Source organism: Perna viridis, chromosome 2, assembly GCF_037379345.1.
Source record: "Perna viridis isolate PV_CMFRI_1.1 ecotype Kerala chromosome 2, ASM3737934v1, whole genome shotgun sequence".
NCBI classification, from domain to species: Eukaryota; Metazoa; Mollusca; class Bivalvia; order Mytilida; family Mytilidae; genus Perna; species Perna viridis.
In genome coordinates, this window is record NC_142446.1 from 36,712,983 (window position 1) to 37,001,340 (window position 288,358).

General features: G+C 31.9%; 13 protein-coding genes across 54 annotated transcripts in view; 6 read left to right on the plus strand and 7 right to left on the minus strand.

Annotated features, from left to right (window-relative positions):
- Positions 1-4,720: 4,720 nt before the first annotated feature.
- LOC148624871 (uncharacterized) lies at positions 4,721-12,297 on the minus strand. Its single transcript, XM_088567919.1, has 2 exons — positions 12,196-12,297; positions 4,721-10,385 (listed from the first exon to the last, which is right to left on the minus strand). The coding sequence occupies exon 2, from the start codon at positions 10,382-10,384 to the stop codon at positions 9,416-9,418; it is 969 nt and encodes a 322-aa protein (XP_088424045.1). The 5' UTR covers position 10,385; positions 12,196-12,297; the 3' UTR covers positions 4,721-9,415.
- LOC148624872 (lipase maturation factor 1-like) lies at positions 12,292-38,021 on the plus strand. 6 transcript variants are annotated; one of them, XM_088567914.1, is made up of 4 exons: positions 12,293-12,364; positions 31,836-32,779; positions 33,641-33,802; positions 34,604-38,021. In XM_088567914.1, exons 2-4 carry the CDS (start codon positions 31,920-31,922, stop codon positions 34,758-34,760), a joined length of 1,179 nt encoding a protein of 392 aa, XP_088424040.1. In that variant the 5' UTR covers positions 12,293-12,364; positions 31,836-31,919; the 3' UTR covers positions 34,761-38,021. The 6 variants fall into 6 exon arrangements, with proteins under 6 accessions (XP_088424038.1, XP_088424040.1, XP_088424039.1 ...); XM_088567913.1 differs by lacking the exon at positions 12,293-12,364 and adding an exon at positions 25,989-26,238; XM_088567917.1 differs by lacking the exon at positions 12,293-12,364 and adding an exon at positions 30,143-30,165.
- Positions 38,022-40,768: 2,747 nt separating this feature from the next.
- Positions 40,769-84,986, plus strand: LOC148624873 (putative Na(+)/H(+) antiporter nhx-9). 2 transcript variants are annotated; one of them, XM_088567920.1, is made up of 25 exons: positions 40,769-40,871; positions 44,655-44,795; positions 46,452-46,783; positions 52,747-52,792; positions 55,630-55,671; positions 58,241-58,312; positions 59,408-59,489; positions 61,250-61,277; positions 63,050-63,159; positions 65,464-65,539; positions 66,554-66,636; positions 67,841-67,952; positions 68,960-69,041; positions 69,862-69,957; positions 71,349-71,470; positions 72,114-72,196; positions 72,909-73,037; positions 73,478-73,567; positions 74,066-74,131; positions 74,849-74,958; positions 75,719-75,781; positions 76,949-77,028; positions 78,298-78,407; positions 79,334-79,363; positions 82,650-83,439. In XM_088567920.1, the coding sequence occupies exons 3-25, from the start codon at positions 46,558-46,560 to the stop codon at positions 83,298-83,300; spliced, it is 2,589 nt and encodes an 862-aa protein (XP_088424046.1). In that variant the 5' UTR covers positions 40,769-40,871; positions 44,655-44,795; positions 46,452-46,557; the 3' UTR covers positions 83,301-83,439. The 2 variants fall into 2 exon arrangements, with proteins under 2 accessions (XP_088424046.1, XP_088424047.1); XM_088567921.1 differs by lacking the exon at positions 79,334-79,363 and having other exon boundaries at positions 82,650-84,986.
- Positions 84,987-101,475: 16,489 nt separating this feature from the next.
- On the plus strand, positions 101,476-107,705 carry LOC148624874 (E3 ubiquitin-protein ligase RNF103-like). Its single transcript, XM_088567922.1, has 4 exons — positions 101,476-101,889; positions 104,793-104,939; positions 105,733-105,985; positions 106,518-107,705. Exons 1-4 carry the CDS (start codon positions 101,616-101,618, stop codon positions 107,311-107,313), a joined length of 1,470 nt encoding a protein of 489 aa, XP_088424048.1. The 5' UTR covers positions 101,476-101,615; the 3' UTR covers positions 107,314-107,705.
- Positions 107,706-113,554: 5,849 nt separating this feature from the next.
- On the minus strand, positions 113,555-132,139 carry LOC148624875 (uncharacterized). The gene is made up of 8 exons (XM_088567923.1): positions 131,840-132,139; positions 119,607-120,372; positions 118,678-118,698; positions 116,568-116,680; positions 116,107-116,174; positions 114,992-115,524; positions 114,373-114,699; positions 113,555-114,017 (listed from the first exon to the last, which is right to left on the minus strand). The coding sequence occupies exons 1-8, from the start codon at positions 131,945-131,947 to the stop codon at positions 113,632-113,634; spliced, it is 2,322 nt and encodes a 773-aa protein (XP_088424049.1). The 5' UTR covers positions 131,948-132,139; the 3' UTR covers positions 113,555-113,631.
- Positions 132,140-143,004: 10,865 nt separating this feature from the next.
- LOC148624876 (uncharacterized) lies at positions 143,005-147,229 on the plus strand. The gene is made up of 4 exons (XM_088567925.1): positions 143,005-143,118; positions 143,627-143,698; positions 143,926-143,991; positions 145,044-147,229. Exons 1-4 carry the CDS (start codon positions 143,061-143,063, stop codon positions 147,008-147,010), a joined length of 2,163 nt encoding a protein of 720 aa, XP_088424051.1. The 5' UTR covers positions 143,005-143,060; the 3' UTR covers positions 147,011-147,229.
- Positions 147,230-147,658: 429 nt separating this feature from the next.
- LOC148624877 (adrenocorticotropic hormone receptor-like) lies at positions 147,659-148,699 on the minus strand. The gene has a single exon (XM_088571035.1). The coding sequence runs from the start codon at positions 148,697-148,699 to the stop codon at positions 147,659-147,661; it is 1,041 nt and encodes a 346-aa protein (XP_088427161.1).
- Positions 148,700-150,748: 2,049 nt separating this feature from the next.
- Positions 150,749-181,024, minus strand: LOC148624878 (RNA polymerase II-associated protein 1-like). 4 transcript variants are annotated; one of them, XM_088567929.1, is made up of 31 exons: positions 180,940-181,024; positions 179,790-179,832; positions 178,245-178,443; positions 177,621-177,737; positions 177,261-177,301; positions 175,961-176,053; positions 174,560-174,710; positions 173,577-173,732; positions 172,537-172,665; positions 172,309-172,421; positions 171,700-171,801; positions 170,172-170,441; positions 168,795-168,950; positions 167,742-167,879; positions 166,928-166,997; positions 165,815-165,918; positions 164,665-164,723; positions 163,898-163,999; positions 162,934-163,104; positions 162,352-162,499; positions 161,792-161,863; positions 160,507-160,616; positions 158,262-158,460; positions 157,670-157,816; positions 157,124-157,257; positions 156,390-156,590; positions 155,543-155,668; positions 154,713-154,870; positions 153,830-153,962; positions 152,459-152,624; positions 150,749-151,831 (listed from the first exon to the last, which is right to left on the minus strand). In XM_088567929.1, the coding sequence occupies exons 3-31, from the start codon at positions 178,414-178,416 to the stop codon at positions 151,481-151,483; spliced, it is 4,089 nt and encodes a 1,362-aa protein (XP_088424055.1). In that variant the 5' UTR covers positions 178,417-178,443; positions 179,790-179,832; positions 180,940-181,024; the 3' UTR covers positions 150,749-151,480. The 4 variants fall into 4 exon arrangements, with proteins under 4 accessions (XP_088424055.1, XP_088424052.1, XP_088424053.1 ...); XM_088567926.1 differs by having other exon boundaries at positions 172,309-172,424; XM_088567927.1 differs by having other exon boundaries at positions 172,309-172,424; positions 179,790-179,836; positions 180,940-181,017.
- Positions 181,025-181,043: 19 nt separating this feature from the next.
- LOC148624879 (dynein regulatory complex subunit 5-like) lies at positions 181,044-185,636 on the plus strand. 2 transcript variants are annotated; one of them, XM_088567930.1, is made up of 4 exons: positions 181,044-181,118; positions 182,386-182,709; positions 183,900-184,924; positions 185,286-185,636. In XM_088567930.1, the coding sequence occupies exons 2-4, from the start codon at positions 182,394-182,396 to the stop codon at positions 185,523-185,525; spliced, it is 1,581 nt and encodes a 526-aa protein (XP_088424056.1). In that variant the 5' UTR covers positions 181,044-181,118; positions 182,386-182,393; the 3' UTR covers positions 185,526-185,636. The 2 variants fall into 2 exon arrangements, with proteins under 2 accessions (XP_088424056.1, XP_088424057.1); XM_088567931.1 differs by having other exon boundaries at positions 181,048-181,082.
- Positions 185,637-188,425: 2,789 nt separating this feature from the next.
- On the minus strand, positions 188,426-246,688 carry LOC148624880 (TOG array regulator of axonemal microtubules protein 1-like). 19 transcript variants are annotated; one of them, XM_088567937.1, is made up of 24 exons: positions 244,556-246,688; positions 236,202-236,274; positions 232,246-232,344; positions 223,353-223,427; positions 219,310-219,354; positions 217,878-218,077; positions 215,091-215,129; positions 213,708-213,907; positions 212,220-212,497; positions 210,221-210,328; positions 206,356-206,534; positions 204,606-204,804; positions 201,740-201,830; positions 200,977-201,102; positions 200,619-200,724; positions 200,204-200,290; positions 199,551-199,699; positions 198,603-198,761; positions 197,531-197,657; positions 196,996-197,096; positions 196,560-196,740; positions 195,591-195,807; positions 193,992-194,078; positions 188,426-193,739 (listed from the first exon to the last, which is right to left on the minus strand). In XM_088567937.1, exons 1-24 carry the CDS (start codon positions 246,458-246,460, stop codon positions 193,483-193,485), a joined length of 5,088 nt encoding a protein of 1,695 aa, XP_088424063.1. In that variant the 5' UTR covers positions 246,461-246,688; the 3' UTR covers positions 188,426-193,482. The 19 variants fall into 19 exon arrangements, with proteins under 19 accessions (XP_088424063.1, XP_088424060.1, XP_088424058.1 ...); XM_088567934.1 differs by having other exon boundaries at positions 204,615-204,804; positions 236,130-236,274; XM_088567932.1 differs by having other exon boundaries at positions 236,130-236,274.
- Positions 246,689-257,035: 10,347 nt separating this feature from the next.
- On the minus strand, positions 257,036-267,106 carry LOC148624881 (cell growth regulator with RING finger domain protein 1-like). Of its 3 annotated transcripts, none has more exons than XM_088567954.1 (6): positions 266,974-267,106; positions 263,890-264,017; positions 263,287-263,446; positions 261,391-261,541; positions 258,418-258,525; positions 257,036-257,567 (listed from the first exon to the last, which is right to left on the minus strand). In XM_088567954.1, exons 2-6 carry the CDS (start codon positions 263,957-263,959, stop codon positions 257,058-257,060), a joined length of 999 nt encoding a protein of 332 aa, XP_088424080.1. In that variant the 5' UTR covers positions 263,960-264,017; positions 266,974-267,106; the 3' UTR covers positions 257,036-257,057. The 3 variants fall into 3 exon arrangements, with proteins under 3 accessions (XP_088424080.1, XP_088424079.1, XP_088424081.1); XM_088567953.1 differs by lacking the exon at positions 266,974-267,106 and adding an exon at positions 266,680-266,809; XM_088567955.1 differs by lacking the exon at positions 266,974-267,106 and adding an exon at positions 266,431-266,453.
- Positions 267,107-271,728: 4,622 nt separating this feature from the next.
- Positions 271,729-279,433, minus strand: LOC148624882 (D-aminoacyl-tRNA deacylase-like). The gene is made up of 6 exons (XM_088567970.1): positions 279,332-279,433; positions 277,958-278,048; positions 277,397-277,499; positions 275,723-275,855; positions 272,476-272,561; positions 271,729-272,099 (listed from the first exon to the last, which is right to left on the minus strand). The coding sequence occupies exons 1-6, from the start codon at positions 279,372-279,374 to the stop codon at positions 271,815-271,817; spliced, it is 741 nt and encodes a 246-aa protein (XP_088424096.1). The 5' UTR covers positions 279,375-279,433; the 3' UTR covers positions 271,729-271,814.
- The window catches only part of LOC148624883 (cilia- and flagella-associated protein 70-like), a 31,278-nt gene continuing 22,333 nt past the window's right edge, over positions 279,414-288,358 (plus strand). For 5 of the 12 annotated variants that reach the window (XM_088567957.1, XM_088567964.1, XM_088567966.1 and 2 more), the window contains exons 1-12: positions 279,414-279,486; positions 281,723-281,806; positions 282,347-282,539; positions 282,902-283,000; positions 283,441-283,523; positions 283,807-283,983; positions 284,442-284,569; positions 285,030-285,179; positions 285,363-285,447; positions 286,009-286,020; positions 286,833-286,853; positions 288,272-288,341. In XM_088567957.1, the coding sequence (XP_088424083.1) occupies positions 281,732-281,806; positions 282,347-282,539; positions 282,902-283,000; positions 283,441-283,523; positions 283,807-283,983; positions 284,442-284,569; positions 285,030-285,179; positions 285,363-285,447; positions 286,009-286,020; positions 286,833-286,853; positions 288,272-288,341 (1,093 nt within the window). In that variant the 5' untranslated portion in view covers positions 279,414-279,486; positions 281,723-281,731. Of the gene's footprint in view, positions 279,487-281,722; positions 281,807-282,346; positions 282,540-282,901; positions 283,001-283,440; positions 283,524-283,806; positions 283,984-284,441; positions 284,570-285,029; positions 285,180-285,362; positions 285,448-285,708; positions 285,739-286,008; positions 286,021-286,832; positions 286,854-288,271; positions 288,342-288,358 lie in introns of all 12 variants that reach the window. The other 7 variants (XM_088567956.1, XM_088567958.1, XM_088567961.1 and 4 more) reach the window with 4 other exon arrangements.

The window sequence follows — 288,358 nt, forward strand, 5'->3', positions numbered from 1 at the left end:
GCGTATGGAGTGTTCATATTACAACTCATACGTTATGCCAGAGTTTGCCGAAACTTCGCAGACTTTTTGTATCGCGCTAGAATTCTAACAAATAGGCTCGAGTCCGAGTTGCTCATTTGCTTTCGTTACTTTGTATGTACTATTTTAGTTACTTTACGTTCTTTGTTGTGTATGTCTGTTTTCCATGTCTGGTCTTTGTCCCTGGATTACATTTTTTATTACCGCTAGAACCTTGGTTTCCTTGATTACTCTTTCATGGTCTTTCCAGTTGATGGTTCGCCTGCAGCGTTTTTTTTTTTCGACGCTGTCGGTATAGTTTCTGCCAGTTGATGGTTCGCCTGCAACGTTTTTTTTTTCGACGCTGTCGGTATAGTTTCGCTTTTTACCCTTTGACCTTAAGAACGCTCTTCTATGGAAACGTTAGTCACCTGATCGCAATTCTGTTTCCCGATTGACCAAATACTGATAACTTAGTGGCGTTCAAAAACGGTATCGAAAATTTGAAATTGCGTGCCTGTGTTATTTTCTTGGAAAAAATGTAGAAAGTTAGAAGTAAAATTTTACTGCGTCGGCTATCTTTAGTACTTGTTTTACTGATAAACTGATACTCAGTTCCGTTTTTTCTAATTAGGGTGCACTATACAGTAACATTAAGGCGCACTGTTTCGCACACCACGTTTCCTCGTAAAATTTTGTAAAACTTAAATTTAAAAGTTGAAATTTGGTGGATAAATTGTTTAAATGTAGATAAGCATTTATACATAGACAGATGTAATATATGTTATGGTTAACAGGTGAAATTTAAATGAAGAATGGTATCCGGAACGTTTCAGTCCCCTGCCGTATTAGGTTCTCTCCTCAGCATCAGATGGCTGATTTTTTTCAAAATACCTTATTTCGCACGAACTTTTGGGACTAAAATTGTGAAAGAATGAATCGAAAAGGGTCTTATTATTTTTACCTTTTTTCCAACTACTCCATGCATGCTTTTATCCTGTGGTAGTGTCTAAGTGCCTAATATTTAATAAAACATAGTATTTGGCTGTTAGTTTTGGAAAGGCACCCCTGATTTGTACTAAAACTCAGTAATATTTTTTTCAGTATGTTACCATGGCTACTGGATTTTATAACAATAATCACTAAATTACTTATAAATTACTTGAACCTCCACACACCAAGGATTTCAAAAATATGCACTTTTTTATGACAAAACACTAGAAATTTCTGTGCGGACTGCCTCAAAACATCTTTATTTCAACAAAATAAGACAAAATTTTCAGAAATAACCTAACTGTATGGTACTACCTTACGTTACTTTGAACAACGAAACAAAACTTTTGGCGGGATGGGGCTCGCGAGAAAAAAAATGACGTACAAGTTTCGGCATACACCGCGGCTAAGGAGGGAAAAGGCATATTGTTTCTGCTGTAAAAATTACCGAAATCTTAAAAATATGTCTAAAATACACTTGTTAACAACCAAATAAAGCAAGGATTCTAATATAAGGTACAATTATCATATTCATCACCAACGTAATCTCTGATTTATGCCGAAACCATTACAAGAACGGATTATTTGGAAGGGATCACGGATATTTCAACTAAGATAATCTGTAATAATCTTGGCTTGTATGCTGAAAATATGTATTTGTTAATCAAGACCTGTTCAATATAGAAATTCAGACGCTGTCTAATAGAGGTATTGGTTGTAATACAGTTCCAAGGTTCAGAATTTCTTTAGTTTTTATCAGTTTTTCTGAAGGTTCAATCATGGAAGTATAATATCTAGTCTAGATATTATACTTCCATGGTTCAATAGACATAGATATGCACATTTTTTTTTATCTCGTATTAAGCTAGAACTATGACGCACAAATCTGCAGTATTACGTGGAGTATAAATATATAATTATGCAATTCCTATATTGTGTTTACCGCCATAGCGTCATAGTTCTAGCTTAATACGAGATAAAAAAAAGTGTACCTCTTAAATATCACAAGAGTGTGGTCTACGTGTGTTTCTTGCTTGTATGAGAACGGGAAGTTTACATGAAATGATCGGTTAGCATCAAACATTACCCATTTCCGATGCAGACACAGGGGCTCGTTACAAGACTATATAGGTCATATATTTAGCAGTGCCTCGATATCTATGAACATTCATTGCCAGTTGTTTAATATGGTTCCTAATCTGGTACCCTGGTCAATATCATAAGTGACCCAAAGATCGCTACAACGTACGTATACCTCATTTAAAAAAATATCATACACATGTCTATGTGTGTGTTTTTGTGTGCTTGTATGAGTACGTGAAGTTTATATTAAAAAATGATCGGTTAGTATTGAATAAATGCAAGCCAAAATTAGTGGCATAGAAGATTTTACGATTAGCGACCCTGAAGCCTCCAGCTTTGATTTTTTTAAGATATCGAAGTTAATACAATGGCATAACCCAACCCAATTGTAAAACAAAATTTTGTTTTATCAACCCAGTAAATAATGTCTAATGTTGCACTCATAACTTATCCGCATCTTCTTCTACACAATAATTTTCTTTACATATTCTAATAGTGCAAATCCTATTTTAGATTCGTTTGACCTTATATACTTCCGGGTGGAGAGCGGGTACTTCTATAACGTAAGAGATTGCCAAAGCAGAAAAAAGCTTGCCATGCAATCTCTAGCATTGCTCAAGTAGGGAGTTGGGTATCCTTTAATGAGTTTTTCACACAATCATTCCATAAACAGAAAGTGTCGAAACTTGTCGTGTGGACGGACGGACGGACTTAAGGATCTATATATTTAGCCTTTTGACATCAGCTATTGGTTTGCCTACTCACACAACAAGTCTTGTTTTGTTATCTTCACATCTATGTACATTGTAGTATCGTGTTTTTCATTTGAAAGGCGTAATCACTTTATTTTATCTTTGTTAATTTATACGGCCATGTCATGCGGTTTTCTGGCTACATATGTGCATGGTGTAGCCGATCTCGCAGCCGTTGTTTTTTTATGATTACCGTCCGTGCGAGACCCGGGTGTCGGGAAGCGATAGTCTGGCGGGTGAGAGTCGGTGGTCTAGGGAGAGGGAAGCAGAAATAAAGTACCCCCCTCTCGACTAGGTGGTCCAAATTGATGGTGATGCATGGACCTATCCCCTCCTGAAAGAGATTTGTATTGTTATATATTTAATGTAATATAATGAATATGCTTGGAACGATCTTGTTAATCTCTGGATCCGCCACTGTAATCGGGGAAGAAACATATTTTTCCATAAACCCTTATTTTGTGCTTCGGTCTGGTAGGTGTTTAATCGGTGTTGTTATTTAGACCAAAACTATCTTATGGATGTTTCCGACGACAAATAAACCATTCGTGACTTTTACTCTTTCAAATTAAAACGACTTATTTATTCAATGTCTAATTTAGACACTTCATGACCAGGCTTGTATCAGATTTATCACCGAGATACTGGAGTTCCTCTCCCCGGGCATTAAATTCAATTATCACGTAGACAACAAATTGTTCACGTAGATGTGTACGTTAGTGTGACCGTCAATTGACCAACAACCGAAAAACAAATGTTTTCTAAAATAACATTAGAACCCTCCTTTTGAATAGACATTATCTTTCATCTAATGTCACCGGTGTGTACTTCGTACATGATAAAATTATACCGTATCACTTCAACGTTTATATACAGGGTTACGTTCATGAACTTGATTCCAGTCTTTTCAGACATATTTTTTAAAATTTCCTTCATGACTGGTATTATACATATGATTTACAAATATATGTATATACATTGTCATGTGCTTATGTACTGAAATTGGTTCCTTGTACACCTAATGTATATGCTGCATAGACATTCAAGTTAATTGTAAAATAAAGACAAAAAAAAAAATACAATCTAAAATAGGAGAAAGAACATACAATGTTATATTTGGTCAGCTGAATGTAAATTTCGAGTGTAACTGACGCGTTGACCGAAAATATATTCGCTCCATTTTTTTCTGAAAGAACAATTAGCATAAGAAGACTTTTTTGCAATGATAGGGACAACTCATGAGATACTTTACTTTAAGAACCATCAAACCTAGTCATTGATATTTTGGAGTCTTTGTTGGCGAGCAACCCACAAATATCATGCAATACACGACATTTATTTATCTGTCTGGCTCAAGTCTGTTAACCGTTACTGTGGGCAGTACACAGTGGCAAACAGGCAGATCCTGACACTTAGAAAATGAAGGGTGCCAGACTGGGTTCCTTGGAAAAAAAGGTGTTAGGACATTATTAACCATTTTTTTTTGTCAATTTTACACATGAAAATGGCAAACTTTCCAATAAAAAAAGGGGGTGTCAACCCCTTGCACTCCCTGGATCTGCCACTGGGACAGTCCTTATTAATCTAGGGACTAAAATCGACTTTAAAGAGTGAAAGCAAACGTGTTCATTAATATAGTATCAATAAAAGGGATTAAAGTCCAAAACCTATTGGTAAATGAAGTTTCAAATTTCCTAGGTAAATACATGTATGTAACTAAGGGTACTGGAATCATACTGTTTCTTGTAAATGTTTAAAGCAAAATCCAATGCATGTACACTTTACAACATATATACATGTAGTACTAAGTTTGTTAAAAAATGTACTTACTAAGAGATTTAATAAATAACAAAACTCGGAATTAGGCTCTGAAATTTACCCCAAGCAAGAAAAAGTTGAAAAAAAAAAAGTTTTATTTAAAGAACATCTAAATTCAAAATTACATTCATATTATTCTATTACAACTATAAAACAAATACATGTATAAACTTACACAATAATAACAAAGATTGACAGACAATAACAAATAACAATAGAATTTCATTGTAAAAGAATAAAACATATTGAAGTAAAGGATTTGTGGAATTGTCACCATCTGATCTATCTTGGATGAAAAATCAAAAAGTCATGAATGAGGCAATATTTTTCCCCTAGAGATAAAACAACACACTTTTATCATGAGTTTAATTACACAATAAAAGAATTCTGACTGTATGACATCAAATTTAAAAAAAATAACTGGAAGGATTTTTCAGAATTTTGTTTTTTAATTAAAAAGGCAACAAAAACACCAATTATCCACAAAAACCTTTAATTACAAATTAATGTGTAAAAAGTAAAAAGTCATCTGCTTTTGTTTTTGTTTTTATCAAGATGTTGTGTTTAGGTTGAATCTCAATATTCAAAGCGTAGAAAAATGTAAAACAAAAGTTTAGTTTTTTTTTTTTATTTATTTTCAAGTCTTGACAGAACTACAATTAGGAATATCCCTTTACCAATTAAATTGTTTCTTTTCCAAACTTTCTACTCATGGCATCAACTTATTAAAAAAACCTTCAAATACATCTTACAATTCCAGCTTTACACAGAGACGGCCAATTTCTCATTCCTGGATTAACAAAAAAATAATGGTAATGATAAGATACATTTGACCTTTAATAAATACAGAAAAATTTCCCTCAATTATCACAACAATGGAATTATGAGAAATGGGGGATAACTCATGTTTTAAAACTAATAAATAAACATTGATTATTGAGCAAAACATTTTATTAAATTTGTGAAATCAGAAAAAATCAGGTAAATATAAAATATTGGTGTATTACAGAAAAATATAGAAAGTATTTGTATGAGGCTGTGAGGCTCTGCCAAGCAGTTACTCCCCTTCCAACCTGAATACAAATATTTTTCTGTAATATACTAATATTTAATGTAATTTAATTTAATATAATGTTTATCCTGCAATAAGTCAATTTTGATGGTTTTGTGTTGTTAAGAGTATTTAATTCAAAAGTAGGCATCCTGTTGTGGGCCCCAAGCATTTGCCGTTCATTGAAAACCCGTGACAAAAAGTAGTTCTGAGAGATGGACATTATTTGACGAAATATTGTAAATTGTAACTTTTACTTTTAAACGAGTCATAAACATAACATAAATATTCAACATTAAACAACAATTTCCGTCATTTAACATGTTTTTCTGATGTGAAATAAATTCTTCACTTTTGACAATGTTATTGATTTGTTGGATTGTGTGTGTACACATTCAAAGTGGCAATGTTCAAAATTGCACCACAAAACATTGAATTGACACGGCTAGATGTGTTTGTTTGGGAGAAGGATGGCGCAATGTCTTCAGAACGCTGTGACTGAAGATTGACAGAGGAGATTCGACGGGACACATGATTGTGATGGTGGACGGAGCTTAATTGCGTTATTCGCTACTATACAAATAAAGCAAAAATTTATTTGACACCCTTTATTTGCCTTTTAATGAACTCATTGCAGGATAAAATCTAATAAAAAATCCAAGTGGAAGTATACTGTCAGAAAATACATGTTTTATTTTGAAAAATGCAAATTTGAATTATAAATTAATTGAAAACAAAATGCAATTGTACTTAGAATTGAATTCTTACAGTTTCTAAACTGTAAATTGGATGTCAATTCTTAGGTAGCAATGCAAATAATATGACTAATTCATAGAAAAATTGAAATAACTTTCAACATTGTTGAAAAGATGATTATCAGTACATGGTATAAAAATACTTTATTTAATATAATTAAGTTAAATGGTTCATCACTGAGCATCCACTCTGAGCATTTTATATGGAAATAAATTTATTTTTAGGAACAACATCACAAAACCTTTTTTTATAGTTTAAACCCTATGAATACTTTGTAAATCTGTCTTAGCTTAATCAGCTAAACTGACTATGTTATTTTACATCTTTTCAAGGGGAGATAATTTAAAAAAAAAATACACATATGAAAAAATAAAATATTATGGGTCTGTTTAAAGTCCAAGCAACACACTTTTTAACATCAAATCAGAGTAACTTAAAATAGTAGGGTCTTGTTATTTTTCCATGGTTGGTCATTCTTTTGTACAGCTTTTAAATTAGTGTTTTTTAAAAGTTAAGTTCAACCCATATATCAAACTTTCCCATATTTAACCAGTACTCTACAATTACCTTAACAAATATTATTTCTTGTAAAATATCAATCTCTAATTAATTGATTAATCATTTTTCTCATGGAATATACATATAAATAATGAAAAAAGGGGAAAATAACATAAGTCTTTAGTTTACACTGTACTTCATCATATAACATCAACAAGACTACCCTTTGTATTTGAATGTGAGCAAACAGATATTTAACATAAGACAAAATGTTTTGGAAACTGAGTTCTAAAAAAATACATGAAATATAAACCATGAAGTTGGCACAAAGTATTAACCCAGATATTATCCTATAGAATATGAGCCAAAGCACAAGAGTGTCCCTATCTAAAAGATCTATAAAGTTTAACTATCACTCCTTTAAACAGCTGTAAACATAGAGCAACAGTACATACTGAAGTAATATACTGTACTTAACTTCAAATCAACAAATTTTTTTATGTTTTAGCCTTAGTACTGCACATTTACACACAATAGTAAAACTTCAAAGCAAAAATTGAGAAACATAGGAACATAGATAGATAAAAATACCATTTTTCTGTAAATTGATAAAAAAGGGCAATCATGCATAGGGATACAATTTAATTTTATGTACTTGTTTTACAAAAATCTATATAAATTTTAAATCATTTAGCTTTTATTTTAAAAGACTAAGATTTTTTTCAAAGGCACAAACTTAGTGAGAATTTTGCATACTTTTAAGAAAAGTGAAAGCAAATATATTGCAATGTCTAAGTTCGAGACATACATGTACATGTTTTCCTAAAACATCACCCTAGTTACTACAGTAATGATTTAATGATTATAAATGTTGAGACTGAGGTTTATGGCAAATTTAATAACTCAAAACTTAATTTTTTTTATGAACTCATTTAGCAAGGATATAAAACTCAACTCTTTCAGTCACACTTATAGTCCCTTAGACTTGATTTGACAAATTCACTACACTAATAAAATGACAAGAATTTGTGTCAATATCATTGGTAGTGGAGTCTAGTGTCTGGATATGTGACTGTACTGACCCCTTTAACTGGAAAATTTTGCTAAATTTCTACATTATTTGGATCAAAAATGTGCAATGAATAGCCTTGAACCACATTTCTTCTATGGCCATCCTTTTCAAATTCTGTGGGTCTGCACCCATAATAAGCATGAACATTTGACAAAATATAATATCAATTGCATGAATGCTTAACTACTAATACATCTATCTACCGTATACATTATTTTTTTTTTACGATTTGTGATATCGAGCACCTAGAGTATCAAAGTGGTGAATAGTTTACACTATCTACTACAAAGTGTCAGACCTACAAGTTTTAAAATAATAAAATTGTGATATTGTGATATTACTTAATCTAATAACAGTATTCTTTTAAAAAAAAATTGAGAAAGGCCATAATGTACGAGTACATGATTTGATTTACATAAATTTTATAAGTATATAAAAATATATAGAAATCATTTTCTTCTTCAAATGGGTCTTATAATCTGTTTAAAAGTGGATATATTTTGAATGTAAGGCTTGTAATTAAAGTCTGTTCTAACTTTATTTTTTATCTGAAATTTTTATTTACCACTGATTTGTATTTAATTTGCTACTTTTGGGTACAGAAATATGATGCATGTTTATCAAAATTTTCTATTTGGTATTACATGTATTACTAAACTTGTTATAATATAGTGTAGAAATAGTAATACATCATATGTTTAACACAATATTCACACATGAGAGGTTTCATTGATAGGATTGTAGACTTTATTCAACAAATAATCACTTCTTATGCTCTTGAATTGGAATTTGGAACCCATTCTAGCGATATCACAGAGTCATGTGATGAGACTTATAAGCCATATATATAGGCTTATTATTAAAAAATTCTTAAATATGTAATGATGTACACTTGTACTGACATTCAAGATCATGTGAAAAATCATTTTGAAAAATGATTGAAAAGCAAACAGATAATATTACCTAATTGAAGGAGCACCAGCCAAAATAAGAATAAAATTCCAAATTTGGTAATAGGAAGCTAGCTAAAATTTCAAGAATCAAACAGAAAATTAATTTTAAGTTCATTTCATTCTGTAATTGATATTTTTCTCAGATGTCCTTCAAAAAAAAAATTTATCGAAGAGGATTATTTTCGCCAAGTTCTCAAAATCGAGCAAATTGTTTCTATAGCAAAATAAGCCAAGATGACAAAATTAATTTAGTAAACAAGGTATGCACCTTTTAAAAACTTTCTCAAGGTTTACAAATATGGAATTAAAGATAGCACATGATTTCAAGTTCACTGATGTCATTTTTTTTCACGTATGACTAATAGATTTATAATGCCTGAGATCAATTAAGATCAATACAGAATACTTGAGCAATGACAGTGATAGTGAAAATTGCACATTATCAACATCCTGCTTTTGGAACAATTGTCATCTTAGCAGAATGAGCAAATATGCCTGACATTTGTCCTTGGGATTTTCTGAGGATATTCTTAGCTTCTTTAGTAGTAGCTCGCGGTGGAGGTCTTGGTGATTTTCTCATTTTACTACCTTCATGCATCAAGCGAGACATTCTCCCACCTTTATCTAAGTTAGCCATTTCTGACCCTTCTTCTTTGACTCGTGGTTCTGGTCGTGGAGTACATCTTTGGTGCCCATAGTCATATTGAAGAGCTTTCATTGCATTCCCTTTCCCTTTTTCTGCATTGTCTGATGCTTCTGGCTTAACTCTAGGCTCTGGTCTACCAGACAGGGGACCAGAAGCATACTGGTATTGATTTTTCATCATGCCTCTTCCTTCCTTTGAAGCAATGGCAGAGGCCTCTGTTTTCACTCTAGGAACAGCCCTAGCTGATGCAGGGAGGGCCTTTGGGTCATGCATAAGATTTTTCATGTTGTTGCCCTTATGTGGTTCATATGCAGACTCAGCTTCTGGTTTGATTCTTGGCACACCTCTAGCACTAGTTGGAAGCTTACCATATTGAGTAAACAAATTAGATGTTGAGCTACCGTTATGAGCTGCTGCAAAATGTTCTGCCTCAGGTCGCATTCTTGGAGCTGGGGCAGGGTCAGGCCTTGGTGTTGCTGACCCATTTAAAAGATTAGAAACTGTACCATGTCGCCCTAGCTCATAGTTTCTCATGCCTTCACTGGATGGACATTTTGGTTCTGGACGAGGTGTACGTGCAACAGGCCTTGGGGTTCCACTTCCAAACAGCTGAAGTGATCCTTTATTTTTATCTGCAAACTCCTGAGCCTCTGGCCTAACTCTTGGTGCCTGGCGTGGTGTATTATATGTCCCATCAAGATCATATCCAGGGTAAGGGGAAACCTTTACTACTTCATCATCACGTGTGTTTATGTTCAACTTCATTCTGAAAAGAAAAGAGTTACTATGACAATAATTTCAATAAAATCAGCTGAATCCAGGACTCAACATTTCCAATATCCCATTTACCTGTAGCAAGTGAAGCTCAGCCCTGATAAAGTTATACATGTATTTGAAGGTTTTACACTTTGATTTCTATTGTTATGTATTGAGTTAATTATGGGTCAGTAAATGGTAAATCAAATGTAATTAGCTAGGTCAGGATTAAGAGTTTCATTTGATATTTTGGTTCGATTTAACTTTAGAAAGTTAGTCATTGGTCAGAGTTAGAATTTTTAATGTTTTGTTAATAATTTGTAGGAGGAGTTTTTTGTGTGTAATATTCTGTGCACGTTTTGTATCTTTTATTGGCTTACCATCATGTTCTGCTTTTGTAACATCAAATGTTACTTATGTTAATTGTAAATTATTGTAACATCATAATAAACAATATATCTAGAACAGTGGATTAAATACTTGAAATAGTGGAATGCCCAGCTTCTCTTAATTTTTTGGTTGACTTTTTTCTGAACTTGTACTTTAAAAGTTGAACAAGGTGTCCCCAGTTGTTTACACTATATGAGAAAAGCTGATTTTCATTCTAAATTACTCAATAAAAATCAGAATATGATACTTATAGTAATGGACACAATTATTTCTAAGCCACAACTTTCATAAAAAACCCTGAACTATCTTAATTGAATGTTGAGGACTAACTTGAATCTTTTATATATTGTACTCCAATCATGGAAAACAACTCCTTCTCCCTCTGCATTCCAAAATATTAAAGAAATAAATATGGTTACAGGTAGATGTAGCTTTTAAACCAAAGAAAATCCAACATTAAAATTTAAAAAAAAACATATGGCTCAAACCCTTCAAGTTAAACTCAATGAACAAGCTGAAAGTAGATCAAATAGAAAAAGCAGAGCACAAATGCATTTAACAAGTTATTGTTTAATCTTGTTAATTTTGAAAACGAAAAAAACCCAAAAAACTCAATTGCTGCCAATAATTCTGTTCAGTATGGAATAAATATCAGACAGAGAGTAATTTGAAAATTTGCATATCAGTATAAGTGTTGAATTGAAACAAATTGACAATTTTGTGATTAGAATCCAAATTTTCAAAACCTTGTATGATATATATATGTAAATCTCTTTATTCATATCATTTTTTTTTTTAAATTTTTATGCTCATATATTATAACTACAAATAATTATTTTAAAACTCCAAGGATAAAAAAAGAGCTTTATTTGCAGTGTAGGTAACAAAAGAATTTTTCAATTACATGCGTCTTAAAAAATGAAACAGTTATGATGATTATACTATACCCAATTTTTCGTCTATAGAAAACAGGGCATAGTATAAACACCATTAAAGTCATAAAGCAAGCGAACATGTCAGAGAACATACATAATAACTCAAATATGGAAATAAAATGATTTAATAATATTTTTTGTGATAAACAAAAATTTAAAAAATCCTGGTCCCAAGGGCCTGTGCTAAATATAAATTAAGCCTTAAGGCATGAAGTGGACTATAAGTATAAATTTATACTGCAAGACCATTACCCTATTTTCAGTCACTGTTCAGTATTTAGTGAAATCCATCACAAACTCCAGCTTAGCATAAACTTGATGCATGTGGATTGTAAACAGATTATGTACGCTTGTGTGTTTAAAAAACAAGTGCCCCTCCCCCTATTTTCACTTTAAAGTTTTATAGTTTCTATCAGCTAAAGGCTGAATCATTTAAAAAGTATACAGTGAAATAGAAAATTCGCTATTGCACATGTTTATGATTAATGTATTTACATCAGATTTGACGAGAAACAATCAAATTGTCATCATTTCAAACCAGTTTCCACGGTAAACAGTCTGCAGATGTAAACTTCCGGTATTCACAACGTCACTTCCCTTTCAGCGGTCATTCCAATTTTCCAGTTGGGGCTCATCTTCAGACCATTGACAACCAATTAAATCGGTATGTAAGTCGATGGTCGTGTGATATTTTAATAATGCAAAAACAAAAAATATTATTTAATTATATTTCATCTCGTTTTATGCATTGAAATAGACGTAGGTGCGTTCCTCTGGTGTGAACATATTGCTGTGTGAAAAAGGAAGACAACCCATAGCACTTGTTTGCAAGTTAATGACAGTTCGTTGCCGCTGTTGTGGAAGTTCTAAATCTTTTATTGTTGAAGAATGTATTGCTAACACTAGAGATTTTATTATGTAATATTCAGCATCTAACTTCATGAAGATATTTGTTAGTTCAATCAAGTGTCAATATTTGAGAAACTCCTGCCTTGTTTGAATATTTGAATTTGGCAATATTTGGAATATGATAGGAAAAGACAACTTTCTTAATCACCATTCACATGATCAAGAACTTTACAAGTAAATCGTATGTTTTGAACATAAAGATAATATGTTTAAAGTTACACTCATCAAAGATCATTTAGGTCCCCCGCCAAAAAACATGTTACTGTAAGTGTAACCCAACTGACCCTTTTTTTCACTGATTAGCTATCCCTGACCCTAAATTTTTGTATTGGAATATTTTCAATTTCCAAAAAAAAATTGTCCCTAATCCATAACCCAACCTTCAATTATTGTACAAACTGGCAATCTACATGTATGATGGCTACTTAAAAAAAAATTGACATACCAACCCAAATTGTTTTGAGCAGGTGACGGTACACTAAACACTTTTTTGCCTTATTCAGCATGTGTACATTTATATGTTTCATGCATTTCAATTTGACACACTAGGAACATGCTGCCATCATTTTAAATCTAATCTGAATCTGGACTTATTAGTTCCATATTAGCAAATTCTGCATTAAAGTATTCGTAACCTACCTCTGGATTCTTTGGCGGCTACATGAACCCATTTTGAACAAATGAATATGCTACTTGTACATGTGTATATGCATATGTACAAACATGATTTTTTTTTGTTGCAATATACAATGTAGTTAGCTTATATCCTAATTCTTGTATAGTTTTGGCTCTTCATATTTTAGATAAAACTTACGTTTCACAACCAATGATTATTTTTCCTGACTTTTTTTTTAAATGCTTGCAGATATTGATATGATTTTTGGTATGTAATTTCACAATGATAAGTTACAGGTTGAGATTAACTTTTGTTCCGCTCCAAGGATTTTTACCGAAATTGCGGGCCTTGAACTTAGCAAAATTCACGGAAATAACAGTTTTCCGGACTTTTTTTCTAAATATTTGCAGATATTGACATGATTTTTAGTACAGAAATTCAACATGATAAGTTACAGGACAAGTTTGTACTTGGTTCTGCTCCGATGACTTTTGTCGAAATTATGGGCCTTGAACTTAGTTAAATTCAAAGAAATAACTGTTTTTCGGACTTTTTTTCTAAATACTTGCAGATTATGATATGATTTTTGGTATACAAGTTCACCATGATAAGTTACAGGTCAAGTGTATGTTTTGTTCCGCTATGATGATATTTACTTTCGATTAACTAAAACTCAAAGAAATCACAGTCTGGAGTTTGAAACTGCCATTCTGAGTAACAGAATTTAGTTAGAAGATATAGGTCTAAAGCCTAAAAAAACACTCTTATTCCTTTTTTTATCAGGGTCCTTCTACATGTATTTCTCTTACAAACAAATTTACTTGAGTATCCAAAATGGGGACGCATGGGGTATGTGAGCACGCTCACTAAGGTTCTTCTAATTTCTCATTATTTCTTCCACTATGAAATAAGTAAAAATTAAGCATGCTGAAATCTTGCATTTTATCAGTGTAATTGTTGATATTCGTTTATATATATATATATATACATATGTATTTTAACCTGCCTGTCACTACATTATTTTCTACTTTGTAACTTCAAGGAACAGTTAGTTTAATTTGTCCTTTGGAATCAAGTATTGCCTTATGATGTAGTTCAGAAATCTTTTAAACTGGATTTGAAGAGATGTTAAACTTTCTATTCTAGCATATCCACATGATCCTGTTTTTGTTTTATTATACCAAAAGAAACAAAGAAAATGCCTCTATACTGTTACAATATTCAAAAATACACATTTTGAACGTTTACATGTAAGACGATGACTGATAGATCCAGGCAGTAGCTGGCACATGCCAAATTTTGTTTCAAGAAAATCTTCATTCATTAGCAGGGTATGACACTAAAGGTTGTCCTACTGCTAATTTATTAAAAATGTATGTTGGTTTGTAATTTACTGAAATGGTAAATATAAAAAAATATGTATAGAGCATTAGAAACTTTTAATTAAGGGAAATAATTCTTTGATCCATTCATGATTTAGTTGATTTATAAGAAAACTCTTGAGTCATCCAACAGTGGAATGTTTTTTTAATAATTAATGCAGTTCAACCAAAGTTTTGGGGAATATATTAGATGAAATTGTATCAGTTACCTGTTTATTCTGTTAAATAATACGGGCACTTTGAGGAGATTATGTGGACTGTAGAGGATAGCTGAAGAGTTTACAGACTAACAGTGCAACTGTAGAAGGTAAGAATTATATGTATTGGATTACAGTGTGAAAATAACATTTTGTTAAAGGGTTTTAGTTGTTATCATTTTGAATTTTAAAGAAAAATCTGCTATCAATAGATCTTTTATGAATGCCAGAAAAATGATATGCATGTTTCTTATTATACACAATTAAAAAGTAGGGTTTGTAGGCAAAGGGATTTTTAGCTCACCTGCCCAAAGGCCATGCGTCCTTTGTCTTCTGCTGTTGTTAACAATTTTTCACAACTCTGCTCTGAAATTGCCAATTAGAACCAAACTTGGTATGAATGTGCCTTAGGGTATTCTGCATAGAATTGATGTGGAGATTTTTTATCTTATTCTGTTGAAAAACTTGGTGGCCATTACTAAAAATAGAACAGAGGGGGTCAGACAGAAGTTCTTTGCTTATATATCAAAACCATTAGGTTAAACCAAATTCTGACATGAGGTAAAAGTTTTCAAACTTGGTATGAATGTTCCTAAGGGTATTCTGCATAGTAATGATGTTAGGATTTTTGACCCATAGAAAAACATGTCCGCAGTTAATGAAAATAGAACATAGTCAGAAGATTTCCATATATCTCCAAAATAGTTCGGTTTAGCCAAATTCTTTTAATTGCCAAAATGATCTTTATGATAAGACCTGCAAAATTCTGTCAGGGTATCCAAGTTGTTAGACGACTCCTTGTAAGAGTTATTGCCCTTCAAAGGTGAAAAATAATTTTTTTTTACAGTTTTCAGCTTACATCTTGAAAACCCTGATTGATAGAAAGAAACTCTATTTTTGAAATGATCCTTATGATAAGGCCTACCGGAGTGTGTGGCAATCAAAGTTGTCGGATGATTCCTTGTTCATATCTTTTGCAATCCACTAATTTTCTATTATCACTGACTGTACCCCTTAAATAACCTAGGCAATAGCGTGGTAAATGCAACCTAAAGCCTGCAAGAAAACAGGTAGATTGTCTCTAATTTGCAAAAGAGGACACTAAGTCTAGGATGTTAATTTTTATTCAGTAATGTCATGTCACAATAACTGTATAAGAAGGGTACACTTTCTACAGTTATATTAGTATTCAATTGTTTATCTACGTCAATATAATTAGAATCAAATAAAAAAGGTGTTAAGATATACATGAATGAGATAAATAGAATTGAAGTAGTTTTTCATGTTCTTCTGTAAGTTTGAAGTGACCTTTACCCTTTCATTTTTGGCAAGGTAGGACTCTGGAAGTTGCATTTTTGTATATACATGTATGTGAAAGTAGAGTTAGAAAATTAAGGTTGTCTCCCATTTAAAGGTAAAAAAACTGTGCATGCATTTAAAATGTATATCACAGCCCATAAAGAATTTCAATTCTTTGCAGGTTTTACTTTGAAATGGCCTCAGATCACCAGAGCAACAGACATACATAAATAGTGGACAGTCATCATCTATAAAGCTGAATTTGAATAAAAGTTATAATTCAACATTTTTGTTTTTTCTTCAATCTTTTTCTGTTTCTGAGGAGCATTATTTTGTTTTGTACTTTTTGTTGTAAATTTTTATTTTGTTTTATCTAGTAATTTGTTGCTTTGGTGTAGGTCTTTTCAATATGGTTACCAGTATATATTTTTAAACTTGTACATGTAAATGAACCTACTTATAGTCTCCTGGTATACAATTTTATGAAGCCTCAATAAGGCTTGATGTATGATACTGATACAATACCAACCCTAAGCTTTGAGTAGCTCTCCAGCTAAGAATAATGCAAAATGTAATTTATGGGTGAAAAGCGTACATATTTTTATTTTTGATATTTTGTTTAAATTGCCAAAGTAAACAGAAATTAGCGTTTGGTTTTTCATATAACCCGTGTTCTTAAAAAATTAAAATTACATAGAATGCACTGTAGATTTCAAAATTAAGGGAGATAACTTTGTAAATGACTCTCAAATACAATAGAATCTGTTAGATTTTCAATATTGATTGTATTCTAAGAGCAGGCAGATTTGAATGAATAATTACACATTTCATAATATAGACCCATAAAACAACTAAATTTCAAATATAAAAATATGTAGCCTTTTTTTGGGGTGTATCACATTTTTCAGATTTTGCATTATTCTTACAAAGGCAGCTACTTAACACATTAGCTGGTATATATTCTAGTGTATCAGTAACAGTTTTCAGTGATCTTTCTGTCTAATATTTTCTTTTTCAGGCTACTAGCATGTTACTTTAAAATATTAGCACTTTCTCCTGACAATATTACTTTATATGAACTGATTATGTGAATGACACTTGTATTGAAAGTCTTAGGGTAGATCATACCTAATGTTTCTAGTAGATAGAATTTCCTATTTTTTCTCAAAAATAAATTGAATGAACAACATACTTCAGAATTTAATTGTAACAACATAGGTCACCAATCTGGATTTTGAGAGATTTGAGCTCTAAAAAAGGCAATTTTTTACATTTTATATGGATTCTGTAGGGAATTTCCACTTTTTTCATATATACTATGTTCATAAAATTTCTTATAAATTTATATATAGAACAATTAACTTACATCCTTTTGTATCAAAAAGAAAATTGGGGTTGCCAAACTCTATTTAAAAAAATGCTGAATCATAGTTATTTATTACTGAATGAGTATCTGACATCATTAAATAATCAAACAAATATGGGGCGTTGCAAGTTTTAGGGAAAAACACAAAATGGTTTATAGAAAAAGATGCTTCCCACTTTTGAAAGGCTCCCTAAGGTGTGGACTCTGACTATCACATCCTGAAATAACAGTAATAAAAAAAATCCATCATTTGTTTAGAACTTCAATTTCTTTATAGTGTTGCATTTGGTAGCGGTGGCATTAAAACTGCTTGGTTGGTTGAAGCTACATATCAATAGACAATTTTTTCTACTTTCAGGTTTATATAAATACCACTTATGGAAGAAGAAAACAAACCAAATCTCAGACATAGAGGGAAGACCAAATTGGCAGGTGGAGACCAAGCAGAGAAGAAAATAGAGGAAAAACAGGCACAGAAAAATGATAAAAATATGAGAAATGAAAAGGATAGTAATTTTGGAAAAGATTCATATTGGTTGACACGTATAATTATCCTGCGATACTTGGGATTTATCTATTTCATTGCATTTGTTGTAGCTTTGAACCAAAACAAGCAGCTGTTAGGAAAAAATGGATTACTTCCTTCTAGCAATTTCCTCAATAAGGTGCGGAAATCAACAAAAAAAATAAACTTGGAAACCTTTTCCTGGATCCCGAGCCTGATATGGTTCATTGATTACGAGGAAGACTTAGATTGGTTTTTTGACACTTGTGCTTACACTGGTATTGTTCTTTCTTGCATACTGATGTTTAATGGGGGTGCTAATTGGATCATTATGACAAGTCTATGGATCTTGTATCACTCGATAGTCAACATTGGTAGTACTTGGTATGGCTTTGGTTGGGAATCACAACTCTTGGAAACAGGATTTTTGGCAATTTTCTTATGTCCAGTTTGGAATATGAAATCTATTCCAAAACATACTCCTACTTCATTGATTGTAATTTATGGATTCAGGTGGCTTATTTTTAGGATAATGCTTGGTGCAGGTCTGATCAAGATACGAGGTGACCAATGTTGGAGGGACCTGACATGTATGAACTATCACTATGAGACACAACCAGTTCCAAATCCTATTAGCTACTATATGCATCAGTCACCTGAATTTTTCCACAAGTTTGAAACATTGACAAATCATTTTGTTGAACTTATAGCCCCATTTCTTATATTCATGCCCAGATTGCTTCGAATGTCTGGTGGATTTATACAAATAATGTTTCAAGTTGTTCTGATAATAAGTGGTAATTTGAGTTTCTTAAACTGGCTTACTATACTTCCCAGTCTAGCTTGTTTTGATGATATGAGTTATGCCTGGATGTTTAGCAATAGAAGAAATGCAGTCAAATGGAGGGCAATGGAAGCTGAAAATGAAAGAAAGCATAAGAAATCAGAACCGAGGTTAGGGAATTACATTAGATGTGTATTTAACATCAGTTTGGGAGGACTAATAGCATATCTAAGCATTCCTGTTGTTCAGAACCTAATGTCACAGAGACAAGCTATGAATACATCATTTGATCCACTACGAATCGTCAACACATATGGAGCCTTTGGAAGTGTAACCAAGGAAAGAACTGAAGTTATATTCCAAGGAACTTCTAGTGATCCTCACGATCCTTCAACAAGATGGGAAGAGTATGAATTCAAGTGTAAACCTGGAAATATTACACGGGCACCCTGTTTGATTTCGCCATATCATTATCGCCTTGATTGGTTGATGTGGTTTGCAGCTTTTCAGAGATATCAACAAAATCCATGGCTCATTCATCTGGCAGTAAAACTGCTTGCTAATGATGAAGGTGCAGTCTCTTTAATATCCAAAAATCCTTTTCAAGGGAGGTCACCCCCAAAGTTCATAAGAGCTGAACATTATAGGTATAAATTTACATCAATTGGCAGTCGTGATGCTGAAGCTGGGAGATGGTGGAAACGACAGAAAGTTGGAACATATTTACCACCAATTTCATTAGATTCTGTTAAAGATTTTATGAAGCAAATGGATTTTACTATGCCGCGAATCAGGAAAATGAAAAAGCACTGAGTACATTTATAGTTTATGTGGAGTTGGGGGACCATTATGTCATGATCACATTTTAGCCTCCCTCAATTTTGGCTTATAATTTCATATTTTTACTTCCAAAATAGCAGCTGAACTATTACATCAAAGTAATGTAATTTTGTTCCTACATGTAATTTTTCAATTTGGGAAAAAGCAGCCCTTATTAAATGATGTAACCAAATATTTGTTCACTTTATAATTCATACTACATTCAGTGTTTTCAGTATTTTTTCTCCTAAAAGGTCAAATAAAAATTTGAACAGGACAAATGTATTAATTCTTAATTAAATGATATGTAATTTTTTTCACTTGAACTGGCCAGACAGGTGTTTGAAGCATGTAAATTGGCCTCCAGCCTGTTCCTAATGAAAACACTGTACATTTTTACTCAAAATCCTGAAAAATAATGACCTTGTCTTGTGATTTTGATGTCAGTTTAGCATTAAATTTATACCCTCAAAATATTTTTTAACCTAACTTGAGATTTGCTATAAGAAAATGCTTTTATCAGATTCATTAGAAAGTATTTTTTTATTGATCTACTATCAAAGTAAAGATTTTCATTTTAGATAAATAAGTGGCAAAAATGGGTTCTGTTCCCCCAGCAAAGTAGAAACACTTAATGCTTCCATCTTTGCACGTATTTATTACTAGATATCTATTATCTGAACAATCTTACTATTGAGTTATGTTTTTTAAGTTGTTAATTTCATTATACCAGCAAGAAATATGATTTACCTTGATGGCATATCCTGTTAATGTACAAAAATACTGTTTTATGTGGTATATCTTACCAGTATATGAAAAGAATCTCTTATTCACTAGGTGCATATATATAAGATTTAATGTTTTGAATTTCATTGAACATTCTGAAATTCTTCATGTATCTGTGATGTTGTTTCACATTAGTAATATGTCATTATCTATATAAAGAACCTGGAGAGAATTGTCTTATATCATAAGAAATCAGTAACTTGTGATCATGCAATGCTATTACATCATCTTGTATCATTTTTGGGTTTTTGATTTATCAAAATACCTTATGTCGCTGTTTCATGCCTAAAACTTCTCTATTGTTTTTGAAAACTTTGGTAGATAGAATGAAACTTTCAATTGCTGAAATGATTCTTACTATAAGGCCAACAAAAGTCTCCAGGGATCAAAGTTGTCAGATGACTCCATATAAGGGTTATTGCCCTTGAAAGGCAAAAAATTACATTTTTTTGCAGTTTTCAGTCAATTTCTCAAAAATTATAATAGATAGAATGAAACTTTTGAGTAATGAACTGATCCTCATGATAAGTCCTACCAAAGTCTTCATGGAGTCAAAATTGTCGGACAATTTCTTGTAAGAGTTATTGCCCTTGAAAAGCAAAAATTTAACCAGGTGAGCAATTCAGGCTTCTGGGAGCCTCTTGTTTATCATTTAATACATCTTTTATATCCAGTAAATATGTTTCTGGCTGTTATTTGCCTTAATAATATTCTATTACATATGTATTATTGCAAATAAAATTAAGATCTAGTCTTCAAATGAACTGAAGATTTGAGGGACTCATTTTGGGATGTTTAGTAATAAATAAGCATTTAGGGAATGAAGTTTTTGCAGTATTGTGCCAAGATGCATTAAATGTGCTAATCAGGTTCCATATATTAAAATTATCAGTCATCACTCCAACCTATCTTCAATATTTGATGATTAATAAACAGGAAGTGAGAGCAGTGATTTTAATCAAGTAAAATTGGAGGTAAAATTCAAACTGATAAATAGTCTAGTTTTTAAAATCTGACTATGTTGACCATTTGAGTATAATTATAGTATAGGATAATACTCTGTTGAAATTCTTTTGAATGCAAATTAACATTTGGACAGGTTTAAAAAAAATTAGGGAAAAGACCGAACAGAACAAAATATGCTAATAAGTGTGAAGTTGGATACTGTTAACTATCGATTTTTACCTCAGAAATCCTAAATTGATTGACATTCAGTTTATACTGGTGTTTTCCCCAGGCCATTATAGCTCGGTACTTAGCAGCGCTATAATTTCTTTGCACTCTACCAAATAAATTAGTAAGTAATTTTACAATTCAGTAAATTATATTAGTAATTAATTTTAATTGGAATGCACTATGGGCACTGTGCTATAATTTTGGAGGAAAGCCATAAGAGCTATGCTATGCCAGTAAGCACTGTGCTACTTAAAAATTATAGGGAGAACACTATACATATTAGGAAAAACAATTCTAAATAATATTGGAAATGCAAATGTATGAATTTACATCATGTAATCTTTTAAATTTTGTTCATGCTACAATTTTCACAAGAATAAAAAAAAAAACAGTGCTAACAGCAATGTTATTTTTAAATAAATTGACCTTTATATTAAGAACTAACTTAAATCAACAATACTGTTGATTAAAGCAATTTGTCTAACAACTTACAGAAAAAAAATTGGTAATTTTGGTAATCTTAAGAATGTTAAAACATGAAACATATATCTTCTTTAAACTGATATCCTTTTGCACCACGACTCATTTGCTCCAGTATATTTTTCTTATTTGGTAAATGAATAGCTCCCTCAATAAAAGGGAATTATTTTGCACCAAAATTACTAGATGACATAAGATTCCATGTTCTAACTTATCAATATTTGTGTGTGTCATAGCCAGTCTGTGCTCTTCAATTATGTTGCCTTTTACAATCGAAATAAAACTAGCTCTTGTAATTTGTTCACTACATTCCCACATTCAAGAACTTAGTGAAAAAGTTATAAGCTACATGTAGTTTTAATTAGATTGTTTTTGCATGAGAACTGACTTAATCACCCTCCCTCAAACCTTAGAAATATAGCTAATTTCATTGAAATGGCTAATTGAAAATTGGAATTTTAGAGCTCTGACCCAATGCATAATTTGGTAAGTCTTTGGACATTATTGTGTGCATTATCTATAGTGTGGTGAAAGTTATCTGAACTGAACCTCTTTTTGGCTTTAAAATGTTTTAGGTTTACTAAGGTTCAAAATACATTTAAATTCATACTATGTCACTTTTAGAAGTGTCTGGTTCCGATAGGTTTCCAGTTTATTCAGGGTTAGATTAAGACAGCATTTATAAAAAGGATGTTTGATTATGAGTCTCTTAAATTCACTGAACATTGTAGATTTGTTTTTCTATTTTCAAAGTGCAATATTTTTTTAATTCTTGTTAAGTAAAATCAAGATGGTAACGTTGTTTCCCTAAAAAATGTTTTTGGACATTCCCATAAATTTTTGAATGTTCTTTAGGTGAATGTGTTATTTGTGTATTTTGTTAATTTTTGTGGTTTTGATTCATTAAATTCATTTTTATGACTTTTGTTCAGTTTCTATCTTCGATATAATATTATTTGAGGTTTGAAAGGGAAGAGCTATTTGTACTCAAAATGATTTTGTTGTGGGGTTACAACAGGAATAAGTGAGACTTCCTAGAACAACTGCTCTGACTAACATTTAGAGCCATTCAATTCATGACTAATTCTCTGCCCCTTACATTTTTCTCTAAGTAGATCCATGAACATGTTATAGCCAACTTGGAAGACAATTTTGAGCTAGCAGAGGTTGCTTATCCTACTGATGCACCTGGTCCGATCCATACTCACATTTAAGGAACAATTTGGATTGTTCATTGATGTGTATAGTTAAATTTCTACAAGTCTCAAGATATGAAAGCTTTAAGAAAATTTAAATTGTTCTCTTTTACCGATTATGACTATATAGTCCATGTTAATAACACTGGTGCATCTTATTATACCCCCACTTGCAAGGTGGGATATCAATTATAGTGAGCATTGCTCACAGTTATTCTTGTTTAATCTATTATGGAAAGAACATAAAAAACAGAAACACGTTTAAAAAGTAACAAGATAAACTAACAGATGTAATAAACAAAAAAATTCCTTTTTAGCTCACCTGGCTGAAGGCCAAGTGAGCTTTTGCAATCACTTGGCACTGTCGTCGTCGTTGTTGGCAATTTTTCAAAACTCTTCTTCTCTGACGCTACATGTCCAATTGGAACCAAACTTGGTATGAATGTTCCTTTGGGTATCCTGCATAGAACTGATGTGAAGATTTTTGATCTGTCGAAAAACATGGCCACTGTTACTAAAAATAGAACATGGGGGTCAGACAGTAGTTTCACATATATCTCCAAAACTATTAGGGTAAGCTAAATTTTGAGAGGGTTAAAGTATTCAGCATGATGAGATCTATCTGTTGTCAAATTTTCATTTTAATCCGTTTAGCCATGTTGGAGTTATTGCCCTTTTTCAACGTTTTTTTTGCTATTTTTAATGTTATTTCAAACATCTCCTCTGACACTACTTGACCAATTGAAACCAAACTTGGTTTGAATGTTCCTTTGGATATATGGCATAGAACTGATGTGGGGATTTTTGATCTGTTGAAGAACATGGCCGCGGTTACTAAAGATGGAACATAGGGGGCAGAGATAAGTTTTTTGCATGTATCTCCAAAACCATTTGGTTTAGCCAAATTCTTTCAATAGCTGAAATGATCCTTATTAGGACTACAAAAGTCTTCAGGGATAAAAGTTGTCAGATGACTCCTTGTAAAAGTTATTGCCCTTGAAAGGGGAAAAATGATGTTTTTTTTGTTTGCTTTTTACAGTTTTCAGCCATATCTTGAAAACCATGATAGATAGAAAGAAACTTTCAAAGCTGAAATGATCCTTATGATAAGTCCTACCAAATTCTTCTTGAGTCAAAATAGTTTGACAACTTCTTGTTAAATTTATTGCCCTTGAAAGGCAAAATTCAAGCAGGTAAGCGATTCAGGCTCCTGGGAGCCTCTTGTTCAATGATGGTGATTGAAGTTTGTATTGATTCAAATGAGAAATACTTGTATGTGTATAAATAACACAGAAATAAACTCTGTTGATACTGCAAACTAAGCTGTGGTAAGTACAGTGAAATCTGTCTAAAATGAACCCTGTTAATACATTAAAACAGACTTGAGGAGGTAGAGTGGTAGACCTAGGGTAAGGGACATAACTCTTTAAATCAGTGATATGTTTGTATCATATTCAATTTCACCAAAGCCTATTAAGCTTTCATTTGAAACAGAATGAAATCAATCCAAGTTACTTTGATGCTTACATGAGATTGATGTAAAATGCTAAATACAAATGTTCCAATGATTTATAAGAGTTTTATTCCTTACCCTAGGTCTACCTCCTCAGATGACTTTTTAAGTTGTCTGGTATATTCAAGTCTTTGAAAATTGAAGGGTTTGGTTTAGACAGGATTCACTGTATATATAGATGCAGGACATTCCTGCTATAATACAGTTTCTTATTTTCGATGGTGGTATAGTGTTATGCAGTGCTATGCATGTTCCTGAAAAAGCTCTTTTTTTCAACAAATAAAATAATTGCAGTACCAGCCTTTAATGTGGAACAAATGCTACATCAGCTAGTAAAACACTTGACATTCATGTGAAAATATTTGCAGACATGAAGTAAAAACATGTATTTAATAACTTCAGCACAGAAACTTCAGAAGACATGTTTTATATTTTGCAGACCATGTGATGAATCCTACAGATAATCCATTCTTCTACCAGTTAAATAATTGTTACATAAGGTTTTATATCCTCCTCTCTATGTAGAACACATGGGAGGACAATCAGCTCATTAGAGTGATTTTATAGTCCATAGTTAGATAAAAGATGGTCCTTGATCTGTCTGGACATTTAAGGATTAAGCCAACTTAAATAACTATCAGACAATTTACTTCATTTAAGAAGTCTTTAATATGTTTTTAGACTTACTTCAGTTTTCATGGACTCTTAAATATTATTTAATCACAGTATATATTAAAATTGCCAAGATTAGGAGACAACTTAGACAGTTAATGTGCATACCTGGTAGTTGTTTAATGATGAAAAACTGTTCCAAGTCAAGAAATATTGAGTTTAACCATTGTAAAATAAAAAAACAAAACAAAACAAAACATGCATTTTGACTTATTATTCAGATGACTTTCATAAAAATCTTTGCTTCACATCTACATACATGTGTGCGGTTTGTCTAGGATAGAAATCCTTTATTCAATTAAAATTGTATTTATTCAAAAATCCAATTAATTACTTGTATGCAAGTAACTGACCAGTGTCAGAATTAAGTGACATTGATTTTTCACAAATTAAGTCTAAAAGTTATTTTTATGATGTGTTAATATTACATGCATGGTAGACTGAATTATTATTCAAACAACAATAGGTGGCTGTAAATGGTAAACAGATATGTAAAGGACAAGACATCAATACCCTAAGGCAATATCTTCATTTTCACCACATATAATTTTTCACATTTAAATTCACAATGATCGTTATAAATATCATGTTTATAGTTAGTGGGACTATGAGTAATGGCTACACCTTGTTTGTTTGAAATTGATGTTTTATAGACAAACTTCCAGATATTTGTTTAAAATTTGAAGTTTACTTGGCGAAATACCTGATTTTCTTGGATACTTGTAATTTTTTTAAATTTTAATTCCTTGGATACTGGTACCTGTACACAAACATGCTGTAGATTCTAACATTCACATGCGTTATAAGGAAGTAGTTTAAGGTTCAGTTCTTTATCAGTGTAAGTATTGGTACATGTTGACTAATTAACATTATTAAATAATGTTCAGTTACAATGTTTTACTTAAAATTTGGTTTAATAAATTGTTGGTTAGGTCAGATTTCGTAAAGGAATTTCTTCTTACAATTGAATGATTGAAAAAATGTAGTCCAGACTTCAGTTGTATACTGTTTATTTAAAGGATACAAGTCACTAATGACTATATGTCCATGGATGTACTTTTATACAAAACATTTTGTTTTGCTTTGTAGATTTTTCATGGTATTTTGACATGACCTTGTTTTTTGCAGAGGTTTTTACCTCTTGAAATCAGGGAGTATAAAGTCCCCGATGAAATATATAGAATTGTTTTTTTAAATGATTACTCAAATTGAGGTAGAAAGTTGATTGAATTCAAACAAAAAGGTGGGGAAAAAAATTGGTGTTTCAATATAAGAACGGAATTTGCTTTTTACAATATCCATGTAATAACAGGAGAGAACTGCTTATAATAATTACAATGTTGTAAGATAAGTTTTTCTTGGTATCTGTTCAATCTTCCTATTTTTTCTCTTTATTTATGTATCAGTAATGTCAAATATCCAGTGGTACAAATCTTCCTTTAGTAAGCACTTATCTACACATAACAAATGTATTTATGATTATTTTCCATCATCAAGATCAGAGAGTTATTGCCCTTGCCATTACTACCTCAAGTTACTGTCATGTAGCAAAATGGATATGTTTTCAGTGGTGTAAAACATTTTACACTAACTTTATGTTGATTGACAGGTGCTATTAATTACATGTCGATTTCATTGTCTTGTGTTTTATGTTTGGTGGTAATCTTTGTCTTATGAACATACAATACTTGTCTACAATGTACAACTGATTATTACCTGGGAGCCAGGTGTTTTTTCTTGAGGTCTCTATCTTACATGCATTTGTACAAGTTATATTATATGTAAGTAAAATGTAATTTGAGTCTTCTTTTTATGCTTTAAAGGTGTTATGCTATCTTTTTTCTTGTGTTTTGTCATTTATGAAGGGTTTAATCTATTTACAAAGTGACCTTGTGATATAAAGTTTTAGTTCAATGGAAAACTTCTGTTTGATTCTGTGTAGTTGCATAGACAGTAGTGTAGTAAGCTCAGTGATTTTTGTAGTGCTAGAATGGGGAAAAAAATCTGAGCTCATTTTGTCTTCTGAAATAATCGAAATACAAAAAATGTTGACAGTTGTATAACTGAAAGTTCAAGTGACGAAAGTGACAATTTCATTTCCCTAATTGTCATGCTCAACAGTTGTCAAAGTTTACTATAAGCTTCATGCAAATCCTCTTGGAGTCCTGAAAGAAAAAAGGGGGAATAATTCAGAGTTTGCAAAAGTCGTTTGATCTGGCTGTCCTGCTTTCTGCGGAACAGTGTAGCACCTGTGTCTGACAGAATTAAGATTGCTGTTACATTGCTGTTATAAACATAATTTACAAAATATCTTTGTGTCAGACAATATAGGAAAAGTTTTCTTGAACTCTGTACATTTTTTATATTACATGTATTAGAATTATTATGGCTTCTGTTTTATCACAGTTGCCTGAATTTTTATCTGCAAATCTGCTCTGTCCCTGATATGTGACTAGCGGTCTTCAGCCACTAGTAATGCCTGGGACTAAATTACAAAAACAGAATTATTTGGGCTATTCAAAATTCAGTAACATATATATACTCATGGTTTCTGAGTGAAAAGTGATCTGTTAAAAAGATGATGTGCTTCCCTATGGTGCAAGATGAGATAATGTTATTTGAAGAAAACAAACTCAGTGTGTGATAGGACTGCATGCATCCATTATTTGGCAATCAAGTTCATTTTACTGAGCTCAATGATAATTGACATGCAGATCCAATCAGTGGAGCTGTCAAATTATCAAAGGCAGATAACTAGAGGGAGATGTAAGGGTCAGCATGAGGGTAATACATTGTAAGGATTATTGTAGAGTGTTATAAATTGTCTTAGCGTAAGGTATGGATTTTGATTTTTTTTGGTGAATTGTTTTGTGATTTTGATGGTTTGGTGATTCTTAAAGCTTAAAGTAGCGGATTATATTCACCTCATTTTCATCTGAAACTTAATTGCGTGTTTGTATTTTGAAATTATGTATTTAGTGATCCCCCCAAAAAATTGTTCCTACAGAGGAAATATCTTCACAATTTATGGAAAGGTATTGTTTATATTTTTGATTTACTTACGATTCTTAATCAGCATTATATGTTTGTTCTATTGATTCACCTCGTTTTGCTTATTCTTGCATAATGTTTGCATCCAGTTTATATTTATTTGACTACAAATGATAATTGTGCATGTATTAAAATATGTAGATACATCTTCTTTTTATATTATTTAAAGTGTTGTTTTTTTTATTATTTTGATATGACCTAAGTTATGATTATTTTATTTTATGATAAAATACTAATAGTATAATTAATTGGAAAGAGTGAATAGCCAGAATATTATTGTGAGTGCCGAAGAATGCCTAATTTTAACGAGTGTGTGTAACTTTCTTCATAATTTAGTGATATTTTCAACATGAATTTTGAATTCTGTGATCGGCAGTTGGATATCGAATTTGTGAAGTTTTGGCAGGAGAAAGTCTGAAAGTGAAATTACTGAATTCATTTCACAATGTGAGTTATCGAAATTTATTACGCTAGGAACATTTGATTAAACACTGCTACCTATATAATAAATTTGTGGTAATTCGTTTATGCCAATGTGCGTTTCTTGTCTTAAAAAAGAAATTTGTTAATGAATGCAACCTTCATTAGTTAAAGAATAATTGTACTATTAGGTCAATGAAGAAATAACTTCAACCATTTGAGCATCACATGCATTGAGCTAACTTTAAATAAACCGAAAAATATTTTAGTCATTACTTGAAACTTAATTTTGAATGAAAAATTGTACAAGTAAATCAATGAACAACATGTGGTGACCTGTAGAAGTTTAATTGTTTGTTGCTTGACATTTTGTGGATGACTATCTCTTTGGCAATCATACCACATCTCCTATTTTTATATTAATGAACTAATGTCATACTTTTGCAGTGCTTCCATTCCCTTTCTGTATGTACATGTAATCAATTATTGGGATTCTTCACAGTTAAGCAATAGTCCCTAGCCCAAGGCTTGTCAAAATGATGGTGGGCCTGAAAAATTAACTACTACAGGCCAACAGTCACTGTATCGAAATTTCTGAAAAATGTATTTCAAATCTGTGAACTGGAAAGTTAGTTGTGAAGACTGTATTGGATATTGTTATTATTTGTATAACAATGAAATCCTAAATCAGGGGTTCAGATTGGAGGTGGTTAAAAGTCCAGGACCCTCAATTTCCTTTGATCTTTGAAATGTTTTAGACCTTCAACACTATTTATTGGCACTTTCTTGAGGATTTTTTTTTTTAAGTGGACCATTTATTTAAATCTTCTATGACCTTCACTCTTGAAAGAAATTTTACCTCCATACGTATATAAAATTTCTGTGAATTGGATTTTTGTACTTGTTTATTATTTTTTTTTATCAAATATTGAAAGTGTAAGCTAAACTCAGTTGTTGAGTAACTTCAATACTTTTTATTAGATACAGCATTGTATTCTTCCACCTGTAGTTAACGTCAGCTTAACATTGAAAGTCTTAACTTAACTAGGTGGAGTTGTAAATTCCAGACTATATCAATAGATGCATAGGAGTAGCCTACTATCACCTCTATTTGGTCATTAAATATGCATGAATGGGGATATCATTGTACACATGAATGAAGATTTTAATAGTTGTATTTGCTTGTAAAAGATGGACTTCTTTACCTGCGGGATGAATACCTGAATACAAATTGTTTTTGTCTGGCACCATCAAAGTAAAAATTGATATGTGTATAGTGTTTAATTAATCCTTTGTAAGTCAATTATTAGGGTATCAGGAATTTATCAACACAGTATTGAATAGAATTTGGGACTACTTTAAAGGTAAACTCGGAGCATTGAAGTAGGTAATATAATTGATAGTCAATGGCTTTTCTCTGTGAAGTTGGAATTCCTCTCTTTTACAACACCAGGAGAAATATCTTTAGGCTACAATAATTTATAAACTTGCTAGCAATGCTGGAAAATTGTTGAGGTAGAATTTTCTTTCCAGCTGCAGTTCTTGTACCAGTGGTTTGTTTATCATTGTAACTGAATATATCTAGAATCTTACACAATGTACTGTTTGTTAATTTCTATCAGACTTGAAGTGATTTACAGATTAAGTAATGGTTTAAATGTTTTATTGCCAATTTTCCATCAGTAAAACGTTTTAGATACTGTTAGTTAACTTGGGAATAACAGAATCAGAAGTTTCACAGTACTCAAGTTGTTATATCTTATGTAAATAACTTTGAAATGGTGGATAAACTATTTTAGATACTGGGGATTAAGTCAATATAATATTTAACACTTATCTGACAGTTTTAATGTGTTTTAAATGACATTGTGTACTGTGTCTGGGAATAGGATTCAGAAGGAGGTAAAATACAAGTATGTTCATATACATGTAGTATATATATATATATAGCAATATAGGAGTAACTCTTGCTGAGGAGGTCAACAAAAGTCTTCAGCCACCCATATTGTAGACTTATTTTGGGCTGTCAGACATTGTAAACTATACATGTATTGATGAGAAATGACATAAAGAGTACAATGTACATGTAACTTATATGCAGTCAAAAGCAAATTTTTAAAAAAAAGTTTGGATTTAGTTTCATATTACATGTAACAATTCTGTTCTGGTTACCTCTAGATGTTCGTTGCAATGGTTTCTTCAAGGAAATAATTTCCTCATTTTTGCTGCTTCTTTCCATCTTGAATATATTTGGCAATATGGCAGGTTAAGTATAACTGTGAAAGAACTTTTATTTGTGGGTACAATGTACTAATTTTCTTGGTTTAGGGAAAAATTATCAGTTTGTAGATTCTTGAATTCGTGGATTTTACAACTTCACCATATGTATGGGATATTTTCTTTTTGTTTGGAACCAAATTTCATGGTTTACTCGACCCATGAAATTTGGTACCCCATGAACACTAATACTTTCACAGTAATAGGTTTTTTTTTATGAATCATTTGCCTGATTTCTTGATGTTTTTATCATAATAAGAGGAGTGGTTTGGTAGCTGCTGAGCCAAGTCATACCCCTAGTCTAATCACAATTATTTCAAAGGGAGGTTTGAACAGGAAGAAGGAAAACTTATTTAACCTGTTAAAGACTTTGTACATGTAACTAATGGGAAGTTAATCTGTGAGTTTCAATGTTACTATATTTGGTGTTGTAATTTATTATGTACTCGTAAACTAAATAGAAACATGATAATCAAATGAGAATTTGATCAAAGTTTGAAACTCAGGTGACATTTTGTGTTTGTGTGAAGTATATTTTCCCTTGTTGTAAATCTTGTATTCAAACATTACAGGTTCCCTGACTAAAAAAACGGAGAATGGGTAAAAATACAACAGATAAAGGGTGTTAATTTCATACATGTATTTTTATCTTCATCTAAAATTTTGTGGTGTATCTTCTCTTTTCAGATCAGAATTAACCTGTATTGTACCATAGATGTGAACAATAAACAGATTGCTGTGTTTACCCGGTAAATCTATTTCACATTCAAAATGTCTGTCAGCGACGGTGTGTATACCCCAAGCCCAACCCCTCCACCACATCCAAGGTTGAGGCCAGAAGCATCACAGTATGCTACTAAAAACAAAAATGAAACTGAAGACTGGTTCCATCATGACAATAACATGAAATATGAGCAACCAAGACCTCAGGAAAGAATTGTATCTAACGAAGCTAGGATAAATGCTGATAAAAACAAAGGACATATGGAGGGCATTTTTAACCGTAATAATTCTGCCAATATTCAAAATGGGACCAATGATATTCCAGTTCACATAAGGAATGGTGGTAATTCTGAAGCAGAACAAAATGCGATGAGAGGTAGAGGGAGACTTGATCAATTTTTTGATCAGCAGGGAAATAGTAATTACTCTTCTCCACGTCCACAAGGACGAGCGGTCACGTCAGAAGGTGAGAAAATTGCACAAATCAATAAAGGGTGCATGTCTGAGTTTATGCAAGGATATGCTAACCCACCTGTGGAGAGGAAAATTCACCCGAGAGGTGTTAAAAGTGAAGCAGCAGAAATCAGTGAAAACAATAAAGGTGGTGCTATGAGGAAATTAATAGAGGATTATGGGAATGTTAGTGTAAGGGACCAATCACACACAAAGGTCATAGGTTATGAAGCAGAAGAAAATGCGGAACGAAATAAAGGGACTGTGAATAAACTTCTGAACACTTATAACCTCCCACCTGATACACCCCCAGTTCCAAAAGTATATTATGGGGGACAGGAAGTTCAAGAGAAATACCAGGGTAAGGGTATGGGGCCAATGTTGAGACAAGAAGGAGAGAGGTCAGTGAGGGAACCAAAAATCAGCAAGTTACATCAAAGATCTGAAGGTCCCGGGTGAGTTAAACAATTGAGAATGCAGTATTATAAACTTAGAATTATAACTATGGTATACTAACCCCTATGATGAAACTGATGAGGAATTCTGAGTTACAGTTTGTTTACATACTATCTGTATAGAATGCATGTGTTTTGTTAATAATCAGGAAGCTTCTTCAGTTATTTATGAGGAAAACTTTATATAGAAACCAGTAAAATCAGGTCAGAATATTGAATACACTTTATATGTATTTTTAAAAGTATTTTAATGTAAAAGCACAAATGTATGTCTGCTTTCAAGTACAATGTGTGTAGTACTGTGATATCATTTTCTGACATGTTCCTGTGGCAAACTATTGTTGTATAACCTTGGCATGTGCAATACTGAGTAACACGACAAACACAGTACAACAGAATGCTTTAAGGTCATTTCTTTCAGGAAAAAATAAGGTCATCTTACTTCTCTCCTATTGCACCAATAGCAAAAAGATTTAGGTTAAAACTGATGTAAAGGTTATTATATATATTTTCAATATATTTATGAATGCATTTGTATATTTAATATCAACAAATGATACTTTATTGCTTTTTTTTTCCTATATATAAGAATAACCTCAGAAGACTGTTATGGTCCTTTGCTTTCCCTCATTACAGCCTTCCTTGAGCCATTAATTGATAATGATAAAAAAAAATTTGAACTCATGCCGTGGTAAAAGTGCCTGAGCACTGATGTTATGCTGTTTTACTTTCATCGAATCGTTGTATTTTCTACATAAAATTTTATCTTTCATGAAAATTAAACATGTATCCCTAAATCTTAAATCCTTAAATGCATGAAATATTCACCATAGGATGGTAATGAAAATCAATCAATTTCAGATGGGACGAGGATCCTCCAGCAGTAAGAATGAGGCCAGAGGCAGAACAAATTGCTGCCAAATACAGTGAAACACAATTAGACAAGGTTGTAAGGGGAGAAGTAGCACCACCCACTGCCAGAGAAACAAGGGTCCCTAGACATTTAAAAGAGGCGGAAACTCCGTGAGTTATTTTATGTATATAGAAACCAGTGTTTTTGTTTTTACTTAGAAGGCAAGGTACAAAAAGGAAATATAAACAGCATACATTGAATCGAATATTAAGAAAACATACAGATGCTTGGCTAGGGTAAGTATCCTCTGCTTCATCAGAAACACTTGTCAAGTTCCTCATGTCATATACAGTACATATAAAAGGAAACAGAAAACTAATATCATCAATGTTTTTGTACTCTTAATCTCCCATTTCTAAGTAAGCATTTCATGTTGATTGCTGTTGTTAATTTCTCTTGCATAGCAAAATTATAGAACTCATAGAGCAAAAAGTGTCTAGAAGTCTGAATGAAAACAGTACGGTTATTGTCCATTTTTTATCCTGCAATAAGTTAAGGGCAAATAACGGGTGTCAAGTAAATCTTTGCTTTATTTGTATAGTAGCGAATAAAGCAATTAAGCTCCGTCCACCATCACAATCATCCGTCGTATCTCCTCTGTCAATCTGTCAGTCACAGCGTTCCGAAGACATTGTGCTATCCTTCTCCCAGACAAACATGTCTAGCCGTGTCAATTCAATGTTTTATGGTGCAACATTGCCACTTTGAATATGTACACACACAATCCAATGTCAAAAGTGAAAGTAGGTCACGGAAGAACCTCACAGTTACTTCCCCTTCCTTAGCTTCAAATACTTTTTATATTTTTCTGTAAAACACTAATATTGTATATAAATTAGGTCACTGGTAAACTTTGATCATTTTCATCTATCTTTATAAAAATATAATTTGTATTTTCATATATTTTGCAGTCGACCTCAAACATCTCCATTGAGGACCAGACCAGAAGCTATGGCTAACTACAACAAACATCATACATCGGAAATGGGTGCTATACTTAGAATGGAATCAACAGCACCAGCAACCCCTCGAAGATACAACAGAAATATGCGTTCAGAAAACTGGTGAAATTGACAGGGTCTAGTCATTTTTATGTTTGTTTTAATGTCATACTCAGACTGCTTAATGTTCCATTGCTTACTGTAAAAATGTTCATGTGTGTTAAAGGCAACTGCAGTAAATGTGCTATTATATGTACATTTGTTTTCTGGTTTACATTGAAAAGAAAAGTAAAATTGTGTATTTTTAATAGATCTGTTATGTTTTTTCATAACATTCCTATCATTTTGACAATAAGTTACATGTGATAAATGAATCAAAATTTTCCCATCTTGTTAATGATTACTTTTATATTTTCTTATTACAAGAATACATTTTTTTTTTCTATAATTTTATACATATCCCACCAATATTATATAGATTTTTACCTCCTGCTGTAGGAAATCAAAAAAATAAATTTATAGTCTTATATTCAATGTATACATTTCAAATATTTTTTAATATTGTAGTGTTATGTTTCAAGTGTATATAGTCTCGAGCTATGTGAAATTTAAATTTTACTGTTTTGATCCTTTTTTCATTAATACCAGTAATATGGCGTAAAATAGTAAAGCAAATAAAACATATTTTGCATTTCTTCAAGTAGTGCTTATATCAGTCAACCCAGTTGTCTATTGGATTTATTTTCCTTAAGGAGAGTTATCTCCTTGTTATATCTGGTAACTTTTGTTTTTGTTTAATGTTTCATGCTGCTAGTTCTGTATCAGTCCTTACTATTTTTATTTATTAACTTAAATGCCACTTAATAAAACTGTGGTAGTTTCATTTTCAAGGAAGACTTAAGGTGGTACTGTTGTAGACCTAGGGTAAGGGACATAACTCTTACAAATCATTAGAACATTTGTAATCACCATTTTACATCCATCTCATATAAGCATCAAAGTAACTTTGACTGATTTCATTCTGTTTCAAAGGAAAGCTTGAAAGGCTTTGGTGAAATTGAATATGATACAACCATATCACTGATTTCAAGAGTTATGCCCCTTACCTTAGGTTTACCTCCTTAAGGTAGGTTTTGTCCTCTGTGTTCACTACAATAAACTGCTTGAATGAAAGTCGGCTCTTGTTAACAAGTTGTGTACATAGTGCACGGACCACAAGGAATTTACTAATTATTTTATCCCATTTTTCTATGACCAATACTGCCAATCCTTCATTTTTCACACCACAGGTCACTACAACCTACTCTAAAGATTATGTGATCTCATATATTTGAGGTCTACATTTTATTCACACAATTCTCGTCAACTTAATAGGAATCTCAAAACTTTAAAAGAATTATAAATTTACTTCAGAATGTATGTTGGTAATGTTATTAAATAATTCTGTGAAATGTGGTAATTAATTAAACAATATCCTCCAATATGTAAAGTATTTATTTGTTGAAGATTTTTCTTGATTTTTATACTCACCACGTGTAGTGGCAAGGTATTAGTTGATACCCTCCAAAATGTTGTGTGTCTGTCCCTCAACTGTTTTCAGATGAAAACTTTAGCCTGAAGTTTAGAAGATAATAAAGGATGTTGTTCCAACTTAGTATAGTTGTATTAAGTATCATAAAATACAGATCAAGTTTGAATTTTTAGTTTGATCAGATTATTTTCACAAAAGTTATGGTAATTTAAAGTTGTTTTTACCCCCCAAAATTTTCTGCAACATGGTGGGATATCATTTAATGTCCCATTAGAGTGATTAGATGGCCTGTTTTTTAATTATCTGTTACATTTAAGGGACCCGATATTTCCTGGTTTTAGGGTATTACTTTGAACTGTTTAATTTTCTTCTAAGTCTAGTATTTTAAGCATGATTATTTTATTAAGTAAATGTAGGAGTTACCAGCAAAGTATGGCCAAAAGTAGAAATTTCTAGTCTATGTATAACATAAAAATAAGTAGTGTTGTTGTAGTGTAGTTCTAATGTGACTATCTTAGAAATATTAAGGGGTTTAAAGGTTCTAGATACCTACAAAGATACCTAATATATGATAGGGATAAAGTTAAACAATGTATTATAGGAGTCTGAAGACTGATCCGATCGGAATTTACAAAAATATTGTCATTTGTTATACAGACTTTCCTTTTGACCATTCCTTATGACTATTGCCTTGATTCCATTAGTTGGGTATGTTTTATTATTTAACTTTAATTTTATAATTGCCCTGTAAAATAACACCAAAACTATAGATCTTGTAGTGTATCAAAATTAAAATACATTGTCATTTTTATATTCTTTTATGATGTTCTGATAGTTACTTAATTACATTCTGAATCTACTACATATGTAGCATGAGATGAACAACACTAGTGTCTTTTGAAACAAGAAGTTCAAATTACATGTAATAGAGATTGCTCAACTAGTCTATATTTATGGTAAAATTTCTGAATCTTGTGTTTGAAATAGAATTAACAATTGAGTACTTCTTGCCAATTTATAAATACTATAGCGACTAAATTTCTTACATATCATTTGGATATTGAAAAATAAAAATAATGTCACTGTCATATATCATATATATATAATAGCAAAAAGTACTTTCCCCAATTGGTAATTTGTACAAGACCTTTGTGTACACTCCATCTTGGAAAATGTCTAATGATATGAATACAAAATCTCAATTAGATCTCTTTTACAACCAAATACCCTTTACTTGTCCTTTGATTTTTTTAAACAATTCATTTTTGGAATACTTGGAAGAATATTTTTGACCCAACTTGACTAATTAAAATAGGTTGTGATTTTTACTCAGGTAGGTAGCATGAGTTATCTTCCATGTAATTTTTTTTTTTCAATGCACAATGTTTGCAGTAACTACTTAACAACTTTTCATTTATTTATGATTTATTTATTTATAGATTTGGTCAAAAGAAGTTTCATTATTAGGTCATTGTATTTATTTAAATGATCCCCTGCAAATAGTTTTAAACATATTTTCAAGGTATTGATCTTTTTTTTTTATAATTTTGTATGCCAAATTATCATATCTTTTCACAGTCGTACAGAATGTTTTTACCTAGACATTTTCCTAGCTTGAATAAATGAAGAAACAATAATACAAATTTATCCAGACCAGTTTACATATCACAATAGTAATCTCGAATGTCCACTATGCAAATACATATATATTCATTGTATTTTTACGTAAATTGAAAAAAAGTTTTTATTTTCCATGTTTTGAATACTGTTTTTTAGATATGTTTTATTTGATTATTCTGCCAATTTAGTTGTTGAACAGCTTGGTTATATGCAAAAATATTAAAGGTATATTAAAAATCGAAGTTTAACTTAATTTCTATTCCCTTTAAAATCACCTACAGTCTCTGAACCAATCGTTGCAACTATTTGATGGACCAATACTGTGAATATGTGAAATGACAGATGACCAGTTCATGTAAATTTCAAAAATTTCATTGTAAGGAATCTAATATAATGTGATATAAAGTTGATTTTGAATTTAAAATATTAAATCTGCATTTTTTATTTTAGAGAAAATTTAAATGTGAAACAAAAGTGATGACTTTTCATTCAGAATTGTCAATTTTCCTTTCATCTGTGGCAACATCTCTTCAGCACCTGCATATGGAGTGTTCATATCACAGTTCATACATTATGCCAGAGCTTGCCAAAACTACGCAGACTTTTTGTACCGCGCTAGATCTCTAACAAATAGGCTTCTGGAACAGGTTTATGTTGCTACAAGAATAAAGTCAGCACTACAGAAGTTTTATGGTCGTCTTCATGAACTCATGTATTGCTACGGTGTATCCATCTGCGCCATGAAAACTGATTTGTTCAATGTGTCATAGTTTTTCTTTCCTCTTTTGTCTACCCTGGACTTGACTTTTTATGCCAACTCGGCAGGTGTTTATAGAGAAGCAGAGGACACTTACCCTACAGGTGCACCTGGTCCATGCTCCCAGTTTTTAGTGGAGTCTGAGTTGCTTATTTGCTTTTGTTACTTTGTTTGTATGATTTTAGTTACTTTATGTTCTTTGTTGTGTATGTCTGTTTTCCATGTCTGGTCTTTGTCCCTGGATTGCATTCTTTTGATTACCGCTCTAACCTTGGTTCCCTTGAGTACTCTCAAGTTGATTTAAGTTTATCCAATGTAAAGACTGGCATGTTACCATCATTATTATACATTATATAGGATAGTTCACCAGTAATATTCACCGATTTGTATATAGGATAGTTCACCAATCATATTCACTGATTTGTATATAGGATAGTTCACCAGTCATATTCACTGATTTGCATCTCATTATACAATGTTTGTGTCAAATTAGTTGGCAAATAAACAACTACATAAACAATTGACAATTTCATGATAATAATCCTAGTTTTCAAACTTCGTAACTGTTATTTTCTATCCAATTTTGTTTCTGTAAAATGTTTAATTTAGAAAAAAAATCTTATTTTTTCTGTGTCCATTTTTAATCTGTTACTTGAAAAATAAACTTGTAGTGATATTTGTATGTAAATCCCTATATTCCATACAAGATTGGTATTAAAATTTTATGAATGAATAGTCTAGCTACTAAATATTTTTTCTAAAGGGCCAAACTGCTCACCATGCTCAATAAGCAGCATTCTTTTTTTGTAAAAGCGGCCATGTTTTTTTCTTGGAAAAAATTCCTAACACTCATACCTAAGAAACAATCATATCAATTTTCATTAAGTTTTATCCAGTAGTTTCTAAGGAATTTTTTTTCAAAGAAAGCAAAAAACATCGAAAAAAGGTGATAACTCCAACATGGTTTAACAGATCAACATGAAAATTTAACCACAGATAGATCTCATGCTTAACATTTTTATTCATGCCAGAATTTGGCTTAACCTAACAGGTTTGGAGATATATAAGAAAAAATTTCTATATGACCCCTACCGGTATGTTCTATTTTTAGTAATGAGCCATGCTTTTTTTTAATGGATCAAAAATCTGCATATCATTTCTATGCAGAACACCTTAAGGAACATTCATACCAAGTTTGGTTCTTATTGGTCTGGTGGTGTCAGAAGAGAAGATTTTTGAAAGAAATAAAAACATTGAAAAAAGGACAATAAGTCCAACATGGTTTAATAGATTAACATGAAAATATAACCACAGATAGATCTCATCATGCTTGACATTTTGTATCAAAATTTGGCTTAACCTAATGAGTTTGGAGATATATAAGAAAATTTTCTCTCTGACCCCTATTGGTATGATCTATTTTTAATAATATGACATGTTTTTAATGGATCAAAAATCTGCACATCTGTTCTATGCAAAACACCCTAAGGAACATCCATCCCAAGTATGGTTCTTCTTGGTCTGGTGGTGTCAGAGGAGAAGATTTTTGCAAAAAAAATAGCATAAAAAAACACAAAATATTGAAAAAGGGCAATAACTCCATGGCTTTAACAGTGTCAGAGGAAATAGATTAAAAAAAATAGTTAATGATAACTATGGACAACAATGACAATATGACAATGACAACAGATGCCAAGTCTGAGGGCAAAAGATCACATGGCCCCTTCAGTCAGGTGAGCTAAAAATTCCATGGATATTCAAAAGAGTTAGTTTTGCAGTTTAGGGAACGGAAAACACTTTTCCATTATCTCAAAAAATGCACAAATTATGTGGACTTAAAATTGATGTTGCATGCCACTTAATTGAAATTTTACCTACCAAAACGTGATGACATCTAAAGAACTCTCCTATAGTACTTTGCTAAAAGTGACCAGACCCCTCACAGGGGCTTGTTCTCACTATCAAATATACAGCCCCACTAGTACATAATCTATCCTAGTGGGGCTGCATATCATAGTGGGAACAAGCCTTAGAGGTCACCTAGCTAGTAGAATACACACATTGTCTGCAAAAATCATATGTTCAACTGAAAATCCCTCAGAAAACAGAAAAATTCATTTGGAATATACTTTCTTTCTTTTTTTCAGTTGGGTCAAGGATTTTCATAGTTGACTGTAAAAATGACAAACCGGATAAAATGGCAACCCTACTTTGACTCTTTGTTTAACAGAATTTAAGGGACTTAACTCTGATTGAAAATGAAAACAAGAAAAGTTGTTCAAAAGAAACACTTGCAAAGAAAATGATTATTTAAGGCGTTGTCGTGACTTGTAAGTATTAAACTTGCATATCAAATTATTTTTCTTCATGCAAGCACTTCGATATGTCACGTGAAATGAGTAGTAAGTTGTTATGTACATGTGTATACTCGAGGATCTGTCGTGAATATACTAAGGCTTAATACATGTACTTTGCAACTCACCCTTAGTCTATAGTATAAATAATTACATGTATGCCAAATGTAGGCTAATTTTCATTTTGCTTCGGGTAAACGTCAGATTTTTCTTTACAAAATTAATTAGCGAACGTAGTAAAAATATGGGTCTGACGAACTGACATTAAGGCAGTAAGGGGTACCCAAATATTTCACAATTTAAAAAAAATATTAATCAACCTTAAGGTATTGCCATGGTTTGCAATCAGTCTTTTTGTGCTTTTAGGTCTAAAAAAACTCTGTGTTACTGGTAACATCTCCTTCAAAATAATGGTTGGTAGTTTTTTTTTATATCAATTCATAGATCTACTGGACATCGAAACCTACTGGTTCTGCTGCCTCTACATGTACCACATTTGTATGACACCACTTGTCATACAATGTAGCCAATCCTTTGTTGTTTAATTTTTTTTTATGAATTTTGAACTTCCACATTGGAAAGCAAGGCATTCCTACAGTAAAAAATTGATGAAGGAAATGTCAAAATTCCATATTTTTTGTTGACACCAAAAAAAAATGTCGGTCAGGTTACCAGAAACACATAACTTTTTAAGGCCTAATTGTTTTGTGAATATTTTTATTATCCTGTTTTTAAGTGTTTATGTATACCATTTAGTAAACTTCTTAATCAGAATGGTTTTGAATGAAATTCATGATGCTATAGTCTACCATGCATGACTTTCTTATCTTTTGATTTACCAAAACCCTACTTGAGATGTACATGTAAAACCTGTTATGAAACAAATACATGTACATGTACATGTACAAGAGACCAATTGAAGCAAAACAGTTGAACTCCAATCAACAAGTCATCTAATATAATAAATTAATGGAATTTCCAAGAACATGATATGCCTAGAAGAATACTACATTTTAATAGGATAAAGTTATATTAACTAATAATAATGATCAACCAAATACTGCCCATTGAGAGTGGGAGATGGCAACACAAGATAAAAGAATATGTCCTCTTGTAATAGTACATTGAAACTGGCAACAGTATTTCACTAAAATTTTTAATTATCCTGCATTATGTAACACAGACCCAAATTCATTAATAGACATGTACATGTGTATCTTTTTAATTGTAACAAACTCACTTTTTTGTACAATCAAAGAAGAACTTTAAGCAGAAACAAATTATTATGTTAATTTATATGACGTATTAGCAAAAGACTGCATTTTCTCTCAACTGTTGCTTTCTTTAATACGTCTTCAACATAAAAAAAATTCCCACTGGTCTGTACAATGTGCAAATAATATATTTTTCTGTATACCACTGTATTATTTATGGTTCTACCAGAACAAATTATAAAAAAAACACAACCCAGAAACAAATGCTGTCTTTTTGTTTACAAAAACAACGTATGACTCATGATTTTAGCTTGATAAATAATGAAATCAAGATAGATGGTGAGTCCATTAGAGATTAGGTAATGTATTTACGTTTATGTTCATGTATGACCATATACTTACAGTGTAGATAATGTCTTAATCTTTGCAGTTGTGTAGAGTCCTTGTGTCCAATTTTAACAAATCCTTGTGAAAATTTTAATCAGATTTAAGATATTCCTTACATTTTTTTTATTAGTTGTGAGGATCTTTGATAAGCACACTTAGAGCAGAGCTTTGTTTACTTTTAAATGAATTTGAAAAATTTGTACAATATTTTGTCTAAACCTGTTGTTGTGTTCATAATATAGTGTAAGTCCCTATACTTACATGTAAATGTGTCTAAAACTGGTATTATGTCAAAATTGCTGCAGTCATATCATGCTGCACTCTAGGGAATTCTTTATTTTTAACAATATTTTGTACAAAAGGCAAATTTTTTAAAAAATTTTTGCAATACATATATGTATTTGTTATCACCATTTTATCCATTTAGCATCTAATTAAATTTACATTATGTAGTAAGGAACAATGGATTTTGTGTATTTGTGGTCACATCAACCTTCATCTGTCTTTTTTATTGTTTATTTAGAGCCCCAACTTAAGGATTTTACTCCCTCATTATGACCACTAACACAATGTACATTTGTATATGTAAGTCTGATAAAAAACTCTCATGTCATCTAAAAACATTTTTAATCTCAAGTGATACTTCTCTTTAGTGTTAAAAAGTACACATGTAGATTAGTACTTCCTGATTTAGTAAGATGGGGATATTAATTAGTCTAATACCTGTTATAATACACACAAATGTACATGTATATATACATATAGGTGAAGTTTAAAAAAAATTGTGGAAGCTGATTCATGTACATGAATTGTGTACTGGTCTCCATGCTCATACATGTACATGTAAGGTCTTTGTTTATTGTTTAAAATATTGTTTATTGAAAGTTTTTGATTAATTTTTTTTTTCTTCAAATAAATAGAAATTTGAACTTAGAGAAGTATGTGTGTGTTTTAATTTCTTGTATTACAAAATAAGGGTTAGTTGAAGATGATTTTTTGTTGTCAACAATGTGTTCCCCTTAAATATACATGTAGCAGGAAACCTGTTTTATTAGTTTGAGGTGCCAATGGTTCATCCCATCATTCTGAACCATTTAATTTTTTCAGACTTTTTTATGAATTGGTTTGAGATATTGATTACAATTCTAGTCCTTGTTGCACCGACAGACATGTTGGGCAAAGACTAGCCTCTTCCATGCTTCTCTTTTTTTCCAGTTCCTTTTAGGTCATTCCCATCTCTTTCATTTTCACATCAACAGTCCACCTCCAGGTAGCCTTGGTCAACTGCTTTCTTTTTCTTTCTGGAGTCCATCTTGAAGGGTTTAACTACCGGTATACACATGATTCCATAAGGACTTGAAATGTTTAACTTTACACCTGATTCCTTAAGGACCAGTTTTGACAACTAACTTACCAGTTCACAGACCCAAAATAATTTTTTTTAGAACTTTTTATATAGTGATGCTGGCCTTTTAGTAGTTAATTTTACTGGCCCACCTCCATTGTGACAAGCCTTGGGCCTCAGACTACAGCTTAATAGTGATGACTGAAGAACCCAAAACCTTTATGGCACAATGCATTTTTTTTAGACATTTTTGACACATGATGAATTCTTCTATTTAATTAACCATTACCAATGTTATAACACATTTAATGATTAGACAAGTTATTGAAGATTCTGTTAGTGTTACATTGATCTTTCTGTCAGCTGATTGGAAAACTTGTATTCTCTCGTCATAGAATGCTATTTTACTGTTACGGTAAAGTTCTAATGTGTGGCAATGTCTTTTTTATTTGGTGTTTTTCATAGAGTTTACTGATTGAATTATTAGCTTGTGTTATCTTTGTAGGAAGATGATAGACTAATATGATAACATAATATTCTATCTGTTGTGGTGTTGATAATTACTGATTGCGTTAAATGTACTTGCTTGTAATTTTTTTGTAGGATGGTAATATAGACTGACATGACAAAATTTTTGTAACTGATATTTGTCAAAGGTTTTAGAAATGCCACCATTGAGGTACATTTCAAATTTGATTATTGAACTACATGTATATTTTGATATTAGCCCTTTATTACAATGATCATATTCAACAAATGGATGAACTTGATCTGATTGTGAATATTTCATTAGGTTTGTGATTCTACTTGTAGGATGATACTAGTTTCATGAGGTGAAATTCATAGTGCATTGTACAGGGCATAGAATGTGCTTATAATAGAACTATCAGCTATTGAAATGTATTGGATGTGCTTGATGGATGTTTTACATAGCAGCAATCCAAGGAAGATAGGGTGATTATATATTATTTATTAATATAAACATTGTAGGTATACAATGTATGCATGCAAAATGTTGTATACATGTACTTTTATGATGTCATTTTAATGATTTTCATTAGACACAGCAACATTATTAGAGAAAGGTGTTTCTGTATATAGGAGCGAGAAACTAATTAGATCTTTTTTGTACTGTTTAAGTCAAAACTAATCATTAAAACCTTGATTATGGATCTGATTAGTGTTACCTTATGGTGCACAATACACTTACATTTAAGCGCACTGTTTCGCACACCAAGTTGACCCAGTCACATTTTGTAAAACTTAATATTAAATGTTAATATATGGTGGATATGTTGTTTAAATGCAGTTCAGAATTTATACATAGACAGATGTAATATATGTTATGGTAACAGGTGTAATTTAAATGAAGAATTACGGTCTTCTGCTGTATTAGGTTCTCTCCTCAGCATCAGCTGGCTGATTTTTAAAATACCTTATTTTGCACAAACTTTTGGAACTAAAATTATGAGAGAATGAATGGAAAAGGGTCTTATTATTTTTACCCTTTTTCCACCTACTCCATGCATGCTTTCATCCTGTGCTTGTGTCTAAGTACCCGATATTTTATAAAACATAGTATTTGGCTGTTAGTTTTGGAAAGGCACCCTTGATTTGTACATATTTTTTTCAGTACCATGGCTTCTGGATTTTATAACAGTAATCACTAAATCACTTATAAATTACTTGAACCTCCACACACCAAGGATTAGAAAGTATGTACTCACTTGAAATTTCTGTGGGGACCGCCTCAAAACAGCTTTATTTCAACAAAATGAGATCAAATTTTCAGAATTGACCGAACCGTATAGTACTACCTTTATTCTGTACCAAACCTCGTGAGTCAGAGAGAATCGAAGGTGGTGATAGCTTGAATTATCCAAGTTAATACATGTATATACAAAACTGATTATCATTTCAGGTCTTTGGAACAAAATGTCATGTACAATATGTTACATTGTTCTAAATTGTATTATCTTGTTCACACACTATCTTTATGTGACAGATGAATAATTGTTTTACATCGATGTGCTTATTTATAAAAAATCGTTTCACTTTTATTTTGAGATTCCACTCAATCAACTACTTCTAAAACTGAAAATACTTGTATGCATACAGATAAAATTCCATCCATATACAAAGACGTCAAAGTTAATACATATGTGACATTGTAGTGTAAAAAATACAGTTGGATGATAATGGTACAACTACATGTGTATAGTTTCCAATATTTGTAGAGTTACTAATTTATATTAATGAATTTATTAACAAGAGCCAGATTTACTTGGTTAGAAACAAATATATATCTGAATACTTGTAATACTTATTTTTTTTTTTGAACCATCAAACCCATGTACAAAGGACTTTTACATTGTTTTGAATAGAATGGGCATTTTTATGTTTTTTCACTCATTTTACTGTGAGTAAAGTACAATGTAGTTAACTTCATGGATAGAGTTAAACAGTGTGTCTTCCTCTGCCCCTTCTCAATGGTCTGGTTAACTACATAAAGCTTTTCCTTAGGTGATTGTCTATTAATTATGGGAAAACTAATTGTATCTCCTGAACATTATCATCATATGCTCTATGATTTAAGGGTTTATTTTCCAGACATGTTTACCCTTTGATGGAGACATACATGTACATATAATCACCACACAGAACTCCCATTAAAGTACCAAGTAAAGCTTCCAGCAAAATCATACCTTTGCCAAGAATGTCAGCAAGATTATTACAGTTGTTTATTCTGAATGTGCTCATCTGTGTAGCTACTCCAACAGACAATGTTACAGTAAATGGAACATATGACAATCATACTACCCATGCTCCAGAGGACCATAAAAAGTCACATGGGGTGCATATTGTTGAGCTTAAATATGAAGAGTTGAGAGAGCTTCTGATATTCACCATTGTTGTTCTCTTGGCTGGGCTCAGTAAAGTTGGTAAGTATTTGATTATTCTGCCCATGAAGGTTGCAAAATTTTGGCCTGTATGTCTGTCTGTTTCATTTTTAAAAGTTAGGCTGGTTAACATAACATCTGATTCCTACGTAAACATGTACATGTATCATTGAAATATGATCTTTGAAATACATATTTACTAATTTCTGCTTTAAACATGTCTATGTTATGTGTGGAATAACTACAAAAAGGTTTTGTTGGCCAATTAAGCACACATTTTATTAAATGTTAAGCAATATCCATACTGATTTGACTAAGTTTAATTTCAAAACAGAATTTGATATACACCCAACACACCCCCTTTACAAGAATATGCTGTCAGAATTAAGACATGAGCTCATGTATTTCCATCATTTATATATAGTCTACTCCAATAACCGTGTTAAGTAATAGACTGCTCCCTATGTTTTCCTGATGATACAGGTTTCCTCTGGAAAAGTAATTACTAAAAAACTCTCTCTTTTTTCATAAAAGTTCATATATAAGACTTCTCCCAAAGCTACAAATCTACCATGTGTAATTATTCTGATAAGTAGCATGGCAGTATGTGACAATTGTCTAAATTATATGTTTTGGGGCAATTGAACGTACCGCTTCTTAGCTTTTCTTGTGGTAGTGGGTGTTATTAAAGGATAGTATTTATGATATTGCTACTTAATTATCTTTTCAGTATTGATTATATGCTTATGAAAATTTCAGCATATGTTTCAAAATTTCTAAAGCCTGTAATTATCTTCTGACCTAGCAGTATACAAATGTATGCATAATGATGTTTAGATTTTTAAATGTCCATTCACTTGTTTCAAATATGTTACATAACAAATTAATGATGGCACAGATTTTCTATGACTTTCTTATGTCTGTCTTTATTGGAAAGTAATTTGAGAAGACTTATGATTCTTGATAAGCAAACGGCTTCCTTTATTTCCATAATTAGGTATAGTTTCACCTAATAGTCTTACAAAAGCAAAGAGGAAGTGATTTATGCATATCTTTTACATAAGAAATTTTGACTTGAAACACAGAAGCCCTGAAGGACAATGTTTTCAACATTAAAAGTGACAGTGAAATTTGGGCTTAGCAGAAATTCAGTATTAAAGTTTATAGAATCTATTTTGATAAAGTAAGAAAAAAGTTCTACCAAAATTTGTTGACCAATTTAAACCAGTCAAGAATGACCTCAATATATATTGGTACAGCATTTCTAAGGTACCGGGTAACCAGTATTGCAAGTATTATTTAAATACATTGTACATGTGTACATCTGTGCACCCAGATATGCTACACATGAGAATCCAATGGTTTGCAACATGTGGTAATCACATGAAATGATTATCATATGATGATTGTATGTTTTTCACAAACATATGTGATTGTATTTGTAGATGGTATTTTCCTGTTTACACTTACAACTTGAACAAAAATATAAGTGTTTCCCTTTTTTCATCTTTCATAACAGTTATAAAGGAAAAACAAAAGTACACATAAATTCTGTTTTTTAATGATAAATTGGGCATATCTGAATCTACTACCTTTAATTTCTACAGATAGATTATTTTTTCTCAACTTTGCAAGTTTTCATTAAGTTTTAACAGCCTGCTTCCATTAAAGTCTTTTCTTACAGACTTAAGTATATAGTCCAAAGCATATAAATGATACAAACTGTAGCTTTAGATTTCATATAACATCATCTGATTAAATTGTATATAATCAACAACTCTGTCACAATCTTTAAATAAAAATTTAATTCCTTTTGAGTCAAGTAATCTAGATTATGTCATGAACTGCAAGTGTTCCAAACACTAAGTTGATGATATAATCTTTAATTGATTGTGCTGTAAATCATAAGGAAGAAAATACTTTATGAGCAGATAAGGTTTTGATAAAATTGCTTTACCCTTTAAGACCTCTTTAAGTTGCTAGGCAACTTTGTTAAGAAGCAATCAGATTGTAAATTAATTCAGGAATGAATTTGAAGTTCCTGGTATTAGAATACATCTTTGTATTGCAATTGAATGCTACTTCTCTCTACAAAAGTTACATATCTGTATTTGAAAGTTGATGCATAGCTATGAGACAATTGCAGCCACAGCAAGTATAAATGTACTCAAATTAGGACTGATTTTTATTGGAAAGAACCAAGCTTCAGTTTGTATTGACAATAATTTACCCCTGCCCAAATGTCATTGTTGGATATTTTTATTGTCTGTGTCCATCTATATTAAATTCTTGTACTTTCTGGAGACAACTCTTCTGTGACTTACTACAAGTATCTTAGACTTACTTTTCTTTCTGGTTGTTTTTTTTATTCTTTCATTTGAAAAATGTTGCTTTTAGAAAGATATGAGGTAGAGGGAGTAGTTTTATCATAGAAGTAGAAACTAACTACACCATATAAAATTGGTTCTTGGAGACAGACCTGTAACAACTGGACTAGTATCTTAATGGTTGGAATTTTTAAGATGATTAAACACTTTTAATTTTATATGGGAAAATAAATCAAGAAAAACTGTCTCTGAAACACAAACTAAACATTTGAATTATGATAAAACTTAGCAAAACTTACAGGTCTGCATTTTGTATTTACGTCAATGATACTCCAATCTGACAATTTTACAGTTTTAAGTTGCAACCCCCCACCCCACCCCCATCTTCCAATGACAAGCTTTACTGGTAATTGTTTCAATTATCAGGAATCAGTAGCTATATGTGATGGCTAACACATATTGTGTTGTTTTGATGTGAGATATGAGGATGTTCTCAAGGTTCTAATGTGTTGTCCCAATTGGATTTTTAAAACCATGCACTTACATTTTCATCTTACTGTTTATTGTGAGTCTTAATCCATATTGAAAGCTTGAGAACACTCTCTTGTTCCTTCACCAGCATCACTGAGTTGATTAAATAGTGTTAAAATTGCATGTTCATTAATTTATTCCATCATTTACTTGTCTAGTCTTTTTGAATTGCAAATAAAGGCATACGACACAGAAATTAAACATTTGACTTGCAAAATCATGTAAATAATTATCTAACCTTCTCTTAATACATTTGTTACCGGTCTATACATTGAAGCTGGAGATCAAGAATGAATTATTTGTTTTCATTAAGGAGGTAGACCTAGGGTAAGGGACATAACTCTTGAAATCAGTGATATGTTTGTATTATATACAATTTCACCGAAGTTTATCAAGCTTTTATTTGAAACAGAATGAAATCAGTCCAAGTAACTTTGATGCTTATATGAGATTGATGTCAAATGCTGAATAAAAACATTCCAATGATTTGTAAGAGTTGTGTCCCTTACCCAAGGTCTACCTCCTTAAAGTTAAAATACTTGGTAAACACAGAAATTCTGGACGGATATCATCTTTTTTAGTGTGGCTTGAAGAACTTTGTTTTGTGCATTTCTGCTAAAAATTTATGTTTATGTAAAAGAAAAAAGATAGAAAAGATAATGACAGTTTTAACTTTATCAATTTCAACTGAGGCTACTGATCAGTGGTTTGAATTTTTATTTACTTTTTAATCGATTACATGAAGATTTGTAACTTTTTTTTACATGTTTTTACACCATTGAAATAGGTTTTTAAATTTGCTAAAAAGTGTTTTGGTTTTTTAGATATTCACACAACTTTGGTAGTCTGTATCTTCGGTCGGCCTTTATCAAGGGGATGTTTATTTAAGAATGAGGCAGTAATTATTCACTTAGCCTAAGTCAGGGACAGATCCATTTAAGAATTAGGCTGTAGTTATTCACTTAGCCTTTGTCAGAAACACATTTAGAAATGAGAGTAATTTTTCACATAGCCTTTGTCATGGACAGACCCATTTAAGAATTGGGCAGTAATTATTCACCCGGCTTCCGTCAGGGACAGATCCATTTAAAAATTAGGCAGTAATTATTCACTCAGCTTTAGTCAGTGACAGATACATTTAAGAATAAGACAGTAGTCATTCACTCAGAATTTGCCAGGGACAGATCCATTTAAGAATGAGGTAGTTTTTATGCACTCAGTCTTTGTCAGGGACTGATACATTTAATGATTTAGATATTAATTATTCACACAGCCTTTGCCAGGGACCGATTGGTTTAAGTAATTCTCTCAGAATTTGTCTTGGACAGATCATTTAAAGAATAGGGCAGGTGTTGAAGTTTAACTTCAACTCTATATTTACACTGTTAAATGTCTTCTACTTCTAAATGTGTCTCCTTTTAATTTTTTGATTGACAAATTTGATGCCACTTAAAATGATGAAAAAGATTTTCCCTATCAGTACATTGTGTAAAACTATAATGTTTAAACTGAAGAATTCATCCACCAAAACCATGGTACAAGATATGAATATTAAAGATTGGAATCTTAGCACTAATCAATTGACCTGTCTGTCCAGACAATCAGTTAAGCTGCCTACAAATTATCTTGCTTGAGCATTTTTGCCAATCTACACTTATTGCTTCTTTTCTGATGTTAAAAATCAGCAATTTGGGGCTAGACTTTTGACAGGCCTAATTGGAAAAAAAATATTTCGACAAGTAATTGAATCAGCAATTCATAACCATTTAATTACCATTCTGTGTAAAAATCAGGCAATGGGTGGCACGTCATAATTTTCTGTTTGGTCTTTTTTGCCTTAAATATATACAATACATCTAGAAAATAATTGAAAAGCTATTTAAATTTATCCTGAAGCATCCGTGACATAGATATTTATTGACTGCTTATATAAGGAAAAGTGCAGGAAAATTTTCCCACCATTTTTCCATAGTGCATTTCAACTAAATTTGACCTATAAATATTTTTAAAAGGCAAACTTGACAAACACTTTGACAGTGATTTCTTTGGGTTATGAGGTGTAAATACTTGGATAATGCAGTAAAATCTCTGTGTATTTTTTCTTCGTGTGCCACACCTTATACACATTTTGCCTGATTTTTAGACGGAGGGGTACTTAAGTCTATTTAGGAGAAACCAGAGACTTAGTTCTATTATAGTCTGTCCCAGACTTCTTGAAAAAGTAATTTAAAGGGAGACAGGTTTTAAAGCAAAGTTATTGGTTTGTGATCACCATATATTACCAGTCATTTCCATTTAACAGATGGTCAGCCCTGAGTTTTATATGTTTAGCTGAATTTGCAGAAAATAAATGTAATAGAATTAGAAAAATTAATAGAAAAGATTTCTAAAGGACATCCATAGCAGGATTTATGTGGTCAAAATATAAATACAGACATCAACTGTAAGTTGATGTTTGAAAATGAATCCCATAACATGGCATATCTAAAGAAATCTTCTGTTAAGATATCAAGTGGTTGTGATTAGTAGTTCTAGAGAAAACTACAGATGAACAAACCAATGGATAGACACCATGATAACTATACCTTCTGTATCAAATTGAGGTGGGGGGGGGGGTAAATCAAAAAAGCTAATTTCCATATCTTTGTGCAGAAATATAAGGTGTGTTCTGAAATCAATCTATCTGACACTGTGGGTTTATTGATTTTTCTTTAAGATCCATTAGATAATGCAAGTATTTCATTCATGTCAAAATAAGATTGTTATACCCCCATTTGAAGGAGGGGATAGGGGATATAGTGTTTTTCACTTGTCTGTCTGTATGTCTTCTGTACCAGTTTACCATGCAATTGCTAATTTTCACCATCACATTGTATTTTCACACAAGCTGTATATTGGGTGTGCCATGTCATTTTATTCAATTTTGGTCTTGTGCGACTACAACTTTCTGTCTGTTGACTGTTTATATTTTGATTGTACACTAAAGTGAGGGTTCTGATGGTAACATATTGGCTCACAGATGTCTTGTTTGAAATAAACTCTGTGAGTGGAAAAGAAGATTGTGATTTGTGAAGATTTTTATATCTTCAATCAATGAGTCCGCATAATTACTTTCTTCTAGTTACTAACATATGTTTATATTTCCAGGCTTCCATTATATTGACAAGTTGTCTTCCAGAGTTCCTGAATCTTGGTAAGGAAACTTGATTTAAGAGGACTCATATAAAGTAAAGCAGAAATATGGAGAAAAGATCCATCAGACAACTACCAAAACTGATATACAAAAAAGACTACAGTCAGACTTCGCCAAGAATATAAGTCTTTCATTATGTTTTCTATTTTTATACAAGTTCAAACTTTTTTTTTGCCTTAAAATGTTATGCCCCTGTTGTTAATGGGCGTCTTTTGGTTCTGTTAACCGTTGTTTATTTAAGATAACTTCATGCAAATTTATTTTTTTGAAATTGTAACGCATTTCTCAGGGAATAGATGGATGGCTCTATATTTTTAGTTTGCGTCTGTTTGTGCGTTGTTAACAATTTTTCAAAACTCTCCTCTTCTGACTCTACTTGACCAATTAAAACCAACCTTTGAATGAATGTTCCTTTGGATGCATTATACAGTTACATTAAGGTGCACTGTTTCGCATACCAAGTTATCCCCGTCAAATTTTGTAAGACTTAAAATTGAAAGTTGAAATTTGGTGGATATATTGTTTTAAATGTAAATAAGCATTTATACATAGACAGATGTAATATATGTTATGGTAAACAGGTGTAATTTAAATGAAGAATGGTATCCAGAATGTTTCAGTCCCCTGCCGTATTAGGTTCTCTCCTCAACATCAGGTGGCAGATTTTCAAAATACCTTATTTCGCATGAACTTTTGGGACCAAAATTGAGAGAATGAATCGAAAAGGGTCTTATTATTTGTACCATTTTTCCACCTACTCCATGCATGCTTTCATCATGTGGTAGTGTCTTAGTGACTGATATTTTATAAAACAGTATTTGGCTGTTAATTTTTTGAAAGGCACCCCTGAGTTGTACTAAAAAATCTGTCATATTTTTTCAGTATGTTACCATGGCTACTGGATTTTATAAGAATAATCACTAAATTATTTATAAATGACTTGAACCTCCACACACAAAGGATTTCAAAACTATGCACTTTTTATGACAAAACACTAGAAATTTCTGTGCAGACTGCCTCAAAACAGCTTTATTTCAACAAAATGAGACCAAATTTTCAGAAATGACCTAACTGTCTTGTACTACCTTAGGGTATAGTGCATAGAACTGAGGTGCGGATTTTTAATCCATCAAAAAACATGGCTGCTGTTTCTAAAAATAGAACATAGGGGTCAGACAGTAGTTTTTTTAATATTATATCTCCAAAACTGTTAGGTTTAGCTAAATTCTTTCATTTGCTGAAATGATCCTTATCATAAGGCCTACAAAATTCTGTGGCATCAAAGTTTTCAGACAACTCCTTGTAAAAGTTATTGCCTTCGAAAGGTGAAAAATGACGGTTTTTTTTTCACAGTTTTTAGCCATATCTTGAAAACTATGATAGATAAAAAGAAACTTTCAGTTGCTGAAATGATCCTTATAAGTCCTACCAAAGTCTTCTTGAGTCAAAATTGTAACTTCTTGATAGAGTTATTGCCCTTGAAAGGCAAAATTTTAACCAGGTGAGCGATTCAGGATCTTGGGAAGCTCTTGTCTTAGGACACTTTACCAGTAAATACTTCAATCAAGATTTAGCTTTTTTATACTAATTTTGAAGAATTTTTTTTCAATTATTGAATAGATATTCAATGTACTGTTCGATCTTACACTGAATAATTTGATTCTATCTTAAAAAACAACTTATATTTTTGCGAGGAAATTCCTGTGTAAAATAATGACACATCAGCTAAATCTCATAAAGTTAAACAAACCATACAAGGGCATTTTTGTGATAGAGTTATTTTTGGGAATATTATATGACTGTGAATTAAGAAAAAAATATAGCCTTAAAAGAAAATTTCCTAGCTTTCAGTATAGACTAGAACAATATCTTTATTACACAATGGTTATTTAATGTACTGTTCAATCATACACTGAATAATTTGATTCTATCTTAAGCATTGCTGTTAGATCTAACAGTTTTTAATTCCACTGAGAAATTTCACAGATTAAGTTTTCCTGCTAAATATTTGTAATTTAGGTTCAGAAGTTCTTAATTAGGTACACTTCAATTTATCAATCCCTCAGTGTAACAATTGGAAAAAAATATTTTAATTTTTCCATACTGAAAGTAAATGAGTAGAATTCTGACATGATGTAAAGCAACATTTGTTTCCCCTTAAATTAAAGTACAGCTTAACTGTAACCTGAAGGCTACTAGTATATGCTCATGTAGAGGCCCCGTGTGGGTCCGGATGTCAAAAGAATAGTCCCACAGCATAGCTAAGCTTGTTGTAAGAGGTGACTAAATAGTGCTCAGAACCAAACCCAGGCTAGGGCGCTCTGCCCACAGGGCAGCTGGGTTGTGTGTCTGTGTCCCAGGTGGTGGAATGGGGTATCCCTGGCATGCTTCATGCTGGGGTCATCAGGCCATAATACAGCAAACCATAGTGGAGAATAGTATTGGGAAAGGTGCCATGTTCCTCGCACGTAAAAGAACCCTTCTGTGGTATTCTCTCAGAGAAGGAACCATTGGGCTCCACCACATGAGGCTAAATTGCTCAACCTTATCCACCTCTCCCTATTTCCAGTGTCAATCAAAATTTGTCGACCCTATTATCCTTGTGTCCCATCCCATTTTTCATTTCATCATCATTTCATGTTCATTTTATCTCCCATTTCATGTTCATTGCCTGAATATAGCTGAAATATTGCTGCTTGGGCGTTAAACACCAATCAATCAATCAAATGATCAACCATCGTGTAGAGTAAAAATGGTAAAAAATCAACCTTGACTGGACTGAAATAGAACATTTTTTAAATAATACGTACGTTGTATGTTTTGTTTTCTATTTCCAGTTTGTTAATTGCCATTGGTGTGTTATTTGGTGGTATCTTTAGGTATGTAGATATACTTTGATTTAGAATACCGTAGCTCCTCATTAACGATTTTAGAATTAAGCTCAAACATTTGGACTTATTTCTTTAATGCTTAAATGCTATAAACAAAACAGAGAAGAGTAGCATGTGGAAAGCATGTGTCCTTTGACTTCATGCACAGATTAAGTGTATAGAATATACAAAACATCAACATGTTTATCATTAAGATCAGAGCATTAGTGACATCCCAGGTCAACAGATGTTCTGAAACATGAATAGCTCCAAATCATTCTGTTGGAAATGAATGTATGTTGTTAGGGATGAATTGTTTGAACCTTTAATCCAGACGCATAGTATCTGACAGGAAGTCTAATTTCCTGATATTTGAGACGTGGATAATATAGCAACATAGTGATGCATTTCCAACTGTCAAAAATAGTTCTGTCCCTCATAGGCAAAGCCTTTAATCAAATTAGAAGTTAAAAGTTTGTCTTAAACAAAAGATAAGTTGGAAGCAAATAGCACCAAATTGGTTCTACCAAGTTAAAATGAATTGATGAATTTATTAAATATAATGCCAGTTGTGAAGTGGGTTAGTTTGCCATATATATACAAGTAATAAATAAGTAAAAATTAGTTCCATTTAAAAAGTAAAAACAGATCTAAATACAAAAAAATATATATACAGATGAAATGTACTTATAAAGAGTGGGGGCTGTTTACAGATAAAATGTACTAATAAAGAATGGGGGGCTGTATCTTTTGCAATTTAAGATTCTCCATTCTTTATTGACATGTTTTATTTGTCTGTGTTTATATTTAGTTTTATTTTTACTTTTTTTAATGTTGCTACTTTTTACTTATTTGTTTATTCAGATGAATTAACACTTCTGTAAGCCGTTATTGAAAATATTACATTTTCTGGTTGCCACAATATAACATAAAATTATTTCTCTGATGTCAGAATTCATTTAGGATCAATTCTTGGCTCATTTGGGGCAAATAAGTATGAACTGCAGTTCATGCATATTCTTAGAAGTAGGATTTGACATTTTTGCTCACAGGCTTTTCAGTCACATATTTGATATAATGTTTCAAACATTCTGCTAAAATAGATTTCTTATAGAAAATTGTTTTGAAATTCTTTGTCATTTTTATTGACATTTTACATCTGTAGTTACATCAACATTTGTGATTATAAACCTTAAATGTTACATAACTCCATAGAAAGATTTCTAAATCAGTTCTAGTTTGACTGTTTAAACATTACAAAATATCTAATGTCATTGTTTTATCATTTAATTTGTGATCATCTTTGATAAATTGTTTCCATATTAAATCCAGCAGTTTCTGCCAGATATGGATCATGCAAATAAAATATGCATTTGCATGTTTCAGTTTTTGTTGAATAGTGCTTTCAGCTGTTGAAGTATCCTGTATATCTGTCATTTGATATCATCAGCTGTTCAATGTAATTGACATGTAATGTGTCAATTTCATGTTTGTTACATGATGAGATGCCCACATAAGAATACTGTTCTAATTTTTTTTTATTTGTTTGAGAATGGAGGACCAGCATATTCTTATTTTTTTTCACATGAGATATCATAGAATAGATATGTGGAATTTAAACATTCTTTAGTTCAAACTTAGAAACATGCAAAATCTGTGCTTTAGGTTTTATTGCATTTTTTTATACAAAAAATAAATGGCTTAAGGGTCTGGTTTCATTAAGAATCTCAAATTGAGATTTTCATCAAATTCTTTCTCAGTTCTAGTTCAGTCAAATCAATTGAAATTGAAGATTAGAGGAAAAACTCAAGGATTTTAGGAAAGTCTCACTTACCAATTATTTTTATGAAACCCAGGCCTGGATGTGTTTTATTGTGATTTTTTTTTCACATTTTCACTTCCTGAATAATTGAGATTATATTATTGTTTATTGTTCAGATATAATCTAGAGATTAATTCTTCCTTCTTTTACTAAAGAAAAACAAAAAGCTTCAATAAATTAGCTTGATATGACCCAGCACTGTAGTACATACCTATTGTAACTGATATGACCCAGCACTGTAGTACATACCTATTGTGCCTGATGTGACCCAGCACTGTAGTACATATCTATTGTGCCTGATATGACCCAGCACTGTAGTACATATCTATTGTGCCTGATATGACCCAGCACTGTAGTACATACCTATTGTGCCTGATATGACCCAGCACTGTAGTACATACCTATTGTGGCTGATATGACCCAGCAGTGTAGTACTTATAGTTTGAAGTGCTTCTATATAGCAGTACATAGAAAAAGACCTTAAAGCAATTATCAAAAAAACAGTAAGAAAAAAACCAAGTGTTTATTCTCAATGAATAGAATTAAAACATAGAAAAATAGATAACAATACAAAATGTAAGTAGGTTTTGATAAGCAAACATCTCTTCTGAATCTTCTGCATCCCATAAGGATTTTATGTGCTTTTATATGAATAAACTGAAAACTGTAGCTCTCTTATGTATATTAATATTCCTTGTCTGTTGTATAATTTAAACAATTTTCTTTAGTAATTTTCATCATTTGTATCTGTTTCAGGTTAACAGGGGTTTCTGAGACATTACCAGAATTTTTTACGCCAGATGCTTTCTTTCACTTTCTGCTTCCACCGTATGTATAATGGAGCCTAAATAAGTTCTGTCATATTCAGTCATCACAGTGAGATCAGACACCAGTTATGAAATAGATTTCTAATTTGTCTGACCCAAACCTCAATTTGACCGTTTTCTAATATACAAGCAGTCATAAACTTCCTGTTTGACTGACTGATTTTTTGTCTGACATGTCTGTCTGTCAGACGGTATTTTCATAATGATTGAGTCACCTATTTGGCAAATTAGGGAATGTCTAAATTGGACTATTTCAAAGCAACATGATCATATTGTTTTTACAGTGAGTAAAATAGTATTCTTTAGTAGATAAAGATGGTTTTTTTTTTTAGATATAATGAACATTACCTAATAATAAACCTTAGGTAGTTAACTGGACAATTGACAAGAGGCATTCTATTATTACATAAATATTTGAATCTATGTTGTATAGGAAGCTTAAATGTCCATTTCAATTTCCAGTTATTTACCTAAGAAAATTCTCTGGGTTATGGTCATTCTATCAAAAGAAAACCAACCCGTTTCCCTGAAGTTGAATGTTTTATTTGAATAATGATAATATTTAGTCTTATCTTATGTGATAATATTATCAAGATTACGACAAAAATGTTTTTCTAGTATTTGCCTTCTATAATTTGTTGAAATATGAAATTTTGGAAGATCTGTTTAATTGAATAAAATATCTGAAGTATTTCATAAAGAGAGGAAGAGTTTTGTGTTGTTACAGGTTTGCCTGAAAAAAAATTGTATTTTCAAATTTGTTCAATACCAGCAAGTACATGTAACTGCCCTTGAATCAGCAGTTACCTTTTGTCTTCTTTTCTCTGTCATTGGATAATATCTATAAAGTACAGACATTTAGATAAATTAATATGCACTGAAACTTGTTGGGAAAATAGAACTACTGTAAAACCATGTTCTTAAATTATTTATTAACTTATTTTCTGTAACGAAGTTATTGCCCTTGAAATAACAGTTCTGAAGGATTAAATCCTGTATTCTTTTTTATCAAAAATGAATCATGGTTATCTGTTATCAGAGCACATCTTGCAGAACAGTTAAGTATCTTAATCCTTTCAGTTTTGTTTATTTTCAGAATTATTTTAGAAGCTGCCTTTAGTTTATATGACAGAACATTTTTACAGAATATTGGTAGTATTCTTATCTTCTCTGTAATTGTAAGTTTATTTTATAATTTATTTCTACAATAAGTAAATTGTTCTTAAAATGCTGTAAAGTTGATTTATAGTTAAGAAGTTATAATTATGTGTTGGAAAAATCAGAGTTACTTCCCCTGAAAAAATACTGGTGTGATCCATTGAATTTGCACCAGGCCAGTAGCAAGGGGGTTCAGGGGGTAACAGTGAATCCCGACCCCCTGCAAGCAAAAAGGCTTTCATAACTGATAAAAAAATGGTCAGCTTAAAATTTAAGTCAGGAACTTTTTTAAATCTTGACTAAGGACCTGTGTTCACACTACTTGGTGGAAGATTATATGAAGTAAACCTTACATGAAGTTCATTACTCAATAAACATCTTAACAACATATTGAAATATAAATATGTGACCACTCTTCATGATTCTTAGGTGGAAGAGAAATCAAGGGAACCAAAGTTATAGCGATAATCAAAAGAATTTAATCCAGGGACAAAGACCAGACATGGAAAACAGACATACACAACAAAGAACATAAAGTAACTAAAATCATACATACAAAGTAACAAAAGTAAATAAGCAACTCGGACTCCACTAAAAACTGGGAGCATGGACCAGGTGTACCGGTAGGGTAAGCGTCCTCCGCTTTTCTAGAAACACCCGCCGAGTTGCTCATAAAAAGTCAAGTCCGGGGTAGACAAACGAGGAAAGGAAAACTATGACCCGTTGAATAAATCAGTTTTCATGGTGCTGATGGATACACCATAACGATCCACGAGTTCATGATGACGACCACAAAACTTCTGTAGTGATGACTTCAATCTTGTAGCAACATAACCCTGTTCCAGAAGCCTATTTGTTAGAGTTCTAGCATGATACAAAAAGTCTGTGTAGTTTCGGCAAGCTCTGGCATAACGTATGAGTTGTGATATGAACACTCCATGCGCAGGAGCCGAAGGGATGTTGCCACAGATGAAAGGAAAGTTGACAATGCTGAATGAAAAGTCATCACGTTTGTCGTAAAGTTTGGTCAATAGTTTTCCTTTACCATCGATTTCCAAGTGTAGGTCAAGATATGAGGCTGACTTCACAGTGTCTGTAGTATCCTTTATCTCAAGTTCTTTTGGGTAGATGCGATGTATCAAATCCCCGAAATTAGGATTGTTTAAAGATAATACATCATCTATATAGCAGAAACTGAGATTGAAGGATCTAGCCAAACGATATTCTTTCTTTCTGATCAGATCAGCTATAAAGTCAGCCTCATAAGAGTGAAGGAATAGGTCAGCAAGTAAAGGAGCACAATTTGTTCCCATTGGAATGCCGATTGTTTGTCCACCACACTGGACAAGTATGTTGTCAATTAAAAATTCCAGCATTTTGTAAACATCTTCCTCTGTATATTTGGAAGATGATTTGGAATTATTTCTTACAAAGTATGAGGAATCTCTACCAAGAACTATATATTTGCATCTAGGTGTACCATCTTTTTTGGAAAAACAACGAGGTTTGGTGGTACATTTTGGAGTGCTACTTAACAACATATTGAAATATAAATATGTGAACCCTCTGCATGATCCTTAGGTGGACAGGTACTTAAGCAACTTTTCATAAGAGATGATCCCCATGTTCATCATTGGATGGACTTGAAAAATAGACCCCAGTTAATGCAGTTTCATATTTGTTCAGAGAATATCAATAACAGTAATATCACTACTCATATATCATAAATTATTTAACACAACTTTAAGAATCTGACAAAAGTTTTTTAATATTTTTACAGGGCACTCTGTGTGCAGCATCTACAATAGGTATGTTAATATTCATTGTGTTAGGTGGTTGTGTATGTATTTATGTATTACATCAGTATTGTGGACTATTGTGGAAGTAGTGTTATATACATGAATTCACTGCAAAAGTTGATTCTCCCCATTATTCATGCAATAACCGTTTAATTGTACGGCAAAAAGTATTCCAGATATATGTTTACCCCTGTGCAGTATTGTAGTTTAATGTCACATGACCATTGGTTACCTCTGTAATTTGCTACTTGAATGTTCATATTTGACATTATGTCAGATATTTACCAAAAAATATAGATTTTTTATTTAAAGAGTAAATTAGTGGTTTAGACAACACTGTATAACAGACTATTACATGCTTAGTGTTGTCTATGGTATAATATGGGGCAGGTGTAACCAGTAAGAGGACATAATTATAGAGGGGCCTTATCAATTAATATCCCTGTTATCATATGTCTGATGACATCTTAAATCATTGAAGGCTTGGGACAACTTGTCTGTCAACTCAATTACCCCAAATTGTAAACTTCCATATTTGGAACTGATTATTTCCTGTCTGACAGAAATCAGACCCTCACTGGTTCTAAGATCATAGGTTCAATTTGGATAATTGTTATAAGGATTATGTCCTCTAGTCTAGGTTATACAAAAGGTGTAGTTTATGATACAGAAAATATTTCACTCATCCGTATTGTACTGAAAATCTGTATTGGACTCAACTTAGGAGGAATGTGTCCAATACAAATTTCCTGCACAATAAGGACTCATACAAGATTTTTGTGTATTGTACACTAAACTGAATAATAATAATCCATCACCACCGTTTGCCAGTGTTCAATATTATTATAATGATAATGATATAATGATATACATTTAAAAGCAAATTTTTAACTATGGAACAAATTTTAAGGTTAATGTCATCATAATTGACAGCTATTCAAAATTAAAAGACAGTATCCCGAAGATCACAGGTGTTCTCTGGTGGTTAAGTAGGACACTAACAGGATAATTAATTGGATAGATTAAATCTCATAGCTTTCTTGGCACAAGTGATCATATGTTGGTTATTCACCATAAACAATTGATTATCCTATTTATTATATAGATTTTCTTCATAATTTTTTGATATTTTCAACATGAATTTTAAATTTTGCGATTGGTGGATTAATATCAAAGTTGTGATGTTTTGATGGGAGAAAGTCTAAGAGTGAAATTACTTAATTTATTTCACAGTATGAATTATCAAAATTTATTACATTGGGAACATTTGGTAAATCACTGCTGTCTATTTAACAAATTGTAGGGCAGGTTTCTACCTAGAGAGCTATTTAAATTACTCTTTAGCCTACCTTATTTTGTATTGAAATTGGAACTGGTCTATTTCAACTAGCTGTAAAGACAAAGTTAAATTGACAGTATTGGACAAATGTTTTCAAACTTCTTTCAGACTACACATGTATGTGTATTATAAAACTTGAAATGTATTCAATATTTTTTTTAATTCTTTAAACTAAAAATGAATTCAGTTTGAATGACACAATTGATTTTAATAAGTAATAGTATACCTTTGTATGATACAGGAACTTGCAGTCATGAGTGAGATCCATTACATGGATAAGAATTGTAATTAAATGTTGTTTTAACTTTTTTTTTCCAAATTGACAATCGATGGCCATAGTGTATTGCCATGTATAATACACTGTAAAAATCATCATCTAATTCATGCCTTCAAGTCCATGTGATGTATGCCTCATGAATTAAGACTTCTTTTTTTTTTTAAGGTTTATGTCTTATTGGTCTCCACAAAGCAGGAGCCATGGAAGCCATAGATGTTACACCAATACAGTTGTTAGTGTTTAGTTCACTTATAGTAGCTGTAGATCCTGTCGCTGTAAGTTGCTAGTATTTAGTTCACTTATGACATAGTGCCATTAGTGGTTAGTTTTTTAACACTTGGTTGTACTCCAAGGTGGTTGCTTGACAGTGCCTTTTATATGTAATTTTATTAGAATTACTTGCTTTGAATGTTTTCTTGTGTATTTTTTTTTCTCATCAAAACAACGTATTGTCTGAATTTGGAATTATCTTGGAATTCAAAAAATGACAAAAAAATAATTTGTAAAACTAACTCTTATTAAGGGGGTTAGTCATGCCAGTATGGCTAAGTGATAAGGTTAGTTGGATAACAAAAGTCAAGTAAAACTTATTAACCACCCATAGTCATAACGGCATGACTAACCTCCCTTAGTATGGTAAGTTTCATGAATATTTTTGTTTACTTACTTCGTTAAATCCAAAGTAATTCCAAATTCAAATACATAGTAATACCTTGTGTCTTTGCCTAAAATATCATAGCATAATAAGTGCTTTGTTTTACAGTTACAAGTATTTAGTTCATTTACACAGTTATTTGATACCAATGGTAGTATTTAGTTCACTTACACAGTTATTTGATACCAATGGTAGTATTTAGATGACTTCTACATGTTCTATTGTTGGTAGTCTCAAGTTCATTATTAGAAATGCTAGTATTAAGTTCTCTTTCAAGTTACTAATACAAATGTTTATAGTAATTAGTAAACTTGTGCAATTGGTAGAATTTAGTTCACCTATACCTTATACAGTTATTAGGATTTAGTTCACATATACAGTTACTATCATTTAGTTCACATATACAGTTACTATCATTTAGTTCACATATACAGTTATTAGGATTTAGTTCACATATACAGTCACTAGGATTTAGTTCACATACACAGTTATTAGGATTTAGTTCTCATGGACAGTTACTATCATTTAGTTCACATATACAGTTATTAGGATTTATTTCACATACACAGTCACTAGGATTTAGTTCACATACTCAGTTACTAGGATTTAGTTCACATACACAGTCACTAGGATTTAGTTCACATGTACAGTCACTAGGGTTTAGTTCACACACACAGTTATTAGGATTTAGTTCATATACACAGTCACTAGGATGTAGTTCACATACACAGTCACTAGGATCTAGTTCACATACACAGTCACTAGGATTTAGTTCACAAATACAGTCACAAGGATTTAGTTCACATACACATATACAGTCACAAGGATTTAGTTCACATACACAGTCACAAGGATTTAGTTCACATACACAGTCACTAGGATTTAGTTCACATATACAGTTATTAGGATTAATTTCACGTATATGGTAACTATCAAACCCCAACAAACAAACAATCATTTAGTTCATATGTAAGTCATTAGCATTTAGTTCACATGTACAGTTACTATGATTTCATTCACATGTACAGTTACTATGATTTCATTCACATGTACAGTTACTATGATTTCATTCACATGTACAGTTGCTAGTACATACATGTAGGTCATGTGTGTCATTGTAAGACATTAGTCTATTCACATTTATACTAGGTAGATCCTGTGATGTAAGATTCTAGTGTTTAGTTTTACTAGATAACCTGCACAGTTTCTAGTGCTTCACTCACTTACATTTAAAAGGTTTATACTTTGTGGTTCTTTTGTTGTCAAAAACAACCTTCTGTCCATGTGGACAACTTTTTTTTTCTGTTTTCATAATTTACTGTGATCCTTACAGCTTTTCCAGCAGACTCATATTTTAATGTTTTTTACCCCTGCACTTGTAGCACTCATATGATTGCCAATAAGCCATTTACATAGAAGATACAAAATGCTAATTATAGCGGTTTTATTATTCATTTCACAGAAAGTTTGTCTTGTCCACATACTAATGTTACCTTTCTTTTGTTGGCGTTAATCATGTATATTGGTACATAACAAATTTTATACATGCATAATACTGCAAACTCTTTGTGAAAGGGATAGAAACTTTTAATTTGTAGTATCATATTTTTACGTGAGTAGTTTTATTCTAGTTATGTATACGTCCAATGTACAAAGTAAGGGGTAGGTATATAGGAATCCTTATCTGTTTATCTCCATGTATCTTAATGGTCTAACTCATCCTAAACTGGAAAAAAATAAGATGTAAAGTAATTTTATCATTCTGAATCATAAATATAGGGGTTTATGAAGGAAAGAAATTATTGTTGATGCTTACAGTGGAGATTACTTTGTTTAAGTGTTGTATGTTTTATTATTCAATCAAACTGATGTTAGTTATTATTTTATGAGATCACTTGCACTATTCATTGTTTTAATTTTACAGGTTTTAGCTGTTTTTAATGAAGTTGGTGTCAATAGAGTTTTGTATTTCCTGGTTTTTGGAGAATCTTTGTTAAATGGTGAGTTAACTTTTACTTGATGTTAAATGCTCACTGTTACCTGTTGAGGATTTCTATGGTGAAATTGACTTAAAAATTCATAGATCTATCTTTAGTGTCATTTATTACTTCAATTGACAAAATTTTATTTATTTTTGTGATTCTCTGATATTGATCATAAAACAAGTACTAAATACATTGCTGTGGTAGCAAATAATTAAGCAGGTCTACATAGGACATAACACATAAATATGTTTCTTAGCCAAGATTATTATGCGATTTTAGTATACAAAAAATATTCTGTAAATTAGAAATAAAAAACAATAACTGATGAAATAATACACATTTCAAATGTACAATATAACAATATTTATATAACAATTAGAACATTTGTGGTTCTGATATTACAATGTATACTTACATGTGTAAATCATTGTTTTATTTTCAGTAAAAATGTAATTTTTGTTCTCCTGTTACTCTGCTACTAAAGTACTGTAAATCAAGAAATCTTTGCATCCATTTAGTATTTCAGTTTTGTAATTTTACAAGTAAAGTGCAGTTTTCATTTGTGATAATGAGATAATCCTGCCTTTATTTATATTAAATATTATAAGTTTACTATTATTGCAAGAATAGAAACATCACAATGATTTCCAAATTTTTAGAATTTGAAATTTTTGAAGAAAAGTTCCACCTCTTCTATGTGAGCATTAGTGTAAACCATATTTTATTAGAAAATGCATAACAGAATACAAAACATAAATAAGAAATCGGGATTCGGAAACAAGTTTCCTTATATTAATCCGTCTCCCATGTGAGCATTACACAGTGTTGAGTATTACACAGTGTTGGGTATTATTCATTATATTCTATGGTTTTGTAATCAGTCAGGAATCATTTTATTTTTATGTTTTAGATTTTAAGTATTCTATTTTCAGAACATTGTTTTACCTTTTGTTTTAGCCAAATTATCTGTACCATATAAATTAAATGAATGTTGATAAAAGATACTAATTCCATTCATTTGTTTTACAGATGGTGTTACTGTTGTTTTGTATAACGTGTTCATTGCATATAATACTATATCAACTCAGGGAGGCAAGATTACCGCTGAACATGTAAGTTACCTTGTCTTCTAGATTCCCTGGATTAAAACATTGCAACCCCTAATACATTTGTATATCATAGCAATTCAGAGAAACATACCAGTAATATACACATGAGCTTCAGATATGTAATTTACCTGAGATGAAGCTACTATCACTGATTGAACTTATTGCTCACCTTGTATGCTATATGTAATAAATTACTTAATTTAAAACTAAAATGGAATACAAATCTGTGGTTCATTTGGAATTAGCAACATACTGTTCAGAAATTATCGTGTGCATTAATCAATGTGAATTAGGTGCTTTTTAGCCGAAATGCAATTTTATTATTATTTTTTGTGGTTGTAAGAATATTTCCCCATCAATCCTTCATAATGCAAGTTGTTATAGAGAATTCAATACAGTCACACTTTTTCCCCAATTATAAAATCTGAGTTAAAGATACATGTAGTTGAAAGCACATTTTTTTTTCTCTGAAGTGAAAAATTGCTTCCCCAATACAATACATTTACCCTAGCATCTTAGGGAAGACTTGGGAGAACATGTTAGTATCTTTGTCTTTCCCGTCTTTTTATATTAAAAAATTGCTTCCATAGTCCCAAACCATAGCAACAATTGCCTCCATAGTCCTAAACCATAGCAACAATTGCCTCCATAGTCCTAAACCATAGCAACAATTGCTTCCATAGTCCCAAACCATAACAACAATTGCCTCCATAGTCCCAAACCATAGCAACAATTGCCTCCATAGTCCCAAACCATAGCAACTTACTGAGACACTATAACATCTGAACATATAAGTACCTTTTGTACAGCTGTTTCAGTTCAGTGTGCAAATTAATTTGTCTTTTCCCTGCTCCATATATGAAAAAAACCTCACATATTCTAAAAATAATTATCTGGGCCAGATTTCTTTATCCACTACAAGGATAGTTCCCTCTTGATTCATACTTTGGAGTGGAAAACAGAATGACTACATTTGTAGATTGAAATAGTTATCTGTCTGAACCAAAAAAACAGAGGCAGAAATGGTATTTTGCAGCTTTTTCTGTATGAATAATCAATCAGAAATTAACTCCATGGTAATTTTCAATTGCAATGGTAACATATTTAATAGTGTGAAGAAATAACAATGTCAAAGGTACAAGTAGTGTTCTTTTAATTAGTTTACAGATTATGTAAGATCTTGTAAAATTTACCCATTTTTTTTCAGATTGTGTTAGGATTTGTTAAGTTCTTTGTTGTATGTTTTGGAGGACTTGCCATTGGGGTCATCATTGGAATCTTATCATCAATACTTACTAAATATACAAGGAGTGTCAAAGGTAATTACAAACATGTATATATATATATACTTCAGATTTCTACAAATTCTAGAATCTGATATATATTATTTACTTTTAATGAATATGAAGTATAAGAAGGATTTTTTTAGATTGCTTGGATTAATGTGATTTTAGGCAATGGTTATGATGATGGACAGAGCTAAACATGTTCCCTCAAATGGTTTCACCCTTCACTTACCAGTCAAATCTTTCTGTACACGACACTGCCATGTTGCTATTGGCGAAATCTCATTTTGTGATCATTCTTCTGGGAAAGCTTTATACGTTTCTACACAGCCAATAATTTCTGAATTATTATTAAATAAATATATAAATATAAAATCGTATCCATCGACTTATTAAAAGATAAACAGCACCTCTGCACTTACACAATCATGTTTAGCCATTCATAGTTCTTGTCTTACATTCTACATAAATAGGACATTGCTGATGCTCTGTCCATTTAACTTTTAGTATAAGATCTGAAAACCAACATTAATAAATTATTGTTTTTAAAATGCATTTTGAAATATCCGAAGTTAAAGCTTTTTTCAACAGTTGTAGGTGTTGCATGTTTAGATGAATTCATTCAAAAATTAATTCTTCTAAAATGTTTACACCAGTTCAATTAATTATGCAATACCTGTTGTTGTTGAGTCTTACACTGTATTTGTTTTTTATAGAATGAACCACACTTAGGAAAAATTCTGTACTCGTAAATGGCAAAAAGGTTCAATACCCAACTTTATCTTTACTGTTTAAAACAATTGTTTCTCTCTGAACAATTAACACAGTGATGCAGACTTTATAAATTACCAGTATTCAAAATATTGACACAGGATAATACCAATCTGATATAAATATTGTAAATTTTGTTACATTCTGTGCATTTGTTACAAGGAGTAACCTCTTATCAGCAGCATTAGACTAATATATAAGTAAAGGTCAAGGTCCAGCTATAATAAGTCTACAAGAAGTACTAAACCTATGTTTTTTTTCTTTCACAGTTGTTGAGCCTATAGCCATATTTGGTATGGCTTACCTAGCATTCATCCTAGCTGAAATGTTTCATTTCTCAGGAATTATAAGGTACGGTTTAGTATTAGTTGTGTTTGCAACACAAATACTCAGGCTTATAAAAAATAATTCAAAATTATTTTTGCACACCCCATATAATTTTATTGTGTCACTGATAAAATCACTCCCTAACAGGGAAATCAAGTTCGAACTGTAGATATTAGTTGAAACAAATGTTATGATTTTTTTTTACTGTGAAAGATGTGATAGAATTGAAAACAGAATAAATAACATTTATATTTTAAGAGACATAATTGATTGAACTAAGTTATTTTTATTTTTTCAATTTTCAGGGATAATTTTTTTCCGCTTTTAGCAGAATTACGCTATTTCAAATCCGGATTTTAAAGTTACCATTTTTTTACTGTATATAAAGTTCCAATTTTGCCAATTTCTGCTTTGTTTGTTGACCTCAGTAAATCATCCCGGAATGTTGCAAAAGAACAAATCACATTTTGGTAAGAAACAGTCAAAATAATAGTTAAAATACAAACAATAAATTTTGAATTGGCAGTATTCAAAAGATAAAGAACGTGTTTTAATGACCAGTATCAATAAGATAGAATACACCACACATTAACCATAATGCATACATTATGTACAGCAATTTTAAATGAAAATGAGCTGTTCAGACTTGGCATGTTGTTGCTTCTTTAAAATAATTACTTTGATACCCAATTTCTAATATCATGTCAGATTAATAATTTCTACATTGATTATTCCTTTTTTAATACATGTATTAGTACTTTGTCCTTGGTATTTATCAATAGCAATTTTATTCTAATACTGGTACTTGAAATGTATTGTAGAATTTGTTTTTATTGTATTTCAGTCTTATATGCTGTGGACTAATACAAGTGGCCTATGCTTTCAACAATCTGAACAGGAAGTCTTGTACTGCAATCAAGTATTTTACAAGAGTTATGAGGTATGTATGTAAAAAATCTCTTATCATAATTTAGGTTATTCCATGTCATCAGTTTGCAATTTCTGTATCAGTCCTTGTATTAAATCCTTGTTTGATGTGTTGAGCAAAAGGTTTTGTTGGCTATAGGCAACACAAACATGTTTAGGCTTGAGCTCTATTCTAGTACTGGAGGAGAATGAGCAGGTTACTGATTTGTAATATTGTAACGCTATATAAGTAGGCCTTCAAATTTGTTGGTATTGGAACTAATGCACTGAGAGTAGCTTAAATAGTTGCTGTTAAGAGAGAATTGTGTTCCACTTGATATTATCCTCAGTCAAAAATGTAAACAAGGCTTAGGAGAGGTTATTATTATTTAAGGAAGTTAATGAGTGATGCACCACCATTTATGAGAATATTTTTCATATGGTTAATTTTGATTTTTTTTTCTTTGTCTGTTAGCAACGATAAAAGATATATCATTTGTATTCTGTCTTCTTCAAATGTCTTCCAAGTTTGGTTTCTTTCTGTATCATATTAATTGATTGTTATTTTTGATAATAAAAATTTTAATGAAAACTTGTAAAACAAAAATGGTTGACATGTTATATTCCATTGACTTGTATCAAAATCTGCTAGTTACTAAATCATTCCTATTTGTTTCCAGAGAAATTCAGGTAAATGCCATGTGGTAGTCAAAACAAATACCAGTTTCTTGCCATATTGAATCATTAAATTGCATGCTTTTGCTGTTAGGTTTGAATGGATTTTTAGATTTAAAAGGATTTGAATTTAATGTTTAGTTTTGGAAAGTATATAACATTTACAGTGCTGTGAACAAGGAAAATGTTTGTGTCTGTTTCATTTGTGATACCAAATACAGTATGACTTGTTACGGGAATATTCATCATTGGCCGAAGACCATGAATTCAAAGCTGTACTAAAATTGTTCGAAATCTGTGAACATTTCCTGTTTAACAGCATATGTTCTAAAAGAATATATGATTTTAAGTCTAAAGGCATGTCATCCCTGTATTAAAATTAAGCTTGGAAAATACAAACCTGTTTTATTCCTATGGTATTAAAGGCATGAATTGAAGTGGCTTAAAAAAAATTCTTTTCAAATGTCTTTGAAATGATGAAACATCTTGCATTATGTCCTTTTTGTGAAATTTAAATTTTTTTTTTAATTTCCAACATTTGATTTACATGTAAAAGAGGGTTGTAAAATTAAAAGTTTTTGCTTACAAATTAGATGATTTTAATGTTCTTATCTTTGAACTTTCTATCTATCAATAAAATCACCAAAAAAATCAGTTGGCATCTATTTTTAAATACTCAAATCAAAATGTTATTATTGCTTTTCTAGTTGTTACTTTATTCTTTGTTGGAAATCCCCTTTCTATTTTTAGCACTACAACAGAGATTATTATTTTCATGTTCTTGGGTCTATTATTAGTAAGAGATGATCATCAATGGAAGACAGGCTTCATACTGTGGACATTAGTTCTCTGTTTTATTGCACGGTTCTTTTGTGAGTGGAAAATTATATTTATTATATACCAAAAGAAAAAAAAAACTTAATATGACACCAAATATTACTCAGTGATGTTAGCTCTTATTGTTTGGTACTCTGCAATAGATTTCACAGTAATTGGTTAGTGTTAAATTAGTTTTTAGTTATGATATCAATATCTTCTGTAAAATTGTCACTTGAATTTTGTAACTGACATCATTATTTCCAAACTAATGAATAAACAAGAATATGTCCATGTTGAAGAACAAATGAGATGATTAGTTCTAAGGGTTTTCAAAATTTTGTGTTCCATCATCATTGGAATAAAATGAAGATAAGATGCTTTTAGCCTCATGCTGCGCTGGCTTCTACCGCATTAATAAAGAAACTGATCCAGGATTTCAGGAGTGGCATGAATGGAATTAAAGGCAGCACAAAGCAAGGCAAAAACATAAGGGGTAGAAATTTTGAAAAATCAAGATTTCATGCAAACAAAGTAATTTTTTATTTTTTTTAGGTGGAGCCTACACCCACAATGCTTTTCCTTAGATGCACATCCAGGACCTTAATCTTAATGAATTTCTCTTCGAACAAGCAGTTAGTTTGCAAATTTTTATTCAAGTGGAGATAATTCAATATATATATGTGATTTTTTTTTCAGATACTTACTTGTTTTCCTTCATAATCAACAGATTTGATAAATCCAGAGTGAGAAAAATTGGTTTAGATGAAATGTTTATTATGGTTAGTATTATTGACATAGTGCCTGTAGTAAAGGGAAATAACTCAGTAAATATATCACATGAGACACAGTTGATGGTGATTTTTTTCATTTTAAGTATGCTATATTATGTAGCACTCTCTACTGTGTGCTTTATTTGTTATATTATACTGAATGCATTTGTGCATGTAAATTAGGAAAACAATTTCTTTCCTGTCTAGAGGGTGATGTATCACAAGGAGATCTGTTTGGGTAGTTCATCATTCTTCCAATCATTTTGGAGGGTGGAGGCAAAGTTAGTAAGAAAGAGATCAATGTAGCATATGCTGATTCTCCAGCGGAAATTCTTAATCTTTGTATGAAGTATGATAATTTATTTCAAATTTATTATAGTTAAGTTGTAGGCTTATTAAGAATTAATAAATGAGCTGAAATATTCTTTTGAAGTTAATCTCTCTGCATGCTGTCATAAATACATCTTTATTGTCATTAATTTTGACTGAAAACTTTAGGTCATACTTATACATGATGAAAAGGGCAATGCATGTATTACATGTAGATTTGAAGGTCGTAAAAAAGTTGTTACCCATATCTCATCTATTCCCTTGCAAGCTCATTACAATACTGGCATTAATTTCCACTGTCATAAACAATATTTATCTTTGTTTCTAAAGAACCACAAACTTCAATAATATGTCATTTCTAGATATATAAAACTATGAAATTGTATTTTAGAGTTATGGTGGACTCCGAGGTGCAGTATGTTTTTCTCTGGTGGCTTTGCTAAAATATGATGAGTTTCCAACGAAGAACCTCTTCATAACAACAACACTGACTGTAATCATATTTTCTGTCTTCATACAGGTGTGTATATATCATAATTTACATCTGTACATAAAACAAATCTTCAGAAGGGAATTATCATACTGCTAACAAGAGGAAGCTTAAATTGTAAATCAGCTTGAAGTGAATTCAGTTGGTAAACTTTGCTGTGAGTTTGTCTGTAAATTATACATTTGTAGTTTTTTGGTTTATTCAGGTTATGAATGTTTGACACTGAATGAAAAGTGAATTTGATACATGTAATCATTAATCTTCCTTTGCCATGATCAAGTGGTATTGTTCTTGTCTCCATTAAAGAGAGAGGTTGTTTATACTTTAATAATTTCAAAGACTTCAAAACTGGTAGTTGTTTCTTCCCACATAATATGCAACTCATAGAATTTTAAAATAATTTCTTTGCTCAGCCATTTTTTTTAATTAAGTACCTTAATGAGTAGTTCCTTATTTTTTTTTATTTACAGGGATCAACAATAAAGCCACTTGTGACAAAATTACGTGTCAAACTTGCCACTACTTCTGAGCCAAATATGTATGGTGAACTTAATGGCAAGGTAAATGTTGTCTTTCATTTTTATATCTCCTTCTTTTAAGACTAATTATGGTATACTTTTATCTGTCTGTCTGTCTGTCTGTTTGTCCATTGTTATCACTTTCCACAATATATGCTTCTACAAATTGTCATGAAACTTATGTGAATTATTTATTTCTATTGATGTTAATTAAATTCTGATGTTCTGTTTTTGAGTTATGGGAATTTATTGATACAAAAATTGGGATATTTTCTGTTATCAAACAATAGCTGAAAAAATACTTTCAGTAGTTTTTTTTTTTTTTTTTTTTAATGAAAGTTAGTTTAATTGTTCATATCTATTGATGTAAGCCTACTTTTGAATTTAATGAATTTCCAATTTTAATTTTTTGAGTTGTGGGGCTTTATTTATGAAAAACAGATTATTTTCCCACTTTTTGCACTATAACACCAAAACAATTCCTACAATTTTCATGAAGTTGTTTATTTCAATTGAAATGATTTACTTCCCTTTTTGTAGATGACAGATCATATGATGGCAGGAATGGAAGAAATAGTCGGCAATGAAGGCAACTTCTTCCTAATGGTATGGCAAATATTGTTGACCAGGAAATTTTTGCACACCTTTTTTTTTCTTTTTCTAATCATTCTTTGTTTGCTAAGCTGCGTTAAACATTAGGGTCTTTCATGCATATGATATGGTTTCAGTCAATCTTTTCCTGGGTGAACTGAAAACTGCACAGGTTTTGTTCAATGTCTAAATTTCCATCGCAAAAAAAATGTGCTTGAAATGAAAAAAAAAGTATCCATTTTGTCATTGTTCAGCAACTAGAATGTTTTCAATCATACCATTTTTAGCTCACATGGCCTTTGGCCATGTGAGGTATTGCCATCACTTGCCGTCCGTCGTCGTCTGTTAACAATTTTTCAAAAATCGTCTCCTCTGAAACTACTGAGAGGAATTATATGAAACTTTTGCACAGATGTTCCTGAAAGTATTTTGCACAAAAGTTAGATTTTTGATCCATCAAAAAACATGGCTGCCATTACTAAAAATAAAACATATGGGTCAGACTGTAGTTTTTTGGATATGTCTCCAAAACCATTAAGCCATGTAATGATCCTTATGATAAACCTACCAAAATCTTCTTGAGTCAGAAGTAGTAGACAACTTGTTAAATTTATTGTTATTGAAAGACAAAATTTAACCAGATGAGCGATTCAGGCTCCTGGGAGCCTCTTGTTAAGGGTTCCATGTCTATCATGTTACTGCATATTCATGATGTTATTTTATATTCATTAGGAAAAGATGAAAAGATTTCAGGATACCTATTTCCGAAAAATCCTTTTAAGAGATCCAGAAGGTTTTGATCAAGTAGAGTTGGTCCAGACTTACGAGAGACTGGTAATGAAGTAAGAAGATTTTTTTTTCTATCTGATTTGTATGCTTACTGGTAATCTATCCCCCTTTCTGTTACCTGTTGATAAGTTGCATTATTTAATAGAATATTTGGGTTCATTAACACGTTAACATTGATTAAAGCTGCATATTTAAAATTCAATTACATGAACTAGAAGTAAAAGGTTTATCTTATTACCACAAACAGTGTGTAGGTAGAATTGACAGTCAATATGTAGTTGAAGGAGAGGGGGTATACTGTTTTATCCTTGTCAGTGTTTTTGTGTGTGTAACATTATTTTCTGTCAAGTTTCTCAACTACTACTCATCACAGCTGCTTGACATGTTAAATTATTCTTCATGTAGGAATGCCATATGGTGGGATTTATTTTTGCAAAGATTCGACAAAAACTTCCTGTATACCGATGTGTTTTTTTTTCAGAACTTGATATTTTTGTCACACTTTTCTCAGCAACTTCTCAGCACAGTGGCTTGAAATTTTAGCACATTTTTCCTGTAGGTATGCCATATGGTGGGATCCATTTTTTAAAAATTTTACAACAACTTCCTGTTTGCCTAGAACAACTTTATTTTTCCATATATTGTGATTGAAAGCAGGGTATTACTAGTGAGCCATCGCTCGTAGATTTCTTGTTTGTTTTGATTCAGCAGGTCAGAGTCTTTCTACAAATTTTTTTTTTTAATTGTTGCTTTTTTTTTATGTTGAGTATATCATTTGACTTAGTAGGCATGATTTTTTTTTTTTTATTTCAGGGAACATTACAAAAATCTTCAATTATGTGGAGTGAAGTGCATGTCTGAAAAGAGTGATGACATGTAAGATATATTGTAGTACAAATCTTTGCAGAATCATTCAGAAGTATAGCATAGAGAGTTAATGCTCATTTTTAATATTTGAAGCCTGGATTATACCTATAATTTTTGAGTGGTATAAAGATTAGGAAAACACATACCCTCCAAACTGATAGATGGGGGTATATAAGAATCACCCCATCCATCTGTGTGCCTGTTTGTCTTCCTGTTTTTCTTGCAAGAGCAACTTCTTTTGAACCCCTCAAGGGATTATACGAGGACTCCAAAGGGAGATAATATATATCTAGATTAATCCCACGAGGAGGAATGACCCGGCCAACGAAAGCTATATTTTATATAGGCTAGCTGGTTGAGTGGTCTAGGGTGCTGGACTTTGTGCAGGCGGTGTTGCCATAGATGTCTCAGCAGTACGAGTTCAAGTCCCGCGGAGGGAACGACCAAAAATTTACATCGCAAATTTGACAGTTCTAACATCGTTGGGAATTTTTCAGACCTTTCTATACGTTTATATATCTTCCCTGTATCAATTTGATCCGATGGAGCAGTGTAGCAAATATTCTGAGGCATTTGTATAATATTGATTTGTTGTGACATGCATCATGAATTTGATCCTCTATCCTACATATTAACATCTAAATGAACTGTCCCGTACTACCATACATCGTGTACTAAGTTACAGGCCTAGATTAATCCTACGAGGAGGAATGACCCGGCCAGCGAAAGCTATATTTTATATAGCCTAGCTGGCGGAATGGTCTAGGGCACTGGACTTTGTGCAAGTGGTGTTGCCATAGATGTCACAGCAGTATGAGTTCGAAACCTGCAGAGGGAACGACCAAGAATTTGCATCACAATTTTGACAGTTCTAACATCGTTGGGAATTTTTTAGACCTTTCTATATGTTTATATATCTTCCCTGTATCAATTTGATCCCATGGAGCAGTGTAGCAAATAGAGTTGTCACATTCCGAGACATTTCATCCATGTTGTTTCTACAGACATGCCTTTTGTGTCAATCAACAATAAAATAAAAAAAAATTAAAAATAATGAGAGCAGAATGAGAATAACCCTCTTCCCACTACACACACACACACACACATATACATATATATATATATATGCATATCTGTTAAAACAACATGGGTGAAAGTTTGTATATTATTTTTCAGGCGCAAGATAGACAGCTCAGCCATGTTACTGAGATTAGCAAACAATACTGATGAATTAGATCCCGAAGAAGAAGAAAAGGGTATGTCAATCTCTTTTGTTATTGAATGACCTTTTAAGTGTCAGTCTCTGTAAGAAACAGGCAGCACAGGGGCTTGCTTTCACTATCAAATATGCAGCCAGTCTATTTTATAAACACGAAAAGGGTGATCCCAGATTTGGGGTGCCTTGCTTCAAGTAAACTTTTTTTTTTCAAATAAAATCAAACATATTACTTTTTACTGCTTTGCATTCCCTTAATAAAGGATAAATCTTATAAAATAACACAGGTATCACCATCCAATTCTTCTAATGATTCCTCAGGACTTGTGTGACCTATGAAAATACTAGAAAGCATCAGATAATTTGTGTTTCAAACCAAGGATGTGTACATTCAAACTCCATATTTCTGCAATTGCTTGGACTGAAAGTGAAACTTCTGCAACCAAGACATTGCTAGACAAACCAAATTTCATTGGCATTTATCATGTTGTTTTGGATATCACCAGAAACACAAATTACCGGATGCTTTCTAGTATTTTCATAGGTCACACAATATGTCCTGATTAATTATTTAAAATTGTCTATCTGCATAAAAATATAGACTTTTCTGCTTTGTTGATGTAGAAGTGGTGTAGCTTGTGTGTAGAGAAGAAAACTTTCCATAGGCTTCCACTTGCTGACAACAAAAAAATCAACAATGTTTTTATTATCCCACTTTTTTCTCTCTATATGAGCTTCAATATTTTCTTGGTCTGGCTTTATATAAAGTCTGTTAAAGTTTGTCTTTTTGTTTATTGTCCAGTAAACTTCCTCAGTAAGTTCATCAGGCAATTGTTTTTTTATCAAGGGAAGATCAACCATGAAGTTAATTTTATAACCTTTCCTTAGGGCTTTTCCATGAAGATATTAGGTACCAGAGGAACACACTTTTTCACCAATGGAGCCACACATAGAAGTTCAATTGATGTTTTATATTAAACACCCATAAACAAATAATAAAAGTGCCTTATCCCATCCCTTATATGTTTAACTGGAACAGCTGTAATATTAAATCTTCAGTCTAATGGTTATCAATGCCCTGTTGTTGCCTTGGTACATGGATGTTGCCATAACTTTTTTCAGTATTGTATATAAATCTCTGTTACGAATGTTATTTTTTAATACCTCAAAAGTTATGCAGCGTTGGCTTATTCACATTGTATAAGGGCAACTCTTACTTTTTTATTAAATTTTATAAAAAATTGAAAAGAATCCTTAAATATTGTGTATTGTCCTATTTTGATGAATTTTATTTTATTTTGTTCTTCAGAAACTACAATAAGGAAGAAATCTGTGAGAGATCGATCAAATTCTACAAAAACTCCATCAGTCTCCGACTTTAGGCAAATGATGGAACAACATGCTTCAACCACACGAATGGTAAGATTTTTATAGAAGGATTGCCAAATATGTTAGGAAAAAAATTGAACAAACAAAAAGTCTAAGGAAAACTGCTCATTTATCATAATGTAATGACATTTTTCTTTTACAAAGGCAATACAACATACAACTGAATCCTGAATAAACTGAAAACCAGTCCAAACTAGACATATTCTGATGTCCATTGATTATTATCAAGACTTTTTGAACTTATGTTAACCAAACACTGTCTAAACTGAACAATTGTTCCATCTGAAGCTCATACAGGTTTCACACTGGAGTAAAGATTTAAAGTCATAGTTTTGACGTCAATGTCACGAAAAGTCATAAGTGTAAAGTTGATCGAAAACAACATTGTGATATCATATATTATGATAAATTTTATACCTATGGCTTTTTGTGCAATTGACTCCAGTTACAGTGCTCTGCAACTCTAATATTTATTAGGATGAAAAAGTGTTGGTCAAGATATATTGAAAAGAAAAAATATACAAAATGTGAAATAAGTGTACTTGACCCAATTTAAGATGCATAGATTCTTATCTTTTTTTTTTTGTAAGATTTTTGAACTCCTTTGGTTTCATAGCATAAATATTTTTTGCTCAGTGATCCCCATGTTTCATTGAACACACCTTAATATATTATTTGAGAAGTTTTTATGAAATTCTTGTTATTTCTGTAGAATTTTGAATAGATAACACCTACTAAGACAAAATTTATGGAAAATCCAGAGAAGTCTTTTTCTGGCCACAATTTCAAATGCTGCTATCTCAAAAACAAACACACTGACCCATCAATTTTTTTTCTTCATATTGTTTTAGCATGAAAGATTATGAATGATTTCACATCCTTGTTATTTTTAAACCGAGCAGCGTGTATCCTTAATTTGTTTTTCCTAAACTAATAATGTATATTTTAAATTAAAGACTAAAATAGAACAGGGGCACAGGTTTGCGGTAAGAAGTGTATGGCTGTTATTGCTTTGTATGTATTTGCATGTGCACATAAGGATCTTGAACTTATTTTCATTAGTGTATGGTTTTAAAGTCCTGTCTTATGATAGGTATATCATTACATGTTACTATCTGTCAACAGATTTATTTGATGGATTTCAATGATATTTGGAACAATGTTTGCCATAATGAATGGAAGCTCTCCTTTAGATTCTCATTATCATGATTATATTCTTATCATTGGAATTAAATCTGTGAAACAAGGAGGAATGGAGTCTCTTGTGCTTTAGCTATGCAATTCTTAACATGATTTTGTTGTCCCCCGTCGTAGCACAACTTAGGTACATGGTAATGGTCTCAGTCTGTCTGTCCATCCTTTCATTCATGTGTCTGTAATCTTGTGAAAATAATTCCTCTCAAGCCACTGGATGGATTTTGTTCAAACTTTGTATGGCTTTTAGAAACAACATTTAGTTGATCATATTGCCCCACCATTTTGTTTCAACAAAGTTTATGAGAGTTATGGGACTTCGACATTTTTTTGTGCATTGACACAATATGAAGATTTTGCGAATGCACTGTCTCTCAAACTTTAGGACAGATTTTCTTCAAATTTTTGACAATTATTGGATACAATATTCAGTTGATTGTATTAATCATGCCTTCATTTTGATTTGACAAATATTACAGTAGTTTTTCACATATATCTCCAAAAATGTGAGGTTTAGTCAAATTCTGACTGGGTAAAAGTATTCAGCATAATGAGATCTATGTGTAGTCCAATTTTCGTTTTAATCTGTTAGGCTATGTGGAGTTGTTGCCCTTTTCGACGTTTTTGCTGTTTTTAATATTATTCTTTCAAAAATTTCTCCTCTGACACTACCTGACCAATTGGAACCAAACTTGGTATGAAAGTTCTGTAAGGCATCCTGCATAGAAATGATATTTGATGCATTGAAAAACATGGTCACTATTACTAAAAATAGAACTTAGGGGTCAGATAGTAGTTTTTCACATATATCTCCAAAACTGTTAGGTTTAGCCAAATTCTGAAGCTGGGTAAAAATGTTCAGCATGATGGTCTATCTGTGGTCAAATTTTCATTTTAACATATTCATTTTAAGCCATCAAGCCATGTTGGAACTATTGACCTTTTTGACATTTTTGTTGCTATTTTTAATGTTATTTCTTTCAAAAATCTTCTCCTCTGACACTACTTGACCAATAGGGGTCATACAGTAGTTTTTCTTATATATCTCCAAAACCATTAGATATAATGATCCTTATTGTAAAGCCTACTAAAGTCTTCAGGGATAAAAGGCGACTCCTTGAAAGAGTTTCTGCCCTTGAAAGATGAAAAATGATGGGTTTCATGAAAACTGATAGATAGAAAGAAACTTTCAATTGCTGAAATAATCCTTATGATAAGTCCTACCAAAGTCTTCTTGATTCAAAATTTTTGGACAACTTCTAGTTCAATTAATTACCTTTGAATTATCAATGGGGAAAAATGCTTCCCTGCTGACAATAATTTTGTCACAGCATTTCACTATATAATTCTTAGTTGTTAGTGGAGCATTTTTCTAAATCATTACTCTTAACTTTCTGTTGTTATATCATACCACTTAATTGTTTAAAGAAATATTCTTTTATTTGTAATTGTTTTTTCTTTCTGCTGCTCAGTCAATGATTTATGATCATAAAATCTTGCTTTGAAAGTATGAATTGTAAAACTTTTGCTGACATGAAATGTTGTTTATGTGGCATAAGAGAATGATTGCAATCCCTCAACCCCCGTGCAGGTCCGGGTGTTAAAAGAATAGGCCTGCAGCAGCGCTAAGCTTGTCGTAAAAGGCGACTAAATAGTGCTCAGAACCCTAGCCAGCGGCTAGGGCGCTCTGCCCACAGAGCAAATGGGATGTGTGCCCCAGGTGGTGGAATGGGGTACCCCTGGCGTGTTACATGCTGGGGTTGTCAGGCTATAATACAGAAAACCTGACCGCAAACCATAGTGGTGCACCGTGTTTGGAAAGATGCCACGTTCCTTGCACGTTAAAGAACCCTACTGTGGTATTCTTCCGGAGTAGGAACCATAGGGCTCCGCCACAGGAGGCTAAATTGCCCGACCCTACCCACCTCTCCCTATTTCCAGTGGCAATCAAAATTTGTCGACCCCCCCCCCATTGTCCTTGTGTCCCATCCCTTTTTCATTTTATCATCATTTCATGTTCATTTTATCATCAATTTCATGTTCATCGTCTGAATATAGCTGAAATATTGCTGCTTGGACGTTAAACCCCAACAAACAAACAGCAATCCCTCAATACAGTTTTTTTTTCAGTCACAAGCCATCAATATAAATCTTTTTTTAACCTCCCTCACTTTGTATTGTGGTAAAGACTAGTGTTATCATGTGTATTATTTTATACATCTGGAAAAAATGGTTAGTTTGACTCCTGTATTAAATGGTGAGAGGCTGAGAATGAGCCCTACCCCTAAAAGAAAATAACAGGTCAAGTCCCATTATGTTGTAAACCTTATTTATCATACAGGAATAATGAGTCATTTATACTTAAAACTTTTGCAGTGTAGGAGTATGTCTTGGTAATAACATTTCTTTACTTATCTCTCTGGATGTTTATATATTGCTCAGCCTAAGTTAATTAGCCATTTTATGTTTTAAAGAATTTAAATTTTGTAACAACTTACAAAATAAATGAGAACATTACAATCATATATGAAGCATGTAAAAGTACAAATTTATCTAAAGCAAACTTCATTTATAGATATAATAAATACAAAAGGCATTGTTATTTTTATTGAATTAATTGTCAAAATGTTCATCTGAAGATCAGTTTCACTCTTCTTAAGAATTAAATAGAAACACAAAAAAATTATCAAGGAATGTCTTTTACATACAAAATAAATCAGATGAAATGCCTTCAGTAGGGTGTATAGACATCACTTTGAATAACTAGAACTATGCAGTTAATTAAAATTAGATTATACCATTAAAGGCCTTCATAAACTTCAGGCAGTGCAGGTGTCTGCTTTATCCCCCCTGCTGTCAGAAATCAAAAATACTACACTGATGTATAATCCAACTTAAAATTTCTATCAATGAGTGCTTCTACAATGTGCTGATTCTAAAATGATACATTTTGTGCATACTTATAGTATCTAATTAGGTCTCTTTTATTAAAATATTCACTTATAGTATCTAATTAGGTCACTTTTATTAAAGTGTTTGTATACATTTCTAATTTCTTTGAAAATGTTTACATTTTAGATTCCACAAGGAATGTTTGACAGGAATATGGCAAGACACAGCCAGTTTTCAATGATGCAGCAACTTCAGAACAAGCGCAAAAGCAATTTGAAATTACAAAGAATGACATCTATCAAGGCAATGCCAGAGAGGGCATTGTCCTGGTCTGAAGATGATACTGATATTTGTATCAGACGGGGAGGGGAAGGAAGGAAGGGTGTCTTACCAGCAATGAGGCGGCAAACGTTTGATGTTTCACCAACAGATTCTCATGCCATGAATGTGAGATCTTGTGACTCCCAAATAATGGATACTGTTTTTGAAGAAGATGAAACTGAAGCTAATAAGCCATTGCTGCAAAAAGCAAGTAGTGTTCCACTACCTACTGGGTCACCTGCTGCACCTAAAAAAAGTTCCTCATCTTCAGCTTCACCAAATGTGTCTGCAACATGTACAGTAATATCTTCAGGGCATGATGGAGATACTATTGTTGTTGGAAAAGTTGATGCAGAACAACCCTTTGGTAAAGCAGGGGATCAAGTTTTAGACGGAAATGAACCAGATAATAGCGGCCCACCAGAACGTAAATGTAGTAGTGGCCATATTTTAACTAGACAAGGAGCCATGGACGACATTCCATTGAAACCAATCAGTAGATCAACATCACAATAATTCAATGGTTTATGGAAAAAACTTGTGTACCATAGTTTTCCACATTTTTGGATCATGTATATCATCTCCGTATTGTTTTATGAATTTGTTAGCCCAGTTGATACATGTACTAAACACTGACTTTTAATGAAGCTTGTTAAAATTCTATTATTTTATAATAATTATTATCTAATGTATCTTATGAATTAAGCAATATGAAATCATATTTGTTCTTAGAAAGTTACTAATTTGTTCTAATTTAGGCCATTATAAAAACAATGAAAATACTAGTCCATAAAACTTTCAAAGTCAATTGGTATTTTGTTGTAGCATTACATGGTCTATTATTTTGTTAGATTAGATAAAACATCCTGTCATTAGGGTATTGCTAAACCAGAAATAACAATACTGGATATACAAAATGACACAACATTCCAGAGCATAAATAAATGTCTGCATAGAAAGCATTGTACAGACATGATTGTTTTTTCGATTTAAATCAGAAATCAGATTTTCAAATCCATATTTTACCATTACATTTTTTACGATAATTTACTTCCTTGTTTATTAAGTAAACTCATGTTTGATTTTAGTTATAGCAATTTTTTGTGATGAAACTTTTGTAGTTACATATTAACAAATGTTCTGTCTAGTTTATTTTAACATCATTTTCAAACTTGTGAGAAGGGTCAATTCCTGATTTGTTTCATATACAAACAATTTTAATTCCCACTTTTCTCAGCTTCTTTTCACCAATATGGTTTTATATTTGATATGTAACTTGAATGAATAAATTGTATATTTTATTAGTAAAACTTCTGTAGATCTTTCAAACTGCAACACACTTAGGTTGAATTTTCCCAGCTTCTACTGGGCAGAGTAATTTCTTATCTAGTATAGCTTTGAAGGTATTATGTATAATTTATCCTTTTATTAGTTCAGCAGGTAATAAAGATGTACAGTGAAACCTGTCTAAACTGAACCCAGAATAATCTGAAAACCTGTCAAAATGAGATACTTCTTTTTAAGTCCATTTCTATCATCAGGTTAAATGTATTTTGGACCTTGGTAAACAATTGACTGAACCTATCACGTTTGTTAAGTCCAAAAGGAGTTCAATTTAAACAGGTTTTACTGTTTTATAAACTTGATATGATATGAAATGATAAAAGGTACCATTAGTACATGTACATGTAATCCCTTATTTCGTTATTTTGTTTTGTCTTCATTGTATCCTGCAATATTGAATACCGGTTTAATTTTGTTTTTTGGTCTTAGGCCAACAAAAAAGAATTCTTGGTTTTCAGGCCCTTCTTCATCTCTTTTGAGGGTGACATGATCTATTTTTTATTGTCATATCAATGAAATAAATAAATGCACCGCTTGTATTTTTTTATGTGCAATGTAGAAAACACATTCATCACTTTTTTGGGCAATAAAAAGGTAAACAAGAAATTGATGAGAACCAAGAAATTAACTTTAAATGGCCTTACATAACAACCAAGCATTGACAATAATCAAAACATATCCATTAGTTTTACATTTATGTATGTTTCTATTTTTGTAATGGCATATTTTTGTTTTTATTTTTATCTTGTTTTGTTATGGTATGATTTTGTACTGAACTGTGTAAGAATTAGGCTGAAAATGTTTCATTCTATTTGGATATAGCTGTAAGAAATAAACAGATGAACCCAGAACCACGAATAGCATTTGGCATTAGTATACAACCCTTATTGCATTGTGAAAAGTATATGAGGCAGATGTAACCTGTACAAGTTCTTAAGCCAAATAGGTATTAGAAATATTATCATAATTTTCGGATGAAATCAGCTAGTTATTGGAATGTACTTAATGTACAGAACCATTTGTTTTCTATCTATTTTATTTATTGTGATGAGAAAAAACTCATTCCCATTTTGCTTTACTTAAAAGTCATTTCAGCAGCCAGTCAAAGACAGGCTGTGTGTTGTTCATTGAAAGCCCATAGACAACCTTTGGGGTTTTTATACGACCACAAAATATTTTCAGTCATATAATGTTATAGCTCAGTCATCGGTTGTGGTGTTGTCGTCGGCAATGTCGTCTTTGTCAGGGGACACTTTTTTTTCTGTGCAATAACTTAAGTTGTGGTTGACCAATTTTTTTGAAAGGAGAAAGTTCAGTAAGGACCTCTATTGGCCTCATAATTTGGGCATTTTTGAAAATTTGATTAGAGCTGATTTCTAGGTAGAAGTACTATAGTAAAATGGTTGCAAACACTGAATATCAGAAGAGATTCATGAGGTTTTTCCAGAAATAACAGTATGCATTTATGTAACTTTTACAAAAAAAATCATTAATTTTTAAGTTTTCTGCAATTTTTAAGATGGTTTTTGTGTGGAATGGATATGGCCACACATCTGCTGACTTAAGATATTTTTACACAAGTTGTAACTGAGAATTATACACAAAATATATGACAGACAAGAGTCAACATGCATGTGGCCATTGTTAAGAGTGAAAACTACAAAGTTTGGTGTTTTCCAGCCTTTTTAATAGATTTTCCCAATCTCGGCCAGGTTTGAAGGGCATGTATGACCCTATATGACGCTAAGGAGCTTGAGAAACAACATAAAATTTTCTTCATGTAGACTTTGTTTTGGTGGCCAAATTAAGCCCTTACCTAACCAACTTCTTTGATATGATTTTACTAATCTTTAAAGGAAGGTTCCTGTTTAATTTGAGAAAAAAGGGGCCAAAAAGGGTAAAATAGGTCATTTATTAAAACCCATATAGAATGTGTGTTTTTTTCCCCGATTTTAATGAATCCTTTTTCATTGTGTTCCTTATTTAATTCTGGTAAACAAATGTAAAAAGCAGATTTTATGTGTTTTGGACAGTTTTTAAGGTGTAGGGGGTCAAAGTAAAAAAAAATTTTATCTCTGGTCCACTTTCAAAACAAAAGAACTTTTCATTGAATTCTTCAAAAAAATCCCTGCCTGTATTTTTCAATCAGATTTCAGATATCTCTTATGGTTTTCGAATTATAAGTAGTCTGAAGGGCCACACCCAGAAATATGGACTTTTTTTATTTTTGTTCTGATTTAAAAATATATTTCCAAGTCGCTAATATTATTTGTGACTTCTTTCACTCATAATTTCAGTACTTAACATTTGCATATGACTTGCATAATCATATATTACTACTCCACATTAAGCTCATCAGGGTTTGAAAGAGTAATCATATCAAGGGTACCAAGATTCTAGCGAAAGTCACCCGATTTTAGAGCCTATTGCATTTGTGCCATTTCGAATGTTGAAAACAAGCCAAAATCCTTGGCATTGAATATTTGACTATTAGCAACTTTGAAGACTATTCTTTGATTTTTATTGGTTTCCTCATAGAAATTCCTGCCTACCTAATTCAGTCAGATTTCAAATATCTCTTACAATTGACAAGTTACAAGGCATTGAAGGGGCCACACCCCAAAAAAAGGACTATTTTTGGTCTGATTTAAATAAAATTAATTGACTTCAAAATTTTGTGCAATATAGTATCCAACCTTTGTTGTATCCACATTTTGCCAAACTGTTTAGGGTTCAATCACGGCTGTTGTATCATGCTGTGCTCCCCATAGCTTTTTATTCCTGTTTAGTAGGGTTGTTGTTACATTTACACATTACCTATTTCAACTTTCATTGCTAATAAAATTGCCTAATTCTTACAAAGACTTGTATTAAGTGTTTGTTTTATCACCATGCTAATATTTTTATAACTTGTTCAAATTGTGTTCCTTTAATTTCTTATGTTTTCTTTTGAAAACCGTATGAATTTTATATGTATTACGCATGATGTATTTACCTGTGTAGATAATTGGTGTTTCTTAGTATATGTACCTAGCTGAAATGAAGATCACAAGCAATGTATCTGGTAGTGATGGTTTCAGCTCAAAGCATTGTTCTTTTTTATATCAATTAGATTTTTAAGTTTATATACAATAATAAGCTTCTGATTTAGCAATTTTGGGAATCGTTGTCCTTGGGCCACATAAATAAAAAGAAATAGATAAATCTGAGAATATTATTCCATGATAATTCAAATTAACATCTGTTTTTTTGGGTTTTTTTTTGCATCAAAGAAAAATCTCAGACTTAAGTAATTTTTCAAGTTTTGTGGTCCCAGGGCTAGGATAGAGATGATCATTTTTGTCAGTAAAAAGTACTGTTTCCCACTTTCCCACTTAGAAATCCATGATATTTTCTTTTCAGTTTTATCTGCTTTAATTTCTTTTTCTTAAACAGCAGATTTTATAGCTGTTATTTCTAAATCTGTTTTTTTCTGGATCATCCATACTAGTTGATGGTATTAATGATTCCCAAAACAGATTTTATTGAATAATGGATTAACAATTCATTATTAGAAGGTCATACAGTGCAATTATAACAAAAAATCTTTTTTAGTATTTTGGTAGTGTAAAGGACCCAGTCTAATTCTACTCAGTATGGTCCAATGATGAGGGTTCTCATTCTACTCAGTATGGTCCAATGATAAGGGTTCTCATTCTACTCAGTATGGTCCAATGATAAGGGTTCTCATTCTACTCAGTACGGTCCAATGATGAGGGTTCTCATTCTACTCAGTAGGGTCCAATGATGAGGGTTCTCATTCTACTCAGTATGGTCCAATGATGAGGGTTCTCATTCTACTCAGTACGGTCCAATGATGAGGGTTCTCATTCTACTCAGTACGGTCCAATGATAAGGGTTCTCATTCTACTCAGTACGGTCCAATGATAAGGGTTCTCATTGTTACATATGATCAATAAGGGCCTTATTAAATGTAGTATTTACTGAAAAAAATAGAAATTCTCCTATTTTTGGAAAGTAAAGAACTGGAAGATTATTAATATGTTTGCATTGACATAATGTTTTAAATTTCTAACTAATTCAGTGGTCTGGTAGTACATTATCCTCCAGTGAGAAAAATTAGTGTGGTCAATTTCCAGTTATGTTTCAAATTTATAATGAATGTGTCTGAACAGGCTGAATTGTCATTTTCAAAGGCATATTCAGGCCAACTGTGCCAGGGGCACACCCTCCCATTTTTAGAAAAATTGGATAAATGGAAAAAAAATACTGAGACCTGATTTGGGTACCCCCTTGTAGTCAGTCAATCCACCCTCTTGTATCTATTACCTGTTATTATCATTATTACATTATGACCTTGTTTGTAAAAAATCTTAGTAAAATAGTTCTTCTCAGAACTCTAGAGTCTGGTTTGAAGCAGTTTTTCTAAGGAATAAGTAAAATTTATTTAGATATGGACAATGAACAGTTATTAATCTTTCTACCTCAATCTGTTTATACCCCCTGCTTATGCATATAGTGTTGTCCATTCTTCTATTCAGCAGTTGCCTGAATATAGCTGAAATATTGCTGCTCAGGCGTTAAACCCTAACAATCAATCAATTTATTTAGTAGTCCTTTCCCAGTTCCTATCCACAACTGTTCTGAAACCACTGAAAACTGGCATGTATTCTTCATTAGATGATGCCACTGTGCACCTCCTATTTTGAATGTCCATCTCAATTACTTTTGATGTTTCCTAAGTTTCTAGGGAAGGTAGCTAGGGGTATCCCCTAGTGAGAAGTACTCGCAGTTCTTCAAGTTGTTCATGAGTTATGAATGTCATAACTTTCCAAATATGACACAAAAAATAATATTTCATTTTTTTTAACTAAATTCAAGGTTCCTAGTGCTTATTGCAACACTCTTCTTTATACATTCTATAATTCTCATTTAAACCTTCCAAAGTACTTTCAAACCTTAAGGAGGTAGACCCAGGGCTTAAAGATCACAACTCTTGAAATCAGTAATATGTTTGTATCATATTCAATTCACCAAAGCCTATCAAGCTTTCATTTGAAACAGAATGAAATTAATCCAAGTTACTTTGATGCTTACATGAGATTGATGTAAAATGCTGAATACAAACGTTTCAATGAATTTTAATAGTTGTGTCCCTTACCCTAGGTCTACCTCCTTAAACCTAGTTCAAAACACTATTGGCACTATGATTGATTCAATATTACAAAAAGAAACAATTTTAATTTCTGCCAGTCTGTATTTTTGTGCCAGTTACATTTTGTTTTAACTTGACTTAAATTTGTAGAAAAACTGTTGGATCTTAATTTGACCTTCACTTCATTACTTTTGTCATTTTCCATCTATTTTTGGAACAAGTACAATGATTGAAAAAATAGATTGAGACCCAAAAGTTGATAAAAAAAAATGTTTATGCCAGTTGTGATACTAAGCTGTAGATATTGTTTCTAAAAAATAGTGTCTAAATATTTCATAGTCCCTAGTTAGTTTGTCATTCCTATCTTTGTTGATATTGTTAAGATAGATCATGGGTATTGTAACATTCCAAGATAGCTTATTCTGAATAGCCTTTGTTTTAAAGGTAGTAGTTTTAGATATGAATATTTTAATGTTTTATAGAGTATTATTTTCTATGTGTAAAATTTAAGTCATGTAAAACTTTGTTTTTGTGTATAGTGAAACCTCTCTGAACTGAACCACTTAGGCCTGACCTATCTGAACTGAACCACTTAGGCCTGACCTGTCTGTACTGAATCACTTAGGCCTGACCTGTCTGTACTGAACCACTTAGGACTGACATGTTAGGACTGACCTGTCTGAACTGAACCACTTAGGCCTGACCTGTCTGAACTGAACCACATAGGCCTGACATGTCTGAACTGAACCACTTAGGACTGACCTGTCTGAACTGAACCACTTAGGCCTGATCTGTCTGAACTGAACTGCTTAGGTTTGACCTTATTGAACTGAACTGCTTAGGCCGGACCTGTCTGAACTGAACGGCTTAGGCCTGACTTGTCTGAACTGAGCCACTTAGGCCTGACCTGTCTGAACTGAACCACTTTGGACTGAATGGGTTGTTGAGGTGATTTTCAGTTTATCTGTCTGAACTGCACCACTTAGGACAATGATTTGTGCAGGTGATTTTCAGTTTACCTATCAAAACTGAATGATTTGTTGATATGATTTTCAGTTTACCTGTCTGAACTGAACCACTTAGGACTGAATGGATTGTTGATGTGTTTTTCAATTTACCTATCTTAACTGAACCACTTAGGGATGAATGATTTGTTGATATGATTTTCGGTTTACCTGTCTGAAATAAACCACTTTGGACTGAATAATTTATTGAGGTAATTTTCAGTTTACCTGTCTGAAATGAACCAATAAGGACTGAATGGATTGTTGAGGTGATTTTCAGTTTACCTGTCTAAAATGAATCACATAGGACTGAATGATTTGTTGAGGTGATTTTCAGTTTATGCAGGTTTACAGTTTATTAAGTTTCTGTAAGTTTTATCATTTTTACAAATTTCAAGTTAATTCATGGTTCATTTTAGATTGATTTCACTATATACTAATACCCTGAACACTCAGTGATAGTGCATTCAGATACAATACAGTTTTTGTGGACTTCACTATTCTCACTTACCCGCTATGGACAAAATAACACTTATATTTTACTCATTTTTCAAAATGTTTAAGATGCGAGCTAGCCTTCTAAGTGATAATGATAAATTAATATGTCCATTCAATAAAGGGTGTAATCATGACAAATAAAATACTTCGTTCAAAAATCACCTTTTTTCATGGTTAAAAGTGGAAATTGTAAATTTGACCAGAGCTGTGGTATATATATTTTTAATCATGTTATAGTTCGATTGGATCCAATTTTTTCCATGCCATTATTTGGCATTTCAAACAAGGACCAGATAACAACTAGTACATAAGGAAAAAATACAAAATATATGTTTTCATGTGTTAAGGAATATCATAAAAAAGATGACTGTGTTAAGGTCTTACCAATCATAGATATGAAAATCTCCTGGTATTTTTATGGATCCCATAGGATTTCATATGTGAAAAAGGGTATTGTTTTTGGTATGATTTTAGATTTTTGAAAAAACATGTTTTCATGTGTTATTTATATGCACAAAAGCTTTATTTTCATATTGCTCTATAACATATGTATCCATATATTATAAAACACATCAAGACATGCGTTACATTTTCTCCTCTGTACATTTAAACCTTGTTAATTTGGCATGACAATTTTTCAGGTTATGGTAAAAAACTGATGCAAGTATAATATGTTATTAATTTCCTTGTTATAAGCCTTTGTAATACATCCTGTGCTGATGTACTGAACTATGCCCTGCAAAGCATTTTATTGTTTTGGTTTGTTTTAGTTCTAAATTCTGACACATATTAATAATTGAGATGGTCTTCGGGTAAATGTTTCCACCTTGGTATATATATATATTGATTATTTTACACATTTATTTATTAGTTCTTATAAAACACACAGTCCCGCTTTATTATAGTTGAAGTATACAGTACTATGTTATGTTTTACTAACTAATTATTGATCCAAATGTTTTTATTTTTATCTGTTATAGTTTTAAATAGCTAATTATTTGTACAAGTAAAAATTTGGTATGAATAGTTTATTTTTGCTAATAAATCTGATGCTGCCTACCACCGATTTAATTGCCTACAGATATCTTTGCCACAAAATCTCATTTAATTGCCTACATCTTTGCTACAAAATCTCAAAGCCATTTGTTTTATCTACAACTCAACAATATCAATTATTTGTCCAATCTTTTCTGAGTTCAACAACGCTATGGACAATGAAACAGGAGGTCAAACTCGAATGCACAGGCAGTCTTGCAGCTCTTAAACTTCTAGAAGAAACTTTTTAGTTTTGCTAAAATTCCTTCAAAGTTGAAATCAAGGGAAGTCATATAGCGATAAAATTGAGAAACTTCAGGCCTTATTTAGGGCTAATATTAGGAACTTCGTCACTAAATTAGGTCAATTTTAAGACTTTTTTATGTACTAACTTTGAATATTTAACAATGTATAAAATCAGTTTGCTGGACAGTCTGAATTTTGGGGGGTTTTCTTCGTGGTAATTATGTACTTTCTTTCAAGTTTAATCAATTTGATTGCACCTGGCTTATATGTAGAAGCATCAGGGGGTCCGGGGTTGCCGGGAACTGAAATTACAGGTGTCCCAGTTCCGATAAGGCATTGTACGGGATAGTCAAATAATTTTGTAAACTAACTCCACGGGTACAGATAGTCAAATAAATTTGTAAACTAACTCCACGGGTACTTTGTATTTTTTTTTGTTCATTTTCTCATAGTTCAATGTATTTTTATATCCACCCTTTTTTATATCTCCGTGCTCCAGACTCCAAATGCATGAATTGTTTTCTAAAACATTTTATCCGCCGTCTACGATAAGGTCACATCAATTCGACATTCATACTACATGATATTAACAGGTCTTGAAGTACGCCAAGAAAGAAAAAATGTCAAAACAAATCCTTGATTTTTCGTTCAATTTCAATTTGAAAACGCACAAACACTACTACACCTATCTTTGAAGTTTGTTTATACCTTTTACCTTTTACATTCGTGTATATGTATTTTAAAGCTACAAAATATTCTCTTCCGATATCCTTTACAAAATGTAATTTCACGAATATATCAATATTTTTGGTATTGTACCGCGGCCTGTCAATCGATAATGATTTAGCGAGAACAAAAACTTCTAATGAAACGGTATTTAACTACAAAAACACAAACAAAAGCCGAGCTGATCTGATCATTATAATTACTGTTATGAAACACAATTTCAAAACGATCTAATGCAACAGTAGAAAAAAGAACAGATATGATGAAATCCCCTGGTGAAACGCAAAAATGCACCAGCGTATAACCTGAATACTTACAGAGACTTCAATAAGTGTAAGCTCTGAAAGGCCACAACAACAAAAGTAATAAAATCCACGGTAACAGAACAACGACACTTCAACACATTAATTACCAACATCTCTTCACTGTAGGCGCCCCGTGCAGGTCTTGGTGTCAAAAGAATAGGCCTGCAGTAGCGCTAAGCTTGTCGTAAAAGGCGACTAAATAGTGCTCAGAAACCTAGCCGGGAGCTAGGCGCTCTGCCCACAGAGCAACTGGGATGTGTGCCCCAGGTGGTGGAATGTGGTACCCCTGGCATGTTAAATGCTGGGGTTGTCAGGCTATAATACGGAAAACCGGACCACAAACCATAGTGGTGCACCGTGTTGGGAAAGATGCCACGTTCCTCGCACGTTAAGGAACCCTGCTGTGGTATTCGGTAAGAGTAGGAACCACTGCGCTCCGCCACAGGAGGCTAAATTGCCCGACCTTACCCATCCCTCCCTTTTTCTAGTGGCAATCAAAATTTGTGGACCCTACTGTCCTTGTGTCCCATCTCTTTTGTCATTTCATCATCATTTCATGTTTATTTTATCATCCATTTCATGCTCATCGTCTGAATATAGCTGAAATATTGCTGCTCGGACGTTAAACCCCAACAATCAATCAATCAATCAATCATCACTGTAGGCAGGCGCTTGTCTGCGATGGGGTTAAACTAGTTTATAAGGTATTAACCTCCTTTAATACAAAGTAAAACATGAACTGAAACAACAGACACACCATAAAACTCGCTCAATAATACATCCAATTCTTTCCACGGAATAACTCAATATAGACCACATATACAAAATGAGATATCCACTTAAATAATGCCTACAGTTACTGAAAGCTATCTAAGGACATATTTAAGACTGATAACACCATGTAGATTGGAAATTAACGATAGGAAAATCAAATTCTTCTCTTGTTATTAATTTCAGTATGAAGGCTGTCATTTTTTAATCAGGTAAAAATGTACAAGTACTGCTGTTGTTAGACGTAGCCAATTTAAGTTCTTTTGGGTAGCTATCTTGAACATAGTTTTCGTAGTAAGGATTATTTACGGCCAAATATCGTCAAGATATCTAAAAGCAGTAATAAATAGGGTTTGCAAGTCTCGTTCTAGTTTCAGTTTTCCCTCCGGAATTTCCGATGTAGAACGTATTGAAATCCGAAGACCGATATGCATTTTATTGTGTACTTCCGGGAATTTCAAACGCTGCTTCACAATGCAAAATCTTCTATTTTATGCTATTCTAAACATTTTTATCTCTTAGAACTTGATAATTGTCATTTTTAATCAGTATTTTTACCCAAAAATGATACTTCGCTTTTAATATTGAACTCAATGCTATGTTAACGACGAATCTCCATACATTTGAATGGTAGACTAGGACCCATTCTTACGAAAACCACGGAGTTACGTGACGAGACTTACATACCCTATTCACACAACAGATCACGTTTTGTGTTGAGAGACAAATCGGCTATGAGAGGAGCACATTAAGTCCCCATTGGAATACAAACAATCTTTCTTTATAGAGTATTAACAAATCTAATCTGGACATAATGTAGCAGAAATGCCTATTTTTGTCAGAAAAAAAACATTTGCTACTTGGTAACCGAATTTCGTCGTATAATTTGAACAACAGCGCGGATTTTACCATACCCCCACTTCAGATTAACTAGTACTGAAAAGCCAATTTTCTATTCAACAGTAAGAGACTGGAATCAGCTAAATTTACAGACAAGAAATGCAAGAAACCTAAGCACTTTCAATAGAATTACTAAAGGACAGCGGGGAGAAAAACCGGAGTGCTTCCATTTTGGTGAAAGGAAAGTTAATGTTATACATACTAAGCTAAGAAACATGTGTGGTTCCCTAAATTCAGATTTATTTCGTATAAATGTAGTGCCATTTTTTTTTTATAGTTGTTGACATCCTTTCGAAGATTACATTCACTATTTTATAGAATGCAATCTAAATAATGAACATAGAAATTCCCTGCTATCGTTTTAGAGCAACGATAAAATTTCCATTGGCTGGTTAATAAAGTCTTATATATTATGATGAAAACACAAATTTATTTGTTTGTGTTCATCTATTTATCAAACGAACTAAATTGGTTTGAATAATACTACATTAGTGGCATGATTTCGGGACAAAATTAAGTTGAGTGTGCGTTTTGTCACCGGTGAAACGGTGTCACGAAATAGTCTTTGCTCTATATTGCATTTAAATTTTTTCTTCATATTGTCGTATGGCGAATAAGGATCGACAATGATATTGTCCTTTGTCCGAATGTTTTGGTTTTTTTTGGGGGGGTGGGAGGGGCTGGTGTATAGCCTTTTTGGCGAAATTTTGTAAAGGCTGTGTTTGTAACTCTCACCTTATCCCCTTTTAATTTCTTTGTTTTAATTTCATATTGTTGGTTTGCATTGCCCTTTTCTTATTTTCTATTATTGTTATTTTAGTTATATTTAATTGCCGTCATTATGCCTTCTTTGTAATCATTGTTTGAATGGGAGGGGACCTCTATAATGTAGTTATAACATAAGTCCAATTCCCTTGCTTGTATTTTGAATACATGTTTAAACTGAACCAACTCGAATATAAATATTATCGATTAAAAAATTCAAACATTGATCATATCTAAATTTACCCATGCAACTAATGTATTAATCTCTTAAATGACAATACTGTAAGATCACTGTAAATGACAGTACTTAACATTACTGTAGAAGTCAGTACTGTAACGTCACAGTAAAACAACGTACTGTTTCAGTACAAAACAGAAATGTGTCAGTTTAACGTTGGTGAATTATTGGTAGTGTAGCATGCCAAATTAAATAATCTTATATCTATTTCAACTTTATTTAATATCAAATTAAATTGATAATAATTTCTTAATGTAAAAATTATAAAAAAAAAATCAAAACTATTTTCTGATTTCAAATGAGGTGAAAACTTGTATGAAAATGACCAAAAGACCCCCCAGTCCCGACAAGCAGCTTTCGTAACCAATGTCTCCACATGACAGTTTTTACAGTAGAACTAACTATGTATATTTAACTTTGTAAATAAATAAAGACATCGTATCCAATTTCTGGCATTTCATATGCATTTACTTTCATTGCTGAAAGTGAGTAAATTTTCAAAGGCTTTGCTATGTTTTTTAAAATATTTTCCATGCATTATATAATATTTTAAACTCCAAAGAATAACGAAACCTTGTAATCTTTGTAAACTTTATCGATAACGCTCAGACACATAATATGTGTAACATGAGGTCAAACATATAAATAAATCATACATGGCAGAAAGAACAGAGAAACAATGCACATATAAAAATATTTGTTCTTATAAAAAGAGCTAGTTTTTTTGTAAACCATGTACAAAAATTGAACATAATTAACGTTTAAATAAAATTTCACTAATTAACAGACCCAAGCTTGATTGGTCATAACTATACTGCACTTTTATTTGTTTGTAAAATTTTGAAAACGATAGAAAAAGGTTATTAAAAGAAAAGTATATCTGCAAACCAAACTGTTTAAACTTCAGCGAATTGAAGAACACAAAGAAGTGCTTGTTCAATTATGCAAATTGATGCAAATTATCAATAAAAAGAATCAACCGATATGATAAATGTTTAATTACTTGTAAAAACTCTGTCTTACTTTTGTACACTATATATGCATTATTTACTGTATTTATGTATCTCTATATATCATTGTTCATATTTGGTTTATGGGAATTAAGATATGTGTACGCATCACTGACTCTAATTAACGATCAATGGATATGGTCACGGTCTGTCACTCGCGTGATTGCCGACACGTGCCGGGGAAATTACACAAACGACTAAATAGTGAATGATTCAATAACTATTATTATATTAAATTCAGTACAATAGATGCATTTTTAATAACCTTTCCAATGGTTGTACTTTTACTTCGGAAAGATGACATCTTATGGGATGTGGTCTTATTGCATTAAGACCGGTCTTTGCGGTGTGTAAACATACCCGTAAAATTTTAATGAAATATCTGTAACACATTTAACAAAATATGCTTAAATTTAAATAAAACTTGCAAAATTTTGCCGAAATATCCTGCAAGACAGCACTCTACCAGCACATATCACTCCAAACACCAGGCCTACCCAAGAAAACTAACGACACCAACCTATAAGATAAATAGTGCTTTACTACTGCAAGTTCCTTCTACCTTCTGACAACGTCTACCCACCCATGCTGATCTTTTCTACTATCAACAACCAAACTCATCTGCTGCCAACACAGTCTTCTGCGACGGCACATACTACGTATGTCCACCACTGTTCCATCAGCTGTACACAGTCAACGCAATGGTAGACTGTTCCATGTACCCACTTGTATTTGCTTTACTACCAGGAAAAGATGAGATCATCTACAAATGTTTCTTCAGAAAGATCCGACAAATCTCTCAACAACGCCAGCTACAACTCTAACCAGACACCTTATTCACCGACTACGAGACAGCATACAACAACGCAGCACGCACTGTCTTCCCTGTGGTTAGCGTTAAAGTCTGCTTCTTTCACGGACTATCTGACAGAGTTTTGGGTTGAATTATCCCGTTTCTTATGGAACCACTACCAGACTGAGGGACCCCGCACCACCACCCACCTGGAAGGCTGGCACAACAAGATCAAGAAGAAAGTTCAGCATGCCCATCCAAACATTACCAGATCATAGAGGTACTACAGAAGACCCAGGCAGTTACAGAATCCACCATCATCCAGTACGCAACAGTAGGAGCACGTCCACCATAAAGATGCAGATACAGAGTGATAGATAGCAGACTTCAGCTACTCAAAGACAGGTACCAGCAATAACTCATCAACGTGGTAGACTACACCGACGCAGAATCCCATCTACTTCACTTGTACTAAGACTGATTTCTGATTGACATTTTAAATATTATATTCTTTATATGAATCAACAGTGCTTATTTAAATATATTTTGTGATGAAATATATATAATTTGTAACTTCATTGTTTTGTGTTATGTATAGCGCTTCATATATTTTGTTTTTCACATTATGTGTCTTAAATAGTGTAAAAATAAGACAAAATAATTTATATGTGCTATGATTATATGATATAATAGTAAATAACTTTTCAATATTGTTATATTTATTCTTCAAATTAATTGTAATTGACTTCAGTGAAGTATTAGTAAAGTATTTAATTAAAAGATATATTATTCCTCTTTTTTCACATTTATATATTAAAAAAAATACACAGTGAAAACAAAATCTTCTATACACACAGAAACATACAAATATGACACCTATATATTTGGAACAGACTACACAATCTTTACTCCAACAACGTAAGAGGTTGGAATTCCGTTCCTCCATTCCCCAACCTCTTACGTCCGAGTGCCATATTGCATAACGCTCGTGCCGACGTTCGTTGAAATCAGCAGAATTATAGTAAAGTATTTTCCGTTTAAAATGTTTCATACAGTTTCTATACCATAACACGGGAGAAGATGACTGAACTGAAGAAAAACAAATGACCTACCTGATGAGAAATTCCAAATATCCTGGAAATCTTTGTAAAAGCAGTTAAAATGAACTTCATATTTGGTTTTAAGCCTTTTGAGTGTGTAATTCCGGTTGATAAAATTACGGATTTTAAAATTTGCGAAACGAACATATCAAACAAAGAATTGTCTTTACCAACTTTAAGTTCGTTTGTCAAAAATATATTGTATTCCGTAAAATAAGTGACCAATTCAAAATGGCTGGTCATTTTGACAACTGTCTTCATTACAAATGTTTTCTAGGTATTTAACAAATATTTAGGATTTTTATCGCTTGATATCCGGTACGTTAAACTTCTTCTATGCAAATAAAAGACTTAAAATATTTTAAAACACATATTTAGCTAATTCACATGTGCGGTGTCTTTCAACACGTCAGATGCTAGAGGTTAGGATGGCACCAAGTCAGTAAATAGCTTGCCAGACAACCTCCAGCATTGCTGGAGTATATAATCTTATGGTCAGTAAACCCTTTGTATTTTTTTTTTTTTTTGGTTTATTCAACAAGTATGGATGCAGACTGGTTTTGCCCGAAGAGCAGATTTGAACATACCTAAGTTTTGCCTTGAACGTGTTTGCATTGTCTAGAAAACTCCATTTATTGTTATCAATAATTGAATTATACAGATGTTGATAAATATCCATTAACATAATAATTATGTTACTAAATATCTACAGATATCAATAAATGGGGAATGAACTCCACAATAGCTTATCATAACCATAACACAAGTCATATACATATTACAATGCTTCTTTCTTGAAGGTGTACTTGCATATGTTGAACTTGCCCATTTCACTTTATGTATGTTAGCTTGGTAAAATCTGTTGCTCAAATTCTGGACTTTTTTTAGATTAACAGAAACCAACAGTGCGGTATCACTCAGTTACATGGATGGCCCTATTTTTGAAATGTTTGGGGCCATGACTCAAAATTAAATATGTGCCTTCCTTTAGTAGTTATAATATAAATTTCATACAAAAATTCCATAACAATTGATCAACCGTAACTAAAGTCATCGCACGAAAACCAAGTGAATATGGACAACAACGACACGGACATCGCTATTAGCACCATACCAATATACATGTACGATCGCATTTTTTTTACAGTGACACTATTATATAAAATTTATACATTTATATCGGCAGATTCCGGGTTTGGACATGCTCCAATTCCATATCCCTAAAAAGCTTGTCAATTACTCTTCCTTAGGACCAAATTAGTAGTGTGTGATTTGCTAAGAATTTACATCTATAAGCTCTTTCTTATTACATTCGTCCTAGTTAAAACAGTTCTCTAGCAAAAGAGAATAAAAGTGCATAATGTAAAATTTTAATTTCAAAATCAATATTTCAACTAAATCTTGTATAAAACAATTTCATCAACTTCTAAATAGTTATAACTTGTAGCCTGAAAAATATTTCCTTGGACAAAAAACTGTTTACTACAATGCTTGTTTTGCAGCTGTATACAATATATCCAGAGGCACTGCCAGTATTATTTGGTTTCAGAACCAACATAACCTCTATGTACATTCAGCACTTTACAACACTGTCATTAACTTTAAATTTCTTTAGAATCTCTATTTCATTAAATCCTGTAAATCTTCGTCACAAATTAGCAAAACTTTGTTATTTTTACGTGTACAATATTTAAGTATGAAGGAGACTAAATTATATGTTTATGTACATATACAAAACTTTACTTTATTGGCACGAAGTCATAAACAGAAAATGGTTAAATAAAAAATCCAATAGAGTTTATGACTATGCCGGGGGACTGTGTAAACACTTTGATGCTTTACATCATCCGTGAGGGACCCTAAATGATAGCCAGTGACTTGAGGAAACACCTCAGTCCGTATCTGTATTACAAATACCACAGACACGTGCAAACCGGGTCTAACAGTATTGAGTATATATGTTAGCACAAAAACAACAATTAAACCACGTATAGGAACAGTCAGCTGATGGTCAGCGTCAGTCGTATCGTGTAATTGATTGTTTAACACTGTGTTACGAAAGATTTTGGGGAATTTTAGAGGTTTATATCTAAAAAGACAGTCAAATTATCTGCTCGAAGCCACGATACCCTAGCTTTATGACGCATAAAATGAAGAGTGTAATAACGGATACAAGTGCTATCATTTCTATTGATAATTGGTGTAATTAAATATGGGCAAACCAGGATTAAACCGAGCCAGAATCAAAGGACTATTTAATTAATATGACTACTTAACTAATAATTAGTTAATACGGCAGTGTTGTATGCAAGGTTGAAAAGTTATAAATATATCCACAGAATTATAAGAATCCAGGAAGTTATGAAGTCTGCCTAATACTTCACACTCCAAAAATAGTTTACACGTAATCATTTACATAACATTCAATACTAATATTATTAATATTAATATCAATATTAATAGTAGAACATTTGCTGGAATGTATCGTATTAAACGACTTTTTGTGAAATTCTAGAGACTAGAATAATGTCGGTATGGTCACGCGATCGTTGTTAGTAAACAGCAAGTAGCTGATTCAGAAATCATTGAAGGAAGCGAAAATTCATGATCGCTGCCCCCTCCCCCTCCCCGTTGAATTCATGTATTCCCTTCCCGGTGCTTTCATTTACTGACACAAAAATATAAATCTTTTATCGATGGATATTCAAAGATTATAATATAATATGAAAATCAATAACCGTCTATTATATGCATATTCTTCAAGGTGATTTTTGGAATTTAAAAAAAAAACTTCCTCATATGTTAGTTCATTTTGTGCCTGATTGCGTGCGATGCAAAAATAGATATTTATAATATTTTTAATATTGTCGTCTATGCAATACATACCTACGTGTAGAATATGTTGATATTTCAATACTACCGGTATTTATAGTCTACAAGTATGCAACTTTCATGTATGATAAACGGAATATCTTTTTGCGACACACTTGTGAATTCCTACGACATTTTCTTCTATATAGTGATATCCCGAATAGCTTATGATATTTATTATGCTGATGAGGACCGTTCTTTTGGAAAAGATATCATTGTGCGGGATAGAATCGACCCCAGGAACATGACAAAAAGAGAATTGCATACATTGCTTGAAAGCCGTGGAGAAATTTTCAGCAAAAATACAGAACGAAAACGCTTGGAAGATCTTGCAAGGTCTATAGGTAAATCAATTTATATTTTTTTTATATTTTAGGAGGTAGACCTAGGGTAAGGGACATAACTCTTACAAATCATTGGAACGTTTGTGTAAAACATTTAACATCAATCTCTTCTAAGCATCAAAGTAACTTGGATTGATATTATTCTATTTCAAATGAAAGCTTGATAGGCTTTGATGAAATTGAATATGATGCAAACATATCACTGATTTCAAGAGTTATGTCCCTTACTCTAGGTCTACCACCTTAAGTTTTAACTTACCTGAAACTGTGGCAGTCATGTTTTCAGGTTATCTTGATCGAATGGTGTTAAACTTTGGTGCCGCTAAGTTGGCTTGTTTTAGAAGCTACGATTACGAACAAGAATACGATCGAAACCCAAGAAAACCCATATTTGCTTGATTTATCTAAAATTATATTACAGACTGCTGATAGTGCCGCTAGTTTTTAGATTTTCGAACATACATGCACTTTAATTGTACAATAAGCAAGGATTACAGAGAAACATCAGCACCCCGTCCAGAAGAACTTATAAATGTATGAGGCAGTTTCCTTTTACGTATCTTTTACCTAAAAGAGAATGTGAGAATCAAGAAAAAGCTTAAGTCATCCAAAATCTCAAGTATTGTAAAAAATCCAAATATGTATAAACATATTATGACCTTCGTACTATGTTGGTTGTAGTTTTAGTTCGGTTTATTTGGCATCGCAATGTCGAAGCAGAAAGTTCCCGCAAAAAAAAGAGAAAAAAACAAAACAAAACAAAACACATTAATCACACGTACCATGAAAAACAAACAAAAACTCAATTTGAGCAGAAAAGTATATGCACAACTGCAGAAGCGTATATTGGTCGCGCGTTTTTATATTTTTACCTGTAAGCTTGTGTTTTTTATTGAGATTAGTTACGTACGTTATTTATTTTACGGTAATTTACGATTATGCCACAATTCATTATACTCACAACTTGTCACACTGTCAAGCGATAGAAATGGACGTGAACAGATCGATAATATAAGTCAAGTACTACAGTTTGATCATGAATGGAACACGTTAAGGAACGTGAACCAATAAGACAAAGGTGTCCGTCAATACGTTAGTCTTAATCTTAGTTTTAGTTCATGATGTCAAGAATAGTTGAATTAAACCGTCGATATTTATCATGACTGTCAGTGAAAGTCAATTATAGATCGTTCTAATGAAACACAAGACAGCACAGTGAAACCTTTCTAGACCGAACCCCTTTAATTGGGATTGCAGGATTTGTTGGGTTTAGGAAGGTATTCGATCTTTACAGGTTCAGCTTGCATTAAAATTGACGTGAAGGGACTTCAGTAGGAATCTGGTAATTTAAATAGGTTACCGGTTTATTCAGGGTTCGGTTTACACAGGTTTCACTGTATCAACTAGTCAGAGTGCAATTATTACTTTATAAATTCATCTTCAGTCATAGATTAATCGAGCTTAATGCCTTAAAAACAAGAACATGATACGTTTTATAATTGATTCCAATTTTACGATATTTACAATGTATAATTCTTGGTTAACTGGATATGAAAAGCGTCAAACGATGTATCATTCGATATATCTGTCGCTGGGAGATTTTACTCTTTTTTTCGGTCCTATTAGAATATGAAAAAATCGTGTTAGGTATGGTGTAGTACTTATTTACACACAGGTTGGCCTTTGTATTCGTATTTTATAACTCGCTATAAAATAATCGAATATTAAGGTCCAGCCCATATGTAAATGAGTACAATACCATACCCCCATGAATTAATTCATAATTTTTATGGCATGATTGCTAAGATATGAATTTAGTATTTTTGAAGACGAAACACCTTTTAATATTACTATAAAAGTTTAATTGTTATATACATGTATATCTATTGTTTATGTGTGATTTAATATAATTGCTGTATGCATAGTCACTCATAATTCTATAATAAAATGACACTTGTATTTTATGGATGTTTTATATATTTTGTAATTTAAGCAATGAGTCTCATATAAATATTGATTGTTAGAATTGCTTAATCTGTGTTAATGGACATGAAAGTATTACATATTTGTTGGCCTTATCACAAGAAAATTGAAAGTATATTTCTATCTGTTATGGTCTCAAGGTACTGCCTCAAGCTGCATAAATGTCATTTTCCGCAGTCCGAAGACAAAAAACATCTGGTGAAACGCAACAAAAACCAAAGTTCAAAATAATAATTTATATACTTTCAGAGATCACCAAAAGGTTTTCAACAAGAAGCATTTACCTCCAATAAAGAGTCGTCCTACAAATACACCCCCCCCCAAAAAAAAACATCATTTAACTTGTCCATAATTTGTAGGTCTTAACACCATGTTCATGTCATCAGTGGAATGAATGAACTTCTATTTATTTATGAACAACTCTTTATGGGCAACAACTCTAATAAGCCGAGAAAGAATGTTGCTTTTACTTTTTTAATCTTTCATATGTTTTCACCTGAGTTCGGTTGATAGACATGGCTACCATGTTCGTTGCCCAACCGGTATACCTAGTAACCAACAGAATATTCAATGAAGTAGAAACCCAGGAATGCTTGTGACCGAATTTGGTTACAATCCATTTGAGTTGCTTCAGATGAGAAGACAACAGACGACGGCGGACGCTAAGTGATGGCAATGGCTCACACGGGTCTTCGGTCCAAGTGAGCGAAAAATACCGGACCTGTGTAGCTAATTTAGATCCTTCCATGCTAAGCCAATGATCATAATTCGACTAGGTAGGTCTTTGGGTAGAACAGAAGAGTTTTTCTCGAGGAAGTGTATATAGAGCATGCTAATCGACTATCCAACAGTTAAACTCGAAAAGATCTGGTCAAATTGTTCATATCTGGTTTCACGATCATTCTTTTATCTTTTACTAGTGAATGTCGAAGAAAGCGAACACCCTGTTTTGGCTGACTTAGAGAAACTTTCGATCAAAGAACTGAAACAATTGCTGGACCAAAGAGGAATTATGTATTACAGTAAATCGTCTAAAGAAGATTTGATAATCGCAGTAAATATATCAGGTATTGGTTTCGTTAATTGCACAAACGATTGTACATCGCACTCCTATAATTAATTGCTATAAAGGACACCATTGGAAATAAGCCGTAAAGCTTTTATGGGCCATCCTAGATTAAATATCAACTTTTTTACGTACCTTTATAGCTAAAACTTTGATTTTAAGTATTTAATCTATGCCCAGTTTTTCGTATGTCTCCTTCTCTATAGACGAAAAACTGGGCAAAGTATAAACAGCATTAAGTAGCAAGTGGACGTGTCTGAGAATACACATAATAACTCAAATATGGAAACAAAATGATTTAATGATATTTTTTGTAATCAAAAAAAATCCTGGTTCCAACGGCCCGTGTCAAAAACGAGCTGCCTGCAGCATCTCCTCCAAAATGTCTGCATTACCCCACATTGACTGTAAATCGGTCTTTTCAGTATGGCAAGTGTTCTTTGAACAGCCAATATAAAGTATATTTTACGCATTTACAAATTTTCCACAAAATAGATACAAACTCACAAGAAAACAAGTCAGTATCACAATAAAGACTGTGATAAAGTGAGATCTTTATCAAATTTCGCCCATTTCGATCAGTTCAATGCCCGAAGAAAAATAAGTCATAATTTAGAATCTTTGATGCGCGAATACTGCTGTGATATCGTAGATAACTATTTCATTGTATTTACATGCACTTTTAACTTTGTATCACCCTGTCCGTCAGTCCGTCCTTGTACTTTGTATGTACTATTCCCTTAGGTTCTTCATCAGAAAATCAGATGTTAACAAAAAATTTTGTATGTTTTAAGGTCCCGTTACTCCTGAAGCGGTGAAACATATGAAGATAATGGGAGAACCAGAAGTTGGGAGTGTGATTGAATTCAACGCATTTAATATAAATAAAAATTTAGATAAGCACAACGAAAGTGTACATTTAATAAATATTTTACCACCACGACTCAAATATTCGTTCTTTAACGAATCGTCCTGGCATTCTTTAAGACGAAAACTTTCTTACTTAGAGTTCAAATTCGGAGAACTCGATTGCGATTTCGAGAAAAGGTATTATATTCTTTCTGAATTGTGTAGAAGGGGTTTAAAAGTGTGCTACATGTAGGTTGGTCTCGAAAATTGTTGTACCGTTTTTAAAAGGGGCAAACCTCCACGAAAATCGAAGGAATATAAACATTAAGCAATAGAAAATTTGGAGGATTTAACTGCAGGGATTGGTGATATAAAATTTGAATAATAAACTGCAGATTTTTTTATAAAGGGATTAAAGCCATTGGTTATAATTGGAAAGTGTGGAAAGAACAAAGCTATGCAAATATGAAAAAACTTCTACAAAAGCTGATACAAGCAGTAAACAAACAACCTAAGAAGAAAAATATGCAAAGTTTTCAAAGTTTTTTTTTTAATTCAAATATAAATGAAAATACAGAATTCAAATGCCGAAACTTTTAGTTAACCAAAGCACTTTTATTTGTGATAGGTAACTTTTATTATCTTTTAAAGTTTTTTTTTCCTCCGTTCCTTTATATGTACGAAATTGAAAATTTTAATAAAGGGCTATAATTATAAAAATACTTTTCAGCGTTTGTTTAAGACAGAAATGGAACGTCTCCACGCTTTACTTGTATGTACCGGGAAAAAAGGTAAACACACAATATACTATTAGGAAGGACTACAGCTTACATGCCATATTTACAGACATCCAAAAGTCGATCAGCCACCTCGTTACGGAAATTACATCATGGGAGACGTTTGCGTCATCACAATGGGCGTTCTATGGAGGGCAATATCCAGTGCCTATACGGATTATTCTTTTCACGAATATGACGAGACCGCCCATGTTTTTCTCAGCGTTGAGTGTTAAATATCGAAAACAAGTAAGCTTCGGGATGGTTAATATCGAATCGCACAAAGGGAGAACAATTCTGCGCAAGCTCAAACAAGGTAGGCGGGCATTATGTTTGGTAGTCACGAAGACAGGTATATTAACATACGGGAAACTGCCAGGTGAATTCTTTACATACGTGGACCTAGAACTCTTCTTACAAAATTTACTAAGAGATTTTCAACCAGATTCGAAATGGTATCACAAGATTTCATATCTCTTGGATCCGATCTTTATAGTACTTCTCTGCATTAGATTTGTATCAAGGAATGCTTGCAAAATGCTACGGAAACATGTAGAACCACAAAACCGTGATACAAATGAAAACGATGAGAAGGATAGGAGAGAAGAGCAAGAGAGAGAAGAACAAGAGAGGGAAGAAAACCGACAACGAAGAAGGCATATTAATATCAGTAAGCGTGAAATCGAAATGATGTTCTTTCAATTTATTCTTTCATCATATAGGAGACAACAAAGACAAAAACAAAACTAAGAAATAACCTTTTTACAAACAGAACTTTATGCATGTTTATTCCTTTTTTAATTGTGTGTATACCTTAGTTATTTGCTAAATTACAATCAAAAATATCTTGCTACATATATCTTATTTTTTTATCTTTATTTTTGCACGGTTTTTAAATGGATAAAAAATTAACTTGAATTCTCATAACATAATCTGAAACTTACTAATATTATATTGTTAGATTTGCAAGTAAACTACTAGTGAAATAATGGATTTCAGCTGAAAGGCCTTTAAGAATGTGTTCAGTGCAATAAAATATTGTGAATATTGCTTAAAATACTAGAAAGATACAATAAGTTATCACATGTATGTGTAACGACATAATCATTGTGCTATAACTATTAAAGCTATGAAGTACTTGATTGTGCTGACAATAGTTTGTCACGAACAGAGTGAAGATTCAGCAGTAACTTAATTTATTTTTTATCTTTAATTAAATAACACAATAACAATAAAGTTAAAAATGATAGCACTTTCCGTATATCCGTTACATCATACATTTCGTCCATTATAAAGCTAAAACATCGTTGCTTCAAGGAGATAATTCGACTGTCTTTGTTGATATAAACCACTAAAATCACCAAAAATCTTTCGTAACACAGTGTTAGCAAATCATTTGCACGAAACGAGTGACGCTGTCAATCAGCTGACTGTTCGTATCCTTGGTTTAATTTACGTTTACGTGCTAACATATCTACTCAACACTGATAGACCCGGTTTGCACTCACATGTGTAATACATGACGGACTGGATCTTTCTGAACGTCCTTGGCTATCGTTTGGGGTCTCTCACGGACGGTGTAAAACATCAAAGCGTTTACACAGTCTCCGGGCATAGTCAAACCCGTGAATGTGAGTCATGTGTATTCGGAAAAATTAGTTGTCATGAGACTACGATCATTCATTAAATTCATTAAAATTAATGCATTATCAAGTGATTTAATGTCGATTGGTGACTTAGTGATTCGATTTGTAATATGCACGCCATATACAGCGTTGTATAGCCTACAGCAGCATTTGCTGAATCTTTGACCAGCAAAATACTTTTTAGTTTAAAATCAACATTTTCCAGTGCAATGTAAGACAGATATTGGTGCGTGCCAGTCAACTGATGAGAAATTTCCAAGGCCGAAAAAAATGTTGTTTCCGAGCACTATTCTAAAATTTTGTAGGGTTGGTAGGTAGAAATTTTTATTTTCATTTAATATATTTGAAATGAAATAAGTCATACAGATACAATAAAAACCAAATATGCAAAGACTAAACATGATAATCCCTTTTGGGATTCGGCACATGAGTATTTTTTTTTTATTTTGACGGAGGTGGTAAAAACAAAAAATATCCCATGTGCCGAATTCCAAATAGGGATTATCCACGACCAAGAACACACTCATGGCATGTGTGTTTTCAATTTTCTTCTTTTTTCTTAAAGACAATCGGCAGAATTTTCACGTTATTTTTTTTTCCTTCAAATTTTCAAATAAAAACCTATAAGCAGGGAGTCTGAAGGAGGGTCAGTACGGTGATCGGAAACATTTTTAGGCCTAAAAGATGGTCTATTTATTACTCCAGTAGTGCTAGAGATTGTCTTGCAAGCCTTTTTCTGATTTGGCTTGGGGTATGAAAGAACGGACTTCCAACCTCTTACACCAATTTCATATATATCTATATATATATATACAAATAAAGATTTTAAAAAAAGTTAATGTTGTGAGGTGCTGAATGTACATACACGTTATGTTGGTTTTGAAACCAAATGATACTGGTAGTGCCTCTTGATATATTTTATACAGCTGCAAAACAATTAAACAGTTTTTGTCCAAGGAAACATTTTTCAGGCAACAAATGTATGTGACTATTTAGAATTAGATAAAATTGTTTGATGCAAGATTTAGTTGAAATATTGATTTTGAAGTGTTAATTGTGGGTCAGTACCGATGGGTTTAGCCTTGAAGTCCTTTATATACCGGTGTTGTGTCTTTGTTTCATAAGAATGTGAATGTTTGGCGTTGAGTACATGACTGTAACTAGGAAATTTTTCCACTATGCAGTTTTATTCTCCTTTGTTAGAAAACTGTTTAACTATGACTAATGTAAAAACAAATACATTATATTTATAAATTCTTAGCAAATCATACACCACTAATTGGGTCCTAAGGTTGAAAAATGGTGGTGACAGCGACGTCATCGTCGACGGCGTCCGTGTCGTCGTCGTCCATATTCACTTGCTTTTCGTGCGATGTCTTTATGGTTATGGTTAATCAATTGTTATGAAATTTTGATATGATTTTACTAACTACTAATTAATGATTGCCCCTATTTATTTTGTTGGTTTATGGCCCTACCATTTTAAAAATTATTAACATGACATAGCAAGTTTAACACATCCATGCAAGTACACTTTCAAGGAAGAATATGTATATGACATGTCTTATGGTTGTGGCAAGTCATTGTGGAATTTGTTCCCATTTATTGATATCAGTAGATATTTAGTAACCCATGTTAATATATATATTTATGAACATATGCATAATTCAATTTTTGATTTCAGTAAAAGGAGGAGTTTTCTGGACAATGCAAACACGTTCACCCTACCGGTGCACCTGGGCCGTGCTCCCAGTTTTAAGTGGAGTGCGAGTTTCTCATTTACTTTTTTTGTATGTATTATTTTAGTTACTTTATATTTATTGTTGTGTTTGTCTGTTTGTCTGGTCTTTGTCCCTGGATTACATTCCTTTGATTTCCACTAGATTCTTGGTTCCATTGATTATTCTTGATCAAGACAAAACGTATGTATGTTCAAATTTGCTCTTTTGGTAATACCAGTCTGCGTCCATACTTGCCGCTCGGGTAATACCAGTCTGTGTCCACACTTGCCGCTCGGGTAATACCAGTCTGTGTCCACACTTGCCGCTCGGGCAATACCAGTCTGCGTCCACACTTGCCGCTCGGGCAATACCAGTCTGTGTCCACACTTGTTATATAAGTAAAAAAATAATAATGATATGTCTGTTTCTTGCTGCCCTAAAGCTACCTACCGCAAACATTTACGGCAATTTTGGTTCAAGCACTAGTCTGTTAAATTCTTGGGATGATTGGGAAAAATGAAATAAGGTATTTTTGTAGGTTTGCAAGTCAGTGGATTATTTTTATAAGGTATTTTTGAGAGTAAGAGAGACAGTGGATATAACTTAAAAATTAATTTTGTAGCCGAGTGAATCAGTGGATTTTATTCATAAGGTATTTTTGATTGATTGATTGATTGATTGATTGATTATTGGGGTTTAACGCCCGAGCAGCAATATTTCAGCTATATTCTGGCGATGAACATGAAATGGATGATAAAATGAACATGAAATGATGATGAAATGAACAGGGGATGGGACACAAGGATAATAGGGTCGAAAAATTTCGATCGCCACTAGAAAAAAGGAGGGGTGGGAAGGGTCAGGCAATTTAGTCTCCTGTGGCGGAGCGCAAAGGTTCCTTCTGCTATCGAATACCACAGCAGGGTTCTTTAACGTGCGAGGAACGTGGCATCTTTCCCAACACGATGCACCACTATGGTTTGCAGTCAGGTTTTCCGTATTATAGCCTGACAACCCCAGCATGTAACACGCCAGAGGTACCCCATTTCACCACCTGGAGCGCCGTAGCCCCCGGCCAGGGTTCTGAGCACTATTTAGTCGCCTTGACGACAAGCTTAGCGCTTCTTCGGGTCTATTCTTTTGAAACCCGGACCCGTTCGGGGCAAAGGTATTTTTGAAGGTGAGCGAGTCAGTGAGTTTTATTCGTAAGGTATATTTGTGGGTTAGCGAGTCAGTGTATTACGTTTATCAGGTATTTTCTTAGGATAGAGAGTAAGTGCCATGGATTTTATTCATAAGGTTTATTTGTGGATTAGCGCGAAATTTGATTATATTTATAAGGTACTTTTGCGGGTTCGCGGGTCAGTGGATTTTATTCATGAGGTATTTGTGTAGGTCAGCGAGTCAGTTAATTATACTCATAAAGTATTTTTGTAGGTTAGTAAGATAGTAAATTAAATTCATAAGATATTTTTGCAGATTAATGGGTCAGTGGATTACAGTCATAAGGCATTTTTGTAGGTAAGAGAGACAGTGGATTATTTTCATAAGATATTTTTGTAGGTAAGCCAGTCAATGGATTATTTTCATAGGATATTTTTGTAGGTAAGAGAGACAGTTGATTATTTTCGTAAGATATTTTTGTAGGTAAGCCAGTCAGTGGATTATTTTCATAGGATATTTTTGTAGGTAAGAGAGACAGTTGATTATTTTCGTAAGATATTTTTGTAGGTAAGCCAGTCAGTGGATTATTTTCATAAGATATTTGTGTAGGTAAGAGAAACTGTGGACTATTTTCATAAGATATTTTTGTAGGTAAGCCAGTCAGTGGATTATTTTCATAAGATATTTTTGTAGGTAAGCCAGTCAGTGGATTTTGTTCATAAAGTATATTTGAAGTTAAATGAGTTAGTGAGTTTTGATAGTTTTGGCGCAGCGAGTCAGTGGATTATATTTACAAGATATTTTTTAAGGTTTACGAGAAATTGGACTATATTCATATGGATTTTTTGTGGATAAGCGAGTCAGTTAACTATATTCATAAGGTATTTTCGTAGGTTAGTGAATAAGTGGATTTTATTCATAAGGTATAATTATGAGTTAGCGAGTCCGTGGATTATATTTGTAAGGTATTTCTGTATCTAAGCAAGTCAGCGGATTTGATTCATAAGGTATTTTTGTAGGTAAGCGAGTCATAAGGTATTTTTGTAGGTTAGCGAGTCAGTGGGTTATATTCACTAGGTATTTTTGTAGGTTAGCGAGTCAGTGGGTTATATTCACTAGGTATTTGTGTAGGTTAGCGAGTCAATGGGTTATATTCACTGGGTATTTTTGTAGGTTAGTGCGTCATTTGATAATCATACCCCACTTACAAAGTAAGGGGTATAAAGTGATGGGGGTGTTCGTCTTTCCGTCCGTACTTCCTTCCTTTCGTCCTTCCTTCCGTTACAGAGGGGGCATCTCTTATCCATTATTCCTCCTACACCACGGAATAAAATTGAATAAAACTTTCGCAGAATCTTTAATACATCTTCCGATTGTGCATCTCCTATTTTAGATTTTGATCCGAATCAATTTGGGGGTTTCATATAGCAAACATGGACTAAGTCATTTGTGAATATTGGGACCGGGGAACCCATCTTTATTCGTTACTTCTCCTTTTCAACTGAATGGAATTAATTGGAAACTTACAGAATCGTTATTACATGTTCCCATTGTGCTCCTCCTATTTTAGGTTTTGATCCATATCAATATGGAGGTTAAAAGATGCATGTTATCAAACTGGGGAGTAGGGGTGTCAAGTTGGTGAGCATTGCTCACAGTTTTTCTAGTATTCATTGGATATTTTTGTGTTTTCTGCTATATATGTCACTATTTTCTCCAGGTGAATGATTTTGTTGTTTGTCTAATAACCTTATTCACAGAAATTTCAATTGAATGATAAATACCCTACATAGTCACCTAAGAATTGTGCAAATAAAAATATGCCGACCGAATATTTTTGCCATCACTTTGAACAAATTAATATTGTTCAGAAAATGGCATTAATGATAAAATTATCAAGAGAGAAAAATACCTATGGTTTAAGAAATAACGACATTAGTGAAATTCTATCTTTAAATTTTCCCGCCAATGTTTACAGATCACTACAAAAATATTTGTATTTTTCCCAAACCTCCAGCATCAGTTAGGAAAAACCCTTTATTAATGGGACATGTACTGGATGCATCATTTGCACTTTTTAGACAGGTTAACATGTACTGATACATTCGTACAACAATGGTCGTATAAGATTTCATTTCAAAGGACTCGGCGAATTCGACCTTTAACAAAAACCTTGGATCTGAAGACACGCCTTGAATTGCTTAGAAATGCTTTGTTTCGTCAAATATCTGGTTTTTTATTGATTATGATAAAGATTCTCTGTACTGACAAGTACTAGTTCCACGGAAACTGATGATAAAGATTCTCTGTACTGACAAGTACTAGTTCCACGGAAACTGATGATAAAGATTCTCTGTACTGACAAGTACTAGTTCCACGGAAACTGCAAATAATAGGCACCATCATATATGTTGCAGTTGCAACTAAATGACGTGACTGACTTCAATATCACTGTAAGTCTTCAACAAGTAACAATTTATTATACAAATAATAACTATAAACATGAGTATAAATATTTCAAACGAAAATTAAATTATTTATTCCTTTTTTGCTGGTGCTGGTTCTGGACAGGGAGCGTTTGCTGTTTGGAAAACACAACTGTTCACTGATGGATCCCAAACAAGCCCTGGCGAGCACTGCTGAATGACCTCCCTACCTGACTGGCATTGGATGTATAATGAGCAATTAAAAGGGTGGGAAAAGTATCCGTTATTTTTTCCTAGACATGGCAAAATGTCCGGACAAATGAGTTCATTCCTTGGGAATATACATGATGACGTTTCAGGATCGTATACTAGATTTGTTGCGCATGTCAACACAACTCCGGTATTTCCCGATATGCACTGAATAAACTTTGAGCAGTCTTCCGGGTGGGGGTGGAGTGTTCCTTCGTCCCCCGTGACACATGGTTCTTTATCATAATCTAAAAATGGAAATGTCGAGAATATTAACTAAAAAATTAATAAAAACAAAATTTTCATTAAACCAATGTCTTGCATAATCATTAATGAAATTAAAGCTGAGAAAAATTAACTAACGCAATTGTGAACATGTTCGCAACTCCTTAAATTCAACATCTAAACATTTCATGATTAGCCTATATTACGAAGTGTTGTAACGTTCAATTGTTAGCAATGTTTGCGCTCAATTTTACCCAACACGTCATTTAATTTAGTTCGTTAAACATGCTGAAATTTGTTTCGTTTAATAATATATTAAGTATACAATATAAATCTCAATATGTTTGTGATTTCTTCAATCCAGATAAAGTTTTGTACCTGGACGAGCTGGATACAAGGGTCTGGTCAGACGTTTTGTGTCAATTTTAGGTGTTCCCCTTGTAGATGACTTTGTTGTTGTTGCCACGGTGGTAGTGACCTCAGTGGTCTGCTGTGCTGATGGTTTTGGTGGCGCAAGGGCAGGATCGGGACATACAATGCCGGGTCTGTCTGGTACACAAACATTTGAATTGGAATCGAACACTGATTCACCATCACAGGTTCTCTCAAGAGATACACTATGGTCGCACTGAAAATACTTGTTACACTCAATAGGATGGGGATGGAAGGTCCCTCCACTCATGTAACAAGGTTCCCATGCGAATACTGAAAAAAAATATATTAAAGTATGTTTATTCACATATTCAGAATGGTTTGTACTGTCGTACATTTAAGTTATCACGCCAAACCAGAACTTATAGAATACTGTCAAATCGGTAAGTCGATAATAACGAGATCTTTATCCAGATTCGCAACAGCGGTGATTTTGAATTATAGCAAGTGTTATGTTTGATTGTATACCAACTTATTATGGATTTAAAAATCCGTTACTAAAATCAAGATGAAAATGGAAAAAAACGCACATATATGCATTATTCTTACAGACCAAAATACTTACAGATATCATCTTCTGTCCAATCAGACTCCCATCCCGCCGTGGAAGAAATAGTAGAGGAGGCAGTTGTTTCTTTTGTACTTTCTGTTGTTTGAGGAGCATCTGTTGTTGTATTAGCTTCAGAAATATTCGGAGCTTCGGTTGTTATCGGAGAATCGGTTAAAGTAAGCGTTGTCAGAATGATTGCTGTTTTTACGGTCGGCGTTTCCGTTGTTGTCGTTGAAGCTGTCGTAGATGTCTTCGTTGTTGCTTTTGTTGATGTTTTCATCTTAGTTGTTGGTTTTCTTGTTGTGGTTGTTGTGGTTGTTGTTGTTGTAGTTGTTGTCGTTGTTATAATTTTATTAAAATTTAAAGGCGTCCGTTCATGCTCAATTTTTATTTTTGCATTTTCTAATTCAATTTCAAATTTATCTACTAATGCCACATTTTGTTGTTCATTTTGCACCTTTGGCGCTGAAGTCTCTATCACAGAAATGATATCTTTTTTAGATGCAGCATTTTCCATGAAAAATAATGTAAAGTTTATGTGCTCGTTTCTGAAAAAGAATAACGTAATTATGTTTTGTTTATACGCACATTTATACGTGTTCTCTATCTATCTATCTCTCTCTCCCTCTCTCTCTCTCTCTCTCTCTCTCTCTCTCTCTCTATATATATATATATATATATATATATATATGTATTAGATGTTCAATATATATGTATTGAAAGGTCTAGCGCCACTCGGCCAGAGCTAGGCTATATATATATTGGGAATTTTTCAGACCTTTCTATACGTTTACTTATCCTCCCTGTATCAATATATATACATACGGCTCTTAATACACTTAAGACCATAAATTCCCACCAATACTCTTTGAACTGGTTATGTGGTTTTCAGCTTTGAATTCTACAACTACCATTTCCCGGGTTTACAGTCAAGAGTATAGTAGAATTTCTGTCTACCATATTTTCACTGAAGTCCTACGGCCTTTTTAGTATTTCGTTTCTGTTTTGCCTACGTCATATTAATGTTCGGTCATTCATTAGACAACAATATTTCATTAAATGGGTTTTTAAAGCTGTTGGTTACTTAGATCAGTGTCGATTAATTTCTTTAGAAATCAGCATAAACTTACTTAATGGAAACGACCTCACAGCCTCTATATGTTTGCTCGAAATGACTCTTGGTATAGAAATCGTCCATCTAAAAAATAATGTTTTCTGGATTTCAGGATTTGTTATTTCAATAGTTTCTTTCAAAATTACTTTTGTGATTACGATATAATTGTTACAGTTTTTTTGGTATGCAAACTAAAAGTTTCTACGAAAGGTATTAAATGTGTCTTGTTTTAAGAAGTTTTCTGACGTTTTTAGCTTTAATCATCTCATGGTTGGGGAATTGATTCAATTAGTTTCCGGTTCTGTGTGCAGTTCATGATGGTCTTTAATTTTTAAGTTTCTTTGTACAGTCTTTCGATTTCGATTAGACTTCTTAACTTTAAGCAATTATATCTTAATTGGAAATAGGAGCACACTTTCCCCACTTGATGCAAATTTAGTCTTGTATTGTTTAGTCTACCATTTCTGGGATGATTACCTGCCGACAATAATCCAATGCTATAAGTTTAAAGTCGTTCTGTGTCAGCTCATCTAGACTTTTCCCGAATCTGTTATTCTTTATTTTTAGATTCAGACTTGCCCGTAACATTTCTGGAAAGAAATGAATAAAAGAAATATATATGAAGTTTCCATATAAAGATACGCGCTGTAATAAATGTCTAATATTTTATGAGAACAAACAGACACACCATGTGAAATTTTGTATTCACGACAGGATCTCTAATTTTATGTATAACAGAGTGAGAGAAATAGATAAAGATCTGACAAGGCAACTTCTTGATGTATGACTCGTTTAGAATAATTTCTGTTGAGTTACATGTATATATTACTTATTACAATTTTTTGTATTTGTTTATGTTCATTTTCATCGCGTAAAAGGTTCATTGATAAGTTATTTGTTCAACATAAAAAGCGCTGTTCATGATGAGGGTCAAAGGCAGTAACTGAAAATATGGTATTTTAGCCTACTGTAATACTAAAATAGTCTATCAGTTCATCACTATCATTTTTCTTAAGATATTCATGGAAGGTTTTATTAAGTCAGCTCTTCTTTAAAGTTTAATAAATTTCTAACTAAGTACAACTTTGGTAGCAAGTAATTGATGCACAATTAAAAACACACAATAAAAGAAATCTGAAACTACACCAGAAAAAGAGATTTTGAAAGAAAATATTCAGCGTTTTAGGAGCTACAAGCCTACCTAGCATTAAAGATCCAGATCTCTTGCGTGATCGAAGGTACCTTCATTCTCGGAAAACCAGGGGTCCATCCACTGCCGGCTTCTTTAGCAGTAGTCAACGGAGGCACACCCCTTTGGCTTCCGAGAATGGGATATCTCATCAAATGTCTTTTTTACAGAAGGATACTGCATGCATGGCTCTTATTTGCTTACAGTTCTTGTTTGTGAGCTCTTAGTATCTTGTAATTGTAGGACTCTAAAGCAATAATCGCAATGGTGAACGGAAAATTCATATTTTCATTGCAAATCAGTCGAGAAACCCAGACATCGAAAAATTTCTTTATTCAAATTGGAATTTTAACGTGCATGTATTCGTCTATTTTAGGAATCTTACAAGTAACATTTGCTTTCATTCCTTTCAAATATTCAATTATGCTTGCCACGTAAAAACAACACCCATTTAATAATCAAAATAGCTTGACACAGTCGACATGAAGAAATTAAAACGAGAGATTCATATACGAGGTCAGAAATTAAAATAATTAATTTAGACAATTGTTTGTAGTTAACTTTATGATTAAAATTACCATAGCGTGTTGTTTTAGACGTATGGTTTTAATTAATTGGTCAAGTATTTTCCTTGTTCAGCTAATTGGTGCCGTGATGGAATTCATAAGCATAATGGCTCTACTCGAAGCATTTCAAGCTTGACCTTAGTTCGTGAAAATGTTTCAAAGCCTAGCTAATGCCCGGTCAAAAGTTCAAGAACTTAGTTGAAGGACGGAACATAGAAAATAATCTGTGTATAAGCAATAATAGAAGACTGTGCGAAATGCACGGGTCAAATTTTCAAAAAAAAACGCTTTGCAAGTTCAAGATCTAAAAATAATTTACATGCAAGAAGTATTCTAAAAAAAAACATATCGACATAGGGTGCCACAGTCAGCACTGAGAATGTACGAATATGAAATTTCAGTGTTTTAGGGTTTCGAATTGTGTGTTTCTGCAAATTAACAGCCCAGACTTTAAGTTTGGCAATCCCTAATTCGGAGGAAACCTAAAAAATTATAAGTGATGGTAAAATCATCTATATATAAGAGTAACGTTCCCATCGGACATATGCATATAACTATAACTAGCAGGTCGATAACGATAGCGATTTTTATTTATTTATACCACATGACTTTACCATTATATGGTATATCCGAACTTAGTTTTTGTTGTTATAATTATTCATCCAGATTTAAAATTCACTTATATATGAACATGTATAATTTCTTAATGGACAAAAGTACGGAAAGTGAGATGTTTCCCTCTTTAACCTTAAATTTATCTCTTTTTCTATTTGTCTTGTTATTTAAGTCTCAACTTTTCCGGAAAGAACTATTAATCACTCTTGAGTCTTACCTATTTCCGTGTCTTGATTTTCTGAAAAAGAAAAAAATAGCGGAAACGTGAATAAGCTCTGATGAAAAATTCGTCACAGTATTAGTAATACATGTACAAGATTGCACTAAATTATTCGACATTTCATGAACCTTTGAAACGCATAAAAAATTACAAAGTACAAGAAGCTGTAACTGAATTTTATGCAACTTAAGAGTAAGAGACAATTATCAAATGCTACTCATAATGTCCTGCACATTAATCGTCCGTTCATCTGTTCGATTCGTATTTTGGGTTTTGGTTTGCGTTGATTTTTTTTTTTATTGAAATTGGACTTCACTATCAGTGAACTTATTTTGCATTGTGTATACCAAGTAATTAATAAAGAAAATAAAGAAATGTCAAATTGTGACTGTTAAGAACCGGAGTGGGCATCAGTGCCGTAAAATAAAGAAATGTCGAATTGTGACTGTTTAGTACCGGAGTGGGCATCAGTGCTGCAAAATAAAGAAATGTCGAATTGTGACTGTTTAGTACCGGAGTGGGTATCAGTGCCGCAAAATAAAGAAATATTGCACTGTGACTGTTTAGTACCGGAGTGGGCATCAGTGCCGCAAAATAAAGAAATGTCGAATTGTGACTGTTTAGTAGTACCGGAGTGGGCATCAGTGCCGCAAAATAAAGAAATGTTGCACTGTGACTGTTTAGTACCGGAGTGGGAATCAGTGCTACGAAAGCACATCGTGTTTTATTGCTCAACAGCTTCCAATTCCTGTTGGATTGTAAACAAGAACAATATTCATATTTCCAACGTACAGATATAGACAAGCATTATTGTTGTCTGAAAAATGCTCCCTTATATAAAACTGCTCCTTGCACTGTCAAGAAGTACAAAGACTTTATATTTTCTTTTCTTTTGAATTGTGCGAAAATAAAATCCTAAAACTTACTTTTTAATTCTACAGCAAAATAAATTGCAGCTCCTAAACTAGCTGCCAATATGAGTAATAATAATATTCCAAAAATAGGACCTAAAGTTTTCTTCACTTTTTTACTGAAAGGTTCGGGGACTGGTTGAATAAAAGCAAAAGGATCGAACCCTTCCTCTAGAACACGACTGTTTTTTCTCATTTCAGATGTTCTAGATCCACGCGATTGTCCACTTTGATTACTTCTAACACTAATTTCACTATGAAGACTAGTTGTTGATCTAGCCCTCGAGGGCGGGCGCTGAGGTGTGCTACTAATGCCATTGTTTTTATATTGTTCCCTTCTTTGATAAGGTGACTCCCTTCTACCTCTATCAGGAGGCAATTTAGAAACTTCACTAAATCGTCGGCTATTCGCCGTTGTCTTTGAAACTTCACTGCCGACTCGACTAGTCGCCTGCGACGTTCTGCTTACTCGGCTTCGTTCACTGCGATCATCTTCCGTGGATTCTTGTCGTCTGTGTTGAATAACATCTAAACGACTATTGCTTCCTGCTTTCCTCCGCGGAGATTCGAATTCAGAAAGTTCACTTAACGAGGTAGTACTGTAACCGGATGTTTCGTCAACCGCCCTTCGTCGTCTGCGTTTCTTATGTTTCTTTTGTTCGTCTGCTAATGTGGACGCAGACTGTACCGTCCGAATGCGTGGAATGATCTGGCTACCCGACAAATTGTCTGAGACTGCCCCTTCTGCGCTGAATGATTTACTGTGATGAATTGGTGGTTGCTTTAAAGAAAAAGAAATAATAATGAACATATAAGTAACTAACAAAAACAAAAAGTTACATTTTGAATGTTGTTCATTTTTGTCTGTATTAACTATTCCTTTTGGTACCAACGAGATGAATTCTTTGTTGTCCTTATATTTTGTTGCTTCATTTCTCTTTCTGCGATTTATTTTAGAAAACTGTATGAACACGTTACGTACCAGGCGTTTGTTATTTCAATGCAATATTTTTTTTATGAGCGTGTGTGTGTTTTCTTCAGAAAGACACAACGTATTGTACTACATATAAAAATAACATTAAAAAGTACATTTTTGAATTGTAATCAGAATTTTGTTTTTTTATAGTTCATCGGGCAAAAGAATAAATGATGTATTAATTAAATAAGTAACTTGGCCATAAATGAACATTGGATTTTAGATTTGATTGTTAAAGTGGTCAAAACCGAATAAGTTATATTCGGAGTAGTTACATAGTTTAAAAGATGAAATAACGTGAATCAGTTTTTAAAAGATTTTTTTTATAGATTTTCAGTAGGCAAGGTTTGGTTTTATGCATGGTAATTTTTAACATATTTTTAATGCATAAATTCATTAGCAATACCTGCAATACATCAAAATTCCCTTATAAAACATGCTTAAATGTATTTATTCCTTTTTTTGTATTTCTATCCCACTGAAATACTATATCACAAACGTTCAAACAGGTTTCATTCTCAGTATGAACTAAATGCATTATCATATAAATTGCAACAGGGTATAGATTATGATATGGAGAATGAAGTCCTTTTTTTTTCAAGCAAAAAAAAAAAAAAAACATATCACAACTGTATCCCTAGTTTTCAATGTACATTTTCGATTTCTTGATTAATTTATATAATAAACGATTATTAGTTTGTTTTTACGTAACAATGACTAAGTCGAATGTACATATACATGTCACATCTTACGTTTTTCCCGATAAAATTAATGAGAAACTATAAACAATAACAGTAATATGAAACTCGAGTTAGGTTATTAATTTAAATCATACGTGTCCGTCAAATGTCAAAGTAAGCACACGACGTTGATACAAAGTTTATGTCTGGTAATTAGCATTATTTAAACATGCACAATTATTTATCTAGCACAGGCCTTGTGTACCATGCATCTCGACGGTCGTCAGGTATGACATGTCATAAATAATAGGTGTATGCATTTAGAATCTCCCAAACGTCATGTATGAAATAGTTAAGATTCAAATTTCCAGTTTAAAATACACAAAAGGGAAAAAAACGTAGAATGAGTAATCACAAGTAAAAAGGAATTCAATAACCCATAATGTACCCTTTTTTTTATATTAATCTTTCACGAGATTTGGATGAATGAATAGTTGGAAATTCTAATGTTAATGTGGTTTTAGACTTGTGTAAAGAACAACATGCCAACAACAGTTGCAATATCTCGTTTGTTAAACACGAAAAGACAAATTGAGAAAACATGTATCAGAGTGACCGAACATCAAACATTCGAATACTCATTTAACAAGTAACATACCTTAACTGACACTTTTATGCTAGGGTTAAATGACACGGTTTTATACAACACAAGAATGTTCTGAATGTTTTATGAATGGCAAGAATTTCTGGTAGAAACTGTGCACCATATAAAAATAATTTCCATATTTTCATCTATTTTAGTAATCACAATACCATAAAAATGTCATATTATAAAATGTATAAATAAGCTTTGAAGGCGAAATTCTTACTATATTTAGGGAATATATTTATTTTGGTTTTTGTTTTAGGAATTAATAATCGCAAAAAATCTAAAATGACCCAACAACAAGAGGTCACAATCAGAAAATGCATTTTTTTCCATGGCTAAAGTGCGTGGGCTTCACATGCATTAAGAAATTGCTATAATAATATCTTTTGGTCAATCCTCTTTCTGTTTGAGTGATTTATATCACAGACGATGACAACGCTTGAATTATAAGGTAATTCTCACGTTGTGCTTGAGGTGTTGTTTGCAAAATGCTTATTTGATTTTCATAAGCATAAATTATAAGACATACTTCGTATTATATATGCTGTAAGAATGACAGAAATATTTCTGCACAACGAATACCTTTATGTTTCAAAATCAATGTATATTTCAAAAAAAAAATAAAGGAACCATCCTGTGGATCTTTTTTAAAAATGCATTTCATAAAAAGGGGGAAAGTACGAAATTGTTGCATAGGACAAAATTCTTTTTGTTTTTGTTTGTGTCCGTTTTTTGTTTTTGTTTTTTTGTTTATCATCTTCATTCAAAAATCACAAAACTTGAAAAATAAATGTGAACACAAACACATCAACAACAGAACAATCAAATTTATTGCACAATTGATTTCAATGGCAGAACATCTTATATCCTACCGAAAACTTCAGTTAATCAACCTTAATTAATGACCCTTTTTTACCACAGTACAAAAAAATAAAAAAAAAAAAAACCGTTAAGTCAGCAACATCACGACAATGAGTAGTTACACATAATACATTTATGCTGTGTAGACGGCAGCATATACCATTCGATTTAATCTAAAACCTGTCAAAATCCAGATTCGATATAACCAAAAACAAACCTGAACAAAAAAAGACAAAGATTTGATAAAAAAAACTATGCTTTAAGAGTTTAATTATATCATTGTACTACTTTTTTCGATGACGAATTGAACAAAATACACGTCTCTTACGTCACAAGATTGTTTATAACACAATATTTTAGACATCAAAATATTTGTCATTAAAACGTGATCTCGTCAATCAACCAGCATTCTATTTCAATCGGGCTTTGAGATTGGTCATGTATTTGCTTCGTTTAAATAAATTGATAAAAATCCATAAGGTTTTTTTTTTTTGCTATGATTTAAACGCCTTCGTGTATATGAATACTTATGTAAGTAAAAATACAAATGGTTTACATTCCAGCAACCGTTAAAACTACAATTAAGTTGTGACATGAAAGGTTGTATGATAAATGCATCTAATATATTGTTGAATTTATATTTACATTTTCCTAGACTAAACCACAAAAAACCAAACTAATCTGTTTTCTTTAAATGTATCATTCTTTTGATGAACAGCAACGAAGGTGATTTTTCAAAGAGAATTATACTTTTTTTTTATTCAAATGATATTATAATTCTCTCTTGACATTATCTTTTTATCCAACCTTATCCCAATAGTTTAACTTCCAAGACAAAGCAAAAAGGCCAGAGTAGCCCAGGTCCATTAAAATTAGTTAATAAAGATAATAAAGACATTATTGTATATTCAGCTTGTATTTCCATCTACTCTTTTAAACATAGAAAGTCAGAGTCTCAAATATTAATGTTACAGTCATGATAAAATAATAATTTCGTCATTTCCTCACAGTCATTTTATCCTTAAAACTAACAAAAATCAGATACAAGGTATATAGTTAAATGATAAATATCTACAAAAGGGTACGACCCATTAATCGGATAATGTAATTCGTTTCAGGCTAAATAATACCGTTCAATCTGATATTGTAGTCTCCACATATGAATTAATCGGTTACACCTTCTCACCACGAGTTTCTGATAAGCTAGTTACCTTTGTAACATACATAAACGTTTATTGTCCTTTTATTAAATTACTAATTTTTATCTGGATGTAACAATTTTATGATTCAGTTTTTTTCGTTGCTAAAAATTAATGCATCAATTTCAATCCATAGGCAAATATGATACAATATGCTAACAACGATCATAAGCTTTGGAATTATGCCAATATCTCTTACCTACCAGTCATCGGGAAATGAGTAAAATGCATAGGCAAATACTACAAACCAACATTTTATTCTCGAACACAAATTTTAATTCTTTTTTTCACTGCTGTTTAACCTAAAGAAATTAAGATATTTTTTTAAATGTGATTAGGATTTTTTTTTATGCTAAAAACTTACAATTTTGAATTTTTAGTTTATAATATTGTTGTTTCAAATGAAACTATATTATACGAGTGCACTTGGTCTGGTCCACAATCATAGCTTTCAGTGGAACCCGGGTTGCGTATTAAATCTCTCGTTCCTTTGTGCATTTTTAGTTAACCCGTGTCATACTGATTTGTCAAATATCATTTTTGTCTAGTTTTTGTTCTCGTGTCAAATATACTCTTTTCCTCAGTTCTGAAGATACAAATGATCAAATTACACTATCGAGGTGGTATTGTGTTCTGACCAGTGATATTAATGATAAAATTACACTATCGAGGTGGTATTGTGTTCTGACCACATTTAATCCCCTGTCCGATTCTTGCAAATTTTACAAATTGACAATACACTTTTGTATTTATTTAAGGGGGTAGACCTAGGGTAAAGGACATAACTTATGAAATTAGTGATATGATTGTATCACATTCAATTTCACTTAAATCTTTCAAGCTTTCATTTGAAACTGAATGAAATCAGTCCAAGTTACTTTGATGCTTGCATGAGATTGATGTAAAATGCTGAATACAAACGTTCCAATGATTTGTAAGAGTTGTGTGCCTTACCCAAGGTCTACCTCCTTAAATATTCATTTTGTTACTATTTTTTCTTTTAATTAAGTTATCTTTTTTTCAAAGCGTACAATTGTTAAAAGTCTGTTACTAAGCAACAATAAGAATATTGCTGACTTTCAAAATGTTATGAAATGTATGGAATGCTAACTTTAAAATTTATTCTTGAAAAAACTCCTTAAACGCCTGGTTAAGAATGGTTTTGCCCTCGAAAAATGTATTCTAGAAAGATTGATAGAAGATGTATTTTTCTATTTAGAATTAAACAACACCGCCCGTATATGTCATCTTTAAGACAGAACGAATTATGGTGAATGATCAGCAAAAATAAGCTGAATTTTCCGGTCATTTTGAAGTCAAGATTTCACAAAATAAGGACAATAAGACACTTTATCTTTCTAAATGGCATGTGGTAACAAAACTAATGTCACTTGTAAAAACGGAAAAGCGGAGAACAAACGATCGTTACCTAGACCATTGTGTTGGAAGTTAAACAAATGGTAATATATAAGAAAGAAAACGCCACAAATAAACGTTCAAATAAGTCTGTAAATTGCATTGAAGATAAGAACAATGCCGTTAATAATTCCATCGATTCCTTACATGAATTTTAAAGAAATGATTTAATTATTCAATAAGCATCTTCGTTTAACGACCATATGTAAGTAGACATCACTTCACTTTCCCTCCCCCAATAAAAAGATGTGGTCAATTTATACTATAGAAAAATTCTCAAACCGAAAATTGTTGGCAGTTAGCAAAAACGTGAGAGAATTCTAATACTCCATGTCTGAAACTTGAATGTATAATACTGTTTACCAGTCCAGATGTCAAATTTGTCTGATGTTTACCATAGATTATTTACCAGAATTACCAATGTTATAAAATTCAGAAACGCTTCATTCCCCTGTTTTGCGTCCTATTTTTATGTGTTTGCTTTTGAATACTTTTAAAATACTATTTAGTTTAGGATTTATATCTTCCTAAGTATTTGGTGCCTAAGATGAGTGATAACACGTATTCAGCATACATTCATTTGCTACATTGATATGCATTGTATTTAAAATTTTATATTCAACAATAATTAAGTCAATTTGATTTTATGTCTGGTGCTGTATCGGAAATTGTATAACAGAATGATCACAATCAGAACAATAATAGGAATATAGTTAACGCTAATATTTGAAATATTCTTATGCATGAATAAATAAGATTTGGACCAAAATTTACAGTTACAAGTACATTATTGTATCTCATGGTGGTAATATATTCGTAAGACATGTACGTTGAATGAATCATAACAACTATTCAATTAATGCCTTGTTTGTCAGAATGGTCACTTTCCCAACAATGACAGTTACTGTAAATAAAATGTCATGATTATGTTAATATTAATTCTTAGTATGGATGTTTTTTTCCTTCTTGTTATTAGAAATACAAATACACACTTTGTTAATAATATATGAAAAGATTTAAAGTTGATATTAATTTTATTTAAAAAAACGTATAGATTTAAAAGTTTGAAAAAAAATGAATGATATGAAATTTAATTAAGACAAATAATAAGATAAAAATATCAAGAACGAACCAGTTTTTATTTTCATTTTTATGTTAGTAAATTGATTTAAATATGAATTTGCGTAGAGCCTCCATGTGATACCTTTAAGGTCCTGCTAAAGTCAAAATCTAAGACAATTTTGTTCAAGATGATAAGAATGCAATTATTATATTACGCTTAATACTTTTTTATACAGTATTCTACATATATGCATATTTACTTCCTCCACAAAACGTGTTACTGCAAGCATATTTTGCTGACAACAGACTTATTAACATAAAATTTTAAAATAAATCTACAGACTTACCATACCAGATTTTTGTTCAGAAATGCAAATATGCTGAAGCCTTAATATCTAGTGCAGAACAAGCTAGCAATAATTTGTGAAAATATGCCATATTTAATATGGCATTTTTTTAGAAGAAAAATAATTTTAGTTTGCACCGCATAATACGTTTAGGAACATGACTATATGAATTTCAGTCATCAAATCTTATTTTTGAGGGCTGCAAATTTCAAAACATACACTTTTGATATCAATGTTACATATAGGTTATAAAACATTTTGTCCTAAGTTTGACCTGTGTTCATGTGTTAAATACACATAAAGATGCATTTAGCGATGGTTCAGCGCTAGAATTAATGTATCATTAAAAATACGAATGAAAACATTTCATTAAAGAATGTCCTATATGTTGACCTTAATAATAAAGTAATTAATTCCTTTACCCTACCGGTGCACCTGGTCCATGCTCCCAGTTTTTAGTGGAGTCCGAGTTGCTCATTTACTTTTGTTACTTTGTATGTATGATTTTAGTTACTTTATGTTCTTTGTTGTGAATTTCTGTTTTCCATGTCTGGTCTTTGTACCTGGATTACATTCGTTTGATTACCGCTATAACCTTGGTTCCCTTGATTACTCTTACAGAAAGCAAAAGAGTATGATGATATTTTTGACATATCATACAACTTGTCTAATAAAGTGACATACGTAGACTTAACTATATCCTGTTTTTGTTTTCAAACTTTCAAGTATTAAAATATTGGGAGATAAAATGGATAGACAATAACAGTTTTCTGTATTCGTTATCAAAGTATTTAAACACATAAAATTCATGGATTTGTCTATACAAGACATAGTTTAGAGTGATATTAATTAAGTACCAGTGCATACAATTTTTTTCCCTGAAGTGCAACAACCGAATGAAAATCTAAGACCGGTTATGCGGTATTTAATTGTTTCTGCATAAGAGAGTAAAGTGTGAATTCGTCGTTTTTTTTGGCATGAATAAGGAGACTGCCGCTTAATAGACAACTAACCAAACTTTTGTGCTTTGTTTTAAGATGATCCAAAACCAATCCAAAAAAAATGAGCGTAAACATTTCATCTCGAAAAGATGAATTATTTCATTATATGATTGCTTAATGTATCGTGTATATTATTTACATGACACCTGCATGGTGCGAAAATTTTCACTGACTACTTACTTCTAGCTTTGCTCGACTTTGTTTCCTTGACTATTTAGGGTTCACATAATAAATTTAAATGCTTGTCATTTTCAGAAAGCGTCATTTACAAAGTTAAGAAAATCACCCAATTAAAAACTTGAAAATAAGAAAATTCTACATCTACATGTCATACATATATAATTAGTCGCAATAAAACATTATTATTATTATTATTTTAAGAATAACTATTCAAAGGTCCAACATAAAAAAGTTGCAATGAATCATATATACAATTGTTCAGTATATCGGATTAGAAAATATTAAAACAAATAAAATAACTTGCAGAATTTGTGAGACAATAATCCTTTAACTTTCAACTTACTATCACAATTGCTGGATAAAGGTGTGCATCGGCTGTCATATTGGATTTAAAGGAAACATGTTCAAGGAAATTGAATGATATCAATAAAACACACCTCCTCAAATTGTTTATTGAAACCGCCCGCAATCTCAAACCACAAAAAACTATGAAACAATCGAGTGAAATGTCACGGATATTACTTCAATAATATTTTTTCAATTAAATAAAAGATATTGCCATAACGGTTGACAAAACTTCCTATTTTCAGAGCTGTTTTTTTAGACAAGTGCAATCAAACGTATGGTTAAAAAAAGATTAAGACGATAAACACGTTTTATGAAAAATTACGCCTACAAAAAATGCACAATAATTGTGGTTTCATAAAATATCTAAAAGTACACACACGTTGATAACTCCGTGATACATTCTCGAGATGTGACAAATCAATGCCTTCTTACGAAGTCCGTTAATAAACCAATCGAATTGAAACCAAGATTTTTATCAATGATAGACAAATACGTCACTGAAACTACCTAGTGTGCGTTTATTTATAAAAGGGTTATTTTATAAGCGCCAGTTATAAAAAAAATATATAATTACATTTTTGTACGCGTCGTTTTCGAAATCTTTGAAAGGTACCATTAAATTATAAATTATAAACACAAACACATGTATCAGAATGACAGTATGCGTTGTTTCTTGTTGTTATTGTTAAAAGCTAGTGATCAGCTGAAAAGAAATTTAGATTACTTTAAGTAGACCAGGGTCATAAATCTGCCTTCTATTTGACAATTTATTTCAACTTTATATTTTAAATGTGCGGGAATGTCCTTGATAAATGACGGGATTACGGATAATTTGTGTAAATTCATACAATTTGTCTGTGTTTAATGTCTATCTTATGTCAGTATTTTTTATGAAAGAGCCTTTATTTCTGTTAAGAAAAAAGTATTTTTAACCATCGGCGACTCAGACTGGTGAATTTGCCATTAAATAAAATTGTTATCCAGTCTTCTTGACAGCATAACGTGTAGTTGACTTGTTTTTTATAACTTAAAGTGGTAAATAAAATGTTTCACACGGAAATAAAAATAACACAATAAAAATAGTTGATATACATTTTGAGAAATAACCATTCTTTATATAATACGATGTTTGTTACAGAAATAGGAACAAATGGCTGTGATATATCTAGAAAATAATGTTTGGCCGATTTACATAAGGTTGTTTGAGTTAACTGATATGTCAAAAAGACCATGAAAGTTCAATTAGCATGTATTGTATTGTATTTCACATTATACAATACTAACATTTTTGTTGATGCTTACTTCATTTTTTTTAAACGAAAGGGCATTAATCATTCAAAAATAGTGTAAATAGTTCTTCTATGTTTAAATTATGCAAAAATATTAATTTAGAATATTTAGTTACAAATGTGTTTGATTTGTATTAGAAATAAATAAACAGTGAAGATGTGGACACCCTTGTATGATCTCCTTGTAGAGACTGAAAATAAAGGATATGGAAAGAGTACAGTACATGCTTTATGACTACCAACGCCATAGCATGGGTTTCATAGGCACTTATGACCATGACACATAAATTATTATAACTAGAGATAAATCATGTACATGGTGAAATATATGGCCAGTTATATGTTTATGGACAGAAAACACTCATGAAACATTAAACAAATGCATGTCATAATGTTTAATATTTTGTTATATTTACTTGTATATAATATGAGGTATTATTTCTTTTGCATGTAAGTTTTACAAAACGATTTTTTACTCCAATATTTCTAGATTTTGGTTCATACAGGTCGAATTGAATACATTTTCATCATAAAATGTCTAACATAAATCCTTTTGAAACAAATATAAAATAGGAGATGAGGTATGATTGCCAATGATTAAATAATCCACCACATGCCAAGCAACAAACAGTGAAATTTCTACATGTCACCACACGGTCTTCAATGATGGACAACACCCAAACCATAAAGCAAGATGTAAAAGGTCCCAAAATAAATGTTGTAAAACTATTCATAAAAGACGAAAATCGAAATAATATTTACAGAAAAGGTAAAACGAATTGAAATGAACATAAAAACGACAACCGCTGGACTACAGGTTCATGGCTTAGACAGGCACATAAAGCACGTGGTGAGGTTAAACAAGTTTGTGAGCGCTCGATCCCCACTTAATCTGGGACAGTGATGGGAAAATACAACAATAAAAAAATCTGAACTAGGATTTAATTTGATTTCATCCTTAATATTAGTCAAATAATATTAAACAATACAACTTATTCAGTTTTTAACTTATAGTAATATGACAAATATCATCTTTTATTAGAATCAATTTATCCTTGGTATTCGTTAAAGGAAAAGTATATTAACAAAGTATTTACAGCAAAACATATTCGATGTTCGGGATTGTTACATATAAAAATGCATAACTAAATCATTGAAAGTGCTTATTTGTGTAGCATGATATTTTCCCCTGAAGACAAAAACAATTATCTTTTTAACACCATTACAAGGCGAATTAACCTTTTGACAAGAACCGCATTTAGATGTAAAACATGTAGTTGTTGCTGTAAACAAATAACCTAAATTCACTTATTCATAATTGGACAATGAATGATCTGGTGATTATGTAATAGGTAATTACAAGGCTTGATTTTGTCTGGAAAGCCTAATTTCTCGTCTTTAAGAAAGTCAAAACTATACATGTCCACTTTTTAGTAAAACAAATTGACTGTTTAAATACGAATATAAAGAAATAAAAGATTGAACTTATAAAAGTCATATTTGTTCCATCTACTTGACACCTTATCTAGGCAGTTTTAATATATTTTACCTGGTGGTATTGGGTCATTAAGGCCAAAGAGTTGTCAGACAAAATGTATGAAATAACGAAATGCGACCTAAAATCAGCGATTGACATATTTTATGTCTTTCCATTACGTCTTCGAATAATATACAGATAAAAGTACAATAAAATATAGATTCACACGTCAAAAGGAAAGAAGTGTAAGCTAGTCGTCATATTGTTTTATATATCGCTTGACATTATTTTATGAAATTGTTCTGAAACATACACAGAAAGAAAAAAAACTACTTATTGCTAACCCGCTCTAGTGTAGTCTTTAGCGTATCATGCTGCAAGTTCTGTTTTTAATGTCGCATCTATGGTCTACGTTATATGTAATTTTTAACGAATGGATCTCAAATTAGGTACTACCCTCATGTATACACATTAGATGCACTACTAGTGAAAAAAAAACATATAAATCTGAAATCAAACTTTTTCATTGTACTTCGATATATAGTATCAAATTCTTCGTTATTTACATATTTGGTATTGTCATATAGATATGTACAGCAGATGGCACTTCGTTGTACAGCAGAAAGGTGAATGCACCTAAATGAGCTTTAAAACCTGTAGACATGCACCTATATGAATGCAATACATTGTATTTGATTAAAACCAAATATTTTTGTTGCAAAATAAAGAATGTATAGACAACTTGTGGTTTATTTGTACTTACCGATGTCTCTGTAAAGTCAGACAGCATGGTTGTAGACCAGGTTTCATCATAGTTGTCATTTTTTAATCTATTTTCGTCAAAGTGTTTAATCCAAGAAGGTGTTGCCATTACAAGTCTCTACATAAATCCATAGTGACCATAGTTGGTCAAAAGTAGAAAATTAGAGCACTAAAATGAAAAATTTGTAGATTTGCAACAACCAGGGGACAAGACATCTGTTTTAACAATTTGCAGCATCCATCTTAAATCTACGCATTCGTCGAGTCGACCGGTACCATACTAAACGAAGAATCTCAGAAAACTTTGCACATGCGCCGACACAAAAAGTCTATTGTCTTTCTCATTAGAGCATTCAAGTGGAACTATTAGAACATTGTACTATATTAGAACTAGTAAAGCCTGGGGCAGAAATGTGATAATTTTATCTTTGCATTTATATGAATGTATTAATATGATCTTTGTAAATTTTTACGCCCTCGAGTAAGGAAATATACTTATATATGTTTCGAATACACATTTTTTTCAATTAATTAGATGCATCCTCTTAACGGCCTACCAAAAATGAGTTGAAAACTAACGTTAGGCGAATAAATACAGTAATATGATATATTTTGAATGATTTGTTGTAAAATAAATATACCATAGTGAAGCCTTTTTACGTCCAACTCGAAAGATGTTATGTTACAGTATTTCTTCTGCGTAAGCAAGGATTTATATATAGCATATATTTAACTTTGTGTAAGCTAAGATAAATTAGAACATTTGTTGAATCGAGTTCCACAAAATGAGCCTTTATCACTTTGTTTCATTATCGCAATTCAACGCAGAATTAATTCAAAGTAACCAACGGTGGATTTACCTTGTGTGAAATTGCACACTTTTGGTACAAAGTGATGTGTCCACACTTCTTCTACATTCTTGGCATTCTTTACAAAATTAAGTTACTGCAGGTTACAGACCACCAATTCAACCAATGAGCATTTGGAACGTACGCAAAAATAGTCCTACGCAGAAATTACCCCTGTTCCTCATAGTGCTGTGAAAAAAGTTCTCGTCTTATTTAAAATATTTAAACAGTTTCTGAAAGGAAAAACATTTCTGTACATTTTATAGGTGCATTTTGCTTCTTGTGATGTGAAGCCTAATCTCCATAATGATTTTTAAATATACCCCTATCTTGTGAAAACACTGGGATTTCCCATGCTATTTATAGACCCTTCACTTCCGGTGACCAGTACTGCACTGCAAGTCTGCCAACCCCACATGCCATTCTGAGGATTGTGAGCTGACATATGTAGAATCATGCTGATATATAGTCCTCTGCAGGTTAAAGTTAAGGTAAAGTCCAGAGAAGCCATTGAATATAGTGAAATTAGCATAGAAGCCTATGGAAAGTGGAATTAGTGGTTTTTAGCCTGCACGGAACTATTTCGTAGAAGAAAACATTGTTTTCAGATAAATTACTGGCAGTTGATTTGTTGTACATAAAAACCATTGGTATCTGACATATTTTGAAAAACTATATTATTACTGTTATTTCCAAGAGTTTTAACATTAAATCGTATATCTTTACAATGAAATATTAAAAACTGCATTGATCTCCGATCCCTGCAAAAGCGACATCCCTGATCACTGGTTATATAAATGAAGCACAGTGTCTTTCCAATGGCAAAAATTGCAGCACAAATTATTAGATTTATTAACCTTTTGCAGCATGGTCTCAGTATTAAAATATTTTACAATAGTACAATGTATCTTTTACAGTTGTTTTAATGTTCTACTGGCAAAGACGTGTACAAGGAAGTCCTTATCGATTAAACCAAAGCTTCAGATTATTGGTATAAGTTTGCGTTCCAAAAGAAGTCCCTTAGATGAAACGGATTAACCTTGGAAGGCGGAATTTCGCTCCTGACAAAATTAACGATGACGATGATATTTAAAAAAAATTTTTACCTTAGTTACTTGTCGCAAGTAAATTTATCGCAGTATATTGAGATCTTTAGCCTCTTCATTCTGACAATTTATAATGACTTATTGTGATCTGAAGTGAAGTGTTACTACTTCGAATAGGGTGTATGACAAACGAGAAACCAAATTTGTTGTGTTTTTTATAATGTTAAGAAATTACTTTCCTTTGATGAATTCTTTTTGTTGGAGTGCGTTTTGGTTGAGATGTGCCTCATAGGAGTATAGAAAATATCAAGTAGAGGTGCCTTATTAGTTGATACATCACCAAACTGGACAAATACGTTGAAACAAAGTAATGATTTCGCTTTTTGTTTTTTGGATTCGGAATATTTTTTTCATACTATTATCTTGATAACATGGAAACTTTACTTGTGCTTTTCGTCCTTTGTAAAAAAAAAAACAGCGTAAAATTGGATTTCAGTTTTCTCTTTTGCTGACATGGTAATTAAATTTTGTATATTACTAGATAGAGAAGGATTTTTAAGATACTCAGTTAGTTCTTAAAATTCCACATCTGATTATTTAATTACAATATTTTGGGAGTATTTTTTTCATAAATCATCAAGAAAGAATTAAGTGGCTTATAAAGAGATTCGCTAGAGCACTTGGCTTACCCAGCAATAAAGCACTTTCTGTATGGACACTCATAAAATTCATTTATAGAGTACAACGAAAGAAGATTATAGCATGTCACCAAAGGGAAATAACTCTGATTTGTTGTTGTCTGGAATGTTCAACATTGTTCATAATTGTATATATGTTTATTTTGTACTACTATGCTCCAAATGGAGCCTTATAGTGAAATAAAAAGTTTCAAAGTTACAAATGTCGTCCTTCATAGGTAGAACAGTATTATTGTTTTATTATTTACGGCGATCTTTGTGAATTCTATTTAAGTACTTCCGAACACTGTGATTAGACAAATTGTGCTGATATTCAATTATTTTATTAATTCCCGACTTAAACAGTATCGTATTTGTAAAAATTGCATTATGTTTATGAATACCATTTTGTAAACATTTAATGATTTGTAAAAAAAATGTGCCATTAATAACAGTAAGGGTTGGAACTTTGACCACATACATCATCTGCTTAGTAAACAGTTTTGGTATGGCTTTGATCACATTTTAGTAAAGATATAATTGGAAAAAATGTCAGTTTATAGATCTGTCATTTCTTTAAAGAGATGATATTTTACGCTTCCAGTTTTTAGTGGAGTCCGAATTGCTCATTTGTTTTTGTTGTCTTGTGTGTATGATTTTAGTTACTTTGTGTTCTTTGTTGTGTATGTCTGTTTTCCATGTCTGGTCTTTGTCCTTGGATCACATTCCTTCAATTACCGCTATAACCTTGGTTCCCTTTAAAAGTTTCACTTAAATAGTACCGTTAAAAATGCGTTGTATCATTTTATTTGGGATTGCTTTGCGCAGTTCGATTTCTAGTTCTTTACTCAAATATCAGTTTGTTGAATTTCAATTATAAGGACCCTGTTATATTATCCTTTTTTTTTAGTAACAACACAATATAACAATATTCTAATTCATAAATGGTTGAAATTGTTTCCTCAACGTTCGAATAATTGATCTCGTTTTTGTACCCATTAAATAATCTAAATAAAGTCATATGAAAGGAGTTAAGGTTAAAAAAGTGCGTTTTATTTTGAACTCGACAGTTTACACCAACAGTCAAATTAAATACTAAATTAACCAGTAATGTTACTTTTGAATAATACATTTTTCATAATTGAGAAACTTCTAATCGGTGACATTAGAAAGATCTGTCCAAAAAAATCAAACAAACAAACAAACAAACAAAAAATAAAGGAATTATACAAAACAAATAGTAACGAAATAGAGAGCCAAATCCTGCATCGAAAAGTTCTTCCAAGTGCAATGAAATGTAGCCTCAGTGTTTCAAGGCCATAGATTATTTTTTATACTGCAAATCTTGGGATGAAGTAGATCAGACAAGACAAATTTTCGTGCCCATTTAAAAATGTTCTCCTTAAAGTTAATATTGACTAATAAAATTTCGGGGTAATTTTACTCAATGTTACCTGAACAATCAATAATATATGCGACCCGTCTCCATGCGGGTAGACGATTCACCTAGTAAGATTGCTGTTTGAAATGTTCTTCATCGAAAATGACCATGTATAAGCGCAAAATATTTCCGAGCGATTTAAAAAATAGAGACTACTTAACATAATTTGCATTTTTGTCAAGAAAATTTTTCATTGAAATGAATAGAAATTACCTGCACTTTCTCGGAAAATATACAGCGAATCAGTCTTATATCTTTTTTTAACTAAACTATGAATTGAAAGACTTAAAAAGTAGTCTTTGTAAGAATCATGCAAATTCTGTAAAATGTGATATACATTTGAATAAATGTTGTTATTTTAACTAAAGCATCAATTTACAGAATTTTAAAATATAATATGTTGTTTTATCTGTCTTATTCAGTACATACCAGTAGTAAAATCACAGTAGAGTGGTTTAATATTAAATATTCATGATTTCCTGTACAAAGTTTACTTTTCTTAAAATTAATTGACCAAACAAACACGAGAGGAAAACTCCGCGAAAATTTTGATATTTATAGTACTGAATCAACACACAATCTACTGTGCAACAATTGACTGTCTTAGTTAAAATCTGAAATAACAATTAAAATAATTTTAACAATCATGTATTGGTTTTTCTAATCACATATGTTATTGCAATTTGTTTAAGATAGGAAAAGACTATTGTTGATAAAAGATTTGATGATATAAGTTTACGGATTGTCCCTAATACATTACTTGTTATTATGTTTGTATTAGAATAAAGGCAAATAATAAAACAAAACAAAGACTCTACTGCATCATATCAGAACAAACAAGGAACGGACGGATGGACATTACAATCACTATGTATCTCCCGCTTTTCAGGCGGGAATGTATAACAGCAGTATCAGCGTCCACCAAAGTCATGTAATATCAGTAGTGATGAAAAAAAAAGGATCGTAAAGCTAGTGTAAATACATTTTCCATTGTTTTCGTCTGCAAGTATTTGAAGACAGTAAAAACTCAAAATACGAGCAACTTCATTAATTTTTTTTTTTATTTCAATAACCCAAAGAACCAAGATTTTGATTATATTTATACTTTTCTTTCAGTTGGGCGACTGGTGACCCGTGTCGAATTGATCACCCAATTCAGATAGTGACACAAGAAAGACTTGTATTTGTGTAGTAAGTGTCTTCAAAGCAATGTAGGAAAAAAAGAATGAGTCCAGAAGTGTGTAGAAAGGGGGTTCTGGGCTATCAATTACCCATTTTTACCAACATTCTGTATAAAAATGACCAAATATTTATAAATAGGGTCTTAGGACCCCTTCCCCTGTATATGCCACTGAACAAGACAACATTTGAATAATTAAATGAAGTGGTGGATGAAAATCAAAATATAGGGATCAGATCTATATAGCTTATACAATGCACATGTTACATCTTTTGATGTTGGTTGAAATGTGTCAAAGGGACAACCCTACCAACCAATAAAAACAATCATGGCAGTCTATAGATAAAAATTCCCACATCCGAAGTATGCCGAAGTTCAGCGAAATCCGCATCAAACTATAACCTTATCACTATAGTAAAACTCTTAAATTCAAATTCACACAAGATAAACAAAGGCTACACGTTCGTAATAAGGACAAAACGGTGCAACAGGCCTCCTTTGTGTGTGAAAAATGAGTCTACAATAAGACCAGAATTCTTTCTAAAACGAGATTTGTTACACTCATTAAATTATAATCTTTAGGAATAGTTGATTTATGTTTTAGGACGCTTACCCTACCGGTGCACCTGGTCCATCCTCCCAGTTTTAGTGGAGTCCGAGTTGCTCATTTACTTTTGTATCTTTGTTTGTATTATTTTAGTTATTTTATGTTCTTTGTTGTGTATGTCTGTTTCCCATGTCTGGTCTTTGTCCCTGGATAACATTCTTTTGATTTCCGCATAATTGGTATATGCTTCAAGAGTGAAACATCGACCCCCTTATATATTTTTGCTGCTTACTTACCTTTTGATACTACAATTGAAAATTACAGACAAGAGATATACACGCAGCGTAACTACATAGTGGCAAATGTGGCAAATAACGTTAAAATAGATTGTTTAGTTTTTCGCTGTCTCTTTTTGATGTTAAAAATCAATCAGGATGAACGACAGGTGATTACATGTCCAACCCGTCAACTAAATCTCAACTTTTTCACGTGCAGCCAGGGATCATTGCGGAAGAACATAAGCATTACATTCCATGACAGTCATTTAATTATAACGGTCGTGTTAACAACTTTTAAAATATGCAGTTATGTCTCCGAAAAATTGATTGGTTGAAGACCGGATCTTTGAAAAGAAAATTTGTAGAATCAGATGGTAAGCACATACAGAGCATTAAACATAACGGGTATAACGGGTTTTCAAAGACTCCGGTGTGGCAAAGACATTGTCCACTATACATGACAAATTTGTTGTCGTACCAATAGACAAAACCCAAAATAAAATTGCTTTATTTTGTCTGCAAAACGCATTACATCCAATGTTCAGTATCAGAGGTAGACATAGAAAATAGTAGCAGTAATAAGACCTTTATTCTAACACATTCTCCAAAGAAGAGATAGTGGAAAACCATAAATATGTGCTATCCTCTTTTGGTCTCTCTACCAAAGACGATGATTGTGATCTACCGTCTATGTACTGGATTCCTAAACTCCACAAGAATCCATACAAACAACGCAACATAACTGGATCTGAGATGTACCATCAAACCTCTTTCCAAACTTTTAACTTTTATGCTCACAGCTGTAAAAGAGGGTCCTTTTTTGCAGTCCTACCACGATACTTGTTACTACCGTAGTGGTATTAATTCAATGTTGATCCTAAAACAATTGAAATATCTTCTCGAAACCCTCAATTCAAGATTATTATCAGGATACAATAGCTTTAAAACTTATGATTTTTCAGCTTTTTATACTTCTTTTCCCCTTACTCAGTTAAAATCCCGCCTCAAAAACATTATACATCATTGTTACACCGAAAGGACGGTAAACCTAGATACAGACATGTAGAAATTGGTAGAGACTCCTCATTGTAAAAAAACGATTCAAAATCATCTTCAAACATACCAAAGAAGATGATTTCAAAATGCTGGAATTTTTTTATTGACAACATATTTGTCCAGTGTGGTGGACGCGTATTTCAACAAACGGTCGACATTCAAATGGGATCAAATTGTGCTCCTCTACTTGTTGACCTATTCCTTCACTCTTATGAAGCTGACTTTATAGCTGATCTGATCCAAAGGAAGAAAAATCGTTCAGTCAGATCCTTTGATCTTATTTTCCGCTATATAGATGACATTTTAGTCGGGAATTTCATACATCGCAGGAAAACTATACGACAAACACGATGACTTTTCATTTCGTATTGCCAACTTTCCTTACATCTGTGGCAACATCCCTTTAGCACATGCGTATATTACAACTCATGAATACGTTATGCCAGAGCTTGCTGTAACTGTGCGCTAGTATTTTTACAATTGGGTTTTGAAACAAAATTACATAGCTACAAGATTAAATCATAAGTACAGAAGTTTTAAATTCGTTATCACGAACTCATGGATCGTTACGGTGCATTCGTCTGTGCCATTAGAACCGATTTGTTCAATGTGTCATAGTTTTCCTTTCCTCTTTCATCTAACCCGGACTTGATTTTTTATGAGCAACTTGGGGGATGTTTCTGGAAAAGTAGAGGACACTTACCCTACCGTTGCACCTTGTCCATACTCCCAGTTTTTAGTGGCGTCCGAGTTGCTCATTTACTTTTGTTGCTTTGTACTTATTATTTTAGTTGTTTTATGTATTTTGTGGTGTGTATCTTTTTTCCCTGCAAAAATAAAAACTTCATGTAGGAAAGGCCTAATCGCATACGTTTTAACTGCAAAGTGTCAACCGTCTAGCAATATTAGAACTTTATAAATCAGTAAATATACCAAATTGTGTGTATATATTCTGCACTGATTTAAAAAATGAGACACTTTATTGTGAATGACATTCAAATATGTTACCATAGGACAAGATCTGACATATGACACAAAAGTCAATTCTGTGTCACAAAATTGAATTCTGTGCCACAAAGTTCAATTTTGTGAGATAAAATTCAATTTTGTGTCACAAAAGTCAATTTTGTGAGACAAAAGTCTATTGTGTGTCACGAAAGTCAATTTTGTATGCAAATTAGTTCATAGAATCCTTTGGATATGCAAATGAATTCTCTCTCATTACGATTTTGGTAAGAAGGCCTCTCATTGGATATAGGAACCACTGGTCTGAAAGATGAAAATAAGGCATATAGCGAGGTATTTGACACTATTTTTGATATTCAAAGTAGGTAGTGACATCCAAGATAACGGCCTGTTTCCCTTGTGGTTTTTTTAGTGCATTGCCATGGATAGTAAAATGTAAAAAATCGTTAAAACAGCATTTTTTAAAAGAAAAAAAATACGAAATCATGTGTTAAAACAGCAAATATTGCCTCGTCCTACATACCAGTCGACCCCCATATATCAGAAAACTTCATATGGATGGTACAAGTGCAATAATTGCTTTTATAACACATGATTTCGTATTTTTTTTCCCTTTAACACACACTTCCTTATTTTGCTTTACAACATATAGTGAGGGTATATACATTTCATCCATATTTGAAATTGCTACTGTGATCATTATGCATATGTATAAGGTTTCACTTTCTATTAAAAGTACAGACATAAATTTCTTGATAACACTGTCAACTAAAGTACTGGAACAACGAAACTTAAAATAACCTCTCAACCGAATACTGCATTACGACATAGAGAGAGAGGGGGGTATGGGGGAGTTACATATCATCCATAATTAAAAAAGTTACTACTGTGATAATTATATATAAAAATGTTTCGCTGACTTAAGTCCATGATTTTCATGAACAAATAATAGCCAAGGACTTTACGAAATCCCTTAGTCGGTCATATTACCACATGAGTGTAAAGTATTGAGTCAATATTCTTAACATGTAAACGGCAATTACACAAAGTAAAGGAACAGTCAGCTGATCGTCAGCGTCAATCATATCGCGCGTTTGATTGTTTAACACTGCGTTAAGAAAGATTTTTGGAGATTTTTATAATTTATATCCACAAAAACAGTAAAATTATATCCTCGAACTACATTGTCTTAGTTTTATAATGAACGAAATGAATGGTGTAACGGATAAACGGAAAGTGCTATTTTTTCAACTTTATAGTTATAGTGTTATTACATCAACAGTCATCTGTTATTTTCCGGTTAGTAAATTGTGTTCGAATTAGTGTCCTTCAAATAAGTAATTTTCCGTTCACTTGACACAAAATTTCCGGATCATTAACAAATTATTTTACCTACAATTATTTATTTGTCATAATTTTGTATAAATGTACATCATATGATAAAAGGCATCCCATCTGCTTATATTCATGTCCGATATGACAATATGATTTTCCTGTGTCAACTTAAAAGATGTTTTTCAACAGTTAAAATTTGTTTTCAGATGTTGCTTTAAACGCTAGCTAGTTTTGCTTACAGTTTAAAGTAATGTTCATTTTCTAAATGGTATGCTTTCAGACTTTTAACCGAACCCTGAAAGCATGTATCAATAAGGCTGATATGTTGAACAAACTTATATATCAATTTCTTTTTTAATTCATTTTATTAATACTTAAAAGATGAATATGAAATATAGCAAGTGGTATATTTATCGATTTGGGGGCGGCTAGGGTAAGGGGCACAACTACAAATCAGTGGAACGTTTATATTCAGCATTTGACATTAATCTCATGTGAGCATCAAAGTAACTTGGACTGATTTCATTCTGTTCTCAAATGAAAGCTTGATAGGCTTTGATGAAATTTAATATGATACAAACATATTACTGATTTCAAGAGTTATTTCCCTAACCATAGGTCTACCTCCTCAAAACCAAAGAGTTTCATTTTGATTTACAATTAAAAAACAAAGCACGGAAAACAATATAATTGAAACAGATGATAACCAGAGTTTAAGTTCACGAAAAAAATCATTCCTATACGTAAAAATGCAAAAAAGTCTGAACAACTTTAAGTTTTAATACGAAAACAATGTTCTAAGTTTGAGAAAGTAGTAAAATCAGTTTAAACAGTTAAGTTCAGTTTTATTGAAATATTTTGCAGCCTATTTAAAAAAAACAAAAGCTCATTTTCCGAAACTTATTTCATGTGAATTATATAGGGTGCATTCCTTCAACATCCCTGACAACTTCGTACTTACATAAATATCCTGTAATAGACGATTATTTTCTTTCTTATTTAGATTCTATCATCCTCACCAGTACTTCGAAATAAGGACAGACTCGTCCGATAACAAGAAAATCTGGAGGTCAATTTTACATTTTTAGGAAATGACATGGATTAATGGCAAATAGCGTAAAGTCACACGAAATGACCATTGAATATCACCAGAGATTTCCTGTCCTTATTAAAACGCTTCCTGGAAGGACAGTATAAACAGTTACAGACTATATTTCATATAAAGGAGAGTGAATGAGACTATTTAAGATATAGGGGCTTTAAGCCTTGTATATGACTAAGCACCAATCTGTATAAAATTCAGGTACTGCCAGCCATAGAGGTGGTAGAAGGTGCTGGAAATCCCATGGAACAAACTATGTTTTTCGGTCTACATACGCCACATTTTACGAACATGTTACAGTAGTCCTCCCTATATGGAGATCTGTATTTTGGAGAAAAACACACATTCATTCCTTCTTAATTCAACCAAATCACGAAAGATTACTTTTGCAAAGTGTCAATGTCATATGCAATCTATATATACATGTGATTTTATCTCAAAATTGCAAAACTGAGTGACAAACTAAGACTCAAGGTGATTATATTTTCTGTTTCTGATTCTGAAATCAAATTGAATGTGGGATTTGACATGCATGTAGCAAATCGTGTCTGAAATGTATTAAGACTGCTACTTAGAACCCACAAACAAAGGAACAAAAATTGAGTCCCATGTAAATGGGATACCAAGCGTGGGTGTCAATTTGTCATCGCATTGTTGTCGGAAGTACATGTCTATTGCTATAAATAAAGATAAAAACTTTTTTTAAAATCTTCAATCCCCTTAACGGCTTTCATTCGAATAACACAATGAAAGCCACCTTGATTTTTCTGCTCTGCTTAGTATTCTGCTTAACCAAGTGTCAAGGTATGTAGAAATATTTTATATTGAATGATACTGCGATCTATGATTTTTGGTTAGATTTGCAATTTGATTTTGATTTTTAAAAAGTCATATGCAGATATAGATGCTATTTTCTACCAGCAGGGCAACGAGAAAATACCATTATCTGTGGAGCCAACAGGGCGTAATGTATTACTATTTTCATGAGTGAAACATTTTAAGAATTTGAAGGGGAAAATTTCGAAATGGGATGCGAAATTATAAAGCACTTTTTAAAGGGATCGGAAATATTTTAAAAGTACAATCTTACGAAAGTAATATAGAACTTGGTCTATCACTTATTTATTTTACATACCTTACATACAACGCACCGAATAAAAATTGTTCAGTCAAATCACGGTTGTCACTGCATTGTTGTGGTTTCTCATACCCATAAATCTATAAATGGTACCGTATCTATATTCTTGATAATGTTAGAATATGTATCAAATATCGACATGGTAATTACAAAGCATTTTCTCTATCATTTTAGACCCTGAGAACTTTAGAGACAATGAATACAACCTGCTTAGCAGGCAAAAACGAGGAGTAGGTTCAATTTTAGGTGAGCATAATTATATGATCAGTTGCACTCTTTAGATGGTGGATTTGTAACTTCCTATCCTTCATAACTTAATGTATTTTTAATTTATTTATAATTTTTTTTAAAGTTCTATTTTGATGTTTCTTTTATTCAGATGCCAAAAGAAATTCATTTTATTCATTACTATACTTCAGACTGTTTTTAGATGCCTCCGATCCAATTAATCCTGTATTATATTTACGTTTCAGTCAAATTGACTTCATTTTTGTTTTGGACAACGAATTCAGGAATCACCATAGCAGAAATAGCTGCAGGTATTGTACAATAAACTCTTTTGCCGTAACTGCGGTGTAGTTTTCGGCATGCTCAATATATAAAAATTTCATGCGCAAAGGCCATTCTCGCTTGTTTCAAAGCTTTTACATCTCTGCCCAGTGTTTAACACCGCCTCTTTATGCAAAGAAATAGTTCTAATATTGAGCAGGTGATTAATCCTTATATATCCTGTTAAAAAAGGTTAAAACATTCCTTATAATTCAAGTATACAGTTTAATATTAACAACTGATTTGTAATCAAACCGTTATGTTGCTTGGGATTATTTCAATAGCGGAGTGCTAACCAGATGTCATAGTACCAAGCCAGGTTATACAAAATAATTTGACGATATGTGTTCGAAGAGATATAACCAACCGGAAAGCTTTTTACAATTCAAATTAAATGATAACAGTACACCTTAGACACCGTTGATGATATTTGATAAGTAGTGCTAATTTCTAATGAATTTTTATACATCCTAGATAGCATTAATAGTCTATAAGCCAGAAGAGTAATGCTTCTAATGTAGTTCATGTAATTCAGGAAGCGGTTAGGAGTCTGCGGAAGAGATTGAATATATATATATATATATATATATATAATATCCCACTTGGAAAAATCGTTTGATCTACCCAATCCCTACGGAAATGTATGTCGAAATGGAACATTACTGTATGACTGCTTGGGTTTTTATTAAGTGTATGATTAAATTTCATATTCTGTTCATCATTTTAATTCGAAGGGAAAATAAGTTGTGTATAAATTTGTTATGATCGTTGAACTTTTCATTAATGCAGTATTTAGCCTTATTGTACTAGTTAAATTATTATGTTTGACTTCCAATCTAACTTGTAAATTGTTTACTATATCTTGGAATGGAATTGAATAATCCGTTATAGGCTTCTAATGGTAAAGTATGGCTGGGTAAAAGTTCGGAAGGAACAAAAAAATTGGGAAATAAACTGGGAAATAAATTGGCAGACTCTTGGAGAAGTCAAGCGTTAAATAAATATGTGACTTTCTTTGAAATGATTGAGTTTCAAATTTTAGGTGGATGTTCTTCATATCCAAGCATTTGCAGAGATAGAGATGCCATCGAGCTTATAGACGATGAGATCAAATTAAAGAAAACGAAGTTTGACGAACTTTTTTTGAAAAATGGCCGAAGTTATGTGGATTTGAAAAATGGAGCAACAAACAATCAATATTTATCTTTGTATATGAATAGAACGATAAATGCCTTAGACAGACTTAAAGAACTAACAAATTTGTTCCTTGAAAAATCTACAACACAAGATTTCGATTCGTATTCGCAGGAGGCCCAAAACAATGGTCTCGTAGCGACTTCCGCTAAGTACATGGATGATATTGTAGGTCAACTGGAAGCAAGTTTATATTCAGTTAAGCAGATGACATCACAAGACAGTGACAACAAGCTAATGGGGACCGCCGTTCAAATGTTTGTGGAATCTCTGTTAAATAGATTTATGAGATCTTTTTCTGGGGTTTACGGCTCAAATAAAGGGGACAGTTTCTACAGCTCTTATATTCAAAACATGTTTAATGCAGGAGGTGTAGGCAACCAAAATGAAGTTAACTTTCTACAAAATATGAATCTGGTATCTGAAGTTTTCAAAAGAATCGGAACAAGGCTAAACAAGTACCTTCAAAACGGTTCACAGACCCTGAAGTATTGGAATAATGTTAACAGCTGGTATGAGGTCAAAAGCAAGTACGTACACACAATTCAAGATCGCATTCAACAAATTGACTTCGAAAGAAATTTTAATTCTCTACACCATGAAAAAGAAGTTAAAGGAATTCCATGGGCTAAGATAATAACAGGCGTAATGAGAACTATTGGAAGGGCTATCAAAATAGCAATACATGTGAAAAATTGGCAAGGAGTGGCGTCCGAAATGGCTAATGCAAGACAAAAATATGAGGAGTACAACTACAAGCTATCTCAAGAGATTAAAGTCCAAGGAGACTTAAAGAACACGTTAGATAAAGGTTGGGAAAACACTGTTCGAGTCTACAAACGGAGGATAGAATCGTTTAGAAGCCTTCTTGTAGAACTGACCGACAAAAACGACTTCAACGGATTGTTTGGGCTTACAAAACAACTTACAGATACTATGTCCAACTACATGCCTCCAAATCTTAACCACGTTGATACTCAGAATCTTGTATCAAACCAAGATAGAACGATTGGTTATTTGCAAAATATTTACAATGGTTTCATTGATATCCAGAAAGACCTTGACGTGCGAATAATTATGTACAATAGTGTTCGAGAGTATGTTGGAGAAGGCAAATCTGTATCATACATGTTACAATCTCTACAGAATATCTATAAGTATAGAACAGATCAAGAAAAAATATTTGGAGCCTCCTTAGTGGAAAACGACATTGTGTGTACAATTGCAACAATGTTTCCTCTTAAAACAGAGTACGATTTTATCACACTTGAACCATACCGGCCATCTTGTGATGTAAGTACCACACCAGTAAGGGAACAGAAAGAACAGGAACGAAGCCTTATGGTTACTGTTGTTAAAACAACGATTAAACAAGACTCTGCTACTACCTTAAGGGTACTCTATAATTCTGTCAGAAATGCCTACCTTTACTCCTCAAATGCGAAACTTCGAACCTTTGGAAGTTCCATATCGGAGAAAGATGTAGTTTGTGTAGTCGCTACAGAGTTCCCGACAAAGCAAACGTTCGACTTTATACCCCTTGCCTCATTTAGGCCCTCTTGTACTGATGTATCGGAGGCGGACTTCAGTGTTTTAAAACAGAAAAAGCTTATTACAGAAATTGTGAAGACAGCAATGGACACGTGTGATTCCTACTCACATTGTCCGTGTATTGCAAACATCTTAAATTTAATACGGCAAAAAATAGTGGTTGTCGTTACTGAAAATGACCTAAAGGAAGATATTGGTCGTCTAAAGCCGGGATTAGTAAAGTACTGTGGAACTACGGGCTGCTCGTGTGTGGATTTGCCTTAGAAATCAAAACCATCCATTCCATTACCGAGGAATGGAGGCTGGGGTTTTTTAAAAAATATTTTAAAACTTTTGCCATAACAATTCATTCAGTCATTAACAAAATATATATATATATGTTATTCAATATTTCTACCATTCATTTTAAATCAATGTTATGTACATAACCTGTGCTGTATAATGGATTGTATTGGTTCTAATTAAAATTTCTTTTGCGCTCGATGAATTTTATTTAAACTTAAAGCGATTACGGTACTTGTGGTGACACTGTACCATACAGAATAGAATGGTATATATAAATATTACAAACTGTTTCAAGTTTTATTCAGTATACAGAAAGAACTATTGTTATGAATATAGCATAAGTACACCAAATATGCATTGTTGGTTCTGTGGGTTTTTCTACACTGTGAATCACCTCTACCATAGGTAGTGTCTGAACTTTATAATGACTGGTACTCAAGGTAAAACTGTGTTAACAACTGTAAGCTCAATACATTTCTGATTATATCTTCTATATCAAACTGTATCAGACCATTCCAAGCAGCTGTTTGAGTGTGGTCAAAATAATTCTTTGTGCGTACACAAAGTTTCCCCTCCAAACGGATGCGTTAGTCAGTCTGAAACGTTAAATTGTTTTCTTATCTAAGACTAAGACGGAGCTCCAAACTGTATAGAGGCTTCAGACTTAATGCTCGAAGACTGCAAATAGCTCAACGTAGTATTGTTGCTGTCGGTCTGCCTGTGGCATGGACAACAACACCTTTTGATGCTTTTCTGAAATTGTGACGAATGCGCGAAATAAATGAATGGGTTAGCTGTAAAATTCAAATGCAGCATAATCTTTGATACCTGGGATAATACGAAAAATGTCTTAGTTTCGGAGTAACGATATCCAAACGATATGACTAAAATATCTACTACGTTGGCTGGAGTCGTAGTAATTAAGAAACAAACTATAACCACTGTTACTACGCGCGACATATTCCTGACCGTGGTTGAGGAGCACTCAGAAAGAGATATTAATAGTTCTCTGGCTTTAAAGAAATGTAACAAGGCAATAAGAAGCATTGGTAAAACTGAATAAAATACAGTAATAACAAAATTGGTGTATTGAAACACTTTACTTTTAAGTCCAAGCGCAATTAAGCCATATGAATACCAAGCTGACGTTCCAAATGCAAATGTCCAAACACAAATGGACGTTAGAAATACGCGTATATTGGTAAGACACACATGGCTTCTCAATGGATGAACAACTATAAAATATCGCAGAGCCGCCATGACAACTATGTGAATAACGGATGCTGAACCGGCAAACAAACCTACGATGTCTAGAACAAGGCGTGTATATCTGTACGTCTCTAAATTAGTGTCGTCTGCGAAAAAACGCATGATGTAACGCGGTAATCGAGTGAACAAAAACGTAAAATCGGCTCCAGCCAGTGAGCAAATAAGAAAGAATGTTGGTCTATGAAGACGTTGGTCCTTGACTATGACACTAATCACTATAATATTAGCAGCCATTCCTATTAAAGATGTTACATTTAAGAAAACGGCTATTGGCAAACAGCTCGTACTGTTACATAAGGAAACAAAGAGCTCTTCAGTCTCGTTGGTACAACAGTTTGATGTCAAGTTACTAACAGTATTGGTTAAAAGATATTTGTTAATTGTGATGTTTGTATCCATTGTGGTATCTAGCATTCCCAAATGTCTGGAATAATAGAAAATTAAATTATCGTGGCAAGAATTGTGTTGATAAAGCATGAAAAATTTTGGTTGGATATAGAACAACCTTTCATTTTTAGTCGAGACTCGTATAAGTGGAGTGTATCAAATGAGATTTCGAATTCGGGTGATTTGCATGACATACAAGCCATATATTGAACGGGCTTCCGTTTATCTATTCCCTTTGACTATTATCTACAGTTCGGTATTTTCTTGTAAACTTGTAAAAGAGTGACAAATGTACATTTAGAATCAAAGCTTGTGCATTCAAATATATCAAATTCATGCACTCTAAGGAAGCTGAACACATTTTACTGTATGCCTTGCAAAACGTTATTCATCAAATAATTTTTAAAAAAATCTAGTGTTTCATTTTATCATTGTTTAAATTTATTATCAGATTCAGACTTTGAAGAAAAAATCGAAAATCATGAACACAATTCCTTAGATAATTAAATAAAATATACCTCTCTATTTAGTGGATAATTATGGCCACCGTGATGACATAAACAAGTAAAATGAGGTACCGAAGAATAGTTGCAGCAGCTTGGCTGTAATTTCATGATAATTTTCTGCGGCTAAATACGTTATATTCTCGGACAAGTGTTATTGTCATAGTCATTTGTCATCCAGGTTTGTAACCTTAAGCGCTCTTACCATTGGAGTTCTTTATTGGTTGTCATGTGTAGTTGGCAGACAGTAAATAAACAACTACAATGAACGTTTGGCTCATCCGAAGTTTCATTTTAACTTTAAATTGTACTTAATAGAAATAATTGATCTCTCAAGATACTGCAATAGGTTGGTGTCTATCGTAATCATATATTTTGATTACAGTGTCATGGGATACTGCAATAGGTTGGGATCTATCGTAATCATATATTTTGATTACAGTGGCATGTAATACTGTTTTCTTAACTATCACAGACGCGCCCATTTTCATCGGTTTACTAGATATGGCACAACTACTTACCCAAAAAGGCAACGTCTTAAGCATACAGGTTTTCATATAAACTTGTAATCAGACGCGACTTGCTAATTTATAAAATTACAGGTCTATGGTATACTGGGTCTGACATAATGAATCAAGGGTGAATATGGGGTACATGTATGTCATGAATGAAGGTTATTTTGATGAATTGACCAAGATAACTAATCATTGGACTTACTGTCATATTAAAAAAAATAAAATCATTTTTTGGGGCACCCAAGTTAGGTCCAATTTCCTAAAATTGGCAACAAGAATTGGCAGCTGGCTATTTTTCAGGCGACAGAATTTGCGAAGCCAGAGCAGCCCTGCTGGGACTTGGTTATGTTATCCATAGATTAAAGTCCGACTTTTAGAAAGTTCAATGGTCGTCACCATGGATTGATACGGAGTGACAATTTCCAAAATGACAAACGAACTCGACCTATCATAGATTTCATTCCTATTTCACTGGACTAGACCTGGCAGGTGTCTTGTGAGGAGGAACTGCTCATCCTTCCAGAACGGCCGAGTTCATTCGTGGCTTTGGGGAATTTGCCGTTTGCTTTTCTGTGTATTTTTTTTTATTCTTTCATTTCCTTTAACATAAATATTTTTACTTTCCATATTTCAGTGTGGTTCGTAAAAGCTTATAATTAATTTATTTTAGAATGAGTGCTACTACTATATATGTAAGAGTAAGCAAGAGAACCAAGGTTATAGCTGTAATCAAAAGAATGTAATCCAGGGACAAAGACCAGACATGGAAAACCGACATACACAACAAAGAACATAAAGTAACTAAAATCATACATACAAAAGTAACAAAAGCAAATGAGCAACTCGTACTACACTAAAAACTGGGAGCATGGACAAGACAACCAAGAACCAATGAATACTGTACTATGGATAACAGTTTAACCATGAAGGAATCTTATTCACTTTTAGTTTCAGGATGAAAAGCGATGATTGGGTATTTCTTGCCCTTGACCATTTCCACAAGTCATGCATGGACAGTCAAGATAGAAAATTTATACTATAAATTATAAACTAATGTTTTGTTTAATATTCAATTTCTAAAACAACGTTATGAAATACAAATGTAACAAAGTCGTATACATTGGTCTCATAAAAATGTCCCATGGAAGGAATTAAGCAGTTCTGTTTTATGTCATGATGTTCAACCAATCCACTAAGTTACAACATACTTTTATTTTTATTTTTTTTTATACAAACATGTCAACAGAGCTCCTGTTTGATCTTTTACCCACTTGAAAAGAGCCTTTAACCATAACACTATACAGCCAGTACAAGAATGACAATGGAGTTCAACCATGGCACTGTACCATGCTAAGGAAAATTATGAACAAATCAAAATGATATAAAATGTAGTGTATACTTTTTTTTTACAAAATTTGCACCTCAGAAATTTTAATACTGGGTGTGTATGTTCATCCTTCAGATACGTTGGATAATAAAATCTTAACATGTGGCTCATTTCACAATATCCAAGTATCATTATAACACTTTTTACGTAGGTGTTCAAATTGCACCTGAAGAATAAAAGTTTTGGGAGCATTAGGGATAGACAGTCATCAGTACATCCAATGAAGATTTTAAAAGTTCTTTATAATGATAGAGGGCCTTAACCTTCTTTTTTCCAATCTCACAAGTCTTCTGGATAAGATAAGCCATTATCCTCATATCCTTTATAATTAAAATCCTTTCTTATTCAAATCAGTGACCACTTTGCACTAAAAGATCACCTGATCACATTACAACTTGTTCTTAACGCCATCAACAAGTTGCTGTCTAATTTTAGGCAGTTCACTGTAAAATTCCATCCCAAAATTATGATTACTTTCAGCTTCTTTATAGTATAACAAATGATGACATAGGTCTTTGTGACCTCCTTTAAGTGCCTCTTCTAACATGGCTTGTTTGAGTCTTGTATGTTTACCATCTTGAGTGTACAAGAATCTGTTGACATGGTGAACAGCTACAAGGTACAACACAGGGGCCCATCTAGGGCGAACTGTTAGTGAGAACAAACATTCATAGTATAGGCGAATCATTTCAACATTTGTTTCTTCTGGGTATAAGTATTTTTCTATTGGTATTAGCATCTGGAAAGTAAAAAAAAAAATTTTTTCATGTGTACAATAAAATAGATTTTCTCTTCCTTGAAAATATTTAATTTCTATTATAAGTAAATGTTTATAAATTATTTCTAAAACACACCAGTGCCCAAATGATACAATAAATTCAAGCATTTACTTATTCATATATACAAAGATTAAAAGTAGCTCATTTCTACATCTTTCAGTTAAACCTACCCCAGTAACAAGTAAAAAAGGTTTGTCATTTAATCCTACGTCCATCATGATTACTCTTTTTTGTTAAACCAACCTCAGTAAGAGTTAAATAAACATTCAAATATGCCCTTCTTCGGAGCTCTTTAGAACACAGCCATGGTAAAAAAGTGAGAAACACACTGGCTGCGTCTATTCAAAAATATGAAGAAACTAGTCATATAAGAAATGAAATAAATTACTGCAACTCCATTTTATCATTATTTTACCGTGAGCTGGCCATTTTTGTCATTATTTTTAACCCCATCCTATTGCTCGGGGTAAAACAATGCAACATAAATGGCCAACCCATGGTATAACAATGATGAAATGGAGTTCTCGTGATTCATTTATAATTCATTAGTATGCCTATTTGTTTTGACAGTATTCCAATAAACTTACCTCAGAAACAGGTAAATAAAGAGTTCTCAATATGCCTTTTTGTTCCGTCCAAATTGCCCTTCTAAGTTCCAAACCATGTTTCTGTTGAAGTGGTATCAAAATATAACATCCAAACAGTGAGTCACCAAATGATACTGCTTCATACTGTTGTAGTACAGACATATAACTGAAAAAGAAATTCACAGCTCATTAATGGAACAGAATGAAATAAAACAAGTATCTACGAACGACGATGACCTCAGCACCATATCAATATACGACTGGAAATTGTTAGCTGTCATATAAAAACCTTACCATACTCTAATACTACCTTTATAATTAACTGAAAGTTCCAAACAGTGGTCCAATTACCATATTTCTGTGAAAACTAATTATAATCTTGTCCAAGCTTTTCTGGTTACCAATGCCACATTAAATTTTGAAGGAAATCAGACAAAATTTTAAAGTTTGTATCCTGGCAACACCACAATGATGACTGACTGATAGATCAAAAAATTACACCCTCCAAAACTTAGTTGAATGGGATATAAAAATTTGTTAAAACATTCTGCATATTAGGATTTATTTTTGCAATATTTCTTCACAGCGAAAAATGTTGAAAACAATATTGTGCAAAAAAAAACAAAACTGACATTTACAAACTGTGAATGATACTTTTTATGCTGTGAAGAGAGATTTATATTCATTTACTAAAGAGGCTAAAGAGGTCAGAGCTATTAAAGTTTACAATGGTCCTAAAAAAATTTTTCTTTCCACTTTCCTAAATATATGCGTACATTTGAACTTCTGATAAACAAACTTAATTGTTTTACAACTTGACTTTCAATTACAAAACTAAAATTGAGAAAGGCATCATGAAAATGGTCAAATTTGGCAATTTATTTTAAAAAATTGATAAAAGATGCTATTATTTTGTCTATTATTGTTAAAATTTGATGCCCATACACCCTTCAACCAAAATGTCCTTTTGGTATGTTTTATGTACACTTATTATACTCAACATATCAAATTAACATGTTGGTGGAAGAATGTGGAGTTTAATATTTTTTTTTAAACTAACATAAAATTAAGGATTTTATAAGATTTCTTCAATTTTTAACAAAAAACTCATTAATATGACCTCATAATTACATCACACCATTAAGAAAACAGATTTCTACAGAAATGATATTACAATATCACTTGTTAAAAAATAAACCAAATTTTTTTTTATTAACAACGAAAAATTTATGGTATTTTGGAGCAGATTTTGGAAGTTATAGCTGACAAATTGACATGAATGAGGTCACTGTATCAAGTTAGTTTATACATATATCAAAAGGCTTATCACAAACCACCTAATCAAATTAAATTATACTAAAATTAACATACAAATCATAGAAAGACAGTATTCCAGGTATGTTCTCATCAAAGTTCATCTTGTCAAGATAAACAGGCTTGGTATATTCTCTTAGAAATGCAGCAAGGTAGCAGTGCACAGTCTTATCTAAAAACAAGTCATTTCCTGGAAAATTAAAGAAGAAACTACTAGTACAGTTTAAGACAGCAATGTCATATATGGTAAAAAGTATGAAAATTATATAAAAGCTAATTATGATGATATGTACAGTAAACAGCTTTGGTGACCACATGATATGTCTGTTCCTCAGCACCCCTAATTTTGTTTAATGCTGATGTCCAATTAAGCAGAATACAAACATTTGAAAACAATGAAAAACAAAAGGGAACTTTCTGCATGATGACAAATATTGTAACAATAAATGATATGATCCTTAAAAGCATTTTTGAGTTATTGTGCAATGTGTGTATGTACCAACAGCACTATACCATACTATAGAAATAGATTTCTCAATAGATTGGTGTATAAAAATCCCATGATTTATGTTAATGCAACTACAGCAAGTTGCTAAGTCTGTAATTATTCAATAATTAAATTCTGAATTTTTACTCTATAAAAAAACAAAACATTGCTGTGATCTAAAATTTTCTGAAATAATAGTTGCAGTTTTCCAAAACTAAGTTATTGAAAATAATTACTGTGGAAATACTATTGTTCGTGGAGTACCCATTTTTTGTAGTTTTCATTATTTTTGCAATTAACTGCAACCACAAATTCAAAATCCCCATGAAATAAAAAATTTCAATTAAAAACTTGGATGCCCTTAAGAATTCAATAAGCTACAAACAAATGATTTTTTTTTTTCTTTAACCACAAAATTAATTTGTGAGATAGGTTTCTAATATGATTCAGTACCTGTGAGAAATGTGCACATCAATCTAGAGATCTTTAGAGTGATAGATATGGTTGCCATGACAGCAGGTTGTTCCCTCTCTAGTAAGAAGATCCATTTTAGCACATTAGAAATGGTTTCTGTCTCACCTACTGATAGGGCATTCTGAACTTCCAATCCACTGAAATCATTCAAGAAACAGATGCAAGCCAGCAATTTTTTTTCAGATGAAAAGGAATGAGAGATTGCACGTAATTGAAATGATTTTTTTTTTTATGAAATAGAAAAAAATCACAGTGACTTTGACAATTCTACACATGTTGTGAAACACAGATGGTTACAAAACAAATAAACCAATTTCAACGTTTACCTCATTAAATGGCAGCATTATATATACCAAAGTAACTTATCAACAATTTTATTGATTTCCCTCAATTCTTACTTCCCAATATTTTTTATTTCGGCTTACTGTCATGACACTAAAAATATTGTCAAAAATATTGTCAATTCCAATGACAATGTCACTTCATTTTAACTGACATTACGGATAAACAAAATCCCACCACTTTCGAACATCTTGACAGAACATCACATCTATCCCTATTTTCAGACTGTTGTTATTCTATATGTGTAATGATAAAGTACTTAAGGTTTATGATTTACTATCAATCTAATTTATGTTGAAACTCTCAATATTTTATCATATTTTCAACTTGAAAGCTTCTACTCCACCTCAATATTTGTAATAGAGGTACCAGGGTATGATGCTCATCTTTTGTACTTGGCTGGAGTCTCTGTCTTTCACCAAATATTTATAAGGGTTTAGCATGCTTTAGCACTTTCATTAACTTACACAGAACTGAAATGGTTGTACAGGTATATAAGAGGCATGTACATCCAATCACTAGGCAACAAGAACTCTTCAATACTGGAAACAAGGAAGGTTCTCACTTGAAATGGATTTGAAAGGAACAAATGCCTGTTGAAAAATCAAGTTAATATTACAAAAAGCTATACAAAGCATAGTTAATTTCAAGGTTCTCAGGTCAATTTTTATGTAAAAACAGACATTTCTATTTACCTGTTTATTGTCCTCAGAAAGTGAAAAGGGTGCATATTACATTGCTCATAAAAAATGGATTATGAGGTATTCTTAAAAAAAAAAAAAACAAGGTAGGACCTGAGAACCAAAAAAAAATGTTTTAGTTGGCCTAATATTACAAGAGTTATTTTGTCATTTGTGTATAAAAAATATTGCATTTCATATTAATTCAGCAAAATTTTGGAAGTAACCCAAGGTATTACATTTTATTACATGCATAAATGTCCTTTATTTTCATAGAATTGCTCAGCAGCAGAGGTAATGGATAACATAGATACAATATGAACATCTGATAGCTATAACATAGATAAAATATGAACATCTGATAGCTATGTACAGGTTATCAACTAGTATTTGGCTATTTAACAGTGTTATGTGTGCAAAATATTTACATCCATGTACATCTCCTTTTCCATTTGCAATATTTTATTTACATATATCAAGGTGGATCTACAAATTTATAAAAGGGGGGGGGGGTTTCAGTCTATCATTTGCTCATTTTTATCTAATTTTTACAAAATTTACAAACCTTTCCAGAAAAAAGGAAAATCCAAACATTGGATCCCTTGCCTGGGTCCATTACTGTATAATATAATACCTTGATGTATAGGCCTCTTTCTCAAAGTAACTGAAAGCTTTGATGTACGTTGCCCTGATACTGTTCAACTGTGACCTTGCTGTGGCTGCCAGCTGGGAGCAGGTAAAAGTTATCTCTTCTTGAGTGGCACTGCGTAGATGTGTGGCATCAGATAGTTTCATGTCTTGAAGGGAAACTAGGGTCTCCTCTTCTGTAGGGATACTATAAATGAAATGTATCCCACTAATTCTGTTTACATACATTCTTCATTTAATAAAATTTAATAGGTTTCAAGGCTAAGTTTTTTACTTTACTAGGACTATCATGGTGCCATCTCTTCCATAAGAACAGATTAAGAACTTTCATAATAACTATAATTGTATCTAATATGCTATGAGTGAGTAGTATCAACAAGTTCTCCATTTTTATCTTTAAGATTTATTTGAGTAGGAAATATTCTTATATTTTGTTTTATATGTTCCATTACAGTTATTAATTTGTCAGTTTAAGACCTATTTAGCTAGAAATTCACTTGCAATAGTTTATTTCAAGATGAAGAGCTATTTTACAGACAATCTACAGTCTAATGGTTAGGAAAACAAAAATGACAACAATACACTACCAACATTTTTGTGCAGTTGCATTAAAGAAAGCATAATGGCATTATTTTTAATATGTACAACAAAATTATTTTTGTCAAACAAAGAGTCAAATATTGATTTTTTTATCAAATCTGTTAAGTTTATAATAGTTACCTCCAAATTGATGGTCTGAATACTACTGATGTCAATAGATCATGGGCCAAATATTCATCACCATGGTGTAACCTTGTCAATAGTTTCAAGGTCAAACACTGTAGCATTGATGTGTCCTGTGCAACTTCATTGTCCTGAAATACATCATAAACATGCACTCAAATTGCAGGAATAATAGTAAAAACAGACACTTAAATAGGTTAATGAACTTTTAAATGACAATTAAAACAAGACATAAAATTTGACAATAAAAATTGAATTTTCTGAAGGCTAACACAAATGAGACACATTAAGGTAACAAAGACACACAATTACATAGAAGTAGATATACTATGAATAGTATGGTCTTGGAGATAAAAATTTAATCAATTTAAAAAAAGTTTGATTAAGCTTAGTTAAGTGTTATCCTTTCCATATTTTTGGCCCTTATTGCATAATTATCAATGATCATGACTAACATTATTTTCTTTCATGTAAGTTCTGCATATTTCTTAGTTTTCCATCTTTTTATTTCATTTGCTTCATGTAAATGTACATTTATAATACCTGTAGATTGATAAGCTTCAGGTAGTAATACTGTAACAGGTTCTCAAATCTAGTAAAATGGTTACTATGGAGACAGCTTTGTTTACATCCCGCCACTTTCTTCATGTAACTAGTGATGTCAACATCATCAAGAACTAAAGGCAAAAGCTGTAACCAACAATAATAATCAGTGTTAGAAACAAAAAGCAAAAAAATATTAGGTATGTCAATTCTTACATGGCCAAATTAACCAAATCAGACCGAAAAATTATCTAGAGTGGTACTTTCAAAAGGAAATAGCTAAAACATTCAAAATGCTAATATCAATAATACATGGAGTAGATATAATAGCCAATGTGATTGTTTATTCCAAAAAGGTACTTCTTTTCTATTCTTGAGATATTTGAAAGGATGAAAGCTACAACAAAATAAGAATACAGCTGATATTAAATTATGCAAATTAAAACCCTAATTCAATGCTAATTCACAACTGATGTTGTTGTACTAAAAGATATCAGACCTAAGTTGTATCAATAAGGGACTTAATAAAAAATGATAAGTGAATGTGCAGTTCAAAATACAATGACAAATTTTGGCTGAATTTTTCTATCACCTTTTCTCGAAGACCTTTGTGTATTTGACAAAAAGTTTCAATCAGTCTAATAAGAGCTGTGACAAAACCAAATGGACTTCCTTTCTGTAGTACAGGTAATGTTTCTTCCTCTTTCACACAAGAGCATCCAAGAAAAGGTAAATTCCCCACCACTTCTTTTCTCTTTTCAGCAAGTGGTTTCAGAATATTTGAAAACTGACTGAAAAAAAATCAGTAAGAAGAATAATTTGTAGACATCTTACTACTTCTATTTACTTTCTTGCATTTCTATTATTTATCACATATAATACTACATGAATTGTCAATATAAAAGTCCAGAATTTTGCTAATGTCTCTGTGTTTACCAGTCTGCCATAGCAATTTTCAACCATTGGGTCCCAATAAGAATAATAATTTTTCCTCACTTCTTGATTAACGTATTTTGGTGTGTATAATGCACATTTATGTATTGTGCACAGTCCAATTTTGAAGGTCAAAACATTTGAAAAAAAATATTTTTTAGACATAGAATGCAGCAGAATTTTGTAAGACAAAAGATCAATATTTTGTACTTGATCGGTCAATTTATTTACCTTGATCAAGTATTTCATACATAAATGTGAAGGAAAGAAACTTCTATTCACACTTAAACATCTTGTAAAGAACAGTATCTACATAAATTGGATAATTTAAATTTCAAAGCAAGATAAAATTGGCACAGGATGTATGTAATGGCTTATAAAACAAAATCAAAAGTCGGGGAAATTGGACATTTGCAGTTTTGGTTGTTACTCAAATTTCATAATTTTTCATTTTAAACCACACTTTAAAGAAAGAAAATTGGGGAAATTGGACATTTCCAGTTATGGTTGTTACTCAAATTTCGTAATTTTTCATTTTAAAGCATACTTTAAAGAAAGAAAATTGTTAAAAACAATCAACATAAGTTTCAAAATAATCATTTTCAGCTGCAAAAGCATTAAATAAGGAGGGTTTGATAAAAAAGGACCGTTACATTTTGTTTTTTAGCTGTTTCATTTTAACCTCTAACGGTGTTTTATAAGAAAGAAACATTGTACAACCAATGTCTGAAACATGTTATTAAGACATTTAAACTTGTTTTGCAGACAATAACATTTAAAATTCAATACTTAAAGCTGCATTAGCTACCAAATTTGATCAGTTTTGATTCTACTGAATTTTGCTTTTTCAACGACATAAGTTTGTAGTAATGCAATTGAAGCAATAAATGTTGATAATACCTGCAGAATATTGTGAAAACAACGTTTTTTTAATCAGAGAAGTTTGATAGCTCTGATATAATTATTTTTCGCCATTACTTCTGAAGATTGCGGAAAGTGCATACACCTGGGTTAAAAATACTTTAACCTTGGTAAAAAAGTAACAATAACAGATACACAGGTAAGCATGTGTCTTGTTTTCATTTCATTTCATCTACTTCTTGATTAGTTTTTGAATAAATAATGACCATATTTGAGCCATATTATATTATAATACGTAAATTTCAAATTGATCCTTGCGTTATATTCGACCTTTTTTCTCTTACGGCTTGAGTCCGTCGGTATTCCTTCCCATTGGATAACCACTTTCACTTTGCAATCAGATTTATTAAAGAAGCAAGCCTTACAGCATATGTACAGATTAAGGTCACCAGAAGTCACATGCATATAAACTTCTCTAGGTTGATTTTTTGTCTTGCAAGACAATAAATACAGACACCTATTTCATGTATTTGAAGCATTTTATATGTGGATATCAAACAAAATTATACAGGAAAAGTACAATTTAGAAGAAAGAATACAAAGTTAAGGTATTTTTCAACAGAAACAAAAATTTACAAAAATGACAGCAAATGCAGCTTTAAATATGTATTGGATGATTATATAAACTTTCTTTCTGTAACATTTCACTTCTGGTTTGTTTGTTTACACTATGCAATCTCTTCTCTCTTAGAAAAATCTTTTATTTCTTGGCCAAATTTTATATATTAATGCATAACACGCATCCCCCAATGCTCTGGAAATTATTTCTAATACGTGCATTATACACACCAAAATACAGTACACAGAAGGAGAAATAAAATTATCTTAAATATTCTATAGCATTTCTTTTATTCCAGATCACTGCAAAAGATGCAAAGATTAACCACATGGTAATGTTTATATTGGTATTTAAAGTTAGAAACTCTAATATACTTATCTAGACACGTTTTTCCATAATAATATTGTTCACTATGGTAACTTACCAAAGTCTTTCCAATATTACCCTGAATCCAATAGATTTCCAACAAGGAAGTAAAACATCATCACAGAATGTCTCTATCTGTTGTAAATAATCCACTGTACTCAGCCCAATCTAAAGTAAACATTTACAAATATTATATCTTTCAAACCAACTATAAAGTAAAGTCTGCATTTCTAAAAGAAAACTTGGTTCTTATATAAGATATTGAGTCATGAAGATCTGGTATTTTGTTCAGGAGTGTTAGAATCTTTGCCTTCTTCACAAGAAGAGTGCAGCAAAACTAGTGAAAAGATTATGAATTGATCACTTTTGAAACAAGTATATTTCTTTTGTGAAAAATCCTAATCTCACCAATTGGGGAGCTAAAACATCCAACACTTGTGATGTCACAATTAAACATTTTATAATGTCTTGATTATACAAAACATAAATATATTTGAAGTAGCAGTCTTTGTAAAAATCATGCAAAATCTGAAAAATGTGATACACCCCAAAAAAAGGCTACATATTTTTATTTTTGTAATTAAGTTGTTTTATGGGTCTATATTATGAAATGTGTAATTATTCATTCAAATCTGCCTGCTCTTAGGCAATAATCAATATTGAAAGTCCAATAGATTCTATTGTATTTGAATGTCATTTACAGAGTTATCTCCCTTACTTTTGAATTCTACAGTGCATTCTATACAATTTTTATCTCCGATGAGCACCGGTTATATGAAAAACCAAATGTTAATTTCTGTTTACTAAAGCATTTTAAACATGATATCAAAAATAAAAATATGTAGGCTTTCTAACCATGTATCACTTCTGCATGATTCTTAGCTGTAGTGCTACTTAAAGAGTAACAAAAAGAATCAATAATGCCAGAAATAAATACTCAGAAAAATTAGATCCCCTAATTTAGGATTTCAATGTTCTCAAAGTCACATACGAGAATTTAAAATCTTACCCTTGGAAGTTTTGGTCACTATAGCTAACAGAAGAATTAAAGATTTTCAATGGGATGATATCGCTCACTAAATATAACCCTTTCTATGTAATCTGTTTTCAATGAATAACGGCCATTTACAGAGGAAATAAATAAGCTTGACCAAACTGAAGACATCAAACTATCTAAAAATTCATTTTAAACCAAAAAACACCATTTGTTCAGTGGTTTTTCGGTACATTATATCAACTTTACCGTAGGTAGCATATAAATTACATATGAATTGGTACGTAAGAACTAATTCAATTCTACAGTACATTCTCCAACATTTATAATAAATTAGTGTAGAACAAACCTGTGTGCAAAGCTTCAGATAATATGTTGTCAGGAAACTCATACAAGCTATGGCACATTGTAGATCTACTTTCTGAAATTATTAAAAAAAGATCAGGCCTTGTGCTTGAAATAATTCATTTAGTAGAATGTTAATTAAAAAAAAATATTATAAATATGAGTCTTTAATACATGAATGTTGGATAACTTATAAAAATTAACATTTTCATTCTAAATTTGAAGTTAAACAACTGTAAATCACATTACTATGAAGTTCTCATTTTTGTGACAAATGCAATTATCTTGTATTGAAATGAATACAGAAGTACACAAATATAGTTTTTTTTACCCTAACCACTCTCCCCAAAAAAACCCACAAGTTTTCCAACAGAAGTCTTTAAAGAGACTTGATAAGATAACTCTACACATTGGAGATAAATCCTGTCAAGTAGGAAATAGGAGATTTCCTCCATATTGTAAACATAGAATTGCATTCATATGGTTAACTATATAACAATAAATTCATGAAAAATTCTATAATTTCAACATTTCTTTAAACTTTCACTTTATCAATAGCTATACCTTAAATTGGTAATTATCTTTTATGTAGGTCATGACTTTGGTTAGTGACCTTGCTATAGGGTGCAAAAGGTCAGCCACATGACCCCAGTTCACAGCTGGCATGGCTGTAACCACAGAACTTTCAACTTCCATAGATTCTCCCTCCTGGCTAAAAAAAGAAACCAGAAGTTAATAAGTTTATCAAATGAACTTGTTAAGATAAATCATCTACTTTCATGCTTGAGTTGCCCCATCAAATAAAAAGGCTCAAGTGTGGTACACTAGACCTGTTTAAAGCTTCACTAAAATCTGCAAAATATTTTATGAGGACTTCAATTACAAGTTGACGTCAGACAGATGTCAGAAAATTGCAATTAATAAGGTGATTCACTATGTCTCCTATAGTTAACGATAATAGTTTATATCCTGTATTATGTATCCTTCAAATTTTTCATATTTCTATACAAAAACTGTCCACAATAGACAGTTGTTGGTTCATAGATATTCCTCTTTTCAAGAGCAAAAAACACACCGCAACAGAATTTATCAAATATTTGTAGAACTCTAGTAGAATATTAAGAAGATACAATTTCTTATAATTACCTCCTATTGAATTTTGCTTTTTGGTTATTGGTTGAACCAGCTATGTGTACAACAGCCTCAAGTGCACCTATACATTCTGTAATGTTATCTAACTGGTACCCAGTCAATGAGTCACTTGTAATACACTCCTCTATCATCTTCAGTTTATCAACAATAACAGGGAACATGTCACTGAAAATAAAACCATGAAATCTTTGCAATTTTGAGTGTATGCAATAATGTTTGTGCAAAAAGCAAGTGCTTAGCTTATTAAACCATAAAATAAAGAGGAACAGAAAATGCATCTGAAACACATAACTGTATAATAAAGATATTTGTTGATTTAACAAAATAGTCATCAGTGCTAATTTTGATGACATCATAATAAAAATTTGCATTGTGACATTATTTTTACAGGCAGTTTTACAATAACATTTATTTTTGTGAAACTTCTGCCTGACACATAATTCACAAGTATAGGGTCAAAAATAGACTGTGACACAGATTAAAATGGTCATGAACAGAAAGTCTGCTAAGCTAAACACTGGGAAGTATTTACCAGTATGGGGAATAACAAGACAATTAGCTATATTCATCTAAATCCACTGAGTTGTTTTAAAGTAGTTCTGCTTACAAGTACAGACAGATGGATAGAAAGAAAGAAAGACAAGCAGACAGACAAAAAGGTTTATTTATAGACATTATGATTCCTAAAGTAGTTCTGCTTACAAGTACAGACAGATGGATAGAAAGAAAGACAAGTAAACAGACAAAAAAGTATATTTACAGACATTCTGATTCCTAAAGTAGTTCTGCTTACAAGTACAGACAGATGGATAGAAAGGAAGACAAGCAGACAGACAGACAGACAAAAAGGTATATTTATAGACATTATGATTCCTAAATAACCCTGAACTTTATTTCATGAGTTAAAAAGACGTGAAAATATACATTTACAAATATAAGATGTCCTTTAAGAACTTACATATAGATTTCTGTGGCTAGTCCATACATTAAATAGACCTTCCAAGTCCTATAACTCTCTGTCTGTAACAGATAAGCCTCTAGTTCTGGTAGGTCAAGAGTCCTTAGAATGAAATCAGAATAACATAAATATCTAGTGCTATTGGTAAATTATCATGATTATACCATTCTGTTAATTTTTAAAAACAAAAAACGTGACGTCTCAAGTTGTTGAGCTATGAAAACCCTCATTTTGCTAAACAGGAAGTTGACATTAGGGTATAAATATAAGCTTAAACCACAACATTATTAGCTCGATTGTGCCTTGAAATTTGCTGTCAATTCAGTCATTCTAGTATAGTTGAAAAAAATTGTTATATTCCAATTGCTCAAAATTTAAAGATGTCATAAGTCCTGTTCTCCAATTCTAAGCCTGTGATTAAAAATGCATGAAACTTTTTAACTACTGGGTGGTGGTTAAATTTCTGCCAGAATTTTCCTGCCATTTTACATTTCCAAGTTTTCTACAGAATTCATGGGAGAAACACATCTCCTCCTACGCCTTTAGGAATTACAATATTTCTCCACTCTCGATATTCAAATTTTAGATTTAACCAACTTGCTGAAGCTCATGGGTTAAAATCTAATATTAAACTATCTTGCATGGAGAAATCTTGTAATCTCCTCTAGACTGAAAGAGAATCTATATGTAACCATAAATAAGAAGGTCTGTCAATTAGAATGGAGAAAATAATATATGAATGATCATAAAGGGTCTAAGTTACTTACTGTGGTTTTATTTCTACCATATATCTTAGCAATCTGGCTTGTAGCAGGTTTTCTGCCAACTGGAAAAAAATCTTATAGCTACATAATGTATATTGTCTAACATAAAAAAGAAAATGTCAGTATAAGACTTGGTTACAGGCTTTATGAGTGGACAAATTTTACCTAGACTGATAATCAAATAAAATTCTGATATGATGTCTTTAAAATGACAAAAGATATTTATACCTCTAGAAGATTCAGTGGCAAAAAGTCTTAAAATGTCATAATAGAATAGAAATAATTCATGCTAGGTATTATTTGTACTCATTTACATACAGGCTGGTCTTTATCTTCTTTCTTCATGCTTCACTTACCCTCCGTATTAAATTCCCAGCCCATGTGTAAATGATTTAAACACCATAACCTCAAATAATTTTTTTCTTACATTTTTGATGTTTAGATTTCTACAAAAAGTTTAAGAGCTGTACAAAAAAAACAAAACAATTCTACCTAACTTTTCTTGTCCATACATCATTTTTGCATCCAAAAACAAGGCATCTTTTCTATCCCAATTTTACCCAACAAAAAAATCAAAATTTCAGACCTTACCATTACCATTCATTTCAACATCATGTACTACATCCTATAAATTCAGCATACCAAAACATGTAGAACACCATTTTCTATTTAAGATTTAAAAGTTTCTTTTTTATGCTTCCTCAACATGTAAAATTTCTACTGAGCACTTTATGTAAAAATTGTAACCAGTCAATTGTTTTACATGCAGGTGAAACATAAAAAATTGAAACATTCAATTCTTATAATTACATTTGATATATTACTCTTATTTTCAATCAATTTTTTTTAAAAGAAATAAAAAGGAAATAGGCCATACACAGTGACCAATAAAGTAATCTACTTAATTTTGGCGTGGCCTTTGTATATACCTAGAAGATGTGTTTCATTGACTCATTAAACATCTTCTATATCGAGATAAATGTATTTTAATGATATGCAAGGTAAATGTAATTATATAAAAAATATAGATAAGGTTTGTAATTTAGACTTTGTTAAATCATCTGTTTGGATATTAAATGTACATGTAAGAACAAAAGTAGCCAATTATGCAAGTAATTTAAAGAAAACTGTATCTACAATAATACTTCTTTACCAAAATGGAGGCCATGTTTCTGCCAGCTTGAGCCAGACATCTCATCAATCTCATTGCCATTGCAACAGGAATTCCATAAATATTAGATAAAGGCATTCCAGTACCTTCAAATTATAAAATTATAATTTCACAAAATGATTGACTACTTTACAACTTGCACAACAAACAGGAGAATAAAATTCAAATGTTATACATGCACTGAGGCGTTCCAGAGCTTGCTTAAAGGTGTGTTTATAATTGTTGTTATAGTGACTTCTGAAGGTATTAAATCTTTTGAATTTAAGTTATTCCCTGGTGCATTTTTTCACCAAATGTGTTCTTTTTTTTTCCATTTATTGTTCATGATGTAAGATGTAACATCGAAACTACTCCTTAATAGCATAATCAGATTTAAATTACCAACAGACGCCAGTTAGAAAACCCTATAAATTCTTTACATACTAAGTATATATATTAAAAAGGCACAAAATGGAATATTTAGTAATACCCTGCTACATAATGGTGAACAAGTGGCTCCCAGAAGCCTGAATCACTCACCTGGTTAAAGATTGTCTTTCAAGGGCAATAAATTTAACAAGGAGTAGTCCAATTGAAGACAATGGTAGGACTATCATAAGGATCATTTCAGCAATGGACAGTTTCCTTCTATCTATTATAGTTTTCAAGATATTGGCAGAAAACTGTTAAAATAACTGTCATTTTTCATCATTCAAGGGCAATAACTCTTACAAGGAGTCACCTGGCAGTTTAGATCCCTGAAGAATTTTGAAGGCTTTATAATAAGGGTCATTTCAGCTAGAGAAATATATTTGCTAAATGTAACGGTTTTGGAGATATATGTGAAAAACCACTGTTTGACCCCTTTGTTCTATTTTTAGTAATGGCTGCCATTCTTTTCGATGGATCAAAAATCCCCACACCCATTCTATGCAGAATACCCCAAGGAACATTCATATCAAGTTTTGTTCCAATTGGTCAACTAGTGTCAGAGGAGAAGAGTTTTGAAAAATTGTTAATGACGACGATGACGGACGCCAAGTGATGGCAATAGCTCAAATAACCTTCAGGCAGGTGAGCTAAAAAGTACTGCTGTCTGATAATTTCGAACTCTACCTTCGAAGTGCCAGCTGGTTGGTAAAAAATCCTGAAGTATTACATCCAACAACCCCTGACAGAGGAATACCTGTAAATATTAATGATATTTACATGGTAATACTAAATAGTAGTAATTTTAAATTTATGAGGACACACTCATTTTTCATGGCACAGTCTGTAATTGCTTATCTACTTTAAGCATTTTGTGTGTTAACTTCTAAATTATCAATTGTTCTTTTGGTAGTTTTTGTCTATCTTTTTTTTACTCTGTCTATATAATTGACATTCAGATTTTGTCTATGTTTCTTGACTGTCTATATAATTGACATTCAGGTATTAGATAACATTCATAATAAAGTATTCCTCCTTTTTTTAAACCCTTCAAAGTAAATAATATCATCTTGTTTTCCAATAATCCAACACTACAATCATTCCTATTTTGCTAAATATTTGAACATTACTTAAAAATATCAACATTCTACTATTTTGTAATTATGTAAAATTTCAAGGCTTGTGAAGTTTCAAAAACATAATTGTTTTTACCCAGCTTTGTTTTTGTTTGGATTTGAATTTTGTTGTTTGATTGATTCATAAACATTGATACTCCAAAAACTAAAAACATTTCAATTATCCACATACTATATGACACAATGGTGAAGTGTGTAACAGGTGAAAATTTAATACAACAGATTCAGAACGAGAAATAAAACTTTCATAGAACAACAATGCCTCCTCTGTTTGGTAAGTTAAAAATGGTAATTGCAGACATGGGCCTATCATAATTGGTCTTGCTAATACTTGTTCCTGTAAAGTTGTTGAGAACTTAACTTACATCATAAGCTACTTTGCTTGAATGGTGAGCCACTCTGCATAGTATTTTTAGTATATTGATAACAACAGGAGCTTGTGGCTTGGACTTCGTTAATATGTATCTCAGTCTCTGTAGGAAATTCATTCTGCTCACTAAACACTATAATTATAAAATTCGCAATAGAGTGCAATTACATGTATACAACTTACTACATCATTGACATTAATTTTTGTCAAGAAAAAAACTTCTTGACCTAAATTTAAAAAATATTTATCCTCCTTTTTTGGTCATTTCAAGTTTCAAAACTAAGAAATGAAAAAAAAAAGAAAATGAAAAGGAGCATAGGCATTATCACAAAAAACATTACCATAATGAAGCATTATCACAAAAAAACATTCCCTCACTGAAGCATTATCACAAAAAACATTCCCTCACTGCTCTGATTTACTGATTTACTGTGTAGACAGAGAGCTGTATGCATATTACATTATCTAGACAGGGGAATGTGAGACTCTGCAAGACCCACTCGCTGACTTCATTAAAAGTTCAATCACTTCCAAAATTATGTTCATCATTTTCAGCCAAATAACTTTGAGCTATTTATATTCCAGACCCCTACATATACAGGACATGACTATCCTGCATAAGTCATTTCATTGCTATGCTTGCAATAAAAGTTACATAACAATAAGTTAATGTTACAAGCTAAAGCTGTATAGAAGTTTTATATACATTTTATTGTGTCTAGATGATGTCTATGTTTCTGAATATATGAACTGGGATTTTAAATCCAATAGTGGTATTTAGTGGCATGTGATCAGTATTGGACTCTGGAGGAATTAGTTGATTCAGTCTGTTAATAAAAGTTTTACTTTATCTTTTCCATTACATAAGTATCTAATTCAAGAATTGGCATTGCATAGAGTAGAGACTTTTTACAAGAAGGTAAGCAAATTGCTTCTAATGCATGTTAACAAAAATTAAGATTCTAAAATTTCGAATTACTAAAAATAACACTGCTATAATCAGCATAAACAGACAGTGCTCGAGAGAACATTAGCTTCATTTATGTACCAGAATTATATCTTTTTTTAAAAGATCAGCATCTGTCTCCTCAGGCGTTTCTTCCTCACCAGGCAATTTTATCTTTGGTTGATGTTCAGATGTCCTTGGCTGATGTTTTGGTAAACAATGACCTTGATGCCATGAATACACCCTGTCCAGACCAGTCTGATGATAAAGAATTACATCCTTTATACTTTAGTTCATCAACATAATGTAAGGTACTGAGTTTCAATATGCAATGAATGATTTGGTTGGTAACAAACAAACTGAACCCTGTCAAAATCCATGTGGAAACTTTTCGTACAAATTTTGCATATTCTATATTTGTTTTTCATTTAACAATAATTTTAATATACCAGTAAAACAATTTTACTTAAAAAATCAAATGAGAAAAAAATCAATCAAAATTTCTCCTTTTCTTATCTTAAACATAGTATACAGATATATCATTCAGTCTTAATAAATAATCTTTATTGGAGAAATTAGTGAAAAATCAGCAACATCATATATGGTCTTAGTTTAAACATATTTTATTTGCATATAAACAAAAGGGATTGAACAAAAGTAAATCACACTTACAAGGTTCTCTTCTAAATACAATATAATATACAATAACAAAATGACATTGAGCATGCATCAACTGTGTATACTTATAATAATCAGTTAAATTTAAAGATAGAAAATAAAGAGAAAGAAATGGAAAAGAAATAAAAAAAAAAAAAAAAAAAAAAAAAAAAATTGACAGAAAAGTAGTGATGATGATAGTGGTGATGATGGTGGTAGGAGAGTGGGTACACAAAGTAATATCTTACAAGTTATTAGACAACAGAAAATCTCTCAGAATCTTTGATAAAGGCTAGAACGTGCTTCAATAAACTTATGTTTTGATCATATGTTAATTCCAAACTACCACGTGTAAGAAGTTCAACATCTATTGTTAAAGTATCAGGAATCCAGTTAATGTGGTTTAAAAGGCGTGCTCTTATTTCATCATATAACGGACAATGAAAAAAGAAGTGATTAACATCTTCCATTCTTCCGCATCTACAAAAAGGTGCATCCACTATATTCATTCTGTGCAAGTCATGCTTTAAGGAAGATACAGAATGTCTTAGCTGGGTCAGAATAATATTTAGTTTCCGTGGACCAAAAGAAAAATGCTTTGGAACTTGCAAGATATTTGTATTACTTTTAAAAGTGGGCTTGAACTTAGAAATTGAATCTAGTTCTCTCGTGCAGATATCGAGTTTATTCCATTCTTTAATTGTAGAAGGAAAAAATATATGGTCAATAATGGTACTTAAGCTCATGTCAACCAAATCTTCCAAAGCCTATCTCAAAAAAATAACAACAAACATGTTGAGATCTATCTCAACCTATACAAACCTCATCAGCATCAGACACTAAAAGACTGCAGAGAGCTGATACAGCAGCTGTTACAACCATATCAACTGAATCATCTAGGGCCCATCTCAAAAGAAACATTATTCCAGCATCAATTAGAGCAGGTAGAACTGGTGACTGGACTAAGGCCTCTAAATCTCCACAATGGACCTTATGGATTATATTAGACAGAGTCTGTAGAGCTAAGGTCCTCTGCTGATTGTTGGTGCTACGAGCTAGATGGAACAACTCTTCTAATGTGTATCCAGGTCTCTGCAAATATGTCATATCAAGAAAATATTTTATTTCATTTCCTTATGTTTTATAAGACAAGTTATTGTTGTTAATGAAAAATAATAATGAAAAACAAATCAACAGAACACTGGTATGAACACTTAAAAGAATGTTAAAAAAATATATGTCAGCTTTGATAACAAGAGGCTCCCAGGAGCCTAAATTGCTCACCTTGTTAAATTTTGTCTTTCAATGGCAATAAATTTAACAAGAATTAACTAATAATTTTGACCCAAGAAGACTTTGGTAGGACTTATCATAAGGATCAATACATGGCTATTAACAGATAAAAATGAAAATTTGACCACAGATAGATCTCATCATGCTGAACACTTTTACCTTAAGTCAGAATTTGGTTAAACCTAACGGTTTTGGAGGTATATAATCAAAAATCTACAGTCTGACCCCCATGTTCTATTTTTAGTAATGGCGGCCATGTTTTTGATGGATCAATAATCTAAACATAACTTTTGTGCAAGATACCCCGAGGACATTCATACAGAGTTGGTTCCAGTTGGTTAAATAGTGTCAGAGAAGATTTTTGAAAGTAATGACGTTAAAAAAAAAAACCGATAAAAAAAACACCGAAAAAGGGCAATATCTCCTAATTCAGAATTTGGCTAAACCTAACAATTTTGGAGAGATATGTGAAAGACTACAGTCTGACCCCTATGTTCTATCTTTCGTAACAGCTGCCATGTCTTTTAACGGATCAAAATCTAAACACAAGTTTTGTGCAAGATACCCCAAGAAACATTCAAATTAAGTTTGATTTCAACTGGTCAAGTAGGGTCAGAGGAGAAGAATTTTGAAAGAAATAACATTAAAAATAGCAAAAAAATGTTAAAAAAGGGCAGTAACTCATAAACGGCTCGACAGATTAAAATGAAAATTTGACCACAGATAGCTCTCATCATGCTTAGCACTTTTACCTAGTCAGTATTTGGCTTAACCTAACGGTTTTAGAGATATATGCGAAAAACTAGTCTTACCCCTATTTTCTATTTTTAGTAATGGCTGCCATGTTTTTTGACGGATCAATAATCTAAACACATCTGTGCAAAGTTTCATATAATTCCTCTCAGTAGTTTCAGAGGTGAAGATTTTTGAAAAATTGTTAACGGAAGATGACGACAATAGTGATGGCAATAGCTCACTTGGCCTTTGGCCAGGTGAGCTAAAAATATCTGTAGCTAAAATGTTAGTATTTATTAATAGAGAAAAGCTGTTATATTACCTCAGGTTCATCACCATGGTGATGTAAACCAATATTTACAGGGACCACTGCATCAGCTGTCATTAGGTTACCATGGAAGTCAAATCTTGCATGTTGACCAGTCTAAAAAATGAAAGACAATACCTGACTAATGCAGAACTGGTGAGTATAGAAAGATTATATTTAAATAATGTAGTGTCTATTTCATTTCATTTACTACAAAGGCATCAATAATCAAGGGACATCTCATTTTAGGTATATCACAGTTAACATGCAAATCCAGTCACTTGTAATTACTTAAAGTAAGAATAGTTTCAGTATAAACAACAAAAATCTGAGAGAATGCCACATGTAGTAAAATCACATTGACAGCTAAAAATTGTCCTCATGTAGAGCTGTAGTCATTGCTTCACAAGCATTATACTTCCAATTAATTAGCTGCATTACTTTCAATCAATGCTGCTGAAAACTTTTGAGGAAGATTATGTGAGTATATGTATTAAAATCCTTTCACTCTGGATATTTAATACAACATAATATTCCAGCAGCAAATCTAGCATCTTAACAAATCTCTGAGCTTGCCCTCAAATCACATATCTTTTTTAAAATTGTTTTTAATGTTATCTGAACCTCTTTATTGTCTGTTGATGGAGGAGGTAAATCTTTCATCCATTCTAGCTTGTCATATTCTGTCTTTTCCATGTTCTTCCATTCTTTCTTAGGCTTCACTGGAAGCTCATCTTCTTCTTAAAAAGTGTAAAGCAATTTAAAATGACTGTTATAGACCACATTTATATTTCCATGCAATTCTTTGAAATATATTTGGAAGAGACACACAGAATGTCAAACTAAACCTACCTATTCGTGTTGCTGGTTTCTTTTTCCCTGTTTTAGGTATGTCCAAATGTGGCTCTGGATTCAGTGATGCTTTGTCCTGTGAATGAACTGCAGCTTTCTTTTTCCTGAGAAATTCCACTAACTTTGGATCTGTAATATGCAACAAAATTAAACATATATTATATTTCTTTGAGACTTTTATCATTTACAACTTGCAAATAAAAATACAACATTACTCTAATTTCTGGTGAACAATACAGAAAATATTCCTCAAAAGTTTTTGAAAAGTATTTTCAGAGGCTCTTAAAATTAAGTAACCTGTACATTTCATGCCACTACACAGTTGTATGAGTAATGATTTTGAAACCAATAACTTTCAATCACTCATCATTAATAGTAACTAAACTATACTTTAACTATCTGTCTCTTAGTTTTATTGAAATTAAGGTGATGACCAAGCAAATGTAAATTAGCATCCCAAGACAGCTTAATTATTTAGAATAACATGACCAAAGACTGTCATCATCTTTTTCTTTTTCCTTGAACAATTTTCATCCCTCATCAATTTTGTCAAAATGTAGAAGTCGATGTCATTAATTATTTAATCATTTTATTTTGTTTTCAGTTACATTCCACTACTGTCTGCTGTAAGGTGAAAACCCATTATGGAAATGGCAGACTAAATGATAACTGATAGGGTGATTGATATAAATCAGAAACAGTTGATATCAAAAATCATATTAAAATGACTATTTATCAAGGGATGTTATAAAACCTCTCTTTTCTATAATTATAAAATGATATAAATTCATATCTGTACACAGGCGTGTAATATTCCTGTTCACTTAATGTTTAGTAATGTAAAAGTACCATAAATTTGAAATTAATAAAATGAAAAAACAATGATAAAGGAAGCGTCCTTGCATTAAGAAGAACATTTTACCAAATAAATCCTTAAAACCCCTCATAGCATGTTTTAGTTATTTACCACATGGAGTATACCTTACATGTATCTTTTTCTTCTGTCGGTACTCCGTCACCAATTTACTATATCAACTCACCTAAAACCTCAAATAATTTTCTTTGCTCTTCCATAATCTCTGCCTCTGACATGCTTTGCAGTTTATGTATGTTTTCCTGATGAATTTTATCAGCTTCGTCTTTGCCAAAAGTAGCACTTAATCCTGTCCCTTCAATTACACAGGGTCCTGAACTTGCTAAAAAAAATAGTTTTTGTATAGTAGTTAACGTGCCAAGCTTAGATGAGAAAAGAGGACGATTGTGCACAGGGCAGCACTCTGGTCAAGTAAAAAAGATCTACCTATGGAAACCATAGCAGCATAATGAATGCATTACTAAATAATTTAGTTGGCACTCAAGGATTCATTCATCAATATGTGCATCCATGCCTGAAGAGGGCTTAGTAAGTACTTTTAATAGTAAAAGATATAATTTGAATCATAAAGTCAGTTTACAATTCCCTTAGACTACCTGAAAAGTGTAGGTTTGTTTACCGGTATTTTACAGCCACATAAGTTATTGTGACTGATAAGTACAAAATAAACTTTTTTACATATTTCATTATTCACACTGAAAAAAAAATGACTAGCATAAAAAAAACTTGTCACATTCTTTGTTACAAAGTAAACACTAGTAACATAGTCAAAATGCATTTTTTTTATTCCTAGCATAAATAGTACTTAAGTGTAACTGTAGTTTTAATCATAATATTTTTCTAATAAAATATCAGCTAAAGATACAAAATACTGTAGTCTGAAATTACTATCATTTTGGACAAAAATGTGATTCTTATTTTATAGTGAACAGATTTAGATTTTCATGGGGTACAAAGTGTTGAACAAATCAGGGTTCTCAATAAGTTTTAAAGTAGGTGGAAGAAAATTAAAAGTAGGTGGCACCATTGAGGGCCCTCGTTTACCAAAAGATACCTTATTTTTTTTTAGCAACAAAATAACCAGCGCCAATATCAAAGTAGACGGTGAAAACGCCGGTCGCCGGCACTTATTGAGAACCCTGCAAATACCTTCTGCACTGGTTTCCATTTGTTCTACTCCTGAAGTTTTATTTGTTTCCTGTTTCAATATGGAACTAAAATCTTTGGCTGCTGTAGTACCAGAAAATTGCTGAGCAAATAGACTTTTCTTCTTTTTCCCTGCGTTTGGTAAAGGCAGTTGCTGTTTAAGAGATAGAATAGTAGTAGTAAACAATTACAATAAAGTTTTTCTTAATTGAACTTCTTTTGAACTGTCTATTTTGGTTTTGTAAAGGCTATTTTCAAATACAACTTATTACTTTAATTACATTTCAAGGTTTTTGAAATACTGTCAAATACAGGTATATGAAATAATTTTGTTAATACTTTCCAATATGACAATATTCTTTTCAGTAATTTTTTTGTAACATTAATTCAGGAATTCAGTGGGAACAAGAACAAAAATTTGCTGTGATTAGATACAAATAGTATTAAACGATTAAACTAGAAGCTCTAAACAGCCTAAATCATTCAACTGGCTTAATAAGCAACATTCTATTTTTTTGTAAAAGCGGCCATGTTTTTTCTTGGATAAAAATTCCTAACACTCATACCTATGGAGCAATCATATCAATTTTCATTGAATTCTGTCCAGTAGTTTCTGAGGAGAAGTTTTAATTAAAGTCATTACATTAAATATACAAAAAAAAAGTTAAAAAGGGCAATAACTCCAAAATGGCTTAACAGATTTACACAAAAAATCAACCACAGAGGTAGATATCATCATGCTATAGAACACTTTACAGAATTTGCTAAACATAATGGTTCTGGAAATATATGCAAAAAACTTTGGTCTGACCCCTATATTCTATTTTCAGTAAAGGTAGCCAATTTTTTTTTTAACAGATCAAAACTCCTAACCACATCAGTTCTATGCAGAATACCCTAAGGAACATTTATACCAAGTTTGGTTTTAATTGGTCAAGTAGTGAAAAAAGAGAAGATCTTTGAGAGTAATAACAATAAAAATAGCAAAAAACGTTGAGAAAGGGCAATTACACCAATTTGGCTTAACAGATTTATATGAAAACTGACCACAAAAAAGACCTAATCATGCTGAACACTTTTACCTTTTTTAAGAATTTTGCTAAACATAATGGTTTTGGAAATGCATTTAAAAAAAATTCTGTCTGACCCCATGTTCTATTGTAGTAACAGTGGCCATGTTTTTCAATGGATAAAAAAAACCAAACCAGTTTCATGCAGAATACCCCAAGGAGCATTCATACCAAGTTTGGTTCTAATTAATCCTGTATTTTTGGGGGAGAAGAGTGTTGAAAAACTGTTAACAAAAAGACGGACCCCAAGTGATGGCAACAAATCACATAGCCCTTTTTGGGTCAGGTGAAGTAAAAAGGTAAAAAAAGAAAGGCATCATTTAACTGAACTTACACTTATACTCTTCGGATCAATGTGCTGAGCTTGAGGAAATCCATCTATGCGTGGATTTGGTAGAGTGACAGCGATATTTCTTGTGTCTCTTTCCTAAAATAAAACAGAAATGATCTAGATGAAAAGGAGATGGTGAACTCAAACTATTAAATTGGTTAATAGTGACATGATTCAAGATTGTATGATCTTGACTATCAAGCAATAATGTGAGCAGCCACATGTTAGTGATAGATCAAAGGGGAGAATGTGTTTTGGGGACCCCTTTTCAATGGAACTCCATTTCAAAATCTCTGGATTCACAAGACTGCAACAATAGATAATGAAATATTGCATAAAGAAACATAATGTAATACATTTATAATGAGGCATGGCAAAACCGTAAATGAACTAGAGATCTATCTTAACTAGATATCTTCAGCCTCTTTTACATGTCAGTTTTAATGTTTTTTGAGTCCATACTTGATGATGAAAAAGAATTTTTTACAAAGGGAAAAATGCTCCATGGGGTGCAGCTTGATATGACCACAGAGGTTTGACACTGAACACTTTGGACAAGAATGAAAAAAACTACATTCAAAGACTTCATTAATTTTCTGCTATTCACAAGAAAGTTTGACATGAAAAAGTAACTTTTCACCAAAAAAAATTTGGACCTCAATGTGGACCTATTTGAAAATGAGGTGCAGAATCAAAAATTTTAGTACATGATAGAATTACCATATTGGAAAATAAAAAATTTTCGATTTTTTTTTTTATATTGTCATACAATTTGTGACCCCACTATGACCAACCTGAAAAAAGGGTCCAAATCTAAAAAAAACATAAATAGATCTATTACATCAAAGTACTCAAAAAAATGACATTGGTCAAGAAGTGTTTTGCATGTAAATTATACATCTTTTTAAAAAGTGCTTAATTTTGGTCCCTTTAGACCCCAAACTTCCTAAATGGTTGGACCACAATTCCTTAAGTTAATCATTACCATCCTCATGGCAACTGAATTAAAATTTCATAGAAATTAATTGAGCAATACTTAAGCTTTTAAACAAAAAGCAAGTGCCTTTGGATTAGGATGAGACAAATGACTACTAAAGCACTGTCATACCATAATACATATCTACAATAATTAATTTTGTTTTGGTCATAAAATGACTGTAGTAAAAAATAAAAGATATAAGACATAAGAAACTTTTTTGCAACAGATATTTTTTTCAATATGGCCTTAATCAACCAAAATACATGTATGAGTTCAATCTGCCCTACAAAACAAAGGAAGTTAAAACTTATTGTTAACACTTACAATGATTTTGGTTAAAACCGCAGCCATATGGGTATCATGTCCTTTAAAAAAAGCATAAAAAGACAATAACATACATGTAGAAATTGTAGAGTTAGACTATAGAAAATAACTTATGTCTTGCTTTTTTATATTTGGCTTATTTCTTTCTAAAACAGATAATAACATTTTTGAATAACAAATAATTGTACATAAAGTAGTGAAATTTTCTACTTAATGCATGAAAAACTGATCTCTATACACATGTAGATATTTTTTGACTGGATAGGCAACTTACCATCTATAGCTCCTATATGTACTATAGAAATTTCATTATTTAATGAAAAAAAAAACTTGTTTCTTCATTGGAAAACTTATATTTACTGTCTATTTCCTCTTCTGGATCAAAATCAGTATTGTGTTTCACTGTCTTTTCCTGAGACTGTTTAAATCTGGATTTTTTTACTGTTTGACCCTCTGGCTGCTCATTAGATGGAAACACTAAAAATTGACATCACAAAAATAGACAATGCCTTAAATAAAAGTACATGTAAATGTGTAATAAGAAATTATACATGTACATGTAATACATAATGAAGTATGTTTCTTGTATCTTTGCCAGAGAATATTTCCTGTAAATTTATTCTTGGATTAAAGCAATTTTTGCTTTTAATTTTGTCTTTGTGAAATAAAGTTTTGTTTTGATACTAAATTTTGGAAAGACATTATACAAACATCTGTATCAAGATGCATTTTGCTCGTGACCTCTACAATCTTTTTTTTTCAAAACTGTTCACCAACATGGAATAGATATTCCCAATCTAGTTAAAAATCAGCTGTTAGGATTTGTACACTGCCGAGGGCTCTCTTATGTATAGAGACTATATGGAATCTTATAGCTAATGTCAATAAAACTGAAAAAAAATACTACAATATTCTTGAATAAAGTCAACAACATGTACATACATATAATGATTGAACTATACATATGTGTATATATGTATGTACCTTCCATCTTAACAACATCTCTCTTTGTTTCAGTTTGATTTCCATCTTCAGATTTCCTTTTATCACCTCTTTTCACAATAGTTGCTGACGATTGTGTTTGGTTTGCCAGAAATTCCCTTTGGAATTTCAGTAGGTCATCCTCTGTTTCTCCTGGTTTGGGTCTAGGAAACATCTTCTCACAAATTAAGCTGATCAATGTCTACAATAAAAACAATTCAGTTAAAAGACTTTTCTCCTATTTGTATACACAGTCCAGCTTTTTTATTTGGATATCAATATGTCGGGTTGGGGTCAGAACAAAGTGTCATACAAAAAATTGGAGATTCAGTGGTAACGCAGAGTAACTGCTTCTAACTACTTTCAAGATAAAACTGTACACGTCAAACCTACCTAGTTCACATTTCGAATCATTTTCATGTATGCTGATCCCACATTTGCTATAAAAATTACCAATTAATGTACCAGGTTAGAATGAAAGCTGGGAACATATGCAGTCAGGATTTTCCTGTGATCATTAACTGCCTTTGCATTACTGTCCAGCTTGATTAATCAACTGGTAATAAGTACTGAAATTTCTACTCATCAATAAATGATATGCTCTGGAAGGGATTGGCATGGTAGTACAAATATTGTTTGTTGGGGTTTAACGTCCGAACAGCAATATTTCAGCTATAGTACAAATAAAATTAAATTGAAAAATACTGTGTGCCCTTAAAAAGTTCTGGAAGATGGCATTACACTGTACAATTTCTCGATCCCACTCCCGCAATATCTTTAAGTCACAAGTTGGACTCAGATTTGATCGGACCAAGCAGCCGGCAACCTGATACACACATGTAAATGCCTAAATTGGGGTTTGGAACTGTTTCTCTGCATCGGTTAGGAGCGGTTCAAGTTTCAGCTGCCTCATATCATGTTCCAACTTAAAAAAAATCTTGCACTAGCTTTTTTGTTTCATATGATACCTTAACGTATCACAATTTTCAATATGCAGCTGACATCTATAGTTCTTTATGACACAATTGTAAGATTTAAGATTCATTATAACCTTTTGACATACATTTTGACATATCATCATACATGAAAATGATTCCGGAATCAAACTAGATAGGTGTGACTTGCACGACTTTAAATTGGAAGTCTTTAGAAGCAGTTGAAAGGTAGTACTCTGCAGCACTGCTGAATCTCCAACTTTTTGTATAGCACATTGTACTGACTCCAACCCGTCATATCAATATCCAAATAAAAAAGAAGAGGGTTGCATGGTCACAGGAAATTCGGACTATTGTGAAAATACTATTGTTTGTTGGGTACCAATTTTTGTGGATTTCATGAGTAGGCCAAACCACGAATTTTGGTTCCCAATGAAAAGGAGATTTTCATTGATGTGTATACTGAAAACCTTCAAACCATGAATGCAAGAATCCATGAACTTGTGTTTCTTCCCTAATCAAATTAATCAATCTACTGACCAGCATGTCGATCTGAATGAAGTTAATATGATGTGTTTTTAAAAAGTTTGGCAAAAAACATGGATGTACATACATGTATCTCTGCTGTCCACTGTTGCTGTTGTCAAGATCCAAACCTGCCTTGGAAAAAAATATAACTCTAATTGTATTATTCAAAATCAAAGCATAGCTTTACTAAGATAGGAAAGACAATCATTTTCTGTTGGGAATTAGCAGCTCTCAGTTGTGTCTGAATTTTGTTTACGTCAAATGATAAGTGTAAAATATTCCCATCATCTGTGGAGAACTGCAATATTTCCAGTATCTGTACAAATTAATCTGATCCGCCAAAACTGAAAAGGATGTTGCTAGATATGCAAAGAAGGGTTAAAAATTGTAAAGTATGGTGAAGTGCTACAAAGTTATTGATCATTTTGAAAGCAAGGGGAAAAGGGGGGATGTGGGTGGGATTTTGGAAAAAACATTTTTTTTTCATTCATAGAAAAAAAAATTCCCCACATTATTTAACAAGGCAGATTTACACATATATAATATTTTGATTTCTTTTGCTGCTGAAATATAAATAAAAATACTGCACTTGCAGAACAAAAATCTCATCAGACTCCCACCCCTTTACACAAAAAGGGTTTTTAATGTCCATTACTATATTTACGAGTTACGTACAGATGGTACAAGCATGTTAAAGTTCATGTTGCTCGATGATATAGGCAATGCCTTCTCCATATTAAATAGGGAATATCTCAAAACATTATACCAAATTAGTTCATTTCCGCACTCTCTGCAGAGAGTAATCAAGGGAACCAAGGTTATAGCTGTAATCAAAAGAATGTAATCCAGGGACAAAGACCAGACATGGAAAACAGACACACAACAAAGAACATAAAGTAACTAAAATCATACAGAAACAGCATAAGTCAGGCCAGTTTTTGATATAAATTTACATATAAATAATGCAACACACATCTAAGGGATGCTATGCCTTAAAATTCTTAAATATACACAGGTCTGCCTGTAGTCTAACGGAAAATTGAGCTTTTACTGAGGCCATATTTGTCGAAAGGCAATGATGAACCTTAGAAAATAAAAATAAAATAAAATAAAATAAGAACTGTCACTGAATATAATTTGCTCTTCCTTTATTTCAAATGATTGAACCTTTTCATTTTCACATGGTACAATTTTTTAATGGGACACATGTCCCTTAAATTCATTTTTGTGCTTACGCATCAATGAATATGTTAACTGAGGTTCATTTCTCTATATTGTGAATTTTCATAGGCGCAGACATATTACCGGAAGCGGAACTTCTGATAGAGTAATTCTACTTCCGACTCGCGTGTCTTAGCAACTAAGAAGCCGAAGGAGGGTAAAATTTCAAACAGCAAATCGATTTATACATTTAGTAAGACAATGATAACATTTATTCGAAAAAGGGCACTTCTTAACAAAATCACTGTTAATACTCACAACAAAAGTCTGCCTCTTTTATGTCTCTTTTCGACTTTTGAAATGCTCTACAGCCAGACTACAAGTCTGATTGAGTCTGAGGTCAGTGAGGACCATACGTGTATTTGTCTGCATACATTTACTTCAGTCAGTGTCTTGTTTCGATTTTTATTTTGTTGTGTCTAATGTGTTAATTTTAATCATTTGATGAATTAAAATGTCCTTAATTGTGTAAAATGGGATGCCAGTTATTAAAGTTTGTTATTTACACAAGGTTTGGAATGCTTTGGGTTCAGTTCCACAAGTGTCCATGTTCCTTGACACCAAATGTAGCCAAATAGGGTAATTTACTGTAATTGAACAAAAATGTAAGACTTGTTTTGGGTCCAAGCTATCTGCCCTTTTTGCAGCAGCATTATATGAATTTATGGACAAATCCTGAAGATAAATAGGAATAGACTATACTTACAGCTACTCAGACACTATTCTTGTGTATATATTTTTGTTTCTATGCTTAAATTTAAAAAGATTTTGATGTAATATTACAAAAAGTCTCTAATATTAGAAAGGTGTGTAACATGTGGCCTATTGCATATGTTGTTTATACTCGCAAGCGTTTCAAGTGAAACCTTAAACTCTCCTATAAAAGAAACAAAAGTTCATATCCTAAAAATTAGTCTCAGATTGTTTGGATCAATTTAGTAAGAAATTACACAGGGTTCGTTGTAGTGTCATTATATCTTGGAAGTTGGAAAGAATTCATGAGCTAGAACCCACTTTTCAGCCACTGTGCGGAATTTTTTTGAACCCAGACATACATGAAGTATACATTGTATCTGCTTCTTAATTTTCACATTACCATTTAGGGGCTTAAATTAGGCATTTTAAAACTATCTTGCAATAATTTCTGAACTTGCAAAGTCACAATTCAAATATGTTCAACAATATTACCATACATCATGAATTCTAAACTCTGAAACATCTTATCTGCCCTGGGATGTAAATGTACAATCAATCTATCAATAAATGGATACATATTGGATATGCATATTATATGATGTTGGCTCATTCCTTAAATTCATTAGGGAATTTTTTAGTCCAAGCTAATTATTTGCAATGGTAACACATTACTGTTCAGTTTATATTGTATTTTAGAAGTTAAAAGTATTTAGAATGTGGCCTCTAGAAATGAATTTCTCAAATATTGTTTTTCTTTTCTATAGTTTGAAAAATGTCTGAACCAGCCGTTGATGCACCTGGAGATGATAAGACCGAAGATGATGCAAAGAGTACAAAAAGTGGCCAGAAAAGTCAGGCTGGTTCAAAACAGCCCTCCAGAGCTGGTTCTGCCCAGTCTGGTAAGAGTGGAAAAAGTAGTGGAAAACCTGCAATGGCAGCTACACCTGCTGGATCAGTAATGGGAGATAATCCTGCTGCTGATTGGAGACAGATGAGAAGAATTATTGCTGAGGATCCAGCATACTCTCTCGCTACTGTGCCTTTGATGGTAGACCTTTGTATCAAACATATTGTGAAAAATTTTGAAAGTAAGTTTTCTATAATGAAACATCATTGACCAATTATTTTGTATGGTAACAGTTCATGCATTATATTTTTGGATTCAGAAAGACAGAATAAAAGTTGAAATGGTAGAAACCAATAGAAAATTACTTCATAATATCAGTACTTATTTATGTACTTTAGGATTTTTAGTGATATGAGGTTACAGTAGAGAATGTAGGATAGTTGTCACCACAAATTTAAAAACTCATACTGTAAAAGTTTTAAATTTTGGGGCAGCAAATTTTCAGGTTTCTGAAAAGTCAACATGCTTGCGGATATTAATTTTCGCGGTTCTCAACGTTGAAGAAATAAAGTTTTTGAATAGTCTCAGCAGTGTGTAATCTCTCTTTTGATCAGTAATTTTACCATTAATATTTTAATAGAATTAATGATAGCCGTTAATACAACGTTAACAAATTGACAGGTCCACATAGTTTCCTACGGCCATTTTAATCTAACAATGTATTCTTAATTAAAATTCAAAAGAACTCACTTAATTGCCCAAGCCGTAGCTCATTGTAGGGATTAAATTTTGACACTTTAATTGCATGTTTACAGATTAACTTTTTATTGACAGTTCTAAGCGTGTGTATTTAACAGAAGTTTTTTATCTGTGATTACCTGTAGTGTGTGTTTAACACTTACATTTTGTTCTTTTTGTGAATAAAATGTCTGAACAATATTTATTTCTTTTCTTTAATGTGACAGGTACTCTTTGGCCATTGATATAAATATGTAACCGTGTGCTTTTACCGCTTACATTTTTATAATAAATTTAGTATAAATTCATACTTGATTGCATCGAATGATATGACCTTTACAAAAAAGGACTTTTCTATTCAAAATTGTGGAAACCATGATCAAACGACTTGGTAATATGAATATATTTTCGCAGGTACTAATTTTCACAATTTTGAGGCAACTGTGAAAGTATAAAAAATTAGTACACAGCGAAAATTAATACGTTTACAGTATTTAAGAAATTCAGCACAATTTTTTTGATGTCTGAGTATTTAAAGTTACATTTTGTCAATTGATGAATTTGCAAAATTGATTGTGTGCAATAATTATTGAAGTTACAGTTGATTATATATTTTTATGTTTAATTTATGTTTAATACATGTATTATCTGTCATCTTTAATGAATACTTCATGGTTGTATTGAATATTTCAGACAATTCCAGCATTTTGAATGACCTACCACTGAAGTACAAAGCCAGTGTACTGGAGAAGATATCAACAGATATTCCACTGAAAATCACTGCCAACCTAGTCCAAGAGCAGGACTACTGGCAGAGGTGCTGCAGAGCTCGTTGGGAAATCTGTGATGTTTCTCAGTATGGGAATGACTGGAAAAGAATGTACTTTGAAAGAAATCTTCAACAAATAATTGAACACTTTGTGCCGGAGACTACAGACCCAACTCAACTTAATGAAACACTACCTTTATCTGCTAATTATGTCAAAAAGATGGATATTCAACAGTTACTTCCTCCTGTTCGTGAAGCACCTAAAGGTCCTGATTTTGATGATGCCTCAGATGCTGGTAGTGATGCTGGGGATGAGCCTGAATGTGATCACTTCAACTTTGCACCAGTTTTGAAGCAACTTACAAATTTAGAAGAATTACATTTGACATATGGTGTGAGTGATTGTGGAATGAACTTTGAATGGAACTTGTTTAAATTTACAGCCAGAGACTGCTTACAACTGGCTCAATGTGTTGCTGCTTGTAAACACTTGAAAGTTTTCCACCTCCATCGTAGTACTCTTGATGATGACAAGACCAGAGTCCTTATTAGTCACATTCTGGACCACCCAAGCCTCACAACATTAGATCTCTCTCACAATACAATCAGTGACAGAGGGGCAAGAGCAATTGGAAAGTTCTTAAACAACCGTAGCCAGCTGGTCAATTTAAATTTATGTGACAATGACATTAAAGTGCTAGGAGCTCAAGCTATCGCCCATGCGCTGACAAAAAATACAACCTTACAAAGTTTGAATCTAAGATTAAACAGACTAGGAGATGAGGGAGCATCTGCCATTTCTAGGGCCTTGCAGAGGAACTCAACATTACAAAAAATCAACCTTGGAAGTAATGAGTTTGGTGAAGCTACTGCTCCATTCCTACAAGAAGTGATCATGCAGAATACTACACTGAAGTCAATGGATTTGTCATGCAATAAACTAGGACCAGTAAGTAACCCATCTTATTTCTCCTTATCAATAAAGGTAGTTTCATTTTGTATTTGATGGCAAAACATATGTTCTCTTCAAATTGTTATTACCTAATACTTGTACTTTTTTTATATATGCAATTTTAAAATATACATAAATGCATATAAATACAGTACTTGTGAAACATGGTGCAAGGTCACTTGAATCATAATGAATCAAGAAATTGAATTTGACTTGTTGTTGATAGACCTCACATCATGCAATCATAAAGAAAACAACATCAGTAAAAGATCAAAATTCTGATTCCTATGAATGAGTCATTTCCCATTATCAGGTAGTGTTTGAAAAAAGTTTTGATTAACAATTTCTTGTTTTTTAGGAGGGTGGAAAGCAGATTCAAGAAGGAATGGAAGTAAATACCACCATTACACAGATGGATCTGCGTATTACAGAATGTGGCCAAGAGGCAGAATACTGTATCCAACAGATACTTCATCGTAACAAAGAGACTGAGAGACAGAGTAAAATCCAGGACAATACACCATCAGTTTGGAAACGACTTCCACCACAAGCTGCCCATAGATTTAAGCACCAAAACCCTACTATTGTTGTATCCTAATGGATGTTATGAAGAACAATTGCTGACATCAATTGATTTATTTAAATGGTTGTAAATAGAAGAAAATAATGTTGTATTGTTGAAACACAAATATTAAAAACATGTATTGATTCCTTTTTTCTCATTTTACATTGTGGCTTCTTTTAACTGGTAAATTTAACAGACTTTTTTAGCATGATGGAATGAAAAATTACTGTTCGGTATATCTTACAGGAAACATTAACATGAAACCTGTCAACTACAATTCAGCAATTAAGTGTCAGTCCCTGTAAGAATCAGGCAGTAAAACATGGTATAATAAAAGTCCATCATTTTGATAGTGTAATTTGACTATTTGCACCATCAGAATCAAGGTAAACAGAAAAGATTTTCCATATCATGAGAAAAATGGGTAAATAAAAAAAAATCCTGACCTACCAACCCATTTTTTTTCCTAACATGTAGGTTAAAGTACAGGTACATTGTAAGTATGAACATCAAAAATGTTCAAAATTTGTCCCAAATGTTAGCAATAAGAAAATATTCCAAAGCAAAGTGATTAGTAGTTTCACAATAGGGTGCATTAATACATGTATAAATTGTTGAACAGATGTCAGTATTTAGTACAGGAAGACTTATTTGAAAGTTCAATTGTTGGCATCTTCTTTCTCCAACCTTGGAAGGTAGAAACTGTGCTCACTAGTATAAAGTGACAGAAGTCATTGTCAGTGTAAAAGTGACAGGAGTCATTGTCAGAGTATAAAGTGACATAAATCATTGTCAGAGTAAAAGTGACAGAAGTCATTGTCAGAGAATAAAATGACAGAAGTCATTGTCAGAGATCATTTGGGCTTTGTGTTTAGATAATGCAGTTGTTGCTGTACAGAGATTCAGCATTTTGGTTCAAGGTTTGAAATCAATTTTCTCTTACAAAACATCACTAATTCCCCAAAATCATGAAATTAAGATCATATTTGGATGGACAACATAAATACAACTTAAACTTTATTCTTTTAACCAAGGAAGAAAAAAATAGTTGTTATTATAGACAGGGGTAATTTTTTAGAAATGCACTTATTTTTTATTTTTGTAATATATTTTAAAATTAGCTTTTTTCTATGGTTTTTAAAATTGTCAATAATACAAATAAAATTTAAATGATTTATATCATAGGAATCAACAAACAATACTGCATCAAACTAGGCCAGTTAAGTACTTTAAGGTATCGTTTTTCACAGAGGAGGAAAATATTTGAACAAAAAAAAATTAACAAAAAACTTGTTTGAACAACAGTTTCCTCCCTTTTTCAATAGAAAATCAAATGAGAAACAAAATGGTGCATGCAAACTTCATACTAAGAAAACCCCCACTCAACCATTTATGTCAAGTTGTACGGTAAACTGAAATAAAAAAGGGAGGAATGTGGAAAGAAGGAACATGATACAGGTCATCAAGAAAAAATCTTATCTACAATAGAACCTGAGAATTCCTAAACAAAAGTTTCCATAAAGCATCACCTATTAAAAAAATGTTAAGTCGTATGGTGAACAGGAAGTAGATCAATGAGGAACCTGGAAATGGGGTTGCTGTACAAATCATTATGCAAAAAGCAATATCTAAGCATTCCTTCAAATAGATGCTGCAAATTCAGTTTAAGAAAATTGAAAGGAATAGTTCATGGACGGACAGACGCAATATAGCTCATTAGCGTGCAAGTATAATTATGTCTTCCTATGAAGTTTCCAATTGATTTAGGATATTAGGATACATTCCAGCAAATAAGTTAGGAATTTTTCCACTTATTGATTTCAGTTTAATTACGATCTTTTTTTCTTCTAGAAAAGAAAAGGTATATTTATATATGAGTTCTGTAAATTTGTTATAATCTTTATTTTCAACATATTTGTTAAAATTTGTTAAAGGTGATAATTCATCTTTAGTTATTGCCAAACATAGAAAATAAATGACTCACATTACAATAAAATATTTACTATGTTCACTGACACAGTTCTGAATTTGGATTGTAATTAAATGATTGACAAAGTATAGGTTTCTGATATTGATCCTTTAGAACTTCTGCTATCTTATAATATAAATAAGTTCTTGTCCTTTGCAAGAAGATTCAGGTCTGAGAGTTTCTAGATTCTGCTTCTACTTCTTAACTCACTGATGTGACTTTTATCCCATGTAGTTACATAGTTTAGTCCCTAAATGGGTACTCCAGACAGATGTTAACAAGGCCTAAATATTCTGGATATTTGGTCTATACATCAAAGTTTTTTGTGAAGTTGTGGATGTTCATTGACACTGAAACTCATCTGTGTGTTTGTTTTTCTTTCCTCTTGGCAATTATTATGGTTGTTATAATAGTATTTGTCCTTGTGCAATTAAATTGGATCTATTTTTTTTATTTCACTAGATCCCATTAAGAGGATGTTCATGTAAAAATCAGGCAGATCCTATGATATGGTTGGCCTAGGATAAATTTTATCCCACTGAATTTTTTGTTCCAGTAAAATGTTTACATCATATGTGTGCCAAATGTCAAAAAGATTTTTTTAAAGCCACAATGAATGAATCGGAAAACAATTTTAAAGTTCGCTAACAAAGCAACCAAAGTTCATACAAAAAATAAAGAATTATCTCCCTTACAATGAATGTCAATGCCTTCTATGTATTTGTTTCACTTTACTTGTTGCAATTTATCAAAAACCAATATTCAACTTTGAGAAAAGATGCATTTGTAATATGAAATGGATGATATTTTTTTTAAACAAACTCTGTCATGCGCAACCCACTGCCTGGTTTTTGCATGGACACCATCTTCAATAGTAGAATGATTTTAGTATGAAAGTTTTTAAAAGCTATGGTTCAATCAACATTTACCAACACTAGTGATTTCAAAATGACAACACATGATATTTTCTAGACATATTTATTATAATCATTGCAAAGACAGCCCAAAATGACTATGGGATGGATATCTGGTTTGAGCAAGCACAAATAATACATCTACATAGTGTTAAACTCCTAACAAGAATGTGAACAGAAAGCTACAACCTAAAAATCCTGGACCAACAAAACCAGGACAACCTGTCTCTACAGTCAAGACAAATTTATAGCATGGATATGATTTTTAGATGAAATAAAAACACATCTTTATAAAAGTACCTGTTATATAAAAGTTGAAATTAACTGAACTTCTACTCTATAAAAAAAACTAACTTTATACTTGGTGGTCCATGTAATACTGTAATTCTTTTTAAAAATATACTTAAAATTCCAAAAATTGAATTCTAAAACACTCTATAAGTATTCAAGTGGTACAAATTTAAGAACCACAATCCATTGATTAAATGCAGGTCTGTTTTCCATTTTACAACATAATAAAGGGGAAGTTTTGATAAAATGAAATTACATAGAATAAATTATAAATTACCAAATTCTCTAACATGAAACTATGCCAGGACACATAGGAATGACAGTTAAAGGTTTCATAATTTTAAGAATGCCAGGTAAAGTAAAGGAATATATGCATCATGCACATTATTGTTTCTCTCTGTCATATCTTAAGAAACTTTAAACATATAAATATAGGTAACAATGAAAGAACTAAAACTAGCCTATTTATTTGTCCTTTGTTCTTCTCAAAAAATACATTTTACAGATAAAAAGGTGAAATAATAAATCATTATAAAACTATTTTTTCTCCAAAAACTAAAAATTGTCTTTCAAACTGTTTAAGTATAATGTTTTTTTGGGACACTAGTTTCATCTTAAAATTTTAAGAATTTTTTTTCCCCATGTGATTCTGTTAAAAAAATGTATTAGATTTCCAATTAAAATATTAATTCGTCATTGACTGATACAATGAATTCAAAGGCCAGTCAAACCAAGAGTTGTGCAAATTCACAATAAAGGTTTTGCACTGACCTTAAAAAATTTCCATAGTTTGATGTAACAAACAATTTCTTTGGGTACCAATTTTCATGTTGTGGTGAAATGAAAAATTTATTGGGGTTCTGATCCAATGGAAACAATTTCTTTGGGTACTGATCCAATGGTTTGGTCAAATGAATAATTTTTTTAGGTCCCAATCAACGATTTGGTCAAACAAACCTTTTCTCAGAATAAAAAGATAAGTGGTTTATTCCCACAAATTCAATTTCCAAATGAAATGTAAAATTTCATATGCAGCTTTACAAGTTCATATGAAATAAAAGAATTTAAAATTTCAGGAATTATCAAGATTTTGACAAAAACTAATATCAACAAATAAAGTACCTTCACAGTATCCAGTTTGAACAAAAGAAATTTGCATGTTAGAAAATTCCGGACGGATTTCAAATCAAAGGCACTCTTACAAATTACCTGACAAGCATGAACAGAATCGATTCAAATTAAAATGGATCACATGACTGATTCAAAATGGAAATCTACAAAAGATGAATGAATATGCATATCATGTACTTGTATAAATGTACACATAAAAATGTAATTACTACATAGTACACTGAAGAAAATAAGAATAGGTTATGTATAAACACAAGCGGTTTTGAACTGATATTACATAATATTAAATTTTTAATGAAAACATTGAAAATATTTTTTTATGAAAGACAGAAAATTTTTTTTTTTATTATAAATCAGAGAAAACCTCAGACCAAAGACAATTTTCAGTGTTACAATTCTTTTTTTAATCGCTGTAAAGAGCCAAAATGTTTTGTTAAAAAAGAGCAGTTTTCATTGTTTAAATAAAGAACATGAAAATGCAGATGAAATAATTTTTGAGTGCTTCATCATTTTGTAACATTTAAGAAAAGTTTAAAAAGTATAAATTCTGAGATTATAACAATCTATGAATATGCATTTCATGTACTAAATGAAATCATAATTAGGGCGTCATTTCAGCATCATATTATAAGGATCTTTTGAGCAATTAATGTCAAACAGACCTTTAACATATTATTAATCCTCCACTAACCAATGATAAATACACCTTTTATTTACAATTCCACACATTTCTATTTACATTATCTTATTTTAACAAGACCAGCACATAAAAAATACTGTACATTAGAGAAAACAAAACAAAGATAAACTTGGACGGAATAGATGAATAAATTCTATAATAAATAATAAATTAAATGAATTAAACCTTCCATATCAAAACGACCACTAAAATACTTCAAACTAATTAAAAACAAAAACTGTTAAGTACATTCATGAAAATGGTAAAAACAGGATCACATTTCATAAAATCAAAAGCACTTTAATTACAATTAAGTTTTTTTTCTGATAAAAAATCAGAATATAACAAATTATGCTACAGTTTGGAATAGAATGTCTTCTTAGTATACATAAAAACTAACTAATCTTGATTATTAATATTATTTTTTATGCTTGAATTAGATCACTTTTAAAAAAAAAACATAAAAAAGCCTAAACCAGGAAGTATAATCCTCTATCTATATTCACATTTCTATTTATCAAGTCTTGAATACTGAATGATTTGTTTCTATACTTGTTCAACTTGTTCTGAAACATCTACAAAAAAATGTCAACAGAACTAGACTAGCATTACATTTATACTTTTTCAATCATTAAAAACTTCATAATTACAGCCAATTTTGCTAAAATCTTAGTAGATCAATTGTCTTTGACTTAAATAATATGTCAATAATTGAGCTTATCATGAAAAAGTGCTGCAGCAGGAATTAACTATTTTATACAACTCATGTTGTATTGTTCAATTGATCTGAAACTTGTATAAAGTTAAAATTTTGCACAACTTAAAAGTGGTGTGTTGTTCTATGAATTCTTAAAAATCTTGTACAACTTGTCTTTAAATGAGACTAAAAATTCTTTTATAAAATTGTAAGCTACAGTATTTCATTCCTAGCAAATACTACAAGAAAAGCTGGTGATGGTATAAGCTACATTTTATTCCGTGAGACTTACCCTCACTTAGTCTTGTAAGATATATGGTTTCGATGAATATCATTATTTATTAATTACAATTTTTGGCTTTACATCAAGCAACCATCCAATGATTAAGGGCTGTCATAGAATTAAATCTGCTGGGGTTGATATTTATTTTTTACGTACACTAGATTGTTTGCAGAAAAAGAATAAGGTCGACATCTTTCGTTGAAAATTAAGTATCAGGATTGAAATTAAGTGGAACCAAAATAAGAATCTTATCTTACATTTGTTAATAATTATTGAAGGTCTATCAGATGAATAGATGTATACAATTGAACTAACCGTCTAAAAATATGAAATATAATCAGTAAGTTTTCATATTTATGATCAATGATTTCACAAAATGGAATGACATCAGAGCTTCTTTTCCGTAAATGCATAAAAAGATAAACTAATCCTTACATATATTCATAGATTAACCCACTGGACTTAATGATACATGCAATGATTTGTTGTAGCCACTGAACTTAATGATATATGAAATGATATGTTGGTAATATAATTTGAACTACCACTATATATATATTAACTGATATTTTCAGCTAATAAGAATTATCTTAACTGATTAATACTGTTCATTTTGTGAGATTTTTTCTAGATGTAGTCCATCCAACAGTATGTATGTAAAATACTGTCAATTACACAGACCAGAATTCATTTGCATACCTAATAAATTGTTAGCCCAGCTATAGCAAACTTAGCAATGGGTTATAAGTATTTTGCAATTGAGATATTGGATTGTAAGTCTAAATATAGGAAAATGACATCATTATTAGTCCTTTAATTTTGCAATAAAATACAAAAAGCTCAAACAGTGTTATCCCTGCAATAACTTCTAAAATATCTTATTTTACACATATTATATTTATCACAGCCAATGCTTCAGCAATGCCCCCTTCTTTTGTGGTCTTTCCGCCAATCTTTTATTTACAACAATAATATGGGCAGCAAATCTTATAAAATCAGTTGTTACCACTTCTGATTCGTAAATATTGACAGTTCACTGCTTTCACTATTTGTACAAATTTTAATATAGAGATTAAACAATGGTAAAATGTAAATATGTGCATGGCAATGTTAAAGAATTATCACAAAGTTTCGTAGCACTTAACAAACACTCTCACACTCATATAACATGTTTCTTTTTCACAGCAAATGCCACAACTCCTTTAGACTATATACATGTGTACTTGGTAAAAACAAGTTTATTCATTCACTAATTATTTTCTTTATTATAAAATACTGGTAATCTTCAAATTTCTTTATATACTGGAAATATATCCCTTCTTTCATTTTCTTGTGCTATAAAAGTAGCATTCTCAAGGTGGGTTAATATAAGCTTCAATTTGTTAATACATAATGTTCCCACTTAAGTTATTCTTTTAGAAACCAAGCCTAATTGAGAAACCCACTCAATAAATGTGTGAATACATTAAATATTTCATGCTGTTACACACTAAATTATTTTGTCTTCAGCATTATATAGCATGTATTTTAATGTATTTGTAACACACCACTATGCTAGTATGAGCAGCAAGTTTTGCTTTCTATAGTATTATTCATGATATTTCCAATATACTGTATTTTGATAAGTAAATAATAATCCTACATAGTATGATAACTGAACTACGCATGTTGTTAATATTTAAACATATGTATGTAAACCTAGACTTATCTAAATTCTTCTTAATTCATCACATTACAATAAATATGTTTACATGTTTTAGTAACTTGTTTTAGTTTTATTACTTAGAGAGGTAGAAAAGTAACTATACTTCAGTTTGAGGTCACAACATTAACTCTATATACATATATTCTAAGACGTATTTGTATGATCGCCAGGTGTTTTGCATTCCACAAACTAGAAAATTCTCACAACATTCCTTTTCCTTCCATAACTGACTAATTTTAACCAAGCACACACAACAACAAAAGGCAATATCGCCCATAACAAATGACCAGTGGTCTAATATAATTTATCACAGACAGAAATTCATCTTTCCAACAATTCATGTAACAAATCTAGATGCCGAGGTGTGACATTTGGGTCACCTTGGGCCTTGTCCATTAAAGTAGAACCCATCTCTCCATACAGGGCATGAACTAGCGTGTGTGTGGCAGACCTGATACTAGAGCTCCCGCCCTGAACTGCCCCACTACTGTTTGTGGCTCCCAGTAAATGCCACAGAAGCGGCAACACATGTAGCACCACTTGTTTCTGTTTCCGTGAGTATACAGTTCTCACCAAATCTGCAAAAGTAATTACATCTTTTACTTGGCAATCTAAAACATTTTTTTAGTTATTTTATGCAATAAAGTTTGATACATACTAAGGAAATGTAAAAAGAAAAGAGGTAAAGGGACCAAAAATGACAGTGTAGTTCAGCTCATTTTAACAACAAACCACAATGATGGAGATCTTCTTACTAATTCTGATAGGGTATTTTTCCCAAAAATGCCTAACTTTTTATCCAATATGGATGACATCAACTCCAGACATACCTGCAACTTTGACAACCAAATCAGGTTTACTCCTGGCATTAGCTGACTGGGCTTGGTTAGCCAAAGGCTGTAACAATAATCCTCCATCTACAAGTAAATGTTTTAATATTTTATTTATATAATAAGATGAAATTACAGTGGTGAATTTACATAGAGTGATTAATGTAAAACTAATAGTAAATGATGACATTACAGTAATGATAGTTTTGTTTTTGAGAAATGAACCAATGATTCAGTTGTAGTGGAAAGTTCAACATAAAAACTTTGATAAACCTATGAAAAAGACCCAGTCATTGTCAAATATTGGCATAAAAGGCAAATGTTTTATTACCTGACCATAGGTTACTTAACTTTCCAGACAGATTCTTTTGGGGAAATCAAAATTTCCTGCTAAAGCCTTTCCTCATAATCTGAAATCTTTATACTTGAAATTTGACAAACATTTATTTAATGTGTACATTAGAGAAATTTTAATCAAACTTCTGTTTTACTTAAGGCTAAAAAAATGTCTATTTCCTGCTACCCTTCATATTTGTTTTTCTTGCTGGTTGCTTGAAACAAGACTATTATTTTTTGGGGCCTAACATTGATAATTTTTAGTCACTGATTTATGGGGTCACATGTGAAATAATAACTATTTATTACTTTACATCAATAAGTATTTCCTATTATCCCACCATATATACTTAAGTATAAGTTGATCTGCCTATAAGTCAGACCCCAATTTTCAGTCCAGAATTTCTTGAGCCTAGCCTTTACCCACTCTAAGTCAGATTGTTTTCTGACAGCTGCATAGCTAACATTCCTTAATTACAATGAGTATACCTGTTTGTTTTGATAACTTCATAAATGTTGAAATAAATAATCACAAGGCAGAGTTGTTCTTTCAGTAGTAAGTACTATTAAATTCTTGACAAGCCATTTGAATCGTTTTGAAGTGGCCATTTTTTTCATTCATTTTAATTTTGGTACAACCAAAAACAAAAATTGAAATCATAAATATATGGAACAACAAAGTTTATGATACTCTAAAAACTCATTTTTTGAAGATATTTCGGTAAGTTAAGATGTTTTATGTAAGGAAAAAGAAATTTATAAAAAGAAATGTTATAAATAACGAAAATAATGGTTACTTTAGTCATTAGACCTTTAAGTTTTTGGCTATGCCAGTGTACACAAGTAAAAATCAATTCACAAAATGGATGAGTGGGAAATATGAATAAAATCATAGAAGGCCAGTATTAAGGCAAAATAAAGAGTAAACAGTAAATATCCTTTTTACTGTATCATATTTCAGCTGTAAATGGTAGATGAAGAAAGTCTTCCTAAAAATGACGTTTACAATTCAAACATTGGGGTACTAGTAAACGGCACCGGCCTGGCTATTAAATACTAGTGTTAGGCTCATGTCAATTACCAAGCTTTTGACAATTTCAAGCTAAAAATTTTAATTCATATCCTAGTTCTTGTCTATAAGTCGAAGCCCTTTCTAGCAATTAAAAATTTGGTTCCCAAAATCCAAGTTTTAGGCGAATATACACGATAAGTTAGAAATACAGGGACTTCAGGTAGGTGTGTAATATAAACCAAATTACGTACCAATATTTTGCATGAGAGCAGAAATTATATCCATAGCTGTGTGGTAAATTTCTTTATTCTTGGACGAAAGGTTTGGAGCCACATTGCCAACAGCCATGTTTAATACTGCCGCTAAAGAGTCTGTTAATAATGGTATGATTTGTTGGAATACTTGTAAAGCATACAGGTTGACCTTACTGTTTGGGTCTTGTAAACGAGGTAAAAACTTATCAAATATCTGAAAAGAAAATGCTAACATGTATAAATTCATTTCAAGTTAAAAGTAAAAAAAAAACTTCACAATCGCAACAATGACATAATTGATACATGTGTTTTACACAATCTTTCTCCTTTATAACTAATCTTATGTTGTGATGGTACAAATTTTCTAAGGTTTCACAGTTTGATTTGTTCATTAAGGTCATGTGAAAACTTTTAAACCATTCAAATGATCATAAATCTGTTTAACCAAACACATGATTGTAATAAGGCTACTAAATATAGTTAATTTTCTCTGGTATTTCATACGTGTATGCACAAAAATAAGGACAAAATGTATGCAGATTTTCTATCACACCTTTGAAAAAAATACAGTAGGTAGGAAATTTTTTTCTCCTTTTTTTTTTTACAATGGCTATATGGGAGAAACATACCGGCTTTAGCAGTATTTATCATAATATGAAAAAAAAAATTATGGTACACTAAGCTGAAAAAAAAGGATGTAAGGTAATAGGAAACTCACATTTTTTTAATTTGGCCTAATGCAATAAACTTCAATGTATCATGTTTCATGTACATGTATTAATTTTATATATTCTCTAATGTGAGGATAGCATTCTCTTTTTTATATTGTGAGTAAAGACAAATTTGTACATATTGATCTTCAGCATGTGAATTTGTCATATAGAAATAGAAGATGTGGTATGTTCATCAACCAATTTCCATCTTTTATTGTCATTATTTTCATCTATATTTGCAAAATCTTATTACCTTGATAACATTTGCAGATACAACTTGAGGACTTTGTTCACAGAATTCCAGAAGCTGTGTTATACCCTTATGTCGATCTTTCCAATCATTGGAGGAGATTAGACTTGTCATCCTCTTTATTTCATCCTGTGTATTCTCATCCATTCTTACAAACTTTTTGGGTGATGAACTGGTATTTTCACTACAATGAGAAAAGATGAAATTTATTTTTACAGTAAATCAACTAAGCGGTTGAAACCTAGAGCTCATTTTTAAAATGAAATTGTGGGGGGAGGGGGGGGGGAACCAAATTAATCAACTTTTCTTTACATTAACTACTAAACAACATTTTTTAGTAAAGGTAAATATTGCTCACAACTCAACCTTATGGTTAATACATTTTACCATGTAAATGAATAAAATATCAACACAAGTGATAAAATTAACAAAAACATACCTGCTTGCCGATCCACCCCTCACAATAGAGCCAGCTCTACTTGTGGGACCAGACCGCAACCCTCTTGCAGAGGAGGATTCACTAGGCATTTCACCAAGACCCTGAAATGTAAAAAAAACATGAATTATATAATTAGCAGTATTAAGGTGTCAATCAATATTTGTTTTGATATTTACAATATTTATATTAATATTTAATTTCTGTTGTTATTAATATAATTCATCATGAGCTAGTATTGATTAAAATACTATGCATAACACTCAATTATAAAATTTTGTTCTGCAAAAAATAAGTATACTAAGTATACAAGAAATAGCGACTTAGTTATCAGTTGTCTAAATATATGGAATAATGGTTTTCTCAACTGATATCACATATTTGTATAAAAGTTGAAACAGAACATTTTCAATCACAGCCAACAACAGCCCCTCAACCCATATAAACCCCCATGCTATCTCTCAGGTTTTATACTCTAAGTTGTTAACCAAAGTGAAAAAAAACCAATTTGATACTCTATAAATAAACCTGAACTTACCTTGACCTTGATATTTTCGACAACGTCCTTAATATTTCTCAGAGTATTTGATGGCAAGTGTTTTTCCAACATCTTGTTGAAATCAGGATGACCCATCAGGAGATTTAATATCTTCCTTCCATTGTACCTTAAAAGATGACATCCAGATACTTAATAACACATATTTATAACTTACTCAAACATGACTCAAGGTTAATAACTTTTCTAGTAAGTAAAAGACTTATAAGTTTTATGAAGTTAAGAAAAAGGAAACATCCCTTTGCTTAGTTGACTAGAAGAAATCATACCAACACCCTGAAAATTACAAAAAAAAATGAAGAAGAAATATAGCAATTTTTTTTCATTAGTATATATGTTACTAATTAGGATTAGTGTAGATCTAAATTCATAGAGATCATTTTGTCCTCTTTAGTGGCAACCTTCAAAATCTCTATAATTACATATAAGTGCATTAACATCGATATCACTTGGAAAGCCTGATATACTTTAAAAAAAAATATGCAAGGGCTATTTGTGACATGATAAAACTGTATTCATATCTTTGTTTGTGTTCTTACTGTTTCTTGTTAATTATCAACAATTGAAATTCTGATTGCAAATCTTCAGTTTTAAGTGAATAATAGTAATGAAGAATGTTTGTCATGTTGACCTTGCACTGTTGTACTACAGTCGCATTCAAGAAATATAGAATCTTACACTAAATGTGATGTTAGACACCATTTCTGTACTCCAAGAAGTTAAATTTTCAAGTTATAAACATGAGGCTTGTCAAGCCTTTTCAAGTTGAAATTTTAACTATCAAGAGAGTAGAAATGCAGTTTTACACACAATGTGGTGTAATATTCAGTTTCTGTAATGATTTTAAAGAAAATCCACATTCCAAAGTTCAAAGGGGTATAACCCGACAAAATGCAGCAAATCAGTGTCCTCACTACTTGCAAAGTTTCAGGAAACTTTCAAAAGTTTGGGACAAACAGGGCAAAAACAATGTCTCCTCACTAAAGTTGAAAAGATGATCAATTGTTTTGACAGTTACTATGGAATTCCAACCAACTAACTGCTGAAAATTTACCTGGTTTCTGGTGAACTATCAAGACAAAAATGAGCTGCAGTTGGTAAAATGCGATCAGTGATATCTTTGATTCCACTCAGTACCTTCCCTGGACCCAACTTCTCTACAACTTGTACCACATAATGAGAAGTGGTCCGACGTACATTGACATTTTTATGACTGAAATAGAATAAATTTACTTCATGAAATATTTTGAAAGATCATTATACATGTTATACATATGAACTTATGAAAGCAAAAAAATACAAAAGCCAAACAGAAATACACAACAAATTTTGATACAACATTTTAACAATTACAAAGCCATAAAAATCAATTTCCAATTACTACTGAGCAATATTCCTCAATTTTTCTTCTAAAAAATTCAAGAAATATTAATATAATGCATACTGTATATTAAATGTTTAACAGTTTAGGTAAAAGAGAATTAATGATATATTGTGCATCTACTTATAGATCATGCTGAGGTATCAGTTCAATCATTTCAATACTGTAAATCCACTATATAAACAATGTAATAATCATTGTATGTAGATAATTATATTGTTTAGCTGCTAGTGCTACAACAGTTATTGCTTTTTCGCATTTTTTACACTTTATATCAATACAGCTGGAGAGCAACTTAGCAACCAACCTATTAAAGAGCTAAATTTCAATAATTAAACTGGGACCTTAGCTACAATGTTTTATACGTATTGACTTTCAAGATCACCTCCATCTTTTTGTGTACATGTCATAATTAGAACATAAGTGTGAAAGAAGGCTTTTTATTTATTTGACTTCATCTCATATGCTAGTACCAAAACGAAAAATGCAGGAATTAATTCATGAACTTCAAATAAGATTCAATTACCACACCCAAAATTACAAATTTTCAGAACACTGACATTTAACACAAAAAATGTCAATTTAAAATGTATTTCTTTGTGCTATGTGACAGATACTTACGTAGCACCACCCGAGATAAGGGCTAAAAGTGAGCGTTGAGGGGTCACATTTGTAACCATAGCAGCTAAAACTTTATCGACATCTTCACGAATAAATCCATTACTTTCACCATTCTTTGCCAGCAAGGTCTTGGCAGTTAAATCAACATCCTGAAACATAACACTATGTACCATAATACATCCTTTTTTATGATGGTTTTGTTTTATTGGTCCTGATTCCCCATATATAGCATAAATGGAAGTGAGTACATGTATAGCAACCTAACTTTCAATAAAAATATGCATACTCGGTTATGATCTAAATATAAGTGATGGCTTAATATTGTTGGCAAATCATTTAACATAGTGCTGATCATTGTTGAATTGAATTACTGTCAATATTTTATTTAGGTTGCATAATCATGTACACACAAACAAGTAGGTGGCAAGCCTCAACTTTGTCACCTCTTTTATAGCTTGATTAATAAATCCATACTGTAAGATTGATAAATTCCAATAATAACATAGTTCACCTAGTTAAAGATAATTTACCAATGCTATTTTCTCATTAGGCTGATTGATTGTTAAAAACCCTGCCCTATATTTTTTTTCTTATAAGGTTACAGTATGTTACGAATAAGGTCCTACTCCCTTTCTTCCCCGAGTTCTACTTACTGCATCCATCCTTTTCTGAAGATGCACAAATAAATCACCAATACAGACAATAGCTGATCTGGAAACTTGCGATCTCAAATTCTTCACCTAAAACATCAGAACATTTATTGATTTAATAAAATTCTACTTTAACATCAAATGTCAGAACTAGAAAAAACAATGAAAAATTACAGGACACATGAGACAAATAAATGAAATAAAGTACGACCAATTTTTTATTGTTATGCATTTCCCTTAAAAATTTACAAAAATTACAACAAAAAACATTAAACTTTCTTCATAACATATTCATTTTATCGAAAGAGTTATGTCAATTTAAGACAAACTTCTTCATAACATATTCATTTTATCGAAAGAGTTATGTCAATTTAAGACAAACTGGCCAAACTACAATTGTATTCACATAATTACGTACCTCTTTTAAGATTGCCAATAATACATTATGTAGCTGATTTGAAAGCGTGTCTGGGTGAAACAAAGCCAGCCGACGAATACTGTTCAGACCATTACACTTGACTTCCCTAAAAATTAATAGAAGTCAAATCAAACAAAAAGATAAACACAAAAAAAAAACCAATTAATACAACCTAATCAGTGCAGCTTTTGTTTTTTTCTATTACAATGTTTAGTATTTTTTTTCAGTTTTTCGTTTGTCTATAAAGTTATACCAACAGAGACATTGATATTCCTAATTTTTACTTTTCTTCTGATTGAGTTATTATTAATTTTCCAACACCCAGACTGCACTCTACAACCTCCAATACCAAACTTACCATTCTTCATTTGAAACACAATTCATTGCATCACGGAGAGCGTGATCTGGGTCCCTGTAAGGCTGCCAGTCATCTGGGTTATCTGATTCTAACACAGATTTTGACGTTTCTGACGTTTGACTAGGACTGCAAAATTTACAAACATGACTGATTAGTATCTTCAAAGTTTTCATTTTTATTTATAGAGGAACAGAACTGGCAACAACCTCAGCAACTAAAAACTATACTTTGAACTACTATGGGATATCCATATCAGTTCAAATACATAAAACATTGCAAAACTTACTAGCACTATGTTCTCGAAATCACAAATATCAATGCCAATTGAACCAGATAAAACCTGTTTCATTTAAAAGCTATTTTGCCTGTATTTCCTCATTATATATTTCATATCAGTAAAGTACTAACAGGATTACATGTATAAAGTTGAATGAAAACACTAAAAATTGATAATGTTTAGCAAACTTAAGTTTGTATCTTTTCAGTAATAAATGTGATAAGAATTACAAACTATGAATCACTAATGAATTAAAATATCCAGACTTAGAGAAATTTACACAATTAGCCGAAGAATGAAAGCCATTCAACACATCAATATTATTTCATATTGTCACAAATCAATATGAAATATTACAAAAGGATTCATTCAATAGTAAAAAAAACACAAAGCACTGAAATACTCACGATGTAACTATCATAGCAACGATGTTGCATAATAATTCATAAAAAATGTCATTGTTTCAGATGCAAATAATCCACTTACGTTTTCTTCATTGGTTTCCTTGGAGACAACGAAGGTGAGGCTCTGGTTTTCGGTGTACTAGAACCAGATGATGGGTTTGATATTGATATTGCTGTAAATACAAAGAATAAACATTAATTTTCTCTCCAGCATAGACACCAAGCACAGATACCTGATCATTATGTATCATTAATGTACATGGAAATGCTGCAGCTGCACTAATTTATCTCTTCTATTTCAGAAAAAAAACCCAAGAACTAATGAGTTTGTTTGTTTGTTGGGGTTTAACGCCCGATCAGCAATATTTCAGCTATATTCAGAACTAACGAGAAAACTCCATATAATTGAATAAGGCCATGGAAAACAGCTACTTTCATTAGATGTTCAAAAATGCAGGTTCCTGTGGATTGTTTGTAGGATAGAAATACAGATACAGATAAATCTTGCTTAAAATTAAAGAGAAAAAACAAAATTAACATATTTGCAAAAACACACTATATCCCTGACCCACTAGGGCTAAAACTTGAAGTAAAGTTAGAAATACAATATGTAGTTCCAAAGAACCAACCAAGCTTTGGAAATACCATGAATTACGAAACTTCTAATAAAGCAAGAAATGATTTTTTTCTTTCTTTTTAACTTAGCCTATCAATAACTTTTATGTGAGACTTAAAAAGGGATTTCATCAAAAGATGGAATGTCCCTATGACACAAATGTTTCTACTATGCAACACCTTTTCCTATCTTAATTATAATCACATCATGAAAGTCTAAAAGAAATTGACATTTCAGCAGATTGGTGATGATGAAGGCTGATAATTTGTCAAACTGACAACTATACTACCTAAAAACTACAATATGATAATACGACTTTAATCAATACAACTAATGAACAGCTCATATTTGAAAAAAAAACCTATTAAAACATCATTTAGTCAAAGAAGCACAATTACCACAAATACAAGCTGTATCTAATGTTACGTGCGAATCTCAAAATCATATCAAACTTGCCGTTTAGATTAAATACTCAAAGTTGTGACTCAAGACATTAATTACACTTTAAAAGGAAGTACTTCAAAGAAATTTTTTGATACACTTTAAGTGTCATGATTTGGAGCAGTCAATTGTATCAAACAACCTTAATGACCTTAAAAGCACGACGAAAAATGTAAAAAGCAAATGACCATTAAAATATTCTGTACTCAGCCAAAACAAGAATCACCAAATATCCTTAAAACAATTTATTCTCTCCAATGAATCACAGGATCCCAATCCACAATAATCTTATGCAATCATATTACATCCTAACACTGGAGAAAATGTCTATCAATCAGCATATAGAGAAACAAGCTATGTCTGCCTTGTAATACAGATTAATTAGTTCATTCACTTTCCATATGTCTAATTAATGACTCTAGACATCCAATCATTCTTGTGGAAGCCTGATAAATCCACTGACTGAAACGTCCACTAATTTACTTAGCTTTTTCAGTTGCTTTAATTTAATTAGTATGGAAAGGAATCTAATCGTGGAAGACTGCTATTGCCACTGACTAATAATTCACACAGAAAACGAAATTATCCTGATAATAAATCCTGATGGAAATCATAGCATCATGCATAACGGATGAAGATTGAGATGCTCTATTAAGAACTGTGCAGGACCATGACATCAAGTAACCTCCAGCACAGACTGGAGTCATAAAAATCTGTTGTCAAGCTGGATGACAAAACATGAAGCAAACTAGGTTATCCTGATACAAGTACATAGATGTCAATAACAGCATAAAGAACCAACTCCATATTAAGTCTAGAACCCACTCTCTTGTTGTAATTTCATTAGTTAATCTTACAATTGGGGGTTATTCACTTCATGACACTTTCAGCATACAGCCAAACCTATCATAGTGACCATCTGTACTCAGCAATATCCTGTCTTAACGGACTATGATTATAATATCCCTATGTAGTACATTCTATGTAAAATTTGCCTGTTTATAAAGATCACCTGTCTAATGTAATTATGATTTTAGTCTCCTTTGGAATGTAACTTAGTTTTCCTTCATCTCTTTAATTTCACTTTTGGAAATCATTTGCTCAATGAAGCACTTAGCATTTTTTTTATTCACCATCTATCATTTAATTTTACTTTTTAGGAGTCAATCACTTATTGGCACTTTCAGCATACTTTTCTTCAATAACTAAGAAATAGACTACCCTACATCAGTCTGAAATAGAAGTCTCCTGGAGACCCTTCACATAAATGAACAAAATATTAACTGAGAAAACAGTAAAACAAGCCTTACAAAGCAAATAGAAATCTACATCCAACCAAATGAATTTGTTAGTTGGCAGCATAAATGCCAACATAAAGTGCATATAGAGAGTTGCATGAAATCCATACCACAGAAATTAGAAAACTTTAATATACATGTTCCTTACCCAATATTAAAGACATAGCCAGGGTCTCATAAATTATATAAATAATAAAATTTCAGCTTTGATAGTAAATGTGACAAATTGAAACAAAGGTAAGAAAATATCTCTGACAATATAGAGTAATCTAAAGCATGTTTTATGAGATCCAGGCCTGAAGTCGTAGTTAATGACAGTAAAGAGTGTAAGGCCATTTAAATATTTCGGTTCTCAAGCCATTTTTCATAAAAATCAACCAGAGCAGAAGACATTTCTTAACCATAAAGTAGTAAAGACATTGCTTTTACATTATTCACAGCAAAAAACAAAAAAAATGATGAAGGTCATTTTCTTTTTTCATTGATATAATGATAAAAAATTGGTAAGGAGACAATGGGGCCTGAGAACCAAAAAAATTGCTTATAGGTGGCCTACGGTAAAATTTAAACATTGCAGTGCAGTAAAAACTTACACTCAATACCTATGCTTTCATTAGTATTCAGCCGACGTAGCTTCTCTTGTTGACGCTCCCGTTCCTTTCGAAGCTTTTCGTCATGTTCTTGTTTCTTCTTTTCTCTTTCTATTCTTTGCAACTCAGCTTTTTCTTCCTTCTCCTTTTGTACTCTCTCCAATCTTTCCTTCATGGTTTTGCTCATGGGTTTATTATTCAACTGTAACAGATAGGTTGATATCATACTCTAACATTAAAATACATGATCTGTAAAAATCAAACACTACAGTACTGGGTTGCAATATTGATTGTAGCAACATAGAATGTGCCATATAGTGGCAGATTTTCATTCATTTAACCAACATCAGAAGTGGAAATAATTTCCAGTCAAAACTTCACTATACGGTTGTAGTCATCTAAATACTTTAGAACAGTAGTCAAATATTTAACTCACACTTTGCCCTATGCATATTAAGTGTGCTTTCCATTTATTCATTCAAGCTGAACCTCAGATTTGTTTTCTACTATTTGCCCACATCACACAGAGCTTAGAAAAGTTCTAGGAATAGCTCTCCATAAATCAAAAAGTTGATAGCTACCTCTATACATCAAAAACGTGTTTCAATATAAAGCTTTCTAAAGCAGACAGCAAAAATTCAGATGTAGCAGGTGGAAATTGCTACCTACAGCTACTTTTAAAAATATTGATCAAAGAGGCTTGTTAAAGATGAGGTATCATATGTATAGAAAGTGGAACATGTTTAAATTCAGTTTGTATTTGATATTGGAAAGCAATAAAAGTCCAATGTCATCAATGTCTTATATATATATGCATTACAAATACTTTGTAAATTTACCAATCAGACCATGTTTGTTACATCTTAATGAAGAAGACTGTAGTTATATTCTGTACACAACAAACTACAAACCTTATCTAACATTCCAGCACATTCTATGTTCATTTTAACACAGTTTATACTTTTTAAATCTTGTTTATCTTGATTAATACCAAAACACAAAACAACATAGCTACTCATTTTGGTCACATTTATTCATTCCAAAGGCCTCCAAAATGGCAAGCTCTAACACTTATAAAAAACTGAATCAATTTCTTATACTTAATGCATCAGAGTACATTTTGTATTTGTTTTTTCCATATTTTTCAATCACAGAGGTCTTACTTTCACATTCTTGCATTTAGAAACATTTCAAATCAATTGGAATACAATTTATCTAAGTGCAAAGTAATCCATGATCAAATAACTCTAAACCTCATGATTTTTAGTTGTAATTGATTTTTACAGACAAACAAAATTTGACGACTTATCAAAACCAAAACAAATTCTTCATAAAACAGTATTTTTTGACATTATGACATTTCTACTAGATTTTAACCACTTTCAATTTCTTAAAGGGCTTTTTGAAGTTGGCTTCATTGTCTAGACAAAGAGACTAAACAGATAACTTTTCTTGTTGGGTATACAACCCACATATCACCTGAATTATTTCAATGCATTGATATACATGTACTATTAACCTCAACATTTTTGCAGGGTGTTATTTAGGCAGTTTGCTGGGTTAAACACTTGACCTGGAAGTAAATTTTGCAGAAAGTTTCTGCAAATATATTCCAATGGAGTTTTAGCGTGAGGATTATTTTATGTAAATTTCTCAAACCTGAATTCAACAAAATAATCCACCCATACAAAAATGACCTTATTTACAGAATTTATTTGTAACATGGAACACAAGAATATATCTGAATGCTTACATCCTCTTCATCAGCATAATCATTATACAATTCATCATTGGTACGATTGTTAACACCTACACCAACAACACCACTGGAGAAATCTTTACCATCATTTTTCTGAGGTTTGCGATCAGAGTCTTTAGACTGGGAATTTCCAGCAGATGAATGCTCAAACCCATTGCTGGAATCAAACATTCCTGGGAAAAAAAAAAATCATAAGCATCAATAAAATGAGTCAGTGACCACAAGTCGAGTCTTCAACATTTTTATTGTAAAATACTGCATAGCAAAATTGGTTAATACACAACAGGAGGGACATTGTACTTTTAGACAATTATTTAACACTTACAAACAAAATCTTATAACATGCAGTCTTGGATCTATTAAAATCTATATCAGAAACATTACTGTTGAAGTAACTGTATTAAACTTAAATTAAGTAAACAAAAAAACCAGAATAGGTTCAAAAACCTATAATTTCCATTTATTATGAAAATTATTGTAATCATTTTTTAAGAATCAAAACCCATATTTGGCATTAATTTACATATTTGCCTTCATAAATGTATTACCCCCTCTGCTTCAGTTAACACAGTTATGCAACCTCTCAAAACAAATTTTTTTTAAAGTTTATATTCGCCATAAAAAGGTCTCTTGACATTAGCCTACTATCAAATTGAATAAGATGTTTACCATAATCATTAATAGTAAATTTTTACCCTTTGCAAATGGCTATTTACCTTGTTCACAGTAGATCCACATGACAACTTTTCAATATCAAATTATTTCAAGTTTCACACTTGGACTTCTTTAAAGCAAATAATTTCATGCATGTATTAAAATGCACATAACCTTCATATAAAAAATAGTTCAATTATGTCAAGTAAATTGAATTTAAAGCACCACTTCTTGAAAAGATTAAAAATGTTTGCGACTCATCATATTGTGTATAAACATGATAAATTTCCAATTGACTAGCCCATTAATGAATTTTGTTCAGAAAGATGTATTCAGTTTGTCATTGGAGTAGAATCAATCTCCGTTTATTTACCTATCAAATTTGATAAGAGAGCAAAATGCATTTTCTTTCATAGACTAACATACATTTGGAAGGCCATTGTATGTTTTATCCCCTGCTTCATTGTAAGTCTTAAAATAGAGGCTATCAAATAACACTAGAAGGTAGAGCAACTACAATGTCTCCTATAAGGATTTTATCACAGAACTGAAAGCCAGATATTCCCACAACAAATTCTTAAAATAGAGGCAATAAATGGACATTGGAATAGCAATTGGCATCTATATCTAAAGAAGAGCAGTTAAAATTTAGCAGGAGGTACATGATGTAGGAGATATTCATTTATAGCTAGTACTATCAGATCATGCAATAGTCTACAAAAAAGTTATTAACAAACAGCATGTCAGTTGACAGTTAGTGCAGGTGTTCCTTTGATATGTGATGCAAAATAAAAGCCTTATTGTGTTTTTGTGGTCGTCATTTCACAATTGATGTAGTTTTGCAATATATTATGAGAAAACAACAAAAGCCTCCATCTGTATCAATTCACCATTAGTGACTTAATATTAAATCGCCTCCCTTTTTTTTGCTTCTTAAAATGCCAGACTTCATTGTGCAAATAAAATTTAGATGCAATAATGCCGAGTAATAGTACAAGTATACTCCATTAATACAATACATGAACCTTTTGATATTAACACATTATACACAGCCTACTTTAATATTAACTTGAAGAAAATGCAACTAAACTACACTTAATATAAACTCAGAAATGGTACATTTTTAACTATTTTGTCATATGTCCACATAAAAGTAATTTCTCCAGAAGTTTGAATAATTAATTGACAAAAAAAGATCCCTTCAGACAGTAACAGCTAAAATTTCCTCAAAAAGAAAACACTATCAGCCATAAGTTTTGGTTGTCATTAAATTGAACCTGACAAGAAAATCTTAATTCAATTGATCTTCATTAAAGTATTAAGTGATACATTAAAAACAAAATGTTGTATACTAGATCGAAATAAGAACTAATACCCCCACTCAACCATTTGTCAAACATGAAAAAGAGAGACACAGTACAAATCAACATGCAAAAGCAATATACCAAATATCTAAGCATTCCCTTAAATAAAGATGAGAAATTTGTTACAGAAAAGTTTAATGGACAAAGGTGATTGCAATATAGCACCCACTCAAAATAAACAGCCTAAGCACATGATACACTCTTTCTTTCTTTTATTTTTAAATTATCACATGTGAAGTCCCATAACTCTAAAACATATAAAAAAAAAGTTTAGTTAATGTACAGCATGCCACCAGACAGACAAGAGTATCTCATACATGTGTATCCATCGAAAAATGGGCATATTATAAAAATTAGCTAGCATTAAAATAGAAACTTACAGAGCAGTGTTGAGAAATAGCTCCTTTTGTGTATGTTTTGCAGTCTAATTTATTGCTAGGGCTCTTGACTATGGGAGATCATTAAAAACAACATTCTTACAAAATCAACACGGATTTGTGAAAAAAGCATGAGTAACTTTGATTATGTAATACCCTATGAAAGCACTCAAATAACCCTGAAGGAGTTACTTATCAAAATATCAATTCTATACAAGGATAGAAGCATAACACCTTGAAATGCATACATCTTAATTAATATAAGGAGATAGGGCGATGAAAGGTCTTACTGGTCTAAGATACAACTGAAAATTAATAATAAAGTGTTGAATGATTTAATCATGAATTTGCAGACTTGAATCCATCACAAATGAGAAAACATAAAGACTTCTGATAATTCCTGCATTAAAAGAACAGAAAAATTGCTTGAAGTTAACCAATATTCAGATATTCTGTCAAATTTTGTACTTTTTGGTCACTCTCTGGTCATAGTTTTGGCAAGGAAATAAATTGGTGTCCACATCCAAGAAACAACTTCACAGTTAGTAAATACATTATTTCATAGTTTATTATATGTGAAAATATAAAGTTGTTTCTTGGGTTGTGAGCATAGTTTTCTAAGTGTAAATATGTCAGGAAAAAAAAACAAAAAAAAAACAAAAAAATTTACAATTCGCAGAAGTTTTTGTTTAATGACGAAAAATTGTGGCACCATTATGACATCATAACAATGAATTAATGCCACAAAATATTATTTTTCCTTAAACTTATATCTTTTACTATGTTATAAACATTTTTATACTATTTCAACAAAGTTGATATTTTTAGGCAATATCCATAGCTTAATGTCCCTACACCTTTGGTTAAAATCTTTGATTACTTCAGGAAAATATTGTGAATTACATCAATGACAGTATTATACTAAAATTATACCACAGGATGTGTACTATTGTGTAGACCCTATTCCAGCCCTGATTTCATGAAATTTTGTTAGTATTTCAGAATGTATACCCAAGTGAAAGCAAAGATCATGAAAAGTGTTTTTTACACCAATACCCAAAAGAGAAAAATGGTAATGAATAATGTTTAAAGATGTTAATTCTAGTATTTCCTGTCAGTATAGAATACTAGGAAATCAAATTCTGTTGAAATATTGTCATCAAATTAAGTCTCCCTTTCAAACTTGTCCACTCTGAGAAGTCCAAATAAAGTGGAGTTCAAAGGTCAATATGAATAAATTTCAGGTCCTTTTGAATTTCCTCTTCAAAATATATACATATGCCCACAATATTCCAGATCACTCTGTTATTGATCAAAGTGGACATTGTTAGTTTATCCAGCAAGAAGATAAGAAAAAGGTATGCCACATAGAACATAAATTTTCAAAAAAGATCAACAAAAAAAAATATTGTTCTAAAACTACTAAAAAAAGCAAAAGAAATGAGGACAACAGACAAAACCTACCCTTGCCAATTACACCAATCCCATCAGAGGTGGGGATTTTATCATCATCCCAGTCCACTGCACCGTGGCTGTTTACTGAGGCCACACCTAAAGGTGACAAAAGGGGGCCTGCAAACACAACAACAAATGGCATGGGTGAGTGCTGATTGGTCAGTGGATTAACCAATCAAAAGGATTTGAAGTGAACAGTAACATGCAGTGATGTTCAACCATGTTAGAGCAGAAAAAAGGGTTTTGATAAAGGGGAGTGCAGAATAAGCTTCTAATAATTTAGGTCCTATTTTTTGTGATGATATACTGGTGCTCTTTATTATTTTGTTCTACCCTAAGAGATAGAAATACTTCTAAGTCTACAGTTTATTTTCCACTCCAAGATAAAAAAAAACAAAAAAAAACAGAAAAACAGAAAAAAAAAGAAACAATGAAATTTTCTTTTTTCAATTGGGAATTAATAAAATTTTTTAAAAAAAAGTATTAAAATGGGAATTTTCAGATTTTAGATTTATTTTTGCTGATTCTCTGGATGTTACTATTCACGTCTTTCAACGCCTTTTGAGTTCCCATTATACAGCATTTAGTGAGTAAACATTCTATGCCTCCATAACTTTCTGTAAAAGGATGACTTCAACATATTAGATATTTCAAAGACCTTTATCATGCAAAGTGAAGAATAATACATTTTACAGAAACTGAAAACATTATTTTAAATATATATTCAATATGTATGCATTTTATTTAAGTATTTTCATTTTCGTAGTTTTACTTAATGTTTAAAATATATAGCATATTGCTCTATACATAATCAAATTGATATTCTTTCTACATATAAGAAATTTTTTTGAAAATTTTAAGTTTCAAAACTGAATTCAAGATCTGGTAAAGTAAACAGTGAAAAGCTTAGTTAGTCAAAAGTGACATAACATATTGCAGCAAATCTAATAAAAAACTTGAAAAAGTGAAGAACACTTCTAGTGCTTCAAACTGTGTTTCATTTTCAATACAGAACAATATTTCAATTAATCGTCCTACCAAAATGCCATTTTTAATCAATGCACAAAATTCATTACCTTATCTCAAAATGAAACATTTTGAATATCGTTTCTTTAACAGGAGCAATATGATAAATGACATTGATCACAGAATAAAATAATTGAAACTGGGCCTAGAAAAATACATTGTCCACAATAAACAGATGTACAAAAATATAGTTATTTTAGAATAAAATCTGGTAATTTAGGATTTAAAGCCAGTCCATACAAATCAAAGAAAATATCAGGAAAAATGAAAATCCACAATAAATAAAAGAACTCCCAGAAGCTTTATCATCATCCTTTACAAAGAGATATAGAGGCAAATGGATTGATATTATACCACACATCATTAATTAACAAAGTAACACTGATAATTGTTCAAGCAGTGACTCTTTTTTTTTACTGCAGTGTCACACATATTTATCAATGGTTATTACAAACTTAGTGAGGTGCTCAAAAGATTTGAATGAATGAATATCTTCCTAATACTTTGGTGCATATCAGAGCCAAAAAAAAACAGAAATAACTTTATTTTAATGGCAAAAAAATCAATTATAAACTAACAAAAATTAAGTTTTTCAGTCTTTATAGTCATCAAACCTAACCCATTTACTTGTTTTGCTAATTCACTTATCATTATAGTATTATTAAATCCCCTGGTTTTATACAAGTATGCATAGTCAAAATTTGTAGACTCCCAAAAATTAAAATAGACAACATTTTTTCTCAGTAACAACCACTGTCTTATAAACTAAACTTCATTTTAGTAATGTTGGAATTTTTTTTCAACTTCAAATATAGCTTTCATTCATACAAACAATCTCTAATTGAGCACATGGTTAAAATGGTTTAAAAATTAAAAACAGTGCTTCAGGGTCAAATCATACACAAAAATACATGTGAAAACCAAAAAAAACAAAAAAACAAAAAAAAAACAAAAAAAAACCCAGACCGACCTGCTGGCCTACCTTTTGATTGAACACGTCTTCGCCTTCCATTGAATCCCATAATAATTGGTTTTGTCTCGTTAGGCTCATCATTATATCCTTTGCCAACAACTTGAACGTCTGACGTTTTATTTTCCCGGAAAGTCACACCACTGGCTGGATTGTAATCAACACGAACCATTGTTTTGCCAGTTTCATTTTTGTTACTATCCAAATGGTGATTTTCAGGTAGTTTTCTTTCAACAGAATTGTTTCTTGCTAATTTTGGTTTTGATTCAAAAGGTGAGTCTGTTTTTTTCCTGAAATATCAAACATTAGTTATAGAATTGGAACAAGATTATTACATGTAGGTGCTTGTGAATGTCAAATGCGTGGAAATACTGAACGTCTTGTAACTCCTTCAAAATTCATTTAGGTACTCAAAATGGCAGTATAGTATGTATTTCTAAAAAAAGAATACATGAAGAGATGTAGTGACTTTAGAGACATAGCCTCAACCAAGTTCTGTAGACAGACAGACCAATAAACATACAATTGTATTTAAAGACTACCAGTAACCACTTGGAAAATATTGTAAAAAACATTTTTATATTTGTAGAATACCTCTTAGATTAAATAGCAATATGATTCATATACAGTCATTGGAAATTACTTGATTTATTTCAGGACAGGAAAATTCAATATGTTCTGCAAGTATTCAGACATTTTAAACATTGACTTACAACACGCTAACTCACATTAGACATCTGAAGGTGAACGAGTGCAATTACAAATGGAAATCATGACATGAAGGAAAGCATTTTAAGTTTTTTGAAATACAACTCCTAAATATTTTTTCATTAAATATAAGTTGATTCTAAAGGGTGACTTTTTAGTGATGCACAGAGAAGTGCATGTACAAACATTGTAATATACATATAAACAAATATCTTTGCCAAATTATCATGCACTTAAATCTGTTTTGAAGGAGTTTATTGATGTGTGAATTGGGATAAACTTTAAAAAGAACAAATATTTTCATGTTATGTTTGAAAGTTATTTTTCAAATCTAATATGAAGTTTTTATAACATTTATTTCAAACTAGAAATACTGTGAGCAAGCTCACATAGAGATTCTGAGAATACCCCCTGCTTCAAAAATGTAAAATTTAAAACCCATATCTTGCATTATCTCCCCATGGAGTACTCCTACAACCATTAAACACTTTCATGCACATCTACAATAATGCCCAACCTTCCTATAAAATTTCATCAAAAGCCTTTGAGAGGAATCAAAATATAGTTACTTGTGCCAAGAACACTTTGAGATTTCACTCATACACAGAAGTACAAGACACTCTTTTAAATATTAGGATTATTTGGTACTTGTGGTAAAATTTTGGTTATTTACTCTTTCCAATTGGTTATCCTTGTAGTATTCAGTGAGTTACCTTTCTAACACGGAGTAAGATATACTTAAAAAAAATTATAAGAAAGCTACTCTTCTGTCAAGGAGTAAAATATACTAACCCTTTCCTTCCTCTACTGGATAGAGAGTTAGAGTCAGATTCTGAGTCTCTGTTTGATGAAGACGTACTGAAGATCCCACTCTCATGTGCGTCTGGTGATGGTGACCTTGACAATATGCTTCGCTGGCTACCATGGCGGCTGCTGATTTTTTCTTTCTTTTTACTGGCACTACTTCTAATACTTTTCAAAGAATGCATCATCTACAAGACAGATTTTACTATTACAGCATGTAGAACACAGCTAGTGGACTGCTTTTTTTCATTAACTATATATCTTTTTGCAACTCAGGAAAAGACAAGACAAATGGGGTCCTATATGGCATACCTCCATATAGAAATTTATCATTTCTCAATTCCTTAACAAAATTTCTAGTAATGGTTCAAATAGCCTCTTAATCCCTCCTGAAGTAAAATTTGGATATTACTGTTTTATCAAGATAGTCAAAAGGACACCACTGTTTCCATATAAATGACAATGTCACTGGCCTTTTTATTTAATGTGCATGCATGGTAACTAATGGTCTCTTCAGTAGAAAATCAAAAATGCTTCCTCACTGGTGAATTTACTGACAATAGCTGACCATATATGCCCAATGCCTGGATTTCAAAAGGCTAATGAAAACTAGGTAAGTTGGATCGCATGTGATAAAATCAAACTTAGTAATGGGATAGAAATAAATAATTTGAAAAAAGATGAAATTATCAAACAATGATATAAATTTTTATTGACTGTAAACTAAGAGTCATGCTCAATTATAATGTTCAATAATTATATTGATTTAAGGAACTGACCAGCTAACTAACAAGTCCCAGATTCGTAAATCAGGTATGGATAACAAGTTAATTAAGTCGAGGTCAATGAAAGTTTATTGGTGATGAGCTGCCACTATGTGTGATTATATTGACTGTATCTTCAATTATTCCGAGACCAGTAATTCAATTCTAGAGAATGTTTCACAGGAATAAAGGTATGTTACATATGGGTTTTCAAGTAAGTAATAATTGGTCAGGACTATCATATTAGAATGAAATTCACTGGGTAAAGTACATTCAACTAGAAAATCAAATCAGATGAGATATTACAGTGATGCTACTTCATTTTGTGGACATCAAGTTTCATCGTTTATCAAGTTTTCTTCAGGATAGATAATGAAACTTTAATTTCAGAATAATTTCATATTTCAACTTAAACAATATTCTTATTAGACCAAACCATAAAACAAACAAAATTAGTACCCACACACACAGTATATGTATTACTTCTTTTTACAGTATTATAGAAGATACAGATCCATATGAGAGCTTACTGTAATTATCAGATGGGTCTAATACAAGAAATTAATCACATCACAACAAATTAATAAGGTATATCATATAAACAAACCTTAGGGCCTCCATGGATACTCTTCAAATATTTCATCATCTGTTAAAATAGAATAGGTATGGAGAAATGTATAAAAGGTGCTAGAAACACTACAGTAACAGAGATTCCTAAGTACATCTGTAAATGTTCAGTGGTAAAATCCACAAAAAATAGTTCAGTAATGAAAAATTTAATGTAGGTTCTGATAGAACATGAGAAAATTCTGTAATACCAAAACCTAGTACAGATTTCACAGTTATGGTTCCAGTTTCATTCAGTGTTTTATGCAAACATTTATGACTAACCAATCAGACCACTTTCGGAAAGTTTCAGAGACTTGATTAAAGTTTTTATTTGCAATGTTCATGAAGTTGGATCTGGTATAGAAATGTCATTAAAAAAAATTCATCAAACTATTTCGTATCTTAGGAATTTCTGTAGCAGAATTAAAGCAATAGAAATACCAGCAGAAGATGTACAAAGTATTACAAAGACTGCTTCAGTGTTATTGACTATAAACTCTCAACTACTGTGAAAGTACTATGGGCTAATCAAGATTTCTTTTTCTTTTTTTTTTTTTCCCTTTTTTTTTTGGCCAAAACAATTTCTACAATAACTAAAACCACTAACACTGATTTCTACGTAACAAGAAATATATTTCAAGTTGACAAGTCACATTCTCAATTGTCAAAGAATCTGTAACTGTGAAACCTGTCTGGAACCAAACCCATGTAGGCTAGAATTTGTTCAATATATACAAGTTTTGGTTTATTCAGGTCGAGATTATTTAATCTTATAAAAAGAGAATTAAAGTGTCTGGTTTAGACAAGTTTTCATTTTACTAAGGGTTCAGTTTAGACAGGTTTCACTGTATACTTGGTAAAGTCCTCAAGTAGAATATTCTCAAGAGAATTATAATGTCATGAAATCTGAAATATCAGAAATTTGTAACTGAGAAGGAACATTCTTAATCTGGTAAATTCCATTTTGTGACAATGTGACCTAATGTTGACATCTTCATAAAGATTAAGAACATTATATAGATTCTCAATGCTTTTCTAAATCATTAATTCATCATATTCTGTATGCATATAGTCTAATTTGCATCAGCTATTCAATATTGATATTAATACCTTCAGTTTCATAAAATCAGATGTTTTCAAACTTCAAAGCAAAAATATTTTGCAGCCAAAAAAGCAAAAAGGAAGTAAAATGAAGTTCTTTGAAACATTAAGAATCCATCAGTATTGACTTGAACACCAACTATAAATATAGGCAATATTACAATAAACATATTATTTTCATATGTAGTACATCACATTCTAGCCTAGTGTAAGAATGCAAGATTACAAATACAGTGAAAACCTATCTCAACCAAACCTGTTGTACTGAATGATTTGTTAAGTTAAGGCGAATGTCCAGATATCACAGAATAAAATGTATTAATTCTGATACAAAAATACTTTCATAGAATGTCTTGTTTAGATAGATGCTGGTTTATACAGGGTTCAGTTTATACAGGTAGCCCTGTAAGTTAACACCGTTATATAAATCAAGTATGACTAGCATACACCGAACTATCTGTGACAAGATCTTAATATACAAAACTATAGATTTAATTACAAATTAAAAAATGTGTCAGAGACAAAAAAGGACAAATTTAGTTAACAGGAAGTACATGTCCAACTGGCCTGCGGAACCTGTACCTGATGCTACATACCAAATGTCAAGAGACTGGAATTAAGAGTTGCTAAGGAAAGTGTTACAAAAATAATTTCCCCTCCTGTCTGCCAACTCAACATTCACCATAATATAACCCAATTTTCGCTATGTGAATTTTGGCCAAAAATTGTAATGCAAAATACAGTGACTAAGTGCAGCTTTTTTATACTCAGTAAAGTAGGCAAGAATTAACCTTTGTAAGTTTATGAGGCAAACAACAACATGGGCAAATTAGACTGGCCTACCTTCTTTTCCTGCTATTTGTAAATTGAAGTCTTATGTCATGTGGTAATCAATTTCTGTAATATTTTGTACCTACATGTACATTTGATACACACAAAATTCATAAAACATAAAACATTTTTAAAAAAAGCTCTAAATGACTGATTTTTATTCTAGGTATTGAAGTACTTGTGGAAACAGCTATAATTTGCTGGTTTATTTTCCAGCTATGGGTAAGTATATTTCACTCTTGAGCACTAGTATTTAAACTTGATAATCCTGAAGCATTCAACGTTAATCTCCATTATAATACAAATCAAAAGCTAATAAAACTTCTCGGCTTAATAAAATTGTCCACCTGCCAAAGATTTACAGGTACATGTATTCATAATATTGGGTTATTAGAGAAGGTTTAGGCCTTGCTTATTTAAAAAGAAAACATTTACATTAAATAGTTATGATTAAACCATAACTTACATGTTAAATGTACTAAATACTCTAGCAATACCTAGTGAGGACATGCTTATGAATTACCTGTAATACTATAACTAGTTAAGAAGCATCAAGATCTTGGAAGGCATGCATTTTCAGAATTAGACTAAGAAATGTATAAAAGATCATTTTCTGAGATGTGAATTTTCATAACTTTGGAACTTTAACAGAAAAAGTTCAAAAATCAGTTTTTGTCCAAAACATCATGATATAATGGTAAAAAATTGAATAGAATTAACACTCCATTAAATGTTCTTTCATACAGCAACAGTTCTAGCCAGATCAAACCAACCATGCCAGTCTATACAAAAACATGAATACATATCACAAAAATAAAAAAATTCTATAAAAAACTGCCATGAACCAGCATACCTCAAGGTGTGATTCTTCAGCCAGTGTACTCTCAAGAGAGGTAGCATAGGCACTGTCCCCATCATCCTCTCGCTGGTGACCGCTGAGTCTATCAGATGATTGTGCTGTGGTTATTGGTGGAACTTTCTTCGGTGTACTGCGCTTTGTTGCTGATCTTGCCAAGGCAGCTTTAGTGGGAATAGGGGATTCATCATCTTTACCTGTCAAGAAAAAAAGAATTCAGATGAAAATCATTTTTTAATCTTTCCTTTCTCAAATCATGATAACAAAATGTACATGACCAATCTTTCAATTTTTTTTCATTCCAGTTTTAGATGAAAGAATAAGAATTAAAAAAGAGCATAAAAAGTCCAAAATGTATGTAGAGATAATAGTAAATATGGTAAAGTCTTGGAAAATCTGGCCTTATTATTAGTTAAAATAATTACTGAAACTCAAATTATAGTATCATAGTTCTGATCCTGTGAAAAAAAGTGAAAAACATACTGTTGTGGACAATTTTTCTCATTTCTCAAAAGTTAAAAAAAAACAAAAAAAAAAAAAAAAAACATGAAAATATTCAATGAATCATTCAGGACAACTCAGTAGTGAATTGTTTTTTTTTTAATGAGCCTGTAAGATAAGTAGGAGTACTACACATTTCAAGCACACAATCCAACTTCAGAATTAAATTCTATAAGCATATTTGTAATTCATTCAAAACAACTACAAAAGATTTAAATCTGCATGTTGTTTGATTTGCACTTTAAACAAAAAAAAGTTCCAAGTTTAATAAACTACAAAACATGAACTGTAAATTCTTCTAACTCCTGAATAATATGACCCTGGTTCACCAAGGTTTCCTATTTATTACTAAGAGGCATGCTTCTACCAGGTTATTCTTAAGTGTAGATCTATTATCACAATGAAACAAAATAAAATGCATAAGACATGTTTACATAACACAGCCAATATACTTGGCAGGTTAAAGAAATATTATAAACAGTTCTATAGTAACTGGTGACTTTAATTACATCAAAAAAGTCATAAAGGAAAATGTGAATAGTTCTACTTTAAAATTTACGAATGTACTTGAAGCCAAAACATTTAAATACTTTCTTAGAAGAAAGACGATTCATCGTGACTTACAAATTTTTCATAATGAAGACAACATGAGAAAAATTTTGAACCATAGTAACTCTTGCAGCATTTGAGAAATAAGTCTGTAAATGACATCAGCAGGAAATCTGATAATCCAAGCTATGAAAAGTAGTTTTAGACTGTTGACTTTTTTGTTAATCTATGTTTGCTTCTTCAAAAAAAAAAACAAAAAAAAATAGCTCCAGGTCAACAGGGAAAATAGTTTTTGGCAAGACTGTTGTGATGTTAACCTTCTATAGGAAGTGATTTTTAAGGGTTTTTCTGTTGACATTGGGAGTGTAACCAGCCTTACCTCTCCAATAATCTTCATTGTATGTGTTAGGAGGGGTAACATCAGCTACAACAAAGTTAGTACAAGAGTTAATTCTACAAACACAGTTAGTGACTAAAAAATAAATAGCTAGAGTGGACATGATATATCCTAAAGGTAACATTAAGTCTGGCAAAATCACTTGGGTGAACTGTAACAAGGGTAATTCAAATTTTCTTTTTTATTCATTTCATGAAAATGTTTTAGTTATTTTATCAGTTCCGTCTACAAAATAATTTGATTGTTGGCATTATTGTTTTGATGTGTTACATCTAATAAGGAAGTGTCTAAAAATAAAGTAATTTTTACAAAAAATTACCCATATTACAGTTTTCATTAAGCAACAGATATCCTAATAATACCATAGAGTTTTAACAAAGATTATGAAGAGGCAACTAAACACTAACAAGGTAAAATCATCAATAATTAATCAGCACAAAATTCACTAGGGTATGAAAAAAAAGGGGGAGATTAAGTACCAAGAGGTCATTTACTAAAGCCATTGCAAGTATCTACTGTACATGATTATAACAAAGGTTATTTGTACTAATCATGTTTGTGTAAGTCCATAGACATGAAGACTACAATTAAACTTCTGGATTTTTTTGTCTAAGCTAACTACACTCTATAACAACTGTTTGCTAGCATATCAAAACTAATCTTACACACTCTATTCTAAGGCTGGGGCTATTAATGGGTATTTGGTATAACCCTCTGATAATCACTATTCAAAATATTAATAATGATATTTCAATAAAAAAAAAAATATCAAATTTAAGTGATGAAAAGCCAGCAATGAAAAAAAAAACATGCTAAAGAAGTATGCATAAAGCTATTCATAGTGTTGTCAAGAAGCAAGCCATCATTATTTCAAAAAATATATATCACAATGATGGTAAATGACAAGATGGCTACCTTTCCTATCAGTTCATCAAATTTCCCATAAAAGTTTAATCAAAGGAATAGATGAAACAAGAGGGAAAAAATATAAGAATGAGAAAATTCGTTTTTCCAAACAATTTTGACAATCTACCAGTCCATCAGTTATTCAAGTCAAAGACCCACCTATATTTACAATCCAGGTGGAGTCTCACTACGTCTGCTTGTACTAAGTACGAAAGCAGTGAATTTAGCAGTACCACATAGAAACACCATTCTGTCAAGAGTGTTCCATTATTTTTAGAGCAAAATCTACAAACTGTCTAGATTAGGATCATAATCACTCGTAACAACAATGGAAAACCATGAAATTAACTCTGTCATGTTGTTTTTTAATTAATGTTTGACATACAATACAAGATTATGAACTTATCAATTAAAAGTAAAATGGACTAATATAAGGAGCTAAATTTAAAATATAAAATTGGGCTAATGATTACACATTATGTCAGTCATAGTTGTTGTATCTGATTCTAGGGGATTAATCAAATATCAGTATCAGAGATCACAATGGCACAGCATTGCACCAGATTCAGATTGGCAAAAGTGATTGATCACAACTTAGTGTAAAACACTCGAAGAAAAAGAATAACTCAGTAAGAAAAACACCTTATATCAACTGGCTTACTAAAATAAATGACATTTTGAATGAGTTTCAGACAATCACTTAGAAAGTGTACTAGTTACACAATGCAACTCAACTTTTAATTATTAGGAACTCATGCTATCAATTCATAAACACACTAACATACTGATAGACCGACATTCAGAACTGCATTACAAACATCTTATTAGATTATTTTTTTCTCCAAAAATGTACACTAATCAAATGTAGTCTGCATTTGCATCGCTTCTAATGAAAGTTTAGTACAAAATCTTAAAAAAAAAATAAATAGAAATTTGCCTATAATGATCAAATTAATCCTGAATAACATATTTTGTCTACTGTCTTTGATCGAATCCATACTTTGGGACAACTATAAACATGGAGGAAAGATAAGTCATAAATTTATATGGAATTATTTCTTAAGAAATCCTATACACAGCTGGCAGCATGGTCTTAAACATAATTATTCAGTAGTCTTTCCTCAAATTCCTATTTTTAGACATTCTACTTGGGCATTATTTGAATGAGTAACAGGCACTGTGATAGTTAATATCAATTTGAACAATAAATTGAATACAAATAGGAACCAAAGTTCAGATTAAACAGTATAGTCATTCTAATTACAGATTTTAATTTATTTAGTATTTGTAAAATGGAAATTCTTCAAATATTACAAGACATGGTTCACCCAGTTGCCAAGTTTCTTTGAACAACTTCTATTACTGAGTGTCACCTGCACAATGAGGGGCATGATAAAATGCACATCCAATTATGGCCATATCAACCTGTATTTGTTTCTAACAAATCATAACATATACAAATATAATTTCTCCTTATTGAAGATGTCTACTCAAGATGCAGTCATGGTGAATGGGAAATTTAAACAAAAATCAACAATATCAACTACTCAATTGACACAAAGAATGCTATAAATAACAAGTTATGTACCTATAATAGGCTAGGGGAAATGAAACAATATTAGGTCATAGAAGTTCAATGGGTTCAACCATTTAAAAATCTGTCTTTCTTCTTTCTTAATAAAAATCTAAGCCAGTTATCTTGTGAACTTAGTTAACTACAAGAAAGCAAAATTATGACTCAACATAGCATAAGCAAAATAGCTCATTAAACAATTAAATGGAACTAAAAACTGAAGTGCAAGACTGGTCAACCATGTGTTAAGACAAAATAGTTCCAATACCAAAATAATAAAGTACCTTTACCCCATACAAGTCAAAGCAAGATAAGAAATTCATCTACAAATTATTATTCACCAATTGAATTACTAAAAAAGCACTTATTGCTAAATGAATAAAGACCAGAACAAGAATTTACAAGCTAAGATGACATTCCAGTTTACTGTGAAATGCACCCAATTCACTGCTTATTAAATTTCACTTAAACATCAAATTTATTAACTTCAAAATTAACTGTTTTTCTAGGTCTACTTAATATAGAATTTATGAGTATAGTTTCCCATTATAATAAGTTCCTTGACAGTTGGTGTCTTTCATCTGAAGTTATAAAATTTGTAAAATTGTAGAAATGGAAATCCTACATCCTTTAAAGTAATCTACAGATAAAGAAATAATTTATTTTCTGCATGGGGGAAAATTAAGTGTTTTTACTTGTAGCAGGATCCTATTAAGAGTTGTTATTATATGTTGTTGCGAATATACCGAAGTTCTGAAAATGTCGAATGTATATGTATGGGTCAAATGTCATTAATGGATTATGCAAATTAAGCTAAAATTTATTTTAAAACTTGCATTAAAAAGCTACATGTTCAGAGAGATGTGTTCAAAGTTAAATTTTCCATCAAATAAATGTGCATCAAGATTTTTTTTTCATATTTGCATTTACATTATTTCCCAAACCATTTTGAACACATCTCTTAACCATACTAACTCAAGCAAAAACCACACAGAGTACAATATAACACACAGCACAAAAATGTCTGTAAATCAAGACATAAAAAAAGACCATATGGTATCTCCAGACCTTATACTTATATTTACATATATATGTATATATGCATCAATTCGTAGCTTGCTTGGTCTGGCAAATTAAGCGCTGGTTTAAATCACATGCTATACACACTTAAAAAGTTCTAATGTAATACATCATTTTCAATTTTTTTTTTCAAGTGCTTCATTAAAAAAACATTATCATGTAACAGTACAAATTTTGACAACCATAATTTTAAAGACTTATCAACATCATTACAGTTTTTAAAATTTTTCATTTGTGGCTTCATTTACTTAGAAATGACCCAGAAAATGAAGCTTTAACTTTGATAGCTGTAAAAAAATAAATGCCAAAATGTTCATATTATGGATTTTAAGTAGATTTCAATTCTTATAAGAAGTACAAAGTAATCTATCAAAATTTAACAAGAATGAAATTGATGCATAAAAGTGAACTTTAAAATAAGTAAAAATCGCACACCTATAATATTGTGCATGCAATTTATACTTACGATTTCCCGAGACTTCGAGAAATGGTCGAACATGTGGTTTAAAATGACTGCTATGGTTGGATTTGACTTTTGATTCTGATAAGAGAAAAGTGATGAAATACAACAATCCTGACCAAAGCTTCTGTATACCAGTAGTTACATATATTTATACAGAGAAAACCTTGACAGATTTTGTACTGAACTTTCCCAATAACTATGCAGCAAGGAAAGTCATACAAACAAAAGACAAATTTTTAATACTTTACCCTAACCTTATCTTATCTACAATGTACATATAAGACTACTGCACATGTATAACAAAACCTACATCAGTCTGTAAAACAATAAAAAATATCATAAGAAACTTAATATAATGATAAAGAGCACTGTTTTATTTAGACTTCACCAGTACACTCCCTGTCTACTGGTAATTTACCAGTAACTGATTTTCTTAAATCATAATTTATGACCTCTTACATATAAGGCAAACAGCTCAATGCTACCTTTTCATTTAAATATTCATCAAATATTTTAAAATTAAAATCCTACTCTCAGTTTCCAAGACTAAAATACTTGGTCAAGAGAGAACAATCCAATACTGGTGTACCCAACCAGATCTCTATCACTAAATCTCTTCCAGTTATTCTTTTCATTACAGATTCCAATTATAAACTCACAGTATTTAATAGCCTTCAAAGAGATAATGCACCATAAGAATTGAATGACTTGTTACAAAAAGACAAGTAGGAAACAACAGGACAACCTCGTGGACTTTTTATATTATGTCTAAAGGAGCAGAAATTAAGAGGAGTTTCTATTTTCAATCTCATTGAATTACTGTTAAGAAATGTTACAAAATCCATCAAGGCCTTTAAAACCAAAAATAAATTTGCACTGTCAGATTGTATTAATACTTCTACATATTCACCAAATTAAAAAAGTTTCAAAATAAGATTTTAAAATACAAATACATCGCTGAGGTAAGTATCAGAGCAAGATATCAGAACAAAACAAGTGCTTTCAAGATCTTAATCTCCTTTCTTTAACACAGAAAATCACTTTGAATGTTTGTGTCATGACACAAAATTTTGACTCTACCAGCAAATAGTCTTGTGTACCCCAGAAATAAGAAATCTTAAAACTCCAACACTTTAGAAAGATGTAAATTTTCAATATTTTTTCCTTTAAATCAACCAAACACAAGAATTAAAGAGACAAATTTAGAGCTTTTACAGAGCAAAGGTTCCCTACCCCACTTGGGAATATCAAAACTGCTTGGTTTTTGTGTAAACTTAGGGCTAAGAACTAAGACTATTAAAGAGGGAAATATAGACTACAAAAACAGATATACTTGTTACTGAGTTCTGTGGACTTAACACAGAACTTTCAAATGACGGTGTATCTTATTCACACGGAATACTTTAAGATTATAATTCAATTAAAGAATTCCAAAATTACTTAGATCATGTTGGTCTTTTTATTAGGAATTTTAATATTTCATTTAACCTGAGTGTATAACATATTAGGAAAAATTTTCTCAATATAAAAAAACACCCACATTTTAATGTCTTGCTAAAATTCCATTCTGTCAAATTGTGTTTGTCATAATTGTTTTACTTACTACTACTTAACAAATTAAATAATTTACTTAAAACAGTTAACCTACTCATTTAGGGCTTAAATTTAAAATATTGGTAAAAAAAACATGTAATGTATTATCAAAACAGAGATGAAATGCAAGTGGCAAGGAAGAAGCAGATATGGACAAAATCTGAAGTGAAAATATACAGTACAATAAAATATGAATTGGGACAGTAAAATTAGGATTAGGGGCAAATTCCCTTTAATATCACATCAACATAATTCTTTAAACATTAAAAACTTCTTGATTAATAAAAAGAATTTTAAAACCAATTACCCCAAATATTGAAGACATAAATAGACAATACTGGACAAGTGAATTAGTTTTAACAGTACATTATTGTTGACTTAGTAAATCTATAATCTTAACTTAAAGTCTTGTTAAGGTGGTCAGTAAAATTTCTAGATAAACACTCAGATACCACTTCAAATGACAATATGGACATGACTTTATTCCTTTCTAATCCACCCCCAGTTCAAACATGAAAAACCCCCCAATAAAAATTCAAACTGTAATGGTCAAATATAATGCAATCTGTTTTGTTTGTAGTTATTGAGTTGTTATCAATCGCATAATATCCTAAAATTATGACAGCTACCTACCCCACTTTTTATAAAAATAATTTTATGCATGAATACCACATCTCTTAAAAAAAATCACATTTAAAATATCAATTATGATTAAGTATTTTTAATTGAAAGCGTAATCAAGTCTCTATTCAACAGTTGTCTTGTTAAATATAAATCAAGAAGAAAAGTCTATTGCTGAAATTTTGAATCACTACATTGACGTGATTTCTTCTTTTTAATCCTTTCTTTGTAGTGAGTTCTTCAGTAATCTGAATTGCTGTAGCTATGGATCTATACAAAAGGTAAGGTAACCAAAAATGTGTATTCAAATTAATTCTACCCTTACTGACTAATTAGCATTTGACATTGTTGGAATGCTAAAATTAAACAGGTTTTGCACCAAGTGAAGATGAGAATTTTTAATCTTTGCTAAAACAGTTTATATATCAACTGACATACATGTATATTTGACCTTTTCAGTGATATATCTTAGAGTATGAAGCATCAAAGAAATGGCATCCTACATAAATGTTATCTTACTAGTTTTACAATTAATAAAATGGGATTTTGTGCTAAAATTGCTACCCAATAGACTTCGTGGGTTCCGATATTGAATCAGACTGTATGAAATTCTTCATTTTACAAGATACATTTTTGTATCAATAACATGTCCATATTTATTTGTAAAATTAAGGTAAAACCATTATTTCTATAGTTTCATTTAGCTTTTTTTTTCATATAAATAAGTGCATTAAATTATTCACAATTAGTGCACAATCAATTTATCTATTACAACATATACAAATAAATGGATAATTACCTTTCGAGACTGAACAAACTAGTCCCATCCCATAACCAAAAGTCATAATTACTCCACAAGGTACATTCTACAAAATCTCAGATTCACAAGTTCATGAGAATCTGCAAGTTCTTATCACTTTTCTGCAATTATGTGATTTTTGTATTACTCAAAAACTATGTTCCCAATCCTGTAACTATATTTCTTATTGTATTGTACTTTCTGTATCCAAGAATTACAAACGGAAAATAAACAGACAATTAAGTAATTTTCATTAATCTTGTTTCGATCCAGCTAACCGTGTTACCAAATGGAGTCAATGAATGCAAATTATCCGTATAGTTAGAATTGTAATTTTCCTCCCTCTTCTGAACCAATCAAGCATGAATTATTACAGTAGAACCAATTAGAAATCAATATCATCCCATATAGAACTCTTTTCTCTAGAGGTAAGGAAAGTCCCTCTTACACTGATCACCTTCAATACAAAAAGAACTGTTGATATTGTTAACATTTACTTTTATCTTCGTAAATAACATGTTTAAATCCCAGGATCCACCTGAAAACCGTGATTTAAATATACACCTAATCAAACACTACAATGGTCAATTTTTATATTAAGCACAGAAACTACCACAACAGACTGCCATACAAATAGCAGAACTAAGTAAAGCATAATTCCTATCTTTTTGGTAACATTACAGGCAGATTCAGTTCCAATCAAATCTTCAACCAGAAAAAAATTCCTATGATTCCTGGAGATCAATTTACCATATTTGACTTCCACAGAATCTACACAATAGGCTTAGAGACATGAGACAATGAATTTCAATATAATGAAACTTAACAGTGTAACATATGAAGTTATTAAATTTCTGAAAACAGTGTTAAATGTAACAAAGAAGCATAAAAATATAACACCAGTTCATATTTCCTACTCATTTGAATATACTCTGGAATTTCAGGGGAAGGTCTTAAGCTGAATTTTATCGTATTTCATATATTAATTCTGTAACCAGAATATTTACCTCACTTTAAAAATTGTAAATAAGGATTAATTCTTTCAATCACAAATTAAATATCGCCTGAATATAGCTGAAATATTGTTGTTCGGGTGTTAAACCCCAACAATCAATCAATCAATCAATCACAAATTAAATATCGCCTGAATAGAGCTGAAATATTGCTGCTCGGACATTAAACCCCAACAATCAATCAATCAATCACAAATTAAATCTGACCTTTGCAAAAAAGCTATGGTTTGACTTATTTATTGCATTACTTAAAGAAAATGGATCTCATGCTGGAATAGAACCAAGTTAAGGATACAATGACTGAAGAAACTTCATTATGACCAAATACAAAAAAGGGGCACACACGCACACACAAAATAATGTAGGACACAACAAAGTGACAAGCTCCTTCTGATCAAGATTAAAAAAAAATAATATAAAACATCAAAATAAGTAATAATAACTTGTTGACTTTGATAGTATAACAGCAGAGATCTTAGTCAGGACTTGAACCCATCACCTTTTGTCATTAACCATATTTAATTCTTAAACCCACATTGAGAAAATATCAAATTTGTAGTTAATCTGGTATTTGATCCAGTACCAATTATCTCTCTCCTCTGAGATTTCTACACAGCTAGGATACCTCATACAAAAGTTTGAAATTTGTCTACAATTTACAACCCAACATTCCAACAGGTAACAAGCTTAACTTTCAAATAACAATACCAAATAGTGAAATATTAAATGTAAAATGTTTCCATCACTTGGTTGAAAATGATCCAGATAAAGTAGTGGCAACATAATTGAGTCCTTATTCAAACAGCAAATAACCTCCAGCAATGTGAACCTTACTAGTAATACAGCTTTAAAATCTGAGGCATATTCTAGATTATTTTGATTGTTTTTTAACAGTTAAAATTGCATTTAGAGCTTTTAACTCAAACACAGAAATTTACCATTTCTTGTCACAATATCACTTCATTCTGTAACACAAGGCTAAAGTTAAAAATAAAATATATGCCAGTATATGAATACTAATACTGACCAATCTGATACATGTAGCTGAAAGTAATAAAGGACAAATGCTTTATAAGGCTACTCTATGCAAAATTTATATAAATAACACACTCTTTAGATTTTGAGGAAAATATATAGTGTTTATACACTATCCCTTTATCATTAGGGAAATGAAATATGCCAAGCCGAGGAAAGCCAATGGCTTGTTAGGTCAGAAGTTAGTGACCAACATAAATTTGACCATCTTCAAATAAAAGCTGTCTGGAGGTACTTCCTGGTTGTAATAATGAGATATCATCTTGGCAACCTTTTATCTAGTTGTAACCTATGTTTGAAATCCTACCAATATTCACCACAATGATGAAAAGAGACAACACAAATGGAGGGATTGGTAACCTATTAAAACACAGTAACCCTAGTTATAAGTGGACAGCTGAAATGAGAAATAAGATCTACTCATACCTATAAGAGCAATTTTAATAAGTTAAACAGTGCCAAATAAACAATATGTCAAGATTGAATAGCATTTTTTCAATGTCCAAAACAGACCCCCTTCCACCATAATGGTCTCTGATAATGATTTAATAAACAGTTCATTACATGTTATTAGCAAGCTAAATAAACTCTAAGGTGGTACAAATGAAACCCTTCATTGATCAAATTTCTTTTCACATGACATTAATGAAATTTCTCAGTCCATTTATCAATCTGAAGACCTAACACCCGAAAAAGAAGCATTCATTAAAGATGTCATTACTGGCATTCAAATATCAATAAAAAAAATCCTTACTAAATTAACAATATTGCGGGGTTCACAGTGAACACACCTAATATTGTGTCAACATCACAGCTGTTGTGATAAATATAGATACAAAAGATGAAGAATGATGTAAGAGTACTCTATATATCTCTAATTTAATTGTCTTAAAGCCAGAATTCTGATTAAATATTCAATGACTATTACAGTACTGAATAGCCATACAAATAGGAAAAAATCAAAGGCAGATAACTCCTTAAAATTTGAAAATTATCAAGAATAAAAAAAATGCAATCATTCAATAATTAAAGTAATAATTGTTTTTTATGTAGATTTTAGTTCTGACTTTTCTTTTCATCATATACATGTACTATAATATTGAGTCACTTGTATCTAAGTAATTGCACCATTTGAAATATCATGTAACTACATGTATGTAATCACATGCTTTTAAAATTTATTACTTTTTTTTAAAGTTTTTTGCTGCCATAATCTTGTATTATACTACATAACTGATGAACTGACAAGTTTGATGTCAATTAATCCATAAAATGAGAAAAAAATAACATAAGAAAAGATATAGTAACATAATGACATTGTGATTTTACATGATTCTGGTTTAAATAACTATTAAAAATTGAGAATTATCTAATTAATGTCAAAAATGAATAGCTATCATTTGTTGTACTGTAACTGACACAAATATGACACAACTTGCATATGATCAAACTTTCCTATTTACAGTGAAAATTACATAGTAATACTTTTTAATGCTTTGTCCTCAAAATTTAAATGACGATCTATTGTCAAAGCACAGAAAAGATTATAGGGTGTTGCTTAAGACTCACTTTGTTACACCTAAATGTTTCTTGTATCTAATGTCTCAAGTAATATTTCTTTCAGACATAATTTTATTGAACGAATTGTGATTGAATTTACTTCAAGGTTATTTTCTCCCACGTCAATCTATGCTGCTATGTGCATGTGAGCCCAAGTTTGACTTCCCAATAGAAAATTCTCAAAATAAAGTTTCAATGCTGTCTTTAAAAGAATATAAGGAAAATGAATATGGTGAACATGTCAAAGAGACAATAACACCATCAGGAAGAAAATGTCAGTTCAAGGCCACAATATTAGGTGACCATGAGGCAGCATTGTTTGTTGCTTCAATACAACAGCAAACTCAAACCTTGGCTTTGATTACTTTGTTGAAGAATACATGTCTAGGCTTAAAAACACCAGAGGTTTTTCATAATTCTGCCTAAAGTGAAAATTGTCTTTCAGTTTAAGGGTTCTTTTATCATTACTTTTTGAAAGACTGACTTTTTACTGGAATTCTATACATGAAGTATGATAATAGTTCAGCCCAATCTGATAAAGTCAAAAAAATGTTGCAATTGAATGATGGAATGAATGCTCATATAAAATCTGTATGGGAGGAGTATACAAATAAGTTCCAGCCAGCCTATGTGCACTTACATGGCTAAATTTACCATATAACAGGACATACATGTATTGGCTGATGATCAATTCGATAGCCGGTAAATAAGATGCTAGATACTTCAGAATAATTAACAAGGAATTATCACTGACAAAAACAGTAGACAACAGAAGTGACACAATCTGATGGATTCCTATATACATGTTACTAACACAAACTCCCAATACACCAATTCAAAATGCCTAAATCTGTCAGTTCAAAGACTTGTATACTTCATGGTTGATCAGCGTTTTACTTCATTCAATCTACTGATAAAACTAACACAGAACCTATCAAATATTTATAATGGCTGGTCAATTAACGTAATTGCAGTGCTAGAATTTTAATGGCCGACTCAATTCCCCCTTGCGAATAGTGCTTGCCTGCAACAAACTCATAAATAGTGTTGTTTTCAAGCCAAGTTCTTAATCAATCCAATAACATGAAAAATTGAGTAAGGTAAATTATTTATTCTAGTCCCTAAGCAGTGTGACATTAAATGATTCTACTTCAACCCAGGACAATCTGAGACAATGCCTTCCTGTTCTAAGCTTAATATAGATAAAGACAATAAGACTACAGAACACAAAGTGACATTAACCTCCAATCACTGCCTCATAAATATTTTCATTAATATCAACACACATCAATATCGTCAAAAGAGATGTCAACTATCATAATACTACAATATCACAATCCTGGCAGAATGCTTAACCAATTAACATCCGCTCCCAGCACCCTATAGAAACCCATATCTGAAATCAATCACTAATTGAGCAAGACTCTGCAAAAATGAATGAAATTTACCAACAAAAATCGAACATTCACTGGAGCAAGGAGAAGAATTCATCTATGAATTGAATTTAGAGCATTTAAACAAATTGAAGGTTACAGCAGTCACGTCACCGTCATACCTTGTTTTCTGATGATCTGTCGATGGTAAGGTAAACTGTGTTGGAAGTAAACAGTACAGAATGTCTTAGAGCAATATTTGTCATCAAATTTAAAATCTAATCAATTTTCAAGTGCTACTTGTTCAATCAATTTAGTCACATGCTTTCAAAATCTCAGCTGGAAATGTCCAAAAGTGGAAAATAAATTGGCTCACTGCATTATGATTTTCTTCCTCACCCCATGTTCATATCATTTTTTTTGTTAACTGACTCTCCACAATGTTTACTATATTTATGGCTTACAAACAAATTATTATGTGAAAGCTGCAAGGTCATCTGTTTGCAAATACATTTGAATTAATTAAAAGCAATGTAAGTAAATATTTAGTTTATAAAGAAATGTTTAGTAACAATGTGTGAATTACAACTGTAAAAAGCAGTTAGTGCTTAATGAATCAACATATGAGCAACTGGTACAAACATACATGTATAAATTGGGAGTTATATAAGTAAGAAAATTAAAGGGATAGTTTTAATGGATTAAAAAATTATTAAAAAATATGAAACATAGCAAAAGGAGGTCAAAAGGACAATTCAGAGAACTGAAGGGTACAAAACATAACAGCTACAAGGAAATCTAAATAACTGTAGAAAACAAGAAAAATGAAAGCTGTATTAGGATGTCTACAGGTGAACAAAGGTATGGGCCACCACCTCTAACATCAAAGCAGCCTGCATTACCTCTTTCTGTTTCTGCTAAATCTAAACTTCCCAGTACACTGGAGCTAATTTTCGTACTTTGAATCTTCTTTCTATTAAGGTAGTTCTGTGTGTATGAGCCTATGAGACAATAGCAAAGCATTGTGAATTAGTTAAGTGCAAAAGTGTTCAAAGCATTCATTAACATGTGAAAACAATAGAAAATCAGCAAGAAAGTGCCTGCTTATGGTAATTTCCAGCAGAGTTAACTATTAAGTAAGTTAAGCAAGATTAATTTCACAGAAAATAATATTTGAACTCATGAAAGCAGATCAGTCTTTTAACTTGCAACTAGCTTTTATATTCAACTGGAAATGTGCAAAATAATCTGTTTTTATTATATTTTTATCTTAATAAGCTTTTGCTAAAAGCAGACAAAACAGAAATCCAGCCGTAACTTTTCACAGGGGTATGACAATGGAAGGTTTCTAGTCATATAAGAACCATAAGAATGTTCTGAACTATTACAAAATGTATTTATGAACTGTAAGGTCTTATTAGCCTATTTAACCATTTCGTTAAATTGTTAAAATACTATCACAATTCGATCTGCACATTCATCAAAGCTACTTAGAAGGTGAAAGCTTTAAATGAATTTTAAACATGCTGGGTAAAAAACATGTCTTAATTAAAATACAAACCTGGAAAGGGAAGTGAGCTTTGTTACATAATTTTTCAGCCATAAAATTACAAAATTGCCTAAAAAACTGCCTGGAATTCTTATCATAAACTTCCAGTTGTTCAAATGCAAGTCAATATCCTGTCTTTAATTACTTTCCATATAATTGAAAACGTCATAATTGCATAGACCAAAGTTCACTTAATGGCTGACTAAGAAGATCAAAGCCAGAACAAGTCAAGTGAATGGATTAATTTCATGCCAAACATGCAGATAATTGTAAATTAAAGTGAAACTCCTTTTTAAATATTTTGATTATGTTTTTGTGAGATACTTGATATTACTTGTACAATACAATTTCAATGTTTGTTATTTTTCTTTTAGTGGACATCAAAACATCAGTCATTGGCCAGATAACATTTTAAATACCTGAACTTCAAGATCTTAAATGATGTTAGGATTGGTTCTCCTCGATTCATTTCAAAAGGGGTACATACTTCATTACTTTAGTTGGGGGAGAGCAGGAGGATTTTACTGCTCTATTTTATCTTATTGAATATCAAAATAATTAAAGTTTCTTTCAACTAAAATGTTTGTATTAAAAGAATCTTAAATATAAACATCAACTACACTGCAATACAGAAGCCACATGTGTACAAATGTATTCAAATCCATGTACAGTACAGTTAAATGCCCTGAAGTGAATAGCAGTATTATCATGGCATATGAAAATGGTTAGAAAAAAAGCCAGCTACAGATCTTTATGTCTGAATTACAACTTGCATTAGGAGCATTAAGAAGTTGGTTAATGTGCAGGCTGTGCATAAAATCAATGAAAATTCAAAAATTTTCTTAAAAGAAATTTTATTAGTTTATTGTATTTTTAGCAATTGCATACACGTAGGTGAACTCTGACAGAAACCAAATCATCTTAGAATATATCCCTCATGAAATAAAATCCTTAGATCTTTCAGTTTAAAAGTTTTCATCATAATTATTTTATCAGTCCTTTTTCTTCAAATTTTTGTCTATAAACCCACATCTGTTAGTGCTTGTCAGAAAGATCATTGTTTAAGAGAATCTTAAATACCATGTAAGGTTAACAACCTCATTTTTTGTGTTTGTTATGGGAACTCAATAAATAGTACAAGATAACCAATAATGAATAAATTATTACTTCCTGATTCTGACTAGAGGGTATAGTAATCTGATTAATGATTCTAACAAATGACCACAGTAATCTAATTAATGATTCTGACACATGACCACAGTAATCTGAGTAGCTAAGAATCAAAACAGAGTAAAAGCCTCACATGGTAACAAAAGGTAACATATATCCTTAACTTAGTTTATGTCTAGGGTCTCTAACTTTTCCCTGCATCAATTACATGTAAAACACCTTTAATTTTCAAATAACTTCAGTGTCCTAAGTTTTACAACAATTTCAGCACTTCCACAGGAAAGTTCCACATAAAAAAATATCTATATCTGTAACTTGAAAAATTCTCTTAGATATTTTAAGTTTCACGTGTGCAAAATGAACATGGAACAAAATGAACATCTTTCCCTCTGATACAATATTTTACTTGTATCAGGAGAAAGGAAATGAGAATCCAAGAACACCGAACTTGATGTTGGTCAGGATAATTTAAATCCCATATTTTTGTGTGTACGTGTAAAATGTGCACATATTTACATAGAAATCATTTTCAGAGTATGGAGGTGCATACTATGCATCATGCATGAGAATTGACAATGAAATGAAAAACTTTCTTATGAGAAAAATGAGGTCGCCAACTCTAAACACAACCTGGAAGTGAAATGTTACTGAACGAAAGTTTATTCATCAAATACCTCTTGAAGTATTGAATTTAAATGATATTTTTTTCAAATCATCTTTTAATGTCTTAAATATATATTTCAGACGAAGGTTGTAAAATATTTCTTTCTTATAAAACAAGATTAGAGATTAAAATGAAACAACTAAAAACCGAAAAGTAACAAAGTCCCTTTTTTTGTCAAACCCTCCTTATTATATGCTTTTGCAGCTGATAATGAGTATCTTGAAACTTATTTGGATTATTTCTATCAATTTTCTACCTTAACAGTATGTTTTAAAATAAAAAAAAAATAAAAAAACACGAAATTTAAGTTCCAACCGAAACTGGAAATGTCTGATTTCCTGACTTTTGAGAATATAAGTTTCTTTCCTTCACATTTTTGTTGGATTTACAGCATCAAGGTAAATTAATTAACCAATCAATTGCAAAATACTGATCTTTTGTCTAACAAAATTCTATAGCAATCTAAGTCTAAAAAACTTTTTTTCTCACATTTTGACCTTCAAAATTGCACTGCATACAATACATAAATGTATATATTTTACACAACAAAATACAGTATGTACAAAAATGTACAAATAATTGAACACAAAATGTACATTTATGCCCAATAATACCAATAATAACATGAATCTCAGACAACAAGTAAATGGTCATACATGTACCAGTATGTTCACAAAGGCAAGCTAGGCAAACTATTTCTGATCTAAAGCAATAAACAGCTACCCATGACACTAATCCCAGTAAGATAATGCATGCAAGCATTTTGGGCATTACTGATCATGCAGGTTATAACTTGGTCATGCTACCCAACAAATGTAACTCCAGGTACAAAATCGTTTCTTTTATACAATCAGGAAAATAGAAGTCAATTTATTCAATGCCAAACCCCTGCTCAATATTATATTTAAGTATGTCAACCAAACAAGGAGTGCAAATGTGTAAAAATAATTTCTACAAAATACTGCATTCATCTTAAATGTTAAAATAATAATGTAGTTGAGAGTTTGGGTTTAGGTTTATCAAGCATTACATAATTCTATCATCTGGACTGAATTCAATTTTAGTTTACTTTGAGAGTAATTATAAAAATGTGTAAAACTGGCATCTTTGATATCAACCCATGATACTAAGCACAGGTCTGACAGGCAAGTGGAGGAAAAAATTAAGAAAAATGCTGACTTCTTTTATTTAGATCTTTCCTAAACAGAAGATAATTAAATATTTTTTTCTAATTCAACAGTTAATCCTAATCATCCTACATCTACACAGAATGATAGATTCCCAGCTTCATTTTTATATCTCCTATGTACATGTAAGTGAAAAATTATTGTAATCAAAATTCACTGAATGCAGTATTTATGGAAACACAGGTGCAAGAGGTTTTGAGTTTGAACACTTTGTACCTGGTTCTTGCTGGGACTCCTCAACAGCATTTATCCCAACTACAGTAATTCTACGTTTAGGAACTCGTTTACCATTGTTTATACTGTCTTGGCCACCGTCTTCACCCCAAGTGTTTCTTGCCTTTGGGGGACCTTCATTAAAAGACTGAAAAAGAAAAGGTAAGTCAATAAAATTGTTGTTGTTCACTTGCTGTTGTTATAAACTGAAAAAAAAGTCAAGTATTTCCCATTTCTAAGGGCATAACTCAGCTCTGGTAAACCCATCTGGAGTATTTTGAACAATACATTTACTTCACCAACCCTGCCTGGCAAGTGTGAATCAATATGTACAAGTATAATAAAATGTATAACTACAATAAAACTTCTGTTTTTCCTGATTCATGACATACAAAGGTACTGAACATTGATGATAGAAAGTAGCAAAATGATACATGTACAATTGTATAAAAATGTAAGTACATGTATCAATTTACAAGTATAAATTCAACATTCTGCATCTTCTGTACTACTGGCATTTAGTATGAAAAATTATAAATTGCACTGTACACACAAATACATCATAGAGTGACTTGTTAAGTGGACTTGAGGTTTGTTGTACCATTTACTGTTTCAAAGTTTAGGGAATGACGATGAAAAAATAACTCTTTATTTAAATGCAGAAGAATTAACTTGAAAACACATGAAAAATAGAATTTGTGATATAATTTTTAGATGTTAAAAAAAATACAAATGGCATAAGTATACATTAAAACCCAATTAAATTAAGACCAAAACTGTCAGTACCAACATGCCTATAAAAAAGATCACAGATTCAAAATTTTGAGGACAAAGAATGCCCAAAAAATGGACCAAATTTCCAAGACATTATTCAGTAGTTATATAGTTTAAATCAAATTTCTATAGTAAATAAAAAGACATACAACCAACAATACAAGAAGAAAAACTCAGTGAAGGTCATTAAAATGCTTGTTTTATACCATTACAAATCACTGACAAAATATACTTTTGTTAAAACAAAAATGTATGTTTTACAAGTAAAATATAAAAAAAATGACAAACTTTTTTAAAAAGTTGTAGTGACACATTAGCCCTTCATATTGTTTGTTCACGATGACATTCAAAAACGTGAAATACCATTTTGAAAGCAGTATTTCCATTGGAAAGGACCACAGTCATTTAATAACAAGTATAAATATTGTCGATTTTTCTAACAAGAACTCATGTTTATGATGACAGCCGAACAATGGGTTTTAATGTTATAACAAAGCAAGTCCTACACGTTCCTTTTAAAATATACAACTGTAAAAATGTTTGGCTATATTTGGTATACATTGTAAATTGTCATGGCCATGGTTGAACTGATCTGATTCAAATGATTTCAGTTTGATCTTTGAATGGATTACTGCGAAACCATAATATCTGTCAAAGTGGAAAAAAAATACATTTGTGTTAACTTGACAGACAAAAACAAATCATTTGGAGTTTTTTTTAATTCATAGTACACTTCATTTACACAAGTCTTTGAAATTAGAACCAGTCCACATGCCAATGCTGGTAATAATAGAGATGGACTTGAAGAATTTTTGCTTCCAAGCCAATGTATCTTATATAAAATTCTTTTCAGAGTGTACCTGTTCATACAGTATACATGCATGTGTACCAGACACCTTCACAATACGAAATGATTGCAAAAGTCAGAATGTCTGACTTTTGATTGAATGATTGACTGGATTGTTGTTTTCCAGGTTTCCCAACATTTACATATACAATAACACACAAATCACCAACATGTATTGATTTATTTCAAGTAATATTTATTACCTCAAACAAGTCCTCTGCATAAGGGTGTACTCTTCCAACTTTACAAAGGGCAGGAATACAAGCCCACACACACATTATATACAAGAGATTTTAAAATCCAGAAGATATAACTATATTCCAGTTAGAGATGTCTCATCAGCATGAACATTACGTTCCTACATACTGTACTGGAATTTGATAAGTACATATGTACATGTACATTCCTCAGTTATTTTATTCCAATCTCCTATTTAGTTTAACAGATTTACAATATACTTATACAAATCATGACATTAATTTGAAATATGAAATCAAACAAATCAGCGTTTAGTTCCTTTACTGACAATTTTGTCCAGACAAGTTTTGAATACCAGTGGGTTGTTAGACCACAGTTCACTGGTGCAAGGGGTGTTATTTTACAAGCATTAGATATCACATGTATAAAATATACACAATTATAACTTTACAGTTATTATAACTACAGTATCAATATCTCTTTCTTGAAATTTTATGCTTTGCCAATACACAATACACCTTCCAAAATGAATTCAATGATCGAAAACTCTTCATGGAAGAAAAGATTTGAGAAGATATTTATATAAATTTAACAAGTCGAAAGTCAGAATTGTCAGTTCTGATTTGTACTCAGAATCATTGTATACCTCATTTGGGCATAATAATAGCATTTTATATCTACCGCTACCATTCCAAACAGAAATTGAATATATAAAATCTACGGTATAGAATTTTGTATTTGTTTGAACAGAAAGTCAGTCAATGCCTCCTCAAAAGATTGATTAGAATGTGTCTGAGACTTCTTACATTTAAACTCATCAATACAAGCGTTCAAAGAAAAATACAAATCAATTTAAGGTCTACTTTTTCTTTGGATTTTCAATCTAAATTTATTTACTTCCACCCAACCATGACTTCCAACCTTTTAAACAAATTTTGCATCCAAGAACTTTTTTTCAGTTCAATAAATTTTTAAGTTTGTGTAAATAAAAATCTGGCTGTCGAAACACATAAAAGTAATTTAAGTTCATTACTAACGCATCAAAAATCATTAAAGGTTAATATTGTTCTTGTATCCCCAGCATCAGAACTATATTAATACTTCGTTCCTACAGAAAACTTAACTTAGAACTAGTAAAATAATTTTCCTACCCACCAATGGCAACTTCTTGTACGTGTAAGCTTACATGTAGGCCCAAAAAAAAATAGGGTGGGTTGATTTTTTTTTTAATTTGTACAGTTCTGTTTCGTTTATACAGAAATGTAATTAAACATTTCCATTGCAGATACCAGATTCTTACAATAATACATGTTACAAGCTGGGATGTAATTCCCAGATTTTTTTCCCCAAGAATCTGCCAATGTCTTGAATGAAAAAGTTTAGGGTCAGGCAGGAAAAAATAGTCAGGGTACAGTAAACACACATATTTTTTTTTGCCTTCATGATTTCACAAAAAGCAGAAGCCGCTTATTACAAGTATAGAAGAAACAGTGATAAATCATAAATTGTCTGTGTATATCATACACATGTATCTGTACATTTTTGTATACATTTACCAATAGGTGTGTTTGCACTTATTGAAGATCTTTAGGTAATCACTATTTTTATAAAGGTTATACAATGGTGCATTAGTTGTGTTTCACCATATCTGTTCCTTTTTCTATATTGAAATACATGTATTATGGTTTTCCAGTCGTTCCGGCCTAAGTCGTTCCAGCCCCAAGTCGATCTGGCCTCATTTTAAAAGTCGTTCCGTCCCCAAAATAAAAATATTTAATTTTACCAATTAGTCAATGAATTTAGATAAACTATTTGAGATTTTACCGCAGTCGCATATTTTTTATAAAGATTAGTCAACATCGTTGATACTTATTACTTAAAATTGCACATCAATCATATCCGTCATTGTCCATCATAGATCTACAGACATTTGGTTATTTTTTTATTTATAAATGAAGATGCATCAAATGAAATGATGAATAAATATGGTTTCCTTTTAATTTTATCATATCTTGCCTTGTTTATTAATCATGGAGTTTCCAATGCTGGTAAAATACATTGAAATTTATGTGGTAGTATGGGTTCATATTCAAAGGCTTTAAGTTTTCCTTGGTGTCAGTTTTTCTGTTGTTGTATTCAGTTCTTTCATGATAATTCAACATCGTCTTGTTTCCAAATGATACATATATATACAATAAAAAACTGGGGCCGGAATGACTTTGGGCCGGACAGGTTTGGGGCCGGAACGATTTGCATCCGTATTATGTACATGCAGTATGTAATGGAATTCCAAACACAGCTTGAATCTGGAGAATGTTACAATATTTAATATGTGCTACATGCAATAGTGAATACAAAATTTATTTTACACATAAATCCAGACAGTTACCATTTACATGTACTTTTTTATCCCTAAAATGTCTATATCATTTTCTTCCTCTTGTCATCACAACAAAATTCTTTAACTGCTAGCCATTAGCAAAAAGTGACAATACATAACTTTCAGGCTTCTGAACCACATTTGATGTGTCAACCAAGAATTTAAAAAAAAGTACTTGTCTCTAAAAGAACTAGTCATTTTATTGACATACAAAATGTACAATGTACCAATGTATTGACAATGATGGAATTTTGCAGGTCTCTGTCTACAATCTAGTGGCCAGTTAATTCCTTCTACCTGTACTGTTGTCGGAATTACTGAACCTTTTATCTAAAATATGCAGAGCACTAAATAGCTAAATAAAATTTACTGTTTTAAAAGGCCAGGTTTATTGGTTAAATATTAATTATGGTCATAGGTATTATACCTTATTCTGGGCAATGTTCCAAATCTTCTTGTATAAATAGCTCAAGACTCATATAAAGCTTCATAAGTTTCTTTATATTATTCACAATGAATTATAAGGCATTAATACATGTATATGTACTGTACATTTGTATATGGTTTTAAAATTCTATTTATTAATATGAAATTTTCTTTTCATTTATATAGCTCCCATCAGTGCACAAGAACTTCTACAGTAGCATCACACAATCAAAGAGACTGGTAGTGTACATGTAAGGGACATGTAACAAAAAACAGACATTATTTTTCAACGGTCAAGCCAACAAAAAAAGGGAATATTGATGAAATCAGAAGTAAACATATAGTAAAAAGAGAAACATAACGGTAATGTTAAAATGAGATTTTGAAAAAGTGGAATAAAATTTTTAAAAATGTAAAACAGGAAGGACATGAAAGTCTTCAGACCTGCAGGTGGGCTTGTACATACAAAATGTACATTTACATTATATATCGAAAACTGAATCATAAGGACTCATACTGAAACAAATTTGTACATGTTTTAACTTAGTAATGTACTGACAACATGTTACAGTATGATACATTGTACACTTACAGTGCTCCTAACAGTTTCTTGTACATCAAATACTACTGTAGTATTATAGTGACTATGACTTCTATTGACTTTTGAATAACACTCAAGTAACAAAGCTATAAAATAGACTTGTTTATCAATGGATTTAAATGATCAACATAATTCTGTCAACAAATCAATAGTTCCTCAATCACCAGTATCCTATTATGTCATGAATCATATGTAATGTTTTGTTTAAAAACCAACTGTTTTCCTTGCAACCAATCCCATTTTATGACCTGTTATCATTAAATGCCTGGCCTTTCCTTAAAGTTGACATAACCATAATAATAAAAAGAATCCATGATGTACAATAAACAATATAATTAGGTAAGTTTTAAACAATGTAAAAGCACTGCCCTCAATTGTTGATCACACAAATGATCTAAAGGGGTTGATGTCAACTACATGTATGGTACCCAATGTCCTTGTACTTGCACAAAATCACTCATGATCTACATGTGTACATGTTCTTGTTCATGTAAACATGAACATTGTGTTGATAAACATGTACAATTGTACATACACTTTACTGTACAGTACATTAGGTCTTTATATAAATTACCAATGTTTCTGCTAAATTGTACAATGTAACTCTACTGACCACAACTTTTTGTGCCTACCATCAAGTATTTTTTGCCATATTTGATACAAGAAAGTGCCTCCAAAACAAACCAGTCAAAAACTTTTGAAAAAATTAAAATTTTTGCCTGCCTAGCAATCCCAGTTTTTTTTAAAACATACAGTTTGTTAGCGGAAACACATAATTTTGTTTCTTTGCTTAAGCATATACATGAATAGTGATGACCATACATACACAGTACACATATGTACATGTACATTCAGCCAGCCTTTCTCATTTAAAATTTTAGACTTAAACCTAGAACATTTCCAGTAACATTTAATGTACAATGTACATGTGTACGTTCCTGAGAAAGTTCTACATTTGTATATGTTTACAACTGCTTATCTGAAAAAATTTTTTTTACCTGGCTGTACAGTGCCTTTGTTGAGATTGCAACTGTATTTTGAAGACTGTGAGAGGGACCATGTACATGTTGTAGCACATGTTGTATCTTGAGATCAGCCTGTTCAAATTGTACTAAAACAGTCTTTCCTGAAAACTTGTTTTTATCCAAAGACCAAAAGTTTTGAAAATTTATTATATACTACTTAACATGTTTACATACATTGTATAACCAGCTCCAAAGTGGGATTTTTATAGGCTCACACACATTTTGTACCAGCCTTGAGCTGCAAACTACTGGTTTATAAACTGCTTAAACATGTAAGCAATTGATAAAGTAGTAGTAGTTTTACTATACATTGTTAATCCATAAGTACTACACTAAATTTCTTCATCCAAATATACAAAAATGTAATTCAGAACATCGTACATTTATTGTACATATGTACATGTACAAATTTACACTTAGTGAAATTGTTTGCATTAATTTACCTCCAAAATAAGCCTGCTTCACCTAATGAAAGTTTCCCAACTTATCGAAATTAAATGCTTTGCAGGGTGTAGCTTGATACAACTCCAGAGGTCAAAACCATTAACAGTTATGACAAGTATGGACATACCAACCACTTTATGGCCTTGCATGTAAATGGCTCATCAAAACCTGCAAAATCAATCCCAAACTTCCTGAGGGGATATGACACCTTATGGTACAATTTCAAAGTGAACCATTCCTTTTCATCCCAGTTTTCATCCAGGAATCAGAAAAAAACTTGTTTCTGGCCCCTTTATTCTAACTTAGCTAGAGTCACAACCCCAAAAATCAATCCCAGTTTTCCTTTTGTGGTATGGCACCTTGTAGTAAAATTTATATTATATTTACTAATATACTGACACACATGTACAGTAAGAAAATGCTTGATTCAGACCCCTTATTCATACAAGGTTCAATTCTTAACCCCCAAAATCAATCCCTGTCTGCATTTGGTGGAGTCCAATTTACTCACTCACTTTTGTTAATTTGTTTTTATTACATGTACAGTATATGTATTTTGGTTATTTTATGTCCTTTGATATGTGTGTGTGTCTGTTTTCCATTTCTGGTCTTTGTCCCTGGATTACATTACATTCTTTTGATTTCTTCTAGAATCTTAGTCCCCTTGATTACTCTTTTGCCCAAAATTTCTGAAAAGTTCAGGTCTTTACCCCAAAAATCAATCCAAGTCTAACCAATGGTTAGGAACCATTGTGGTATAAAACATTGTGAAGAATATCATAGGCATTCCTATGCTTTTAATGTAGTTATATAGTAAAATTCTATTTGGATCACATAAAAATAGCTGAAATATTTTCTAAATCAGATAAATTATTCTCAAAATGGCACTGGTAGATAAAGTGCAGGATATGGTGTTTCTGTTCGAAATTACATGGATTAATTTGCCAAATTTTACATACTGTATCATTATTGGTCAAAACCACTTTTTAGAGTCTACAAGTAATTTAACCAGAATGTACATTTGTATGTACAAAAATTTACAGTCTAAAAGTACATGTACGCATTTACAATGAACAAAATACATGTACATGAACTGTTACAATAAATTTTTGGTGTCTTCTTTGGTTCCTGGATTTTTTTACTTTTTGATTCACCAGAGCTTCATATTTTTCATTTTTTTAATTCTGTCCAGGAAAGCAAAAACATTTTTTTACCCCTTGAAAAGAACAAGATTTCTTCCAGTTTTCTGTACAAATCTGCTTTTGCCTAGTAGCAGTCTCTGGAAGTGTGCTGACCAAACAACATGACAAATTTTGAGGGCTCAGTACAATGTTCTAGACTGACTGTCCAAATCTTGGATTGAACCTTCAAATTCGCAGTAATATGGTTTGGATTTAATAATCCAAATACCTGTAATTGCTGCATGTAAATGAATATCCTACACACACACAATGACATATATATACATGTAGATACAGTACTATCAAAATGTCTGACCTTTCCAGCAGACTCAGGAAATACATTATAGTATAACTTATACTCACCACAATTTAATTGAGTTTACAAATGTATACAAATGTGAATCTTCATTTTTACAAAAATAAGGAGTATACACAAATGTATATGTATACAATAAAGATACATACTTTTCCACTGAAGACATAAAAAAAATACATTATGGTAGGTGGTAGATATATATTTTATATTTTTTTGTTGTATAAACACTTTACTCACCTGTGTCATTGTTCTGGCCTTGTCATCCTGATCTTCTTCCCAAGGCAGTTTACTGCGACCTCGTCCAGCACTTAGAAACCTGCCTCTGTTAGATGGAGTATAGCTCTCACCAATAGCATTTGGTGTTGATCTAGCTGAAGATGCAACTGATTCAATCTCCATTGTGTCAGATCTTGGCAGTTGTCTACTAGCTGATGAACCTGAACCACCAACTGCCATAATCCACTCCATGTCAGCTCCATGAATATACTGGCTGCGTGAGGATGCTGAACTGGGTACTGGAGTTGCATATTCTACTAATCTCTCAGCATTCAATCTTGGCAATTGTCGCCTGGCTAGGCGTGCCTGTACAGCTGCCATGACACCTTCACCTTCATTCATAAGCTCTACAGTATCAACAGCATGAACAAGTGGTTGCATACGTCCCTGGCCCATAGCTTGGGCTATCACAGCAAAACATTCCAAAACTGCTTGACGCACTTGCCTTTTACTATCTGTCAACAGAGGTGCAATAGTTTTGCAAATTTTGGGGAGATCAAAGTCATAACTGGGAAATGTCAGCAATGCTGCAATAAGAATGTTGATGGTTTCTTGTCTCACACGCGAATTTTTGTGAGAGAGATTACTGTCAAGTATCACAGATAAAACAGGCTTTGCTTGATAACTCTGCATCATTTTAATGGCAACCTTCATTACAGCCTGACGCACAACTATCTTATTGTCACCCATTCTCTTTGCTAAAGTTGATGACAGTGGTTTTAAGAATTGTTTTACATTCTGCCCTAATTTTTCAACCAGAATTTCTAAGATTTCTAAAGTGACTGTGGTGGTTTTGAAATAGTTGTCATCTAACAAATTATTTAAGAAACTAATAAAAGGCATCATGTGTGGTAAAAGGTTTCCTGTAACCTCTTGGTGTTGCAGATCTCCAACAATTCGTTTCAATTCTTCTACTCCTTGAGCACGTAATTTGAAATTTTCCTGATCGTTAATTTGATGCATCACATGACTAGGAATTATTCCAAACTCATAAGATTCAACATACTGTGCACGACTGGTGTTTGGCATTTGTGATGACTTAGAGAAAGGTTTTGAATTCCTGGGTGTAGTTGTACCTGAGCTATAACCTTCTTGCAAATCCAAATCACTATTTGTAAGCTGGCAATAATACCGTCTTAATGGAACTGCTAGCTTTTGAATATAGGAGTTAAACTCCCGCTCCCCAACTAAGTTTCGAATTTTATCCATAGTTGTTAAAACATTATCACGGATAGAATCTTCAAGGGAGCTATTAAGGAGTTTACGTGCTAAGGACTGAGTAATGTCAAAAAAGTTCTCTCTCCCAAACTCTGGAGTGAACAACATGGGGAGAGCAATTATTGTCTCTTTTTCAACACGAGGATCATTGTTATCTAATCCAAACTGAACTATAGCTTTCAACAGTGTCTGCACTCTCCTTGTGTGCTTCATATATACATGTAATGTCTGTATAACTGCCCTTCTGACAGTAATTTTGCTTTCTCCTATATTTGGAATAAGTTTTCCAAGGACAACAGCCATGCAAGGATCTAAATCGTCCCCAAACTGAGGAATAACTTCGTTTATCAACTGGATACATTTTAATCGCACATCCCAGTTAGAATCTTTCAGAGCCTGGGCTAACCCATTGAATATTGCTTTGGGGTCACGATATGGCAACTTTCCACCACTTCGTCTAACCTTGATAAGTAACTGCTCGAGTACTTCGACTCGATTATTGAAGCTCTCGTCATTAAGCTGGTCAAGAACTTCATCTTCTTCCATATTCCAAACCCTAGATTGGTTTGTATCTAAGTATGGGGCATTATTGTATTCAAGACTTGAAAACTTCGATATATGCAACTTGTTGGCTACTTTGCCAGCCATCTAAAAACACCTGAACTACGACTGAAATAATGGTTTAAACGTCTTTGTCAGCGAGACTGACGCCTGTTGTCAAGATGGCAGAGAGTCTTGTTGATAAAGGATGTTAATGTCATTCCAAATCATGGTTGTTGCATTGATTTTTATGGTTTAACATCGCTTTTTTTTGTCTACGGTAGACGATTTACCTGACAAGATGGCGGACTTCTCTGACAACAACACAAACTATGGAGGTCACGTGATCAATCTATCGGATGCCTGGTAAGTTGATTTTTAGGATTCACGACGAACTTACGTTATACTTATATGCATTATGCAATCTTGTGAATTTTTTAAAAAGAATTACAACCACCAGGTTTATTTTAAACTGAAAGAAAAATTGTATGACAAAGGATTATTAGATTTTTACGATTAAACATAGAGTGTATTACATATGTAAGTAAAAGTCCTTGAAAAGTCAACTTAGAAGTTCGGTTTATTCCTTGTTGTGAGAGAGGAGGCCTCCACAGCAAGCAGTAATGGTGTTACCATTGAAAGATTAGATTTAGAACCAGGCAATTCATAAGCGGTGGGGGTGGCTAAACATATATATTCAAAAGTTTAGCAAAATCAGTTTTACACGTTCATGCAGAAACTTCAATATAAACGCCCTGTTTCATGGGAAAATATATATTTCCCTACTACTTAACAATGCAAAATTTCAAATAGAAAATCGACAAAATACTCCGGCTGCTATTGGACTAAAACGAGCGTCTGCGTGAAATGAATTATCAAAAAACAAAATATTCCCAGGGACGGATCCAGGATTTCAGATTAGGGGGGTACAGTTAAATGTTTTTTAGGTTTATTTTTTTAAATATTCTTCTAGAGTGGATGCCATGTAGATATCTTTTGTGGTAAAATTAGCGAGAAATTAAAGTTTCAACCTAAAACCGCCTAAATCTACCCCTGACAACCCATTACCATTCAGAAGGTAATAAATGTGTGCCTTGCATGTTATAATATCCGTGTCGTATTGAACCAGGCAAGAATAATCGATATAACTTATTGATAATCACATATCGGTCACAAATCGAACGGTAACCGAATAATTAGCTCGGTTATCAAGCATTTATCGGTCAAACTCTCTACTCGTGATACAGTTGAACTGATACAACCCTTGTCGTTCAGGTGCGTTCCGGAGATTTTAGAAATTGGGTAAAAAGAGAGGGTTTCATGCCGTTACGAGTTCATTTTATTTGTGCAAAACGAATTGCCAAAATTTTCAAACAAAAGGTAAGGGTTCAACCAGCGGAACCTCGCCCCTTTGAATCCGCCAATGACGTTAACACAGAGATTTCGGGCATTGAGCTTCTCAGTCTCACTCAGTAACGACTAGAGCCCGAAAGAAGAGGAATGCTTGAAGTTTTTTTCCTGCAGAATAATTACAATTCATATACGAATAAGCCAGAGTTTTTAGTATAATTATCCAAAACCAAAAGACTGACAGTGTTTTCAACTATAAGTTCACCACCAATCCGCTGATTGACTGCACGTTCTAACATGACACGGAAGTAGAAACTATAATTGAAATGTCATAAATATCCCTGAAATTCATCCAAAATACACGAGTATTTTATTCACGTCAACAGACTATAAACCCATACTCAAACAGATAAAGACGGAACAAACATTAAAAGATTCATTTTCTAATTTTGATTCAACAGATGACAATATATCAATAACATATATACGGAAATGTCATCTTATATATGTGTCCTGGTTCTGTGATGAGGTCCCTGCATTGTTGAGTATATAACTGACCGAAGATGTTATATATTTACTTCAAAGATGAGTAGACTGATATATATATATAAAGAACATAAAACATGCATGTATGTATAGTCATAGACCTGTAATTAAATTTTAATTATAAGTCTCTAGTATAGTCGAACTGCTACAACATTTCAAATCAATATTTTTCAGATTGAAACTAAAATGCATAATTTGTCTAAAAAAGAAAAACAATCTTTATGCCAAAAATATTAGTTTTGATCTAAAATATAGCTCACTAGAACCGAATTATAAACTTTGAAATTGATACCATATTGATAACGCAATGGCATGTTATTTGCTTCAAGTTAAGTCGCAGTTACTTTAAAAAAATAATTTCGAAAACTTCAAATAGAACTTTGGGATCCTGTTTTAAAGGATTTCAATACAAGTGCTATGTGCACTCGAAAGAAATCAGAAGTATTTACTAGTAATCAATTTCTTTTTATCATAATGTCAACAATGATGAAAAAGCGACCAATGTAGTTCATTTAAGGCGAAGCTCTTATTGAAACGACGCAAATACGCTGAAATAACCAATGATCATCGAAGTCTATAGAAAGTAGTCAAAGATTATTTCCCAGGTATACAGCATCAAATTAGATGAATTTAAGAAAATTTCATACTGAAGTAGTTAAACTTGAAAGACTAATCAGAAGTTGTACACTATCTCAAAAATCCAATGGGCCAAGTTGGACTAAAGGTGGAACTTATTATGACACGCATTTCTCTCATAAATCATCGGATATTAGATTCAGGACCTTGACAATAACAGAAGACAGGGTCGAACAGTAGACTCATATCTGCGCCGATTATATGATTTATATCGTAATCTTAAATACGAACGCACACATGGCAGAGGCATTTTCGTACACCCTCTCTATAAATGACTTCAAAGACTATTATTATGTAGCTTGCTTTGCATAAGAGGATTCAATAGGGGTGGGCCGCCCTTTTATGCTCTTGAATTTTAATTGAGGTTATCTGGAAATCACTGGAGCAGTTCCCCTTGGGCTAGCTAATCAGATTACTGTCCCTCCAACATGTTCGATCAAAATCCACGAGCGGACTTCAGGGGATCGGAATGACAAAGAAGCTATGATTTTCATTGATCATCTTTTTTTTTCATTTTCGCTACTAGGGACGAATGTGGCGGGCATGCTTCCTCCGTAACAGTGACAAAGGAGACGAAAACGGGGAGACTGTGTATGACACGAATTTCGAAGTAAAAGCATGCACATATTTAAACACATATCCCTTCATTTTTTTACGATTTTTTTCAAGATTGTTTTAAAATATTCACATCGCTCTAGATCTTCTAACTTTAATTCCCGGATCCACATGTATACATGGCCATTACCAAACTTCTCCATCATAATCATGTTATTTTAGTGTCAATCGAAAGAGCACGTCGATATACAGTGTATATATGCTTTGTTGTTGTTGCACTTACAAATAACCATCCTAGTTAGTCCAACTAGCATTTAATCAAAGTACTCAAGTACTGAATCAATTTATATCGATCGTTTGAATTTTTACGCCTCAAATAACCGTCAAATTGCAAAAAAATATGGGATAAAAGCAGGGATACAAGAAAAGTACATGGATCGAATTTAAACATATCCAAACATAGTCTTATTGTTGTAAATGGTCAATACTGAACACTTTGATTTATTTTTAAATTCACCATTCCAATTATGAAAGACATTTTATAAACACACACAAAAATTTGCGATGCATCGTAGCATGCAGCGCACCAGTTTGTGAAATATTCAGGTCCAATGATGGTTAACATTGAATACCTAGATGAAATAATGCAAAACATCCAACATACTGCATAACTGAACTAAAAACTACTAGTTGGCCTTTCCCAGCTTCTAAATTTTCAATTCGAAATTCAAGTTAAAGATCTTCAGGTCGAAACTGTCTGTCAAATCATTCAAACTTTAACCACAATCATTGAAATAAATCATACCCTTAGATACGTGCCCTTTTCAACTAGCTACATTTCCCGGTTACCGGGGCACCTAGTTCCAGAGACATGCACGTACATTTATTTAATATAAACATCAAAGTCTTAGAATAAATTTCAAAAATTATGTCTTGTTCAGGAAAAACTCGCAATGCTCTTCTAAGACCCTGAAGCACCTACAGCTCTATCATTATTATACTTGGCTAAATAGCCAAATATAATTATTATTATTTATTAAATATAATTATTATTACAAAAAAGCAGTATCACCAGACCACAGACTAAGACCATTCCTGAGAAATGTATTATAGACATTCCTATGCCATCGCCTATAAGCAAAGTTTCATTTTTTTTTTTTGGTCATCTCTGGGCTACCGTAATAAAAATACACGATACGGTGGGTAATATATCAGGATGGTTTCGTGGGTTATGCTACCTTTTTGTTAAAAAATGAGCGACAAATATTAGCTTGGAACAGGGGGTGGAGTCATTGCCTACCGCATGGAACCTCTTTCTTTATATAAGTTCCTTGATCGGAACCACTGCCCCTTACTGTAAATATTAGTATATGGATCCGCCAAGCCCTGCATGAAATTTCTGAAGACAACCCTTCCAATTAACACTCACCATTGCTCTTTTTCATTTCTGTAAACGCTGACTATTTATTATAATCTCGCATGATTTTTATTTCTAGCTAAACATCAAATGGTTTATTATACATCTAAGAATATTGTATTTAGTTTGTAGGCGACATACCGAATATGATAAAATGAGCGTTTGGTTTATTATGGTAAATGCATAGAAATAAACAGGTACTGGTGAGATTAGTGTGGTCAACTTTTTTTAAAATTTGATCGTTGTTAATATAAACCAAATTAATTATCATATTTAGTTCACGGTATAAGTTGTTATTGGGTTTGTTTATTGGCGTAAATAACATAGAATTAAATATGACAAATTAGAAATACCTCTAAATGGGCAACCAACTATCTGCATTTGAACCTTATTAGGGTATGCCAGTGGGACTATTTTCCTGTGGTATTAAATTTAAAGGCTCTAGTGACTGCTATTTCAATTCTGATCTTCGGTCTAAATTGATAAAAAAGGAAGACGCATCTTGCTTTATCTATAGACACAATTCAAGGCATACCTAACTTACGTAACTCAACATTTGATAATTAATCTCTCAAAAGAGGGGCCATTGACTAGCCTAAGCGAGGGTCCGGCTCTGTCATGGTTCATTGATTTCCTATATAATCAACAATTTTTTTCCGACCTAAGAGAAGTGGGCGCCCCAACCCCTTCGATTCACCTAAGATATACAAAAGCAAAGGCCATTCCGTCCTATTAAGCAGAAGATAAAGTTCACGGAGTAAAAGTGATAAATATTTCTCGAGAAGGGTAAAACACTTGTATAAAGAGTTCTTCAGACGATTTGGAGAGAGAACTTCAATCTACAAGAACCACCCCTTTTAAACTTTGGACAATATTTGCATTATTTAAATGACACTTATGTTTGCTTGTAAATTTAATGGAAATGCATTATGAATGTGAATTTCTTTTTATATAGATTACCACTTGACACATGTTTGCACCTTTATATCTTTCAGTCCATAGATACTTGTCCCTGGCTGTTTGTTTTTCAGTTGCTATAATCTAATTGGACGTTCATTTCAGAATATATCTATGCTTCATTAAGGAGCAGTTTCCGTTTTTGTCTGGCATTCATTTTGTCAGAATTTTTTTTTACATTTTGGGATAGTAGTTGTTTGCCCAATATATCTGTAGTGCATGGTCTTGCAATTTCCCGCCTGTGATGAGTCCAGGGGTTACTAATCACCCTTTTTCTGGAAATTTTGTGCAGAGTTGGGCAAAAAAATGAGCAAACGATATCCTGGAACCCCCTTTTAAAATTCTCGAAACACCCCTTTCGTAAATATCTGGATCCATCCGATTGGCTATATAACCATTCATTTTAGGTGAATAGTACCACTGCTACAGCCTATTTTAAGAATGTATGTATGTAACTATATTGATGTTCATTTTCTATAAGAATGACATTACGATGCACGTACATGTACACGTGTAAGAAGTTTTAAAACCATTTTCCTGCTTTCACATTGAATTTATTGTGTCATAGGTAAATGCAATTATAATCCAAATTTCTTGGACCCATTTATGGCACTAGAAAAAAAAAATCTTCGTGAGACCACATAGTTTCCTGTAATGTATGTTGTTTTTTTTCCTTAAATTTTGCCTTTGTCCTGGAATTTAAGTACGGTATAGCTGATGTAAAATTGCATGTTGTATTTGAAAAAATAACCAAGGGAACGAAGGTTATCGCGGTAATCAAAAGAATGTTAATCTTTTAATAACACCAAAAATTATTATGAATAACCAAATCTAACTTATGACAACAATAATGTACATGATTATCTACCCCTTACTCAGTTTTGTAACTGAGAGCATAATACACTTTTTACAAAATTAATTTTGTCTTTCATTTTGAACAAAAGTATACGTTTTTTCTGTGCAAATTCTTCCTAAACACAAACCAGTGACAGGCATTATCATTAGTCTATTAAATGCAAAAATGCAAATTTCCAATATATAGTATACCAATGCTTGTAATATCGGATAATTTTATAATAGATTTTCTTGTTTTAACCTAGACTAAAACAAATAGAATAATTTTAAGGTACAATTTAAATAAATAAAAAAAAAAATTATTTAAAGCCCACCAAATTGGGCCGTCCGTGCGAGACCCGACAGGGTAGTCAAGGACGTTAAAAACCCCCTTAGTTAGTTAACCTAGACTACAATCAGCTTGTCATTGGTAAATTCTAACCGTAAAGAATGCATATGATATATACTGAGGGAAAATTTGAGTGCTAACTCTGAAGGGGTGCATAGCATCAGCCCTCTGCGACATAAGCAGGAAACAAAATATGAATTTCTATTCTAATATCTTAAGGAATACCATCGTCGTACCACATGGTTGAGTTAACGTTGGGCTTATGTTGGGCCAACATTGGGCATTCGTAAGGTCAATGTTGGCCCAACTATTGTTTGCCTCCGTTGGCTCTCTTTGCACTTCGAACGTTGGGCCAACATTGGATACCCTACGTTGGCTCAACTTCAACGACTCCGTTGGCCCAACGTAGGAATGCTGTTTGGACAGTAAACTCCTGCCACTATGAAACTACTATTGAATTTAAGTAGCACTCCAGCTAATGATCATGCAAAATGTGATTTATGGGTAAAAAGCCTACATATTTTTATTTTTGATATTTTGTTTGAAATATCATAGTAAACATAAATAAACATGTGGTTTTTCATATAACCCGTGCTCTTAGGAGATAAAAATTATATAGAATGCACTGTAGATTTCAAAATTAAGGGAGATAACTCTGTAAATGGCGCTCAAATACAATAGAATCTACTGTATTTTCAATGTCGATTATCTCCTAAGAGCAGACAGATTTGAATGAATAATTACACATTTCATAGTATAGACCCATAAAACAACTTAAGTACAAAAATAAAAATATGTAGCCATTTTTGGGGTGTATCACATTTTTCAGATTTTGCATGATTCTTACAAAGACAGCTACTTAAATACTTTGAAGCGATGATGATTGGGGTTTTCACGGTCTTGACAATCCTTCTGGGTTACGCACGACCGCCCCTAACGCAGATTCTGCTAGTATGTCTGTTAGTAGTAGGAGGTAGCGGAGTCCAGCCTTCGGGATACCTGGCAAAGCCGAGTATGTCCTACTTGCGACAGGGCTGCTGTGTTGACGCTCAATTGTACAAAAAGTCGTAAGTTTGAAATTGATCGTAAGTTATGACGTTACAAAGTTATTTTCTGTTGTGACGTCATTACTTACGATCAACTTTGATTGATTGTTGGGATTAAACGCCCGAGCAGCAATATTTCAGCTATATTCAGGCGATGAACATGAAATAGGTGATAACATGAACATAATGATAATGAAATGAAAAATGAGATGGGACACAAGGATAATGGGGTTGACAACTTTTGATCGTCACTGTAAATAGGGTGAGGTGGGTACGATCAGGCAATTTAGCCGTCTGTGGCGGAGCCAAATGGTTCCTACTCCGAGAGAATACCACAGCAGGGTTCTTTAACGTGGCATCTTTCCCAACACGGTGCACCACTATGGTTTGCGGGCAGGTTTCCCGTATTATAGCCTGACAACTCCAGCATGTCACACGCCAGGGGTACCCCATTTCACCACCCAGGGCACACAACACAGTTGCTCTGTGGGCAGAGCGCCCTATCCCCAGGCTAGGGTTCTGAGCACTATTTAGTTCCCTTTTACGACAAACTTTGCGCTGCTACGGGCCTATTCTTTTGACACTTGGCGATTTACTTTACACTTACAACTTTTTATTATATGCCTACTTCCACCAATAACTTAACCAAGATGAGCATATAGACATATACCAGTGCATGCCTAGTTCAATAGGCTTTTAATTGAATCTTGTATCATTAGCTTTTTATTTCAAATGTTCTCCTTTGGAAAATTAACAGACAAATGATTTCATGTTCACCTCTCTTTCAACAAACCTTATTGAACATGAATAAATTATTCATATCTATTACCAGATTAAGTTCGGTTACAGACCTTTTAAGTAACAGTTTTTATCAAAATCAGACAGGAGGTGATTCATGCATGTCAAAAACCCACTGAATGCAGTTTTATTTCTTTTTCAGAAACTACTATAGATCACATAACCAGTCTTAGTTTTTCATTTGGGGGTTGCACTTTTGAGATATAATTTATATAGATGGCACATGAAATTAGCACTTTGCAAGAGTTATCATTCTTGATTTGGTTGATTTTAGTGGGATGTTAAAGTGTAGTTTTCTCAACAGTACCGATCCAAATACAGAAAGGACTATTGTCACATAAAAATACAGCATATGTATACCAAAAAAGCATCCTCTGATACATGGGTTTTTCTACACCATGAATCACCTTACCATAGGCAGTGTCTGATTTTTATATGGACTGGTACTTAAGTAGTTAACAGCATTCTGAATTTGTTTGTGGTATTCTTTAACACTAATACCTTAAGACGTGACCAACATTGGAGAATAGAATGACTTCATCATTTCTATATTGATTTTCCATTAGTTGATATTTAGTAGAGATTAATGTTCTTTACACTTTAATTAATTTACAGTTAAAATATATATCATCTGGTCACACCTTGTCTTGCTTGAATTATTACTGTCAAAACAGCTTAGGCCAACCAAAAAAAAAAGGCCTCCATGATCTCCTTGACAATGCATTATTACCCATTTTTATTGCTGTATCAAAATAATGAAAACAAAAACTTCCCTCCCATTATTTCTTCTAGCTATAAACAATGTTAAAATGCCTTTAAGAAATGTCAGCATTTTGTTACCATGGATTTTAATACCTTTGATGCACTGCCTTTCAGAGGTTATTTAAGTTAACACTTTTTCAAGACCCTCTGGTGACCTATATATATATTTTTTTTATTTAGGTTATATGCTGGTGCATTTGTTCCATTTTACCACATCCTTTTTTCCCACTCGTTCCTTCATTAGGAAAATAAAATGTTAAAAAGGAAATGCCTCTCTCCTTTGTTGGTCTTAAAGAGAAAAAGCCTAAGAACCAAGAAATCAGTTTTAAATGACCTTAAGTATATATCATTCATTGATAATGCTTCATCATCTTTAATTTTCATGTTGGTAATCTAACAGTCAATAAAAAATAATATAGTATTACAGGTATACACAGTCTAAGCATCTTGAATAAAAATGTCAGAAGTAGTCTTATATAGCCACTGTGTTTTACAAAAGGAAACAATAATCATCATTTTACTACAGCTGTCATGGCCTTATGTTTAAGGCCATTAAAAGTTAATTTCTTGGTTCCCAGGGTCTGTTGGTTTCATATAAAAAATCTTAAATTTAGATCTTTCTCCAATTTTCCTCAACCCCAACTGTGACCGACAATATTGCTTAATTTAAGGTTTCAGGAAAACCTCAATTTGATATATTTTTTTTTAAAACAAGGCCTGACTATTCTTCATGAAAATCAATGAGGTAAGAATGGATTAATTTGACATGTTCTTCATTTTGTCCCTGAAAAAGTAGAGATGGTCCATTTGATGTTGTTTAAAGTAAGGGATAAGGGAGGTGCTTTTGAATTTTTATTGTATTGATATGGAAATGAAAATTGGTAATGAGGTACCCTCAAAATGATGAGGACCAAGAAACTATCATGCTGATTTATGTCATATTAACTACTTTGTTGTTATTTGATGCACTTCGAAATTAAATGAATTCTTGCAGCCTGCCCTGTGGAATAAGGTTTTCCTCTTTGTTCATTGAAGACTAATGGATGGCCTTGGGCTGACATTTTTATCTTGGTGGGGTTGTAGTTCCTTTGTCATATACATCAGACCTATTATCATTATACTCTTGTTCACTGAAGATCAATGGGTGGCCTTGGGCTGACATTTTCATCCAGGTGTGGTTGATGTCTCTTTGACATATACATCAGACCTATTCTAATAATATTCTTGTTCATAAAAATTTTAAGTTCAACCACAATTAAAACTATTTCCTTACAATGACATTTTCATGAACTTAATTGTAAGGACTAGTAATTTTACCAGTCTTTTTCTTGCATTTACCTACTTAAGCTCCAACAGCAACTACCAGTAATTTTGTCTTTTAAAACAATCACATGTATCAAAAAATAAATAAAAAATGCATTTCTTATAACCAGTTTAAGATAGTATAAATCACATTTATTCAAAGCCCAGAAATTCATTGAGTCGTCTATTATAGAATTCCCATCTACTTTCCCCTGGTTGTCTAGACCTATCTCTACTATTCCTCCTGGTGTTTTTATTGTTATGTCCAGGATACACTGAGTCACTATCAACATTATGTTCTATTCGAAAATAAGACATAATATAGCCACGACACATTGGACACTTGTCTAACTGTTCTAAACATAAGTCACAAATACAAGTATGGCGACATGGCAGAATGGCTATTGTCACTTTATTTGTTTGGCAAACAACACATTCTAATGTTCTATCCTCACTGCAGTTCCCATTTTGCAAGTGACCAGATGTTTGGTCTGTGTTTATGTATGCTAAAGTACTGCTTTCTCCAGAATTGTCTCTGACATTCCCTGTTTCCTGATTTTGGTCTGCATTGTTTGTGTTGCTTTGTGAATGCATACATGATCTCTCTGAATCTGTGACAGTTTGTTGAGATCCTCCATCATAAAATTGTGGCACAAACAGAGGCTGAAAAAGAACATGATGTCTTTCAAATTACACTAATTTTCGGAAAGAGTGAAATCTTTTATGTTATGTATGTTTATATCATCATGATTCTTCTTATTTTTGATAGTGTTATTTTTCCTATACAAGACAAAATATTTTACATCGTGGAGTTTTGAAATCAGAAATCTTATACATTGTACTTAGCTCTTAATTTATTGTGAGAATGAAAAACTATGGAATTTTTTTTTTATAATTTAACAAAACAACTAACGTGCTCATACTTTTATAATAAATATGTACTAAAAAATCAGTTTTATAGTAAAAAAACTGCATTTTTTAAGAAACAAAAAAGTCAAGAAGGGCAAGACAAAAATTATTTGTAAAATGAGAAAACTAGTTCACTTCAAATTACTTAACGAGAAACCTTAACCCATAGTTATTTTTTTTAAAGTACAACCTATTGATGGACACAGACAGAAAAAGTTATCCCTTCCATCAAATATGAACGTACAAAAATATAAATGGGTAACACTAACTTTAAAACCATCATATGTAACACAGAACTTGACGTAGAGTAAAAGAACACAGTTCGTTAAGAACCTGTTTTTTTTTTTCAGCACATTTTACACTAATAAATGTAACAAGCTCATAAAATTCACAGAAATGAATCTTAAATAACATATCATATGAATACCAGCAATATATCATGTTAAATTCTAATGCCTTATTAAGATATTTATACTTTTATACCATATACTTTGGAAATTCTGACCATATTTTTAGTGTTTTTTCAACATGTCTTAAAAAAAAACTACCATTTTTTTTTTAAATGAATATATAAAAACAATTTAAAGAGACAACTTGACCTAACCTGTAGGGAAATAACTTGGTTATCAGTGGTTTTCAGATACTGATATAACAACTGAGTTTCACCTGTACAAATGGAGTCCTGCACATGGATTACAGAAAACATTGCAACCTGTAAAATAAAGGATGACAATATATGAGCAGTCCATATAAAACATATAAAACATATAAAAACTACATTAAACAAAAGGCTCCCAGGAATCACTCACCTTGTTGAATTTTGCCTTTCAAAGGCAATAAATTAAACAAGAAGTTGTCCAACAATTTTGACTCAAGAAGTCTTTGGTAGGACTATCACAAGATCTTCTCAACAATTGAAAGTTTCTTTTAATCTATCATAGTTTTCAAGATATTGACTGAAAACTAATTTAAAAAAAGTCATTTTTCCCCTTTCAAGGGCAGTAACTCTTACACGGACTGAAGACTTTTGTAGTCCTAATAATATGGATCATTTCAGCTATTGAAAGAATTTGGATAAACCTAATGGTTTTGGAAATATATCAATATGTGAAAAACTACTGTTTGACCCCCTATGTTCTATTTTTAGTAACGGCAGCCATGTTTTTCAAAGAATCAAAAATCCCCACAACAGTTCTATGCAGTATACCCCAAGGAACATTCATACCAAGTTTGGTTCTAATTAGTCAAGTAGTTTCAGAGGAGAAGAGTTTTGTATAATTGTTAACGACGATGACGGACGCCAAGTGATGGCAATAGCTCACATAGCCTTTGGTCAGGTGAGCTAAAAACTAAATTCTGTCTACTTTACTTTCAGTTTCTGCCCAACTTACTTCCTACCTACTTCCACACTCTTAACCATTACTCTTCTTCTTCCTACCCTCCTGACTATAAGTCCTGATAAAGTTTTTGTATGAAACAAAAATAAAATTTATAATAATAATAAAATTGATAATAATTAATCAATGGTTACTGTGTTAAAATCAAAGATTGAAGTGTTTAAAGTTCCTAATCATTAAATATTCTTTGCCACTGATTTTGGCTTACTTTCAACATCCAAAATGGCACAAAACAGGCGCGAATCCAAGGACTGGCGTGTAGGGCATACGCCCCCTCTAAATTTGTAAGAAAAAATTTTTTCACCACAAGTTTCACCCCATGATATTTTTTTAACTTGCTTTGCATGGCATTTGATTCAATTAACGCCTTCCCTAAACTTAAATCCTGGATGCACCCCTGCAAATGTGATATGCTCTAAAATCGGGTGACTTCCGCTGATATGATTGTGTACTCTTTCGTAACCTGATGACCTGAATGTTTTCAATTACCCAGAACCAGATTAAACAACTGGCAATGGCTATATATAGATATTGGGGTCTTGATAATATATGACCTATATAATATAGTCAATTGTAACGAGCCCCTGTGTTTGAATCGGAAACTGAGTAATATTACATGAATTCAATGCTTACCGATCATTTCATCTTTTAATGTAAACTTCCCGTGTTCCCACACAGGCAAAAAAACACACAGACATGTGTACGGTATACTAGTATTTCAAAAGAGGTACGCTGTAGTGATCTTAGGGTCACTTATGATATTGATCAAAGAACCAGATTAAACAACTGGCAATGAATATTCATAGACATCGGGGCCATGCTAATGTATATGACCTATATAACCTTGTAATGAGCCCTGTGCCTGAATCTGGGAACTGAGTAATGTTCAGTGTTAACCGATCATTTCATGTAAACTTCTCGATCTCATACAGGCAAGAAACACACGTAGAACACACATGTATGATATTTAAAAGGTACACTTTTATCTCGTATGAAGCCAGAACTATGGCGCTATGGCTGTAAACACGGCACAGTTCTGTAGCATTACGTGCAGTATAAATATATAATTATGCAAAATAAAGTACTGAAATTACGAGTGCAAGAAGAACAAAATTAGCGACTTTTTAAAACAAACAAAAAAAGTGGGATTTTTTCAAAAAGGGAAATGTAAATAGGGTAATGCCATATAGAAACTAGACATTGCCCCTAATGGGGCTAATACCCTCCCCCCCCATATCCTATTGAACCCTTTACATTTCAGAACCAATATGGACACAAGATATATATTGGACACAAATTTTATGGGAATTAACTAAATACTTTTGACACACAATTTTGCTGCCATTTCTAAAACACCCAACTCCAAACCAATATCAGTAATATTTTTTGTTGTTGACAACACAGAATAAAACTGCTAACTTTGAACATAAATTCCTGACATGCATATCCAACACATCATTAAGTTTCATAACAATCCTGTAAGTTTTTAAGGAGGAGTTGCAGACAACACATGCCCAAGCTTCACTGAAAAACATGCAAGTCCAACAGCCTTAATTTCTACAATTTTTGCCCATACATAAATTCCAAACAATATGTACATCCCAATATGGTAATCTTACACCCCATTAAGTTTCAAAACAACCCTGCAAGTTGTTGAGGAGGAGTTGCGGACAACGCATTAGACCAAGTTTTGCTGAAAAATGCCTTAGTTCAAACAGACATCATTTCTACATTTTTGCCCAAACAGAAATTCCTGACAGTATGCACATCTCCATGTGGTTATATTACATCTCACTAAGTTTCATAACCATGCTGCAAGCTGCTTAGAAAAACAGTTCAGACAGACAGAAAGACAGATGGACAGGCAGGGTGAAACCTATATACCCCTTAAACTTCGTTTGCGAGGGTATAAAAAGGAGCATAAATCAAAATATTACCTCGGTAATGTAAAAGCAAACAAAAAATTAAGAATATAATCCTGATCCATCCTTAAATTACAGAACAGACAAGTTTCACAGCCATCCATTTCATTCAACTTACCATTTCAAGATGATGCATAACTGTACACCACATTAATTTTAAGCAATACACCCCATTTTATCTGCACTGAAGTTTACAAACAATGAAGAGATTCAAGTATTTTCAATACATGTACTTCTTACAAAAGGAGTAAGACTTACAATCTGGGGAAAGCTATCAGTGTCTATTTCTGTATCTTTTAAGACTGAAATTACAATGGCTGGATATCTAGTCCTTGGCCTTTGACCGAGCATTTCTCCACTGGCCTGCTTTGGTTGAACCAATTTGTGTCGATGTTTTCCTGATTTATATCTACAAGATAGGTGAACTTTTCATTTGTAAAAAGAATATATATAAATAAACTGTTTTCACAGAGATGTGTTGCATGTCGGACATGAACACTGTCACTCAAAAGTTGATTTATGGAAACCCCATTACTAATTTTATATATTATGGACAATCAATTTGATATTATATATATAACGATTTGACCGCCAAAATGGACAGATTGCTCAGATATAGTTTATTGTTTGCATAAAGAACTGCTAGTTAGTGACAATTGAAGTCAATGGAACGTGACTGCTGGGGCATATGCAAAATGTGGATACATTATAAAGTGATGCTAAAGCAACTGCATACTAAATACGTTTGACCTAAGTGCATAAGTGGTTAAATATCAAATTGAACTAATCTGAAAACTTGACAAAAATCTTTACACAAAATTTGGAATTTCAAAGTCAAAAAGTCTGTGACTGCGGGGGCATTTGCATGAACTTGATACAGGTTTGTGGTAGAGTGACGCTAATGTGACTGCATACCTAATATGATTGAACTAGCAGCACATGCTAGCAACATCAAACTGATGTAATCAGAAAACTTAACATGGATGCCTTCACTGACGCTGACGTTGATGTCTTAGGTGAGACAAATTACAAACAATGTAGAAACAAGTGTTAAACAAGAGGCTCCCAGGAGCCTGAATCGCACACCTGGTTAAATTTTTGCCTTTCAAGGGCAATAACTCTTAACAAGAAGTTGTCCAACAATTTTGACTCCATGAAGACTTTGGTAGGACTTATGAGGATCATTTCATCAATCGAAAGTTTCATTCTATCTATTATAGTTTTCATGATATTGACTGAAAACTGAAAAAAAATGTAATTTTTTGCCTGTCAAGGGCAATCTCTTTTATATGGAGTCATCTGACAACTTTGATCCCTAGAAACTTTATAGGCCTTATAACAAGAATCATTTCAGCAACTGAAAGTTTCATTCTATCTATCATAGTTTTCAAGATACAGACTGAAAACTGTAAAAAAAGTCATTTTTCACCCCTCAAGGGCAACAACCCTTATATGGAGTCGTCTGACAACTTTGATCCCTTATAGACTTTTGTAGGCCTTATCATAAGAAGATTTCAGCAATTGAAAGATATTGGCCAAACTTAACGGTTATGGAGATACATGCAAAAAACTGCTGTACGATCCCTATGTTCTATTTTCAGTAATGGCAGCCATGTGTTTTAACCGATCAAAAATCCAAACAGTCATTTTGTTAAGGATACCCTAAAAAATCAAAAATACAAACTTTCATCGAATTCTGTACAGTAGTTTTAAAGAAGAAGATTTCTGAAAGTAATAACATCAAAAACAGTAAAAAACATCCAAAAAGGGCAATAACTCCAACATAGGTCATCAGATTTTCACCAAAATTTGACCACAGATAGATCTCATCATGCTGAATACTTTTGATGCAATAAATTAACCCTCGTTATGATATTTTAATGCCCCTGCTGCGATATTTTAACCCCTTTCTGTGATAAATTAAACCCTGTATGGAAAGTTAAAATATCATAAGGGGGGAGGGTATGTTAAAATAACCCTAGGGGTCAATATTTCATGCGATATATTGACCCTGGGATTAAGATAGCATATGATATTTTAACCCCGAGGTCAATATTTCGTGCGGGTCAAAATATCATATGGCACCAGTACTCAGCATTACTATCTGTTGAAAGATGAATAACATTTTAACAACATGAAATGGTGTATACTTACTCCAACGTGTTATCAGCAAAGAGTGTGGACTCCTTCATCCAATGACCAGCATGTAATGCATCAATGATATCTAACCATGGTTGCCTTAACTCAATGAAGAACTCAGTAATGAGTACTCCCCACAAAATATAAATCTTGCATTCATTTTCAATGGACAATTCTGAAAGGAAAATAAACAAAAAAAAAAAAAACATATTAGTGGTTATTACCCCATTCCCTATATGGAGTAACCTGAAAAACAAACAGATGGTACAGAACTACTGATGGATTGATGGTGAACTCTTAAAACTAGGAAGTCAATAAGCATTAGTCTTGTAAAATTTAAAAATCTGCAAATGGAACATACCCATTTTCCATTGGATAGATTGCTTAAAAATTAACAGTATTATTTTTAAAATTATTTTTATGTTGTAAAAAGATTTTTTAAACAAAAAAAAATTAATAACATAATTTATATATAAATAAAGACCGTCAGTGGAAACCAAAAATTATAACGAGAATAGGTACGGTGTATATGTAAAAGAGACAACAACCCCACCGGGATGAAAATGTCAACTTTTCATTGCAGTCTAAATGAAAGAATATGAAAAAGAGAATGCTCACCTAAGAATTTATGATCTTCTGATATGCATACACTAAATGGATTTTTTAAGCTGCATGTTTGTTTTTCCATCTTTATTTCAAATCTTGTAATAGCTTTGGAGCCAGTAAATATTGTGTCTTCATTAACTCTGCAAAGAAATAAGTACACGTGTACTACAGTATTCTGTTTGCTTTGTATGAATACAAATGCTCTGGGAGAGATTTCAGTTAGCCTCTCCTCATCTACCCTCACAGGTATTTGAAAGCAATAGAAACTATCTTTCCGAAATAAAAACACATCTACACAAGATACTAAACTTTCTTATAAAGTTTCATTAATATGAGTGTAAAAAAAAACTAGTAAATTTGTACCTATTATGACACTGCTGTCTACTGTCTACTGAATAAATGTGTAGCTAAGAAAACAATATTCAATATTATATGTAAACTCTTTCCATTAGGACATTTTGGCTAGAAACCACTAATTCCACTTCCATAGGCTTCTATACTAATTTCACAATATTCAATGGCTTCTCTGGACTTTACTTTAACTTTAACCTGCAGAGGACTATATATCAGCATGATTCTACATATGTCAGCTCACAATCCTAAGAATGGCATGTAGGGTTAGCAGACTTGCAGTGCAGTACTGGTCACCGGAAGTGAAGGGTCTATAAATAGCATGGGAAATCCTAGTGTTTTCACAAGATAGGGGTATATTTAGAAATCATTATGGAGATTAGGCTTCACATCACAAGAAGCAAAATGCACCTATAAAATTACAGAAATGTTTTTCCTTTCAGAAACTGTTTAAATTTTAAAAATAAAATGAGAACTTTTTTCACAGCACTATGAAGAACAGGGGTAATTTCTGCGTAGGACTATTTTTGCGTACGTTCCAAATGCTCATTGGTAGAATTGGTGGTCTGTAACCTAAATTCTTTAAAGTTTAAAAAGATAGAAATTAAAGCAATCGAAAAAAAATTAAACATTCAAATGAAAAAGTGAATATAAAAAACAAAAATACTCTGTTCATAAACACATGAACCCTTTGTATCAACCTTAAACAGCAATTTGATTAACAATTGACCATAATAATGTTGGTAACATTAATACCCTACACTAAACTGAGATAGTTATGTAATTCTATCTCCTGATTTTGTCTGCTTTCAAGTGATACTAAATGTATACACCTTTGGCTGTTACCATAAGGGAGCAAAATAGTAAAGAATTCAATAAATGGATACAATAAAAATCAAGGATCTGATGTACATTTACTCCCAAAATTTCTGTAAGATGATTGAAAAGGGGTTTCTAGCAATGAAATTGAAATCACAACTTACATATGTGAAAAGTAGGACCAAAATTTTTTCAGACCAGGAAACTACATACTATGTTAATCATTGCAAATTCAAATTATTTCTTATATGTATATTTTTTCATTCTGATACGTTCAAAATATTACCAATAACAGGAAAGAAAACTGAAAAAGGCCAGCAAAACTACAAGAAGAATAAGTACAAAGGGGTAACATTATCCTAGAGAATGTTGATTTGAACAACTGTAGATTTACCATGCTTTTCTAAGGCACTAGTCAGACTGAATCTGGAATATGCCAACACTGTTTAGTTTCCCTACCAACAGGTAGACATCACAAGCATTGAGAATGTACAGAAACAAGCTAATAAGGCACTATTGTCTTTGAGATCTAACTTACCATCTACATGGTGACATGATTGAAGTGTTCAAGATTTTGTCTGGACTTTATGACAAAAGAGTTACCAAGGATCTGTTTGAACTCAATAACAAGTCAACCAGAGGTCATTCTTTCAAGATAGCAAAATATGATCACTATTTGATACCTGGAAATATTTTTTCATCATTGAACCGTGTTTCAGATATATATGGAACAACGTTCCTGAGACAGTGATAGAAGCAAAACTCTTATCGTTATGGTGTATCCATCTGCACCATGAAAACTGATTTATTCAACTGTTCATAGTTTTCCTTTCCTTGTTTGTCTACCCCGGACTTGATTTTTTATGAGCAACTCGGCGGGTGTTTCTAGAAAAGCAGAGGATGCTTACCCTACCGGTGCACCTGGTCCATGCTCCCAGTTTTTAGTGGAGTCCAAGTTACTCATTTATTTTTGTTACTTTGTGTGTACGATTTTAGTTACTTTATGTTCTTTGTTGTGTATGTCTGTTTTCCATGCCTGGTCTTTGTCCCTGGATTGCATTCTTTTGGTTACCGCTATAACCTTGGTTCCCTTGATTACTCTCTTAATACATTCAAGAACAGACTAGTTAAATACTGGGCCAACCAACCATTAATATATGACTTTGAAGGAGAATTTATTTTACACCCGAAAGTGAGAAAAGTGCCATTATAAATGATGTTGAAGACGAGCAGAATACCATTGATACAACATAATCCCTTCTGGGATTACGGTACAACAGTGTCAGCATTCTAAAGAACCATACAGTATCATAGGGTAGCAAGCAACTTGTATCAAAAATCGTGCATTTGTGTAATTCTTTTAGTTTTAATAACAGGTTAAACCTGCTGACATCTTTTCAGTGTTGATGGTCAGACAATCTGCTTGGTCTTGTATAACTCAGCATGTACAAAATTAATTTTAATTATATTGGCTGATTTATTTTGTATCATCTACAGACTGCTTATAAGAAGAACCTCGAAGAACCAAGGAATAACAAATTTCTACATCCGGATTTTAATCAAAGACAAAGGGGTCAGATCAGGTCTTGCAGCGGTCAGCGGATGTTTATATTCAAATATCTTTATGATTACCTCAGCACTATAATAACTAGCAGTATAAAAAACAAAACTATCGTGAGAACGAGAAAATAATCGGAGTTATCTGAGAAAAAGGATAGAAAAAGTTGAACTTCGTCTGTCATGTTTTTTTTTACCTCCAACACAGGAGAGACCGGTTGTGTTAAAAACCGGTTCAAAAATTGAAAGTAACGAAACACAACGCGCTAGAGAAGAATTACTATCAATCAAGGCTAAAAACCACTAATTCCACTTCCCATAGGCTTCTATGCTAATTTCACAATATTCAATGGCTTCTCTGGACTTTACCTTAACTTTAACCTGCAGATGACTATATATCAGCATGATTCTACATATGTCAGCTCACAATCCTCAGAATGGCATGTGGGGTTAGCAGACTTGCAGTGCAATACTGGTCACCGGAAGTGAAGGGTCTATAAATAGCATGGGAAATCCCAGTGTTTTCACAAGATAGGGGTATATTTAAAAATCATTATGGAGATTAGGCTTCACATCACAAGAAGCAAAATGCACCTATAAAATGTACAGAAATGTTTTTCCTTTCAGAAACTGTTTAAATTTTTAAAATAAGATGAGAACTTTTTTCACAGCACTATGAGGAACAGGGGTAATTTCTGCGTAGGACTATTTTTGCGTACGTTCCAAATGCTCATTGGTTGAATTGGTGGTCTGTAACCTAAAGAGTCACTTTTTGTCTTAGAAAAAATAAATAACTATACAGGTATCTTCCTACACACATACTGAATGCATTTGCAAAGTTTCAGTGAAATGTGACAAGCACTTTTTTAAATATTTGATTTTTAAATATAGGGTAACCAAGTTGTGTGAGCAAAAAGTGAAAATATTCTACCATACTGAAATGCATTAAATATTTGCAAAGAACTTTTTCTGACTTTTCAAATAAAAAATATCAATCACAACTTGTTTTTTAACAATATTAATGAAGAAATAGTTTTAAAAGTAATCATTTTCTGAGAAATTGGTCTATTTTTAAAAATTTATTTCTGACATGCCTCCCTCTTTTTCTTGATCACATGTCAAAAATCCTAAATCTTTAAATTTTCACAAAAGGTGATATATTTGGCTTTAAATTTGTAAATACAGTGTTTTCACATTAAAACATGACCAGTAAAGGGCACCTAAAGCAAAAAAAGTGCTCAATAATGGATTTTCCATGTTGCCATAGGGGAATGCTTATATGGCCTTAACCGCAGTAATGAAAGTGAGTTTTTCCTCATTTCTAACCTAATTTTTGCTCAAATCTACACAAAACTTGATTTCAAGTGCTTATTACTACCATATTTAGGTAAATATAGCCCTCAAAGTTTAATCTTTGATATTTTTACTAAATTTTCTACACTTTTTACAAGATAGGACATAAAAATCAGCCAAAAAGACCAATTTTCCATAATTTGGACCTATAACTTAAAAAAATGCATATTTTGAAGGATTTTTGTAGTGTATTCCTCTCATGGCAAAGTTAACAAGATCTTCAAGTAGTTTAAAGCTATTTCAAGAAACTTTTCATTTTGTCATGTCTTCATCTCAAGGCTAAAAACCACTAATTCCACTTCCCATAGGCTTCTATGCTAATTTCACAATATTCAATGGCTTCTCTGGACTTTACCTTAACTTTAACCTGCAGATGACTATATATCAGCATGATTCTACATATGTCATCTCACAATCCTCAGAATGGCATGTGGGGTTAGCAGACTTGCAGTGTAGTACTGGTCACCGGAAGTGAAGGGTCTATAAATAGCATGGGAAATCCCAGTGTTTTCACAAGATAGGGGTATATTTAAAAATCATTATGGAGATTAGGCTTCACATCACAAGAAGCAAAATGCACCTATAAAATGTACAGAAATGTTTTTCCTTTCAGAAACTGTTTAAATTTTTAAAATAAGATGAGAACTTTTTTCACAGCACTATGAGGAACAGGGGTAATTTCTGCGTAGGACTATTTTTGCGTACGTTCCAAATGCTCATTGGTTGAATTGGTGGTCTGTAACCTCAATGCGCATTTTTAAATGAAATTTTAGCTAAAAAAAAAAAACAAAACAAAACAAAACAAACAAACAAAAAACAAAAACAAAAAATACAAAATACAATTAAAAAAAAAAAACCCAAAAAAAACAAACAAAACAAAAAAAAAAACTGCAATGAAACCTTGAATACATTTTTATTAACCATATTGCCACCTTTTTAGATTTGCATATCAAGATTTTTAACTGTCGTTTAATTTTTTTATTAGCTGTCTTTTACTATTGAGTATTTATTAACTGACTTTTACTGACTATTTGTATTGCTATGCATTTTTACAGTACGTTTTATTGCTTTTCATGCATTGATCAATATTTCATTATTTTTGCATCACGATTTTTCATCGCTACATGATTTATTTTATTTCTTTTTGCTTTTCATAAATTTTTAATTTCTGTTTGTTTCATTATTTTTTTCAGTTTGATAACAGTTAAATTTTAACCTTCCACAATACACCATTTTAAGTTTGTGAAAACACTTTTGATATTTTATTTGGTAGACTAATAAGATAATTTTAAATCTGGTTTTAAATTTCAAATTTCGACTTAATATTTTTTTCTATTTATTTTTTATTTCCTTTATTGTTCACAATTTTTTTTACTGTAAATGACGTTTACTAGTTTCTGGGTTTAAATGTATTTTTTAATGTATGTTGTAAAGTGCTAAGAGTATTTTATTGTAAATATATAATGTGCTATAAAAGAACCTTGTAATAATAATAAAAAATATTGTGCAAAAACTTTAAGTAGTTAAGCTTAATGTTATAGAAATTATTAGAGGCACTTGTTATTATATGGTATAAGAATTATTATTTTTTAAACAAGTGCCTGTGAGGGTTTATAGTCTCCTTTTCTTTTGTCTTTGTAGGTAGGACACTTAAAAGACTAACAGGAAGTCTGGTCATCCTTTGTCTTATAAATTAGACTGCAACCACATCAACACTTTTTTTTGGTTAAATATCCACTGAAGGATATTGATTCTGATGTTCACAAAAAATATTTAATTTGAGTTTAAACTGCGACATTGATCTTGAAAATCTATTTGTACAGGATTCTAGACTTACTAGTATTCTAAGGATGGAGTATCATACAGTATAATCTAAGTTCGGTTTAAAGCAGATTGTAAAGTCATCAGTAGGTCTTCAGAATCAGGAAAAGGGGGATTCTTGGTAAAAAAAAGCCCAAAATCTTATTGCAGTTTGGATTGACATAAGCACAAATAATGTTTTTAGGTTACAGTCTGGACATTTGAGATAAAGATTATATATGCATTTTGAAGGGAGACAACTGTTCAAATTGTGATAAAAAGTAAATAAATTTGAAATGTAATTATCTCTCTTGTCTCAATTCATTTTCAAAAACTGCCTCAAATTATTACAAGAATCATTTGAGTAATAAATAAACACATAAAGCTTATTGTGACTTAGTACTGTGCACATATGGTTCATTTTGGTCAATGATTCAGATTTCTAAAAATAGCAATATTTAGTTCAAAATCTGCATGGTGAAATTTCCTCAAAAAGTGTCAGAAGATGTACTACAGTTAGTTAAATACTATGTACAAATTAAAAGAAATTTGAGATATGGGAAAATTTTGGGCTATCCCAGTCTACTAACTTACAGGTCTCCTCATGATCAGAACAAGGTCTTGGTGCATTTGTGTAATGTAGTTAGTTTATTTCTGCTTTAACAAGAGACTCAGAACTTTTCGAACTGATTTTTAGGTGTGTTTAATCGTGTAATATTTTTTTCACACTAGTGGCCAGATTCAAAGTCAGGGAAGGGTTGTGAACATGCCAAAGTAATTTAACTCTGCCACAATTTTGCACCGGTCCCAAGTCCGGAATTTCTGGCCTTTGTATGTATTATTTCTTTTTCTGTTTTATGTTACTGGAGTGTATAGGGATAACTATTTCACTGTACCTGTGTATTATGTTGTTTTGGCTACCACACTTTTAGGGCCAGCCACAGCCTGCCTTGTGGTGTGAAGGTTTCTTCGTCATTCACTGAAGACCCACGGGTGGCCTTTAGCTGACATTTTTCATCTGGATGGGGCTCTCTCTTTGACATATTCACCATATCCATTCTTGTTATATTACTTTAAATATGAATTATCTTTTATTTCAGTAAATTAGTTAGAAAACAATCAATGAAACTAAAATAAGGGTTAGTCATACTGTTGTGACTAAGGGAGTCAGTAAATTTCTCTTGACCAGTTATCTAACCATTAGTAAAATTTCTTCTTATTAAAAATATGCAGCAATTTTTTTTCACTCATTTTCTAAAATTCAAAATAATTCCAAATTGTAACAATACCTTGTTTCATGTATTTCTAGAAATCTGACGATTTTACCCAATCAATGCACCTAGTCCATGGTCCTTATTCTTTGATTTCATCAAATTCAAATTTTCAGTGTGTCAGCATTCAGCTGCTGACAGCTGAGCCTCTATTGTTTAACCTGTGTCTATTTTCCTTTCTGTGTGTGTTGACTCTCACATAAAGTTCCATATGTTCTTATGTTAGGAAGTTTAACTCAGACAGTAACCAAATAGCTAACAATGTATGCCTTATCTATATAAAACCACTTTTGAAATCAATCAATTACTGTGAAAGTACTTTAATTTGTGGATACCAATTTTCCTGGATTTGGGAAGAATCACAAGTTTGTGGATCATTGAATTCATGGTTTTGAGGTCTTCTGTATACACGTCAATGGGATTCTACTTTACGTTGGTTACAAAATTTCGTGGTTTGGCCTACCAATGAAAACCACGAAAATTGGAACCCACAAACAATAGTACTTTCACAGTATTTGAGAGCCAAGATGATAGTGATGAAATTTGGATGAATGGATAGAATACAGGAATGATGGACAGACATGATGATTCCAATATACCACCAATATTAAATTGGGGTATAATAAGCTTTTTTCTCACCATGATTCCCTTCTTGTTTACAATGTAAATGAACAATAAATGTATATGACAAAAAATAAAACACAGTAAAAGTCTTTTAATCAGCCAAAACTTAAATAAATAATTGGGTTCTCTTAAGGATTTTAAAATGTTGATGACATATATACATCATGATTTGTCATCTGAAACATTTAATTTGTCAATGCTGTCTGTTACAGTTCCTGAATCATCTTGGGCTTGTGACTTCACCATAGTTTGCTGTGATTCACTCTGAGCCATTTGTGATGTACACTGTGTTTGTTGTGAATCACTCTTTATGTCTGTGTCACTCTTGGATTGTGAGAAGTCATTTTGAGATTCCTGCTTTTTCTCCCATTTGTTTTGTTTACTCTTCTGTTCTCTCTTCTTTGCAGCTTCTAGCTTTCTCTCTTGTTTAAGTAAAAATGCAGGATCCTAAAATATAAATTATACAATTTAGACCTGAGTTCATATAGGCAATAAAGAAGGTATAAACATGGGGAAATCCATGGACAACAATTACGGGAAAACCATAAAATATCCAGAAAAAATTTCTAGTACTTGCAGAATCAATTACAATTTAAAACAAACTACTTGCATCTTTTAATCTATTGAAGTAAAAAAAGAGAAAGAAATTATAAAATCCCATGCACTTGACTGTTATGACTTGATAGTGCTACTGTCATATAAAAACCATTAAATACAGTCAGACCTCTTCATTGACCTATATAATACTGTTTTCTCCTAATGAGTTCCATTCATTTTCATCACTACTGTACATGTGTCATTTACCAAACTGGTAACATCTCACCTGAAGAGAACTTGGTGTTTCTAAGGGTATAGTGACAGGACCATCATTTTGTATGTGTACCTGCATGTAACCACCAAATACACCACCTGAAAAAAAAATTATAACTAGAAATACTGTGAGCATGCTCGCAAAGATAATACCCCCACTTCAAATGAAGTCAAATAAATAAGCCACAAGTTCAAATATCTCCCTCTGAAGTCTCCTAACAGTAATTATATTCCTTCATTTGCATCTGTATCTGATGCCCAACCTTCCTATAAAATGTCATAAAATTCCCTTGAGTTGTTTAGGAGAGTTGCACTAATGAGGTATTAACATATAAAGCACGTCAGTTGAATTATCTCCTTTTGGAGTCCTATACACCCCATAAACTATGTTTGCCTGGGGGTACATTAGTATAAAACTCAATCAAAAACCATTAATCTAACCACTAAACACATCACATGAAAAAAAAACAAAACAAAAGGCTCCCACGAGCCTGAATTGCTCACCTGGTTAAATTTTTGCCTTTCAAGGACAATAACTCTAACAAAATGTTGTCCAACAATTTTGACTCCATGAAGACTTTGGTAGGACATATCATGAGGATCATTTCATCAATCGAAAGTTCCATTCTATCTATTATAGTTTCCAAGATATAAACTGAAAACTGCAAAAAATGTAACTCTTCATATAACTCTTATATGAAGTCATCTGACCACTTTGATCCCTTTGAGACTTTTGTAGGCCTTATAATAAGGATATTCAGCAATTGAAAGATATTGGCCAAACCTAATGGTTTTGGAGATATATGCAAAAAACTACCATACTACCACTATCTTCTATTTTTAGCAACAGTAGCCATGTTTTTTAACCAATCAAAAATCCAAACAGTCATTTTGTTAAGGATACCATAAAAAACAAGAACTACAACTTTCCTTGAATTCTGTATGGTAGTTTTTGAGAAAAAGATTTCTGAAAGTAATAAACATCAAAAACAGCAAAAAAACAACCAACAAAGGCAATAAATCCAACATGGGTTAGGTCTCACTAACCACTGCCGGGTCAAATGGCCACCCCCCTATGAAGTACCAAAAACACACTGAACCTAGACATATGCATTGTAAGTGCATTATTTGTGTGTATTATGATTAAAAGTAGTCAAAATAAAGCTAAGAATGTGTACTTTAAAATCATATATGTAATTAATTACAAAAGTGTATGAATATTGTTTACATGTGTGAGTAATTTGCCTCTATGCTGTCAGTTAGCAGAACAGGTAAAAATGTGGATTTTCAGTATTATTTATTCAAGTAAATTTTGTGAAGAATTTCTACTATCATCGTACCATTAACATAATGATTTTGGAAGCCTTACTTTCCAAGCTTCGCAACGGTATGCAACTTTAAGATGTCATTTGTCCTGGGAATTCACAGTGAGAGTTTGAAAATTACTTTTTTAACATGTAAAGTAATGGAAAGTTAGAAGTGGTTAGTGAGACCTCAACGGATTTTCACCAAATTTTGACCACAGATAGATCTCATCATGCTGAATACTTTTACTCAGAAGAATTTGCCTAAACCTAATGGTTTTGGAGATTTATGCAAAAATCTGCTGTCTGACCACTATGTTCTATTTTTAGTAACAGCAGCCATGTTTTTTAACCAATCAAAAATTCAAACTATCATTTTGTTAAATATACCCTAGAAAATAAAAATACCAACTTTCATTGAATTCTGCATAGCAGTTTTTGAGAAGAAGATTTTTGAAAGAAACATCAAAAACAGCAAAAAACGACCCAAAAGGGCAACAACTCCAACATGGATCAACAGATTTTCACCAAAATTTGACCACAGATAGATCTCATCATGCTGAATACTTTAACCCATGTCAGAACTTGGCTGAACCTAATGTACATGTATATGCAAAACTCTGCTGTTTGACCTCTATGCTCTATTTTTAGTAATGGCGGCCATGTTTTTTAACTGATCAAAAATCCCAAAATACATTTTGTGCAGGATACTCTAAAGAACAGTCATTATAAGTTTCATGCAAATCTATTCAGTAGTTTCAGGGGAGAAGATGTTTGAAGAAATTTTTAACAACGACGACAGACGCCAAGTGATGACAATAGCTCACATGGCCTACTCCCAGGTGAGCTAATAGTAATAAAACAAATTCAATCAAAACCATGCATTTAACCACCAAAAATTATATTCAAAGAATTCATAATGTAATCAGAAACCAGCAACTAATATTTCTTACAGTACATATGTACTCACAAATTGAATTGATCCAATCAATACAATGTACCACAATGAACTGTTAAATTTTGTGGTTGCCTTCAAAAAACATATGTCCCCATGTTCCAAAGTTCATAGGGGTATTAAGTTACACAAAATTCAGTGGATGATAAATTTGTTGTAATATGCACAACTACATACAAAATTTGCTGAAATTTGGTGCTGAAGTTTCAAAAAAGTTAGGCTTACAAAAATGTAACATAGAGACATACACATAAACAGACAGACAAGACAAAAACAATATTTCTAATATGATGTCCTATAAATGTCAAACCATATATTATCCATTATAAATCTACCTTTGGGCAATTCAAATGAAGAAATAGTCTTTTTGTCATATTCAAATACAAATAATTCATGTTGGGCATGGTGTAGTACTCATTCACAAACCAGTTAGTCTTTACAATCTTATTTTATAACACTAACTTTCGGTATCAATAATAAAAAATATAAAGACCCAGCCAATGTGTTGAGTACGACACCATACCCCTATAAATTATTTTCCTAAGTCTACCTACCAAAGTTGGGGGAGACATAATTAAAAATGTAGATCAATTATTCTTTTTCCATGAAATTAGAATATCATTATACCTCAGTGTACTTTTTCTTTACAAAATTTATGTGAATAGTTTTACTATTCTAACAAGTTGCGCACCAAAAGACTATTAACTTAGTTTCATAACTATTGGCCTCCCCAAAACTAAAAGAACTGAAATAATTCTTGTAATAAAGCAGTATTCTATTATTTTTGGTTTTTCATTGTTTTCAATTTTGTTATTTTGCATTGCAAGCAAAACATAGCTTTCAAGAATTATTTCTTGTTGCACTATATCAGATAGACTTGCTACAAGTCTATCTCTTCTTACTAAAGAATATATGAAAAAGTTAATTGATTGCATGTATCCCTCTGATAGCAAATCTACTTCACAGCAATTAGTAATGGTGTTATCAGAAAGGTTACTAACCTTTAATTTTATCTGGTTGATACATTGATCTCATCTTATCCAGAAAGTCATTATAAAACTTCTCTGAATGCTCTGGAGCCATAGCATCACGAAAATCTGGTTTATTTCCCTTTAATTCTACAGCTAAGGTAAACTAAAAAATTAAAAAAAAAACATTGCTGGCCATGTTTGTATCAGCCAAGTAAACTAGCAAATACGACAAGATAACCTGTTTATGCTGTGTTATAGTATTAATGTGTAAGGTTTGCCATATTGGCTTAAATAGCCATATTGGAATGAGACGTAGCCAAGGATCAAGAACTCAGCCAATATGGAAAACCTTACACAATTATAATATACCTTTATTGACTAACTAGTCCATTATATTAAATTGGCCTCTGCCAATACTGATCTTAACCAGGCCAATATGACGTATTGGACGGGTAAAAGCTGTATTGTACGACTAAATACTGTATTGGCACACTTTTGTATTTTGTATTGTATTTGCAGTTTTGACCATATTTAGGCTAATATTCGAACATTAGTCAATAATTATTAAAAATTGCAGGATCATATTTTGTGAGCAGTATATTGCTTGTTTTTATCCAATTTTGAACCTACCACGCATGTTGGGTGATAGTGACTACCACATAAAATCAGCATTCTAAAGAATTTTAAAGTTTTGTTTCTTTTAAACCTATTTTTCTTCCAATGAGAAATTGTAATCATTATAATCTGCTAGATAGTGCATGATATTGACAAAACATAATATGCTCTTTAATCACAATAAAAAATTGGAATGCATGAGAAAAAAATCCAAAGAGATATATAATTGAGATCTGATAAATTGCGATGCAGGTAAAATATTGGTTAGGTTGTACAAGTGCCACCTGACTTCACTAGGGGCATATAACCAGATATTGTTGCCTCAAATCCACTCTTTTTGTTGACGTACTCCCAAACGGAGTGGGAAACGCTCTCGGACACATGCGGGGTCTGGGAGTAGGCCAGAGCGTCAACAGAGCAGCCCAGCCATTAGTAGGACATACTCAGAGTTCAGGTCAGGTACTTCCTACTTAACATATACCTCTGTTGTGGCAATGTTCTCCAACTACTAACAGACATCTACTAACACAATCCCTGCAAGGGGCGGTTGTGCGAGATCCGCAAGGATAGTCAAGACTGTATAAACCACCAATTAGTGCCTCAAATCAATGTGTTACACCTTTGTCCAAAGAGGATAAATCATAAAACACACAAGGAAACAAGTGCAAGGTTTTATTTCAATGTGATTAACAGCTAGTCACATTTTTTGCATTAATGAAAGCAATGCAAAAATTTCTGAATTAACAGTACCTTAAGTACCAGCAAAAGAGTTTTTAATGACAAAAAAAAAACAAGAAAAAAACATCAACCATGGAGCAGAGCTATTGAACAAATTGATAAGAGAAATCTTTCTTCTGAATCTTAGCATGTAAGCAAGTCCAAAGGACAAAGGACAAATAAATAATTTGGAAGAGTTCAACTTTTAAATCATGTGCATTTATCATGAATTCTGGTTGTATTCTTCGATAAGGAGTTCAATGTGGATTATATAACAGTATTCACCAGTTTGTACAATGTAAATACAGGTTTATACTCTAAATTTCAGAAAGTTAATTGTAATTCTAATAGTTGATTGGATTAATTGCTAACCTGACTAACACAGAGAATTTCATATCCTAGATCTTGAACACTTTTCTCCCAGGTTTTCCCATTCTCATCATCAAACAGTCTTATATTGACTAATTTCTTGGCTCTGAAAAAAAAATAACAACATGATTGTAAATATTTTTCAGGCACAGTTCAAACTAGATAACACTGAGATGAAAACCATCTATCCTCATACCAAATATTAAAAGCCTAAACAAAAGGCAACAAAGTTACAGCCTGTCACAATTCTGCACTTTGAACTTCAATGTTCAAGGTCAAAGTTTATCAAACATGGACTATGGAGTGTGTATAAATTTCATGACCTAGCATTGCATAAAATGTGTATTCATTTTTTTTTCTACACAATTTCCTGTTACTCATAGCAATTAAAATTAAATGAGAAAAAGTTTCCCAACTGTAAGTTTTATAAGTTGATTTCCAATGTAAGAAAGTTATTTTCTAAAGAAAATAAAAATTCATGGGAAATTTTAAGACAGAATGATAGTAAGGTGAGTTTTGAGGTCTTGTTTGGCATAAAAAGGTATACATGAAACATGTACCTACAAATATTCTAATTCTGCTTCTTTATCTTTTCTCTGTATTCCTACCAATACACATAATCCTTTACCAATATTGTTGATTAACTTACCATCGACTGAAATAAGAAACAGAAAAACAAAAGTCAATTGAATTTATAAAAATTCTGAACTATAATTTTTATAGTTCCATATCAAAGACTCATTGTAAAATAGGCATAAGTGAATTAAAGACAGTCATAAAAATAAAAAAATACTAAAAATCTTTAAAATGATACTGGTTAATGAAGCATTTATTTTATTTCTATCTCGGACAGCATTTTTCCTCTAACTTTCCAATAGAAAAAAATGAAAAAAAAAGAAGAAAAAAACAAAGCCAAAAAAAAAAAAGAAAAACACCAAAACTATTATTCTGGTATATAAAAGAAAAAATGAAGCATAGTGTATGAACCCAGAATAATACTTAAGGTAAGTGTTACATGCATGATTTCAATCTGAAAATTGCAAGAAGTTAAAGAGCTGTTGCAGTGTGGTATTCCACGGTACTTCTAAATCTCCAACTTTTTGTATGGCACATTGTCTGGACCACCAACCCAACATATCAATATATATACAAAATATTTATAATAGCACAGGTCTCTGAAAAATTATTGAAGATTTTTGGGTTAATGTATCCACTAAGACATCAATTTGTATACTGAAAATACAATGATATTTCCATTGTCTAGTATCTTGTGCATTGACAATGAATACTACAGATATAGGACTGCAAATTGCTAAAAGCAAATATACCCCTTCATGGCCTTATTATGGAGGTAAGGTCTAAAATATATAACCCGTACCCGTAACCGTTTTTCTGTTTTCAAAAGGTCTAAAATGTGCAACCCGAAATTTGAGTACCCAAAAATCAAAGTCTAGTAATTTTGTTATCTGTACTAATTAAATGCATATTTGACATTAGAACATCATAATATTATCAAAATTTACATTGAAGATAAATTAAAATCACACCAGACTCTTTTAATGAGACCTTTTGACTTCAGAAAACCGATCAAACAAGAAATATCAGAAAACTTGAAAAGTATACATCATTTTCTTGATGAGAAATGAATTGAAACAGACTTTTTCACATCTTATGCAATTTTCAGTTCTCAACATACCGTACGAATGAATATTTTAGCAAAACACTATTTAGGTACAAGTCAAGTACGGGTACGGGTTACAACTTACATATTTTAAACCCTAGGCCTAGTCCCTACCTATTATTAATATTATGGAACAGGTAGAATAAATAAAACTTAAGGGGAGGTACAAAATATTTTATTCTCCTTGGTCGTACTATACGAAATGTTTGGCACTGGTTACGTCAAAACTGTGGTCTGTTTGTCAACGCTACGATTACCTGTGACGCTAGCCTGGACAACACGTTGAATAAGTGCTTTCATTTTCGCTTTGCAGAATCACGCGTTGAATTCTACCGGAAACGGAAGTCAATTACCATTGCCTTGACTACGGCGGCAGCTATTTATTCTGTTACATGTTTTGAGACTGGAAAAGGTAATTTTGACCCACCATATAGATATGACCTACAGTTACTCATAATTGAACAATTTTCAAAATGTTGACATTCAGGCACCGCTTCGTTGCGCCGAAAATTTGCATTATCCTTTCGTCTTAAGTTCTGAAGCAGGCACGAGACCACAATTAATTTTCAAGTGCATTTCAATACACACATTTGAGCAGATTAAAAAAAATTTCACCGGCGCAAACTGAATAAGACTTCTCTGGCCTAAAGATATGTACAAACAGGATTTTATATATAAATTGTAGAAAATTTTACCATCATTTTCTGAAATTAATACATTTGACTCGGAGATGGGGTAAACAGGACAAATGAACAGAGTTAAAAGTCCTACATTTTAACCTTCTTCCACTGAACCAAATCACAACTTCTAGTCAGAATTGATTAATAAAAAAAAATCCCATGTAATTTTAACCTATTTTCTACCAATTAGAGGCAAAACTTCCGCAAATAAGTTTCCACTAAAAATATGAAAAAATGTGGAAGGTACCTACTACCAAATTTGGAACTATATTCATATACAACGAAAACCAAGGGGAATCAATTGTGTTCTCGTACCAGCAGGTGTCGTCAAAAGGAGGCTGGCAGTGTTTTGGTCTTACAGTGTTTGTGGTAAGCACTTGATTTACTCCACTATGCCCAGGTCTTCTGTTTCTTGTTGACTACTTTTAGTTCCAGTTCCTGTAGTGTCAGTTGAATTTTTTGTATCCTTATTAATGCTAATAGCCAAGTACCATATATTTGTCTGTAGTTTTGTCCGTTGTTTATTTATAGGTGGCTTTCAAATAGGAAGAAAACCATTCAGTTTATTAATTGTGAACAAAGTTTGTGATAACATTAATAGTTGTACATTTGCGGATAAGTTCGACAACATTTCCATAATGAATCGGGTGTTTCTGCCACGATTCTGTATTTTTTTTACGCAAACTAGATGTAAGGACAAATAGCCTGAAGGGGCTTCTCATCCACGGATGTGTGGATGAGGAGCCACTGCCTTTCAAATATCTGAATATTTGGTGCATTCACCGCACTGCTGGTAGGCTGTTTCATATAGACACAATACTTTAAGTGAAGTAGTTTGATCAAATATAAATGATTATGTTGCATCTAAAAATTGTCAACTTGTGTCATCTTGTAACAGAGTCTGTTTTATATGTCAATAAATTTGGCAGTTTTTTATTGTATATTCCAGCTGTTAGTCATATCGCCTCCAGTACATCTGTATTTCAGTGTTTGAAGTTTGAGTTTCTTAAATATTTCTCCGTATTCAAGATCTTTCAATGATTGTATAAGTTTAAATGGTCGCCTTTGTACGTTTTCAATCACTATAATATCTTGTACCATATACAGATGGTGTATTTCAGATTTGGTCGCACTAGTGCTTATGCCTTATATAATGATAAGTAAGTTTCTCTATTTGGGCATGGTCAGGACAGAATATTGATTTTCAATATTTTGCAATAAATTTAGAAAATTTGTTTTGAGATGCTATATATATATGGCCATATTATTTATTTTTATTATACTGTACAGTAGAATCTGGAGGCCATTTAAAAAAATTGTATAGGTAGTTGAGGTCATATTTATTTATATTTATTTCCAAAATTTTTTCAACTTATTTCCAAATATTTATTTACAAAACTGCCGTCCCTCAGAAAAAATGGTGGCCCACTTATGACAAAACTTACAAATGACAACCTACAATGTAGCTTGCTTGCATGCATGTTTCAGTGTGTTTTTTATTTAAAGATTTTGCATGTTCATTTGTTCCCAAATATCCATTAAGATTAATCTGTCTCAACAAGCATTTACTTATTGTCTAAACTTGAAAAATGACTTTCTTCTATGGATTAAAACCATGCATATTTTTTTGTAGATTGTTAATTGGTCTTGAAGTAACTAGTATTTCTCTCAGGAACAAATGCTACAAAAATATTTGTCAGAAGGATTATTTTTTTCTCTACAAGTTTTTGTTCACTTGTTCGTGAACCTTTCTGTTTTTGCTTTTGCATATTATCTTAGTCTTTGGGTCCCATGAATTGCAGAGGCAATCCATGTAACCAAAGTATGATAATGTTATAATACATGTAGCAGTTCAAAAGTAAGATATCTACATTGAAAATGTGTAAATTTTACCATTCATTAATTAAAATCCTGGGAAACCTTGTTGATTGTTGAGTTATAATTGAATAAAATTTCCTTTACTTGTAGTAAAAAAGAATGACTGACACAGAAACACCAGGGAGTAGGCCACCAGAGCCAATATCTATTACTGTACATAGGGTCAAGAACTTGGTACGTATTTTGGTTAAATCATACAGAATTATAATTACTATGACACTGATGGCCATGATTATAAATTAAAGAGTAAAACCCTTTACTAGATCAGCTAGACAAGGCTGTCCAATCACTCCTCTTATCTATATTTTACTAGCAGAGCCCATTGCCTGGGCAGTATGGGGGTCTACAGAAATACAAGGGGTTTAATTGAAGCAAAAAAAATAAATGTTTGCCAATGATACTTAGATATTCAACAAAGACATATTTTCCAAGGAAAGGTGTTGGGGGCACAGATATTAATATGGATAGTATTAAGGGTTTATTTATAGGTAAAGCTGAAAGAAAAATGAATAAAACAAAAAAAAACATGCACATGAACTAATACTACCACAGCAGATGGTGGAGGCTGGTTTTAGTCAGACTGAAATTCATGTAAAACATTGTAATTTGCGAATTTATGGTAGTAGGTAATTTATATCTGGAAGCTTTCAATACTATACCAAAAACAAAATATGGACTTATAAATAATATTTCTTTAATTTAAATAATTTTCAGAAAGGTACAAAGGGAGATAATGTACAGGTTATGGTTAAGATGGAGTTCGGGGACAAGGCCCTTCAAATGGGTGATCCCCCTAAAGTAGACTGTTCCCCTGACAATCCAGCAGAGATCAACTACACAGAGACTATCAACGTCAGTTATGATGATGCTATTATCCTGGATGAAATTGCTCAGAAACCAGTTGTCTGTATGTACAGTAACCTAAGTTTAGACAATGTGTTGTGCACCTTAGCTTTATTGGGTTTGTTTCATGCAGGAAGTAATTCGTAATCTTTCATGGACTTTTTTCATGACTTTCTGTGTCTCATTCTTATATGACCATAACTTAGACAAATTTTGTAATTATTTTTTTTTTCTGAATTTTTTAAGTGTACTGTTATGACATGTACCAGTAAAATTCTGAATGAATATCCTATAAATTTACATGGAAGTCTTCAAAAGAAATCAGGTATAAAATAATATGAAACAGTAAAAAAAATTACATTGGTCAATGATGGAACATATACATTTATGTTTGACTTAAATACTAAACTTTATAATTTGTTTTAGTGACTGTTATTGAAGTTTTGCCAAAGGAGAAAAAACAAAAGGAAGAAAAGATAACTCCATTAGGCCAAGCTACTGTTGATTTGCTTCCTCTGTTAAAAGGTATTTTTAAATTTGTACCATGTAAACCTTCTGAGAAATGTAATGTCATACAGTCAATGCCTAAGATGATACAATTATAGTAATATGTATAATAATACCAACATATACTGAAATATTTCAAGAGACATGAAACAAACAAATCAAAATGTTACAACATCAAAGTGCTGTAGACATTGAGAAATTCCACTGTTGAGTTTTCAAAATACATTATAATCATAATTTTGAAATTTGATTTTTGTTGTTTTCAAAACTAAGAAAGGTTTTATGTGTATTGTTGATACATATTGATAGGAAACAAAAATGAGATGTTCCATATTTTTTCTCCCTCTATCAAGGTGTCATTAACTTTTTACTTTGTCAAAGACTTAGTGAACCACAGTTAATTTTATTTTACATAAAAAGACTGGCAATAATAAAGGTATATTTCTTTTTCATTACAGGACAACAGAAACAAGTATATTCTCTGACAATAAGCCCAACAACTGGCTCACCTTTAGAAAGTATTCCACCAGAAAACCCAAGGGTTGGTATTATATTTAGCTCAGAAATATGATAACAGGTACATAGATTGCATAGTTACTGGTTTTACTGAAAGCATTCTGTAATTTCTAATTTGTCATGAATGTTAGGTGAATACACTCTATGCCAGAGCTTAAGTACATGATTCCATATACCCATAACATTGTGCCAATATCTTTATTCTTAACATGTGGATCCAGTATATCTTATTGACTTGATTTCAATTATTTCTTATTGATTGTATTTTACATCATTGATAAATTTTTTGTGTAATTTTTTTCTATTAGCCAACAATTGATGTGTCTATTTTCGTCAATGATCCTCTTATGGATGTTCAAGAACAAGGAGTTGGAAACCTGATGACTATTACTGCAGAGACTATGTTTGCTCCACCTGAAACTTGGACCATGGCAGGAGCCCAGTTTGCTTATGCTGCTGCTTTACCTGTCCCAGTAGCTGCAGATGTAAGTAATAGTGAATACATGTGCAAGGGATATAACTCAACTCATTTGCCTAGCCTGACAGTCTAAGTTTCTGACCACTGTCAATACCAGTTGGCCATCAATTGCTTTTTTATTATTGTTAAACAAAATAAGTTTAAAATTCCATTTGATTATGAAAAATTGAAATGCTGTACATCTTTTATGTTTTGAAAATGATGAAATAAATGCAATGCTATGAAATGTGCACAGTCTGTGATTCAGCTGCCATATCAAGAATTCTACAAGATGTACAGAATAATGTTTTAAACCAGGTACATATTACTACATAATGTAAATAAAGAAAAAAAGAATGAAAATATCATAGAAAATTTAGAAGATCCAGGACATTATGTTTATTAAGATTTTGAGAAGTGGCAGGAAAAGTCGTTAATGAAATACCCAGTTTATTTGTTTGTTTTTTTTTTTTTTTGCACTCATAGAAAGAAGCTCCTGTTGTGTTTGCTGGAGGGCTTTTAAAGCCTGGAGTGGACAAGGAGGTTCCAAACAAACAAAAGAAATGGGCCTCTCCTGGGTCAGCTCAAGGCAATGCTGCTTTCATTCCAGAAAGGTTTGGATAGATTTTCAAAAATTTAGGACATATTTGTTAACTTTGTTTTTATTTCACACCCAAATTATTTCTCCAATCTAATATGCTTCTGGTAATATATATAAATATATATATATTTAACTATTACTAAAAAATAATTTTGATTTAACTAATTTTCTAATCTGTAATACTTGTTGAAGACAAAAGATTTGGATCAAAGAAATCAATAAGAATATGCTAGGATACATACTCTAAAAGATAATGTTATTTTTTCAAATACAGAAAAGACAATTATTGGTTCAGAATAACGAATAAGGTAGTATAATGTGGACATAATTTTCAATGAACCTCCAAGGAACTCTTTGGTGGTTGTTAATATATTGAATGTTTTTCATTTTTCTCAAGTTTTATTTCTTAACTTTGGTATATTGAATGACAGCTTAAGATTCTAAAATAAATATCTGATTTTTTTTTTCTTCAGCTTTATATCTAGTGATCCAGTTGAAGATGAAGATGGTGAATTCCGCACTAAAGAAGATAGAGAACACCGCCATGCAGCTGAAACAGAGAAATTACGTGTTACATGGAACACAGAAAGAAGATGCTATATGGATAACTCTGCTGAAAAAAGGTTTGCTACAAATTAATGACTAATTTTCATATACATGAAATGTTCTCATTTTTATCATATAAAATATTTGCCAGATCATATTTTAACATTGTTGTTTCTAGCTTGTTTGGAACAACTGTCAAAAATAATATACTGTTATTTAAAGTTGGTAATCATAGTCACTTTTTGCTTTTTTATGAACAGCTTCCAGGACAAGATTGCAAAATGTCGTTATTGGCCAGTAGAAGTCATGAGATTGCCACAGCCTCAAGCATCTAAAGGCAAAAAGGTGAACTTGATTACTGCTCTTACTAATTTCATACATTTCTTTCTTTTTATAAAGCTCTGAGTATGTCACAATTGTTGGCTTTAATGTTTTTGACTTTGAAGTCCTAACTGTTTGCTAAACTTTGTAATGTTAATGGAACTATGTCACTTTCGTTTGCCAATAACCTATTTTGTTTTATAGAGAAATAGTATGTTTTTATTTAAATCACAATGCAAGCAATTTCTTTTTTAAAATGAAAAAGGTTCTATTCTAAATCTTTAGCATGGCTCTAGCATGGCTTTTAATAAGCAGGTAGGGAAGTTTTTATTAGTGTATTTATACACACATGTGTGTTCATACACATGGTCACGAAATTGTAGGTTATGGCATGAGTTGTTTCCCTTAACTGTATTTAGGAAATCTTATTAAAAATATAGAAAGAAGAATGTGTCTACTATATTTTGTAATGCTATATCAACTGAAGTATGATTTAAAAGGGAAACAGCTCTGAGAAAAAGTAATTTAAATGTGAATTAAAATCTTTGGTTTGAAGTATACAAATTTTTTGACTTTGATGAGCAGGGTGCACAAACTGTAAGTAGAATTCTTCTTTTGTGATCAATAATAACCAGACACCTCCCCCTTTTTAATTTCAAAAAGCTGAATAATCTTTTAGTTTTGTTGATTTTATACAAGTGTTTTGACAAATTGCTAAGTTAGATATGATTTCCCCCAGTTTACTTTACATTTTCATTTTTCATTAACTCACTATTTAATTAAATGAATTTATCCTCACTTTCTTGTCACCAAATTTTTAAGTTTTACAAATGTTCTGTGCAGAATCAAAAATAAATTTCAATAAAATCTATAATCATCATTTAACTTCATAAATATGTAAACTTGGAGAACTGGACTGTTTCTTTTTTAAAAAAAATGAATTTTTAAGCATCAGACTTTTTATTCACTTCAGATGAGGAGCATTTGCTTCCTTTAACTTGAATGCACTTTTGGAACACATATTAATATTAACCCCTTAGATAAGTAACTTAACGTTTTTGATATGAGCTTTAGAATAGCTGTAGATATCCTATACCCACATAAGAGTTCAGTTGTAGTAATTTACTGAGCTTATCATTTATCAGTCAAGTCTGTAGTATAAATTATTTCAATTGTACATCAAATATTCTTATTTAAAAAGGTTTACATAAAAGCAATTTGTTAACAGTTAAGATTTTAAAGGTCTTAATTAAAAACAATACACCTACCCCTAAAACACAATTTTACAATTCACTAGGCTTTGTCATGAGGGCATTTGATTTTTTTTCTCTAATGAGTGGGTGTCAAGGAATCAAAATTGTGTTTACTGGTGTTTTCTTAATGCTTTTTGTACCTTAATTCCATGGCAGACAATGATGGGAAAAAATAAGGTTTGTTTTGGAGGACATGCTCTGTAAAGTGATATAGTAGTTATATAACTGTGTGCTGCCTGAAGGAACCTCTTTTCTCTGATTGGGATCTATTGAAAATGCTTTTCCTTGGTGCCAATTTCTCCTCTGGATTTCCTGCCTTATATTTTTTTCTCAGTCAGTCATTTTCTGCTGTTCTTTTACATTTTTTTTTGCAATGGTAAATAGTCCTTATTGTTAGAAATTACAGATTTTTATTTGGAAAAATGGATAAGCTAGAAAGTACATGTATTTATTAGTTAATATTTATTGATATTACTCTCCTCCCCAAAAGGAGGGTTATACTGCCTCTTTTTGTTTATGAGTGAAAATGAGGAGCCAATTTTCATTATTTCAGATGTCTCTTACTGAATGAAAAAATGAAACAAAAGTTATGATGAAGTTTGATTCATATAAGAAATGGCTTCAGACAGCATTGTTATATATAAATTGGTAATAGCACAAATATTTAAATAATTCATTTAAAAAACAGCACATGTGATTATTATTTTAAGTTTCAGTACATTTACCTTTATATAAAGAGTTATATTTGTAGATGATTTATGTTATTTTTTTCACATTGAAATGACTGTTATGTGCTCTACATGACCGAGCTGAAATATTGAGTTGAGTACTATATTTTGGCTGTATAAATTTTAGAAAACAATGAATATTATATGCATTATTCCTTGTAACTATTATAAAATCCACCTACTATAGATTATTGAAAAAAGTAATGTTCTTGTTTGAATAGAGCAGAGACCAAATAGTAATAAAATGATAAAACCAACATTTAAAAAAAACATTTTGTTTTGTTTTTAAATATATTAAAAGACCTACAAGACATTCCTTTTTATCATGTTCACTTATGATTTTGATATTTATTTAAGTTTTGTTTACCCTGTGTTTTTAATGTTCTGTACTTTTCATTCGTCTTTGCATTTTTTTTTCTAATTTGCACCTATAACACCACCTAGTTATGCACTTGTAGTAAAGTTTGAACAACCTTTTTCAATAAAGATGGTGTATGTTTAAAAATGTTCATATAGAAATTGCGACTACTAAGGTTTCCTGAAAAGTCGGGAAGTTGTAAGGAAATATATACTGAAATGTATGACTAAAACTATCCTAAAAACAACAGTAATTTGTTTTCTATTCTCCAGCAATGTTCTTTGAGAGTTTGTTTAATTTAACAATTATGGGGGGAGTTTGTTTTCTGTCAAGATATGTGCAATCATTATTTCATCAGTTTATGTTACTTAATATATGAGTGTATGCCATTTTTGTCTTTCATGTGTTAACCTAGATTATATCATGAGCTAAAAACTGACCTTATCCTTTGCAATGAGTTTTTCAGTTCTATACATTATTCATTTTAAACAGAAATATATTGATTATAGGATGATGAGGGGGCAATCAGTTTCCATGGTGTAGCCTTTGTCAACTTGGCACCACTCCTGTATCCTGGAGGTAAGGCTTTTCTCCTT

Bases quoted from the DNA above. Each gene is read 5' to 3' on its own strand.
- LOC148624880 (XM_088567932.1), bottom strand. From the start codon at position 246,460: ATGGCTGGCAAAGTAGCCAACAAGTTGCATATATCGAAGTTTTCAAGT. The intron at 198,762-199,550 runs GTAAGTATCTGT...ATTCTATTTCAG, and splicing joins CTTATCTCGGGTGGTGCTAC to TCATAAAAATGTCAATGTAC. The intron at 197,658-198,602 runs GTAAATTTTCAG...TCATCTTTTAAG, and splicing joins GATAGTTCACCAGAAACCAG to GTACAATGGAAGGAAGATAT.
- LOC148624874 (XM_088567922.1), top strand. From the start codon at position 101,616: ATGCAACTTTCATGTATGATAAACGGAATATCTTTTTGCGACACACTT. The intron at 101,890-104,792 runs GTAAATCAATTT...ATCTTTTACTAG, and splicing joins AGATCTTGCAAGGTCTATAG to TGAATGTCGAAGAAAGCGAA. The intron at 105,986-106,517 runs GTATTATATTCT...AATACTTTTCAG, and splicing joins GATTGCGATTTCGAGAAAAG to CGTTTGTTTAAGACAGAAAT.
- LOC148624877 (XM_088571035.1), bottom strand. From the start codon at position 148,699: ATGGATACAAACATCACAATTAACAAATATCTTTTAACCAATACTGTT.
- LOC148624875 (XM_088567923.1), bottom strand. From the start codon at position 131,947: ATGGCAACACCTTCTTGGATTAAACACTTTGACGAAAATAGATTAAAA. The intron at 116,681-118,677 runs GTAAGACTCAAG...ATTTCTTTCCAG, and splicing joins AAATCAAGACACGGAAATAG to AAATGTTACGGGCAAGTCTG. The intron at 115,525-116,106 runs GTAAGTTTATGC...ATTCTTTTTCAG, and splicing joins TGTGAGGTCGTTTCCATTAA to AAACGAGCACATAAACTTTA.
- LOC148624871 (XM_088567919.1), bottom strand. From the start codon at position 10,384: ATGAAGTTGAACATAAACACACGTGATGATGAAGTAGTAAAGGTTTCC.
- LOC148624881 (XM_088567953.1), bottom strand. From the start codon at position 266,789: ATGACAGACGAAGTTCAACTTTTTCTATCCTTTTTCTCAGATAACTCC. The intron at 261,542-263,286 runs GTAAGTATACAC...CCTATCTTGTAG, and splicing joins TTTGCTGATAACACGTTGGA to ATATAAATCAGGAAAACATC. The intron at 257,568-258,417 runs GTTAGGTCAAGT...GTTCTTTTTCAG, and splicing joins ACCAAGTTATTTCCCTACAG to CCTCTGTTTGTGCCACAATT.
- LOC148624876 (XM_088567925.1), top strand. From the start codon at position 143,061: ATGAAAGCCACCTTGATTTTTCTGCTCTGCTTAGTATTCTGCTTAACC. The intron at 143,119-143,626 runs GTATGTAGAAAT...CTATCATTTTAG, and splicing joins CTGCTTAACCAAGTGTCAAG to ACCCTGAGAACTTTAGAGAC. The intron at 143,699-143,925 runs GTGAGCATAATT...TTTACGTTTCAG, and splicing joins AGGAGTAGGTTCAATTTTAG to TCAAATTGACTTCATTTTTG.
- LOC148624878 (XM_088567926.1), bottom strand. From the start codon at position 178,416: ATGTTTCCTAGACCCAAACCAGGAGAAACAGAGGATGACCTACTGAAA. The intron at 161,864-162,351 runs GTATAGCTATTG...TAATAATTTCAG, and splicing joins AAGATAATTACCAATTTAAG to AAAGTAGATCTACAATGTGC. The intron at 155,669-156,389 runs GTATTATATTAT...ATTTTTCAACAG, and splicing joins AAAGAGGCCTATACATCAAG to GCATTTGTTCCTTTCAAATC.
- LOC148624872 (XM_088567912.1), top strand. From the start codon at position 17,847: ATGGAAGAAGAAAACAAACCAAATCTCAGACATAGAGGGAAGACCAAA.
- LOC148624879 (XM_088567930.1), top strand. From the start codon at position 182,394: ATGTCTGAACCAGCCGTTGATGCACCTGGAGATGATAAGACCGAAGAT. The intron at 182,710-183,899 runs GTAAGTTTTCTA...TGAATATTTCAG, and splicing joins TATTGTGAAAAATTTTGAAA to ACAATTCCAGCATTTTGAAT. The intron at 184,925-185,285 runs GTAAGTAACCCA...CTTGTTTTTTAG, and splicing joins CATGCAATAAACTAGGACCA to GAGGGTGGAAAGCAGATTCA.
- LOC148624873 (XM_088567920.1), top strand. From the start codon at position 46,558: ATGTCAGCAAGATTATTACAGTTGTTTATTCTGAATGTGCTCATCTGT. The intron at 46,784-52,746 runs GTAAGTATTTGA...TTATATTTCCAG, and splicing joins GGCTGGGCTCAGTAAAGTTG to GCTTCCATTATATTGACAAG. The intron at 63,160-65,463 runs GTAAGTTGCTAG...TTAATTTTACAG, and splicing joins TAGCTGTAGATCCTGTCGCT to GTTTTAGCTGTTTTTAATGA.
- LOC148624882 (XM_088567970.1), bottom strand. From the start codon at position 279,374: ATGAAAGCACTTATTCAACGTGTTGTCCAGGCTAGCGTCACAG. The intron at 277,500-277,957 runs GTAGGTACATGT...TTTTTTTTTCAG, and splicing joins GAAGCAGAATTAGAATATTT to AGCCAAGAAATTAGTCAATA. The intron at 275,856-277,396 runs GTTAGCAATTAA...TTAATTTTTTAG, and splicing joins AAATTCTCTGTGTTAGTCAG to TTTACCTTAGCTGTAGAATT.